The 242794-nt window shown below is 46.0% G+C and overlaps 7 protein-coding genes across 9 annotated transcripts; 2 read left to right on the forward strand and 5 right to left on the reverse strand.

Annotated features, from left to right (window-relative positions):
• Positions 1-8117: 8117 nt before the first annotated feature.
• Positions 8118-47350, reverse strand: TNFSF12 (TNF superfamily member 12). The gene is made up of 7 exons (XM_075346719.1): positions 46542-47350; positions 23337-23372; positions 22730-22811; positions 18847-18915; positions 14748-14780; positions 14550-14674; positions 8118-10295 (listed from the first exon to the last, which is right to left on the reverse strand). Exons 1-7 carry the CDS (start codon positions 46707-46709, stop codon positions 10044-10046), a joined length of 765 nt encoding a protein of 254 aa, XP_075202834.1. The 5' UTR covers positions 46710-47350; the 3' UTR covers positions 8118-10043.
• A 12179-nt stretch (positions 47351-59529) lies between these two features.
• Positions 59530-85909, reverse strand: LOC142302133 (uncharacterized). 2 transcript variants are annotated; one of them, XM_075343215.1, is made up of 8 exons: positions 85712-85908; positions 85348-85410; positions 77924-77995; positions 66981-67069; positions 65345-65399; positions 61476-61632; positions 59911-60108; positions 59530-59755 (listed from the first exon to the last, which is right to left on the reverse strand). In XM_075343215.1, the coding sequence occupies exons 1-8, from the start codon at positions 85721-85723 to the stop codon at positions 59667-59669; spliced, it is 735 nt and encodes a 244-aa protein (XP_075199330.1). In that variant the 5' UTR covers positions 85724-85908; the 3' UTR covers positions 59530-59666. The 2 variants fall into 2 exon arrangements, with proteins under 2 accessions (XP_075199330.1, XP_075199332.1); XM_075343217.1 differs by lacking the exon at positions 85348-85410 and having other exon boundaries at positions 85712-85909.
• A 424-nt stretch (positions 85910-86333) lies between these two features.
• On the reverse strand, positions 86334-117288 carry LOC142302820 (uncharacterized). The gene is made up of 24 exons (XM_075343931.1): positions 117276-117288; positions 110735-110756; positions 98544-98602; positions 97508-97600; positions 97310-97437; positions 97069-97206; positions 96691-96753; positions 95501-95656; positions 95311-95407; positions 95018-95235; positions 93919-94075; positions 93614-93822; positions 92268-92385; positions 91993-92198; positions 91680-91794; positions 91440-91609; positions 91087-91184; positions 90915-91012; positions 90227-90277; positions 89944-90121; positions 89718-89817; positions 89550-89640; positions 89386-89478; positions 86334-86371 (listed from the first exon to the last, which is right to left on the reverse strand). Exons 1-24 carry the CDS (start codon positions 117286-117288, stop codon positions 86334-86336), a joined length of 2709 nt encoding a protein of 902 aa, XP_075200046.1.
• A 156-nt stretch (positions 117289-117444) lies between these two features.
• Positions 117445-124280, forward strand: RANGRF (RAN guanine nucleotide release factor). The gene is made up of 5 exons (XM_075343218.1): positions 117445-117599; positions 119707-119823; positions 119991-120147; positions 120307-120401; positions 123679-124280. The coding sequence occupies exons 1-5, from the start codon at positions 117520-117522 to the stop codon at positions 123791-123793; spliced, it is 564 nt and encodes a 187-aa protein (XP_075199333.1). The 5' UTR covers positions 117445-117519; the 3' UTR covers positions 123794-124280.
• A 1378-nt stretch (positions 124281-125658) lies between these two features.
• Positions 125659-155666, reverse strand: LOC142302135 (uncharacterized). The gene is made up of 8 exons (XM_075343219.1): positions 155566-155666; positions 137874-137999; positions 136048-136281; positions 133775-133858; positions 129886-130005; positions 128523-128606; positions 127277-127357; positions 125659-125777 (listed from the first exon to the last, which is right to left on the reverse strand). Exons 1-7 carry the CDS (start codon positions 155573-155575, stop codon positions 127314-127316), a joined length of 702 nt encoding a protein of 233 aa, XP_075199334.1. The 5' UTR covers positions 155576-155666; the 3' UTR covers positions 125659-125777; positions 127277-127313.
• A 448-nt stretch (positions 155667-156114) lies between these two features.
• SLC25A11 (solute carrier family 25 member 11) lies at positions 156115-204915 on the forward strand. The gene is made up of 8 exons (XM_075346720.1): positions 156115-156254; positions 158134-158286; positions 159241-159447; positions 159565-159655; positions 159739-159829; positions 160810-160909; positions 180947-180998; positions 202034-204915. Exons 1-8 carry the CDS (start codon positions 156184-156186, stop codon positions 202187-202189), a joined length of 921 nt encoding a protein of 306 aa, XP_075202835.1. The 5' UTR covers positions 156115-156183; the 3' UTR covers positions 202190-204915.
• A 12980-nt stretch (positions 204916-217895) lies between these two features.
• Positions 217896-236385, reverse strand: GP1BA (glycoprotein Ib platelet subunit alpha). Of its 2 annotated transcripts, none has more exons than XM_075343220.1 (3): positions 235815-236385; positions 231848-232356; positions 217896-219600 (listed from the first exon to the last, which is right to left on the reverse strand). In XM_075343220.1, the coding sequence occupies exons 2-3, from the start codon at positions 232328-232330 to the stop codon at positions 218014-218016; spliced, it is 2070 nt and encodes a 689-aa protein (XP_075199335.1). In that variant the 5' UTR covers positions 232331-232356; positions 235815-236385; the 3' UTR covers positions 217896-218013. The 2 variants fall into 2 exon arrangements, with proteins under 2 accessions (XP_075199335.1, XP_075199336.1); XM_075343221.1 differs by lacking the exon at positions 235815-236385 and adding an exon at positions 232442-232551.
• Between the last annotated feature and the right edge of the window lie 6409 nt (positions 236386-242794).

The raw sequence follows: 242794 nt of genomic DNA on the forward strand, positions 1-242794 counted from the left end.
ACATTTTTATACTTTGTTTTTTTATTATTTTTTACTATATAATATGTATTTTAGATCTTTTATTTATTAGATTTGTATACACTACAGTTGTAGAGTTTAATTCCTTTTCTACTGTGTGACATATTTTTTATCTTTTTTTTAAATCTTTATACTGTATTGTTATTTTTTTACTATTTAATATGAATTTTAGATTTTTTTTTATATTTTTATACTATATACTGTGGATTTCTTTTCTACTGTATGACACTTTTTTTATTACATTTTTAGACTTTGTTATTCATTTTTTTACTATATAATATGTATTTTCTCTTTTTTTTATTCTACCTTTATACTCTACCGTTATATAACACTTTTTTATTACATTTTTATACTTTATTGTTATACTTTTTTATTATGATATGTATTTTATCTCTTTTTTATTAATTTTTTTTATACTATATAACGTTATATACTGTGCCTTTTTATTTTTTACTGTATAAGACATTTTATCTTTTTTTATTAGATTTATATACATTGTTAAACAATTCTTTTAATATGTAATATGTATTTGATATCTTTTTTTATTAGATTTTTATACTCTACAGTTACCGTATACACTGCATTTCTTTTTTACTGTAAAATACATTTTATCTTTTTATACTTTTTTATAAATTTTTTTACTATGTAATATGTATTTTTTTATTTATATTTTTATACTCTACCATTATTTAACACATTTTTTAATTACACTTTTATACTTTTATTGTTATACTTTTTTACTATATAATATGTATTTTATATTTTTTTTAATTACATTTCTATACATTGGTATAAATTTATTTTACTATGCAATATGTTTTTTATATATTTTTTATTTAATTTTTAGACTCTAACGCTACGGTTATATACTGTGCATTTCTCTTTTACTGTCTGACACATCTTATTTTTTTTTTACTTATTTTTATACTTTATTGTTATACTTTTTTTTTACTGTGTAATATGTATTTTTTATATTATATTGTTATAAACTGTACATTTCTTTTTTTACTGTAAAACACACATTTTCTTTTCATTACATTTTTATAATTTATTTTTCCACTTTTTTTTACTATATAATATGTTTTTTATTTCCTTTTTATTATTTTCTTTTTAATACATTTTTATTCATTGTATTAGATATTTTAGATATTTTATTACTTATATATTTTATATATTATTTTTACTATATGTTTAATATATTTTTATTTATTGTGTTACATGTTTCAGATATTATTACTTATATATTTTGTATATTATTTTTTCCTATATTTTTAATACATTTTTATTCATTGTGTAAGATGTTTTAGATATTTTATTACTTATCGTATATATTTTATATATTATGTTTACTATATTTTTAATACATTTTTATTCATTGTATCAGATATTTTAGATATTTTATTACTTACCGTATATATTTTATAAATTTTTACTATATTTTTAAAACATTTGTATTCATTGTATTAGATATTTTACATATTTTATTTCTTACTGTATATATTTTATATATTACTTTTACTATATTTTTAATACATTTTTATTCATTGTATAACATATTTTAGATATTTTATTACTTACCGTATATATTTTATATATTATTTTTACTATATATTTATACATTTTTATTCATTGTATTAGATATGTTATTACTTATATATTTTATATATTATTTTTACTATATTTTTAATACATTTTTATTAATTGTATTATATAGTGTAGATATTTTATTACTTATATATTTTATATATTATTTTGACTATTTTAATACATTTTTATTTATTGTATTAGATATTTTACATATTTTATTACTTATATATTTTATATATTATTCTTACTATATTTTTAATACATGTTTATTCATTGTATGAGATATTTTAGATATTTTATTATATATTTTATATATTATTTTTACTATATTTTTAATACATTTTTATTTACTGTATTAGATATTTTATTACTTTTTTACTATATTTTTAATACATTTTTTTCATTGTATTAGATATTTTAGATATTTTATTACTTATATATTTTATATATTATTTTTACTATTTTACTGTGTGTGGGGAGCTCTGGGGTATCATACCTTGTGGAGAATCACTGTTGTAGCATCATACTGTATGGGTCAGTCTGGGAAGGCATCGTACTGTGTGTGGGGAGCTGTGGGGGCATCATACTGTGTAATGGCTATTACACCATGTGTGGGAGCTGTCGGGGCATCATACCCTGTTTAGAGTCACTGTTGTGGTATCATATTGTATGGGAGGGTCTGTAAAGGCATCATTCTGTGTGGGGGCTATTATACTGTGTGTGGGGAGCTGTGGGGGCATCATAAAATGTGGGGGCTATTAAATTATGTGTGTGGGGGTCTGTGGTGGTATCATACTGTTTGGGGCTATTATACTGTGTGGGGAGCATCATACAATGTGGGGGCTATTAAACTATGTGTGGGGGGTCTGTGGTGGCATCATACTGTGTGGGGGCTATTATACTGTGTGGGGAGCATCATACAATGTGGGGGCTATTAAACTATGTGTGGGGAGTCTGTGGTGGCATCATACTGTGTGGGGGCTATTATACTGTGTGTGGGGAGCTGTGGGGGCATCATACAATGTGGGGGCTACTAAACTATGTGTGGGGGTCTGTGGTGGTTTCATACTGTTTGGGGGCTATTATACTGTGTGGGGAGCATCATACAATGTGGGGGCTATTAAACTATGCGTGGAGGTCTGTGGTGGCATCATACTGTGTGGGGGCTATTATACTGTGTGTGTCTTTGGGGGCATCATATGTTGTGGGGGCTATTATACTGTGTGATGGGGTCTTTGGGGGCATCATACTGCTTATGGGCTATTATACTGTGTGAGGGAATCTGTGGGGGATTTATACTGTGTGGGGGCTATTATACTGTTTGTGGAGGTCACTATAGGGTTTTTCATAATATGTGTGTGGTACCTGTGGAGAAATAAAGGGACAATTGACTGTCAGAATATCATAAAGCGTGTGGGGAACCTGTGTTGACATCATAATGTGTGGGGTCACTGTTAGGGCACCATATTGTGTGTTGGGGGCTGTGTGGGGGCATCAAACTCGTGCATGTGGGGAATGCGGCAGGGGTAAGTTGTGTGTGGGGAGTTCACTTTGGGGTTATCAGACTAGGGCAGGAGTGTCTTTGTGGGGTGAGGACATTTAAGGACATCAGTAGGGGCACTATTCCTGTGTACATACTTCAATAGAAGTCTCTCTCCCTATAGTTAAAAGTTTGGAGATATGCCTTTCTGAGACTCCGCCTTTATGCCATTACCCCACCAGAAAATCTTTAATTTATTGAGGGAGGGGCACATAGAACTTTTGCTATAGGGCCCTCTTAATTTCTATATGCACGGCTGTATTTTACTTCAGAGCTGTACTCACTATTCTGCTGGTCCACAATGAGTAGTTTGCTCCTCGCCTCGTGAGTTTCATTTCGAGTCTCCTCCCCATATGTTTGACGCCTGATTTTCAGCCACTACACTTGCGGGTATCGCTTGCCAATCACAGTAATGCCATTGTCATCTTTGCTACTGGCATCACTGTGATTCGGAGGCACAGTGATAAAAAAATGACATGCGGTAATTAAAGCAGAAGAATTATACTTACCGAGTTTCCCTGCGGCTGTCACACTGCTTCCAGATCTGCTCATTAATCCTAATGAATATGCACTGCTTCCCCCACCCACCCTCTGTGACAGTGTCTGTGATTGGTTGCAGTCCTGCTTCTCCCGCCCACTCTCTGTAACAGTGTCTGTGATTGGTTGCAGTCCTGCTTCTCCCACCCACCCTCTGTGACAGCGTATGTGATTGCAGTCACAGTAGCATTGTAGACCAGGAAGTGGAGTGTAAAAATAAATAAATAATTGGAAAAAATGGTACCAAGCGCAGATAAAGCCGACGGCTACAGGCTACAGCCCCCAGTTGTGTGCGTTATTTTGGTTGTGTATCAAAATACAAGGAACCCCATGCGTGTTTTGTTTTGGTTTTTTTTTATTATTATTTAAATAAAATATCAAGCTAAGATAAAGTGGACAACTGGCAGCTGGTATTCTCAGGCCAGGAATGCCCATGGATATTGGGCCCTCCCCAGTCTAAAAAGAGCAGCCCGCAGGCACCCGAGAAATGGCACATCCATTAGATGCACCAATCATGGCATTTTACCCAGTTCATCCCGATTACCCTGGTGTGGTGGCAATTGGTGTAACATAAGGGTTAATGACAACTGTGATTTTGTCAACAAGTCACTGTTCTCATCAAGCCCAAGGTTAGTATTGGGTTGGGGTCTATGGGACCCCCCTATTACTAACCCTGTAAGTCAAAATAAATAAACAGAAAAAGATCCTTCATTTATAAAACACACTTTTTCTCCAATTTAGTTACACTCAAAACACTCTTGCAGGTCTGACGTAATCCACAGACATGGCGTCCCACGATGATCCCAGCTCTGCTACATCTGAGGTCACAGTGCAGGGTCACCTTAGAAAACGTGACCTATCAGTGTGGCATTGGGGACAAACTGACTGAGCCACAGCTGGGAGCAGTGACATTAGTGAATTCACCTGACGTGACAGCTGGGGTTCCCACGATACCCCAGCTGTGACCTCAGATGAACTAACCTGAGGTGAACTCATTGAACTCAGTGACCTCACCTCAGGTGAACTCATTAATATCAATGCCAGATTGCCAGATTACCGGATTAGGTGATGTGCACCCTTTGAGTTTGTGCAAAAAATCTGCATCTCTTGGAAGAAAACTACTGAAAACCTGCATGAAAAACGCATTCGGTTTCTCTGCTTTTTTTCTGCTAGAAGATGCAGATTTATTGCAGAAATGTCCACAACCAAATAATCAACGGGTGTACATCTCCTAATCCAGTAATCCGGCATTGAGGTCAATGAGTTCACCTGAGGTCACAGCTGGGGTTCCCACAGTACCCCAGCTGTGACGTCAGGTGAACTGATCTCAGGTGAGCTTAATTAAGTCAGCTAAGGTGAGTTCACTGCATCTCCTGGCAAAAAAATGCACAATATAAAATAATGCAGTTCTGACGCATTTTTGGTACTTTTTTTGCCACTCACCTCAGGTGAACTCATTGAACACAGTGATGTGTGCAACTCACCTCAGGTGAACTCATTGAACACAGTGATGGATTAACAGATTAGGCTATGTGCGCACGTTGAGTATTTTATTTACATCTGCATTTCCTGGCAGAAAAACACCAAAAATGTGTCAGAACCGCATTGTTTTTGTTTGTTTGTTTTTTTACAGGAAATTTATTGAATTCAGTAAACTCGTCTCAGCTGAATCAGCTGAGGTGAGGTCACTGAGTTAATTGAGTTCACCTGAGGTCACAGCTGGTGTAACATGGGAACCCCAGCTGTGACCTCAGGTGAACTTATTGAAATTAATGCCGGATTACAGAATTAGGAGATGTACGCACGTTGAGTATTTGAGTGCAGACATTTCTTCACCAAACCTGCATCTTATGGCAGAAAAACACACCAAAACCGCATGCGTTTTTATGCGGTTTCAGTATGGGGGGTTTTGCCAGTATATGCAGATTTGGTGCAGGAATGTCTGCCACCAATTACTCAGAGTGTGCACATCTCCTAATCCGGCATTGGCTTTAATGAGTTCACCTGAGGTGGGTTCACCTGCGGTCACAGCTAGGCTACCGTTGGAACCATCAGCTGTGACCTCAGGTGATCTCAGTGAAGTCACTACTCACAGCTGCGGCTCAGTGTGTCCCTGACGACGCAGTGAGAGTTCACGTTTTTTAATGTGACCGCGCACTTACGACTTAGCTGAGCTGGGATCGTCGTGGGCTGTCATTGTGTGGATTACATCCGATCTGCAGAGGTGTTTAGGGGGTTAATAAATTGGAGAAAGAGGGTGTTTTTTATTTTTAAATAAAGTATTTTTCTCTGTCTTTTCTGTTTTTTTTTTTTTACTTACACAATTAGTAATGGGGGGTCGCTACTCATAACCAATCCAGGGCTTCGTAGCAGCTGTGATTTTTGACAATCACAGCTGTCATTCACACCTTATATAACCTCGATTGCCACTGCACCAGGGCAATTGCGATGAGCTGGGCAAAGAGCTGGAATTAGCGCATCTAATGGCTATAACAATTCTGGGGCTGCTATAGGCTGCTATTTTAGGCTGGGGAGGGCTCAATAACTATGGGCCTTGCCAACCTGAGAATATCAGCCACCAGCTGTCTGCTTTAGCTTGGCTGGGTATCAAAATTGGAGGGACCTTATAAAAAACAATGCATGGGGTCCCTTGTATTTTGATACACAACAAAGATAATGCACACAGCTGGGGACTGCAGCCTCCAGTTGTCTGCTTAGTCCGGCGCTCCTGCACTCCCCCCCTCCCCGTGTTTGCTGTAATTATGCTGCGGTTTGTGCAATAAATTTGCCAGTTCATATCAACCAGTGAGTTGCCGCCATTCCTTCTTGTTCGAAGTTCTTTTTTGGATTCTCACCTGTTGGCTGAGCACCACAGAGATCGGCTGGAGGTCCGTGTTCCACGTGAAAACTACAGATCAGTGAGTACACACCTGGGCTTGCAGTGCCTGGCTTTCTTTCCTTTTCAGTATATATTATTCTCCTGCTTTAATCCCCATAATATTCTGACATTGTTTGCAGAAACCAGTCAGATATGCATCCAGGCATCTTCCCCTTACTGTTCCCATTCAGTTTCAACACTTTTCCATCCATTGCAGCATTATTTCCAAGGTCCTTGAGAAAATTATTCAAGTTTCCCATTAATTTGCAATAAATCCATTATTCGGTATGAATACTCCAGTAATTAAAAAAATTTCGGCACGAAGAATCCAAACCCAAATATTTGATTTATTCGTCTGATATAATGCTGATAAAAAAAATAGAAGCATGCAGCTAGATCAATGGAAAAGTAAAAATGGAATTGACAAACAAATTTCTTTCCAAAAAAAGTTTTATTGTGCACAAATAGAAAAACATTTAAAAACTCTCTAAATTTAATACTGCCTCTCCTAAATTTAAACTGACCCGCAGAATAAAGTTTTCATGTCCTTTTTATACCTCATGGTGGGTTCCAAAATCAAACCTCAAAACGCAATGCCAAAAAATGTTTTTTTTCTTCTTCGTCACTCTCAAAAAATCTGATAAAGTTGATAAAACACCCCCAAAAGGTTCTATTTAAAAATAAAAAAAACACATCTCACAAAAAAATTAGTACTTATGTTGACTGGAAAAAAAAAGTTATGGCTTTTGAAATGTGTAGATGAAAAAAAAATTAAAAATTGTGCGCAGAGAATACTTTTCATAGACACAGTAGATATTCTTTATTGTATAACCCCAATAAAATGTCTAAATAATAAGCAAGGCCATAACTTGTCGGAGGCCCTTGTATAAAATATATTTCTATTTGACAGTGATCAGTGTTATATAAATTCAGAGAATATTGGGTTATGACCTGTACAGATAACTGGTGCTCGGGAACACACAGTCCACAAGATTAGTGGGTTTGTGTAAAATCAAAAATTTTTTTTTACAAATAATTCCCTATTTCCTGCATAAATCAAACCTGTAGGCACTTTGTGATCGCCAATGTTCAAATCACATACTGAACCCTGTTATCCTCCAGTAAATTGCACTTTGTCTGAGTAAGGTGCATGCTGTCTCCATAGAGTTCTTGAGTTTGGTCTTCGCAACAAAGAATTTTGGACAATGCCCCATGGCTAGAGTATCAAATAGTAGATCATCGACCCAACCAAGTAGAACCATCTACTTAAAACCCAAAGGATAAGACTAAAACTTTGTTTTTGAGACACCAAACTCATTTTTGGAAGTGTTTAAGGCTTTGTTCAAAACAATCAAGGAAGTCATGGATGCCATAGTCATTGAGAGGCTTGAAGACCCAACCCAAAGACAGGAGAGGAGTACTATATGGTCATGAAGACAGGAGAGGAATGGACTTGTAAATGATCTATCACAACATACAGAGGTCTTCTACTTCACGTGACCAGGAGGATGGACTAATAGTTGACTATGGCATATTGATGCTGTTTGGATTGATGAGTTGTTGTTTTTTTTTCGTAAATCTTATAGACCTCTTCTGATGTGGGTAAGCTTCTAAGTTCTGCTTTATTCATTCAAGAGAGTCATGACTTGCAGACCCAAACTAAGGATGGGAGAGGATGACTGGAGTCCAGTCGATTCATGATGACATGAGGTGTTCTAATTTACATGACCTAGAAGATGTACTAGACTGTCACATATTGATGTTGTTTTGATCGATGGGCTCTTCATTCACAAGTCTTGTAGACATCTAATGTGAGTAGGCTTATAAGTACTGCTTTATTATATCAAAAGAGTCAGGGAAGTCATGGTTTGAAGCAAACTGATCATATGGTTACCATGGTTTGACTGGACTCGACCAGAGTCAGTGTCAACAACACAGAGAGATGTTCAACATTATATGACCTAAAAGATGGACTAGTATTAGACCATGGCATAATTATTTTTTGGGGATCAAAGGACTGTTTCGTTCAGAAATCTTGTACACATCTTCTGATGTTGGTAGCCTCGTACATTCTGCTTTCTATGACCAAGAGACTCTTGGATACCATAATTATTAAGAGGCCTTAAGAAGACCCAAGCTTAAGACGGAAGAGGAACGCCACTATTGTAGTCACTATGCGTTAGTTGGACTCTGGTCAATGATTTACAACAGAGAGATATTCAACAATACATGACCTAGAAGATGGACTAGTAGTAGACTATGGCATAATGATTTTTTGGTATCAGTGGACTGTTTTGTTCACAAATCTTGTACACATCTTCTGATGTTGGTAGTTTCGTACATTCTTTGACCAAAAGTGTCTTGGATACCATAGTCATTAAGAGACCTTAAGAAGGCAGAACCTTAAGACAGGAGAGGAATGCTAATCATGTGGGAACCATGGGTTGGCTGGACTCTGGTCAATTGGCTAACACACTTAAGGGGGCTTTACACGCTGCAATATCGTTAGTGAATTATCGTCGGGGTCACGGTGTTTGTGATGCACATCCGGCTTCATTAACGAGATCGCAGTGTGTGATACCTACGAGCGACCTTAAACGATCGCAAAAGAGGTCAAAATCGTTTGCCTTGGAGAGGTCGTCCTGAAACCAAAAATCGTTGTCTGCTTATTAGCGATGTTGTTCCTCGTTCCTGCGGCAGCATACATCGCTGTGTGTGACACCGCAGGAGCGACGAACATCTCCTTACCTGCCTCCACCGGCAATGCGGAAGGAAGGAGGTGGGTGGTATATTTCGCCCGCTCATCTCCTCCCCTCCGCTTCTATTGGACGCCTGCCGTGTGACGTTTCTGTGACGCCGTACGAACCGCTCCCTTAGAAAGGAGGCGGTTCGCCGGCCAGAATGACATTGCAGGGCAGGTAAGTCCGTGTGACTGGGACTAACGAGGTTGTGCGCCACGAGCAGCAATTTGCTCGTGTCGCACAACCGACGGGGGCGGGTACGATCGCTTGCGATCTCGCTAGCGAGATCGCAGCATGTAAAGTACCCTTTAAAGGTGTTCTACTGTAGATAGTCCAAGATAATGGACTTAGTAGTTGACTATGGCATGTTGATACTTGTTGAATTAGTAGAATGCTTAGTTTACATATCTAATAGACATCTAATCATCTGATGTGAATAGTCCTCTTAGTTCTGTTTTCTGGCCTTTTCTTATCGTAACTATCACAGCTTCCTGATAACAGTAATATTTCCTGTAGATTTTTACTTCTCTTTATTTATGAAGCCTTCGCGGAAAGTTCTTCTTTATTGTTGACTCGGGATTTTCGCCGGTTTGTAATATCACAGTCTTTGTTTGTGGCTTGAAAAGGATCATTTCCATAGTGGTTATGGTTGTACTATTGACCTCTGTAACCTATGGTGTAATAATGGACAATGGTGTGGAAAGTCCTCCTGGTTTCCCTTACCCCACCAAATCAACACCAATCAGTGAACCTGGAAAAGGCCAAAGTAGGTGAGGTAATGGTCTACCCTCAAGCTGACTTTGGGAAGAGTGTTGATGCGGAGGGAGTTGCCAGGACGAAGAATCACAAGCCCGGAAACACTGCAGGTCTTCAGTGTGGGGTCACGGATGCTCGTGGCAGTAGCAGAAAACTCTTGCAAGCAGCGAAATATGAGCTTGCTATCTACAAGTAGATCCAACTTGATGTAGCTGCTTCGGTCCTCATTGAAGTGCACCTTGGAAAGAAGAAGGAAGACATTAAGACCAGTCGAGGGAGAACAGTGTGTGATTTAAGAATAGGTAGACAACGTCGTGAATAAGTTTTTGAAGATACCACTTTAGAGATTATGAGTAGGTTGTAGACCAAAAAGATAAGGCGACTCCTTGAAGACTGTGTATACATACAATCATCACTCGGGATTGAAGATGGGGATTGAAAATGTCGAATAAGATGCACTTCCTCTAAAGAAACCAAGGTGGAAATTGTCTTTTGTTATCTGCCAGCCAGTACAATATTTAACTCCTTTAATTTTTTTTTTCTCTCAGAAAACCACACATTCGTGGTTTATTTTTAACCATGTTCACACTGTCAGCTCACATGGCCTGAATACAGTTACTCAAAACCTCACTTCTCCCCACTCAACCACATCCTCGTAACAAAATCATCTCTTCTCCTTCTCTGTTCTTCTGCCCTAGAGGAGCCCACACACTTTACATGTAATTCAGCCAAAGTCAACATATTGAGATTTAGGGTTCTCCTGAGTCATCGTAACAGCATATATTGGAGATCGGGGGATCAAGCATGTTGGATTTCATGACTAAACCTTAAAGACCAGGCATTGGCTGCCAAAGGGATCTGGAGAAGTCAGAGGAATCTGGAAGGGACCAGATGAAAGAGGTGTATGAAGATGGATGGGTGGAAGAGCAAAATGAGTCTGGATTGGACAGAGATATTTGAAGGATGAAGAGGAGTCTGGACAGGAATTTGGAGAAGACAAAAGCATTTGGAAGGGAAAGAGGAGTCTGGAGGTGACAGAGGAGTAAGGTGGATAGACGTGTCTAGTGAGAACAGTGATGTCTGGAGGTGAGAGAATTCTGGAAGGGAAAGAGAAAGCTGCAGGGGACGGGAATCTCAAGCAGACAGGGGAGTCTGGAGGGGACAATAGAATCTGGGGCAACAGAGAAGTCTGGAGGGGATGAGTGTCTAGCAGGGACAGAGGTGTCTGAAGGGAACAGGGAGGTCTGGAGGAGACATGGGAATCTTGGGGGACTGAGAAATCAATAGGGGTCAAAGGATACTGGAAGGACAGACAAGTCTGACGGGTACAGGGGAGTTTAGGGGGACAGAAGTCTGGAAGGTACGTGTGTCTGGCAAAAACAGAAGTGGCTGAAGGGAATTAGGAAGTCTGGATGTGACATGGGAATCTTGAGGAACAGAGAAATCCGTAAGGGACAAAGGAGACTGGAGAGAAAGAAAAGTTTGGACAGTACAGAGGAGTCTAGGGGTACAGAGTGGGCTGGAGGGGACAGGAAAGTCTGGATGGGAAAGGGGAGTCTAGAAGGTACAGAAAAGTCTGGAGGCCAGAAAAGTTTGGAGAGGCAGAGAAGAATGAAGGGGTAGAGGAGTCTCGATGGGAAAGAAGCGTGTGGAGCGGGAAAAAAGAGTTTGCAGAGGAAAAAGGAGTCTGGAGAGGTCAGAGGGGTCTGCAGAGTAACAGAAGTCTGGAGAGGACAAAGGGGTTTGGAAAGGGACAAAAGGGTCTGAAAGGGGACAAGGGAATCTGGAGGGGATAGTGGAGTCTGGAGAGGATTGGTGAATTTGGAGGGAACCGAGTGGTCTGGAGGCGACGAGAATTTTCGGGGACATGACTTAGGAGGGGATTAAGAAGCCTCAAGAGGACAAAGGTGTCTGTGCTTGGTGCATGGAGTCGGTAGGTGAGAAAGAGGATGTTTAAGAGGATAGAGGAGATAGCGTGGCCTAGAGGTGGACAGGTGAGTATAGAGGGGATGGTGAAGTCAGAGGAGCCTAGTGGGGATAGAGGAGTCTCAAGATGACAGAACAGAGTGGACTGAAGGGGAATAGAGGAGTCATTAGGGGACATAGGAGTCTGGAGGGTTCAAAGGAGTCTGGAGAGGGACAGAGAACTCTGCAGAACGACAGAGGAGTCTGCAGAAGGACAGAGGAGTCTGGAGGGGATAGGAGATTGGAGGAGAGAGATTTATCTGAAGGTAGACAGAGCAATCTAGAGAGGACAGAAGAGTCTGGAGTTGAGAGAGGGATATTGGGACAGGCAAATTTTATTGGGGACAAAGGAGGCTGATGAGAGAGACAAGGTTTAGTAGGGGATTAATTAGTCTTGAGAGAATAGAGGAGTCTGTTGGGAGACGGAAGGATCTGCAGGGGACAGTGAATTTAGAGGAGTCTGGCAGTGATAAAAAAATGTCAAGAAGTCATAGTGGCTTGGGAGAACAGAGAAGTCTGGAGAGAGATAGAGTCTGGAGGGGGACAGAGGAATCTCAAGAAGATAGAGGAGACAGACTGGCATGGAAGGGTGTAGAGTGGTTTGGAGGGGAACACAGAAGCCTAGAGGGAACAGAAAAGTCTAGAGGGGAGATAGGGGTCTGGAGAGGGACAGACGAGTCAGGAGAGGACAGAGGACTCTAAAGAGCAGTCTGCAGTGGGCAGAGAAGTCTGAAGAGCGTAGAAAGGTGTGGAGAGGAACAGAAAAAAGGAGTCTGGAGAGGAAGAGAGGAGTCTGGAGAGGAGGAGAGGAGTCTGGAGAGGAGGAGAGGAGTCTGGAGAGGAGGAGAGGAGTCTGGAGAGGAGGAGAGGAGTCTGGAGAGGAAGAGAGGAGTCTGGAGAGGAAAACAGGAGTCTGGAGAGGAAAACAGGAGTCTGGAGAGGAAAACAGGAGTCTGGAGAGGAAAACAGGAGTCTGGAGAGGAAAACAGGAGTCTGGAGAGGAAAACAGGAGTCTGGAGAGGAACAGAGGAGTTTGGAGAGGAAGAGAGGAGTTTGGAGAGGAAGAGAGGAGTCTGGAGAGGAAGAGAGGAGTCTGGAGAGGAAAAAAGGAGTCTGGAGAGGAAAACAGGAGTCTGGAGAGGAACAGAGGAGTTTGAAGAGAGAAAGGGAAGTCTGGAGGAGACCGTAGAGTCTCGAGGAAATTGAGGAGTTTGGAGGAAACCTATGGGTCTGGAGGAGACACAGGAGTGGTCTGGAGACTGACAGAGTGTTCTCAGGAAGACAGAGTTGCCATGAGGGGAACAAAGGAGTCTGAAGGGGACAGAGGTGTCTCAAAAGGACAGAGGAGACAGACTGTCCTGTAGGGGAGGACAAGAGCCTGAAGAGGGACAGAGGTGACTGCCCGTGGCCAAGTACTTTCTTCACATGTAGTTTATGCCACACTCTCTCTATTAATAACACACAGCCATGCCTGTATGTGGGGAGGGGGAAGTAACGGTCATCCGTATGCCGTAATGGAGGAAGTGCTGACTTCTCTATTACACAATCATGCTGTGGTTCAACAGTATTTCCCTCATTCATGCTATGCAAATAATGCTATGCTATGCAAATAATACTGTAATTCATGACATATTCATCACTCTAGATATCAAATCCCTCCACGATGCCGCACTGTCACACATCCTCAGCGCCCACTTACCTAGAACGTTAGTTGTTTCTTATTATCTGCATGACTCACATATACAGTGCGATTAATTAGGCAGCAATTTACAGACGTGATCATCATTGTCGCCATTGGGGCTCACAATCTAAATTCCTTATCAGTATGTCTTTGGAGTAACTTGGAGGAAACCCATGCAAACTCATGGAGAACATACAAACTCCATGCAGATGTCCTCGAGGGGATTTATTCCAAGACCCCTGCGCTGCAAATCTGCCGTGCAAACCACTGGGCCCTCTAGACTTGTCCCTAACGTCCTATGTTTACGGGGTTTTTCAAAGACAGCAAAAGTTATTTTGTGGGGTTGTATATATGATTTAGTAGCCTACCTAATACAGAGCACTCATAAATGCTGCACCATTCCCATAATATTGACGCCAATTCCCAAATTTCATCCCTGGCATGTCTCCATTGGTTTCAGCACAAGAGTGAGCTTCCTTCCCTTCCTTGTGTCGGCACATGACCAATGATGAACGTAGCTGTTTGGCTCAGTTTAGCTAAGCCAGTCCCCCTCTTTATCAATATAGCCCCCACATCAGAGAAAGGGGCTGGCTTGGCTATGTATACGCCTTACTGGTCCCATGGAAAAAGGGAAGGACGTTTTTTCCTAAGAAAATGGTTTCACAACAATGGTCCTTCCTAGGAGAATAGTTACGGGAGCATGAACTCTAGGTGTTGGGTACAAAATGTGCGGGCACCATGTATGGTGGGAGCAACTATGACAGAAGACACGTAATAGACCACAAAAGTTGAGGACAAGAAGGCCATGGAGTAGTGAAGAATCCGAGATGTACAGACCCGTCTCACCTGGCAATACAAATAGAACAATCCCTTGACGTTGACTACAAACTCCCCCCTTCCATCATCATATTTGACCGGACTGGTAGAATTGCGTTGAACTTCCGTCCAGTGCAGGATGGTGCCATTATCATCTGCCAAAGAAGAAGGCCATCAGCTCATGTCACACAATGGAAAGGGGGGTAAAGACATCTGTCACCAGCTTACCGGCATTCATATGTATGGCTCTCTGCAATTTAACTGCAAAACACAAAAACGACCATTAAGGAAAGCAAAAATCCATCCTGAGAACACTTACGTTCTTTGCCCCGTTCACACCCAATCCTTCAAAGGGTTTCTGGACTACAAGAGCTAAAAGAATATTTGTATTCGAGAATGTTTCTCCAATACTTGGATACGACTCTTCACTACTGGACGAGCTCAAAATTATGGTCCAGATTGACTTGAAGTCTTCTTTGGCTATCCATTCTACCACGTCAGAAAGGTCTTATATTGAGATGACCTAAGCTACGACTCTCTGGGAGGTAAAGATTAGTAGACTGTAGCCATCAACAGCATCAAAAAAGATAGATGACTGCTGCTATGGCCATCGGTTGGGTGGCAAGACCAGCTCTGGCAAAAATATGGGCATCAGCTGGCTGGCAAGTCCAGCTCTTACCCTCCCCCCCCAAAAAAAACAGTCTTTGCTAGTCATTGGCAATTACAGATAAATGCCCTTAAATTTGACACCTGGATTACACCAAAGCAATTCTCCATTTTGGTCCATAGAGAAGGATCAGTTTCGGAGCTCGGTGTCCACTGTTGTGGATTTCGGTGGTAGCCCAATAGGTTTTGTTTTCAGTCATACTCTTTTGTAGACCGTCCATGATTACTGTCATGGCCGAAAGTGTTTGCACCCTTAAAATTGTTCCAGAAAATGAAGTATTTCTCCCAGAAAATTATTGCAACTACACATGTACGATTATACACATGTTTATATGTTTTGTAGGTATTGGGACAATACAAAACCCCCAGAGAATAAATGGTAAAGTGTACATCATTTTCCACAAAGCCAGAAAAATGGACCACACAACATTTTTGGCACCTTTGTAAAATTGTGAGTAAACAACTTTGTTTCCAGCCCGTGATGCTCATTAACATTCACCAGTGAGAAGTAACAGGTGCGGGCAATATGAAAATCACATCTGAAACCAGATAAAAAGGGGAGAAGTTGACTCAATCTTTGAATTGTGTGTCTGTGTGTGCCACACTAAGCATGGAGAACAGAAAAAGGAGAAGAGAACAGTCTGAGGTCTTGAGAACCAAAATTGTTGAAAAATATCAACAATCTCAAGGTTACAAGTCCATCTCCAGAGATCTTGATGTTCCTTTGTCCTTGGTGCGCAACATAGTCAAGAAGTTTACAAACTATGCCAGTGTAGCTAATTTTCTTAGACATGGATGGCAGATAAAAATTGATGAACGTTTTGAATGCAGGATAGTCTAGTTGATAGATAAGCCCAAATCAAGTTCCAAAGAAATTTAAGCAGTCCTGCAGGCATAGGGGCATCAGTGTTAGCAATAGCTATCTGTCCTCATATAAATGAAGGGAAACGCTATGGAGGAGACCCAGGAGGACCCCACTGCTGACACAGAGACAGGAAAAGGCCAAAATGTACGTGAGTAACCAAAATCCTTCTGGGAAAGCATCTTGTGGACAGATGAGACCAAGATGGAGCTTTTTGGTAAAGTGCATCACTCTACTGTTTACCGAAAATCGAATGAGGCCTACAAAGTAAAGAAAACAGCACCTACACTCACACATGATGGAGATCAGAGATGTTTTGGGGTTGTTTTGCTGCCTCTGGCACTGGATGTCTTGACTTTGTGCAAGACATTATGAAATCTGCAGATTACCAAAGGATTCTGTGTGGCAATGTAGAGCCCAGTGTCAGAAAGCTGGGGGTGCATGTCCTAGGTCAGGGGTCTTCCAGCAGGACAATGACCACAAACACGTCAATAAGCCTCAGAAATGGATGGAAACAAAGCACTGGAGAGTTCTGAAATGGCAGCAATGAGTCCAGATCTAAACCCCATTGACCCCTGTGGAGAGATCTGAAAATTGCTGTTGGGAGAAGAGAAGTGGAAGAGAAGTGGAAGAGAAGTGGAAGAGAAGAGGAAGAGAAGAGGAAGAGAAGAGGGAGAGAAGAGGGAGCGAAGAGGGAGAGAAGAGGGAGAGAAGAGGGAGAGAAGAGGGAGAGAAGAGGAAGAGAAGAGGGAGAGAAGAGGAAGAGAAGAGGAAGAGAAGAGAAGTGGGAGAGAAGTGGGAGAGAAGAGGAAGAGAAGAGGAAGAGAAGAGGAAGAGAATAGGAAGAGGAAGAGAAGAGGAAAAGAGGAAGAGAAGTGGGAGAGAAGTGGGAGAGAAGAGGAAGAGAATAGGAAGAGGAAGAGAAGTGGAAGAGAATAGGAAGAGGAAGAGAAGAGGAAGAGAAGAGGAAGAGAAGAGGAAGAGAAGAGGAAGAGAAGTGGGAGAGAAGAGGGAGAGAAGAGGGAGAGAAGAGGGAGAGAAGAGGGAGAGAAGAGGGAGAGAAGTGGGAGAGAAGAGGAAGAGAAGAGGAAGAGAATAGGAAGAGGAAGAGAAGTGGAAGAGAATAGGAAGAGGAAGAGAAGAGGAAAAGAAGAGGAAGAGGAAGAGAAGTGGGAGAGAAGAGGAAGAGAAGAGGGAGAGAAGAGGGAGAGAAGTGGAAGAGAAGTGGAAGAGAGGTGGAAGAGACGTGGAATAGAAGAGGAAAAGGAAGAGAAGAGGAAGAGAAGAGGGAGAGAAGAGGAAGAGAAGAGGAAAAGGAAGAGAAGAGGGATAGAAGAGGGATAGAAGAGGGATAGAAGAGGGAGAGAAGAGGGAGAGAAGTGGAAGAGAAGAGGAAGAGAAGTGGAAGAGAAGTGGAAGAGAATAGGAAGAGGAAGAGAAGAGGAAAAGAGGAAGAGAAGTGGGAGAGAAGTGGGAGAGAAGAGGAAGAGAAGAGGAAGAGAAGAGGAAGAGAATAGGAAGAGGAAGAGAAGAGGAAAAGAGGAAGAGAAGTGGGAGAGAAGTGGGAGAGAAGAGGAAGAGAATAGGAAGAGGAAGAGAAGTGGAAGAGAATAGGAAGAGGAAGAGAAGAGGAAGAGAAGAGGAAGAGAAGAGGAAGAGAAGTGGGAGAGAAGAGGGAGAGAAGAGGGAGAGAAGAGGGAGAGAAGAGGGAGAGAAGAGGGAGAGAAGAGGGAGAGAAGAGGGAGAGAAGTGGGAGAGAAGAGGAAGAGAAGAGGAAGAGAATAGGAAGAGGAAGAGAAGTGGAAGAGAATAGGAAGAGGAAGAGAAGAGGAAAAGAAGAGGAAGAGGAAGAGAAGTGGGAGAGAAGAGGAAGAGAAGAGGGAGAGAAGAGGGAGAGAAGAGGGAGAGAAGTGGAAGAGAAGTGGAAGAGAGGTGGAAGAGACGTGGAATAGAAGAGGAAAAGGAAGAGAAGAGGAAGAGAAGAGGGAGAGAAGAGGAAGAGAAGAGGAAAAGGAAGAGAAGAGGGATAGAAGAGGGATAGAAGAGGGATAGAAGAGGGAGAGAAGAGGGAGAGAAGTGGAAGAGAAGAGGAAGAGAAGTGGAAGAGAAGTGGAAGAGAAGACGCCTTCAGATATGAGACCTGGAGATGTTTATAAAGAAGAGTCTGAGATTCCAGGTGAGTGGAGGAAGAAGCTTGATGACGGTTATAGGGGGCGACTGATGGAAGTTATTTATTCCAAAGGGTAAAGGGGGCAGCCAAATCTTAAGCTGAGGGTAACAACAATTTTTTCCGGCTTCTTTTTGGTGTTCTGCGTGAAATTGTGTCCAATTTGCCTTTTTTCTCTTCTGTTTTGTTTGTGTTTTTCCAATACTCACAAATGAAATAAACCTGTGTATAAGAAAACGTGTGTCATTGCCAGAATTTTCTGAGAGAAACACTTAGTATTCTGAAAAAAAATGTCATGGGTGCCAACACTTTCGCTCATAACTGTATTTCGCGCACTTTGGTCATTGTCTGTTGCCCTTTCAAAAGCACAGAGTGTTTTTCCACCCTGCCCTGTGTAAACCGCGCACATTGTTATGTGTGAAAAGTGTCTTGAGACCCGAACACAATCTTCCCTATGTAACATGAGTGTCGCGGTGCTTTCCCCGGCGCGGTGCTCTTTCCCTTCTTGCCTCTTGAACGACAGTGGAGGACTTAGACCAGAACATTTCCCGTCTTTGAAGCCGTTTTGTCCCGTCCGCTCATTATTGGCCTTGACCTGAAAACGTAAGCGATTAAGACCTCTGAAGCATTACCTTCATAATGAGCCGCGGTCACTGCGGAGGATTTACGATTGTTTTGTTTGTTCTTTCTGTTCCCATTGGCTGGAAAAAAAATGTGAATACTTAATATAAAAATTATATTGAGCTCACAAAAAAGCTCCACTTTTTGTGTAACGTAATAAATCTCCAGTTTTTGGGTAAAATAATAAATCTCCACTTTTTGGGTGATACAATAAAGCTCCACTTTTTGGGTGATACAATAAAGCTCCACTTTTTGGGTAACACAATAAATGTCACTAGTGTGTCACAGGTGACAGACAGTCCTGTGGTGTCTGGCTGTAGAAGGTCACAGCATTTGGCTGCGCAAACTGCTCCCTGACCTTCTGTTCTAACTGCTTGTTTTTTTATCCCTTTCTCCTTAGGACCCTGTGGAGTTCCACAGCCTGTCAGCTGCTGTTCATCAGCACTTCCCTTGTGTCTATAAATACAGTACCTTCACATGGCTCTTGCACTTCCTCTCCGAGTCATCTGGATAAGTTGTTCTTGTTTTCCCTTGTTTGTTATCCCTTTCTGTCTTTTAGCGCTTAGTGGGGATGACTAAGCGCTCATCCCATCTGTTCCCTACATAGGGCCCAGATCGAATCCGCCTAGGACCAGCTCGGTGCATAGGTGTGGAACCTTTCTAGGGTGGTGAGGGACCTCAGGGCCCAGCGGTAGACTTGGTCATGGGGTCACCATCTTCCTATCCCTAGCTGCAGGGTTTCCCTTCCCATTTGCTTGTTACTTCCCTGCATCTAACGTGACAATAAAGCTCCACTTTTTTGGATAACACAATAAAGCTCCACTTTTTGGGTAACTTACAGTGCCTTGCGAAAGTATTCAGCCCCTTGAATTTTTCAACCTTTTCCCACATTTCAGGCTTCAAACATAAAGATAAAAATGTTAATGTTCTGGTGAAGAATCAACAAAAAGTGACACAATTGTGAAGAGGAAGGAAATTTATTGCAAACTAGCTGTAGCACCCAGCATTGCCCAGGATAGTAACTGTCTCTCTCTCCCAGTCTCTGTCTGTCTGTGTCTGAATCAGTCTCTCTCTATCTATCTCTGTCTGTCTGTCTCTCTCTGTGTCTCTCTATCTCTTTCCCTGTCTGTCTCTTTGCCCGTCTGTCTCTTTGCCCGTCTGTCTCTTTTGCAGGTCTGTCTTTGTCTGTCTCTCTGTCTCTTTTTCTGCCTATCTCTTTCCCTGACTGCCTGTCTCTCTCTGTCTCTTTCCCCCTCTGTCTCTTTCCCCGTCTGTCTTTCCCTGTCTGCCTGTTTCTGTCTCTCTGCCCGTCTGTCTCTTTGCCCGTCTGTCTGTTTGCCCGTCTGTCTCTTTCCCTGTCTGTCTCTTTGTCTGTTTTTGTCTGTCTCTCTCTTTCCCGGTCTGTCTATGCCTGTCTCTTTCCCTGTCTGTGTCTGTCTGTCTCTTTCTGTCTGTCTCTATCCGTCTCCCCACTGATATCATATCACCTCACACATAAGCTTCTTATACTATGAATGTCTTTCGTTCCTTTAGCAACCAATCATAGCTGCTAATAATAACCTGTGGCTTCCAGCTCCATTGACTCTAATGGAGCCAGAATTTTTTGGAGAGTAACTGTAAAGCGCAGGGTTAAATTTTCCAGTCAAAACATAGTCTGTGACGTTCCCTGAGTCACATGAGGGGCCTGTGCAAAATTTCGTGATTATAAATGCGACGGTGTGGATTCCTTTAGCGGACACACACACATGCATACACACACACACACACACACACACACACATACACAGACACACACACACACACACATATACATACACACACATACATACACACACATACACACACACACATATACATACACACACATACATACACACACATACATACACACACACACATATACATACACACACATACATACACACACATACATACATACACACACACACACATACACATACACACACACATACACACACACATATACATACACACACATACATACACACACATACATACACACATACATACACACATACATACACACACATATACATACACATAGATACATACACACACATACATACACATATACACATACACTCAGTTTTATATATTAGATTTTAAACTTTTATATAAAATAAATAACTGAAAATTGTGGCGTGCAATATTATTCATCCCCTGTAAGTGAATCCTTTGTAGCGCCCCCTTTTGCTGCGATTACAGCTGCAGTCGCTTGGGGTATGTGTCTATCAGTTTTGCACATGGAGAGGTGAAATTCTCACCCATTCTTCCTTTGTAAACAGCTGGAGCTGAATGAGGTTGGATGGAGGCGTTTGTGAACAGCAGTTTTCAGCTCTTTCCACAGATTCTCGATTGGGTTCAGGTCTGGGCTGTGACTTGGCCATTCTAACACCTGGATACGGTTATTTGTGATCCATTCCATTGTAGATTTTGCTTTATGTTTGGGATCATTGTCTTGTTGGAAGACAAATCTCCGTCCCAGTCTCAGGTCTTTTCCAGACTCCAACAGGTTTTCTTCAAGAATGGTCCTGTATTTGGCTCCATCCATCTTCCCATCAATTTTAACCATCTTCCTTGTCCCTGCTGAAGAAAAGCAGGCCTAAACCATGATGCTGCCACCACCATGTTTGACAGTGGGGATGGTGTGTTCAGGGTGATGAGCTGTGTTGCTTTTATCGTTTGGCATTGTGCCCAAATAGTGTGATTTTGGTTTCCTCTGAGCAGAGCCCCTTCTTCCACATGTTTGGTGTCTCCAGGTGGCTTGTGGGAAACTTTAAACAATACTCTTTATGGATATCTCTGAGAAATGGCTTCTTCTTGCCACTCTTCCATAAAGGCCAGATTTGTGCAGTGTAGACTGATTGTTGTGCTATGGACAGACTCTCCCACCTCAGCTGTAGATCTCTGCAGATCATCCAGAGGGATCATGGGCCTCTTGGCTGCATCTCTGATCAGTCTTCTCCTTGTGTGAGATGATAGTTTGGATGAACGGCCGGGTCTTGGTAGATTTGCAGTGGTATGATCCTCCTTCCATTTCTATATGATCGCTTGCACAGGGCTTCTTGTTTTTAAAGTTATGGAAATCTTTTTGTAACCAAATCCGGCTTTAAACTTCTCCACAACAGTATCACGGACCTGCCTGTTGTGTTCCTTGGTCTTCATGATGCTCTCTGCGCTTTACACAGAACCCTGAGACTATCACAGAGCAGGGGCATTATACGGAGACTTGATCACACACAGGGGCTTATATTTATCATCATCAGTCATTTAGGACAACATTGCATCATTCAGAGATCCTCAATGAACTTCAGGAGTGAGTTTCCTGCACTGAAAGTAACAGGGGGTGAATAATATTGCACGCGACAATTTTCAGTTTATTCTTTCTTATAAAAGTATAAAATAAGCAATAAATATCGTTCATCTTCACAATTGTGTCACTTGTTGTTGATTCTTCACCAGAACATTAACATTTTTATTATTATGTTTGAAGCCTGAAATGTGAGAAAAGGTTGAAAAATTCAAGGGGGCTGAATACTTTCGCAAGGCACTATACATAAAAGCTCCATTTTTTTTGGATAACACAATTAAGCTCCAATTTTTGGGTAATTTATAGTTGAGCTCAACTTTTTTTTTAGGGATCATCTACAGTATAGCCCCTGTTTGTGGACAATTTGCAGTGAAGCTTAACTTTTTGGGTAATGGCACATTTTATTTTTGTAGGAAAATTCAGTGAACTTGAGCTTTTCGGGCCTCTCACAGTGAAGCGCCACCAACTGGAAAAAATCCATCGAAGTTCCATTTTTTTTTTTTTAACAACTAAAAAGGACTCTAATCTTGTTGCACATTATACAGTGAAGCTCCGTCATTTACCGGAACGTCTGTGGCGGCTCCGATCCTCCGTCAGCTTCTGATACAGAAGTTGATGTTTTTCCCAGATATTCTGATAATAAATCTGAAAAAAACAATAGATTTAGTTAATTAGTAGGTTCGAATCCATCTTGAATATTGGTCACATCGACCAAAGCTTTTTGTTTCGACCATCCGAAAAACATCATGAAGAAATCCATTTTTGGTAATCCGGTACCGGGAGGAGGGGGATGCAGCTGCAGCTCATCTTTATCTGAGAGCAGAAGACGCAATGCACACAACATAGAATCGCCGGCCCGGTAAGCAAGTATGGAAAGAGTAAGAAAGAGGGAAGGAAATAATGTCTGCATCCTTAGGAAACATCTGACTTTTGGAAATCCCTCGGATCTGCTCGTTCTACAAGTTTTATGAGAACCATAACTTTTTCTTGTTTCTCCGCACAAGGGCATATTCAGAAAACGATCCTGCCCTCGAGATCACGTATTGTGCGACCAGCGAAGCAGATAGAGGCCCTTTGTCCCGGTGCCAGACCCGTGAATGGCACTATTCTTATCTGCCAGCGCAAGAATGACCGGGGTCACGGGAAGAATTCATGCAGAGTGACTCTTACCTGGGTGTCGGCCCGCGGCTCTCGCAGGGGATTAACCTACAGTACAAGCAAAGGGGAGATATGTGTAAGACTCACATTGTGTTATGCTCCAGTTACATCCAAAGCTGCATTTAGATTTCTACTGACACCAATACAATCATTATAACTATTTGTATACTTAGGGAGGGAGCTCACTACATACAGATTTATACAGCCGCCACTAGAGGGAGCTCACTACATACAGATTTATACAGCCACCACTAGAGGGAGCTCACTACATATAGATTTATACAGCCACCACTAGAGGGAGCTCACTATATACAGATTTATACAGCAACCACTAGAGGGAGCTCACTACATACAGATTTATACAGCCACCACTAGAGGGAGCTCACTACATACAGATTTATACAGCCATCACTAGAGGGAGCTCACTACATACAGATTTATACAGCCACCACTAGAGGAGCTCACTACATACAGATTTATACAGCCACCACTAGAGGGAGCTCACTACATACAGATTTATACAGCCATCACTAGAGGGAGATCACTACACACAGATTTATACAGCCACCACTAGAGGGAGCTCACTGCATACAGATTTATACAGTCACCACTAGAGGGAGCTCACTACATACAGATTTATACAGCCACCACTAGAGGGAGCTCACTACATACAGATTTATACAGCCATCACTAGAGGGAGCTCACTACATACAGATTTATACAGCCACCACTAGAGGGAGCTCACTACATACAGATTTATACAGCCATCACTAGAGGGAGCTCACTACATACAGATTTATACAGCCACCACTAGAGGGAGCTCACTACATACAGATTTATACAGCCATCACTAGAGGGAGCTCACTACATACAGATTTATACAGCCACAACTAGAGGAGCTCACTACATACAGATTTATACAGCCACCACTAGAGAGAGCTCACTACATACAGATTTATACAGCCACCACTAGAGGGAGCTCACTACAGACAGATTTATACAGCCACCACTAGAGGGAGCTCACTACATACAGATTTATACAGCCACCACTAGAGGGAGCTCACTACATACAGATTTATACAGCCATCACTAGAGGGAGCTCACTACAGACAGATTTATACAGCCATCACTAGAGGGAGCTCACTACAGACAGATTTATACAGCCACCACTAGAGGGAGCTCACTACATACAGATTTATACAGCCATCACTAGAGGGAGATCACTACAGACAGATTTATACAGCCACCACTAGAGGGAGCTCACTACATACAGATTTATACAGCCACCACTAGAGGGAGCTCACTACATACAGATTTATACAGCTATCACTAGAGGGAGCTCACTACATACAGATTTATACAGCCACCACTAGAGGAGCTCACTACATACAGATTTATACAGCCACCACTAGAGGGAGCTCACTACATACAGATTTATACAGCCATCACTAGAGGGAGCTCACTACACACAGATTTATACAGCCACCACTAGAGGGAGCTCACTGCATACAGATTTATACAGTCACCACTAGAGGGAGCTCACTACATACAGATTTATACAGCCACCACTAGAGGGAGCTCACTACATACAGATTTATACAGCCACCACTAGAGAGAGCTCACTACATACAGATTTATACAGCCACCACTAGAGGGAGCTCTCTACATACAGATTTATACAGCCACCACTAGAGGGAGCTCACTACATACAGATTTATACAGACACCACTAGAGGGAGCTCACTACATACAGATTTATACAGACACCACTAGAGGGAGCTCACTACATACAGATTTATACAGCCACCACTAGAGGGAGCTCACTACATACAGATTTATACAGCCACCACTAGAGGCAGCTCACTACATACAGATTTATACAGACACCACTAGAGGGAGCTCACTACATACAGATTTATACAGACACCACTAGAGGCAGCTCACTACATACAGATTTATACAGCCACCACTAGAGGGAGCTCACTACATACAGATTTATACAGACACCACTAGAGGGAGCTCACTACATACAGATTTATACAGACACCACTAGAGGGAGCTCACTACATACAGATTTATACAGACACCACTAGAGGGAGCTCACTACATACAGATTTATACAGACACCACTAGAGGGAGCTCACTACATACAGATTTATACAGACACCACTAGAGGGAGCTCACTACATACAGATTTATACAGACACCACTAGAGGGAGCTCACTACATACAGATTTATACAGCCACCACTAGAGAGAGCTCACTACATACAGATTTATACAGCCACCACTAGAGGGAGCTCACTACATACAGATTTATACAGACACCACTAGAGGGAGCTCACTACATACAGATTTATACAGCCACCACTAGAGAGAGCTCACTACATACAGATTTATACAGCCACCACTAGAGGGAGCTCACTACATACAGATTTATACATCCACCACTAGAGGGAGCTCACTACATACAGATTATACAGCCACCACTAGAGGGAGCTCACTACATACAGATTTATACAGCCACCACTAGAGGGAGCTCACTACATACAGATTTATACAGCCACCACTAGGGGGAGCTCACTACATAGAGATTTATACAGACACCACTAGAGGGAGCTCACTACATATAGATTTATACAGTCACCACTAGAGGGAGCTCACTACATTCAGATTTATACAGCCACCACTAGAGGGAGCTCACTACATACAGATTTATACAGCCACCACTAGAGGGAGCTCACTACATACAGATTTATACAGCCACCACTAGAGGGAGCTCACTACATACAGATTTATACAGCCACCACTAGAGGGAGCTCACTACATACAGATTTATACAGCCACCACTAGAGGGAGCTCACTACATACAGATTTATACAGCCACCACTAGAGGGAGCTCACTACATACAGATTTATACAGCCACCACTAGAGGGAGATCACTACATACAGATTTATACATCCACCACTAGAGGGAGCTCACTACATACAGATTTATACAGCCACCACTAGAGGGAGCTCACTACATACAGATATATACAGTCATCACTAGAGGAAGCTCACTACATACAGATTTATACAGCCACCACTAGAGGGACCTCACTACATACAGATTTATACAGCCACCACTAGAGGGAGCTCACTACATACAGATTTATACAGCCACCACTAGAGGGAGCTCTTTCCATACAGATTTATACATCCACCACTAGAGGGAGCTCACTACATACAGATTTATACAGCCACCACTAGAGGGAGCTCACTACATACAGATTTATACAGCCACCACTAGAGGGAGATCACTACATACAGATTTATACATCCACCACTAGAGGGAGCTCACTACATACAGATTTATACAGCCACCACTAGAGGGAGCTCACTACATACAGATTTATACAGTCATCACTAGAGGAAGCTCACTACATACAGATTTATACAGCCACCACTAGAGGGACCTCACTACATACAGATTTATACAGCCACCACTAGAGGGAGCTCACTACATACAGATTTATACAGCCACCACTAGAGGGAGCTCTTTCCATACAGATTTATACAGCCACCACTAGAGGGAGCTCACTACATACAGATTTATACAGCCACCACTAGAGGGAGCTCACTACATACAGATTATACAGCCACCACTAGAGGGAGCTCACTACATACAGATTATACAGCCTCCACTAGAGGGAGCTCACTACATACAGATTTATACAGCTACCACTAGTGGGAGCTCACTACATACAGATGTATACAGCCACCACTAGAGGGAGCTCACTACATACAGATTTATACAGTCATCACTAGAGGAAGCTCACTAAATACAGATTTATCCAGCTACCACTAGAGGGAGCTCACTACATACAGATTTATACAGCCACCACTAGAGGGAGCTCACTACATACAGATTTATACAGTCACCACTAGAGGGAGCTCACTACATACAGATTATACAGCCTCCACTAGAGGGAGCTCACTACACACAGATTTATACAGCCACCACTAGAGGGAGCTCACTGCATACAGATTTATACAGTCACCACTAGAGGGAGCTCACTACATACAGATTTATACAGCCACCACTAGAGGGAGCTCACTACATACAGATTTATACAGCCATCACTAGAGGGAGCTCACTACATACAGATTTATACAGCCACCACTAGAGGGAGCTCACTACATACAGATTTATACAGCCATCACTAGAGGGAGCTCACTACATACAGATTTATACAGCCACCACTAGAGGGAGCTCACTACATACAGATTTATACAGCCATCACTAGAGGGAGCTCACTACATACAGATTTATACAGCCACCACTAGAGGAGCTCACTACATACAGATTTATACAGCCACCACTAGAGGGAGCTCACTACATACAGATTTATACAGCCACCACTAGAGGGAGCTCACTACAGACAGATTTATACAGCCACCACTAGAGGGAGCTCACTACATACAGATTTATACAGCCACCACTAGAGGGAGCTCACTACATACAGATTTATACAGCCATCACTAGAGGGAGCTCACTACAGACAGATTTATACAGCCATCACTAGAGGGAGCTCACTACAGACAGATTTATACAGCCACCACTAGAGGGAGCTCACTACATACAGATTTATACAGCCATCACTAGAGGGAGCTCACTACAGACAGATTTATACAGCCACCACTAGAGGGAGCTCACTACATACAGATTTATACAGCCACCACTAGAGGGAGCTCACTACATACAGATTTATACAGCCATCACTAGAGGGAGCTCACTACATACAGATTTATACAGCCACCACTAGAGGAGCTCACTACATACAGATTTATACAGCCACCACTAGAGGGAGCTCACTACATACAGATTTATACAGCCATCACTAGAGGGAGCTCACTACACACAGATTTATACAGCCACCACTAGAGGGAGCTCACTGCATACAGATTTATACAGTCACCACTAGAGGGAGCTCACTACATACAGATTTATACAGCCACCACTAGAGGGAGCTCACTACATACAGATTTATACAGCCACCACTAGAGAGAGCTCACTACATACAGATTTATACAGCCACCACTAGAGGGAGCTCTCTACATACAGATTTATACAGCCACCACTAGAGGGAGCTCACTACATACAGATTTATACAGACACCACTAGAGGGAGCTCACTACATACAGATTTATACAGACACCACTAGAGGGAGCTCACTACATACAGATTTATACAGCCACCACTAGAGGGAGCTCACTACATACAGATTTATACAGCCACCACTAGAGGCAGCTCACTACATACAGATTTATACAGACACCACTAGAGGGAGCTCACTACATACAGATTTATACAGACACCACTAGAGGCAGCTCACTACATACAGATTTATACAGCCACCACTAGAGGGAGCTCACTACATACAGATTTATACAGACACCACTAGAGGGAGCGTACTACATACAGATTTATACAGACACCACTAGAGGGAGCTCACTACATACAGATTTATACAGACACCACTAGAGGGAGCTCACTACATACAGATTTATACAGACACCACTAGAGGGAGCTCACTACATACAGATTTATACAGACACCACTAGAGGGAGCTCACTACATACAGATTTATACAGACACCACTAGAGGGAGCTCACTACATACAGATTTATACAGACACCACTAGAGGGAGCTCACTACATACAGATTTATACAGACACCACTAGAGGGAGCTCACTACATACAGATTTATACAGACACCACTAGAGGGAGCTCACTACATACAGATTTATACAGCCACCACTAGAGAGAGCTCACTACATACAGATTTATACAGCCACCACTAGAGGGAGCTCACTACATACAGATTTATACAGACACCACTAGAGGGAGCTCACTACATACAGATTTATACAGCCACCACTAGAGAGAGCTCACTACATACAGATTTATACAGCCACCACTAGAGGGAGCTCACTACATACAGATTTATACATCCACCACTAGAGGGAGCTCACTACATACAGATTATACAGCCACCACTAGAGGGAGCTCACTACATACAGATTTATACAGCCACCACTAGAGGGAGCTCACTACATACAGATTTATACAGCCACCACTAGGGGGAGCTCACTACATAGAGATTTATACAGACACCACTAGAGGGAGCTCACTACATATAGATTTATACAGTCACCACTAGAGGGAGCTCACTACATTCAGATTTATACAGCCACCACTAGAGGGAGCTCACTACATACAGATTTATACAGCCACCACTAGAGGGAGCTCACTACATACAGATTTATACAGCCACCACTAGAGGGAGCTCACTACATACAGATTTATACAGCCACCACTAGAGGGAGCTCACTACATACAGATTTATACAGCCACCACTAGAGGGAGCTCACTACATACAGATTTATACAGCCACCACTAGAGGGAGCTCACTACATACAGATTTATACAGCCACCACTAGAGGGAGCTCACTACATACAGATTTATACAGCCACCACTAGAGGGAGCTCACTACATACAGATTTATACAGCCACCACTAGAGGGAGATCACTACATACAGATTTATACATCCACCACTAGAGGGAGCTCACTACATACAGATTTATACAGCCACCACTAGAGGGAGCTCACTACATACAGATTTATACAGTCATCACTAGAGGAAGCTCACTACATACAGATTTATACAGCCACCACTAGAGGGACCTCACTACATACAGATTTATACAGCCACCACTAGAGGGAGCTCACTACATACAGATTTATACAGCCACCACTAGAGGGAGCTCTTTCCATACAGATTTATACATCCACCACTAGAGGGAGCTCACTACATACAGATTTATACAGCCACCACTAGAGGGAGCTCACTACATACAGATTTATACAGCCACCACTAGAGGGAGATCACTACATACAGATTTATACATCCACCACTAGAGGGAGCTCACTACATACAGATTTATACAGCCACCACTAGAGGGAGCTCACTACATACAGATTTATACAGTCATCACTAGAGGAAGCTCACTACATACAGATTTATACAGCCACCACTAGTAGGACCTCACTACATACAGATTTATACAGCCACCACTAGAGGGAGCTCACTACATACAGATTTATACAGCCACCACTAGAGGGAGCTCTTTCCATACAGATTTATACAGCCACCACTAGAGGGAGCTCACTACATACAGATTTATACAGCCACCACTAGAGGGAGCTCACTACATACAGATTATACAGCCACCACTAGAGGGAGCTCACTACATACAGATTATACAGCCTCCACTAGAGGGAGCTCACTACATACAGATTTATACAGCTACCACTAGTGGGAGCTCACTACATACAGATGTATACAGCCACCACTAGAGGGAGCTCACTACATACAGATTTATACAGTCATCACTAGAGGAAGCTCACTAAATACAGATTTATCCAGCTACCACTAGAGGGAGCTCACTACATACAGATTTATACAGCCACCACTAGAGGGAGCTCACTACATACAGATTTATACAGTCACCACTAGAGGGAGCTCACTACATACAGATTATACAGCCTCCACTAGAGGGAGCTCACTACATACAGATTTATACAGCTACCACTAGTGGGAGCTCACTACATACAGATGTATACAGCCACCACTAGAGGGAGCTCACTACATACAGATTTATACAGCCACCACTAGAGGGAGCTCACTACATACAGATTTATACAGCCACCACTAGGGGAAGCTCACTACATACAGATTTATACAGCCACCACTAGAGGGAGCTCACTACATACAGATTTATACAGTCACCACTAGAGGGAGATCACTACATACAGATTTATACAGCCACCACTAGAGGGAGCTCACTACATACAGATTTATACAGTCACCACTAGAGGGAGCTCACTACATACAGATTTATACAGCCACCACTAGAGGGAGCTCACTACATACAGATTTATACAGTCACCACTAGAGGGAGCTCACTACATACAAATTTATACATTCACCACTAGAGGGAGCTCACTACATACAGATTTATACAGTCATCACTAGAGGGAGCTCACTACATACAGATTTATACAGCCACCACTAGAGGGAGCTCACTACATACAGATTTATACAGCCACCACTAGAGGGAGCTCACTATATACAGATTTATACAGCCACCACTAGAGGGAGCTCACTACATACAGATTTATACAGCCACCACTAGAGGAGCTCACAACATACAGATTTATACAGCCACCACTAGAGGGAGCTCACTACATACAGATTTATACAGCCACCACTAGAGGGAGCTCACTACATGCAGATTTATACAGCCACCACTAGAGGGAGCTCACTACATACAGAGTTATACAGCCACCACTAGAGGGAGCTCACTACATACAGATTTATACAGCCACCACTAGAGGGAGCTCACTATATACAGATTTATACAGCCACCACTAGAGGGAGCTCACTACATACAGATTTATACAGCCACCACTAGAGGAGCTCACAACATACAGATTTATACAGCCACCACTAGAGGGAGCTCACTACATACAGATTTATACAGCCACCACTAGAGGGAGCTCACTACATACAGATTTATACAGCCATCACTAGAGGAGCTCACTACATACAGATTTATACAGCCACCACTAGAGGGAGCTCACTACATACAAATTTATACAGCCACCACTAGAGGGAGCTCAATACATACAGATTTATACAGCCACCACTAGAGGGAGCTCACTACATACAGATTTATACAGCCACCACTAGAGGGAGCTCACTACATACAGATTTATACAGCCACCACTAGAGGGAGCTCACTACATACAGATTTATACAGCCATCACTAGAGGAGCTCACTACATACAGATTTATACAGCCACCACTAGGAGGAGATCACTACATACAGATTTATACAGCCACCACTAGAGGGAGTTCACTACATACAAATTTATACAGCCACCACTGGAGGGAGCGCACTACATACAGATTTATACAGCCACCACTAGAGGGAGCTCACTACATACAGATTTATACAGCCACCACTAGAGGGAGCTCACTACATACAGATTTATACAGCCACCACTAGAAGGAGCTCACTACATACAAATTTATACAGCCACCACTAGAGGGAGCTCACTACATACAGATTTATACAGCCACCACTAGAGGGAGCTCACTACATACAGATTTATACAGCCACCACTAGAGGGAGCTCACTTCATACAGATTTATACAGCCACCACTAGAGGGAGCTCACTACATACAGATTTATACAGCCATCACTAGAGGAAGCTCACTACATACAGATTTATACAGCCACCACTAGAGGGAGCTCACTACACACAGATTTATACAGCCACCACTAGAGGGAGCTCACTACATATAGATTTATACAGCCACCATTAGAGAGAGCTCACTACATACAGATTTATACAGCCACCACTAGAGGGAGCTCACTACACACAGATTTATACAGCCACCACTAGAGGGAGCTCACTACATACAGATTTATACAGCCACCATTAGAGAGAGCTCACTACATACAGATTTATATAGACACCACTAGAGGGAGCTCACTACATACAGATTTATACAGCCACCACTAGAGGGAGCTCACTACTTACAGATTTATACAGCCACCACTAGAGGGAGCTCACTACATACAGATTTATACAGTCACCACTAGAGGGAGCTCACTACATACAGATTTATACAGCCACCACTAGAGGGATCTCACTACATACAGATTTATACAGCCACCACTAGAGGGAGCTCACTGCATACAGATTTATACATCCACCACTAGAGGGAGCTCACTACATACAAATTTATACAGCAACCACTAGGGGGAGCTTACTACATACAGATTTATACAGCCACCACTAGAGGGAGCTCACTACACACATTTATACAGCCACCACTAGAGGAAGCTCACTGCATTCAGATTATACAGCCACCACTAGAGGGAGCTCACTACATACAGATTTATACAGCCACCACTAGAGGGAGCTCACTACATACAGATTTATACAGTCATCACTAGAGGGAGCTCACTACATACAGATTTATACAGCCACCACTAGAGGGAGCTCACTACATACAGATTTATACAGCCACCACTAGAGGGAGCTCACTACATACAGATTTATACAGTCATCACTGGAGGGAGCTCACTACATACAGATTTATACAGCAACCACTAGAGGGAGCTCACTACATACAGATTTATACAGTCACCACTAGAGGGAGCTCACTACATACAGATTTATACAGCCACCACTAGAGGGAGCTCACTACATACAGATTTATACAGCCACCACTAGAGGGAGCTCACTACATACAGATTTATACAGCCACCACTAGGGGGAGATCACTACATACAGATTTATACAGCCACCACTAGAGGGAGCTCACTACATGCAGATTTATACAGTCACCATTAGGGGGAGCTCACTACATACAGATTTATACAGCCACCACTAGAGGGAGCTCACTACATACAGATTTATACAGCCACCACTAGAGGGAGCTCACTACATACAGATTTATACAGCCACCACTAGAGGGAGCTCACTACATGCAGATTTATACAGTCACCATTAGGGGGAGCTCACTACATACAGATTTGTGCAGCCACCACTAGAGGGAGATCACTGCATACAGATTTATACAGCCACCACTAGGGGGAGCTCACTACATACAGATGTATACAGTCATCACTAGAGGGAGCTCACTACATACAGATTTATACAGTCACCACTAGAGAGAGCTCACTACATACAGATTTATACAGTCACCACTAGAGGGAGCTCACTACGTACAGATTTATACAGCCACCATTAGGGGGAGCTCACTACATACAGATTTATACAGTCACCACTAGGGGGAGCTCACTACATACAGATTTATACAGCCACCACTAGAGGGAGATCACTACATACAGATTTATACAGCCACCACTAGAGGGAGCTCACTACATACAGATTTATACAGTCACCACTAGAGGGAGCTCACTACATACAGATTTATACAGCCACCACTAGAGGGAGCTCACTACATACAGATTTATACAGCCACCACTAGAGGGAGTTCACTACATACAGATTATACAGTCATCACTAGAGGGAGCTCACTACATACAGATTTATACAGCCACCACTAGAGGGAGCTCACTATATACAGATTTATACAGCCACCACTAGAGGGAGCTCACTACATACAGATTTATACAGCCACCACTAGAGGGAGCTCACTACATACAGATTTATACAGCCACCACTAGAGGGAGCTCACTACATGCAGATTTATACAGCCACCACTAGAGGGAGCTCACTACATACAGATTTATACAGCCACCACTAGAGGGAGCTCACTACATACAGATTATACAGTCATCACTAGAGGGATCTCACTACATACAGATTTATACAGCCACCACTAGAGGGAGCTCAATATATACAGATTTATACAGCCACCACTAGAGGGAGCTCACTACATACAGATTTATACAGCCACCACTAGAGGGAGCTCCCTACATACAGATTTATACAGCCACCACTAGAGGAGCTCACAACATACAGATTTATACAGCCACCACTAGAGGGAGCTCACTACATGCAGATTTATACAGCCACCACTAGAGGGAGCTCACTACATACAGAGTTATACAGCCACCACTAGAGGGAGCTCACTACATACAGATTTATACAGCCACCACTAGAGGGAGCTCACTACATACAGATTTATACAGCCATCACTAGAGGAGCTCACTACATACAGATTTATACAGCCACCACTAGAGGGAGCTCACTACATACAAATTTATACAGCCACCACTAGAGGGAGCTCAATACATACAGATTTATACAGCCACCACTAGAGGGAGCTCACTACATACAGATTTATACAGCCACCACTAGAGGGAGCTCACTACATACAGATTTATACAGCCACCACTAGAGGGAGCTCACTACATACAGATTTATACAGCCATCACTAGAGGAGCTCACTACATACAGATTTATACAGCCACCACTAGAGGGAGCTCACTACATACAGATTTATACAGCCACCACTAGAGGGAGCTCACTACATAGAAATTTATACAGCCACCACTAGGAGGAGATCACTACATACAGATTTATACAGCCACCACTAGAGGGAGCTCACTACATAGAGATTTATACAGCCACCACTAGAGAAGCTCACTACATACAAATTTATACATTCACCACTAGAGGGAGCTCACTACATACAGATTTATACAGTCATCACTAGAGGGAGCTCACTACATACAGATTTATACAGCCACCACTAGAGGGAGCTCACTACATACAGATTTATACAGCCACCACTAGAGGGAGCTCACTATATACAGATTTATACAGCCACCACTAGAGGGAGCTCACTACATACAGATTTATACAGCCACCACTAGAGGAGCTCACAACATACAGATTTATACAGCCACCACTAGAGGGAGCTCACTACATACAGATTTATACAGCCACCACTAGAGGGAGCTCACTACATGCAGATTTATACAGCCACCACTAGAGGGAGCTCACTACATACAGAGTTATACAGCCACCACTAGAGGGAGCTCACTACATACAGATTTATACAGCCACCACTAGAGGGAGCTCACTATATACAGATTTATACAGCCACCACTAGAGGGAGCTCACTACATACAGATTTATACAGCCACCACTAGAGGAGCTCACAACATACAGATTTATACAGTCACCACTAGAGGGAGCTCACTACATACAGATTTATACAGCCACCACTAGAGGGAGCTCACTACATGCAGATTTATACAGCCACCACTAGAGGGAGCTCACTACATACAGAGTTATACAGCCACCACTAGAGGGAGCTCACTACATACAGATTTATACAGCCACCACTAGAGGGAGCTCACTACATACAGATTTATACAGCCATCACTAGAGGAGCTCACTACATACAGATTTATACAGCCACCACTAGAGGGAGCTCACTACATACAAATTTATACAGCCACCACTAGAGGGAGCTCAATACATACAGATTTATACAGCCACCACTAGAGGGAGCTCACTACATACAGATTTATACAGCCACCACTAGAAGGAGCTCACTACATACAGATTTATACAGCCACCACTAGGAGGAGATCACTACATACAGATTTATACAGCCACCACTAGGAGGAGATCACTACATACAGATTTATACAGCCACCACTAGAGGGAGTTCACTACATACAAATTTATACAGCCACCACTGGAGGGAGCGCACTACATACAGATTTATACAGCCACCACTAGAGGGAGCTCACTACATACAGATTTATACAGCCACCACTAGAGGGAGCTCACTACATACAGATTTATACAGCCACCACTAGAAGGAGCTCACTACATACAAATTTATACAGCCACCACTAGAGGGAGCTCACTACATACAGATTTATACAGCCACCACTAGAGGGAGCTCACTACATACAGATTTATACAGCCACCACTAGAGGGAGCTCACTTCATACAGATTTATACAGCCACCACTAGAGGGAGCTCACTACATACAGATTTATACAGCCATCACTAGAGGAAGCTCACTACATACAGATTTATACAGCCACCACTAGAGGGAGCTCACTACATACAGATTTATACAGCCACCACTAGAGGGAGCTCACTACATACAGATTTATACAGTCACCACTAGAGGGAGCTCACTACATACAGATTTATACAGCCACCACTAGAGGGATCTCACTACATACAGATTTATACAGCCACCACTAGAGGGAGCTCACTGCATACAGATTTATACATCCACCACTAGAGGGAGCTCACTACATACAAATTTATACAGCAACCACTAGGGGGAGCTTACTACATACAGATTTATACAGCCACCACTAGAGGGAGCTCACTACACACATTTATACAGCCACCACTAGAGGAAGCTCACTGCATACAGATTATACAGCCACCACTAGAGGGAGCTCACTACATACAGATTTATACAGCCACCACTAGAGGGAGCTCACTACATACAGATTTATACAGTCATCACTAGAGGGAGCTCACTACATACAGATTTATACAGCCACCACTAGAGGGAGCTCACTACATACAGATTTATACAGCCACCACTAGAGGGAGCTCACTACATACAGATTTATACAGTCATCACTGGAGGGAGCTCACTACATACAGATTTATACAGCAACCACTAGAGGGAGCTCACTACATACAGATTTATACAGTCACCACTAGAGGGAGCTCACTACATACAGATTTATACAGCCACCACTAGAGGGAGCTCACTACATACAGATTTATACAGCCACCACTAGAGGGAGCTCACTACATACAGATTTATACAGCAACCACTAGGGGGAGATCACTACATACAGATTTATACAGCCACCACTAGAGGGAGCTCACTACATGCAGATTTATACAGTCACCATTAGGGGGAGCTCACTACATACAGATTTATACAGCCACCACTAGAGGGAGCTCACTACATACAGATTTATACAGCCACCACTAGAGGGAGCTCACTACATACAGATTTATACAGCCACCACTAGAGGGAGCTCACTACATGCAGATTTATACAGTCACCATTAGGGGGAGCTCACTACATACAGATTTGTGCAGCCACCACTAGAGGGAGATCACTGCATACAGATTTATACAGCCACCACTAGGGGGAGCTCACTACATACAGATGTATACAGTCATCACTAGAGGGAGCTCACTACATACAGATTTATACAGTCACCACTAGAGAGAGCTCACTACATACAGATTTATACAGTCACCACTAGAGGGAGCTCACTACGTACAGATTTATACAGCCACCATTAGGGGGAGCTCACTACATACAGATTTATACAGTCACCACTAGGGGGAGCTCACTACATACAGATTTATACAGCCACCACTAGAGGGAGATCACTACATACAGATTTATACAGCCACCACTAGAGGGAGCTCACTACATACAGATTTATACAGTCACCACTAGAGGGAGCTCACTACATACAGATTTATACAGCCACCACTAGAGGGAGCTCACTACATACAGATTTATACAGCCACCACTAGAGGGAGTTCACTACATACAGATTATACAGTCATCACTAGAGGGAGCTCACTACATACAGATTTATACAGCCACCACTAGAGGGAGCTCACTATATACAGATTTATACAGCCACCACTAGAGGGAGCTCACTACATACAGATTTATACAGCCACCACTAGAGGGAGCTCACTACATACAGATTTATACAGCCACCACTAGAGGGAGCTCACTACATGCAGATTTATACAGCCACCACTAGAGGGAGCTCACTACATACAGATTTATACAGCCACCACTAGAGGGAGCTCACTACATACAGATTATACAGTCATCACTAGAGGGATCTCACTACATACAGATTTATACAGCCACCACTAGAGGGAGCTCACTATATACAGATTTATACAGCCACCACTAGAGGGAGCTCACTACATACAGATTTATACAGCCACCACTAGAGGAGCTCACAACATACAGATTTATACAGCCACCACTAGAGGGAGCTCACTACATACAGATTTATACAGCCACCACTAGAGGGAGCTCACTACATGCAGATTTATACAGCCACCACTAGAGGGAGCTCACTACATACAGAGTTATACAGCCACCACTAGAGGGAGCTCACTACATACAGATTTATACAGCCACCACTAGAGGGAGCTCACTACATACAGATTTATACAGCCATCACTAGAGGAGCTCACTACATACAGATTTATACAGCCACCACTAGAGGGAGCTCACTACATACAAATTTATACAGCCACCACTAGAGGGAGCTCAATACATACAGATTTATACAGCCACCACTAGAGGGAGCTCACTACATACAGATTTATACAGCCACCACTAGAGGGAGCTCACTACATACAGATTTATACAGCCACCACTAGAGGGAGCTCACTACATACAGATTTATACAGCCATCACTAGAGGAGCTCACTACATACAGATTTATACAGCCACCACTAGAGGGAGCTCACTACATACAGATTTATACAGCCACCACTAGAGGGAGCTCACTACATAGAAATTTATACAGCCACCACTAGGAGGAGATCACTACATACAGATTTATACAGCCACCACTAGAGGGAGCTCACTACATACAGATTATACAGCCACCACTAGAGGGAGCTCACTACATACAGATTTATACAGCCACCACTAGAGGGAGCTCACTACATACAGATTTATACAGCCACCACTAGAGGGAGCTCACAACATACAGATTTATACAGCCACTACTAGAGGGAGCTCACTACATACAGATTTATACAGCCATCACTAGCGGAGCTCACTACATACAGATTTATACAGCCACCACTAGAGGGAGCTCACTACATACAGATTTATACAGCCACCACTAGAGGGAGCTCACTACATACAGATTTATACAGCCATCACTAGAGGAGCTCACTACATACAGATTTATACAGCCACCACTAGAGGGAGCTCACTACATACAGATTATACAGTCATCACTAGAGGGAGCTCACTACATACAGATTTATACAGACACCACTAGAGGGAGCTCACGATATACAGATTTATACAGCCACCACTAGAGGGAGCTCACTACATACAGATTTATACAGCCACCACTAGAGGAGCTCACTACATACAGATTTATACAGCCACCACAAGAGGGAGCTCACTACATACAGATTTATACAGCCACCACTAGAGGGAGCTCACTACATGCAGATTTATACAGCCACCACTAGAGGGAGCTCACTACATACAGAGTTATACAGCCACCACTAGAGGGAGCTCACTACATACAGATTTATACAGCCACCACTAGAGGGAGCTCACTACATACAGATTTATACAGCCATCACTAGAGGAGCTCACTACATACAGATTTATACAGCCACCACTAGAGGGAGCTCACTACATACAGATTTATACAGCCACCACTAGAGGGAGCTCACTACATTCAGATTTATACAGCCATCACTAGAGGAGCTCACTACATACAGATTTATACAGCCACCACTAGAGGGAGCTCACTACATACAGATTTATACAGCCACCACTAGAGAGAGCTCACTACATACAGATTTATACAGTCATCACTAGAGGGAGCTCACTACATACAGATTTATACAGCCACCACTAGAGGGAAGCTCACTACATACAGATTTATACAGCCACCACTAGAGGGAGCTCACTACATACAGATTTATACATCCACCACTAGAGGGAGCTCACTACATACAGATTTATACAGCCACCACTAGAGGGAGCTCACTACATACAGATTTATACAGCCACCACTAGAGGAGCTCACTACATACAGATTTATACAGCCGCCACTAGAGGGAGCTCACTACATACAGATTTATACAGTCACCACTAGAGGGAGCTCACTACATAGAGATTTATACAGCCACCACTAGGAGGAGATCACTACATACAGATTTATACAGCCACCACTAGAGGGAGCTCACTACATAGAGATTTATACAGCCACCACTACGAGGAGATCACTACATACAGATTTATACAGTCACCACTAGGAGGAGCTCACTGCATACAGATTTATACAGCCACCACTAGGAGGAGCTCACTACATACAGATTTATACAGCCACCACTAGAGGTAGCTCACTACATAGAGATTTATACAGCCACCACTACGAGGAGATCACTACATACAGATTTATACAGCCACCACTAGAGGGAGCTCACTACATAGAGATTTATACAGCCACCACTAGAGGAGCTCACTGCATACAGATTTATACAGCCACCACTAGAGGGAGCTCACTACATACAGATTTACACAGTCACCACTAGAGGGAGCTCACATACATATTTATACAGCCACCACTAGAGGGAGCTCACTACATACAGATTTATACAGCCACCACTAGAGGGAGCTCACTACATACAGATTTACACAGTCACCACTAGAGGGAGCTCACATACATATTTATACAGCCACCACTAGAGGGAGCTCACTACATACAGATTTATACAGTCACCACTAGAGGGAGCTCACTACATACAGATTTATACAGTCACCACTAGAGAGAGCTCACTACATACAGATTTACACAGTCATTACTAGAGGGAGCTCACTACATAGAGATTTATACAGCCACCACTAGAGGGAGTTCACTACATACAGATTTATACAGCCACCATTAGGAGGAGCTCACTACATACAGATTATACAGCCACCACTAGAGAGAGCTCACTACATACAGATTTATACAGCCACCACTAGAGGGAGCTCACTACATACAGATTATACAGCCACCACTAGAGAGAGCTCACTACATACAGATTTATACATCCACCACTAGAGGGAGCTCACTACATACAGATTATGCAACCACCACTAGAGGAAGCTCACTACATACAGATTATGCAGCCACCACTAGAGGGAGCTCACTACATACAGATTATACAGCCACCACTAGAGAGAGCTCACTACATACAGATTTATACATCCACCACTAGAGGGAGCTCACTACATACAGATTATACAGCCACCACTAGAGGAAGCTCACTACATACAGATTTATACAGCCACCACTAGAGGGAGCTCACTACATACAGATTATACAGCCACCACTAGAGAGAGCTCACTACATACAGATTTATACATCCACCACTAGAGGGAGCTCACTACATACAGATTATGCAACCACCACTAGAGGAAGCTCACTACATACAGATTATGCAGCCACCACTAGAGGGAGCTCACTACATACAGATTTATACAGTCACCACTAGAGAGAGCTCACTACATACAGATTTATACAGTCACCACTAGAGGGAGCTCACTACATACAGATTTATACAGCCACCACTAGGAGGAGCTCACTACATACAGATTTATACAGTCACCACTAGGGGGAGCTCACTACATACAGATTTATACAGCCACCACTAGAGGGAGCTCTCTACATACAGATTTATACACCCACCACTAGAGGGAGCTCACTACATACAGATTTATACAGCCACCACTAGAGGGAGCTCACTACATACAGATTTATACAGTGACCACTAAGGGGAGCTCTGTACATACAGATTTATACAGCCACCACTAGAGGGAGCTCACTACATACAGATTATACAGCCACCACTAGAGAGAGCTCACTACATACAGATTTATACAGCCACCACTAGAGGGAGCTCACTACATACAGATTTATACAGCCACTACTAGAGGGAGCTTACTACATACAGATATATACAGCCACCACTAGAGGGAGCTCACTACATACAGATTTATACAGACACCACTAGAGGGAGCTCACTACATACAGATTTATACAGCCGCCACTAGAGGGAGCTCACTACATACAGATTTATACAGCCACCACTAGAGGGAGCTCACTACATACAGATTATACAGCCACCACTAGAGAGAGCTCACTACATACAGATTTATACATCCACCACTAGAGGGAGCTCACTACATACAGATTATGCAACCACCACTAGAGGAAGCTCACTACATACAGATTATGCAGCCACCACTAGAGGGAGCTCACTACATACAGATTATACAGCCACCACTAGAGAGAGCTCACTACATACAGATTTATACATCCACCACTAGAGGGAGCTCACTACATACAGATTATACAGCCACCACTAGAGGAAGCTCACTACATACAGATTTATACAGCCACCACTAGAGGGAGCTCACTACATACAGATTATACAGCCACCACTAGAGAGAGCTCACTACATACAGATTTATACATCCACCACTAGAGGGAGCTCACTACATACAGATTATGCAACCACCACTAGAGGAAGCTCACTACATACAGATTATGCAGCCACCACTAGAGGGAGCTCACTACATACAGATTTATACAGTCACCACTAGAGAGAGCTCACTACATACAGATTTATACAGTCACCACTAGAGGGAGCTCACTACATACAGATTTATACAGCCATCACTAGAGGGAGCTCACTACATACAGATTTATACAGCCACCACTAGAGGGAGCTCACTACATACAGATTTATACAGCCACCACTAGAAGGAGCTCACTACATACAGATTATGCAACCACCACTAGAGGAAGCTCACTACATACAGATTATGCAGCCACCACTAGAGGGAGCTCACTACATACAGATTATGCAACCACCACTAGAGGAAGCTCACTACATACAGATTATGCAGCCACCACTAGAGGGAGCTCACTACATACAGATTATGCAGCCACCACTAGAGGGAGCTCACTACATACAGATTTATACAGTCACCACTAGAGAGAGCTCACTACATACAGATTTATACAGTCACCACTAGAGGGAGCTCACTACATACAGATTTATACAGCCACCACTAGGAGGAGCTCACTACATACAGATTTATACAGTCACCACTAGGGGGAGCTCACTACATACAGATTTATACAGCCACCACTAGAGGGAGCTCTCTACATACAGATTTATACACCCACCACTAGAGGGAGCTCACTACATACAGATTTATACAGCCACCACTAGAGGGAGCTCACTACATACAGATTTATACAGTGACCACTAAGGGGAGCTCTCTACATACAGATTTATACAGCCACCACTAGAGGGAGCTCACTACATACAGATTATACAGCCACCACTAGAGAGAGCTCACTACATACAGATTTATACAGCCACCACTAGAGGGAGCTCACTACATACAGATTTATACAGCCACTACTAGAGGGAGCTTACTACATACAGATATATACAGCCACCACTAGAGGGAGCTCACTACATACAGATTTATACAGACACCACTAGAGGGAGCTCACTACATACAGATTTATACAGCCGCCACTAGAGGGAGCTCACTACATACAGATTTATACAGCCACCACTAGAGGGAGCTCACTACATACAGATTTATCCACCTCCTGAAGTACAATACTAGCAGTATATATCCGCACAGTGCGGGAGGCAGCACATGACACGTGACCGCGCTTGCTGGTGTGAACGTGACCCGGCTGGTTTCTGGATGATGTGTTTATGTTCCGAGGTTACACATAATCTCTGTGCTGTGCCTGTGTGTAGATGTCAGCACGCCGCTGCCTGTCACTTTAATATTATTACAGCCCTGTGCGGAGTTATTTTTATATAATGGCCGACAGCTGAGGAAGGAAATCAGAGAAATGATGCATAATACACTGACACCCGGCTGACAGTCACCATAGAGCAGAGTGTGATGTCTGCTGAGCTGTGTATCTAATCCTCTCCTGTGTGATACTGTCTGCTGAGCTTTGTATCTAATCCTATCCTGTGTGATACTGTCTGCTGAGCCGTGTATCTAATCCTCTCCTGTGTGATACTGTCTGCTGAGCTGTGTATCTAATCCTCTCCTGTGTGATACTGTCTGCTGAGCTTTGTATCTAATCCTATCCTGTGTGATACTGTCTGCTGAGCTGTGTATCTAATCCTCTCCTGTGTGATACTGTCTGCTGAGCTGTGTATCTAATCCTGTCCTGTGATACTGTCTGCTGAGCTGTGTATCTAATCCTCTCCTGTGTGATACTGTCTGCTGAGCTGTGTATCTAATCCAATCCTGTGTGATAATGTCTGCTGAACTGTGTATCTAATCCAATCCTGTGTGATACTGTCTGCTGAGCTGTGTATCTAATCCTCTCCTGTGTGATACTGTCTGCTGAGCTGTGTATCTAATCCAATCCTGTGTGATACTGTCTGCTGAGCCGTGTATCTAATCCTATCCTGTGTGATACTGTCTGCTGAGCTGTGTATATAATCCTATCCTGTGTGATACTGTCTGCTGAGCTGTGTACCTAATCCTCTCCTGTGTGATACTGTCTGCTGAGCTGTGTATCTAATCCTATCCTGTGTGATACTGTCTGCTGAGCTGTGTATCTAATCCAATCCTGTGTGATACTGTCTGCTGAGCTGTGTATCTAAACCTCTCCTGTGTGATACTGTCTGCTTAGCTGTGTATCTAATCCTATCCTGTGTAATACTGTCTGCTGAGCTGTGTATCTAATCCAATCCTGTGTGATACTGTCTGCTGAGCTGTGTATCTAATCCTATCCTGTGTGATACTGTCTGCTGAGCTATGTATCTAATCCTCTCCTGTGTGATACTGTCTGCTGAGCATCTAATCCTGTCCTGTGTGATACTGTCTGCTGAGCTGTGTATCTAATCCTCTCCTGTGTGATACTGTCTGCTGAGCTGTGTATCTAATCCTATCCTGTGTGATACTGTCTGCTGAGCTGTATCTCATCCTATCCTGTGTGATACACTCTCAGTGGGAGGATACGTGTCGGTTACCTGAGCCATGTGGTTGGGCTCCTCGGGGGCAGGTACAGATGAGTGGATCCTGCACACTGACTTGTCAGGTACCTGCGCTATGTGTTTGAGCTCCTCGGGGGCAGGTACAGATGAGCGGATCCTGCACACTGACTTGTCAGGTACCTGAGCTATGTGGTTGAGCTCCTCGGGGGCAGGTACAGATGAGCGGATCCTGCACACTGACTTGTCAGGTACCTGAGCTATTTGGTTGAGCTCCTCGGGGGCAGGTACAGATGAGTGGATCCTGCACACTGACTTGTCAGGTACCTGCGCTATGTGTTTGAGCTCCTCGGGGGCAGGTACAGATGAGCGGATCCTGCACATTGACTTGTCAGGTACCTGAGCTATGTGGTTGAGCTCCTCAGCAGCAGGTACAGATGAGTGGATCCTGCACACTGACCTGTCAGGTACCTGCGCTATGTGGTTGAGCTCCTCGGGGGTGGGGACAGATAAACGGATAATGCAGACTGACTTGTCAGGTACCTGAGCCGTGTGGTTGGGCTCCTCGGGGGCGGGGACAGATGAGCAGATCATGCACACTGACCTGTCAGGTATCTGAGCCATGTGGTTGGGCTCCTCGGGGGCGAGGACAGATGAGTGGACGCCGCACACTGACTTGTCAGGTACCTGAGCCATGTGGTTGGGCTCCTCGGGGGTGGGGACAGATGAGCAGATCATGCACACTGACCTGTCAGGTCTCTGAGCCGTGTGGTTGGGCTCCTCGGGGGCGGGGACAGATAAGCGGATACTGCACACTGACCTGTCAGGTGGTGGATCTTGGCCTTACCCGCTGTTGCTGCGCCCGTCCTTGGCACAGGTTCTGTCCCCAGGTGGTGGTGGTCAGGATCAGGTTCAGAGACGCCAGGACCAGAGAGGTGCCCCCTAGTGCCAGTGCTAGGAGCAGCAGTGGAAGCAGCGCTCCACCGCCGGCCCCTTTCTTGTTCCAGCGAGACATCGGTGTCGTCACTCGTCCTACCTCATCCTATGGTCGCACCGCCCGCACCCCTCCTGCACCAATATATTCCACTGTATGCCCTAGAAGACCCCGGATGACGCCTCCTCTACATCCCTCCAACGCGGGACAAAAATTCTAATGGAATATGAAAAAAGGACATTTCCAAAAAAGTTGGAACCATTCCGACCAATCTAATCTTACGAGAGATCATCCATCGCCCTCTCGTGTGATGGAGTCGAGGGGGGGGGGGGGGGGCACTGCTAAAAGTAGAAAGTCCAAAAATACAAAAATTGGAGAATTTTTCAAAAATGTTCATCTAAGTATGAGATGTTGAGTGGACCACAGAGCAGCCATATTGTCTCGTCCCGCTTGCTCCGCCACCGATGTGGACAATGAAGGGTTCTGGGGATATTCGGGCCCCCCGTCCACTAGGGCCAAGGAGAAGAGTCCACTGTATGGGAAGGAATGATGGTGGTCAGGATCCCCCTGATTCTAGAGGGGACAGACAACTCCAGGAGGACCAGGCCGGAGTTCTGGAGGAGAAGGAAGAATGAGTGGCCGCTCGGAGGAGTTGTACTCGGCAGATCGCACTGAGCTCTCGTGTTTTTCTTGTCTCTGGATGAGCTCCAGAAAAAGGAGAAAAAAAATAAAGAATGACAGGAAATAGAAGGAGAGGAGGGAAGGAGGAGCGAGAGGGGGTGAATGCGAGAGCCTGGGCCAGATTGCATAAAGCCCTGACAGGAGGAGGGGGGGAGGAACGAGAGGAGAGAAGGAAGGGAAGACCACCAAGAAGACGGACGAAGACGAAGACTCAAGAGCCAAGAGACATGACACGCTCAATGGTGGTAGTAGTAAAAAATAATGTGCAAACGCGTGAAAGTGAGGACCCCGAGACACTCGACCCAAGACCTCTCCTCATATCTAACGGGAAGGTCAGAGGATAAGGTGGAGGACCCAAGAGAGAACTGCGGCAGATCCCGCAGCAATGGAGATCTATGGGTGTAAGAGGAGGAAAGGATACTGTGCAGTGTATATATACAGAATAAAGGGTACTGTGCAGTGTATATACAGAATAGAAGGGTACTGTGCAGTGTATATATACAGAATAGAAGGGTACTGTGCAGTGTATATACAGAATAGAAGGGTACTGTGCAGTGTATATATACAGAATAGAAGGCTACTCTGCAGTGTATATATACAGAGTAGAAGGGTACTGTGCAGTGTATATATACAGAATAGAAGGGTACTGTGCAGTGTATATATACAGAATAGAAGGGTACTGTGCAGTGTATATACAGAATAGAAGGGTACTGTGCAGTGTATATATACAGAATAGAAGGCTACTCTGCAGTGTATATATACAGAATAGAAGGGTACTGTGCAGTGTATATATACAGAATAGAAGGGTACTGTGCAGTGTATATATACAGAATAGAAGGGTACTGTGCAGTGTATATATACAGAATAGAAGGGTACTGTGCAGTGTATATATACAGAATAAAGGGTACTGTGCAGTGTATATATACAGAATAAAGGGTACTGTGCAGTGTATATATACAGAATAGAAGGGTACTCTGCAGTGTATATATACAGAATAATACAGATACTGAGGATTACACCCAGTATACAGGACAGGAGAAGTGGTACTGTGCAGTGTATATATACAGAATAATACAGATACTGAGGATTACACCCAGTATACAGGACAGGAGAAGTGGTACTATGCAGTGTATATATACAGAATAATACAGATACTGAGGATTCCACCCAGTATACAGGACAGGAGAAGTGGTACTGTGCAGTGTATATATACAAAATAATACAGATACTGAGGATTACACCCAGTATACAGGACAGGAGAAGTGGTACTGTGCAGTGTATATATACAGAATAATGCAGATACTGAGGATTACACCCAATATACAGGACAGGAGAAGTGGTACTGTGCAGTGTATATACAGAATAATACAGATACTGAGGATTACACCCAGTATACAGGACAGGAGAAGTGGTACTGTGCAGTGTATATATACAAAATAATACAGATACTGAGGATTACACCCAGTATACAGGACAGGAGAAGTGGTACTGTGCAGTGTATATATACAGAATAATGCAGATACTGAGGATTACACCCAATATACAGGACAGGAGAAGTGGTACTGTGCAGTGTATATACAGAATAATACAGATACTGAGGATTACACCCAGTATACAGGACAGGAGAAGTGGTACTGTGCAGTGTATATACAGAATAATACAGATACTGAGGATTACACCCAGTATACAGGACAGGAGAAGTGGTACTGTGCAGTGTATATATACAGAATAATACAGATACTGAGGATTACACCCAGTATACAAGACAGGAGAAGTGATACTGTGCAGTGTATATATACAGAATAATACAGGTACTGAGGATTACACCCAGTATACAGGACAGGAGAAGTGGTACTGTGCAGTGTATATATATAGAATAATACAGATACTGAGGATTACACCCAGTATACAGGACAGGAGAAGTGGTACTGTGCAGTGTATATATATACAGAATAATACAGATACTGAGGATTGCACCCAGTATACAGGACAGGAGAAGTGGTACTGTGCAGTGTATATATACAGAATAATACAGATACTGAGGATTACACCCAGTATACAGGACAGGAGGAGTGGTACTGTGCAGTGTATATATACAGAATAATACAGATACTGAGGATTACACCCAGTATACAGGACAGGAGAAGTGGTACTGTGCAGTGTATATATACAGAATAATACAGATACTGAGGATTGCACCCAGTATACAGGACAGGAGAAGTGGTACTGTGCAGTGTATATATACTGAATAATACAGATACTGAGGATTACACCCAGTATACAGGACAGGAGGAGTGGTACTGTGCAGTGTATATATACAGAATAATACAGATACTGAGGATTACACCCAGTATACAGGACAGGAGAAGTGGTACTGTGCAGTGTATATATACAGAATAATACAGATACTGAGGATTGCACCCAGTATACAGGACAGGAGAAGTGGTACTGTGCAGTGTATATATACAGAATAATACAGGTACTGAGGATTACACCCAGTATACAGGACAGGAGAAGTGGTACTGTGCAGTGTATATATATAGAATAATACAGATACTGAGGATTACACCCAGTATACAGGACAGGAGAAGTGGTACTGTGCAGTGTATATATACAGAATAATACAGATACTGAGGATTACACCCAGTATACAGGAGAAGTGGTACTGTGCAGTGTATATATACAGAATAATACAGGTACTGAGGATTACACCCAGTATACAGGACAGGAGAAGTGGTACTGTGCAGTGTATATATACAGAATAATACAGATACTGAGGATTACACCCAGTATACAGGACAGGAGGAGTGGTACTGTGCAGTGCATATATACAGAATGATACAGATACTGAGGATTACACCCAGTATACAGGACAGGAGAAGTGGTACTGTGCAGTGTATATATACAGAATAATACAGACACTGCTGAGGATTACACCCAGTATACAGGACAGGAGAAGTGGTACTGTGCAGTGTATATATACAGAATAATACAGGTACTGAGGATTACACCCAGTATACAGGACAGGAGAAGTGGTATTGTGCAGTGTATATATACAGAATAATACAGCTACTGAGGATTACAACCAGTATACAGGACAGGAGAAGTGGTACTGTGCAGTGTATATATACAGAATAATACAGATACTGAGGATTACACCCAGTATACAGGACAGGAGAAGTGGTACTGTGCAGTGTATATATACAGAATAATACAGATACTGAGGATTGCACCCAGTATACAGGACAGGAGAAGTGGTACTGTGCAGTGTATATATACAGAATAATACAGGTACTGAGGATTACACCCAGTATACAGGACAGGAGAAGTGGTACTGTGCAGTGTATATATATAGAATAATACAGATACTGAGGATTACACCCAGTATACAGGACAGGAGAAGTGGTACTGTGCAGTGTATATATACAGAATAATACAGATACTGAGGATTACACCCAGTATACAGGAGAAGTGGTACTGTGCAGTGTATATATACAGAATAATACAGGTACTGAGGATTACACCCAGTATACAGGACAGGAGAAGTGGTACTGTGCAGTGTATATATACAGAATAATACAGATACTGAGGATTACACCCAGTATACAGGACAGGAGGAGTGGTACTGTGCAGTGCATATATACAGAATGATACAGATACTGAGGATTACACCCAGTATACAGGACAGGAGAAGTGGTACTGTGCAGTGTATATATACAGAATAATACAGACACTGCTGAGGATTACACCCAGTATACAGGACAGGAGAAGTGGTACTGTGCAGTGTATATATACAGAATAATACAGGTACTGAGGATTACACCCAGTATACAGGACAGGAGAAGTGGTATTGTGCAGTGTATATATACAGAATAATACAGATACTGAGGATTACAACCAGTATACAGGACAGGAGAAGTGGTACTGTGCAGTGTATATATACAGAATAATACAGGTAGTGAGGATTACACCCAGTATACAGGACAGGAGAAGTGGTACTGTGCAGTGTATATATACAGAATAATACAGATACTGAGGATTACACCCAGTATACAGGACAGGAGAAGTGGTACTGTGCAGTGTATATATACAGAATAATACAGATACTGAGGATTACACCCAGTATACAGGACAGGAGAAGTGGTACTGTGCAGTGTATATATACAGAATAATACAGATACTGAGAATTACACCCAGTATACAGGACAGGAGAAGTGGTACTGTGCAGTGTATATATACAGAATAATACAGGTACTGAGGATTACACCCAGTATACAGGACAGTAGAAGTGGTACTGTGCAGTGTATATATACAGAATAATACAGATACTGAGGATTACACCCAGTATACAGGACAGGAGAAGTGGTACTGTGCAGTGTATATATACAGAATAATACAGATACTGAGGATTACACCCAGTATACAGGACAGGAGAAGTGGTACTGTGCAGTGTATATATACAGAATAATACAGATACTGAGAATTACACCCAGTATACAGGACAGGAGAAGTGGTACTGTGCAGTGTATATATACAGAATAATACAGGTACTGAGGATTACACCCAGTATACAGGACAGTAGAAGTGGTACTGTGCAGTGTATATATACAGAATAATACAGATACTGAGGATTACAACCAGTATACAGGACAGGAGAAGTGGTACTGTGCAGTGTATATATACAGAATAATACAGGTAGTGAGGATTACACCCAGTATACAGGACAGGAGAAGTGGTACTGTGCAGTGTATATATACAGAATAATACAGATACTGAGGATTACACCCAGTATACAGGACAGGAGAAGTGGTACTGTGCAGTGTATATATACAGAATAATACAGATACTGAGGATTACACCCAGTATACAGGACAGGGGAAGTGGTACTGTGCAGTGTATATATACAGAATAATACAGGTACTGAGGATTACACCCAGTATACAGGACAGGAGAAGTGGTACTGTGCAGTGTATATATACAGAATAATACAGGTACTGAGGATTACACCCAGTATACAGGACAGTAGAAGTGGTACTGTGCAGTGTATATATACAGAATAATACAGGTACTGAGGATTACACCCAGTATACAGGACAGGAGAAGTGGTACTGTGCAGTGTATATATACAGAATAATACAGATACTGAGGATTACACCCAGTATACAGGACAGGAGAAGTGATACTGTGCAGTATATATACAGAATAATACAGGTACTGGGGATTACACCCAGTATACAGGGCAGGAGAAGTGGTACTGTGCAGTGTATATATACAGAATAATATAGATACTGAGGATTACACCCAGTATACAGGACAGGAGAAGTGATACTGTGCAGTATATATACAGAATAATACAGGTACTGGGGATTACACCCAGTATACAGGACAGGAGAAGTGGTACTGTGCAGTGTATATATACAGAATAATACAGATACTGAGGATTACACCCAGTATACAGGACAGGAGAAGTGATACTGTGCAGTATATATACAGAATAATACAGGTACTGGGGATTACACCCAGTATACAGGGCAGGAGAAGTGGTACTGTGCAGTGTATGTGTTACGTGTCTATAGAATAGGAGCAGACACAGAGATTGGTGCGGTGTAATACCAGTGCTGCGGTTACTTACACTCACATGACAGCTGACGTGTGTATAGTGTGTCCTATGACTAAGCGTCATCAGATCATTATTACATTCATAATCCTCTTTAAATTTATCTCACCTAAAAGCCAAAATAATGATCAGCAGCCGGTTACTGTGTATGTACCCGGGCGTCAGGCCCCAGGCTGGTGACTGTGTATGTACCCGGGCTTCAGGCCTCAGGCTGGTGACTGTGTATGTACCCGGGCTTCAGGCCTCAGGCTGGTGACTGTGTATGTACCTGGGCCTCAGACCACAGGCCGGTTACTGTGTATGTACCTAGGCCTCAGGCCTCAGGCTGGTGACACCAATTTATACCTATTATACAAGCAGGGAAGTCAGCTGCAAAGAGAGGTGGAAGCCACTTGTGGGAGGAGATAGCAGCTATGTACAGTGCCTTGTGAAAGTATTCAGCCCCTTGAATTTTTCAACCTTTTCCCACATTTCAGGCTTCAAACATAAAGATAAAAATGTTAATGTTCTGGTGAAGAATCCATCCTTCACCACACTGGTGGCTCTCCTTTCCATCCTTCACCTCACTGGTGGCTCTCCTTTCCATCCTTCACCTCACTGATGGCACTTCTTTCCATCCTTCACCTCACTGGTGGCTCTCCTTTCCATCCTTCACCTCACTGGTGTCTCTCCTTTCCATCCTTCACCTCACTGATGGCACTTCTTTCCATCCTTCACCTCACTGGTGGCTCTCCTTTCCATCCTTCACCTCACTGGTGGCTCTCCTTTCCATCCTTCACCTCACTGATGGCACTTCTTTCCATCCTTCACCTCACTGGTGGCACTCCTTTCCATCCTTCACCTCACTGGTGGCTCTCCTTTCCATCCTTCACCTCACTGGTGGCTCTCCTTTCCATCCTTCACCTCACTGGTGGCTCTCCTTTTCATCCTTCACCTCACTGATGGCACTTCTTTCCATCCTTCACCTCACTGGTGGCTCTCCTTTCCATCCTTCACCTCACTGGTGTCTCTCCTTTCCATCCTTCACCTCACTGATGGCACTTCTTTCCATCCTTCACCTCACTGGTGGCTCTCCTTTCCATCCCTCACCTCACTGGTAGCTCTTCTTTCCATCCTTCACCTCACTGGTGGCTCTCCTTTCCATCCTTCACCTCACTGATGGCACTTCTTATCATCCTTCACCTCACTGGTGGCACTTCTTTCCATCCTTCACCTCACTGGTGGCTCTCCTTTCCATCCTTCACCTCACTGGTAGCTCTTCTTTCCATCCTTCACCTCACTGGTGGCTCTCCTTTCCATCCCTCACCTCACTGATGGCACTTCTTTCCATCCTTCACCTCACTGGTGGCTCTCCTTTCCATCCTTCACCTCACTGGTGGCACTTCTTTCCATCCTTCACCTCACTGGTGGCACTTCTTTCCATCCTTCACCTCACTGGTGGCTCTTCATTCTATCCTTCACCTCACTGGTGGCTGTTCTTTCCATCCTTCACCTCACTGGTGGCTCTCCTTTCCATCCTTCACCTCACTGGTGGCTCTAACATCATGGAAAAGAAAATTCCCCTGCCAGTGTGAACAGGTTTCTATTACAACATGGCTTTAACTTCCTCTTGGACACAGCACAGAGAAGAAAAAAATGGAGGTGGTGATCTGAAGCCTCACAGGGAACAAGCTAAGTTTTAGGTTCTTGTGCAGGGTCTGTGACGAGACTAACCCTACACCTGCTCAGCAATCCTCAGCGGGCCACACACGGAGCAGTAATGAATGATGCTCTGACTGCCAAACATCCCAGCCCTCTGCACATGGTGGGTGTGGTGCCGGCGGAGCCGACCATCTGCTACTGGGAATAGGCTGAGTGATAGTACATGAGATATATTCTGGATGTCACACTTTTCAAGCAACCTGTAGGGGGCACTATGTCAGATAGGTCCTGGATGATGTCACCAGAAGATACTTCATACAGCGGCCATTTTAGCAGCTATGGAGCAATCATTTAGTCACAGGGTCACTCAGGCACATGAGTGCACAGCCCCTGCTCCAGCCACACTGGTTATCCTTGGAAGAGGTGGCAGAAGGATCCACATCAAGGTGCTACTTGGTTTGGCTATGGATGATGGCTGTGACAAACTGGCCTGATAGTCCTTGTCATAGGTTGTTCCCCAAAATAACAGGTGGGGAGACTGTCTATGAGCCCAACTTCAACCTCTCCTTGGCAGTGCTTCAATCCAAGCACACACATTCCAGAAGGCAGAAGGATGTCCGAGCACTGGCCACCAGCCAGGGAGATGGTCACTTGCCGGCCTGGTCAATGGTGTTCTGGGGAAAGAATGTCTCAACTGACCAGGGTGATGGAAGACCCAGTGTCTCCAAGTTCCTGGGCCTCTATGGCCCCAACCTTGACGGTGATGGAGGTTAGCTGGTGAAGGTAGTCCAACATGTCATAGAGTGTTGACAGAGTATATCACTTCCTCAGCTGATAGTGTATCTCGGGGGTAGCATCCATCAAACCTCCATGGCTTGTCTTGGCAGACATTGATCGTCTGGGCTGGCAGGTGGGTTCCATGCATGGGGCTCTAGTTTGGAGTCAACCTTTGGCCATATGTTCAGGGTGCTCACACATATAACAGCGCTATGGGTTAGACAACTCACGAGCGCTGTTTGTAAACCTTTGTCCAGGTGGGGCTTCTACTGGGTAGTGGGACAGTCCTGCTCTAGTAGCAGAAGGCCACTCGAGTCCCTGGTTAAGGGGCCTCCTGGGATTGGTGGGCATAATGGATCTCCAGTGGGGTCTATTGGCTGTAAACTCATCAGCTAATTGGGCTGCTCACTCAGCGGTGTCATGTTTCCGGTCAGCTACCCATTTTCAGATTTCTGAAGGCATCTTCTCCATACGTAGAGCACAATCATGTCCAAGAGGGCAGTAGCGGAGTGGGCAGCCCGACCATCAAGCCATTGATTGCAGTGCCGTTGGAGTTGACTGCTAAATTCTACATAGGAGACACTCTGGCGAGACACAGTCAAGAACTTAATGCGATATCTCTCGGTTGTTGTGGTAAAAAGGGCCAAACAGGGTGTCCTTAATAGTCCCATAGTCCAGGTACTCCTGAGGCCCAAGTGATCAGTCAGCCTCCTGGGCCTGGCCAGTCAAACTAGTCCACAGGTATTCGGCCAAATTCAGCTGTGGGCACCTGGTGCATCAGCAGCAGTGTCTCCATTGTCAGGCAGGGATTTATCTAGGGATAGTTCTCCTTCCTGGCTGTGTATTTGGGATCATTGTCTTGCTGAAATGTCCCCCCTCGTTTCATCTCCATCCTCCTGGTAGATGGCAGCAGATTTTTATCAGGAATGTCTCAGTCCATTTGTCCATTCATCCTTCAATGATATGACGGTTTGAAGTTCTGAATATCAGCCGCACACCATGATGTTCCTACCTCCACATTTCACTGTTGTTGGTGGAATTGGGGTGATTTGCCTTTTGACCTCCAAAGTTGGTGTGTATTATGGCCTCCGAAGAGTTAAATTTTGGTCTCCTCTGACCAGACAATATTCTCCCAGTATTTCACAGGCTTCTCTAAATGTTGTTGAGCAAACTTTAAACGCTCTTGAGCATGGTTATTGTTCAACAATGGATGGTGTGCGTGCACACAGGAGCGTGCATACTGGAGCGTGCACACAGGAGCGTGCATACAGGAGCGTGCATACAGGAGCGTGCATACAGGAGCGTGCACACAGGAGCGTGCATACAGGAGCGTGCATACAGGAGCGTGCATACTGGAGCATGCACACAGGAGCGTGCATACAGGAGCGTGCATACAGGCCATGGAGGGGGAGTTAATTACTTATTGTTTTCCTTGATTCCAGGTCTTTATGCAGCTCTCTACAAGGGGTTCTTGACTCTTGGACAACTCTTCAGATAATTATTTTCACTCTTCTGTCTAAAATTTTGTGGAGAGCATCTGGTCATGGTCAGTTTTTGGTAAAGTTATGTTCTTTCAACTTCCAGATTATGACCCCAACAGTCAGTGAACCTTCTAGTTTAGAAATACTTCTATAACCAATGCCATCAGTATGTATTGCAACAATAAGGTTGCGAAGGTTTTGAGACAGCTCACTGGTTTTACCCATCATGAGATGTTTCTTGTGTGGCACCTTGGCAATGAGACACCTTTTTATAGTGCTCATTTCTAGTCATGACTTTCCTTGGCTTTTTGCACCTTTCTTTCTTTATGTGTTGAATACTTTTTGCCTGTGTCATTTCTCATTATTACACATCACTAATTTTATGGACAGCTATGGTTTGATTTATTTTCCTGTGTGGATTGGATGGGTTGTTACCGACATCTGGTGAGAAATTCATGTCAATAGCAACTTTAGAAATAGATTTTCTTACAAAATTATACATTACATAGTCTCCTCTTATTATGAATATCACCGTCCCTTATTACATAGTGCCCTCTGGTGGTATGTACAGCATCGCACCGTACATAGCAGAATTTATTTATTTTTTTTGTTATAGCGTCCTGTCTTTATTTCATGACATGTGAATAGATCTATGAAACTCCAGGAGTCCGTGTGCCATCCGATAAATGGGAAAAAGGTGGATTTTCTGCAGCATTTTTCCTGCCAACACCCCAGGATTTGGAGCAGAATTTTCTGGTGCAAATCCTGAATGTGTGCACATAGACGTAGACTCTGTCCTTTGTCCTCCCCCATATTCATTACAAGTTGCTGATAGCATCATAATGAGGGGGAGGGAGAAGATGTTATCAGGGTCTTATAATGTATTCGGGGGGGGGGGGGGGAAGATGTAATGAACTGGGGGGGGAAAGGATACTATCAAGTATCAAGCAAAATTTGGACTAGGCCCCCACCTGTATGTTGGTCAGATGTATGTGCCCTTATAGTATTCCTATAAAGACATATATATTCGCCCACATATAATCCTGTCCCCTTCCTGGTATAATGTGCCCCATCCTAGCTCCTTCCTGATATAATGTGCCCCATCCTGCCCCCTTCCTGGTATAATGTGCCCCATCCCCCCCCTTCCTGGTATAATGTGCCCCATCCTGCCCCCTTCCTGGTATAATGTGCCCCATCCTAGCCCCTTCCTGGTATAATATGCCCCATCCTGCCCCCTTCCTGGTATAATGTGCCCCATCCTAGCCCCTTCCTGGTATAATATGTCCCATCCTGCCCCCTTCCTGGTATAATGTGCCCCATCCTAGCCCCACCCTGGTATAATGTGCCCATCCTAGCACCTTCCTGGTATAATGTGCCCGTCCTGATCCCCTTCCTGGTATAATGTTCCCCATTCTTGCCTCTTCCTGGTATAATGTGCCCCATACTGGTCCTCTTCCTGGGATAATGTTCCCCATCCTGGTCCTCTTCCTGGGATAATGTGCCTCATCCTGGTCCCCTTCCTGGTATAATGTGCCCCGTTCTTGCCTCTTCCTGGTATAATGTGCCCCATCCTGGTCCTCTTCCTGGGATAATGTTCCCCATCCTGGTCCTCTTCCTGGTATAATATGCCCCATTCTTGCCCCTTCCTGTTATAATGTGCCCCATCCTGTGCTCCTTCCTGGTGTAACGTGTCTCATAATGGTCCCTTCCTGGTGTAATGTGCCCCATACTGTGTTCCTTCCTGGTGTAATGTGCCCCATCCTGGACCCCTTCTTGGTATAATATGCCCCAACCTGGGCCCCTTCTTGGTATAATGTGGCCCATCCTAGGACCCTTCTTAGTATAAAGTGCCTCATGCTGTGCTCGTTCCTGGTGTAATGTGCCCATCCTGTGCTCCTACCTGGTGTAATGTGCCCCATCCTGTGCTCCTACCTGGTGTAATGTGCCCCATCCTGTGGTCCTTCCTTGTGTAATGTGCCCCAGACTCTGCTCCTTCCTGGTACAATATGTCCCATCCTGGGCCCCTTTTTAGTATATTGTGCCCCATCCTGGTCACCTTCCTGGTATAATATGCCCTATCCTGATCCCCTTCCTGGTATAATGTGTCTCATCCCGGTCCTCTTCCTGGTACAATGTGCCTCATTCTCGGCCCTTCCTGGTATAATGTGCTCCATCCTGGTCCTCTTCCTGGGATAATGTTAACTATCCTGATCCCCTTCCTGGTATAATGTGCCCCATTCTTGCTCCTTCGTGGTATAATGTGCCCCATTTTGTGCTCCTAACTGATGTAATGTGCCCCATCCTGGTGCCCTTCCTGGTATAATGTGCCCCATCCTGGTCCCCTTCCTGGTATAATGTGCCCCATCCTGGTCTCCTTCCTGGTATAATTTGCCCCATCCTGGGCTCTTACCCACGCGTCATCCTTTTCTACAGCCAGCGCAGAAGGTGGCAGTTTACTTTTGGCATGTGTGCCTTGATGCATGACATCACTGCCATGCACCCCTACTCTCAGACATGCCAAAGTCAGCTACTGTCCTCTGATTGGCCGGTGGCAGGTATTGCGGTGCAGGAAGCCGGCGGATCAGCTGACTGTACATCATCGGACGCACATCCGGCTGAAGTAGTCGCTAGTTGTTAGAAATCCTACTGCGACAGATAGTAAAACAGAAAATGACAATGACAAGGAAAAAGATAAAAACCAAAGTAATCTGATAAAAACAGTCTTATGTCTTTTAATACAACTTCCGACCATTTTGGATAATGGGGGAGCACATGTTTGGGGTCTGGGGTGGCAGTGACATCTTCTTCCCGGACATATCTTCAGGCCTGTGCTGCACACGCTCAGATCAGGGTCTTGATGAGGTTCTGCTCCTTGAGATCCTGCAGGGTGAGAGCGTGAAGACGTGTGAGGTCCGCCAGCTCCTCCCAGACTATAAGAAGAGGAACACAAGAAAATTGGCACAATAGAGCCTTAACAGCTGGAATATTGGTGTAATCTGAAAATATCGGATATGGTGGACATTATTATACACAATGTGGACGGTCAGCGACCATACGGATCCATCATGGGACCATAAGAACTTACCATAAGAAAACAACAAGCTTCCCCGGGGCTCTCGCAGCAATAAATTGTGGAAAAAACTGACCAAAGCCCCAGATGAGAGCGACCTCTCTGGTAGAGGAAGGGATTTCAGGTAGATGAAGTCAACAGCCAGTGGGTTCCTTGGGGGCGGAGAAACACAGGTGCTGACCACATCCCACACCATGTGCCACACCCCAACATCTAGAGGAAGGAGACATGAGGGCATTACTGATAGATGGTTACAGTATACCCTCTGAGGTCTGGATATGTCTGCCAGTAACTGGAAAATCAGCAGAGCCTCATCCAATGATGACCCATTCCATGCCCCTGAGGAGCTCTGCAGGGGCCGGACAACGCTTCATCCAATGATGACCCATTCCAGGCCCATGAGGAGCTCTGCAGAGGCCAGACAACGCTTCATCCAATGACGACCCGTTTTAAGCCCCTGAGGAGCTCTGCAGAGGCCGGACAACTCTTCATCCAATGACGACCCATTCCAGGCCCCTGAGGAGCTCTGCAGAGGCTGGACAATGCTTCATCCAATGACGAGCCGTTCCAGGCCCCTGATGAGCTCTGCAGAGGCCGGACAACTCTTCATCCAATGATAACCCATTTCAGGCCCCTGAGGAGCTCTGCAGAGGCCGGACAACGCTTCATCCAATGACGATCAGTTCCAGGCCCTTGAGGAGCTCTGCAGAGGCCAGACAGCGCTTCATCCAATGACAATCCGTTCCAGGCCCCTGAGGAGCTCTGTATAGGCCGGACAACTCTTCATCCAATGATGACCCGTTCAAGGCCCCTGATGAGCTCTGCAGAGGCCGGACAACTCTTCATCCAATGATGACCCGTTTCAGGCCCCTGAGGAACTCTGCAGAGGCCGGACAATGCTTCAACCAATGATGACTTGTTCCAGGCCCCTGAGGAGCTCTGCAGAGGCCGGCCATTGCTTCATCCAATGATGACCCATTCCAGGCCCCTGAGGAGCTCTGCAGAGGCCAGACAATGTTTCATCCAATGACGACCCATTCCAGGCCCCTGAGGAGCTCTGCAGAGGCCGGACAATGCTTCATCCAATGACGACCCATTCCAGGCCTCTGAGAAGCTCTGCAGAGGCCAGACAATGTTTCATCCAATGACGACCCATTCCAGGCCCCTGAGGAGCTCTGCAGAGGCTGGACAACTCTTCATCTAATGATGACTCGTTCCAGGCCCCTGAGGAGTTCTGCAGAGGCCGGACAATGCTTCATCCAATGATGACCCATTCCAGGCCCCTGAGGAGCTCTGAAGAGGCTGGACAACGCTTCATCAAATGACAACCCGTTCCAGGCCCCTAAGGAGCTCTGCAGAGGCCGAACAATGCTTCATCCAATGACGACCCATTCCAGGCCCCTGAGGAGCTCTGCAGAGGCCGGGCAACGCTTCCTCCAATGACGACCCATTCAAGGCCCCTGAGGATCTCTGCAGGGGCAAGACAATGCTTCATCCAATGACGACCCATTCCAGGCCCCTGAGGAGCTCTGCAGAGGCTAGACAATGCTTTTCATTAAAAGGAGATGTGTTGAGCTCACCCTTGGTGTCCCAGTCAGTGTAAGATGGCAGCATGAGGGGCGAGTCCTGATCGCAGAGTTCTGTGCCCATGAATCGTTGATGGTTGGACCTCACCCACACATATGGGCGGCCATACTTGGCATAAGCGGCCATCAAAAAAAGAGTACAATGCGTTTCCTGAAAAATTAAAGGGGGTAGTTAATATGTTTATAGTAAACCCCGCAATGAGAGGTTATATGGGGTTACCCACAACTGGAGTATTCATTTTTTCCAGTATGGGTAACCCTTTTATTGGCAATATCCCTGGTGGCCTAGAGAATCAAAAGCATTAGTGCCAGTATTCCTGGTGGTCTATCCTAGCAAAGGTGTTAGTCAGTATCCTTTGTGCATTTTTTGTATAAGAGGGGTAATGGGGTCTGGAGCATAAATTAGATTTTCAGGATCCCTGGTGGTCTAGGGAACTGAATGATATTGCCAGTATCAAAAGTGGTCTAGTCCAGTAGAGAGGTTAATTTCCAGAATCTTAGGTGGTCTACAGCAGTGAATGGCATTACCGATATCTCAGGTGGTCTAGGCTAGTAAATGATATCAGTGTCCCAGGTGGTCTAGGGCAGTAAATTATATCAGTATACCAGGTGGTCTAGGGTAGTAAATGATATCAGTGTCCCAGGTGGTCTAGGGTAGTAAATGATATCAGTCTCCCAGGTGGTCTAGGGTAGTAAATGATATCAGTGTCCCAGGTGGTCTAGGACAGTAAATGATATCAGTGTCCCTGGTGGTCTAGGGTAGTAAATGATATCAGTGTCCCAGGTGGTCTAGGGTAGTACATGATATCAGTGTCCCAGGTGGTCTAGGGTAGTAAATGATATCAGTGTCCCAGGTGGTCTAGGGTAGTAAAAGATATCAGTGTCCCAGGTGGTCTAGGGTAGTACATGATATCAATGTCCCAGGTGGTCTAGGGTAGTAAATGATATCAGTGTCCCAGGTGGTCTAGGGTAGTAAATTATATCAGTGTCCCAGGTGGTCTAGGGTAGTAAATGATATCAGTGTCCCAGGTGGTCTAGGGGTAGTAAATGATATCAGTGTCCCAGGTGGTCTAGGGTAGTAAATGATATCAGTGTCCCAGGGGGTCTAGGGGTAGTAAATGATGTCAGTGTCCCAGGTGGTGTAGGGTAGTAAATGATATCAGTGTCCCAGGTGGTCTAGGGTAGTAAATGATATCAGTGTCCCAGGTGGTCTAGGGGTAATAATGATGTCAGTGTCCCAGGTGGTCTAGGGTAGTAAATGATGTCAGTGTCCCAGGTGGTCTAGGGTAGTAAATGATATCAGTGTCCCAGATGGTCTAGGGTAGTACATGATATCAGTGTCCCAGGTGGTCTAGGGTAGTAAATGATATCAGTGTCCCAGGTGGTCTAGGGGTAGTAAATGATATCAGTTTCCCAGGTGGTCTAGGGCAGTAAATGATATCAGTGTCCCAGGTGGTCTAGGGTAGTACATGATATCAGTGTCCCAGGTGGTCTAGGGTAGTAAATGATATCAGTGTCCCAGGTGGTCTAGGGTAGTAAATGATATCAGTGTCCCAGGTGGTCTAGGGTAGTACATGATATCAGTGTCCCAGGTGGTCTAGGGTAGTAAATGATATCAGTATCCCAGGTGGTCTAGGGTAGTAAATTATATCAGTGTCCCAGGTGGTCTAGGGTAGTAAATGATATCAGTGTCCCAGGTGGTCTAGGGTAGTAAATGATATCAGTGTCCCAGGTGGTCTAGGGTAGTACATGATATCAGTGTCCCAGGTGGTCTAGGGTAGTAAATGATATCAGTGTCCTAGGTGGTCTAGGGGTAGTAAATGATGTCAGTGTCCCAGGTGGTCTAGGGTAGTAAATTATATCAGTGTCCCAGGTGGTCTAGGGTAGTAAGTGATATCAGTGTCCCAGGTGGTCTAGGGTAGTAAGTGATATCAGTGTCACAGGTGGTCTAGGGGTAGAAAATGATGTCAGTGTCACAGGTGGTCTAGGGTAGTAAATGATATCAGTGTCCCAGGTGGTCTAGGGTAGTACATGATATCAATGTCCCAGGTGGTCTAGGGTAGTAAATGATATCAGTGTCCCAGGTGGTCTAGGGTAGTAAATTATATCAGTGTCCCAGGTGGTCTAGGGTAGTAAATGATATCAGTGTCCCAGGTGGTCTAGGGGTAGTAAATGATATCAGTGTCCCAGGTGGTCTAGGGTAGTAAATGATATCAGTGTCCCAGGGGGTCTAGGGGTAGTAAATGATGTCAGTGTCCCAGGTGGTGTAGGGTAGTAAATGATATCAGTGTCCCAGGTGGTCTAGGGTAGTAAATGATATCAGTGTCCCAGGTGGTCTAGGGGTAATAATGATGTCAGTGTCCCAGGTGGTCTAGGGTAGTAAATGATGTCAGTGTCCCAGGTGGTCTAAGGTAGTAAATGATATCAGTGTCCCAGGTGGTCTAGGGTAGTACATGATATCAGTGTCCCAGGTGGTCTAGGGTAGTAAATGATATCAGTGTCCCAGGTGGTCTAGGGGTAGTAAATGATATCAGTTTCCCAGGTGGTCTAGGGCAGTAAATGATATCAGTGTCCCAGGTGGTCTAGGGTAGTACATGATATCAGTGTCCCAGGTGGTCTAGGGTAGTAAATGATATCAGTGTCCCAGGTGGTCTAGGGTAGTAAATGATATCAGTGTCCCAGGTGGTCTAGGGTAGTACATGATATCAGTGTCCCAGGTGGTCTAGGGTAGTAAATGATATCAGTATCCCAGGTGGTCTAGGGTAGTAAATTATATCAGTGTCCCAGGTGGTCTAGGGTAGTAAATGATATCAGTGTCCCAGGTGGTCTAGGGTAGTAAATGATATCAGTGTCCCAGGTGGTCTAGGGTAGTACATGATATCAGTGTCCCAGGTGGTCTAGGGTAGTAAATGATATCAGTGTCCTAGGTGGTCTAGGGGTAGTAAATGATGTCAGTGTCCCAGGTGGTCTAGGGTAGTAAATTATATCAGTGTCCCAGGTGGTCTAGGGTAGTAAGTGATATCAGTGTCCCAGGTGGTCTAGGGTAGTAAGTGATATCAGTGTCACAGGTGGTCTAGGGGTAGAAAATGATGTCAGTGTCACAGGAGGTCTAGGGTAGTAAATGATATCAGTGTCCCAGGTGGTCTAGGGGTAGTAAATGATGTCAGTGTTCCAGGTGGTCTAGGGTAGTAAATTATATCAGTGTCCCAGGTGGTCTAGGGTAGTAAGTGATATCAGTGTCCCAGGTGGTCTAGGGTAGTAAGTGATATCAGTGTCCCAGGTGGTCTAGGGGTAGTAAATGATGTCAGTGTCCCAGGTGGTCTAGGGTAGTAAATTATATCAGTGACCCAGGTGGTCTAGGGTAGTAAGTGATATCAGTGTCACAGGTGGTCTAGGGGTAGTAAATGATGTCAGTGTCACAGGTGGTCTAGGGTAGTAAATTATATCAGTGTCCCAGGTGGTCTAGGCTTGTGAATGGTATTAACAGTGTCCCTTGTGGTCTAGAGCAGTGACTGATATTACCAGTGTCAGACATGAGGACGGCTTCCAATATCTGAACACGTGAATGTATATTCTGTGTTCTGACTGTAGACATTGCAGCTCTTTCTCCCCCTCTCCCAGCACAGGAACCATCAGCCATTATTCTAAAGAGTCATTTTCATCTTAATGATCCCAGAAGAAGCCACAATGATCCACTTGATTACAATCCACCATTACAAAACGTCGCACCAAAATACAAAAGTCCACTGTTCACTGCTGTGATAAAGTAATGGCGCCCTCTATCATTATCTTCGCCTCTTTAATAATAACTACATAATAACGCCGCACACGGGCCGAAGCCGAAATATACGAATGACTCTCACCGGAATAGCGATCTCTCTGTCACATGGAGACGCCGGCGGCAGCAGCGCAGAATCCCTGGTGGAAAAAAGAAAGATGGAGAAAGATGGGAGAAAGAGGGAAAAAGAGGGGAAAAAGAGGGGAGAAAGAGGGAGAAAGAGGGAGAAAGATAGATAAATAGGGAATAAGATGGATATTGATGGAGAAAGAGGGAGAAAGAGGGAGAAAGAGGGAGAAAGAGGGAGAAAGAGGGAGAAAGGTGGAGAAAGAGGGAGAAAGGTGGAGAAAGAGGGAGAAAGGTGGAGAAAGAGGGAGAAAGGTGGAGAAAGAGGGAGAAAGAGGAGAGAAATAGGGAGAAAGATGGAGAAAGAGGGAGAAAGAGGGAGAAAGAGGGAGAAAGGTGGAGAAAGAGGGAGAAAGAGGGAGAAAGAGGGAGAAAGGTGGAGAAAGAGGGAGAAAGGTGGAGAAAGAGGGAGAAACAGGGAGAAAGATGGAGAAAGAGGGATAAAGGTGGAGAAAGAGGGAGAAAGAGGAGAGAAATAGGGAGAAAGATAGAGAAATAGGGAGAAAGAGGGAGAAAGATAGAGAAATAGGGAGAAAGATGGAGAAATATGAAGAAAGATAGAGAAAGAGGGAGAAAGATGGAGAAAGAGGGATAAAGATGGGAGAAACATGGAGAAAGATGGAGAAAGAGGGAAGAAACAGGAAGAAAGATGGGAGAAAAAGGGGAGAAAGATGGGAGAAAGAAGGGAGAATGAGGGGAGAAAGATTGGGAAAGATGAAGAAAGACGGAGAAAGAGGAGAGAAAGAGGAGAGAAAGAGGGAGAAAGATGGATAAAGAAGGAGAAAGAGGGAGAAAGAGGGAGAAAGAGGGAGAAAGAGGGAGAAAGAGGGAGAATGATAGGAGAAAGATGGAGAAAGAGGGAGAAAGAGGGAGAAAGATGGGAGAAATAGGGCGAAAGAGTGAGAAAGAGGAGAGAGATGGGAGAAAGAGGAGAGAAAGATGAGAGAAAGAGGGGAGAAAGATGAGAGAAAGAGGAGAGAAAGAGGGGGGAAATTTGGGAGAGAGATGAGAGAAAGATGGCAGAAAGAGGGGAGAAAGAGGGGAGAAAGAGGGAGAAAGAGGGGAGAAAGATGGAGAAAAATGGAAGAAAGAGGGGAGAAATTTAGGAGAAAGATGGGAGAAATTGGGGCGAAAGAGGGAAAAAGTTGGAAGAAAGATAAGAGAAAAATAGGAGAAAGAGGAGTGAAAGAAGGGAGAAAGAGGGAGGTCTGCAAGAGACTGGTCAAAGCCAACTAAAATTGGGTCTTGAGAAATTTGGAAAACTTTTGCCTTCCTCTCAGAAAATAAAAACCTTACGCATAATCTGCTCACACAGCTGACGGTTGTTACAATGGACAATTTTCAGCTGGAACATGATACATTGTAACACACCCTCAGCTGTGTGAGCAGCAGCACTCAATTATGCCTCACACATATTATTTGTATTAACTGAGAAAATTTGGTAAAATCTCCATTATGCGGTCTCCTGAGAAACAATGAGGACTCCTCTGTCTCCGGCCTGTGAATGGAGCAGCTCTTCTCTCTCTCTCTCACAGCTGAAGGCGTTACAATGTAACAGTACAGAGAGCAAAACTGATTCGAGTGACTGAACGTACCGTGGTGTAGACTGGTCACTGCTGCACGTAGGAAGGTGGTAACTGGTCTCACTGCTGAAAGACCCCGGAGAGCGAGGAGGTAGACTGCTCTGGAAGAGACAAGAGGAAATAAAGAAAACAATGGAGGAGACCGAGAGACTGCTCTGGAAGAAGAGTGATGGAGGAGACCGGGAGACTGCTCTGGAAGAAGAGTGATGGAGGAGACCGGGAGACTGATCTGGAAGGAGAGTGATGGAGGAGACCGGGAGACTGATCTGGAAGGAGAATGATGGAGGAGACCAGGAGACTGCTCTGGAAGGAGAGTGATGGAGGAGACCAGGAGACTGATCTGGAAGGAGAGTGATGGAGGAGACCAGGAGACTGCTCTGGAAGGAGAGTGATAGAGGAGACCAGGAGACTGCTCTGGAAGGAGAGTGATGGAGGAGACCAGGAGACTGCTCTGGAAAGAGAGTGATGGAGGAGACCAGGAGACTGCTCTGGAGGGAGAGTGATGGAGGAGACCAGAAGACTGATCTGGAAGGAGAGTGATGGAGGAGACCAGAAGACTGATCTGGAAGGAGATCAATGGAGGAGACCGGGGGACTGATCTGGAAGAAGAGTGATGGAGGAGACCGGGAGACTGATCTGAAAGGAGAGTGATGGAGGAGACCAGGAGACTGCTCTGGAAGGAGATCGATGGAGGAGACCGGGAGACTGCTCTGGAAGGAGATCGATGGAGGAGACCGGGAGACTGATCTGGAAGGAGAGTGATGGAGGAGACCGGGAGACTGATCTGGAAGGAGAGTGATAAAGGAGACCAGGAGACTGATCTGGAAGGAGAGTGATAGAGGAGACCGGGAGACTGCTCTGGAAGGAGATCGATGGAGGAGACCGGGACACTGATCTGGAAGGAGAGTGATAGAGGAGACCGGGAAATTGCTCTGGAAGGAGAGTGATGGAGGAGACCGGGAGACTGATCTGGAAGGAGAGTGATGGAGGAGACCAAGAGACTGATCTGGAAGAAGAGCGATGGAGGAGACCGGGAGACTGATCTGGAAGAAGATCGATGGAGGAGACGGGGAGACTGATCTGGAAGGAGAGTGATGGAGGAGACCAGGAGACTGCTCTGGAAGGAGATCGATGGAGGAGACCGGGAGACTGCTCTGTAAGAGACAAGAAGAGCGATGGAGGAGACCAGGAGACTGATCTGTAAGAGACAAGAAGAGCGATGGAGGAGACCGGGAGACTGCTATAGAAGAAGAGCGATGTAGGAGACCGGGAGACTGATCTGGAAGAAGAGTGATGGAGGAGACCGGGAGACTGCTCTGCAAGAAGAGTGATAGAGGAGACCGGGAGAATGCTCTGGAAGGAGAGTGATGTTGGAGACCGGGAGACTGCTCTGGAAGGAGAGCGATGGAGGAGACCGGGAGACTGCTCTGGAAGGAGAGTGATGGAGGAGACCGGGAGACTGATCTGGAAGAAGAGTGATGGAGGAGACCAACAGACTGATCTGGAAGAAGAGTGATGGAGGAGACCGGGAGACTGATCTGGAAGAAGAGCGATGGAGGAGACCAAGAGAGTGATCTGGAAGGAGAGCGATGGAGGAGACTGGGAGACTGATCTGGAAGGAGAGTGATGGAGGAGACCGGGGGACTGCTCTGGAAGGAGAGTGATTGAGGAGACCGGGAGACTGCTCTGGAAGGAGAGTGATGGAGGAGATCGGGAGACTGCTCTGGAAGGAGAGCGATGGAGGAGACCAACAGACTAATCTGGAAGAAGAGTGAAGGAGGAGACCGGGAGACTGATCTGGAAGAAGAGCGATGGAGGAGACCAAGAGACTGATCTGGAAGGAGAGCGATGGAGGAGACTGGGAGACTGATCTGGAAGGAGAGTGATGGAGGAGACCGGGAGACTGCTCTGTAAGAGACAAGAAGAGTGATGGAGGAGACCGGGAGACTACTCTGGAAGGAGAGTGATGGAGGAGACCAGGAGACTGCTCTGGAAGGAGAGTGATGGAGGAGACCAGGAGACTGCTCTGGAGGGAGAGTGATGGAGGAGACCAGAAGACTGATCTGGAAGGAGAGTGATGGAGGAGACCAGAAGACTGATCTGGAAGGAGATCAATGGAGGAGACCGGGGGACTGATCTGGAAGAAGAGTGATGGAGGAGACCGGGAGACTGATCTGGAAGGAGAGTGATGGAGGAGACCAGGAGACTGCTCTGGAAGGAGATCGATGGAGGAGAACGGGAGACTGCTCTGGAAGGAGATCGATGGAGGAGACCGGGAGACTGATCTGGAGGGAGAGTGATAGAGGAGACCAGGAGACTAATCTGGAAGGAGAGTGATAGAGGAGACCGGGAGACTGCTCTGGAAGGAGATCGATGGAGGAGACCGGGAGACTGCTCTGGAAGGAGAGTGATTGAGGAGACAGGGAGACTGATCTGGAAAGAGAGTGATAGAGGAGACCGGAAAATTGCTCTGGAAGGAGAGTGATGGAGGAGACCGGGAGACTGATCTGGAAGGAGATCGATGGAGGAGACTGGGAGACTGATCTGGAAGAAGAGTGATGGAGGAGACCGGGAGACTGATCTGGAAGGAGAGTGATGGAGGAGACCAGGAGACTGCTCTGGAAGGAGATCGATGGAGGAGACCGGGAGACTGCTCTGTAAGAGTCAAGAAGAGCGATGGAGGAGACCAGGAGACTGATCTGTAAGAGACAAGAAGAGCGATGGACGAGACCGGGAGACTGCTATGGAAGAAGAGCGATGGAGGAGACCTGGAGACTGATCTGGAAGAAGAGTAATGGAGGAGACCGGGAGACTGCTCTGGAAGAAGAGTGATGGAGGAGACCGGGAGACTGCTCTGCAAGAAGAGTGATGGAGGAGACCGGGAGACTGCTCTGGAAGGAGAGCGATGGAGGAGACCGGGAGACTGCTCTGGAAAAAGAGTGATGGAGGAGACCAACAGACTGATCTGGAAGAAGAGTGATGGAGGAGACCGGGAGACTGATCTGGAAGAAGAGCGATGGAGGAGACCAAGAGAGTGATCTGGAAGGAGAGCGATGGAGGAGACTGGGAGACTGATCTGGAAGAAGAGTGATGGAGGAGACCGGGAGACTGCTCTGGAAGGAGAGTGATGGAGGAGACCGGGAGACTGCTCTGGAAGGAGAGTGATGGAGGAGACTGGGAGACTGCTCTGGAAGGAGAGCGATGGAGGAGACCAACAGACTGATCTGGAAGAAGAGTGATGGAGGAGACCGGGAGACTGATCTGGAAGAAGAGCGATGGAGGAGACCAAGAGACTGATCTGGAAGGAGAGCGATGGAGGAGACTGGGAGACTGATCTGGAAGGAGAGTGATGGAGGAGACCAACAGACTAATCTGGAAGAAGAGTGAAGGAGGAGACCGGGAGACTGATCTGGAAGAAGAGCGATGGAGGAGACCAAGAGACTGATCTGGAAGGAGAGCGATGGAGGAGACTGGGTGACTGATCTGGAAGGAGAGTGATGGAGGAGACCGGGAGACTGCTCTGTAAGACACAAGAAGAGCGATGGAGGAGACCGGGAGACTACTCTGGAAGGAGAGTGATGGAGGAGACCAGGAGACTGCTCTGGAAGGAGAGTGATGGAGGAGACCAGGAGACTGCTCTGGAGGGAGAGTGATGGAGGAGACCAGAAGACTGATCTGGAAGGAGAGTGATGGAGGAGACCAGAAGACTGATCTGGAAGGAGATCAATGGAGGAGACCGGGGGACTGATCTGGAAGAAGAGTGATGGAGGAGACCGGGAGACTGATCTGGAAGGAGAGTGATGGAGGAGACCAGGAGACTGCTCTGGAAGGAGATCGATGGAGGAGAACGGGAGACTGCTCTGGAAGGAGATCGATGGAGGAGACCGGGAGACTGATCTGGAGGGAGAGTGATAGAGGAGACCAGGAGACTGATCTGGAAGGAGAGTGATAGAGGAGACCGGGAGACTACTCTGGAAGGAGATCGATGGAGGAGACCGGGAGACTGCTCTGGAAGGAGAGTGATTGAGGAGACAGGGAGACTGATCTGGAAAGAGAGTGATAGAGGAGACCGGGAAATTGCTCTGGAAGGAGAGTGATGGAGGAGACCGGGAGACTGATCTGGAAAGAGAGTGATGGAGGAGACCGGGAGACTGATCTGGAAGGAGATCGATGGAGGAAACTGGGAGACTGATCTGGAAGAAGAGTGATGGAGGAGACCGGGAGACTGATCTGGAAGGAGAGTGATGGAGGAGACCAGGAGACTGCTCTGGAAGGAGATCGATGGAGGAGACCGGGAGACTGCTCTGTAAGAGACAAGAAGAGCGATGGAGGAGACCAGGAGACTGATCTGTAAGAGACAAGAAGAGCGATGGACGAGACCCGGGAGACTGCTATGGAAGAAGAGCGATGGAGGAGACCTGGAGACTGATCTGGAAGAAGAGTGATGGAGGAGACCGGGAGACTGCGCTGCAAGAAGAGTGATGGAGGAGACCGGGAGACTGCTCTGGAAGGAGAGCGATGGAGGAGACCGGGAGACTGCTCTGGAAAAAGAGTGATGGAGGAGACCAACAGACTGATCTGGAAGAAGAGTGATGGAGGAGACCGGGAGACTGATCTGGAAGAAGAGCAATGGAGGAGACCAAGAGAGTGATCTGGAAGGAGAGCGATGGAGGAGACTGGGAGACTGATCTGGAAGGAGAGTGATGGAGGAGACCGGGAGACTGCTCTGGAAGGAGAGTGATGGAGGAGACCGGGAGACTGCTCTGGAAGGAGAGTGATGGAGGAGACCGGGAGACTGCTCTGGAAGGAGAGCGATGGAGGAGACCAACAGACTGATCTGGAAGAAGAGTGATGGAGGAGACCGGGAGACTGATCTGGAAGAAGAGTGATGGAGGAGACCAAGAGACTGATCTGGAAGGAGAGCGATGGAGGAGACTGGGAGACTGATCTGGAAGGAGAGTGATGGAGGAGACCGGGAGACTGCTCTGGAAGGAGAGTGATGGAGGAGACCGGGAGACTGCTCTGTAAGAGACAAGAAGAGCGATGGAGGAGACCGGGAGACTACTCTGGAAGGAGAGTGATGGAGGAGACAGGGAGACTGCTCTGGAAGGAGAGTGATGGAGGAGACCGGGAGACTGCTCTGGAAGGAGAGCGATGGAGGAGACCAACAGACTGATCTGGAAGAAGAGTGATGGAGGAGACCGGGAGACTGATCTGGAAGAAGAGCGATGGAGGAGACCAAGAGACTGATCTGTAAGGAGAGCGATGGAGGAGACTGAGAGACTGATCTGGAAGGAGAGTGATGTAGGAGACCGGGAGACTGATCTGGAAGGAGAGTGATGGAGGAGACCGGGACACTGCTCTGGAAGGAGAGTGATGGAGGAGACCGGGAGACTGCTCTGTAAGAGACAAGAAGAGTGATGGAGGAGACCGGGAGACTGCTCTGGAAGGAGAGTGATGGAGGAGACCCGGAGACTGCTCTAGAAGGAGAGTGATGGAGGAGACCGGGAGACTGCTCTGGAAGCAGAGCGATGGAGGAGACCAACAGACTGATCTGGAAGAAGAGTGATGGAGGAGACCGGGAGACTGATCTGGAAGAAGAGCAATGGAGGAGACCAAGAGACTGATCTGGAAGGAGAACGATGGAGGAGACTGGGAGACTGATCTGGAAGGAGAGGGATGGAGGAGACCGAGAGACTGATCTGGAAGGAGAGTGATGGAGGAGACCGGGAGACTGATCTGTAAGAGACAAGAAGAGCGATGGAGGAGACTGCTCTGTAAGAGAAAAGAAGAGCGATGGAGGAGACCGGGAGACTGCTCTGGAAGAAGAGTGACGGAGGAGACCGGGAGACTGATCTGGAAGAAGAGTGATGGAGGAGACCGGGAGACTGCTCTGGAAGAAGAGTGATGGAGGAGACCGGGAGACTGCTCTGGAAGGAGAGTGATGGAGGAGACCGGGAGACTGCTCTGTAAGACACAAGAAGAGCGATGGAGGAGACCGGGAGACTGCTCTGGAAGGAGAGCGATGGAGGAGACCAACAGACTGATCTAGAAGAAGAGCGATGGAGGAGACTGGGAGACTGATCTGGAAGAAGAGCGATGGAGGAGACCGACAGACTGATCTGGAAGTAGATTGATGGAGGAGACCGGGAGACTGATCTGGAAGAAGAGCGATGGAGGAAACCGGGAGACTGATCTGGAAGTAGATTGATGGAGGAGACCGAGAGACTGATCTGGAAGGAGAGCGATGGAGGAGACTGATCTGGAAGGAGAGTGATGGAGGAGACCGAGAGACTGATCTGGAAGGAGAGTGATGGAGGAGACCGAGAGGCTGATCTCGAAGTAGATTGATGGAGGAGACCGGGAAACTGATCTGGAAGGAAAGTGATGGAGGAGACCGGGAGACTGCTCTGGAAGGAGAGTGATGGAGGAGACCGTGAGACTAATCTGGAAGAAGAGTGATGGAGGAGGTCAGGAGACTGATCTGGAAGGAGAGCGATGGAGGAGACCGGGAGACTGCTTTGGAAGGAGATCGATGGAGGAGACCGGGAGACTGATCTGGAAGGAGAGTGATGAAGGAGAGCAGGAGACTGCTCTGGAAGGAGAGTGATGGAGGAGACCAGGAGACTGCTCTGGAAGGAGAGTGATGGAGGAGACCAGGAGACTGATCTGGAAGGAGAGTGATGGAGGAGACCAGGAGACTGCTCTGGAAGTAGAGTGAGTGATGGAGGAGACCAGGAGACTGCTCTGGAAGGAGAGTGATGGAGGAGACCAGGAGACTGCTCTGGAAGGAGAGTGATGGAGGAGACCAGGAGACTGCTCTGGAGGGAGAGTGATGGAGAAGACCAGAAGACTGATCTGGAAGGAGAGTGATGGAGGAGACGAGAAGACTGATCTGGAAGGAGATCAATGGAGGAGACCGGGGGACTGATCTGGAAGAAGAGTGATGGAGGAGACCGGGAGACTGATCTGGAAGGAGAGTGATGGAGGAGACCAGGAGACTGCTCTGGAAGGAGATCGATGGAGGAGACCGGGAGACTGCTCTGGAAGGAGATCGATGGAGGAGACCGGGAGACTGATCTGGAAGGAGAGTGATGGAGGAGACCGGGAGACTGATCTGGAAGGAGAGTGATAGAGGAGACCAGGAAACTGATCTGGAAGGAGAGTGATAGAGGAGACCGGGAGACTGCTCTGGAAGGAGATCGATGGAGGAGACCGGGAGACTGCTCTGGAAGGAGAGAGATAGAGGAGACCGGGAGACTGATCTGGAAGGAGAGTGATAGAGGAGACCGGGAAATTGCTCTGGAAGGAGAGTGATGGAGGAGACCGGGAGACTGATCTGGAAGGAGAGTGATGGAGGAGACCAAGAGACTGATCTGGAAGAAGAGCGATGGAGGAGACCGGGAGACTGATCTGGAAGAAGATCGATGGAGGAGACTGGGAGACTGATCTGGAAGGAGAGTAATGGAGGAGACCAGGAGACTGCTCTGGAAGGAGATCGATGGAGGAGACCGGGAGACTGCTCTGGAAGGAGATCGATGGAGGAGACTGGGAGACTGCTCTGGAAGGAGATCGATGGAGGAGACCGGGAGACTGATCTGGAGGGAGAGTGATAGAGGAGACCAGGAGACTAATCTGGAAGGAGAGTGATAGAGGAGACCGGGAGACTGCTCTGGAAAGAGATCGATGGATGAGACCGGGAGACTGCTCTGGAAAGAGAGTGATAGAGGAGACCGGGAAATTTCTCTGGAAGGAGAGTGATGGAGGACACCGGGAGACTGATCTGGAAGGAGAGTGATGGAGGAGACCGGGAGACTGATCTGGAAGGAGATCGATGGAGGAGACTGGGAGACTGATCTGGAAGAAGAGTGATGAAGGAGACCAGGAGACTGCTCTGGAAGGAGATCGATGGAGGAGACTGGGAGACTGCTCTGTAAGAGACAAGAAGAGCGATGGAGGAGACCAGGAGACTGATCTGTAAGAGACAAGAAGAGCGATGGATGAGACCGGGAGACTGCTATGGAAGAAGAGCGATGGAGGAGACCTGGAGACTGAGCTGGAAGAAGAGTAATGGAGGAGACCGGGAGACTGCTCTGGAAAGAGAGTGATGGAGGAGACCGAGAGACTGCTCTGGAAGGAGAGCGATGGAGGAGACCGGGAGACTGCTCTGGAAGGAGAGTGATGGAGGAGACCAACAGACTGATCTGGAAGAAGAGTGATGGAGGAGACCGGGAGACTGATCTGGAAGAAGAGCGATGGAGGAGACCAAGAGAGTGATCTGGAAGGAGAGCGATGGAGGAGACTGGGAGACTGATCTGGAAGGAGAGTGATGGAGGAGACCGGGAGACTGATCTGGAAGGAGAGTGATGGAGGAGACCGGGAGACTGCTCTGGAAGGAGAGTGATGGAGGAGACCGGGAGACTGCTCTGTAAGAGACAAGAAGAGCGATGGAGGAGACCGGGAGACTACTCTGGAAGGAGAGTGATGGAGGAGACAGGGAGACTGCTCTGGAAGGAGAGTGATGGAGGAGACCGGGAGACTGCTCTGGGAGGAGAGCGATGGAGGAGACCAACAGACTGATCTGGAAGAAGAGTGATGGAGGAGACCGGGAGACTGATCTGGAAGAAGAGCGATGGAGGAGACCAAGAGACTGATCTGTAAGGAGAGCGATGGAAGAGACTGGGAGACTGATCTGGAAGGAGAGTGATGGAGGAGACCGGGAGACTGATCTGGAAGAAGAGTGATGGAGGAGACCGGGAGACTGCTCTGGAAGGAGAGTGATGGAGGAGACCGGGAGACTGCTCTGTGAGAGACCAGAAGAGTGATGGAGGAGACTGGGAGACTGCTCTGGAAGGACAGTGATGGAGGAGACCCGGAGACTGCTCTAGAAGGAGAGTGATGGAGGAGACCGGGAGACTGCTCTGGAAGGAGAGCGATGGAGGAGACCAACAGACTGATCTGGAAGAAGAGTGATGGAGGAGACCGGGAGACTGATCTGGAAGAAGATCAATGGAGGAGACCAAGAGACTGATCTGGAAGGGGAGCGATGGAGGAGACTGGGAGACTAATCTGGAAGGAGAGGGATGGAGGAGACCGAGAGACTGATCTGGAAGGAGAGTGATGGAGGAGACCGGGAGACTGCTCTGTAAGAGACAAGAAGAGCGATGGAGGAGACCGGGAAACTGCTATGGAAGAAGAGCGATGGAGGAGACCAAGAGACTGATCTGGAAGAAGAGTGATGGAGGAGACCGGGAGACTGATCTGGAAGAAGACTGATGGAGGAGACCGGGAGACTGCTCTGGAAGAAGAGTGATGGAGGAGACCGGGAGACTGCTCTGGAAGGAGAGTGATGGAGGAGACCGGGAGACTGCTCTGTAAGAGACAAGAAGAGCGATGGAGGAGACCGGGAGACTGCTCTGGAAGGAGAGCGATGGAGGAGACCAACAGACTGACCTGGAAGATGAGCGATGGAGGAGACTGGGAGACTGATCTGGAAGGAGAGTGATGGAGGAGATCGGGAGACTCATCTGGAAGAAGAGCGATGGAGGAGACCGAGAGACTGATCTGGAAGTAGATTGATGGAGGAGACCGGGAGACTGATCTGGAAGAAGAGCGATGGAGGAAACCGGGAGACTGATCTGGAAGTAGATTGATGGAGGAGACCGAGAGACTGATCTGAAAGGAGAGCGATGGAGGAGACTGATCTGGAAGGAGAGTGATGGAGGAGACCGAGAGACTGATCTGGAAGGAGAGTGATGGAGGAGACTGAGAGGCTGATCTCGAAGTAGATTGATGGAGGAGACCGGGAAACTGATCTGGATGGAGAGTGATGGAGGAGACCGGGAGACTGCTCTGGAAGGAGAGTGATGGAGGAGACCGGGAGACTGCTCTGTAAGAGACCAGAAGAGTGATGGAGGAGACCGGGAGACTGCTCTGGAAGGAGAGTGATGGAGGAGACCCGGAGACTGCTCTAGAAGGAGAGTGATGGAGGAGACCGGGAGACTGCTCTGGAAGGAGAGCGATGGAGGAGACCAACAGACTGATCTGGAAGAAGAGTGATGGAGGAGACCGGGAGACTGATCTGGAAGAAGATCAATGGAGGAGACCAAGAGACTGATCTGGAAGGGGAGCGATGGAGGAGACTGGGAGACTAATCTGGAAGGAGAGGGATGGAGGAGACCGAGAGATTGATCTGGAAGGAGAGTGATGGAGGAGACCGGGAGACTGATCTGTAAGAGACAAGAAGAGCGATGGAGGAGACTGCTCTGTAAGAGACAAGAAGAGCGATGGAGGAGACCGGGAAACTGCTATGGAAGAAGAGCGATGGAGGAGACCAAGAGACTGATCTGGAAGAAGAGTGATGGAGGAGACCGGGAGACTGATCTGGAAGAAGAGTGATGGAGGAGACCGGGAGACTGCTCTGGAAGAAGAGTGATGGAGGAGACCGGGAGACTGCTCTGGAAGGAGAGTAATGGAGGAGACCGGGAGACTGCTCTGGAAGGAGAGCGATGGAGGAGACCAACAGACTGATCTGGAAGCTGAGCGATGGAGGAGACTGGGAGACTGATCTGGAAGGAGAGTGATGGAGGAGATCGGGAGACTCATCTGGAAGAAGAGCGATGGAGGAGACCGAGAGACTGATCTGGAAGTAGATTGATGGAGGAGACCGGGAGACTGATCTGGAAGAAGAGCGATGGAGGAAACCGGGAGACTGATCTGGAAGTAGAGTGATGGAGGAGACTGATCTGGAAGGAGAGTGATGGAGGAGACCGAGAGACTGATCTGGAAGGAGAGTGATGGAGGAGACCGGGAAACTGATCTGGATGGAGAGTGATAGAGGAGACCGGGAAACTGATCTGGATGGAGAGTGATGGAGGAGACCGTGAGACTGCTCTGGAAGGAGAGTGATGGAGGAGACCGGGAGACTGCTCCATAATAGAAAAGCGTGAGCTCACCAGATCATCGTTCACCACAGTCAGCAAAATCTCTTCTCTTCCCCTCAACCACGGCTGAAAGTATCGGAAACCCTGGAATAAGAGCAGAACAAAATTGAATAATAATACTGCCCCCTAGGTACAAGAATATAATTACTATAATACTGCTCCTATGTACAAGAATATAATTACTATAATACTGCCCCTATGTACAAGAATATAACTACTATAATACTGCTCCTATGTACAAGAATATAACTACTATAATACTGCCCCTATGTACAAAAATATAACTACTATAATACTGCCCCTATGTACAAGAATATAACTACTATAATACTGCTCCTATGTACAAGAATATAACTACTATAATACTGCCCCTATGTACAAGAATATAACTACTATAATACTGCTCCTATGTACAAGAATATAACTACTATAATACTGCCCCTATGTACAAGAATATAACTACTATAATACTGCCCCTATGTACAAGAATATAACTACTATAATACTGCTCCTATGTAAAAGAATATAACTACTATAATACTGCTCCTATGTACAAGAATATAACTACTATAATACTGCTCCTATGTACAAGAATATAATTACTATAATACTGCTCCTATGTACAAAAATATAACTACTATAATACTGCCCCTATGTACAAGAATATAACTACTATAATACTGCTCCTATATACAAGAATATAACTACTATAATACTGCTCCTATGTACAAGAATATAACTACTATAATACTGCTCCTATGTACAAGAATATAATTACTATAATACTGCTCCTATGTACAAGAATATAACTACTATAATACTGCCCCCCATGTACAAGAATATAACTACTATAATACTGCCCCTATGTACAAGAATATAACTACTATAATACTGCTCCTATGTACAAGAATATAACTACTATAATACTGCCCCCTATGTACAAGAATATAACTACTATAATACTGCTCCTATGTAAAAGAATATAACTACTATAATACTGCCCCTATGTACAGGAATATAACTACTATAATACTGCTCCTATGTAAAAGAATATAACTACTATAATACTGCTCCTATGTACAAGAATATAACTACTATAATACTGCCCCTATGTACAAGAATATAACTACTATAATACTGCCCCTATGTACAAGAATATAATTACTATAATACTGCTCCTTTGTACAAGAATATAACTACTATAATACTGCTCCTATGTACAAGAATATAACTACTATAATACTGCTCCTATATACAAGAATATAACTACTATAATACTGCTCCTATATACAAGAATATAACTACTATAATACTGCCCCTATGTACAAGAATATAACTACTATAATACTGCCCCTATGTACAAGAATATAACTACTATAATACTGCTCCTATGTAAAAGAATATAATTACTATAATACTGCTCCTATGTACAAGAATATAATTACTATAATACTGCTCCTATATACAAGAATATAACTACTATAATACTGCCCCTATGTACAAGAATATAATTACTATAATACTGCTCCTATGTACAAGAATATAACTACTATAATACTGCCCCTATGTACAAGAATATAACTACTATAATACTGCTCCTATGTACAAGAATATAACTACTATAATACTGCCCCTATGTACAAGAATATAACTACTATAATACTGCTCCTATGTAAAAGAATATAACTACTATAATACTGCTCCTATGTACAAGAATATAACTACTATAATACTGCCCCTTTGTACAAGAATATAACTACTATAATACTGCTCCTATGTACAAGAATATAATTACTATAATACTTCTCCTATGTACAAGAATATAACTACTATAATACTGCTCCTATATACAAGAATATAACTACTATAATACTGCCCCTATGTACAAGAATATAATTACTATAATACTGCTCCTATGTACAGGAATATAACTACTATAATACTGCTCCTATATACAAGAATATAACTACTATAATACTGCCCCTATGTACAAGAATATAACCACTATAATACTGCCCCTATGTACAAGAATATAACTACTATAATACTGCCCCTATGTATAAGAATATAACTACTATAATACTGCCCCTATGTACAAGAATATAACCACTATAATACTGCCCCTATGTATAAGAATATAACTACTATAATACTGCCCCTATGTACGAGAATATAACTACTATAATACTGCTCCTATGTAAAAGAATATAACTACTATAATACTGCCCCTATATACAAGAATATAACTACTATAATGCTGCCCCTATATACAAGAATATAACTACTATAATACTGCTCCTATGTACAAGAATATAACTACTATAATACTGCTCCTATGTACAAGAATATAATTACTATAATACTGCTCCTATGTACAAGAATATAACTACTATAATACTGCTCCTATGTACAAGAATATAACTACTATAATACTGCCCCCTATGTACAAGAATATAACTACTATAATACTGCTCCTATGTACAAGAATATAACTACTATAATACTGCTCCTATGTACAAGAATATAATTACTATAATACTGCTCCTATGTACAAGAATATAACTACTATAATACTGCCCCTATGTACAAGAATATAACTACTATAATACTGCCCCCTATATACAAGAATATAACTACTATAATACTGCTCCTATGTACAAGAATATAACTACTATAATACTGCTCCTATGTACAAGAATATAATTACTATAATACTGCTCCTATGTACAAGAATATAACTACTATAATACTGCTCCTATGTACAAGAATATAACTACTATAATACTGCTCCTATGTACAAGAATATAATTACTATAATACTGCCCCTATGTACAAGAATATAACTGCTATAATACTGCTCCTATGTACAAGAATATAATTACTATAATACTGCTCCTATGTACAAGAATATAATTACTATAATACTGCCCCTATGTACAAGAATATAACTACTATAATACTGCTCCTATGTACAAGAATATAACTACTATAATACTGCCCCCTATGTACAAGAATATAACTACTATAATACTGCTCCTATGTACAAGAATATAACTACTATAATACTGCTCCTATGTACAAGAATATAATTACTATAATACTGCTCCTATGTACAAGAATATAACTACTATAATACTGCCCCTATGTACAAGAATATAACTACTATAATACTGCCCCCTATATACAAGAATATAACTACTATAATACTGCTCCTATGTACAAGAATATAACTACTATAATACTGCTCCTATGTACAAGAATATAATTACTATAATACTGCTCCTATGTACAAGAATATAACTACTATAATACTGCTCCTATGTACAAGAATATAACTACTATAATACTGCTCCTATGTACAAGAATATAATTACTATAATACTGCCCCTATGTACAAGAATATAACTGCTATAATACTGCTCCTATGTACAAGAATATAATTACTATAATACTGCTCCTATGTACAAGAATATAATTACTATAATACTGCCCCTATGTACAAGAATATAATTACTATAATACTGCCCCCTATGTACAAGAATATAACTACTATAATACTGCTCCTATGTACAAGAATATAATTACTATAATACTGCCCCTATGTACAAGAATATAACTACTATAATACTGCTCCTATGTACAAGAATATAATTACTATAATACTGCCCCTATGTACAAGAATATAACTACTATAATACTGCTCCTATGTACAAGAATATAACTACTATAATACTGCCCCCTATGTACAAGAATATAATTACTATAATACTGCTCCTATGTACAAGAATATAATTACTATAATACTGCTCCTATGTACAAGAATATAATTACTATAATACTGCTCCTATGTACAAGAATATAATTACTATAATACTGCCCCCTATGTACAAGAATATAATTACTATAATACTGCTCCTATGTACAAGAATATAATTACTATAATACTGCTCCTATGTACAAGAATATAATTACTATAATACTGCCCCTATGTACAGGAATATAACTACTATAATACTGCCCCTATGTACAAGAATATAACTACTATAATACTGCCCCTATGTACAAGAATATAACTACTATAATACTGCCTCCTATGTACAAGAATATAACTACTATAATACTGCTCCTATGTACAAGAATATAACTACTATAATACTGCTCCTATGTACAAGAATATAATTACTATAATACTGCTCCTATGTACAAGAATATAATTACTATAATACTGCCCCTATGTACAAGAATATAACTACTATAATACTGCTCCTATGTACAAGAATATAATTACTATAATACTGCTCCTATGTACAAGAATATAATTACTATAATACTGCCCCTATGTACAAGAATATAACTGCTATAATACTGCTCCTATGTACAAGAATATAATTACTATAATACTGCTCCTATGTACAAGAATATAATTACTATAATACTGCCCCTATGTACAAGAATATAATTACTATAATACTGCCCCCTATGTACAAGAATATAACTACTATAATACTGCTCCTATGTACAAGAATATAATTACTATAATACTGCCCCTATGTACAAGAATATAACTACTATAATACTGCTCCTATGTACAAGAATATAATTACTGTAATACTGCCCCTATGTACAAGAATATAATTACTATAATACTGCTCCTATGTACAAGAATATAATTACTATAATACTGCCCCCTATGTACAAGAATATAATTACTATAATACTGCTCCTATGTACAAGAATATAATTACTATAATACTGCCCCTATGTACAAGAATATAACTACTATAATACTGCTCCTATGTACAAGAATATAATTACTATAATACTGCTCCTATGTACAAGAATATAATTACTATAATACTGCTCCTATGTACAAGAATATAATTACTATAATACTGCTCCTATGTACAAGAATATAATTACTATAATACTGCCCCTACGTGTAAGAATATACAGTGCCTACAAGTAGTCTTCAACCCCCTGCAGATTTAGCAGGTTTACACATTCGGAATAACTTGGCATTGTGACATTTGGACTGTAGATCAGCCTGGAAGTGTGAAATGCAGCAAAAAAGAATGTTATTTCTTTTTTTATTTTTTTTTTTTAAATGGTGAAAAGTTTATTCAGAGGTCATTTATTATTCAACTCCTCAAACCACAAGAATTCTGTTTGGTTCCCCTAAAGTATTAAGAAGTATTTCAGGCACAAAGAACAATGAGCTTCACATGTTTGGATTAATTATTTCTTTTTTCAGCCTTTTCTGACTAATTAAGACCCTCCCCAAACTTGTGAACAGCACTCATACTTGGTCAACATGGGAAAGACAAAGGAGTATTCCAAGGCCATCAGAGACAAGATCGTGGAGGGTCACAAGGCTGGCAAGGGGTACAAAACCCTTTCCAAGGAGTTGGGCCTACCTGTCTCCACTGTTGGGAGCATCATCCGGAAGTGGAAGGCTTATGGAACTACTGTTAGCCTTCCACGGCCTGGACAGCCTTTGAAAGTTTCCTCCCGTGCCGAGGCCAGGCTTGTCCGAAGAGTCAAGGATAACCCAAGGACAACAAGGAAGGAGCTCCGGGAAGATCTCATGGCAGTGGGGACATTGGTTTCAGTCAATACCATAAGTAACGTACTCCACCGCAATGGTCTCCGTTCCACACGAGCCCGTAAGGTACCTTTACTTTCAAAGCGTCATGTCAAGGCTCGTCTACAGTTTGTTCATGATCACTTGGAGGACTCTGAGACAGACTGGTTCAAGGTTCTCTGGTCTGATGAGACCAAGATCAAGATCTTTGGTGCCAACCACACACGTGACGTTTGGAGACTGGATGGCACTGCATACGACCCCAAGAATACCATCCCTACAGTCAAGCATGGTGGTGGCAGCATTATGCTGTGGGGCTGTTTCTCAGCCAAGGGGCCTGGCCATCTGGTCCACATCCATGGGAAGATGGATAGCACGGTCTACCTGGAGATTTTGGCCAAGAACCTCCGCTCCTCCATCAAGGATCTTAAGATGGGTCGTCATTTCATCTTCCAACAAGACAACGACCCAAAGCACACAGCCAAGAAAACCAAGGCCTGGTTCAAGAGGGAAAAAATCAAGGTGTTGCAGTGGCCTAGTCAGTCTCCTGACCTTAACCCAATTGAAAACTTGTGGAAGGAGCTCAAGATTAAAGTCCACATGAGACACCCAAAGAACCTAGATAACTTGGAGAAGATCTGCATGGAGGAGTGGGCCAAGATAACTCCAGAGACCTGAGCCGGCCTGATCAGGTCTTATAAAAGACGATTATTAGCTGTAATTGCAAACAAGGGTTATTCCACAAAATATTAAACCTAGGGGTTGAATAATAATTGACCCACACTTTTATGTTGAAAATGTATTAAAATTTAACTGAGCAACATAACTTGTTGGTTTGTAAGATTTATGCATCTGTTAATAAATCCTGCTCTTGTTTGGAGTTTGCAGGCTCTAACTTATTTGCATCTTATCAAACCTGCTAAATCTGCAGGGGGTTGAATACTACTTGTAGGCACTGTAACTACTATAATACTGCCCCTACGTGTAAGAATATAATTACTATAATACTGCCCCTATATACAAGAATATAACTACTATAATACTGCTCCTATGTACAGGAATATAACTATTATAATACTGCTCCTATGTACAAGAATATAACTACTATAATACTGCTCCTATATACAAGAATATAACTACTATAATACTGCCCCTATGTACAAGAATATAACTACTATAATACTGCTCCTATATACATTAATATAACTACTATAATACTGCTCCTATGTACAAGAATATAACTAGTATAATACTGCCCCTATGTACAAGAATATAACTACTATAATACTGCCCCTATATACATTAATATAACTACTATAATACTGCCTCTATGTACAAGAATATAACTACTATAATACTGCCCCTATGTACAAGAATATAACTACTATAATACTGCTCCTATGTACAAGAATATAACTAGTATAATACTGCCCCCTATGTACAAGAATATAACTACTATAATACTGCCCCTATATACATTAATATAACTACTATAATGCTGCCCCCTATGTACAAGAATATAACTACTAAAATACTGCCCCTATATACATTAATATAACTACTATAATACTGCCCCTATGTACAAGAATATAACTACTATAATACTGCCCCTATGTACAAGAATATAACTACTATAATACTGCTCCTATGTACAAGAATATAACTAGTATAATACTGCCCCTATGTACAAGAATATAACTACTATAATACTGCCCCTATATACATTAATATAACTACTATAATGCTGCCCCCTATGTACAAGAATATAACTACTATAATACTGCTCCTATATACATTAATATAACTACTATAATACTGCCCCTATGTATAGTATATAGTTGCGGTGTTTTCTTACTTGTAGGGATCCTAGTAGAGACAGGTGAGAGAGGAATTGATCCAGCTTCTGTTTCTCTTCATCCTGGGGGGGGGGGGGGCAGTGATGTGTGAGCAGGTTTTGTATTACAATTTCCCATACACTGATATAATCCCCGCGGTATATCTGGAGAGTGGTGACGTCATTGCGGTGTAATATTTTTGCCCTGATTTCGGTTGTTCACCTCTGGAGCCTCCACCACAGGTGCGCCCATGTATTGTTGTGTATACCCCACCTGTCCACGCCTGCAGATCATCACCCCATATATATATATATATATATATATATATATATATATATATATATATATATACTATATACACACACACACACACACATCTCTTACTCGCAGGTTCATGGTGTCGTCCCCGGATGCTGCCGCTCGGATTTAACCCTTGTGGTTTGCGTTCAGTCTGCAGCCCTCATCCTCCATCTATTCTCCTCCATCCTCTGGTTGGAGGCCATTGTTCTCTTCTCCACCCCCAGCATCATAATCCCACCCAGCTTGGGAGGCCTATTCCTCGCGCACGCTGGTGGAGCAGCATGTAGTGTAACCTTCCATCTGCAGGATTGTATTCTCTATCCCTGCAGTGTACATATCATATATACTTTGTCACTAAGAAACCGTACTGGACTGTAGGCACAGCATAAAAAAAAAATCATAATGCCCCCTACAGACCTCACTGCGGAATGTTCCCACTATTAGGATATTAACTTTGGGGGTAGCACTTTATTACGTTCATGTATTTTGAGCTAAACAAAAAAAAAAAGGTCACATAAAGTTTCCACTTTGATGCTTAATGTATTTTTTTCCCTGCACATTGCTGGCTGATGAATGAGTTAACTAAGGATCCATCAGTGAGCTCTCCTGTTGTCGTAATCGAAAGATTTTGTCAGATGTAAGTTTAGGCTCTTTGGTAACGCTCTTTGTTGAAGAGGAAATAGAGTAATTTCTGGAGGGGAGGTGTTCAGTCATAAGCAGGAGGCATGTTGTAGATGAAATAACCTAAAAAACAAAGACCCTAGGTCAGAAGATACAAGCTATGTAGCTACAAGTGGCCCTGCTTGCCTCTGCTTTAGTGTATACAGTAGGTATGAAGATTGGTGATATTACAAACACTTCCAGCTTTCATATCCTGGCAGTCAGGGGGTGGGGGGGGGGGAGACACAAGAGAGGTAAGTCTTTATGGACATCTCAGGCTTTCATCTCATGGTAGAGGGGAGAAAAAAAAGTTTAGTATTACAAACACCTCCAGCTTTCATATCCTGGGGGTGTGTGTGTGTGTGTGTGTGTGTGTGTGTGTGTGTGTGTGTGTGTGTGTGTTGTGTGTGTGTGTGTGTGTGTGAGACAGGTGGGGGGGAGGGAAGACACAAGAGAGGTAAGTCTTTATGGACATCTCAAGCTTTCATCTCATGGCAATTAGAGGGGAGAAAATAACAGTTTAGTATTGCAAACACCTCCAGCTTTCTTCTAATGGCATACTGAGTGAGAGAAAGGTAGTTGGTGGGGGGATTTGGTGGTGCGCACGCTAGATCAGACACTAGTATGGTTAATAGCAGCTATAGCTCTTTCCGTAGTCATTGTTGGGCGGGCGGGGGGGGGGGGGGTGGAAGAGGAGCCTGGTCACATTAAACACCTCCAGCTTTAATCTTACGGCAGTCAGTGTTGGTAAGATGGCTGGGGGAGGAGAGTGATTAGTAACATCTAAGATCCCCATTCATGCATGTATAGCAACTGTACTAGTGTTAACCATTTGTGTTTTGTCCCCTGGTAATGGTTTAAAGGGTGAAATTACAAATTTTCTCCTATGCATTACAATGCTTAATATTTACTGCTTAAATATCCTTTGCAGTCCCCCCCCCCAACCCGGCAGACTGTTATTGGCAGTCATCATATACTGTATACTGAGGGAAGGATGACAAGAACCCACACACTGATCCATGTGAAAACCACAATAAGTTATGAATGATACATGTATTAGCCCAGCTATATTCTCCCCCTCCCCACTGACTGCTGGATATGAAAACTGGGAAGTGTTTGTAATCATGAATCTCAGTATGGTGGAGCCACTGCCCAGAACCCCAGACAAGAATCTCAGGTAATGACTTACATTTTAGGTTAGAGATTGTTAAACCTGAAAAGGTAATAACTTCATAATGTTAGAGTAGTAAGTTTGGACAGAAGAATTCTGATTTAGAAATGCAGGAAATGGTGCAAGTTACCAGAATTTGGTTGTGCGCATGTAACATGCAAGGCGAAAAAAACCATTGCGGGAAACTGGAGGTTTTTTTGTGTTAATATTGACATGACTAGAAACTCCAGGACCTCTATACACTGTGGGATTGTGCACCTGGCTTGTGGAAAGGCCGATTCTCAGGAGGAGGAATGTTTGTTACACAGTGCTAGTGCAGTGCAAACGGGGCAAGTGTGGCACCCCTGAGGGTCCAGTCACCACAGGAGGTACTGCACCTCAGTCAGAGGTGCGATATCCCATTGCCTGGTAAGGAGGAGGTCGCAGACCGTTGTACACCTAGTATAGCTACACCACTTCAGGCCATGGTTAGGGCGAGGTTGGTCTTTAGGGAGAGCACAGTCCCGTAGCCAGTCTGGGGTGCGGTTAGTTAGTGGGTGGACACTTTAAGGAAGGAAAGTGAGAGGGGGGGGGGGGGGGGGAGAAAGGGTCCCAGAGTCACTGGCAGTGAGAAGTCCACCCATGGGCTCGCATCCACATCAGATGTACCGCTGTGGAGGAACTAGGCCACAAGGGGGAACCAGCCCCTAGACTAGTGGAGAACAGCCAGGCTCAGCTAGCAAAACCGGGAGGTATCTATGTGCCAAGGCCGCTACCACACATGAATCTGCTGGAAGGTGATCAGAGGACCAGGGGACAGCAAGAAGCCACACAAGAAAGGGTCCACGGCCACTGGCTCAGGGCACGGTGTGAGGCAGGCCAGTGCATGAAGACAACCCGGGAAGGCCGTTAGAGAAAGCGACACAAGGCAAGTGCCTCTAAGTTACCTGGATCCCCTCCTCCTCCCCCCCCCCCCCCCCCCCCCCCCCATTACCGCAGAACTCCACACTCCAAGGGTGGTGTTTGACCGACCGGCCGTGATAACCTGGAATTGCCAACTGAGTAAACACCTTGTGATTGCACTCTGCTGTGTCCTGGACTTATTGCCTGCGCCACTAACCCGACATCAGCATGAACATTACACCACGTATCACACACGATCACCTGCCCTGGGGCTAAGCTCTACCTGTGGAGGGCTGAACCACCTCTGCTGCATCACACCTGACCCCAGGGGAACTGAATGGTGGCAGCCCACATCTTGACACATACCACGGGTGGGTTCCACACCTTATCCACCTAAATTAAAAGGACACAGCCAGGGTCACGGTGTCGGGGCCTGCCGCCGAGACCTCCCAGCAGAACTGGCCCGGTTCTGAGTGAGAGTGCCCTGCGGCCCTAGTGGGCATGTTATAAGCATATGGAGTTGTAGCACTAACACCGCTTCCTCCTGAAGAGATAATCACTGGTGTAAGATCTGCTGTATCCCAATTAGCTAAAATATCACTGTAACTGGGGGGAACCACCAGTCCCAATTAAAGGGGAAATTGCCACATTTAACAAAATAAGGCAATTAGGACTGAACGAACGTTTTAGGTCTCACAAGGGAATGAAAGTCTTCCAGATGTCACCACTAGGTGAAGCGGTATAGAGATGTGCAGTGAGCTCCCTCTAGTGGTGGCTGCAGGAAATTGAGGATTAATCGCTATGTAAGAAAGAAAGAACTAAGACATTAGAAAATATAATTGGTTTTATTCATTGAATAAAGAAAGTTGAACTGTGAGGACAATTGCGCCAACAGTAAAAGCAGAGACGACAGCCAGGCCAAGCGACAGCACCCAGGTCCATGTAGTCCACGATGTTTCTCCATCTGCTGAGGAATAAAGGATGGGTTATACCGGTAAAGGACAAAGTGGCTACCTCTGGTGGTCAGGTGCAGTATGACACTCACCAACGTGCTGATACATCACACCGCTCTGGCGTTCTATAATTTGGAGAGGACCAGCAGATACCAACTCAGTGGGCAGAGGGGCAGATCTTTTATCTATAAGAAATATTTTATAGCAGAAGTCTTAAAATTATGAATCTGAGCCAAATGAAGCCTTCCATGCTTACCCATGGGGACCTCAGTCTGGTTGCAGATTTGGTGGCATCTCTCGGGGTTTGTGGGGGCATCACAAATTATAACCTTGCAGTTGACCAAGAGCTGAAGGAAAAAGTAGGAAGCCATGACTGAGTGCACTAATTGATATCTCCCCCCCCCCCCCATTCCTTCCCACTTACCTGACTTATTGGGGCTTCATGAAGCTTCACCTTGAATCGGGGCAGCCATTCTGGAGAAGATTGGACTTCAGTGGAGAAGTCTTCTGCCTCCACACCACATCTGAGAAAGCAGAGCATAATAATGGTCCTGAATTAGAGTGGTTGTCTTAACTATAAGATAGGGTTCTGAGAAGAAGTCCTGTGAGCAGTGGTGGTACTGTGGAGGACCCATGAGTTGTAGACCTACCCATCCACAATCAGATCCCATTGTGTGATGCCATTTTGGCCAGGAAATGTGGCCCAACAGTCCTTCAGCGCAGCTGTGGGGTCTGGACTCTGCACATCTGCCTGGAAGTAGAGGACATCAGCGGGCTGCACTGATACTGGGAAGTCTCCATCCTGGTAAAAGGCCGAGTAGCTCTCATCTGTGTGTAAAGAGTTGTGTTATGGTTTAAAGCAGGAGGAAGGTTGTAGGTAATGCCAGCATATCATGGAGAACACCCAGGAGATCCACCACCCCAAAACCTCACCTTTAGCAAGTTTCAGGTCAGACACACGAGTCCCGGCTCTCCTTCGTAAGACTAGAAAACAAAAAATGAACTCGTGATTGCAACTGTATGCCTCAAGAAATGCACCTAACATCTCAGTGGCCAAGCGCCATATGTTGACTTTATCTAGTTTCCTTGGCTACACAGATTGAGTAATACGGTGACTGTCCACATGTCAGAAGCCAAACGATCATGGAGACCCAGAGCAGATCTTGCTGCTAGATTGACTAAGGCCTCATTCAAAGCCAGGAGTGGAACCTTCAGAGAAACCTATAATTGAAAGATTGACAACAGTTCTGTCTGACAAAGTCCTGGTTTTGGCAAATCCTGATGTGTGAATGAGGCCTAAATGTGAGCTGATGGCTCTTACTAGGAGCTATGTACCAGATTCTGCAGCCATAAAGGTCCACCAAGCCACACTAACATGCAGCCTTGGGATCCGCCCTCCCTGAAGATTTGTCACTGATCTGTGCACATGATCCACCCAACTGACACATCCAAGTAGAAGTGCAGACACCAACCAGGTAAGTGGTGTTTTGGGAAATTGAGACATTTCTATTTTAGGGTTTTTTGGTGGGACCACATCCTCCTGTGCATGTTTGTCAAATTAAACTACACATTTAAGATCTAATCAGAGCCCAGGCACTATGGAGAACATTACTAGAGCCACCTTTTGGCCTGGTTGCACCGGCTCCAGGAATGCTGTTCCGATACTGGGCGCCAAGCCACAATGTCTCCCTGATTGGGTATCTACAGCGTAAGGTCAACCTAGAATGTAGAAGACATGAGGTTAGAGATGGCTCCACAACAGCAAGAAAGATCAGATGATTGAAGTCCATCACCTATATGATGAATCCCTAGAGATGATTGGTTGTTCTGGAAACAGCACCTCACGATCGAAAGTCACTTCATTCTCGTACACCAGGTAGTCACCATCAAACTGGAAACAAGGTGGTTAGATTGTAATCGGAAAATTGAAATATAAAGCTAGTCCACCGCCATGTTAGCCTTTTAGCTGGCTGGTGGTTCTAAAGACAAGACACCTATACCCCAAGTCTACATTAAAGATTTTGGCAGTCTACCCTAGAGCTTCTCATAGCTTAAAGGCGTTTTGTGAGCATGAACCTTAGGCTACACCAACATACTGGACCCCTGAAGATATTGGTCATCGCACTGGAAACAAGTGTAGTCTTACCCGGCGGGTGGTCCCACACATGTAGGCTGCAAAGGTGAACAGGGCCTTGTCAGATGTGGCCTCCCTAGGAGTGCAGGTGGGATCCCTCAAATGGGCTTTGTGGGCATCGAATGCAGGTTTTGTGACCGTACTGTCGACCACAGCGATCATTGTGCCGTTGGAGAGGCAGACTGCAGTATAGAGAGTCATGTTAGCCATAGGCTTCTGAAAGGCAATGGTTGTCATGAGAAGGCTACTCACGTAGACCCCGTGTAGGGAAGGGGCAGCTGACTGCATGAGAGAACTTTATTTCCTGAGTGATATTGTGACGAAATGTGAAGTTTACGCTGGCGACTGACACATCCAACCCGACTACCTGGAACACATTAAAAACAGGAGAGACATACAAGACTCATCTACGCAACCTCCAAAGGCCGCTTTATAGCAGTTCCTGCATCCATTCACAGGTCCTCAGATGTGGAAAGATGGCCAATGTCAGTGAGCATGGCCCAATGTTTTAGACCGTTAAATTTAGACAATAATTTAGTTGCAGATACACGATCTGGTGATTTACCTCATAGGTCAGGCCCACAGCGGTATATGGCACCTCAATGTCCAAAGCGGTCGGTGAATTTCGGACAATAATATTCTGAGAAGTGATCAGGGCATTGTTCAGAGGGAGTTCCCGGATGTATGGCAGCCAGTGGTAGTCCATATTTCCCCTTACAACATTGATGACCAGACGGTCATTTTCACAGTGACTGGTGATGCTCGGTGGCACTGGGAGGTGAAATATCACATCAGGTATAGCTATGCAGATCATGGTGGCACACAACGAACACAACTTACCGGCATCCTCGATTACACATTCCACCACACCAGAGTACGTCAGATTCTTGTTTTGGGGCATGAGGACCAGGATGTAGGTCACGTAGAGTCTATATCTCCTTTTTGCACCACCAAGATACTAGGGAATGAAGGAAACATGAGCCAATATACCATGACAGTCATTGCCACAAAAGTTGACCAATTAATGCCAAGTCACAATAAGTCCCCAAAAGGAAGAGATTTTTCCCCTAGAAGTGTAGCGCCCCTGAACCCCTCAGAGCATTACAAGGTACGGCATCCCTCCGAAGATGCAGGGCCTACACCCAGGGACCTGGAAGACCAGTGCTGTAACAGGAAGACATTAAAATCCCCGTTTTCCCTCATCCCCAAAGACAGACTAGAATTGGACCCAATGGATGGCCACAGAGGTAGAGCAGATTCAGTCCACTAGACAATGGCCAAGTGGGAGGGGACAAGATGAGTCAGCTAGGGAGTGAGAATGGCATGACTGCTGACACGGGAGTGTAGCGGTGACCTGAGGGCCCCAGCGTGTGGTTGCCGTGGAGTACGGCAACGTACTCTCGGAACTATAGCACCGACGGGGCACAGCCCTAGCTCAGGCAAATGCTCCAGGCTGACCTGACAAATCTGCACACAGTGAGGGGACAATCCAGGACCTCACTGACCCTAGAAGTCCGGGGGCACCAGCAGTAACGGGAGAACCAGGGACCAGAACGGAACACTTGACCCTACAGGGCTCACACTGCCTGCTGTACGGACCAGAGACTGAGAAACAGGAGGGGGACTCCCAGACGAGCCAAGCCACGGGGACCAATCAACTTGAAAAAGAAGCCACCAGGTCATCAATTCAGCACTGGAACTAAGGGAACCAGAGGTGAATACCAGCCTTCCTCCAGGTACCAGTTACAATCTATGTGAGTAAAGTGAACCAGTTAAACACCAACCCCTTGTGTGGCCTCCCTTTCTTTCTGCTCCTAACTCCATCACTAACCCCTGGGGCCCTGGCCCTACTTGCGGAGAGCCCAACATCCAAGCTGCCGTCAACACCAGCCCCAGTGGAGACTGCAGTGACAGTTCCATCACCATAACCCGCAACCTGCAAGTGGTGTCACTACAAACTTTATTGAACATTCCCTTGCATATAAACCCCTTTTAAAGTGACCCCCAGGGTCACGGAACCAGGCAATGGCCACCTAGTGACACATCCCAGTATACTGCCCAGGACAGAGTACCCCATAGCCCTGGGCGGCACAGAAACAGTACCACCATTGTTCACAGGGAGTGCTTGATAATACAGCCAAGCCCAATTTGAATACCAAACAGCCCCAACACCACTTAATTCCTACCGTCTGTTCCACAACTGGGTCTGAGAATGGCACTGTAAGATAAAAGGCCTGAGTGTTGTTGGGATTCATGGCAGTCTCAAGAGTCATCTGTCTCCGGGGCAATTCATCAAGGGTAAGTGGCACCGCGTAGATTATGAAGGACTTGACGCTCATGTCGGAGTAGAAGTTTCCCAGGGAGACATTGAAGTAGCCATCTTCTTTAATGGTGTCTAGAAGGGGGTTGAAGGATAACTGCTGAATCTCTGTAGACTTCAGACTCTGCCTTGGAGGCCAACTCCTTTACTAAACACTGGGATCATACTTACGGTTCAGAAATACAGGAACATGGACAACCTTAGGGGCAACGATTGGCTTGTATGATGTATGTGTGGTAGAGTCATCTTCATTAATGCCCAACCACTGGCGCTGTAGGAGGAGGTGGATCCTGTACCCAGTCATGTAGGTGTTATTCACGATATCAGTCTGAAAACAGAAAAGTCAAACCAGAGAAATTCATGAAGCACCATGTTAAAGATGTGGTGAATGGGAACAAGGGATTGAATTCAACTGGAACCAAGTAAAAAGCTGGGGAAAGTACCTGGAAGTGTTGATTTTTGAAGTGGTGTAGGAATTTATAGGGGGTCCAGGTGGTTATGTTTCTCCAAGTTCAGGGAGAAAAGCTAGAATAGGGCAACGTCTAGGCTATGACATGTTCCCCTTGCCACATGAGTTAGAAACTGAATGCTTACAGACTTGCATTTGTCTAATGACTGGTACTTAGCTTTTACTCATTAAAAAGGGACAGGAACGTAAGATTTCAGTACAAGTCAAGGATTAAGTCATGTAGGCCTTTTGGCTTTCCAAAGCCATCTTTAGAGCTTTGGGTTAGTTGGAAACTGAAGAGGTTCACAGCTCCCTTTTAAAGACTATAGTCAGGGAGAGGCGTCATCCAAGTAAAGGGGGGCCATGCAAGCCAATTTGGAGAATGGTGCACAAATGCAAGTTTACACGATGCCCCAACCTTGGAGCAGCCAGATTAGGTGTGCCAAGATACAAACCTAGTTGAAAGTTGTTTTGGTTGGTACCCCTCCCTTCCCAATGATCAGGGCTAAACTATTCATTCCGAGTGGAGTGGTAATTCCATGGTTTGTTGTACAGAACCAGTTGCTGAGATGTTTCTGAACATAGGGAGTCTTCCACCGATCTGGAGAATTTTAGACTCCAAGTGTCAGTTTGAAACAATTGTTGAAGAGTCAGAAGGATGTTTGAGAAGTGTGAGACGTAGCAAGAGAAGGGTGAAGAGTATAGACCCTGAGAGCATACCAAGGCTGAATTGAGGTTATGTTTACCAGTATAGCCAGTGCTGTAGAACCAGACATGCAGATTGTGGAATCACCACATTTGGGATAGAACATTTCCACCAACCTCGATGTAACCCCCAGGAGCTCCATATGGAATGGTCACCTCCACTTCATTAAAGTCAGAACGCAAGATGTATTGGTATGCCGTCATTTGTGTTGAGGTTACAAGTTTTCCATTGACCCCCATGGCAAAGTCGTTAGTGGTGAAGTCTCCACTGATTAGAGGGCTGAGGACGGCAGGAGAGAGCCAGGAGAGCGCATCATCTGTGAACACTGGAGGATCTGTACAGAATGGAGTTAATTATAGGATGTATTGTCCATTAGCGACCACCAAACAGCTTTACTGTACACCATTACCTCTAGGACATGCAATTGTAGTGTCCACGATGATCCGGAGAAGCGTTTGTGAATACAACATATTGCTCGCGACGACATCAAGATGGAAGTTACCAGTCTACAGAGAATTTTAAGGAGTTAAGCTGGCCAAGATTAGACCATAGAGATGCCAACATGTGGACCACCTCCCAGATTCCTGGGCGTACTATACCTCAACAATTTGGGACTCTTGTGTGACATATGGGGACCTGAAGAGCACTCTAGTCACTGTTGCATTGACACCATAGCCCTTGTTGATTGCTTCTTGGGCTGGAATCGGTACGTTTGAGTTGTTGAACCAAACTTGCCACCTCTGAGAGATGCTAACCTGCATTTAGGATACAAGATAATTAAAAACTACATTATGGTATACCAATCTGAACAACTTTAATATAAGAAGCTGGGGGGGCATGTGGCAAAGCTTAAAAGGGTTGTCCCCCCATGGATTCTCTTTGGTAGATGCCGAGCACCAGAGTAGCCATATTTCATAAACTAAAGGTCCAGTCACACTAAGCAACTTACCAGCGATCCCAACAACGATAAGGATCGCTGGTAAGTTGCTAGGAGGTTGCTGGTGAGCTGTCACACTGCGACGCTCCAGCGATCCCACCAGCAACCTGACCTGGCAGGGATCGCTGGAGCGTGGCTACACGAGTTGCTGGTGAGCTCACCAGCAACCAGTGACAAGCCCCCAGTCTCCTAGTTACAGCACACATCAGGTTAATTAACCCGATGTGTGCTGCAGCTAAATGTGCACAGAGCAGGGAGCAGCGCACAATGCTTAGCGCTGGCTCCCTGCTCTCCTAGCTACAGCACACATCGGGTTAATTAACCCGATGTGTGCTGCAGCTACATGTGCACACAGCAGGAGCCGGCACTGACAGTGAGAGCAGCGGAGGCTGGTATCAAAGGTAAATATCGGGTAACCAAGGACAGGGCTTCTTGGTTACCCGATGTTTACATTGGTTACCAGCCTCCGCAGAAGCCGGCTCCTGCTGCCTGCACATTTAGTTGTTGCTGTCTCGCTGTCACACACAGCGATCTGTGCTTCACAGCGGGACAGCAACAACTAAAAAATGGCCCAGGACATTCAGCAACAACCAACGACCTCACAGCAGGGGCCAGGTTGTTGCTGGATGTCACACACAGCAACATCGCTAGCAACGTCACAAAAGTTGTTCGTTACCAGCGATGTTGCTAGCGATGTTGCTTAGTGTGACGGGGCCTTAAGTTGTACCTAGATTAGGAGCCACCAACTGCAGATTACCACCAAGTAGTGGGTAAACTAATTCCATCTACAGTAGTTTTAAGTAGGTCAATGGGCAAAGTGGCCAGGTTTCACCATTACAGAAGCCTACTCACCACAGGTCCAGATAGAGTAATAATCTTTAAAATGGCTGGAGGAATAATCCTTGTAACAGATACCTGGAAACCAGATTAAAAGATTATGAGACCATAAAGAAAACCCTAGTTTTCTTAAACATCCAACCAGACAGCAGAACTTGTAAGGCCTAGTGATGAGCGAGCACCACCATCATGCTCAGTATGCGTAACAAGCAGTCAGACGCACTCAACTCATGTACCGATTATAATGGAAGTCAATCATTTTTTCTGGAAGATCGATAGAAGTACCGAGCATGGTAATACGTGCTCATCACTAGTTAGGACATCTGGTGGCCAAAGTAGCGGTCACAAAGTGATGAGGGATTTCAATTATATATCATGATTTGTAGGCCTCACCTCCATATAGTTCTCCTCACAAACGATCTCCCTGATGTCCCAGGTATCAGGGATACAGGACATGGACACGGGATAGAGGGCAAATCGACCGTTTTGGTTTACCCTGAATTGCACCTTAGTATCGAATTGCTGGTCATTCTGAAAACAATCCAGAAGGAAGATAATAAGTGACAAGACATCCCAGCCAGGCTCATGTAGACACCAATATGCTTTTAAGCCCTTATGAAGGATGGACACTTACTATATTTTTCACCCAGCAGCCAAGGAAGGAAATCCTGACTTCCACATTGTCATACACATCGTTGGTGATGGTGTAGCCGCACTGTGTTGCCCGGTTTGTCTGCATCACATCTGGGAAGCCAGTGTCATCTGCAACAAAAGATGGTGAGATTGCAAGCTGAAAATGTCTGCCAGAGCCAGATGTGGATGGGTAACTTACTCAATGCCTCCAACTGCCATTGTTTAGACTCCAAAAAGGTTTTATCCACCAAGATCCAGAAGGAACGTGACCGACATTCTGTCTGGAGGACACCTATATAAAGATATGGTCAGGTTGATTAGAGAAGGAGCCAGCCACATAATCTCCTTAGAGTTAAGACAACTAGAAAGTCATGGGAAGATCTTCAAGATATCTAGATCCGTTTCCCCAGAAAGTGCCCCACCCGATCACATGGAGTACTGCAGCTCAGCCCAAGACATTAGTAACTAGACAACCCGTGGACATTTGTGGTGTTTTTTTCTCTGGTAACCCTTGTCTTTGTTGACCTTGGGGTGTCCCTCTGCCAAGATATGCAAGTCAAAAGGTCTGTGGAGCCTGTTAGGAGTCTCGACACAGAAAATAGCCAGATATTCCTCCGGGAAGGATCTAGCCAAGGAGTGGCTCTTTTTAGGAGACCAGCACAACCACCATACCAAGTGGCGCTTTTAGTCAATATCCAACTTTTGACAAGTTTAAAGATATGACAAAGGAAATATCAGTGTCGAGACTCTTAACAGAGGCTCCACGGACCTTTTTGATTTGCATACTTCCAAGGGGCTAATGCACCTAGGATATCACTGTGTTGAGCGCCTTTGTTGGCTGCTGGCAGTGTTTTCTCTGGCTGGTCTCCGAGATCAGTGATTTGTCTCTGCCAAGATAGGTAGCCATCAGCACATTTACCACATCAAATCAAGACACACATTTCTCAAGTTCCTCTATGGCATATCTTGTACCCCCCCCCTCCCAACAATGGGATATCATGATGGCCACAACAATTTTATGGGAGGTGGGGGAAGCAGGGACTTTAAATGGCACATAGACTTTAAGACTAATTTGAGGTAGTTTAAGATTTAGGTCAGGTTTAGATTCCTCATCAGTTCTAGCTTGTCCCAGGAGAGTCTACTCCCGTTCTCCATATAGGACATAGCGTTCTCAAACACTAAGAGCCCAGAAACAAAAGTTGAGTTTGGACTTAATGTAAAAGACATTAACTTACCCGAAGGGAAGTTCTGTGTTTGTGCCAATGAAGGAGCGCTCAGAGAGAGAAACGTCACTCTGAAACCAAGAGGGGGTCATGTTAATAACCTGAAAACTAGGACGACAAGTTACTGTGCACCAGCCAGAATCAGAACAAGACATCCGGTATTAGAAACAAAAGCCAAGAAGAGCACAGCTACAGTACAAAAACCAGACATAAGCAGCACCGTGCAACACACCATACACCATACACCATACACCATACACCATACACCATACACCATACACCATACACCATACACCATACACCATACACCATACACCATACACCATACACCATACACCATACACCATACACCATACACCATACACCATACACCATACACCATACACTCCGGCTATAAGCAGCACCAGCTACACACACACACACCATACACTCCGGCTATAAGCAGCACCAGCTACACACACACGCTATAAGCAGCACCAGCCACACACACACACACACACGCTATAAGCACCAGCCACACACACACACACACACACACACACACACACACAATACACTCCGGCTATAAGCAGCACCACACACACACACACACACACACACACACACACACACAATACACTCCGGCTATAAGCAGCACCACACACACACACACACACACACACAATACACTCCGGCTATAAGCAGCACCACACACACACACACACACACACACACACACACACACACACAATACACTCCGGCTATAAGCAGCACCACACACACACACACACACACACAACACTCCGGCTATAAGCAGCAACACACACACACACACACACACACAATACACTCCGGCTATAAGCAGCACCACACACACACACACACACACACACACACACAATACACTCCGGCTATAAGCAGCACCACACACACACACACACAATACACTCCGGCTATAAGCAGCACCACACACACACACACACAATACACTCCGGCTATAAGCAGCACCACACACACACACACACACACACACACACACACACACACAATACACTCCGGCTATAAGCAGCACCACACACACACACACACACACACACACACACACACACACACACACACACAATACACTCCGGCTATAAGCAGCACCACACACACACACACACACACACAACACTCCGGCTATAAGCAGCAACACACACACACACACACACACACACAATACACTCCGGCTATAAGCAGCACCACACACACACACAATACACTCCGGCTATAAGCAGCACCACACACACACACACACACACACAAACACTCCGGCTATAAGCAGCACCACACACACACACACACACACACACACAATACACTCCGGCTATAAGCAGCACCACACACACACACACACACACACACAACACTCCGGCTATAAGCAGCAACACACACACACACACACACACACACAATACACTCCGGCTATAAGCAGCACCACACACACACACAATACACTCCGGCTATAAGCAGCACCACACACACACACACACACACACAAACACTCCGGCTATAAGCAGCACCACACACACACACACACACACACACACACACACACACAACACTCCGGCTATAAGCAGCAACACACACACACACACAACACTCCGGCTATAAGCAGCAACACACACACACACACACACAACACTCCGGCTATAAGCAGCAACACACACACACACACACACACACAATACACTCCGGCTATAAGCAGCACCACACACACACACACACACACACACACACAATACACTCCGGCTATAAGCAGCACCACACACACAACACTCCGGCTATAAGCAGCAACACACACACAATACACTCCGGCTATAAGCAGCACCACACACACACACACACAATACACTCCAGCTATAAGCAGCACCACACACACACACACACACACACACACAATACACTCCGGCTATAAGCAGCACCACACACACACACACACACACACACACACACACACAATACACTCCGGCTATAAGCAGCACCACACACACACACACACAATACACTCCGGCTATAAGCAGCACCACACACACACACACACACACACACACACAATACACTCCGGCTATAAGCAGCACCACACACACACACACACACACAATACACTCCGGCTATAAGCAGCACCACACACACACACACACACACACAATACACTCCGGCTATAAGCAGCACCACACACACACACACAATACACTCCGGCTATAAGCAGCACCACACACACACACACACACACACACACACACACACACACACACACACACACACACAATACACTCCGGCTATAAGCAGCACCACACACACACACACACAACACTCCGGCTATAAGCAGCAACACACACACACACACACAACACTCCGGCTATAAGCAGCAACACACACACACAATACACTCCGGCTATAAGCAGCAACACACACACACACACACACACACACACACACAATACACTCCGGCTATAAGCAGCACCACACACACACAATACACTCCGGCTATAAGCAGCACCACACACACACACACACACACACACAATACACTCCGGCTATAAGCAGCACCACACACACACACACACACAATACACTCCGGCTATAAGCAGCACCACACACACACACACACACACTACACTCCGGCTATAAGCAGCACCACACACACACACACACACACACACACACACACACACACACACACACACACAATACACTCCGGCTATAAGCAGCACCACACACACACACACACACACAATACACTCCGGCTATAAGCAGCACCACACACACACACACACACAATACACTCCGGCTATAAGCAGCACCACACACACACACACACACAATACACTCCGGCTATAAGCAGCACCACACACACACACAATACACTCCGGCTATAAGCAGCACCACACACACACACACACACACACACACACACAATACACTCCGGCTATAAGCAGCACCACACACACACACACACACACACACACAATACACTCCGGCTATAAGCAGCACCACACACACACACACACACACACACACACACACACACACAATACACTCCGGCTATAAGCAGCACCACACACACACACACACACACACACACACAATACACTCCGGCTATAAGCAGCACCACACACACACACACACACACACACACACAATACACTCCGGCTATAAGCAGCACCACACACACACACACACAATACACTCCGGCTATAAGCAGCACCACACACACACACACACACACAATACACTCCGGCTATAAGCAGCACCACACACACACACACACACAATACACTCCGGCTATAAGCACTCCGGCTATAAGCAGCAACACACACACCGGCTATAAGCAGCACCAGCTACACACACACACACCATACACTCCGGCTATAAGCAGCAACACACACACACACACACACACACTATAAGCAGCACCAGCTATATACACCATACACTCCGGCTATAAGCAGCACCAGCTATATACACCATACATTCCGGCTATAAGCAGCACCAGCTACACACACACACACACCATACACTCCGGCTATAAGCAGCACCACACACACACACACACAATACACTCCGGCTATAAGCAGCACCACACACACACACACACACAATACACTCCGGCTATAAGCACTCCGGCTATAAGCAGCAACACACACACCGGCTATAAGCAGCACCAGCCACACACACACACACACCATACACTCCGGCTATAAGCAGCACCAGCTATATACACCATACACTCCGGCTATAAGCAGCACCAGCTATATACACCATACATTCCGGCTATAAGCAGCACCAGCTACACACACACCATACACTCCGGCTATAAGCAGCACCAGCTACACACACCATACACTCCGGCTATAAGCAGCACCACACACACACACACACACACACACACACACTCTCCGGCTATAAGCAGCAACACACACACCGGCTATAAGCAGCACCAGCCACACACACACACCATACACTCCGGCTATAAGCAGCACCAGCTATATACACCATACACTCCGGCTATAAGCAGCACCAGCTACACACACACACACCATACACTCCGGCTATAAGCAGCACCAGCTACACACACCATACACTCCGGCTATAAGCAGCACCAGCTACACACACACACCATACACTCCGGCTATAAGCAGCACCAGCTACACACACACACCATACATTCCGGCTATAAGCAGCACCAGCTATATACACCATACATTCCGGCTATAAGCAGCACCAGCTATATACACCATACATTCCGGCTATAAGCAGCACCAGCTATATACACCATACATTCCGGCTATAAGCAGCACCAGCTATATACACCATACATTCCGGCTATAAGCAGCACCAGCTATATACACCATACATTCCGGCTATAAGCAGCACCACACACACACACACCATACATTCCGGCTATAAGCAGCAACACACACACACACACCATACATTCCGGCTATAAGCAGCAACACACACACCATACATTCCGGCTATAAGCAGCCACACACACACCATACATTCCGGCTATAAGCAGCCACACACACACCATACATTCCGGCTATAAGCAGACACACACACACCATACATTCCGGCTATAAGCAGACACACACACACCATACATTCCGGCTATAAGCAGACACACACACACCATACATTCCGGCTATAAGCAGACACACACACACCATACATTCCGGCTATAAGCAGACACACACACACCATACATTCCGGCTATAAGCAGACACACACACACCATACATTCCGGCTATAAGCAGACACACACACACCATACATTCCGGCTATAAGCAGACACACACACACCATACATTCCGGCTATAAGCAGACACACACACACCATACATTCCGGCTATAAGCAGACACACACACACCATACATTCCGGCTATAAGCAGACACACACACACCATACATTCCGGCTATAAGCAGACACACACACACCATACATTCCGGCTATAAGCAGACACACACACACCATACATTCCGGCTATAAGCAGACACACACACACCATACATTCCGGCTATAAGCAGACACACACACACCATACATTCCGGCTATAAGCAGACACACACACACCATACATTCCGGCTATAAGCAGACACACACACACACACACACACACACACACACACACACACACACACACACACACACACACACACACACACACACACACACACACACACACACACACACACACACACACACACACACACACACACACACACACACACACACACACACACACACACACACACACACACACACACACACACACACACACACACACACACACACACACACACTCCGGCTATAAGCAGCACCAGCCACACACACACACACCATACACTCCGGCTATAAGCAGCACCACACACACACACTCCGGCTATAAGCAGCAACACACACACCGGCTATAAGCAGCACCAGCCACACACACACACACACCATACACTCCGGCTAAAAGCAGCACCAGCTATATACACCATACACTCCGGCTATAAGCAGCACCAGCTACACACACACCATACACTCCGGCTATAAGCAGCACCAGCTACACACCATACACTCCGGCTATAAGCAGCACCAGCTACACACACACACCATACACTCCGGCTATAAGCAGCACCAGCTACACACACACACCATACACTCCGGCTATAAGCAGCACCAGCTACACACACACACACCATACACTCCGGCTATAAGCAGCACCAGCTACACACACACACACCGGCTATAAGCAGCACCAGCTACACACACACACCATACACTCCGGCTATAAGCAGCACCAGCTACACACACACACACACACACACACACACACACACCATACACTCCGGCTATAAGCAGCACCAGCTACACACACACACACACCATACACTCCGGCTATAAGCAGCACCAGCTACACACACACACACACACACACACACACACCATACACTCCGGCTATAAGCAGCACCAGCTACACACACACCATACACTCCGGCTATAAGCAGCACCAGCTACACACACACACCATACACTCCGGCTATAAGCAGCACCAGCTACATACCATACACTCCGGCTATAAGCAGCACCACACACACACACACACCATACACTCCAGCTATAAGCAGCACCAGCTACACACACACACACACACCATACACTCCGGCTATAAGCAGCACCAGCTACACACACACACACACACCATACACTCCGGCTATAAGCAGCACCAGCTACACACACACACACACACACACACACACACACCATACACTCCGGCTATATGCAGCACCAGCTATATACACCATACACTCCGGCTATAAGCAGCACCAGCTACACACACACACCATACACTCCGGCTATAAGCAGCACCAGCTACACACACACCATACACTCCGGCTATAAGCAGCACCAGCTACACACACACACACCATACACTCCGGCTATAAGCAGCACCAGCTACACACACACACACCATACACTCCGGCTATAAGCAGCACCAGCTACACACACACACACCATACACTCCGGCTATAAGCAGCACCAGCTACACACACACACACACCATACACTCCGGCTATAAGCAGCACCAGCTACACACACACACACACCATACACTCCGGCTATAAGCAGCACCAGCTACACACACACACCATACACTCCGGCTATAAGCAGCACCAGCTACACACACACACACACACACACACACACACACACCATACACTCCGGCTATAAGCAGCACCAGCTACACACACACACACCATACACTCCGGCTATAAGCAGCACCAGCTACACACACACACACACACACACACCATACACTCCGGCTATAAGCAGCACCAGCTACACACACACCATACACTCCGGCTATAAGCAGCACCAGCTACAGCTATAAGCAGCACCAGCTACATACCATACACTCCGGCTATAAGCAGCACCAGCTACACACACACACACCATACACTCCGGCTATAAGCAGCACCAGCTACACACACACACACCATACACTCCGGCTATAAGCAGCACCAGCCACACACACACACACACCATACACTCCGGCTATAAGCAGCACCAGCCACACACACACACACACCATACACTCCGGCTATAAGCAGCACCAGCCACACACACACACACACCATACACTCCGGCTATAAGCAGCACCAGCCACACACACACACACACCATACACTCCGGCTATAAGCAGCACCAGCCACACACACACACACACCATACACTCCGGCTATAAGCAGCACCAGCCACACACACACACACCATACACTCCGGCTATAAGCAGCACCAGCTACACACACACACACACACACACACACACACACACACACACACACACACACACACACACACACACACACACACACACACACACACACACACACACACACACACACACACACACACACACACACACACACACACACACACACACACACACACACACACACACACACACACACACCATACACTCCGGCTATAAGCAGCACCAGCCACACACACACACACACCATACACTCCGGCTATAAGCAGCACCAGCCACACACACACACACACCATACACTCCGGCTATAAGCAGCACCAGCCACACACACACACACACCATACACTCCGGCTATAAGCAGCACCAGCCACACACACACACACACCATACACTCCGGCTATAAGCAGCACCAGCTACACACACACACACACACACACACACACACACACACACACACACACACACACACACACACACACACACACACACACACACACACACACACACACACACACACACACACACACACACACACACACACACACACACACACACACACACACACACACACACACACACACACACACACACACACACACACACACACACACACACACACACACACACACACACACACACACACACACACACACACACACACACACACACACACACACACACACACACACACACACACACACACACACACACACACACACACACACACACACACACACACACACACACACACACACACACACACACACACACACACACACACACACACACACACACACACACACACACACACACACACACACACACACACACACACACACACACACACACACACACACACACACACACACACACACACACACACACACACACACACACACACACACACACACACACACACACACACACTCCGGCTATAAGCAGCACCAGCTACACACACACACACACCATACACTCCGGCTATAAGCAGCACCAGCTACACACACACACACACACACACACCATACACTCCGGCTATAAGCAGCACCAGCTACACACACACCATACACTCCGGCTATAAGCAGCACCAGCTACATACCATACACTCCGGCTATAAGCAGCACCACACACACACACACCATACACTCCAGCTATAAGCAGCACCAGCTACACACACACACACCATACACTCCGGCTATAAGCAGCACCAGCTACACACACACACACACCATACACTCCGGCTATAAGCAGCACCAGCTACACACACACACACACCATACACTCCGGCTATAAGCAGCACCAGCTACACACACACACACACACACACACACACACACACACCATACACTCCGGCTATATGCAGCACCAGCTATATACACCATACACTCCGGCTATAAGCAGCACCAGCTACACACACACCATACACTCCGGCTATAAGCAGCACCAGCTACACACACACACACACCATACACTCCGGCTATAAGCAGCACCAGCTACACACACACACCATACACTCCGGCTATAAGCAGCACCAGCTACACACACACACCATACACTCCGGCTATAAGCAGCACCAGCTACACACACACACCATACACTCCGGCTATAAGCAGCACCAGCTACACACACACACACACCATACACTCCGGCTATAAGCAGCACCAGCTACACACACACACACCATACACTCCGGCTATAAGCAGCACCAGCTACACACACACACACCATACACTCCGGCTATAAGCAGCACCAGCTACACACACACACACCATACACTCCGGCTATAAGCAGCACCAGCTACACACACACACCATACACTCCGGCTATAAGCAGCACCAGCTACACACACACACCATACACTCCGGCTATAAGCAGCACCAGCTACACACACACCATACACTCCGGCTATAAGCAGCACCAGCTACACACACACCATACACTCCGGCTATAAGCAGCACCAGCTACACACACACCATACACTCCGGCTATAAGCAGCACCAGCTACACACACACACCATACACTCCGGCTATAAGCAGCACCAGCTACACACACACACCATACACTCCGGCTATAAGCAGCACCAGCTACACACACACACCATACACTCCGGCTATAAGCAGCACCAGCTACACACACACACCATACACTCCGGCTATAAGCAGCACCAGCTACACACACACACCATACACTCCGGCTATAAGCAGCACCAGCTACACACACACACCATACACTCCGGCTATAAGCAGCACCAGCTACACACACACACCATACACTCCGGCTATAAGCAGCACCAGCTACACACACACACCATACACTCCGGCTATAAGCAGCACCAGCTACACACACACACCATACACTCCGGCTATAAGCAGCACCAGCTACACACACACACCATACACTCCGGCTATAAGCAGCACCAGCTACACACACACACCATACACTCCGGCTATAAGCAGCACCAGCTACACACACACACCATACACTCCGGCTATAAGCAGCACCAGCTACACACACACACACCATACACTCCGGCTATAAGCAGCACCAGCTACACACACACACACCATACACTCCGGCTATAAGCAGCACCAGCTACACACACACCATACACTCCGGCTATAAGCAGCACCAGCTACATACCATACACTCCGGCTATAAGCAGCACCAGCTACATACCATACACTCCGGCTATAAGCAGAACCAGCTATATACCATACACTCCGGCTATAAGCAGCACCAGCTATATTCCATACACTCCGGCTATAAGCAGCAACTTGCACCAGATATATACCATAAGCTCCAGATATAAGCAAAGTCATACAGCTATATCCCATAAGCTATGGATATAGGCAGCAACTTGCACCAGATATATACCATAAGCTCCAGATATAGGCAGTAGCAGCTCTATACCAGAAACTCCAGATATAAGTAGCACCATAAGCTTTGGATATAAGCGGCACTGTGCACCAGCTATATACTATAGACTCCAGATATAAGCAGCACCATGACTCAGCTGTGTACCATACATTCCAGATATAAGCAGAGTCACACACCAGCTATATACCATAAGCTCCAGATATAAGCAGCACCATGCACCAGCTATATAGTACCATACACCCCAGATATAAGCAAAGTCATACAGCTATATGCCAGAAGCTCCAGATATAAGCAGCACCAGCTATATGCCATAAGCTATGGATATAGGCAGCACCATGCACCAGCTATATACTATAAGCTCCATGCATTAGGAATATAGCAGAAGAGAAAAAAACACTGCTGAGCCTTGTAGTACCACAGCCAGCACACACTGCAGACCAATGCCACCTACCCAACAAGGAGTATAAAGTACATGACTATGGCACCCGGTCAGCAGCCCAGACCAGCCACACCACAACCAGTCACTAAAAAGCCAGGATAGACCTAGACTGAGCTTCCCTGGAGGCCTCTTATAACGAGGCGGCCAGGTGACCCCAATATGGCCACTAATCACTGATCAGGCCCTCACAGCTCTGATGGCAGAGCGTCCATCAACCGAGAGTGCCCACGCTGTGTAGTTTTGCCGCATATTTTCAGAAATCTGCAGCAAAATCTGCACGTCCATTGAGAAGCCAGCAAAGGCCCCACTCACACTTGCGCTATTTTGACGCAAACGGAATCCGACACTAATGTAGTACAGTTCATTTATTTACAGTGGAAGCGCGACATCGTGTGGACACAAGCGGGTACTGCATGACACACATACGCGCCATAGTAACGCGCTTCCACTGTAAATAAATCAACTGTACTACATTAGTGACGGATTCCGTTTGCGTCGAAATAGCGCAAGTGTGAAACTAGCCTTAGGCTACTTTCACACATCCGGTTTGAGCCCTGCGGCTCAATCCGGCTGTGAAAACTATGCAACGGATGCGGTGAAAACACCGCATCCTTTGCATAAGTTTTTACATGCGGCCGGTCCGGTTTTTTCCGGTTGCGGCATGCTACTGAGCATGCGCAGTGGAAAATACCGCATGCGGCGACCGGATGCGTTTTTTTTCCGCATCGCGCCGCATCCGGCCTCCATAGGGATGCATTGAAAAATGCGCCGCAGCGGCCGGATGCGGCGCGATGCGGTGTTTTTTGCCGGAGCAAAAAACGTTGCAGGGAACGTTCGATCCGGCCGCCGCATCGGCTACATCTGCCGCATGCGGCAAAAACCGGACCGAACGCAAGCCCCTGCGGCACAATGCGGCACTAATGTAAGTCAATGCAAAAAAAACCGCAATCGGCGTTACAAAAGCCGGTTGCGGTTTTTCTGCAGAACGCCGTATTGTGCCGCAGAGCAAAAATCCGGATGTGTGAAAGTACCCTTAGTCTATGAGAATTCAGAAGTGCTGTGCGCACGTTGAGTATTTTTCCCTTGCGTATTTGATGCAGATTTCTTATATTTCTGCACCAAATCTGCACCAAATACGCAAGGGAGAAATGAGCAACATGGGCACAGCACTTCTGAATTCTCATAGACTTTGCTGGCTTCACAATGGACATGCAGATTTTACTGCAGATTTCTGAAAATCCGCCTCAGAACCACCCAGCGTGGGCACTGGGCCTTATTTTACGTGTCCCCTAATAAAATCTGCTGCAGTTTACAGTGAAGCTGTTTGGGGTTTACAAGAGCGGCCCCCAGACAGGGGTCTCACCCGCACCCCAGGAGGTGAATGTCCCCTTAGGCCGGGGCTCTATGGGGGTTATACAGGTTTCCAGGGAAACGCATGGCGACAATGATGTGTATTCCTATGGGATAGTGTGAGGGCCTGTGTCTCCTCCACCTGCAACGTTGGTTTATTTGTGACATTCGCAGGCGATTGATAATCAGGCGCCATTTTAAAGAAAACACCCAACTGCTGTACATTAGAAATATGCGCGACAACAGCCGCCTCACCTAATCACCGAGGTGTCCGTTGCTAAGTAACAGATTACACTTGGTGGCGGAGTTCAGGGCCCGTTCCCGCTTTATTCGGGCCCTTGGGTGGTAGAATCAAGTGGCCGCATCACCTAATCACGAGGTGTCCGTTGCTAAGTAACAGATTACACTTGGTGGCAGAGTTCGGGGCCACTTTACGCCCTTTGTGTAGACCCTCCTCTGCTTCCGATTTTTCCTTACCATCCACGACCCATAACTGTTTTCTATTTTTTTTGTCAATAAAGTTGCGTTAGAGCTAGTTTTTCACGAGGGAATGAGATTTTTCATGGTTTTTTTTTAGTAAAAAACTACTATTTGTTTTTTACTCACAAAAAAAACCATGAAAAATCTCTAAAAAAAAAACAACAAAAAAACGCTTCACTCTCCTTATTCTTTTCTATTGTACGATCACTTTCCTCTTCCTATGTTCGGACTTTTGAGTCTTTTTTGTTTTTTCTTATCCCACCAGGCATTTTTTTAAAAACTGAAGTAGAAAAGAAAAACAAATTGCCGGCGGTCCCTTCTCTGAAGCGGCTCCTAATGGAAAATGCTCCAAATTAGTCCAATCCAAAGGCTGAAAAAAAAAAAAAAAAAAGAAATAAAAAAAAGCCACCGTAACAAAAATTCTTCAAAAACAGCTTCAAAGAATGAAAAACTCTAAAAGCTCCCAGAAGAAGCCGCGTTTCCTGGAGCAGTTTTTAACCACTTCAAAACAATTTACCCCATTCATTTGCTTTATTATTATTATTATTATTATTATTTTTTTTTTACTTTATTTGTTTAATCCCTTTTTGGTATTAGTTATGTCTTTTTGCTCAATATTCTTCAATGTGGTGCACGGAGCTGTTCAGGAGTTTTGCGTGAAATAAAAAACGCCCTTTATTTTTGTGTTTAAACTGTTTTGTGATTAATTTATTTTTAGCACAAAATGTTAGATCTTCTGTTTAAAATGTTGCAAAATCTGCCCCCAAAATATTTGGTGTGCAAAGAATCAACCCGGAGGAGGGGGGGGGATCGCTGCGAGGAAATGGGGGGAGGTGATTGCTGCGAGGAAATGGGGGGAGGTGATTGCTGTGGGAAAGTGGGGGGGAGGTGATTGCTGTGGGGAAGTGGGGGGGGGGGGGGTGATTGCTGTGGGAAGTGGGGGGGAGGTGACTGCTGTGGGAAGTGGGGGGGAGGTGACTGCTGTGGGAAAGTGGGGGGGAGGTGATTGCTGTGGGGAAGTGGGGGGGAGGTGACTGCTGTGGGAAAGTGGGGGGGAGGTGATTGCTGTGGGAAAGTGGGGGGGAGGTGATTGCTGTGGGGAAGTGGGGGGGAGGTGATTGCTGTGGGGAAGTGGGGGGGAGGTGACTGCTGTGGGAAAGTGGGGGGGAGGTGATTGCTGTGGGAAAGTGGGGGGGAGGTGATTGCTGTGGGGAAGTGGGGCGGGTGATTGCTGTGGGGAAGTGGGGGGGAGGTGACTGCTGTGGGAAAGTGGGGGGGAGGTGATTGCTGTGGGGAAGTGGGGGGGAGGTGACTGCTGTGGGAAAGTGGGGGGGGGGGTGATTGCTGTGGGGAAGTGGGGGGGGGGGTGATTGCTGTGGGAAGTGGGGGGGAGGTGACTGCTGTGGGAAGTGGGGGGGAGGTGACTGCTGTGGGAAAGTGGGGGGGGAGGTGATTGCTGTGGGGAAGTGGGGGGGAGGTGATTGCTGTGGGGAAGTGGGGGGGGGGGTGATTGCTGTGGGAAGTGGGGGGGAGGTGACTGCTGTGGGAAGTGGGGGGGAGGTGACTGCTGTGGGAAAGTGGGGGGGAGGTGATTGCTGTGGGGAAGTGGGGGGGAGGTGACTGCTGTGGGAAAGTGGGGGGGAGGTGATTGCTGTGGGGAAGTGGGGGGGGAGGTGATTGCTGTGGGGAAGTGGGGGGGAGGTGATTGCTGTGGGAAAGTGGGGGGGAGGTGATTGCTGTGGTAAAGTGGGGGGGAGGTGATTGCTGTGGGAAAGTGGGGGGGAGGTGATTGCTGTGGGAAAGTGGGGGGGAGGTGATTGCTGTGGGGAAGTGGGGGGGGAGGTGATTGCTGTGGGAAATGGGGGGGGTGACTGCTGTGGGAAAGTGGGGGGGAGGTGATTGCTGTGGGGAAGTGGGGGGGAGGTGATTGCTGTGGGAAGTGGGGGGGAGGTGATTGCTGTGGTAAAGTGGGGGGGAGGTGATTGCTGTGGGAAAGTGGGGGGGAGGTGATTGCTGTGGTAAAGTGGGGGGGAGGTGATTGCTGTGGGAAAGTGGGGGGGAGGTGATTGCTGTGGGAAAGTGGGGGGGAGGTGATTGCTGTGGGGAAGTGGGGGGGGAGGTGATTGCTGTGGGAAATGGGGGGGGTGACTGCTGTGGGAAAGTGGGGGGGAGGTGATTGCTGTGGGGAAGTGGGGGGGAGGTGATTGCTGTGGGAAGTGGGGGGGAGGTGACTGCTGTGGGAAATGGGGGGGGGGGTGACTGCTGTGGGAAAGTGGGGGGGAGGTGATTGCTGTGGGGAAGTGGGGGGGAGGTGATTGCTGTGGGAAGTGGGGGGGAGGTGACTGCTGTGGGAAAGTGGGGGGGAGGTGATTGCTGTGGTAAAGTGGGGGGGAGGTGATTGCTGTGGGAAGTGGGGGGGAGGTGATTGCTGTGGGGAAGTAGGGGGGGAGGTGATTGCTGTGCGGAAGTGGGTGGGGGGAGGTGACTGCTGTGGGGAAGTGGGGGGGAGGTGATCACTGTGGGAAGTGGGGGGAGGTGATCGCTGTGGGGAAGTGGGGGGGAGGTGATCGCTGTGGGGAAGTGGGGGAAGGTGATCGCTGTGGGGAAGTGGGGGGGAGGAGATCGCTGTGGGGAAGTGGGGGAAGGTGATCGCTGTGGGGAAGTGGGGGGGAGGAGATCGCTGTGGGGAAGTGGAGGGGAGGTGATCGCTGTGGGGAAGTGGGGGGAGGTGATCGCTGTGGGGAAGTGGGGGGGAGGTGATCGCTGTGGGGAAGTGGGGGGGAGGTGATTGCTGTGGGAAGTGGGGGGAGGTGAAAGTGGTGGGAGGTGATCGCTGTGGGAAGTGGGGGGAGGTGATCGCTGTGGGGAAGTGGGGGAAGGGGCGGGGATCACTGTGGGAAGTGGGGGGGAAGTGATTGCTTTGGGAAAGTGGGGGAAGGGGTGGGGATCAATGTGGGAAGTGGGGGGGAGGTGATTGCTGTGGGAAGTGGGGGGAGGTGATCGCTGTGGGAAGTGGGGGGGAGGTTATCGCTGTGGGGAAGTGGGGGGAGGTGATCGCTGTGGGAAGTGGGGGGAGGTGATCGCTGTGGGAAGTGGGGGGAGGTGATCGCTGTGGGGAAATGGGGGAAGGGGTGGGGATCCCTGTGGGAAGTGGGGGGGAGGTGATTGCTGTGGGGAAGTGGGGGAAGGGGTGGGGATCACTGTGGGAAGTGGGGGGGAGGTGATTGCTGTGGGAAAGTGGGGGGGAGGTGATTGCTGTGGGAAGTGGGGGGAGGTGATCGCTGTGGGGAAGTGGGGGAAGGGGTGGGGATCAATGTGGGAAGTGGGGGGGAGGTGATTGCTGTGGGAAGTGCGGGGAGGTGATCGCTGTGGGAAGTGGGGGGAGGTGATCGCTGTGTGGAAGTGGCGGGAGGTGATCGCTGTGGGGGAAGGGGTGGGGATCACTGTGGGAAGTGGGGGGGAGGTGATCGCTGTGGGGAAGTGGGAGGGAGGTGATTGCTGTGAGAAAGTGGGGGGAGAGGAAGGGATGGCTCTGGGGAAGTGTGAAGTGTGGGGATTGCAGTGAAAATTGGTGGATGGATAGAGATCTCTCCAGGGAAGTGGGGGGAGGTGATCGCTGTGGGGGAGGAGAGGAGGGGATGGCTCTGAGGAAGTGGGGGTGTGTGGGTATCGCTGTTGGAATTGAGGAATGGATGGGGATCTCTCCAAGGAAGTGGGGGGAGGAGTAGGGATCCCTGCAAGGAAGTGGGAGGGGGAGGTGATCACTGTGGGGAAGTGGGGATGGCTTCGGGGAAGTGGGGGGGAGGTGATCACTGTGGGGAAGTGGGGGGGAGACGAGGGGATGGCTTCGGGGAAGTGGGGGAAGGTGATCGCTGTGGGGAAGTGGGGGGGAGGGGATCGCTGTGGGGAAGTGGAGGGGAGGTGATCGCTGTGGGGAAGTGGGGGGAGGTGATCGCTGTGGGGAAGTGGGGGGGAGGTGATCGCTGTGGGGAAGTGGGGGGGAGGTGATTGCTGTGGGAAGTGGGGGGAGGTGAAAGTGGTGGGAGGTGATCGCTGTGGGAAGTGGGGGGAGGTGATCGCTGTGGGGAAGTGGGGGAAGGGGCGGGGATCAATGTGGGAAGTGGGGGGGAGGTGATTGCTGTGGGAAGTGGGGGGAGGTGATCGCTGTGGGAAGTGGGGGGGAGGTTATCGCTGTGGGGAAGTGGGGGGAGGTGATCGCTGTGGGAAGTGGGGGGAGGTGATCGCTGTGGGAAGTGGGGGGAGGTGATCGCTGTGGGGAAATGGGGGAAGGGGTGGGGATCCCTGTGGGAAGTGGGGGGGAGGTGATTGCTGTGGGGAAGTGGGGGAAGGGGTGGGGATCACTGTGGGAAGTGGGGGGGAGGTGATTGCTGTGGGAAAGTGGGGGGGAGGTGATTGCTGTGGGAAGTGGGGGGAGGTGATCGCTGTGGGGAAGTGGGGGAAGGGGTGGGGATCAATGTGGGAAGTGGGTGGGAGGTGATTGCTGTGGGAAGTGCGGGGAGGTGATCGCTGTGGGAAGTGGGGGGAGGTGATCGCTGTGTGGAAGTGGCGGGAGGTGATCGCTGTGGGGGAAGGGGTGGGGATCACTGTGGGAAGTGGGGGGGAGGTGATCGCTGTGGGGAAGTGGGAGGGAGGTGATTGCTGTGAGAAAGTGGGGGGAGAGGAAGGGATGGCTCTGGGGAAGTGTGAAGTGTGGGGATTGCAGTGAAAATTGGTGGATGGATAGAGATCTCTCCAGGGAAGTGGGGGGAGGTGATCGCTGTGGGGGAGGAGAGGAGGGGATGGCTCTGAGGAAGTGGGGGTGTGTGGGTATCGCTGTTGGAATTGAGGAATGGATGGGGATCTCTCCAAGGAAGTGGGGGGAGGAGTAGGGATCCCTGCAAGGAAGTGGGAGGGGGAGGTGATCACTGTGGGGAAGTGGGGATGGCTTCGGGGAAGTGGGGGGGAGGTGATCACTGTGGGGAAGTGGGGGGGAGACGAGGGGATGGCTTCGGGGAAGTGGGGGAAGGTGATCGCTGTGGGGAAGTGGGGGGGAGGGGATCGCTGTGGGGAAGTGGGGGGGAGACGAGGGGATGGCTTCGGGGAAGTGGGGGGGTGTGGGTATTGCTGTGGGAATTGGGGGATGGATGGGGATCTCTCCAGGGAAGTGGATGGAGGGATGGGGATGCTGCGAAGAAGTGGGGGGAGGTGATCGCTATGAGGAAGTGGGGAGAGGAGGGGATGGCTCCGGGGAAGTGTGGGGGTGTGTGGGGATCGCTGTGGGAATAGGGGGATGGATGGGGATCTCTCTAGGGAAGTGGGGGGAGGGGGGGAGATCGCTCTGGGGAAGTAGGGGGAGTGGTGCGTTTCACTGAGGGGAAGTGGGGGGGTGTGGGTATTGCTGTGGGAATTGGGGGATGGATGGGGATCTCTCCAGGGCAGTGGATGGAGGGATGGGGATTGCTGCGAAGAAGTGGGGGGAGGTGATCGCTATGAGGAAGTGGGGAGAGGAGGGGTTGGCTCCGGGGAAGTGTGGGGGTGTGTGGGGATCGCTGTGGGAATAGGGGGATGGATGGGGATCTCTCTAGGGAAGTGGGGGGAGATCGCTCTGGGGAAGGAGGGGGAGTGGTGCGTTTCACTGAGGGGAAGTGGGGGGCAGGACTCTCTCTGGGAAAGTGGGGGGTGGGGACTGGAGTACCATTGACACTAAAATTAAAAAGTTACAATTGGTGAATCGGCTGCAAATATCTGGAAAACAAAAACAACACGATTCCATTGTGTGAACTGCAGAAAAAAAAAAAGCGCAAATACTATAATGTTCCGGGCCCATTTTGGGGACCACATGACTTTCTGGTCTCATTTAACTCCATTTTTTTGGAAGTGACCATGGAACAGTGGATCGGCCATCTTTTCTGGGGTCGTGAGGGGGTCTTTTATCAGGTTTTATTAATCAAGCAATAGCAAAGTTGTTAAGACAAGAAGCCCCCTGTTATCACGCGCAGCGGCCGCCCGGACATGCCGTCTTCTCACAACTACCATACACAGACAGATATAAACGGTGTAAATCCTTTGGTGATTAAAATAGCGCAAAAATAAATTAAAAATAAATTAAAATAAGTAACAGAAAAATGAAGAAAAAAACAAACAAAAACAAAAAAAGTACATTAAAAAAATGAGTAAAGTTGCGCCATTGTAAGGTGCAAAACGATAAACAAAGGGTTAATCAAATGACACCAATAAAAATCGAAACACGCATGTGCAGAGCCATTAACACTCAAGCTGGTTTCATAAACGTAAATGCGCATGCGTACAAGCTTGCCGTAAAACGTCATTACGACGTGACTAATAAATTACCGTAATATCTGTAAAGCTTTTCAGGAGCAACATAAAAATAGATATCTTTGAATCAGTAAAATGGTTATATAGCAGAGTCATTACGGTAACACGTTCTCATACCGGAAGCAGATATCGCAGCTCCCAGTGCATCACGGTACATGTAGTTTGGACGTGAATTTGTGGAAATCGGTGTCTGCTTGCAGTTGTCACCCGCCAGAAGTGTGAGGATGGAAGGAACCGCAGAGCAGCGGCCGCTGTTTGGAGGAGCAATGTCCGCTGTGCTGCCCCGCAATGCGCAGGACGTCAGGTACAGAGAGGCAGACATCTATCTATCATATATATATATACAGAGGCAGACATCTATCTATCATATATATATATATATACACTGCTCAGAACAATAAAGGGAACAATTAAACGATTTTGTATGTTGGTGTTCCCTTTATTTTTTTGAGCAGTGTATATATATATATTACAGATACATATGGATTAATAGTAGCTCTGGGATTGACTGCGGCATTTCTGCGCGTGGCCCAACCCCTCTGTGTGCGCGGGGCGGCCCCTCTCTGTGCTGTGTGCGCGGGGCGGCCCCTCTCTGTGCTGTGTGCGCGGGGCGGCCCCTCTCTGTGTGCGCGGGGCGGCCCCCTCTCTGTGTGCGCGGGGCGGCCCCTCTCTGTGTGCGCGGGGCAGCCCCTCTCTGTGTGCGCGGGGTACGGCCCCTCTCTGTGTGCGCGGGGCGGCCCCCTCTCTGTGTGCGCGGGGCGGCCCCTCTCTGTGTGCGCGGGGCGGCCCCCTCTCTGTGTGCGCGGGGCGGCCCCTCTCTGTGTGCGCGGGGCGGCCCCCTCTCTGTGTGCGCGGGGCGGCCCCTCTCTGTGTGCGCGGGGCGGCCCCTCTCTGTGTGCGCGGGGCGGCCCCCTCTCTGTGTGCGCGGGGCGGCCCCTCTCTGTGTGCGCGGGGCGGCCCCTCTCTGTGTGCGCGGGGCGGCCCCTCTCTGTGTGCGCGGGGCGGCCCCCTCTCTGTGTGCGCGGGGCGGCCCCTCTCTGTGCTGTGTGCGCGGGGCGGCCCCTCTCTGTGTGCGCGGGGCGGCCCCCTCTCTGTGTGCGCGGGGCGGCCCCTCTCTGTGCTGTGTGCGCGGGGCGGCCCCTCTCTGTGCTGTGTGCGCGGGGCGGCCCCTCTCTGTGCTGTGTGCGCGGGGCGGCCCCTCTCTGTGCTGTGTGCGCGGGGCGGCCCCTCTCTGTGTGCGCGGGGCGGCCCCTCTCTGTGTGCGCGGGGCGGCCCCTCTCTGTGTGCGCCGGGCGGCCCCTCTCTGTGTGCGCCGGGCGGCCCTCTCTGTGTGCGCCGGGCGGCCCCTCTCTGTGTGCGCCGGGCGGCCCCTCTCTGTGTGCGCCGGGCGGCCCCCTCTCTGTGTGCGCCGGGCGGCCCCCTCTCTGTGTGCGCCGGGCGGCCCCCTCTCTGTGTGCGCCGGGCGGCCCCCTCTCTGTGTGCGCGGGGCGGCCCCCTCTCTGTGTGCGCCGGGCGGCCCCCTCTCTGTGTGCGCCGGGCGGCCCCTCTCTCTGTGCGCGCCGGGCGGCCCCCTCTCTGTGTGCGCGCCGGGCGGCCCCTCTCTGTGCGCGGGGCGGCCCCTCTCTGTGTGCGCGGGGCGGCCCCCTCTCTGTGTGCGCGGGGCGGCCCCCTCTCTGTGTGCGCGGGGCGGCCCCCTCTCTGTGTGCGCGGGGCGGCCCCCTCTCTGTGTGCGCGGGGCGGCCCCCTCTCTGTGTGCGCGGGGCGGCCCCCTCTCTGTGTGCGCGGGGCGGCCCCCTCTCTGTGTGCGCCGGGCGGCCCCCTCTCTGTGTGCGCCGGGCGGCCCCCTCTCTGTGTGCGCCGGGCGGCCCCCTCTCTGTGTGCGCCGGGCGGCCCCTCTCTGTGTGCGCCGGGCGGCCCCTCTCTGTGTGCGCGCCGGGCGGCCCCTCTCTGTGTGCGCCGGGCGGCCCCTCTCTGTGTTGTGCGCGCCGGGCGGCCCCTCTCTGTGTTGTGCGCGCCGGGCGGCCCCTCTCTGTGTGCGCGGGGCGGCCCCTCTCTGTGTGCGCGGGGCGGCCCCCTCTCTGTGTGCGCGGGGCGGCCCCTCTCTGTGTGCGCGGGGCGGCCCCCTCTCTGTGTGCGCGGGGCGGCCCCCCTCTCTGTGTGCGCGGGGCGGCCCCCCTCTCTGTGTGCGCGGGGCGGCCCCCTCTCTGTGTGCGCGGGGCGGCCCCCTCTCTGTGTGCGCGGGGCGGCCCCCCTCTCTGTGTGCGCGGGGCGGCCCCCTCTCTGTGTGCGCGGGGGCGGCCCCCTCTCTGTGTGCGCGGGGCGGCCCCCTCTCTGTGCTGTGTGCGCGCGCGGGGCGGCGCCCTCTCTGTGGTCCAGGGACTGTATGTGACGTGTATCTTCTTTCCTCGCAGCGACCTCCGGGAGGTCCCGGACAATCAGGAGGTCTTCGTTCACCCGCACACTGACCAGAGCCTGATTGTGGAGCTGCTGGAGTATCAGGAGGGGATGTCGGACCCTGACGCTGCCCGGTAAGAGGGGCAGGTGGTTGTAGTTCCTCCGTTGGCCTCCAGATGTCGCTGTGTCCGGACTCTTCTCTGCTACATCCTTCTCTGGGCTCCTGGTTCGCCCCCCCCTCTCCCCCCCGGTGCAGGTTTTCTTCTGCTCCTCTGTACATTAACCCCTTCTTCACCTGCAGATACCACTTTGAGGACGTGGCTGCCAGCAATGATTGCCGGGGCAGGGCGGAGGTGCAGAGTGTGGAGCCCCTGCCCCTGGCACAGCTTTCTCTCGCCCGCTGCTCCGGGGCGTGGGCACTGACCGGGCACCAGCTGGTCTCCAAGTTCAATGAGCAGGTGAGTAATGCCCACCGCTGTATGATAATGGGGGAACTACAACTCCCAGCATTACCCACATAATGAGGCTTGTGCTGTCACTACAGCTGAAGGGACACAGATACCGGAATATAATCCGGGGGTAAATCTCATTCATAGAAATGTTTTTTTCTTTCTCAGGCTCAGAACACGGTGACCATACAAATGGCGTTATTACGTATCCAGCAGCACGCCACCGACCTCCTGGTGACCTTCAACGACCCTGCAGATATCGAGTAAGTGACACATGGGAGGAGCCAGGAGCCCCCCCTACCCCCCCCCCTGCAGTATGATACAGATAGGAGGAACTATGAGTTCCCCCCCCCCCCCTGCAGGGTGATAGGAGGAGCTATGAGTCTCCTCCCCCTGCAGGGTGATACAGATATGAGCTATGAGTCTCCTCCCCCTGCAGGGTAATACAGATAGGAGGAGCTGTGAGTCTCCTCCCCCTGCAGGGTGATACAGATAAGAGGAGCTATGAGTCTCCTCCCCCTGCAGGGTGATACATATAGGAGGAGCTATGAGTCTCCTCCCCCTGCAGGGTGATACAGATAGGAGGAGCTATGAGTCTCCTCCCCCTGCAGGGTGATACAGATAGGAGGAGCTGTGAGTCTCCTCCCCCTGCAGGGTGATAGAAGGAGTTATTAAAAATGGTGGTAGGAGGTAAAGGGGTATAGGAGCAGGCAGGCTGTACTTACCGGTCTCCAGCTGTAACTGCTAATGCGGCCGCTTAATCACTTCTGGGACCGCTCATTACTTTCATCCATATTCACTGCTTTTCCCGCCCACTGGCGTCTGTGATTGGTTCAGTCAGACGCGCCCCCAGGCTGAGTGACAGCTGCCTGACTGCAACCAATCACAGACACTGTGTGCGTCTATCGTGATATAAAAGTAACTAAATAAGCTGTTGTAGGGTCTCCCCATATTGATACCCGCACAGATCAATTCAAGACCATATACCATAGGGGATAAACATCCAAAAAGCAAAAAGGAATGATTAGTCCGCTGCCTTAAAATATTCTGCTCTTTTTCAGTTCTCACTACTGTGTGAGCAGCAGCATTACCCTATCTACACAGCCTCTGCTATTCTTCAGTTCTCACTGCTGTGTGAGCAGCAGCACTACCCTATCTACACAGCCTCTGCTATTCTTCAGTTCTCACTGCTGTGTGAGCAGCAGCACTACCCTATCTACACAGCCGCTTATCACCCACTATCTAACCTAGTGCTTCCCTGTGTGGTCACCCTTATATGACTGTATGGGTATTACAATATGGTTTTTAATCTAATTTATTCATTTTAAAGTAATTAAATAAAATATTGGTTTTAGAGGTTTTGTTTTATGGTTTTCCAGTAAAGATAAAGCATACGGCTACAGGCTGCAGTCCCAGCCGTGCACGTATCTTGGCTGTGTATCACAGTAAGAGGGACCGTATGAGTTTGTTTTTTTTTAATTATTTAAATAAATAATTTAAAACCGCATACGTTCTCGCCCCCCCCCCCCCCCCCCCCACCGCCCCCCAATTTTGATACCCAGCCAAGATAAAAGCCTGACAGCTGGGGGCTGGTATTCTCAGACTGGGGACATGGGCCTGGTTATTGGGAGCCCCCACAGCCTAAAAATAGCAGCCTGCAGCCGCCTAGGATTGTTGCTTCCATTAGATGACAGAATACCAGCACTTTACCCAGTTCTTCAGATTGGTCTGGTGTGGTGGCAATCGGGGTAATGAGGGATTAATCGCAGCTCACAGCAGCCAGTAAGCCCTAGATTAGTAATGGGAAGCGTCTAATAGACTCCCCCATTACTAATCTGTAAGTGAAAAGTAAATAAACACAGATACCTAAAAAATCCTTTATTTGAAATGAAAGGAAAAAAAAAAACACACATTACCACTTTATTAACCCCTCCCCAAAACACCCCTGCACGTTTGACGTAATCCACAAAGTCCCACAATGATTCCAGCTCTGCTACATCTGAACCTCACAATGCGCGATCATAGTATAAAAATATCCACTGCAGACTTCAGGCAGAGACTGAGCCGCAATGAGTGGTGAGGTCAATCAGGTTAGTTGCGGTCACAGCTGGAGATTCCCATAGTTTTCTAGCTATGATCGTAGGTAACCTGACCCCAGGTGACCTTAACGCTCACTGAGTTCACAGACCTGCCTCTCCTGGAAGAAAACTGCACCAAGACTGCATCAAAACCGTTCATTGATGTCACCTAGAGTCAGGTTACCTGCGACCACAGGTGGAGGACCGTGGGAACCTACAGCTGTGACCACAAATAACCTGAGTGACATCACGGCTGATCGCATGGCTCAGTCTCTCCTTGAACCTCACAGCATTCGGTCATGTTTCATGATCGCGCGCTGTGCCTTCAGAAATTTAGCGCAGCTGGAATAGTCATAGGACCTCGTGTGGATTACATCAAACCTGGAGGGGTGTTTTTGGGATTAATAAAGTGGTGAAAGAGGGTGTTTTTGTCTTTCATTTCAAATAAAGGGTTCTTTTGGGTTTTTTCAATGTTTGTGTTTATTTGCTTTCACTTACACATTAGTGATGGGGGTCTCAGACGCTTCCTATTACCAATCTAGGGCTTAGCAGCAGCTGTGGGCTGTGATTAACCCCTTATTAACCCGATTGCCACCGCAATTGGGAAGAGCCGAGTAAAGTGCTGGGATTGTTGCATCTAATGGACGTGACAATCCCAGGCGGCTGAAGGCTGCTATTTTTAGGCTGGAGGGATCCCAATAACCATGGGTCTCTCCAGTCTGAGCATGCCATCACCCAGCTGTCTGGCTTTATCATGGTTGTGTATCAAAATTGGGGGGGACCGCAGGTGGTGGTTGTGGTTGTTGTTTGGTGTGTTTGTTTTGTTGTTTTTTTATTATAATTTAAATATATAAAATATATATATATATATATATATATATATATATATATATATATATATATATATATATATATATATATATATATATATATTTAATAAATATATTTAAAATTTTTATATATATATATATATTATTATACTGCATGCGGTTGCTCTTATTTTGATACACCGCTAAGATAAGGGCAGGGCTGGGGGCTGCGGCCTGTAGCCGTATGCTTTATCATAATGGGGGACCCTACGCCAATTTTTTTTCTTCACTTATTCTTACTGTACGATATTGACCCGCTGCCCGAGTCTGTGATTGGAAGCCTCAGACGCTCTGTCACTCAGCGTGGAGGCATGTCTGACTGCAACCAATCACAGACACCGGTGGGCGGGGAAAGCAGTGCATATGCATGAGCCTAATGAGCGGCCCTGCAAGTGAATGGGCGGCCACAGGTAACTATGAAGTGCCACTTTATTTATTCTTTTTTTTTTTTCCTGTATTACCCGAGTGCCGGAGCCAGATCATTAGCCGGAATTTCCTGAGAATTCCAGGCCCGGGGCCGGCACCCGGATACTTGTCTTACCCGTGCCGGTCTGCCCATCCCTAGTCACTCCCCTGTGTTTCCTCCCTTGCAGTCCGGCCAGCAGCAGCAGTGTCCCGGTCTCTGATGACTCTCCGGCGTGGACTGTTGATGATTTCCAGCGTCTCCTATGCAGCATTCGGCTCCATGATCCCGGCCTCTTCGGATAATGTCCGGCTGTGATTCCAATGGTGATGACGCCGCGGTGATGGACGTCGGGCTCTGCACTGTGTCCCCCTCCTGCGTCCGCCCTCGTTACTTCCGAGCTTGGGCCGTGTCGTCTTGGAGCGGAGTTTGAGGTGTAAGACGGCAGAACGTACGACGGGCGACTCCGGCCCCAACCTCCGGGGAGCACAGGACGGGGTGGGGGTTATTTTATTAACCCTTTCATGAAATAAACATTTTCTAGATCTCATCTGACATATGATTTTATAATGTGTAAGAAAATATTTACCCCCTGAAAACATCTCTGGATCCTCCACACACATACTCGGGAGATCAAAATTAGAGAACAACACAATTTCCTAAATGTTGCGGTCCTTGCGTCGTCCTATGTGATTATCTCCTAACATGAGGAGACTCGCAGGATTTTCCGCTTATTTCATAAATTGAGTTTATTGTAAAGCAAATAATAAAAATGTAAATGAGATAAATGTAAAAGACCCTTGGATCACAATTAGAGAACACTTTCAGATACCTGAAAGCTATTGGTGATGATCTAATTTCCTTCATTATTTGACAATCCCCATGTAACTGGCTCCTAACTTTCCAATTTGCACTGACTTTGCCGTTCCAACGTGACTGAAACCCTCCGGTAGCAGGTTTTCTAGATGAGGACCAAAGAGGTAACCCTATCAGCCATAGCAAGAGAAGTTGGTCGTTCCAAGTCTGTGATTTTGAGAATATTGCATCTTTTCAACATCACAAAATCTTTCAAGTCCCCCAAGAAGGCTGGTCACCCTCGAAATACAAATGCAAGAGAGGACAGGATAATGTAGAGAATCTCCATGTGTAATCGCTTCACCACTGCAGCTGGAATTGCTGCTATTTCAGCACTGAACAGGGTAAGGATCGGTCTCGTCATACAGTGTCACGACGTGTAAGAGCATTTGGACTGAAACTGACTCTACAGTGACCTCATTAGCAGAAAGAATCACAAGGCTGGACTCGCCTTTGGTGAGGAGCATGTTGTGTGGACAGAGGAGAAGTGGCCACAGGTCATTTTAGTGATAAAAGTAAGTTTAATTTATTTGGGTCTCATGGGGAACATTATGTTCATCTACAAACTGGGGAAAGACCTGACCCAAAGTGTGTTAAGAAGTCAGTGAAAGGTGATGGAGGAAGGGTCATGGTTTGTGGAATGTTTTCTGCAGCAGGAGTTGGACCTCTCATACAGCTACATGGCAGACTGAATACAAGTGTGGATCAGAACCTTCTTCACAACACGCGGCTCCTTACTTGTGTCCATCACTCAATCAGCCAGTGATATTCATGCAGGACAATGCCCCATGTCACACAGCAAAATGAGGAAACAATGAAATGGCCACAACCCAGGGTCCTGATCTAAACCCAATAGAAAACCTCTGGAACATCCTTGGTGACAAAGGCCAAGAAATCCACAACAGTTACAGAACTGTGGAAGAGACTGGAGGAAGAGTGGGCCAAAATCCCACCCAAGCAGTGTGAGAGACTAGTGATGTCCTGTGGCCGCAGATGTGCTGAAGTCATTCACAACGACGGCCGGTGCACGTCCTATTGATTGTGACTGTTGTTACCTGCAGAACATTCACTGATCACCTCTCTACAGTCATTGCTGCTCTCTAATTATCATCACGAATGGGGGAAAATAAAGGTTTCATGGTGATAAACGTTGGATCTTTTGTAAAACCCTGTTCTACTGGCATGGTGCACCCCTTACAGGAAACCGGAGCATGGTCATCAATGGAGATTACATTATTTCTGAGAAAAGCAAGTGATCAGCCATTGTTCTCGAATTCTGATCTTCTCCAGTGTATGATCCTGTGTCCACCCCAGTAACAACAGCGAAGACACAAACTGCAGAGACGGACATTTTATTGTTGTTTGTAGAAGACTTAAACCAACAGATCAATGTTATCCATCTGCAACGTGCAACCGGGGACCGCTGTGTGCTACCTACAGAGAACAGAAGAGTTACTATAATACTGCCCCTATGTACAGGAATATAACTACTATAATACTGCTCCTATGTACAAGAATATAACTACTATAATACTGCTCCTATGTACAAGAATATAACTACTATAATACTGCCCCCTATGTACAAGAATATAACTACTATAATACTGCCCCCTATGTACAAGAATATAACTACTATAATACTGCCCCCTATGTACAAGAATATAACTACTATAATACTGCCCCTATATACAAGAATATAACTACTATAATACTGCCCCCTATGTACAAGAATATAACTACTATAATACTGCCCCTATATACAAGAATATAACTACTATAATACTGCCCCCTATGTACAAGAATATAACTACTATAATACTGCCCCTATGTACAAGAATATAACTACTATAATACTGCCAATATGTACAAGAATATAGCTACTATAATACTGCCCCTATGTACAACAATATAACTACTATAATACTGCCCCTATGTACAAGAATATAACTACTATAATACTGCTCCTATGTACAAGAATATAACTACTATAATACTGCCCCCTATGTACAAGAATATAACTACTATAATACTGCTCCTATGTACAAGAATATAACTACTATAATACTGCCCCCTATGTACAAGAATATAACTACTATAATACTGCCCCTATGTACAAGAATATAACTACTATAATACTGCCCCCTATGTACAAGAATATAAATACTATAATACTGCCCCTATGTACAAGAATATAACTACTATAATACTGCCCCTATGTACAAGAATATAACTACTATAATACTGCCCCTATGTACAAGAATATAACTACTATAATACTGCCCCCTATGTACAAGAATATAACTACTATAATACTGCCCCTATATACAAGAATATAACTACTATAATACTGCCCCTATGTACAAGAATATAACTACTATAATACTGCTACTATGTACAAGAATATAACTACTATAATACTGCCCCTATGTACAAGAATATAACTACTATAATACTGCCCCCTATGTACAAGAATATAACTACTATAATACTGCCCCCTATATACAAGAATATAACTACTATAATACTGCCCCTATGTACAAGAATATAACTACTATAATACTGCCCCTATATACAAGAATATAACTACTATAATACTGCCCCTATGTACAACAATATAACTACTATAATACTGCCCCTATGTACAACAATATAACTACTATAATACTGCTCCTATGTACAAGAATATAACTACTATAATACTGCCCCCTATGTACAAGAATATAACTACTATAATACTGCCCCCTATATACAAGAATATAACTACTATAATACCGCCCCCTATATACAAGAATATAACTACTATAATACCGCCCCCTATATACAAGAATATAACTACTATAATACTGCCCCTATGTACAAGAATATAACTACTATAATAATGCCCCCTATGTACAAGAATATAACTACTATAATACTGTTGTCTTCGTACACACCTTTGCGTGTTACATGTGTGTCCTGTGTGGTTGGTGGTTACCACTTATTCAGGAGGTTTCCCAGATATTGCTTAATAGACCCTAGGATAGAGGACAGATATTGAAGTGCACTCACTCGTGTGTTTGCAGTAAGTTGCTACTTTGCAATGTATTCCCTGTATACAATCTTATTCCCTGTATACCATCTCATTCTCTGTATACCATCTCACTCCCTGTATGCCATCTCACTCCCTGTATACCATCTCACTCCCTGTATGCCATCTCATTCCCTGTATACCATTTCATTCCCTGTATACCATCTCACTCCCTGTATACCATCTCACTCCCTGTATGCCATCTCACTCCCTGTATGCCATCTCATTCCCTGTATACCATCTCATTCCCTGTATACTATCTCATTCCCTGTATACCATCTTATTCCCTGTATACTATCTCATTCCCTGTATACCATCTCACTCCCTGTATGCCATCTCATTCCCTGTATACCATCTCATTCCCTGTATGCCATCTCACTCCCTGTATGCCATCTCACTCCCTGTATACCATCTCACTCCCTGTATGCCATCTCATTCCCTGTATACCATTTCATTCCCTGTATACCATCTTACTGCAGCTTGGCCCTGGCTTGATTCTTGTATCCTGATTGCAGAAGGTGAAGGACCATCATCAGCACGTCTCAAACCAAAACATAAAATCCTCTGTCACCATTGGTGGCAAGTGATCTAGACGTCGTAACTGTGATCTCCATTGGAAGCCTTCCGTCCCAATTCTACTTAGTGATTTCAGTATCACCAGGGCCTCTAGAAATGTCGTGATGGCTAATACTCCCCTCTCCCCATTGTATGAGGGTGTCGGGAAAGATAGTGTTTGCTACCTTAGATCCTTCTATGTATTTTACTCTATCTTCTTCATGTGCCTGGTGGTAGGAGTTCAGGTCTCATGGGCTGAGGGGTGGATGATCTACTCTTAATATATTTACTAAATTCAGCTATGCCTGGAAGGTAATCCTCCGAGAGGAAGGAGCGAGGTCTGTACATTGAACATCTAATGGCTCATAAAAACGGGGTGCTGTAGGCTTAGCGTGACCCAGCTCGGGAGCTGTCTAACTTAGAACCTGATGGAATAAGAAAAGTTCTCGAGAAGGACATTGAATCTGGACTGATTCTCGAGAAGAACATTGAATCTGGACCGATGTGGACCTTGGGCTGATGGATGGGATTGTCCTGCTCATTGTCTTCATACAGACCTTTGGCTTTGTCGATGATATTGTTCACAGAGTCACTGACAGGTTTTAATTTATTGATGCCATTCAGTACTTCTGAGAAACGCTCTAGAAGAAAGAGAATTGCAGTGATCGGTTTGGTATCGAGACTCTTTCACCCTATAGTCCTTCCATTATTGTTGGTGGGTACAGAAGACCTTGTTCTTGTACATTCTTCTTGACCTATTCTTATTTTTAGAGCAGAATTTGACATCATCGGAAAGTTTCCATCATGTCAAAGATCTGTGTGTGGCCACCAATGCTGGTGGAATCTCAAAGGATGCCCATAGTGTTTCATGGAGACCTAAAGTCAAGGGTGTGAGAGGGTGGTTAATTACACATGGTGACTATTATACATGGTTATTAGTTCTCCTCAGATTGAAACCATTGATTCCTTCATGTGCCTGGTGGTCAGAGTTCAGTTCTCTTGGGCTGAGGGGTGGATGTTCTACTTGACAATAATCTATGTTTGTGGCCACCAACGCTTGTGGGATCTCAAAGGATGCCCATAGTCTTTTATGGAGACCTAAAGTTGAGGGTGTAAGAGGGAGGTTAATTACACATGGTGACTATTATACATGGTTACAAGTTCTCTGATCGAAACCATTGATTCCTTCATGTGCCTGCTGGTCAGAGTTCAGTTCAGTTGGGCTGAGAGGTGGATGTTCTACTCGACTATAATCTATGTGGCCACCAACCCCTTGTGGGATCTCAATGGATGCCCATAGTCTTTCATGGAGACCTAAAAAGAGGGAGCTATATTAAGCATGGCGACTATTCTACATGGTTATTAGTTCTTCTCAGATCGAAACCGTTGACTCAATCATGTGCCTGGTGGTTGGAGTACCATTCTCTTGGGCTGAGGGATAGATGTTCTACTGAACAATAATCTATGTTTGTGGCCACCAACGCTTATGGGGTCTCAAAGGATGCCCATATTTACTTCATGGAGCCCTAAAGTCAAGGGTGTAAGAGGGAGGTTTTTTACGCATGTTGACTATTATACATGGTTACAAGTTCTCCTCTGATAGAAACCATTGAATCCTTCATGCCTTCATGTGCCTGGTGATAGGAGTTCAGTTCTCTTGGGCTGAGGGGTGGATCTTCTACTAATATATTTACTAAATTCTGCTCTGACTGAAAGATAATCCTCTGAGAGAGGAAGGAGCTAGGTCTGTGCATTGATAATCAAGTGGCTCATAAAAATGGGCAGCTGGAGGCTTCGCGTGACCTAGCTCAAGAGCTGTCTGACTTACAACCTATACACTGGTGATAGAACCAGAAAAGTTCTCCGTTGTCACTAAAGACATTGAATCTGATCCAATGTGCCGAATGTCTTCATACAGACCTTTGGCGTTCTCGACGCTTATACTGTTGATTTTATCTTTCAAAGAGTCGATGATGGTGTTCTCAGAGTCGCTGAGAGGATCGATATCATTGTCGTACAGAAATTCTTCTAAGAAAATCTCTAGAAGAAAGAGAATAGTGGTGATCAGTTTGGTATCGGGGCTCTTTCACCCCATAGACCTTCCATTATTGTTGGTGGCTACAGAAGACTTGTTCTCATACATTCTGCTTGACCTGTTCTTATTTTTAGAGCAGAATTGAGTATTTTTAAATCATAGATGACTTCCAAGTGTTTACACTGTGCTCGGGATTGTGTAGGAAAGGGCAATTTTACATCATCAGAAAGTTTTCCAACAAGTCAATGATCTAAGTTTGTGGCCACCAACGCTTGTGGGATCTCAATGGATGGCCATAGTCTTTCATGGAGACCTAAAGTCGGAGGTTTATCACACATGGTGACTATTATGTTCTCCTCAGATCTAAACCATTGACTCCTTCATTTTGGATTGCTCCAAGAAGACTGGGAAGGAGAACCGCTAGAAGTCTATGGTACAAGTTTGAGAAAAGGTCTGTAGGGATTTATGGGAGGATGCGTAGAGGGCTGTAAAGCAACTTGGACATTTGTTCTTTAAGATGTTGATATAACTTTCGAGTACTGTCAATTCTGCTAATGAGTTTTGGGGTAAATCTTATCCAGAAGGGACTATTTGGAGAATCTTTGTGTTACCTTACAGATGAAACCAAAAGTTTCGCCTCCGCTCTCTGTACAGACACATCTGCAGGTTTTTCCCTCTGCTCTCTATACAGACACATCTGCAGGTTGTTCTCTCCGCTCTCTATATAGACACATCTGCAGGTTTTTCCCTCTGCTCTCTATATAGACACATCTGCAGGTATTTCCCTCCGCTCTCTATAGAGACACATCTGCAGGTTGTTCTCTCCGCTCTCTATACAGACACATCTGCAGGTTGTTCTCTCCGCTCTCTATATAGACACATCTGCAGGTTTTTCCCTCCGCTCTCTATATAGACACATCTGCAGGTATTTCCCTCCGCTCTCTATAGAGACACATCTGCAGGTTGTTCTCCCCGCTCTCTATACAGACACAGCTGCAGGTTGTTCTCTCCACTCTCTATAGAGACATATCTGTAGGTTTTCCCTCCGCTCTCTATATAGACACATCTGCAGGTATTTCCCTCCGCTCTCTATAGAGACACATCTGCAGGTTGTTCTCTCCGCTCTCTATACAGACACAGCTGTAGGTTGTTCTCTCCGCTCTCTATAGAGACATATCTGTAGGTTTTTCGCTCCGCTCTCTATAGAGACACATCTGCAGGTATTTCCCTTTGCTCTCTATAAAGACACATCTGCAGGTTTTTCCCTTTGCAGAAACATCTGTAGGGTTTTCTCCCTATCTGACATCAAATCAGAATAAACCTTTCCCGTTTTTGGTAAATTAGGAACCAAAATTATTTCTATTTGCCAAATGCCAGAATAATGAGAGACAGAGAGAGAGAGAATGATTTCAGGAATTTTTATTACTTTCTGCAAAGTGAGAAGTTTCCATACACTAGTACTGTGCCTTTAAACAATATGGGACCGCCCATATGATGATGTCATGTCTTTGGAAGCTTCTGATAGGTTTATTGGCAACATCTGAGTTAATTAGAGACACACCTGTGGATTTATTGTAAAGCACACCTGAAACACATGGCTTCTTTGTGTAGCATCATGGGAAAGTCAAAAGAAATCAGCCAAGATCTCAGGAAGAGGATTGTGACTTGTACAAGTCTGGTTCATCCTTGGGTGCAATTTCCAGATACCTGAAGGTGCCTCGTTCATCTGTACAAACAATTATACACAAGTCCATACAAGATGGGAATGTCCGGCCATCATACTGCTCAGGACAGGTTCTGTGTACCAGAGGTGAACGTGCTTTGGTCAGACATGTGCAGATCAACCCAAGAACAAAAGCAGAAGACCTTGTGAAGATGCTGGCGGAAGCTGGTAAGATTGTGTCATTATCCACAGTGACACGAGTAATGTATCAACATGGGCTGAAAGACCGCTCTGCAGGAAGAAGCCATTACTCCAAAAGAAACAGAAAAAAGCAAATGCACAGAGGAACAAAGAGCTTAATTTTTGGAGACGTGTCCTGGGGTCTGTCCAAACTAAAATTGAACTGTTTCACCATAATGACCATCGTTACATTTGGAGGAAAAAGGGAGAAGCATTGAAGCCTAAGAACACCATCCCCACTGTGACACACGGGGGCGGCAGCTTCATGGTGTGGGGGTTGTTTTGCTGCAGGAGGGACTGGTGATTTCACAAAATAGATAGTGTCATGAGGAAAGAAGATTATGTGGCAATACTGAAGAACATCTCAAGACATCAGCCAGGAACTTACAGCTTGAGCGAAAATGGGTCTTCCAAATGGACAATGACCCGAAGCTACTGCCAAACTGGTTACACAGGGGCTTAAGGAGAACAGTCTATGTTTTGGAGTGGCCATCACAAAGCCCTGATCTCCATCCTATTGAAAATGTATGGGCAAATCTGAAAAGGCCGGAGCGAGCGGCAACCTCCAAAAATGGCTCAGTTACACCAGATCTGTCAGGAGGAATGGGCCCAAATTCCACCAACTATTGTGAGAAACTTATGGAAGGATCCACAACATTTCCTCCAAGTCACACAGTGTAAGGGCAATGCCACCAAATACTAATGACCTGGAGGAAACTTCACTGTGCAGAAAGGAAGAAAAATGCCTGAAAACATTCTCTCTGCAGATGTGTCTGTATAGAGAGCGGAGGGAAAAACCTGCAGATGTGTCTGTATAGAGAGCGGAGGGAAAAACCTGCAGCTGTACCTATATAGAGAGTGGAGGGGAAAACCTGCAGATGTGTCTGTATAGAGAGCGGAGGGAAAAACCTGCAGATGTGTCTGTATAGAGAGCGGAGAGAAAAAACCTGCAGATGTGTCTGTATAGAGAGCAGAGAAAAACCTGCAGATGTGTCTGTATAGTGAGGGAAAAACCTGCAGATGTGTCTGTATAGAGAGCGGAGGGAAAAACCTGCAGATGTGTCTTGATAGAGACCGGAGGGAAAAACCTGCAGATGTGTCTGTATAGAGAGTGGAGGAAAAACCTGCAGACGTGTCTGTATAGAGAGCAGAGAAAAACCTGCAGATGTGTCTGTATAGAGAGTGAGGGAAAAACCTGCAGACGGGTCTTTATAGAGAGTGAGGGAAAAGCCTGAAGATGTGTCTTTATAGAGAGCTGAGGGAAAAACCTGCAGATGTGTCTTTATAGAGAGCGGAGGGAAAAACCTGGAGATGAGTCTTTATACAGAGCGGAGGGGAAAATCTGCAGATGTGTCTGTATAGAGACCGGAGGGAAAAACCTGCAGATGTGTCTTGATAGAGACCGGAGGGAAAAACCTGCAGATGTGTCTGTATAGAGAGTGGAGGAAAAACCTGCAGACGTGTCTGTATAGAGAGCAGAGAAAAACCTGCAGATGTGTCTGTATAGAGAGTGAGGGAAAAACTTGCAGACGTGTCTTTATAGTGAGTGAGGGAAAAGCCTGAAGATGTGTCTTTATAGAGAGCTGAGGGAAAAACCTGCAGATGTGTCTGTATAGAGAGTGAGGGAAAAACCTGCATATGTGTCTTTATAGAGAGCGGAGGGAAAAACCTGGAGATGAGTCTTTATAGAGAGCGGAGGGAAAAACCTGCAGATGTGTCTGTATAGAGAGTGGAGGGAAAAACCTGCAGATGTGTCTTTATAGAGAGCGGAGGGAAACTAAGGGTTTCAGCTATATAAGATTTCTCGACTGTCTATTGATGGCCATAGCTTCCCGACATTTCAGTATGTGGCCTGATGTCTTCATACAGACCTTTGAGTATCTCTAGGTTCCTCTGCTCGATGATGCGCTCCTCCTGAGTGGCGTTTGTGCTATTCGGTGCTGCATCCTTGAGTCCTTAGTATAGAAGAAGGAGACGGGTGATTGGTTTATATTTGGGGTCATTACCCTACACCACAGACTTTATTATGGGAGGAAGTGTTGGAGTTGGTGGGTAGAGAAGACTCCTCCTCGTACATCCTGCTCGGTGGTCAAGTCTACAAACACTTATTTTGCCGAGCGGAATAGTTTTTGTTACGACCTTGGATGTCTCAGGTCTTAATGGGGACATTTCTCATTTTCGGCTTTGCCTATGTGTGTGTCATGCCCGTGGCTCCCGTGGCTGGTAACCACCACGCTTGGCCCCTTCTAGTGTCAGGTCGCCCATTGAGTTGCTCTTGGCAAGACATCGAGCTGTGCTACATCCTCCTGTTGCTGTGGAGTCTCCACCCCGCTGTAGTGAGACGTGGTGAGACTCTGCAGGAGTGTGAGCGTTGCTGCCCGGGTCACTATGCTGTCAGTAGTGGATTTATAAGGCAATTCCTCCCTCCACACTTCGCCTGAGCTTTGGTGTAAGTCAGTTTGTCCTGTGTTTGGCTGTATTCCGCTTGCCTCTCCCGATACCGACCCGGTGTCACGCTAGGTACGGAGAAGTACCAAATGAACCCCACGAAAGGGAAGGGAAACCCTGTGTCTAGGGAGAGGAAAGTTGGTGACCCCTGACCAAACTTACTGCTGGTCCCTGGGGTTCCTCATCGCCCTGGATAAGTTCCGCACCTATTCGGCGAGCCGGCTACCTGACCCTAGGTATTCCTAGTGCTGGGCCCTAAATAGGGAATGGATGGGATGAGTTCTTCATCAACCACACTAAAGAACTATAGAGGAGTACAAGCCGCCTGCTTTAAACCAGAGTTGAACTGAAAATATCACCAACACCAATCCAAAGAAAGGAAGGGGTATATAAACACCAAGGGAATACTGATGATCAGCAGCTGGGTGGAAGGCGGGCTCCTGTTTGGTCCAAAAGGGGGAGATCTGAATCGAGCAGGAAAGCTGGTTGTGATGGTGGAATATGGGGGGTTCTGTATCATGTTGTGTAGGTTTGTATTTTAGGCGTGGTTCATTGCCCATTCTGTGTATTCCTTGTGTGTATATTGTAATATCTGTAGGTAGTCACCCCTGTAGTGTTTCTGTCCGTAAGTCTGGGGGAGGATTGGCCTGGGATCCACCTAAACTCTCTGCTTACCTAAAGAATTAGGCAGTCAGTCTGTTTGAGAACTTCAAGAGTGAAGCAGGAAGATTAATCGTCTGCGGCTCCCCAGAGAGACCTGGACACTTATCGCTTACTGGACTATATTCGTGTTTCTGGACTATTTTTACCCTCTGTGTGGTGGATTATGTTATGGACCTTCTTGATTTGTTTGGAATAAATGTTCTTTGGATTGCTCATCCATCTCTCGCTCTGTTGATTGTGTGATATGGGAGAAGGACCCCGTCACACTACCTGGACTACAGTATATTCGTGTTTCTGGACTACTTTTGCCCTCTGTATGGTGGATTATGTTATGGACCGTTTGATTTGCTCGGAATAAATGTTCTTTGGATTGCTCATCCATCTCTCGCTCTGTTGATTGTGTGATATGGGAGAAGGACCCCGTCACACTACCTATACCAATGAATACTGACAGCAGGAACAATGGAAAGTCAGGTAGCATTCTGCGCAAGTCAAACACTGTGACCTTCTATGACCAGAAACCACATGCCTGTCTGTCACCGGTGACACACCCCTATATCCTGATCTCTCTGCTCCTGTCCCCGGCTACGTATTTTTGAACCTGTGTTGCCTGCCCTGACCCTTGACAATCTGACTCCATCTCGGCCTATGCCCTCTGTACTTCGTACATCTGACTTGACCTACTGGTCATCTGCTGCCGTTCCCGAGATTGCCCTGCGAGTGGTACCTGGTGACTACCTGCATCCTGGGCTATCCTGACCACCAGAGGCTGGATGCAGGTAGTCACCAGGAACCACTCGCAGGGCAATCTCGGGAACTGCAGCAGATGACCAGTAGGTCAAGGCCGATGTACGAAGTTAAGAGGGCATAGGCCGAGATGGAGTCAGACCAGGTAGTCACTTAGCTATGTCCCTCCAGGGTAAGCCGAGCTCGTGGCGCAGGTGGTCCACACTTCCCAGACTCACAGCATGCCCACCACTGTAGGTGAGATTTCTTTGGATGCCTTTGTTGACGGTGCTCTCTTGATACAAACCTTCTATGCTGTTTGACGTGGTGATGACGACGTTCTTAGGAGTGGTGCTTGTCTTGTTTACGTCGTATCCACTGACCACTTCGTCGGGAAATTGGACATCTTTCTTAGGAGTGGTGCTTGTCTTGTTCACGTCGTATCCATTGACCACTTCGTCGGGAAATTGGACATCTTTCTTAGGAGTGGTGCTTGTCTTGTTCACATCGTATCCATTGACCACTTCGTCGTGGAATTGTCCTACAAAAAGAAGACTGGGGATCATGGGCTCTTTTTTGTTTTGCCTAGGAACCAAGAAAAGAAGGTGTCGTATGGAGGTCTGGCTGGGTCTGTGTGATTTTTAAGAAGGTTGCCAATGTGGTCAGACACACTGTCTTCATTAAGAAGCCGGATTTCTTTTGAGTGATCTTAGTCTTTCGCATTCCTGAACTAATGATGACTCCATCTTGTACTTCTCCCACTTGGAGAATGTCCAACTATCATGCCCGAAAGTGTCGGCACCCTTGAAATTGTTCCAAAAAACGAAGTATTTCTCCAAGAAAATTATTGCTAAAAGGCAAATTTGACATCATTTCACACCAAATACCAAAAATGGTCTGGAGAAAATTGTTGGCACCCTTCTAAAATTGTGGGTAAACAACTTTGTTTTAAGCCTGTGATGCTCATTAAAATTCACCTGTGGCAAAGCAACAGGTGTGGGCAATATGAAAATCACACCTGAAACCAGATAAAAAAGGGAGAAGTTGGCTCAATCTTTGCACTGTGTGCCTGTGTGTGCCGCACTAATCATGGAGAACAGAAAGAGGAGAAGAGAACTGTCTGAGGACTCGAGAACCAAAATTGTTGAAAAATATCAACAACCTCAAGGTTACAAGTCCATCTCCAGAGATCTTGATGTTCCTTTGTCCCCAGTGCAAAACATAATCAAGAAGCTTACAACCCATGGCATTGTAGCTAATCTCCCTGGGCGTGGACGGCAGAGAAAAGTTGATGAAAGGTTTCAACGCAGGATAGTCCAGATGGTGGATAAGCCGCAATCAAGGTCCAAAGAAATTCAGTCCTGCAGCTCAGGGGGAATCAGTGTCAGCGCGAAGTACCTGGCCACAGTTGCATGAGATGAAAGTGTATGGAGGAGACCCAGGAGGCCCCCTCTGCTGACACAGAGACAGAAAAATGCTATGGAGGAGACCCAGGAAGACCCCACTGCTGACACCGAGACAGAAAAATGCTATGGAGGAGACCCAGGAAGACCCCACTGCTGACACAGAGACAGAAAAATGCTATGGAGGCGATCCAGGAGGACCCCACTGATGACACAGAGACAGAAAAATGCTATGGAGGAAACCCAGGAGGACCCCCTGCTGACAGAGACAGAAAAATGCTATGGAGGAGGCCCAGGAGGACCCCACTGCTGACACAGAGACAGAAAAATGCTACAGAGGAGACCCAGGAGGATCCCACTGCTGACACAGAGACAGAAAAATGCTATGGCGGAAACCCAGGAGGACCCCACTGCTGAAACAGAGACAGAAAAATGCTACAGAGGAGACCCAGGAGGACCCCACTGCTGACACAGAGACAGAAAAATGCTACAGAGGAAACCCAGGAGGACCCCACTGCTGACACAGAGACAGAAAAATGCTATGGAGGAAACCCAGGAGGACCCCACTGCTGACACAGAGACACAAAAAACCCAAAATGTACGTAAGTAACCACAATCCTTCTGGGAAATCGTCTTGTGGACAGATGAGACCAGGATAGAGCACATCATTCTGCTGTTTACCGAAAACGGAATGAGGCTACAAAGTAAAGATCACAGCTTACACACTTACCCCCGATTATATTCTGGGTGGTTCCCTCTGTGGTGGACACCAGAGATGAGTTTCCGGAGCTCTGTGCCACGTTGGCATGTTGTATTATGGCATTTTTAATGTGGATAGGCAAAGGCTGAATAAATGCTGGAAAATAAAGAAAAAATATTCCAAAATTTGCATTATTAGGGTGTTCAAGACTTCCATACCGTGCACATCACAATGTATGATTGCAGGGGTCCCTCCAAACAACACCTCATATCTCAGCTTCCTGCACCCCTGAGAGTGTGGTGTGCGGGGGAGGACGAATATTGGGATTTTTCCTTATACCGGTACTACTGTGGCCTCCTCTCGGGGTCATTCTCTACGAATCGCTCACATCCGCTCTCCTGTCCTGATTGATGTCCCTGTGCTTTACAGTCATTCATCAAAAAACCTGGTTACATTAAAGTCAATGGAGCTGGGAATGGATCTGTTATTATAGACTCCTATTATGGACCAAAAAAGAGGCACACAGAGACCCACACACATAGAAAGAGACACACACACAAAGAGAGACAGAGAGAGACGCACACATAGAAAGAGACACACAGAGAGAGAGACACACACAGAGAGAGACACACACAGAGAAAGAGACACAGACAGAAAGAAACACACAGAAAGAGACACACACAAAGACACACACAGAAACAGACACAGAAAGATACACAAACAGAAACAGACATACACAGAGAGAGACACACAAAAAGGTATACACAGAGAGAGACACACACAAAAACAGACATACACAGAAATAAACACACAGAAACAGACATACACAGAAAGAGACACACAGAAACAGACATGCATAGGAAGAGACACACACAAACAGACATACACAGAAAGACAAACACAGAAACAGACATACACAGAAAGACACATACACAGAAAGAGACACATACACAGAAAGAGACACACACACATACACAAAGAGAGACACACACAGAGAGAGACACACACAAAGAGAGACACACACAGAGAAAGAGACACACACAGAAAGAAACACAGACAGAAAGCAACACACAGAAAGAGACACACACAGAAACAGACACACAGAAAGATACACAAACAGAAACAGACATACACAGAGAGAGACACAAACAGGTATACACAGAGAGAGACACACACAAAAACAGACATACACAGAAATAAACACACAGAAACAAACATACACAGAAAGACACACACAAAACCAGGCATACACAGAAAGAAACACACAGAAACAGACATGCATAGGAAGAGACAAACACAAACAGACATACACAGAAAGACAAAAACACAAACAGACATACACAGAAAGACACATACACAGAAAGAGACACATACACAGAAAGAGACACATACACAAAGAGAGAGACACACAGAGAGAGACACACACAAAGAGAGACACACACAGAGAAAGAGACACATACAGAAAGAAACACAGACAGAAAGCAACACACAGAAAGAGACACACACAGAAACAGACACACAGAAAGATACAGAAACAGGCATACACAGAGAGAGACACAAACAGGTATACACAGAGAGAGACACACACAAAAACAGACATACACAGAAATAAACACACAGAAACAGACATACACAGAAAGACACACACAAAACCAGGCATACACAGAAAGAAACACACAGAAACAGACATGCATAGGAAGAGACACACACAAACAGACATACACAGAAAGACAAACACAGAAACAGACATACACAGAAAGACACACACAGAAAGAGACACATACACAGAAAGAGACACACAAAAACAGACACACACAAAAACAGACATACACAGAAACAGACACACAGAAACAGACATACGAAGAACTAAGCATTCACAGAAACAGACATACACAGAATCAGACATACACAGAACCAGGCATACACAGAAAGAAACACACACAGAAAAAGACATACACAGAAAGAGACACACAGAACCAGGCATACACAGAAACAGACACACACAGAAAGATACACACAGAAACAAACATACACAGAAAGAAACACACACAGAAACAGACATACACAGAAAGAGACACACAGAACCAGGCATGCACAGAAAGAGACACACAGAAAGAGACACATAAACAGAAAGGTATACACACAGAAAGAGACACACAGAAACAGGCATACAAAGAAAGAGACACACACAGAAACAGGCAAACACAGAAAGAGATACACACAGAAACAGACACACACAGAAAGAGACACACACACACACACACAGAAAGAGACACATAAACTGTTTGGATGTTTGATGTAATACAGTCCCTGACAGAAGTTCTGTCGCTTATCCAGGTTATGTAAATAAAAGCTTATAACCTGACTTTAAATTCATCCATTGGTTTCATAAATTACTCTTTTGAAAGCTGAAACCCTCCCAAATTTGGTTTAATTTATGAAAATAAAGTTGCTGCAAAGCTGAAATATTGATCATTTAATGAATACAGAAAGGTCAGATTTTGGCAAGACAAAAGTTTTGTCGCCTTGTCATATAATGCACCCCATCCTAGTTTACATCCTCACCTGTGCTCATTAAATGATCGGTTAATTAGTGGGTGTGTATAAAAAGAAACACAGCACCCCAGATCTTCACATGAACTGCAACTTGACCTCTGACAACATGCCAAAAATCCACCCTGGGACCAAAGCCTTGATTATCAAGAGGCTGAAGAACAAATCCACTGCAGAGGTGGCTGCACCTTTAATGTGTCTCAGTGTCAAGTACAAAGAATTAAATAAAGATTTGAAGAGACTGGAGATGTTTTTGACAAGCCCAGGTCCGGCAGAGCCCGCAAGACAACTGCTCAGGAGGAACGTTTGTTGGTTAGAAAATGCAAAGCCAGCCCCTCTTCCACTGCAGCAGAGCTCCAACAGGCCTGGTCACCTCAAGTCCCTGTGTCAGCTAGAACAGTTTGTAGGATTCTGTCTCGAAATGGCCTCCATGGTCGAATCAGTGCCCAGAAGCCAGCACTAAACAAAAGGCAATTAAAAGTCCCATAGCCTGCTAAACAGATGGACGCTGGAAAAGTGGCAGAAGGTGGATTTCTCTGATGAATCTTCAGTTGAATTACACCACAGTCGCCACAAATACTGCAGGAGACCTACTGGAGGCCGTATGGATCCAGGAAACAGTTACGTTTGGTGGTGGAAAGTTCATGGTCTGGGGTTACATTCAGTTTGGGGGTGTGCGAAACATTTGCAAGGTGGAAGGCAATATCAATAGCCTAAAATATCAAGAAGTATTAGCTACCGCTTACATTCCCAATCATAAAAGGGGTCAAATTCTGTAGCAGGATGGTCTCCATCTCATACATCCATCTCTACAACAAAGTTCCTCCTGGCAAAGAAGATCAAGGTGCTCAAGGACTGGCCAGCCCCGTCACCAGACATGGACATCATTGAGCATGTTTGGGGTAGGATGAAAGAGGAAGCTTGGAAGACAAAACCAAAGAGTCTAGATAACCTCTGGGAGGCAGGTAAGATGCATTCTCTGCTATTCCTGATGACTTCATCAATAAATTGTATGAATCATTGTTCAACCGCATGGATGCAGTTCTTCAAGCTCATGGAAGTCACATAGAATATTAAATATGGCTCTAGTAGCACCACAACTTCATTCACCAATGCTATGCAACATATCTTTGTATTAGAAGTTCATTATTTGTTTGAATTTCACATTACTTTCTGTGGGCGACAAAACTTTTGTCTTCCCAAAATCTGACCTTTCTGTGTTCATTAAATGATCAATATTTCAGATTTGCATCAACTTTATTTTCATAACCTAAAACAAATTTGGGAGGGTTTCAGCTTTCAAAAGAGTAATTTATAAAACCAATGGATGAATTTAAAGTCAGGTTATAAGCTGTTATTTACATAACCTGGATAAGCGACAGAACTTCTGTCAGGGACTGTATACTGGCTGTTTTGACAGTTACCCTGGATATTTATCAGGTGGACTACAGCAACCAATCACAGCTGTGCTTCTATTTTGCTACAGGTCATTAATAGCAGCTGTGATTGCTTGCTATAGGCAACAAAGGACATTGTTAGTATAAGAAGCTTATGTGTCAGGTAATATGATTTCAGTGGAGAGAGCGAGAGACTTAGTTACTATCCCGGGCAATGCTGGGTACTACAGCTAGTGCTACATAAATTACACTGCCATATGGTATTTAAATAAAAATCTCATATGGTGCACAAATAATAGGTACGTGCCGTATGGTGCATAAACAATACTACTATTACAGCACAGGTGGTGTTAAAACAATATGAAAAATTGCTGCGTAGCTAAGGGTTCATAAATAATGCCGCCCTAAGACGCATTCACCAAACTGTCATAGATTAACTGTTCCGCCATAACATGTGTGAATCAGCAGCCAATAGATAATTGGTGCATACCAAATATATATCAAGTGAATCGTACCGCCATATAGTGCACAGCTAATACATCAGACTTACCTATAAGGCATACAAGTGCAGCCACAATAAACAGAGAGTCTCTCATTCTGTCTTCCTGAAATACCGCACATATACATCTGGTACATGAGTAATATACAGGCGCCAGCTAACGCCGGGGCGCGGAGACCTGGGCACAGCACTATATCACCGCCAAACAATAGTGATGAACGTGGAAGGGACACGGACGTGTTACATATTTTGACCAATTGCTCATCGGAATAATGGTGACAGGAGGTGATTGTAATGAGTTGCGGTAATACGGTAAACAGTACATAGAGATGGCGACACTATCCTACACAGGGGACTGATCCGAGGGTGGAGGAGACCACGTCCTACACAGGGGACTGATCCGAGGGTGGAGGAGACCACGTCCTACACAGGGGACTGATCCGAGGGTGGAGGAGACCACGTCCTACACAGGGAACGGATCCGAGGGTGGAGGAGACCACGTCCTATACAGGGAGACTGCTCCGAGGGTGGAGGAGACCACGTCCTATACAGGGAGACTGATCCGAGGGTGGAGGAGACCACGTCCTATACAGGAGACTGATCCGAGGGTGGAGGAGACCACGTCCTATACAGGGAGACTGCTCCGAGGGTGGAGGAGACCATGTCCTACACAGGAGACTGATCCGAGGGTGGAGGAGACCACGTCCTACACAGGGAACTGATCCAAGGGTGGAGGAGACCACGTCCTACACAGGGGACTGATCCGAGGGTGGAGGAGACCACGTCCTACACAGGGGACTGATCCGAGGGTGGAGGAGACCACGTCCTATACAGGGAGACTGATCCGAGGGTGGAGGAGACCACGTCCTACACAGGGGACTGATCCGAGGGTGGAGGAGACCACGTCCTACACAGGGAACGGATCCGAGGGTGGAGGAGACCACGTCCTATACAGGGAGACTGATCCGAGGGTGGAGGAGACCACGTCCTATACAGGGAGACTGATCCGAGGGTGGAGGAGACCACGTCCTATACAGGGAGACTGATCTGAGGGTGGAGGAGACCACATCCTACACAGGGAACGGATCCGAGGGTGGAGGAGACCACGTCCTACACAGGGAACGGATCCGAGGGTGGAGGAGACCACGTCCTACACAGGGAACGGATCCGAGGGTGGAGGAGACCACGTCCTACACAGGGAACGGATCCGAGGGTGGAGGAGACCACATCCTACACAGGGAACGGATCCGAGGGTGGAGGAGACCACGTCCTACACAGGGAACGGATCCGAGGGTGGAGGAGACCACATCCTACACAGGGAACGGATCCGAGGGTGGAGGAGACCACGTCCTATACAGGGAGACTGATCCGAGGGTGGAGGAGACCACGTCCTATACAGGGAGACTGATCTGAGGGTGGAGGAGACCACATCCTACACAGGGAACGGATCCGAGGGTGAAGGAGACCACGTCCTACACAGGGAACGGATCCGAGGGTGGAGGAGACCACGTCCTACACAGGGAACGGATCCGAGGGTGGAGGAGACCACATCCTACACAGGGAACGGATCCGAGGGTGGAGGAGACCACGTCCTACACAGGGAACGGATCCGAGGGTGGAGGAGACTACATCCTACACAGGGAACGGATCCGAGGGTGGAGGAGACCACGTCCTACACAGGGAATGGATCCGAGGGTGGAGGAGACCACATCCTACACAGGAGACTGCTCCGAGGGTGGAGGAGACCTCGTCCTATACAGGGAGACTGATCCGAGGGTGGAGGAGACCACGTCCTACACAGGAGACTGATCCGGGGGTGGAGGAGACCACGTCTTACACAGGGAACGGATCCGAGGGTGGAGGAGACCACGTCCTATACAGGGAGACTGCTCCGAGGGTGGAGGAGACCACGTCCTATACAGGGAGACTGATCCGAGGGTGGAGGAGACCACGTCCTATACAGGGAGACTGATCTGAGGGTGGAGGAGACCACGTCCTACACAGGGAACGGATCCGAGGGTGGAGGAGACCACGTCCTACACAGGGAACGAATCCGAGGGTGGAGGAGACCACGTCCTACACAGGGAACGGATCCGAGGGTGGAGGAGACCACGTCCTACACAGGAAACTGATCCGAGGGTGGAGGAGACCACGTCCTATACAGGGAGACTGATCCGAGGGTGGAGGAGACCACGTCCTATACAGGGAGACTGCTCCGAGGGTGGAGGAGACCACGTCCTATACAGGAGACTGCTCCGAGGGTGGAGGAGACTACGTCCTATACAGGGAGACTGCTCCGAGGGTGGAGGAGACCTCGTCCTATACAGGGAGACTGATCCGAGGGTGGAGGAGACCTCGTCCTATACAGGGAGACTGATCCGAGGGTGGAGGAGACCACGTCCTATACAGGGAGACTGATCTGAGAGTGGAGGAGACCACGTCCTACACAGGGAACGGATCCGAGGGTGGAGGAGACCACGTCCTACACAGGGAACTGATCCGAGGGTGGAGGAGACCACGTCCTATACAGGGAGACTGCTCCGAGGGTGGAGGAGATCTCGTCCTATACAGGGAGACTGCTCCGAGGGTAGAGGAGACCACGTCCTATACAGGGAGACTGCTCCGAGGGTGGAGGAGACCACGTCCTATACAGGAGACTGCTCCGAGGGTGGAGGAGACGACGTCCTATACAGGAGACTGCTCCGAGGGTGGAGGAGACCACGTCCTATACAGGGAGACTGATCCGAGGGTGGAGGAGACCTCGTCCTATACAGGAGACTGCTCCGAGGGTAGAGGAGACCACGTCCTATACAGGGAGACTGCTCCGAGGGTGGAGGAGACCACGTCCTATACAGGAGACTGCTCCGAGGGTGGAGGAGACCACGTCCTATACAGGGAGACTGCTCCGAGGGTGGAGGAGACCTCGTCCTATACAGGGAGACTGATCCGAGGGTGGAGGAGACCTCGTCCTATACAGGGAACTGATCCGAGGGTGGAGGAGACCACGTCCTATACAGGGAACTGATCCGAGGGTGGAGGAGACTACGTCCTATACAGGGAGACTGATCCGAGGGTGGAGGAGACCACGTCCTATACAGGGAGACTGCTCCGAGAGTGGAGGAGACCTCGTCCTATACAGGGAGACTGATCCGAGGGTGGAGGAGACCACGTCCTATACAGGGAGACTGCTCCGAGGGTGGAGGAGACCACGTCCTACGCAGGGGACTGATCCGAGGGTGGAGGAGACCACATCCTACACAGGGAACTGATCCGAGGGTGGAGGAGACCTCGTCCTACACAGGGAACTGATCCGAGGGTGGAGGAGACCACGTCCTATACAGGGAACTGATCCGAGAGTGGAGGAGACCACGTCCTATACAGGGAACTGATCCGAGGGTGGAGTAGACCATGTCCTACACAGGGAACTGATCAGAGGGTGGAGGAGACCACGTCCTACACAGGGAACTGATCCGAGGGTGGAGGAGACCACGTTCTACACAGGGAACTGATCCGAGGGTGAAGAAGACCACGTCCTACACAGGAAGACTGCTCCGAGGGTGGAGGAGAACACGTCCTATACAGGGAGACTGATCCGAGGGTGGAGGAGACCACGTCCTATACAGGGAGACTGATCTGAGGGTGGAGGAGACCACGTCCTACACAGGGAACTGATCCGAGGGTGGAGGAGACCACGTCCTATACAGGGAACGGATGCGAGGGTGGAGGAGACCACGTCCTACAAAGGGAACTGATCCGAGGGTGGAGGAGACCACGTCCTATACAGGAAGACTGCTCCGAGGGTGGAGGAGACCACGTCCTATACAGGAGACTGCTCCGAGGGTGGAGGAGACCACGTCCTTTAGAGGGACACTGCTTCAAGGGTGGAGGAGACCACGTCCTATACAGGGAACTGATCCGAGGGTGGAGAAGACCACGTCCTACACAGGGAACTGATCCGAGGGTGGAGGAGACCACGTCCTACACAGGGAACTGATCCGAGGGTGGAGGAGACCACGTCCTACACAGGAGACTGATCAGAGGGTGGAGGAGACCACGTCCTACACAGGGAACTGATCAGAGGGTGGAGGAGACCACGTCCTACACAGGGGACTGATCCAAGGGGGGGAGGAGACCACGTCCTACACAGGGAACTGATCCGAGGGTGGAGGAGACCACGTCTTATACAGGGAGACTGCTCCGAGGGTGGAGGAGACCATGTCCTATACAGGGAGACTGATCCGAGGGTGGAGGAGACCACGTCCTATACAGGGAGACTGATCTGAGGGTGGAGGAGACCACGTCCTACACAGGGAACTGATCCGAGGGTGGAGGAGACCACGTCCTACACAGGGAACGGATCCGAGGGTGGAGGAGACCATGTCCTACACAGGGAACGGATCCGAGGGTGGAGGAGACCACGTCCTACACAGGAAACTGATCCGAGGGTGGAGGAGACCACGTCCTATACAGGGAGACTGATCCGAGGGTGGAGGAGACCACGTCCTACACAGGAGACTGCTCCGAGGGTGGAGGAGACTACGTCCTATACAGGGAGACTGCTCCGAGGGTGGAGGAGACCTCGTCCTATACAGGGAGACTGATCCGAGGGTGGAGGAGACCTCGTCCTATACAGAGAGACTGATCCGAGGGTGGAGGAGACCACGTCCTATACAGGGAGACTGATCTGAGGGTGGAGGAGACCACGTCCTACACAGGGAACGGATCCGAGGGTGGAGGAGACCATGTCCTACACAGGGAACTGATCCGAGGGTGGAGGAGACCACGTCCTACACAGGGAACGGATCCGAGGGTGGAGGAGACCACGTCCTACACAGGGAACGGATCCGAGGGTGGAGGATACCACGTCCTACACAGGGAACTGATCCGAGGGTGGAGGAGACCACGTCCTATACAGGGAGACTGCTCCGAGGGTGGAGGAGACCTCGTCCTATACAGGGAGACTGCTCCGAGGGTAGAGGAGACCACGTCCTATACAGGGAGACTGCTCCGAGGGTGGAGGAGACCACGTCCTATACAGGAGACTGCTCCGAGGGTGGAGGAGACCACGTCCTATACAGGGAGACTGCTCCGAGGGTGGAGGAGACCTCGTCCTATACAGGGAGACTGATCCGAGGGTGGAGGAGACCTCGTCCTATATAGGGAGACTGATCCGAGGGTGGAGGAGACCACATCCTATACAGGGAGACTGCTCCGAGAGTGGAGGAGACCTCGTCCTATACAGGGAGACTGATCCGAGGGTGGAGGAGACCACGTCCTATACAGGGAGACTGCTCTGAGGGTGGAGGAGACCACGTCCTATACAGGGAGACTGCTCCGAGGGTGGAGGAGACCACGTCCTACGCAGGGGACTGATCCGAGGGTGGAGGAGACCACATCCTACACAGGGAACTGATCCGAGGGTGGAGGAGACCTCGTCCTACACAGGGAACTGATCCGAGGGTGGAGGAGACCACGTCCTATACAGGGAACTGATCCGAGAGTGGAGGAGACCACGTCCTATACAGGGAACTGATTCGAGGGTGGAGGAGACCACGTCCTACACAGGGAACTGATCAGAGGGTGGAGGAGACCACGTCCTACACAGGGAACTGATCCGAGGGTGGAGGAGACCACGTTCTACACAGGGAACTGATCCGAGGGTGAAGAAGACCACGTCCTACACAGGAAGACTGCTCCGAGGGTGGAGGAGAACACGTCCTATACAGGGAGACTGATCCGAGGGTGGAGGAGACCACGTCCTATACAGGGAGACTGATCTGAGGGTGGAGTAGACCACGTCCTACACAGGGAACTGATCCGAGGGTGGAGGAGACCACGTCCTATACAGGGAACGGATCCGAGGGTGGAGGAGACCACGTCCTACACAGGGAACTGATCCGAGGGTGGAGGAGACCACGTCCTATACAGGGAGACTGCTCCGAGGGTGGAGGAGACCATGTCCTATACAGGAGACTGCTCCGAGGGTGGAGGAGACCACGTCCTTTAGAGGGACACTGCTTCAAGGATGGAGGAGACCACGTCCTATACAGGGAACTGATCCGAGGGTGGAGAAGACCACGTCCTACACAGGGAACTGATCCGAGGGTGGAGGAGACCACGTCCTATACAAGAGACTGCTCCAAGAGTGGAGGAGAAAACGTCCTATAAAGGGAAATGCTCCGTTGATGGTGGAGACCCCGCTGTATACAGGAAACTGCTCTGAGGGTGGAGGAGACCCTGCTGTATACTGGAGACTGCTCTGAGGGTGGAGGAGACCCCGCTGTATACTAGAGACTGCTCTGAGGGTGGAAGAGACCCTGCTGTATACAGGAGACTGCTCTGAGGGTGGAGGAGACCCCACTGTATACAGGAGACTGCTCTGGGGGTGGAGGAGACCCTGCTGTATACAGGAGACTGCTCTGAGGGTGGAGGAGACCCTGCTGTATACAGGAGACTGCTCTGAGGGTGGAGGAGACCCTGCTGTATACAGGAGACTGCTCTGAGGGTGGAGGAGACACCGCTGTATACAGGAGACTGCTCTGAGGGTGGAGAAGACCCCACTGTATACAGGAGACTGCTCTGAGGGTGGAGGAGACACCGCTGTATACAGGAGACTGCTCTGGGGGTGGAGGAGACCCTGCTGTATACAGGAGACTGCTCTGAGGGTGGAGGAGACCCCGCTGTATACAGGAGACTGCTCTGGGGGTGGAGGAGACCCTGCTGTATACAGGAGACTGCTCTGAGGGTGGAGAAGACCCCGCTGTATACAGGAGACTGCTCTGGGGGTGGGGAAGACTCTGCTGTATACAGGAGACTGCTCTGAGGGTGGAGGAGACCCTGCTGTATACAGGAGACTGTTCTGAGGGTGGAGGAGACCCTGCTGTATACTGGAGACTGCTCTGAGGGTGGAGAAGACCCCGCTGTATACAGGAGACTGCTCTGAGGGTGGAGGAGACCCCGCTGTATACAGGAGACTGGTCTGAGGGTGGAGGAGACTCCGCTGTATACTGGAGACTGCTCTGAGGGTGGAGGAGACCCCGCTGTATATGTCGCGGGCGGAGGAGGGGACGCTGCGCTCACCCACTGCTCGGGTCCGGCTACTGCTGCTGCTGCTCGGTGGTGGCTCGAGCGGTGGGCCGGATCCCGGGGACCCGAGCGGCGTTCCTCGCCCGTGAGTGTAAGGGGGGGTGGTGTGGTTTGGGGATATTTTCCGTGACGCCACCCACGGTTGTGGTTAGGTTGTGACACCACCGCTGCTCTGGATGGGGATCCCGGGAGCGATGACAGGGAGCAGCTTGGATGTTGGTTCTCCCCTCCGTGGGTGGGGGGGTTGGTTGTCCCGGGGCCTGGTGAGGGGAGGATGGCAGGCAGGTTACGGGGCCTGGTGAGGTGCAGGGTCGCGGGGGCAGCGCTGTGCCGCACGGCACGGTGGTACTCACTCAGCCAATGAATAATGCACGGAGTCTCTGGTCAAACAAACGGCTGGATGGATGGGTCCCACAGGCGGCTGCGGTGTTTCTCCTCCCGGTAGGTTGATGGTGACTGCCTTTCCCTGCACCTGTGTTGTGTTTACGGTTCCAATGGCTTCCCACCGGTAACCCGCTCCCCAGCTTGGATGGAGGCTGAGGGAGCCCCTTTTGCCCGCAGGCTCTGGCCCTGGGAACTTTAGCCTTGGCGGTAACTGTGTTTCCCGTTACGGTGTGAGCTGTTGCCTTCAATCGGGTCTTGGCTACTGGGAAACCCCGGAGGTTCCCTTCGCTAACGGATTTGACCAGTTTTACGGCGACTCCAAGCCTGGTCGGGGTCCGTAGGCCCTGCCGGATAGTGCTGGCTTCTCTTCACTCCCCAATCCGGTACCGGCGGGCCACCGCCCGTCCCCAGTCCTTACGGTTCACTCCAATCAGCCTCTCCTGCAGACGGTCACCACCGTCTGCCAACCTTGCTATATGTGCCCGGGCCACACACCCGGACACGGTCAGGCTGCTCCTCTACCACTTCACTTCTCTCACTCCAAAACTCATCTGCCTACTTTTCCCGCCTCCAGGACTGTGAACTCCTCGGTGGGCGGGACCAACCGCCAGGCCCACCCCCTGGTGTGGACATCAGCCCCTGGAGGAAGGCAACAAGGATTTGTGTTTGACCTAGATGTGCCTGACCGGGAGTGTGGGGTGTGTTGGTGTAGTACCTGTGACGACCTGGCTTGTCCAGGGCGCCACATATACAGGAGACTGCTCTGAGGGTGGAGGAGACCCCGCTGTATACAGGAGACTAGCCTGAGGGTGGAGGAGACCCCGCTGTATACAGGAGACTGCTCTGAGGGTGGAGGAGACCCTGCTGTATACAGGAGACTGGTCTGAGGGTGGAGGAGACCCTGCTGTATACAGGAGACTGGTCTGAGAGTGGAGGAGACCCCGCTGTATACAGGAGACTGGTCTGAGGGTGGAGGAGACTCCGCTGTATACAGGAAACTGGTCTGAAGGTAGAAGAGACCCCGCTGTATACAGGAGACTGTTCTGAGGGTGGAGGAGACCCCGCTGTATACAGGAGACTGGTCTGAGGGTGGAGGAGACCCCGCTGTATACAGGAGACTGCTCTGAGGGTGGAGGAGACCCCGCTGTATACAGGAGACTGGTCTGAGGGTGGAGGAGACCCCGCTGTATACAGGAGACTGTTCTGAGGGTGGAGGAGACCCCACTGTATACAGGAGACTGCTCTGAGGGTGGAGGAGACCCCGTTGTATACAGGAGACTGCTCTCAGGGTGGAGGAGACCCCGCTGTATACAGGAGACTGCTCTGAGGGTGGAGGAGACCCCGCTGTATACAGGAGACTGGTCTGAGGGTGGAGAAGACCCCGCTGTATACAGGAGACTGCTCTGAGGGTGGAGGAGACCCCGCTGTATACAGGAGACTGGTCTGAGGGTGGAGGAGACCCCGCTGTATACAGGAGAATGCTTTGAGGGTGGAGGAGACCCCGCTGTATACAGGAGACTGCTCTGAGGGTGGAGGAGACTCCGCTGTATACAGGAAACTGGTCTGAAGGTAGAAGAGACCCCGCTGTATACAGGAGACTGTTCTGAGGGTGGAGGAGACCCCGCTGTATACAGGAGACTGGTCTGAAGGTAGAAGAGACCCCGCTGTATACAGGAGACTGGTCTCAGGGTGGAGGAGACCCCGCTGTATACAGGAGACTGTTCTGAGGGTGGAGGAGACCCCGCTGTATACAGGAGACTGCTCTGAGGGTGGAGGAGACCCCGCTGTATACAGGAGACTGGTCTGAGGGTGGAGGAGACCCCGCTGTATACAGGAGACTGCTCTGAGGGTGGAGGAGACCCCGCTGTATACAGGAGACTGCTCTGAGGGTGGAGGAGACCCCGCTGTATACAGGAGACTGTTCTGAGGGTGGAGGAGACCCCACTGTATACAGGAGACTGCTCTGAGGGTGGAGGAGACCCCGCTGTATACAGGAGACTGTTCTGAGGGTGGAGGAGACCCCACTGTATACAGGAGACTGCTCTCAGGGTGGAGGAGACCCCGCTGTATACAGGAGACTGCTCTGAGGGTGGAGGAGACCCCGCTGTATACAGGAGACTGGTCTGAGGGTGGAGAAGACCCCGCTGTATACAGGAGACTGCTCTGAGGGTGGAGGAGACCCCGCTGTATACAGGAGACTGTTCTGAGGGTGGAGGAGACCCCGCTGTATACAGGAGACTGCTCTGAGGGTGGAGGAGACCCCGCTGTATACAGGAGACTGTTCTGAGGGTGGAGGAGACCCCGCTGTATACAGGAGACTGTTCTGAGGGTGGAGGAGACCCCGTTGTATACAGGAGACTGTTCTGAGGGTGGAGGAGACCCCGCTGTATACAGGAGACTGTTCTGAGGGTGGAGGAGACCCCGTTGTATACAGGAGACTGTTCTGAGGGTGGAGGAGACCCCGCTGTATACAGGAGACTGTTCTGAGGGTGGAGGAGACCCCGCTGTATACAGGAGACTGTTCTGAGGGTGGAGGAGACCCCGTTGTATACAGGAGACTGTTCTGAGGGTGGAGGAGACCCCGTTGTATACAGGAGACTGGTCTGAGGGTGGAGGAGACCCCGCTGTATACAGGAGACTGCTCTGAGGGTGGAGGAGACCCCGCTGTATACAGGAGACTGCTCTGAGGGTGGAGGAGACCCCGCTGTATACAGGAGACTGTTCTGAGGGTGGAGGAGACCCCACTGTATACAGGAGACTGCTCTGAGGGTGGAGGAGACCCCGTTGTATACAGGAGACTGCTCTCAGGGTGGAGGAGACCCCGCTGTATACAGGAGACTGCTCTGAGGGTGGAGGAGACCCCGCTGTATACAGGAGACTGGTCTGAGGGTGGAGAAGACCCCGCTGTATACAGGAGACTGCTCTGAGGGTGGAGGAGACCCCGCTGTATACAGGAGACTGGTCTGAGGGTGGAGGAGACCCCGCTGTATACAGGAGAATGCTTTGAGGGTGGAGGAGACCCCGCTGTATACAGGAGACTGCTCTGAGGGTGGAGGAGACTCCGCTGTATACAGGAAACTGGTCTGAAGGTAGAAGAGACCCCGCTGTATACAGGAGACTGTTCTGAGGGTGGAGGAGACCCCGCTGTATACAGGAGACTGGTCTGAAGGTAGAAGAGACCCCGCTGTATACAGGAGACTGGTCTCAGGGTGGAGGAGACCCCGCTGTATACAGGAGACTGTTCTGAGGGTGGAGGAGACCCCGCTGTATACAGGAGACTGCTCTGAGGGTGGAGGAGACCCCGCTGTATACAGGAGACTGGTCTGAGGGTGGAGGAGACCCCGCTGTATACAGGAGACTGCTCTGAGGGTGGAGGAGACCCCGCTGTATACAGGAGACTGCTCTGAGGGTGGAGGAGACCCCGCTGTATACAGGAGACTGTTCTGAGGGTGGAGGAGACCCCACTGTATACAGGAGACTGCTCTGAGGGTGGAGGAGACCCCGCTGTATACAGGAGACTGTTCTGAGGGTGGAGGAGACCCCACTGTATACAGGAGACTGCTCTCAGGGTGGAGGAGACCCCGCTGTATACAGGAGACTGCTCTGAGGGTGGAGGAGACCCCGCTGTATACAGGAGACTGGTCTGAGGGTGGAGAAGACCCCGCTGTATACAGGAGACTGCTCTGAGGGTGGAGGAGACCCCGCTGTATACAGGAGACTGGTCTGAGAGTGGAGGAAACCCCGCTGTATACAGGAGACTGCTCTGAGGGTGGAGGAGACCCCGCTGTATACAGGAGACTGTTCTGAGGGTGGAGGAGACCCCGCTGTATACAGGAGACTGTTCTGAGGGTGGAGGAGACCCCGTTGTATACAGGAGACTGTTCTGAGGGTGGAGGAGACCCCGCTGTATACAGGAGACTGTTCTGAGGGTGGAGGAGACCCCGTTGTATACAGGAGACTGTTCTGAGGGTGGAGGAGACCCCGCTGTATACAGGAGACTGTTCTGAGGGTGGAGGAGACCCCGTTGTATACAGGAGACTGTTCTGAGGGTGGAGGAGACCCCGCTGTATACAGGAGACTGTTCTGAGGGTGGAGGAGACCCCGCTGTATACAGGAGACTGTTCTGAGGGTGGAGGAGACCCCGTTGTATACAGGAGACTGTTCTGAGGGTGGAGGAGACCCCGTTGTATACAGGAGACTGGTCTGAGGGTGGAGGAGACCCCGCTGTATACAGGAGACTGCTCTGAGGGTGGAGGAGACCCCGCTGTATACAGGAGACTGCTCTGAGGGTGGAGGAGACCCCGCTGTATACAGGAGACTGTTCTGAGGGTGGAGGAGACCCCACTGTATACAGGAGACTGCTCTGAGGGTGGAGGAGACCCCGTTGTATACAGGAGACTGCTCTCAGGGTGGAGGAGACCCCGCTGTATACAGGAGACTGCTCTGAGGGTGGAGGAGACCCCGCTGTATACAGGAGACTGGTCTGAGGGTGGAGAAGACCCCGCTGTATACAGGAGACTGCTCTGAGGGTGGAGGAGACCCCGCTGTATACAGGAGACTGGTCTGAGGGTGGAGGAGACCCCGCTGTATACAGGAGAATGCTTTGAGGGTGGAGGAGACCCCGCTGTATACAGGAGACTGCTCTGAGGGTGGAGGAGACTCCGCTGTATACAGGAAACTGGTCTGAAGGTAGAAGAGACCCCGCTGTATACAGGAGACTGTTCTGAGGGTGGAGGAGACCCCGCTGTATACAGGAGACTGGTCTGAAGGTAGAAGAGACCCCGCTGTATACAGGAGACTGGTCTCAGGGTGGAGGAGACCCCGCTGTATACAGGAGACTGTTCTGAGGGTGGAGGAGACCCCGCTGTATACAGGAGACTGCTCTGAGGGTGGAGGAGACCCCGCTGTATACAGGAGACTGGTCTGAGGGTGGAGGAGACCCCGCTGTATACAGGAGACTGCTCTGAGGGTGGAGGAGACCCCGCTGTATACAGGAGACTGCTCTGAGGGTGGAGGAGACCCCGCTGTATACAGGAGACTGTTCTGAGGGTGGAGGAGACCCCACTGTATACAGGAGACTGCTCTGAGGGTGGAGGAGACCCCGCTGTATACAGGAGACTGTTCTGAGGGTGGAGGAGACCCCACTGTATACAGGAGACTGCTCTCAGGGTGGAGGAGACCCCGCTGTATACAGGAGACTGCTCTGAGGGTGGAGGAGACCCCGCTGTATACAGGAGACTGGTCTGAGGGTGGAGAAGACCCCGCTGTATACAGGAGACTGCTCTGAGGGTGGAGGAGACCCCGTTGTATACAGGAGACTGGTCTGAGAGTGGAGGAAACCCCGCTGTATACAGGAGACTGCTCTGAGGGTGGAGGAGACCCCGCTGTATACAGGAGACTGTTCTGAGGGTGGAGGAGACCCCGCTGTATACAGGAGACTGTTCTGAGGGTGGAGGAGACCCCGTTGTATACAGGAGACTGTTCTGAGGGTGGAGGAGACCCCGCTGTATACAGGAGACTGTTCTGAGGGTGGAGGAGACCCTATCCTTATACTTGGTGTCTGTTTCTCGGTGGTGACTTTGATTATCGCTATATTATGAGGCGGCGATGTGACCGATCACCGCGTTCTCGCACTTTAACCCAAAACTTATCTACTAATTATCGTTAATCATTAATGAGCGCATAGATCCCTGACTGGGCAATATCATCCGATAATCAGGTCATTGCTGTATGTGATGACTACAGAGCCTGTCAGGCTGGACATGGTGGGGCTTGTAGTCCTCCTTTTATGCGAGATTCTTACTTGTCGTCATTTATTAGCACAATGTCACTACATCTTCTGAAAACAAGAATTTGGCGTCATGTTATCTTGGATTGTCTCAGGAGTTATATAGAAAGTGTTTGTTGCCATGGTGACACTGGCATCATGGCCGCACAGTATCATTGTGTTTCAATGGCCGCCGTCTTGGAGTCATGTCAAAATAAAGAAAAAATAATATAATAAAAATGATAAATAAGCAATTTATTATCCAAATCCTTGAGGCTGGAAAATTATTTAACAATGATAACTTTATTGCTACACACAAACATTATCCAGCATTAAAAATGGCCGCCGCTGTATTAAAATTGGCATTTTGCCCTTAACCAACATGTTGTGAAATTTCCAAAGTAAATATAGAATTTGGCACCTAGTAGCCCCTATAAGGAGTTTATAGCAGTCGGTTTCTAATACTATCTCAATATTACCTTTCCAAATATTTATTTGTTTTTCCCATTTCAAACATGGCCGCCGAACCGCAGTTGCCCTTTTCCAATATGTCCGCGCGTCTTACCGTGGTTACGTATTCAGGCCACACCCCCTCGCTGCGCTCACACACCTCCCGTGTCACCTTGGGGGTCTCTCCGGTCAGTCGGTGACAAGATGGCAGCAACGAGCGGCAAAGAGAGGACCTCCCCCAAGGCTATCAAGTTCCTCTTCGGGGGACTAGCCGGGTAACGTGACTCCCCATTATAGAAGGGAGCAAGGAGCTCCCCTCTAATTGATCGGCGGTAGTGGGACCACCCCTATAATTCCTGATTAATAATGGTAGCTTCCTTATTAGTAATAGCGCTGGACTGTACCATTGTGTCTGTGGAGGGGTGTTTGGCTGCCCTCTGTGGGGTGTATTGTGTCATTAGTACAGGTATGAGGTGTGCATTATCAGGTTATTACTGATCAGCGCCATATTCTGCGCCGTCCTCACAATTTATTATCATTGATGGTGTTTATTGTAATATTCGCTTACGCTTCATTGAGTATAAAATATTTAGGTGCATGGAAACCGTCAGCATGGAGGTCTGCAGCTGCTGAGCGTCCCTGAGCGTCCTGTATTGTATTGACGGCTGGCTGGATACACACTTTTCTGGTGACATAGCTGATTGATTTGCAGCCACCGGCCTGCATGCTGACGGTCTCCATACAGTAAGGGGACATTTATGGATGAGAATGAGGTAAATGGGACGGTGAAGCTGATGGAGCCCCCCTGCGCTGATGTCAGGGGTCTTCACTGCTGGTGAAATTCATGTGGGGAAGAAAGTGACGTTAGCGGCCACTGCCAGCCACGGACCAGCCATGACACCCTCTCACTGCCAGTCACAGTACAGCTTTCACTGACTCAGCACCTCTCTCGCTGCCACTGCCAGTCACAGTACCTATCTTGCCACTAACACCCCACGGTACCTCCCCCTGGCTGCCACAGCACCCCTTTACTGCTACTGATGGTCACAGCACCTCACTGCCACTGACAGCCACGGCACCCCCCTTGCTGCCAGTAACAGCCACAATACCCCCGCTGGCTGCCACTGCCGGCCACGGGACCCCTCGCTGGCTGCCACTGCCGGCCACGGGACCCCTCGCTGGCTGCCACTGCCGGCCACGGGACCCCTCGCTGGCTGCCACTGCCGGCCACGGGACCCCTCGCTGGCTGCCACTGCCGGCCACGGGACCCCTCGCTGGCTGCCACTGCCGGCCACGGGACCCCTCGCTGGCTGCCACTGCCGGCCACGGGACCCCTCGCTGGCTGCCACTGCCGGCCACGGGACCCCTCGCTGGCTGCCACTGCCGGCCACGGGACCCCTCGCTGGCTGCCACTGCCGGCCACGGGACCCCTCGCTGGCTGCCACTGCCGGCCACGGGACCCCTCGCTGGCTGCCACTGCCGGCCACGGGACCCCTCGCTGGCTGCCACTGCCGGCCACGGGACCCCTCGCTGGCTGCCACTGCCGGCCACGGGACCCCTCGCTCGCTGCCATTGCCGGCCACGGGACCCCTCGCTCGCTGCCATTGCCGGCCACGGGACCCCTCGCTCGCTCGCTGCCATTGCCGGCCACGGGACCCCTCGCTCGCTGCCACTGCCGGCCACGGGACCCCTCGCTCGCTGCCACTGCCGGCCACGGGACCCCTCGCTCGCTGCCACTGCCGGCCACGGGACCCCTCGCTCGCTGCCGGCCACGGGTCCCCTAGCTCGCTGCCGGCCACGGAACCCTCTTACTGTCAGTCACAGAGCAGAGTAGAGAGTTGCAGAGAATAGAGAAAAATGATGAGAGGAGAACTCATTATATGGTCACCGCTGAGGATTTGTCACACTGTATCAGTTGTCCTGTTCCCGGCTGAAGGCCCCGATATCTCTGCGTCTGTGGCACTACAGGTCTCATCATGGACAGACATTATCTTGCTTCGATGGCCCCTGTAGGGTGAGGGGTGGGCAGTGACCCCCGCTGGACGTTAGCCGGGAGGTGGCCGCCCTCCTCACCTGTCGTCCTGTCCCAGGAGCCGCCATGTTTAGGGGGCGCTCTCTGCTGGGACTAACGCCCTGTGCTCCCTTTTCTTACAGGATGGGCGCCACCGTGTTCGTACAACCGCTGGACCTGGTAAAGAATCGCATGCAGCTGAGCGGGGAGGGCGCCAAGACCAAGGAGTACAAGACCAGCTTCCACGCCGTGGGCAGCATCCTGAGGAACGAGGGTCTGCGGGGCATCTACACCGGGTAAGGTCACGCCACTAAGGGCGGAGCCAACCTACAGCTCCTCCTATCCATATCACCAAGCTAGGGAGGAGCCAACCTACTTCTCCTCCTATCCATATCACCTTGCTGGGGAGGAGCTAACCTACAGCTCCTCCTATCCATATCACCAAGCTAGGGAGGAGCCAACCTACAGCTCCTTCTATCCATATCACCAAGCTAGGGAGGAGCCAACCTACAGCTCCTCCTATCCATATCACCAAGCTAGGGAGGAGCCAACCTACAGCTCCTCCTATCCATATCACCTTGCTGGGGAGGAGCCAACCTACTGCTCCTCCTATCCATATCATCTTGCTGGGGAGGAGCCAACCTACAGCTCCTCCTATCCATATCACCAAGCTAGGGCGGAGCCAACCTACAGCTCCTCCTATCCATATCACCAAGCTAGGGAGAAGCCAACCTACAGCTCCTCCTATTCATATCACCTTGCTGGAGAGGAGCCAACCTACAGCTCCTCCTATCCATATCACCTTGCTGGAGAGGAGCCAACCTACAGCTCCTCCTATCCAAATCACCTTGCTGGGGAGGAGCCAACCTACAGCTCCTCCTATCCATATCACCTTGCTGGGGAGGAGCCAACCTACAGCTCCTCCTATCCATATCACCAAGCTAGGGAGAAGCCAACCGACAGCTCCTCCTATCCATATCACCAAGCTAGGGAGAAGCCAACCTACAGCTCCTCCTATCCATATCACCTTGCTGGGGAGGAGCCAACCTACTGCTCCTCCTATCCATATCTTGCTGGGGAGGAGCCAACCTACAGCTCCTCCTATCCATATCACCAAGCTAGGGAGGAGCCAACCTACAGCTCCTCCCATCCATATCACCAAGCTAGGGAGGAGCCAACCTAAAGCTCCTCCTATCACTCGGCAGGGGCAGTCTGCTTCTTGTGTATAACACCCGTTGCTCTGTTCTCAGGTTGTCCGCCGGTTTGCTGCGTCAGGCGACTTACACGACGACCCGTCTGGGGATTTACACCATTCTCTTTGAGAAGCTGACCAAGCCGGATGGGACGCCCCCCAACTTCTTCATGAAGGCAGCTATAGGGATGACGGCAGGGGCCACGGGGGCCTTTGTGGGGACTCCGGCTGAGGTGGCGCTGATTAGGATGACCGCTGATGGCAGGTAAAGTGCAGAGCGCCCCCGGTGGTCGTCTGTGAGTGTCATATTGAGACCACCCCTTTACAGGGTGTGTGCCGCCCCCTCCGCCCCATGTGACCGTTTTTGGCACTTTCCTTCCAGGTTACCCGCAGACCAGAGGAGAGGATACAGCAACGTGTTCAATGCGCTGGTCAGGATGTCGCGGGAGGAGGGCATCACCACACTGTGGAGGGTGGGTGTCGTTGTACGTCAGGGTGGGTGCTGTCACCTCCTCATACTCCGCCGTTACCCAGAGTCCTCTTCTCTGTCTTCCAGGGCTGTGTCCCCACAATGGCGCGGGCCGTGGTGGTCAACGCTGCCCAGCTGGCCTCATATTCCCAATCCAAGCAGTTTCTTCTGGACTCTGGTGAGGATAATCCTCTGGTGTGGAGACTGTCAGCAGGGAGGTGTGGGCGGGCTGTGGGTGATCACCAGGTGGGATAATTGCGTGGAGTGGAGACTGTCCGCAGGGAGGTGCGGGTGGGCTGTGGGTGAGCGCTGGGTGGGATAATCCCCCGGGGTGGTGACTGTCAGCAGGGAGGTGTGGGGGGCTGTGGGTGAGCGCTGGGTGGGATAATCCCCCAGGGTGGAGACTGTCAGCAGGGAGGTGTGGGCGGGCTGTGGGTGAGTGAGCAGTGGGATAATCTCCCGGGGTGGAGACTGTCAGCAGGGAGGTGTGGGCGGGCTGTGGGTGAGTGAGCAGTGGGATAATCTCCCGGGGTGGAGACTGTCAGCAGGGAGGTGTGGGGGGCTGTGGGTGAGCGCTGGGTGGGATAATCTCCCGGGGTGGAGACTGTCAGCAGGGAGATGTGGGTGAGCAGTGAGATAATCACCTGGGGTGGAGACTGTCAGCAGGAAGGTGCGGGCGGGCTGTGGGTGAGCGCCGGGTGGGATAATCTCCCGGGGTGGAGACTGTCAGCAGGGAGGTGTGGGCGGGCTGTGGGTGAGTGAGCAGTGGGATAATCCCCCGGGGTGGAGACTGTCCGCAGGGAGGTGCGGGTGGGCTGTGGGTGAGCGCTGGCTGGGATAATCCCCCAGGGTGGAGACTGTCAGCAGGGAGGTGTGGGGGGGCTGTGAGATAATCCCCCGGGGTGGAGACTGTCAGCAGGGAGGTGTGGGCGGGCTGTGAGATAATCCCTCGGGGTGGAGACTGTCAGCAGGGAGGTGTGGGTGGGCTGTGGGTGAGTGAGCAGTTGGATAATCTCCCGGGGTGGAGACTGTCAGCAGGAAGGTGTGGGGGGGCTGTGAGATAATCCCCCGGGGTGGAGACTGTCAGCAGGGAGGTGTGGGTGGGCTGTGGGTGAGCGCCGGGTGGGATAATCCTGAGTATCTCTCCTTGTCTTGCAGGGTATTTTCGGGACGACATTCTGTGCCACTTCTGTGCCAGTATGATCAGTGGACTGGTCACCACCGCCGCCTCCATGCCTGTGGACATCGCCAAAACCAGGTAAGAGACCGCCTATGAGCCAGAGCCAAAATGAGCCGTCACAGAAGAGGGGACCATCACTCTGCACATCCAGAGCCTCCTGGTGCAGACATAGCGCTCTCGAATTACAGATAAGACTGACTCCTAAAGAGGAGCAACCACCGGGATCTGCACATACACTGGAGATCACAATTAGAGAACACGGTCAGATCCCTGCAGGTTATTGGGGTTAATCTGCACCTGGTGCTAATTTCCTTCATTATTTGACAATCCCCATGTAACTGGCACAGAACTTTCCAGTTTGCACTGACTTTGCTGTTCCAAAGAGACTGAAAGCCTCCGGCAGCAGGTTGTACAGATGAAGGCCAAAGGGGCGACCCTGTCAGCCATAGTAAGAGGAGTTGGTTGTTCCAAGTCTGTGATTTTGAGAATATTGCATCTTTACAACATCACAAACTTTTTCTAGTCCCTCAACAAGGCTGGTCACCCCCGAAAGATAAATGTAAGAGAGGACAGTGTAATGCGGAGAATCTCCATGGGTAATCGTTTCACCACTGCAGCTGGAATTGCTGCTATTTCAGCACTGAACAGGGTAAGGATCTGTCTCGTCATACAGGGTCACGACGTGTAAGAGCATTTGGACTGAAAGCCAAACTCTCATTAGCAGAAAGAATCACAAGGCTGGACTCCCCTTGGTGACGAGCATGTTGTGTGGATAAAAAACCTTCACATGTTCATCAATTCAGATTACAAAGCACGTGATCAGACATTGGTCTCTAATTTTGATCTCAAGTGTATAACCTAAAGCCGGAGCTGTACTGGCGCTATCTGCGGATTCTATACATAGCATTACTTGTGAGATTGGATGTATATTGTCTGAAACACAGGCAAGTAAAGTTACAGAAATGCTGTTATTTGATGAGAGGTGCAACAGAATATCTAATATAATATTTAATAGGTGGGTCGGGTTTTACTAGATATTCCCACCCCTGTCTGCCTGTCCTTCCTCCCCCCTCCCCCTCCCCCCGTCCTTCCTCCCCTTCTCTGTTATTTATGGTAATTACAGTATATCGCACATTTACTAAATCTCTTCATTAAGATGGCGTTGGAGTTGGTGCCTGCGCATAGTGCTCATCTCCGGCGCCACCTTAATGAGGACGATGTGACATCATCTTATTGTTTTGTGGCCTCTGCAAGGGCGGTGCATGCACCCTCTGCTCCTGTTGTTGTGACTACAGAAGTGCGTGCGTTCACAACATATCATTTGAACTCGATTATAAGCCGAAGCCACTAATTTTACCACAAACAACTGGGAAAACTTATTGACTCGAGTATAAGCCAAGGGTGGGAAATGCAGCAGCTACTGGTAAATTTCAGAAATAAAAATAGATACCAATAAAATGTAATGTGCCCCATTTTTGTCCCCCCTTGTAGTAATGTGCCCTATCCTTGTCTCCCTCTGAAGTAATGTGCCCTATTCTTCTCTCCTGTAATAATGTGCCCATCAATTTGGCCATCCTTGTCCCCCACCCTGTAGTAATGTGCCCTATCCATGTCCCTTGTAGTAATGTGCCGTATCCTGTAGTAATGTGCCCCATCCTGTAGTAATGCGCCCCATGCATGTCCCCTGTAGTAATGCGCCCCATGTATGTCCCCTGTAGCATTGTGCCCCATCTCGTAGTAATGTGCCCTATCCTGTAATAATGTGACCCATACATGTCCCCTGTAGTAATGTGCCCCATCCTGTAGTAATGTGCCCCATACATGTCCCCTGTAGTAATGTGCCCCATCCTGTAGTAATGTGCCCCATCCTGTAATAATGTGCCCCATACATGTCCCCTGTAGTAATGTGCCCCATCCTGTAGTAATGTGCCCCATACATGTCTCCTGTAGTAATGTGCCCATCCTTTAGTAATGTGCCCATCCTTTAGTAATGTGCCCCATCCTGTAGTAATGTGCCCCATCCTGTAGTAATGTGCCCCATCCTGTAGTAACGTGCTCCATCCTGTAGTAACGTGCCCCATACATGTCCCCTGTAGTAATGTGCCCCATCCTGTAGTAATGTGCCCCATCCTGTAGTAATGTGCCCCATACATGTCTCCTGTAGTAATGTGCCCCATCCTGTAGTAATGTGCCCCATCCTGTAGTAACGTGCTCCATCCTGTAGTAACGTGCCCCATACATGTCCCCTGTAGTAATGTGCCCATCCTTTAGTAATGTTCTCATTCTTGTCCCCTATTATGCTGTTGTTCACATGCACCAAAAAAAAATATTCCGACCTGTCCTCCGTTCCTGCGGTGTCCTCTTACCTGCTTATTATGGACCACCGGCACACTGACCCCTCAGTGATCGCCGCTGGTGCATGGGTCTACCGCTTCCATCATCGCGTTACTTCAGTTGAATGTGTAAAGCACAAACGAGGCCGCCGCAAAGCATTCAACTGAAGTGAAATGATGACTGCAGCACCGGTGGCGATCACTGAGGGGTCAGTGTGCCTGCGGTCCACAATAAGCAGGGAAGAGGACACCGCAGGAACGGAGGACAGGTCAGAATATTTTTTTTTTTGTGTGAACCTCAGGTATGTTGATTGCCCTATAATATATATAGATATAATATATTTTTAGACAGCTGTATATACACACCCATGTGTCTATAGTACTATATGGGGGCACATACTATGTGTGGCTGCATAATATTTTATGGGGGCACATACTATGTGTGGCTACATAATACTATATAGGGGCACATAATACTATGTGTGGCCGCATAATACTATATGGGGGCACATAATACTATGTGTGGCTGCATAATACTATATGGGGGCACATACTATGTGTGGCTGCATAATACTATATGGGGCACATAATACTATGTGGCCGCATAATACTATATGGGGGCACATACTATGTGTGGCTGCATACTACTATATGGGGACAACAAAACCTATCCACAAAAAATAACCAGAAAATACTATTATAAAAAAAAATATATTTTATTAATGATGAGATTAAAAATATATATCAGGTATAGAAATAGTGAGAAAGAAACTAAGAAGTGGTGCAGCACCGCAGAAAAATAAGTCTGAGGTTTAGCAGCAAAAAAGTATTCTATAAAAAAAGCCACTGTAAAGATGCAAGGCAGTGTAATTGCCCCGGGTCAGTGGCTGATGTTCAGTGTAAACTATGGGCTCTGTGCATGTACTCTACAAGCCGAGCGGGGTGATGGGAAAGTGACAGCGCATGTGACAGATACTAATGTCTGCCAACAGCCAAGAAGCAGGTGACACTGAGAAAGATACACAGCACACAAGTGTTACATGACCGGAGGCCGTGCGTCTTCCCTGCCCGTGCTCCTTACATCTTTACACTGCTGCTAAACCTCTTAGACTTGCTGCACCATTTCATTGTTATTTTCTCATTATTTCTATACCTGCCTTGTACATTTTTAATATGATCATTAATAAAAATATATTTTTTTTATAATAGTATTTTTTGTGAATAGGTTTTGTTACCTCCCATATAGTAGTATGTGCCCCCCCTATATAGTACTATGCACCCCCCTATATAGTACTATGCACCAGCCCATATGATAGTATGCAGCTCAATATAGTAGTATGTAAGGTTCCCATATAGTAGTAGGTGCCCCCCTATATAGTACTATGCACCAGCCCATATAATAGTATGCAAATCAATATAGTAGTATGTAAGGTTCCCATGTAGTAGTATTTGCCCCCTATATAGTAGTATGCACCAGCCCATATAATAGTATGCAGCTCAATATAGTAATATGCACCCTTCCCATGTAGTAGTATTTGCCCCCTATATAGTAGTGTGCACCAGCCCATATAATAGTATGCTGCTCAATATAGTAATATGCACCCTTCCCATATAGTAGTATTTGCCCCCTATATAGTAGTGTGCACCAGCCCATATAATAGTATGCAGCTCAATATAATATGCACCCTTCCCATATAGTAGTATGTGCCCCCTATATAGTAGTGTGCACCAGCCCATATAATAGTATGCAGCTCAATATAGTAATATGCACCCTTCCCATATAGTAGTATGTGCCCCCTATATAGTAGTGTGCACCAGCCCATATAATAGTATGCAGCTCAATATAGTAATATGCACCCTTCCCATATAATAGTATGTGCCCCCCTATATAGTAGTGTGCACCAGCCCATATAATAGTATGCAGCTCAATATAGTAATATGCACCCTTCCAATATAGTAATATGCACCCTTCCCATATAGTAGTATGTGCCCCTATATAGTAGTGTGCACCAGCCCATATAATAGGATGCAGCTCAATATAGTAATATGCCCCCTTCCCCTATAGTAGTATGTGCCCCCTATATAGTAGTGTGCACCAGCCCATATAATAGTATGCAGCTCAATATAGTAATATGCACCCTTCCCATATAGTACTATGTGCCCCCCTATATAGTAGTGTGCACCAGCCCATATAATAGTATGCAGCTCAATATAGTAATATGCACCCTTCCCATATAGTAGAATGTGCCCCCTATATAGTAGTGTGCACCAGCCCATATAATAGTATGCAGCTCAATGTAGTAATATGCACCCTTCGCATATAGTAGTATGTGCCCCCTATATAGTAGTGTGCACCAGCCCATATAATAGTATGCAGCTCAATATAGTAATATGCACCCTTCGCATATAGTAGTATGTGCCCCCTATATAGTAGTGTGCACCAGCCCATATAATAGTATGCAGCTGAATATAGCAGTAGGCGCCCCCATACAGTAGTATGCCGCTGATCATGTCCTCCCTGCGCTCTCTGATCAGCTGTTCCTGTGGACGTGATCCAATTATGTTGTGACCACACGTGCTCCTGCAATCACAACAGGAGCAGAGGATGTGAGGGCGCATGCACCGCCGTTGCAGAGGCCACAAAACAATAAGATGATGTCACACTGTCTTCACAAAGATGGCGCTGGACATGAGCACTATCCGCAGGGCGCCAACTCAGACACCATCTTAGTGAAGAGATTGAGTAAATGTGTGAAATACTGAATTAGCATAAAGAACAAATTGGGGAGGAAGGACGGACGGGAAGGGGAGGAAGGACGGACGGGAAGGGGGAGGAAGGACGGACGGGAAGGGGGAGGAAGGACGGACGGGAAGGGGGAGGAAGGACGGACGGGAAGGGGGAGGAAGGACGGACGGGAAGGGGGAGGAAGGACGGACGGGAAGGGGGAGGAAGGACGGACGGGAAGGGGGAGGAAGGACGGACGGGAAGGGGGAGGAAGGACGGACGGGAAGGGGGAGGAAGGACGGACGGGAAGGGGGAGGAAGGACGGACGGGAAGGGGGAGGAAGGACGGACGGGAAGGGGGAGGAAGGACGGACGGGAAGGGGGAGGAAGGACGGACGGGAAGGGGGAGGAAGGACGGACGGGAAGGGGGAGGAAGGACGGACGGGAAGGGGGAGGAAGGACGGACGGGAAGGGGGAGGAAGGACGGACGGGAAGGGGGAGGAAGGACGGACGGGAAGGGGGAGGAAGGACGGACGGGAAGGGGGAGGAAGGACGGACGGGAAGGGGGAGGAAGGACGGACGGGAAGGGGGAGGAAGGACGGACGGGAAGGGGGAGGGAGGACGGACGGGAAGGGGGAGGGAGGACGGACTGGGGAGAGGGAGGAAGGAAGGACTGGGGGAGAGGAAGGAAGGACTGGGGGAGAGGAAGGAAGGACTGGGGGAGAGGAAGGAAGGACGGGGGGAGAGGAAGGAAGGACGGGGGGAGAGGAAGGAAGGACGGGGGGAGAGGAAGGAAGGACGGGGGAAGGACAGGGGGAGGAAGGACGGGCGGACAGGGGAGGAAGGAAGGACAGATGGGGGGAGGAGGGGCGGACAGATGGGGGGGAGGAAGGACAGACAGACAGGCAGGCAGACGGGTGGGAATGACTAGCAAGACCTGACCCACCTATTAGATATTCTGTTGCACTTCGTATCAACTAACAGCATTTCACAAACTTTACTTGCCTGTATTCAGAACCCATACATACGATCTCACACCTACAGGTATGTATAGACTCAGCCTGATAGTGCCAGTATAGCACTGTATGTATAGACTCAGCCTGATAGTGCCAGTATAGCACTGTATGTATAGACTCAGCCTGATAGTGCCAGTATAGCACTGTATGTATAGACTCAGCCTGATAGTGCCAGTATAGCACTGTATGTATAGAATCACCCTGATAGTGCCAGTATAGCACTGTATGTATAGAATCAGCCTGATAGTGCCAGTATAGCACTGTATGTATAGACTCAGCCTGATAGTGCCAGTATAGCACTGTATGTATAGACTCAGCCTGATAGTGCCAGTATAGCACTGTATGTATAGAATCAGCCTGATAGTGCCAGTATAGCACTGTATGTATAGACTCAGCCTGATAGTGCCAGTATAGCACTGTATGTATAAAATCAGCCTGATAGTGCCAGTATAGCACTGTATGTATAGACTCAGTCTGATAGTGCCAGTATAGCACTGTATATATAAAATCAGCCTGATAGTGCCAGTATAGCACTGTATGTATAGAATCAGCCTGATTGTGCCAGTATAGCACTGTATGTATAGAATCAGCCTGATTGTGCCAGTATAGCACTGTATGTATAGAATCAGCCTGATAGTGCCAGTATAGCACTGTATGTATAGAATCAGCCTGATAGTGCCAGTATAGCACTGTATGTATAGAATCAGCCTGATAGCGCCAGTATAGCACTGTATGTATAGAATCAGCCTGATAGTGCCAGTATAGCACTGTATGTATAGAATCAGCCTGATACTGCCAGTATAGCACTGTATGTATAGAATCAGCATGATAGTGCCAGTATAGCACTGTATGTATAGAATCAGCCTGATAGTGCCAGTATAGCACTGTATGTGTAGACTCAGCCTGATAGCGCCAGTATAGCACTGTATGTATAGAATCAGCCTGATAGGGCCAGTATAGCACTGTATGTATAGAATCAGCCTGATACTGCCAGTATAGCACTGTATGTATAGGATCAGCCTGATAGTGCCAGTATAGCACTTTATGTATAAAATCAGCCTGATAGTGCCAGTATAGCACTGTATGTATAGAATCAGCCTGATAGCGTCAGTATAGCACTGTATGTATAGACTCAGCCTGATACTGCCAGTATAGCACTGTATGTATAGACTCAGCCTGATAGCGCCAGTATAGCACTGTATGTATAGACTCAGCCTGATAGCGCCAGTATAGCACTGTATGTATAGACTCAGCCTGATAGTGCCAGTATAGCACTGTATGTATAGGATCAGCCTGATAGTGCCAGTATAGCACTGTATGTATAGGATCAGGCTGATAGTGCCAGTATAGTACTGTATGTATAGAATCAGCCTGATAGTGCCAGTATAGTGCTGTATGTATAGAATCAGCCTGATAGCGCCAGTATAGCACTGTATGTATAGAATCAGCCTGATAGCGCCAGTATAGCACTGTATGTATAGACTCAGCCTGCTACTGCCAGTATAGCCCTGTATGTATAGACTCAGCCTGATAGCGTCAGTATAGCACTGTATGTATAGACTCAGCCTGATAGCGCCAGTATAGCACTGTATGTATAGAATCAGCCTGATAGCGTCAGTATAGCACTGTATGTATAGACTCAGCCTGATAGCGCCAGTATAGCACTGTATGTATAGACTCAGCCTGATAGCGCCAGTATAGCACTGTATGTATAGACTCAGCCTGATAGCGCCAGTATAGCACTGTATGTATAGACTCAGCCTGATAGTGCCAGTATAGCACTGTATGTATAAAATCAGCCTGATAGCGCCAGTATAGCACTGTATGTATAGACTCAGCCTGATAGCGCCAGTATAGCACTGTATGTATAGAATCAGCCTGATAGCGTCAGTATAGCACTGTATGTATAGACTCAGCCTGATAGTGCCAGTATAGCACTGTATGTATAGACTCAGCCTGATAGCGCCAGTATAGCACTGTATGTATAGACTCAGTCTGATAGTGCCAGTATAGCACTGTATGTATAGACTCAGCCTGATAGCGCCAGTATGGCACTGTATGTATAGACTCAGCCTGATAGCGCCAGTATGGCACTGTATGTATAGACTCAGCCTGATAGCGCCAGTATAGCACTGTATGTATAGAATCAGCCTGACAGTGCCAGTATAGCACTGTATGTATAGAATCAGCCTGATAGTGCCAGTATAGCACTGTATGTATAGACTCAGCCTGATAGTGCCAGTATAGCACTGTATGTATAGAATCAGCCTGATAGTGCCAGTATAGCACTGTATGTATAGAATCAGCCTGATAGTGCCAGTATAGCACTGTATGTATAGACTCAGCCTGATAGTGCCAGTATAGCACTGTATGTATAGAATCAGCCTGATAGTGCCTGTATAGCACTGTATGTATAGACTCAGCCTGATAGCGCCAGTATAGCACTGTATGTATAGACTCAGCCTGATAGTGCCAGTATAGCACTGTAAGTATAAAATCAGCCTGATAGCGCCAGTATAGCCCTGTATGTATAGAATCAGCCTGATAGCGCCTGTATAGCACTGTATGTATAGATTCAGCCTGATAGCGCCAGTATAGCACTGTATGTATAGGCTCAGCCTGATAGCGCCAGTATAGCACTGTATGTATAGACTCAGCCTGATAGCGCCAGTATAGCACTGTATGTATAGACTCAGCCTGATAGCGCCAGTATAGCACTGTATGTATAGACTCAGCCTGATAGTGCCAGTATAGCCCTGTATGTATAGAATCAGCCTGATAGTGCCAGTATAGCACTGTATGTATAGAATCAGCCTGATAGCGCCAGCATAGCACTGTATGTATAGAATCAGCCTGATAGCGCCAGCATAGCACTGTATGTATAGAATCAGCCTGATAGCGCCAGTATAGCACTGTATGTATAGAATCAGCCTGATAGCGCCAGTATAGCACTGTATGTATAGACTCAGCCTGATAGCGCCAGTATGGCACTGTATGTATAGACTTAGCCTGATAGCGCCAGTATGGCACTGTATGTATAGAATCAGCCTGATAGTGCCAGTATAGCACTGTATGTATAGAATCAGCCTGATAGCGTCAGTATAGCACTGTATGTATAGACTCAGCCTGATACTGCCAGTATAGCACTGTATGTATAGACTCAGCCTGATAGCGCCAGTATAGCACTGTATGTATAGACTCAGCCTGATAGCGCCAGTATAGCACTGTATGTATAGACTCAGCCTGATAGTGCCAGTATAGCACTGTATGTATAGGATCAGCCTGATAGTGCCAGTATAGCACTGTATGTATAGGATCAGGCTGATAGCGCCAGTATAGTACTGTATGTATAGAATCAGCCTGATAGTGCCAGTATAGTGCTGTATGTATAGAATCAGCCTGATAGCGCCAGTATAGCACTGTATGTATAGAATCAGCCTGATAGCGCCAGTATAGCACTGTATGTATAGACTCAGCCTGATACTGCCAGTATAGCCCTGTATGTATAGACTCAGCCTGATAGCGTCAGTATAGCACTGTATGTATAGACTCAGCCTGATAGCGCCAGTATAGCACTGTATGTATAGAATCAGCCTGATAGCGTCAGTATAGCACTGTATGTATAGACTCAGCCTGATAGCGCCAGTATAGCACTGTATGTATAGACTCAGCCTGATAGCGCCAGTATAGCACTGTATGTATAGACTCAGCCTGATAGCGCCAGTATAGCACTGTATGTATAGACTCAGCCTGATAGTGCCAGTATAGCACTGTATGTATAAAATCAGCCTGATAGCGCCAGTATAGCACTGTATGTATAGACTCAGCCTGATAGCGCCAGTATAGCACTGTATGTATAGAATCAGCCTGATAGCGTCAGTATAGCACTGTATGTATAGACTCAGCCTGATAGTGCCAGTATAGCACTGTATGTATAGACTCAGCCTGATAGCGCCAGTATAGCACTGTATGTATAGACTCAGTCTGATAGTGCCAGTATAGCACTGTATGTATAGACTCAGCCTGATAGCGCCAGTATAGCACTGTATGTATAGACTCAGCCTGATAGCGCCAGTATGGCACTGTATGTATAGACTCAGCCTGATAGCGCCAGTATGGCACTGTATGTATAGACTCAGCCTGATAGCGCCAGTATAGCACTGTATGTATAGACTCAGCCTGATAGTGCCAGTATAGCACTGTATGTATAGAATCAGCCTGATAGTGCCAGTATAGCACTGTATGTATAGACTCAGCCTGATAGTGCCATTATAGCACTGTATGTATAGAATCAGCCTGATAGCGCCAGTATAGCACTGTATGTATAGACTCAGCCTGATAGTGCCAGTATAGACCTGTATGTATAGAATCAGCCTGATAGTGCCAGTATAGACCTGTATGTATAGAATCAGCCTGATAGTGCCAGTATAGCACTGTATGTATAGACTCAGCCTGATAGTGCCAGTATAGCACTGTATGTATAGAATCAGCCTGATAGTGCCAGTATAGCACTGTATGTATAGAATCAGCCTGATAGTGCCAGTATAGCACTGTATGTATAGAATCAGCCTGATAGCGCCAGTATAGCACTGTATGTATAGAATCAGCCTGATAGCGCCAGTATAGCACTTTATGTATAAAATCAGCCTGATAGTGCCAGTATAGCACTGTATGTATAGAATCAGCCTGATAGTGCCTGTATAGCACTGTATGTATAGACTCAGCCTGATAGCGCCAGTATAGCACTGTATGTATATACTCAGCCTGATAGCGCCAGTATAGCACTGTATGTATAGACTCAGCCTGATAGTGCCAGTATAGCACTGTATGTATAAAATCAGCCTGATAGCGCCAGTATAGCACTGTATGTATAGACTCAGCCTGATAGTGCCAGTATAGCACTGTATGTATAGACTCAGCCTGATAGCGCCAGTATAGCACTGTATGTATAGACTCAGCCTGATAGCGCCAGTATAGCACTGTATGTATAGACTCAGCCTGATAGCGCCAGTATAGCACTGTATGTATAGACTCAGCCTGATAGCGCCAGTATAGCACTGTATGTATAGACTCAGCCTGATAGCGCCAGTATAGCACTGTATGTATAGACTCAGCCTGATAGCGCCAGTATAGCACTGTATGTATAGACTCAGCCTGATAGCGCCAGTATAGCACTGTATGTATAGAATCAGCCTGATAGCGCCAGTATAGCACTGTATGTATAGAATGAGCCTGATAGTGCCAGTATAGCACTGTATGTATAGAATCAGCCTGATACTGCCAGTATAGCACTGTATGTATAGACTCAGCCTGATACTGCCAGTATAGCACTGTATGTATAGACTCAGCCTGATAGTGCCAGTATAGCCCTGTATGTATAGAATCAGCCTGATAGTGCCAGTATAGCACTGTATGTATAGAATCAGCCTGATAGCGCCAGCATAGCACTGTATGTATAGAATCAGCCTGATAGCGCCAGCATAGCACTGTATGTATAGAATCAGCCTGATAGCGCCAGTATAGCACTGTATGTATAGAATCAGCCTGATAGCGCCAGTATAGCACTGTATGTATAGACTCAGCCTGATAGCGCCAGTATAGCACTGTATGTATAGAATCAGCCTGATAGCGCCAGTATAGCACTGTATGTATAGACTCAGCCTGATAGCGCCAGTATAGCACTGTATGTATAGACTCAGCCTGATAGCGCCAGTATAGCACTGTATGTATAGACTCAGCCTGATAGCGCCAGTATGGCACTGTATGTATAGACTCAGCCTGATAGCGCCAGTATGGCACTGTATGTATAGAATCGGCCTGATAGTGCCAGTATAGCACTGTATGTATAGAATCAGCCTGATAGTGCCAGTATAGCACTGTATGTATAGAATCAGCCTGATTGTGCCAGTATAGCACTGTATGTATAGAATCAGCCTGATACTGCCAGTATAGCACTGTATGTATAGAATCAGCCTGATACTGCCAGTATAGCACTGTATGTATAGAATCAGCCTGATACTGCCAGTATAGCACTGTATGTATAGAATCAGCATGATAGTGCCAGTATAGCACTGTATGTATAGAATCAGCCTGATAGTGCCAGTATAGCACTGTATGTACAGAATCAGCCTGATAGTGCCAGTATAGCACTGTATGTATAGAATCAGCCTGATAGCGCCAGTATAGCACTGTATGTATAGAATCAGCCTGACAGTGCCAGTATAGCACTGTATGTATAGAATCAGCCTGATACTGCCAGTATAGCACTGTATGTATAGAATCAGCCTGATACTGCCAGTATAGCACTGTATGTATAGAATCAGCCTGATACTGCCAGTATAGCACTGTATGTATAGAATCAGCATGATAGTGCCAGTATAGCACTGTATGTATAGAATCAGCCTGATAGTGCCAGTATAGCACTGTATGTACAGAATCAGCCTGATAGTGCCAGTATAGCACTGTATGTATAGAATCAGCCTGATAGCGCCAGTATAGCACTGTATGTATAGAATCAGCCTGACAGTGCCAGTATAGCACTGTATGTATAGAATCAGCCTGATAGTGCCAGTATAGCACTGTATGTATAGAATCAGCCTGATAGCGCCAGTATAGCACTGTATGTATAGAATCAGCCTGACCGCGCCAGTATAGCACTGTATGTATAGAATCAGCCTGATAGCGCCAGTATAGCACTGTATGTATAGAATGAGCCTGATAGTGCCAGTATAGCACTGTATGTATAGAATCAGCCTGATACTGCCAGTATAGCACTGTATGTATAGAATCAGCCTGATACTGCCAGTATAGCACTGTATGTATAGAATCAGCATGATAGTGCTAGTATAGCACTGTATGTATAGAATCAGCCTGATAGTGCCAGTATAGCACTGTATGTATAGAATCAGCCTGATAGCGCCAGTATAGCACTGTATGCATAGAATCAGCCTGACAGTGCCAGTATAGCACTGTATGTATAGAATCAGCCTGATAGCGCCAGTATAGCACTGTATGTATAGAATCAGCCTGATAGGGCCAGTATAGCACTGTATGTATAGAATCAGCCTGATAGTGCCAGTATAGCACTGTATGTATAGAATCAGCCTGATACTGCCAGTATAGCACTGTATGTATAGGATCAGCCTGATAGTGCCAGTATAGCACTTTATGTATAGAATCAGCCTGATAGTGCCAGTATAGCACTGTATGTATAGGATCAGCCTGATAGTGCCAGTATAGCACTGTATGTATAGACTCAGCCTGATAGCGCCAGTATAGCACTGTATGTATATACTCAGCCTGATAGCGCCAGTATAGCACTGTATGTATAGACTCAGCCTGATAGTGCCAGTATAGCACTGTATGTATAAAATCAGCCTGATAGCGCCAGTATAGCACTGTATGTATAGACTCAGCCTGATAGCGCCAGTATAGCACTGTATGTATAGACTCAGCCTGATAGTGCCAGTATAGCACTGTATGTATAGAATCAGCCTGATAGTGCCAGTATAGCACTGTATGTATAGAATCAGCCTGATAGTGCCTGTATAGCACTGTATGTATAGACTCAGCCTGATAGCGCCAGTATAGCACTGTATGTATAGAATCAGCCTGATAGCGCCAGTATAGCACTTTATGTATAAAATCAGCCTGATAGTGCCAGTATAGCACTGTATGTATAGAATCAGCCTGATAGTGCCTGTATAGCACTGTATGTATAGACTCAGCCTGATAGTGCCAGTATAGCACTGTATGTATAAAATCAGCCTGATAGCGCCAGTATAGCACTGTATGTATAGACTCAGCCTGATAGTGCCAGTATAGCACTGTATGTATAGACTCAGCCTGATAGCGCCAGTATAGCACTGTATGTATAGACTCAGCCTGATAGCGCCAGTATAGCACTGTATGTATAGACTCAGCCTGATAGCGCCAGTATAGCACTGTATGTATAGACTCAGCCTGATAGCGCCAGTATAGCACTGTATGTATAGACTCAGCCTGATAGCGCCAGTATAGCACTGTATGTATAGACTCAGCCTGATAGCGCCAGTATAGCACTGTATGTATAGACTCAGCCTGATAGCGCCAGTATAGCACTGTATGTATAGAATCAGCCTGATAGTGCCAGTATAGCACTGTATGTATAGAATCAGCCTGATAGTGCCAGTATAGCACTGTATGTATAGAATCAGCCTGATAGCGCCAGTATAGCACTGTATGTATAGAATCAGCCTGATAGTGCCAGTATAGCACTGTATGTATAGACTCAGCCTGATAGCGCCAGTATAGCACTGTATGTATAGAATCAGCCTGACAGTGCCAGTATAGCACTGTATGTATAGAATCAGCCTGATAGTGCCAGTATAGCACTGTATGTATAGAATCAGCCTGATAGCGCCAGTATAGCACTGTATGTATAGAATCAGCCTGATAGTGCCAGTATAGCACTGTATGTATAGACTCAGCCTGATAGCGCCAGTATAGCACTGTATGTATAGACTCAGCCTGATAGCGCCAGTATAGCACTGTATGTATAGACTCAGCCTGATAGCGCCAGTATAGCACTGTATGTATAGACTCAGCCTGATAGCGCCAGTATAGCACTGTATGTATAGACTCAGCCTGATAGCGCCAGTATAGCACTGTATGTATAGACTCAGCCTGATAGCGCCAGTATAGCACTGTATGTATAGACTCAGCCTGATAGTGCCAGTATAGCACTGTATGTATAAAATCAGCCTGATAGCGCCAGTATAGCACTGTATGTATAGACTCAGCCTGATACCGCCAGTATAGCACTGTATGTATAGAATCAGCCTGATAGCGTCAGTATAGCACTGTATGTATAGACTCAGCCTGATAGCGCCAGTATAGCACTGTATGTATAGACTCAGCCTGATAGCGCCAGTATAGCACTGTATGTATAGACTCAGCCTGATAGCGCCAGTATAGCACTGTATGTATAGACTCAGCCTGATAGCGCCAGTATGGCACTGTATGTATAGACTCAGCCTGATAGCGCCAGTATGGCACTGTATGTATAGACTCAGCCTGATAGCGCCAGTATAGCACTGTATGTATAGACTCAGCCTGATAGTGCCAGTATAGCACTGTATGTATAGAATCAGCCTGATAGTGCCAGTATAGCACTGTATGTATAGACTCAGCCTGATAGTGCCATTATAGCACTGTATGTATAGAATCAGCCTGATTGCGCCAGTATAGCACTGTATGTATAGACTCAGCCTGATAGTGCCAGTATAGACCTGTATGTATAGAATCAGCCTGATAGTGCCAGTATAGACCTGTATGTATAGAATCAGCCTGACAGTGCCAGTATAGCACTGTATGTATAGAATCAGCCTGATAGTGCCAGTATAGCACTGTATGTATAGAATCAGCCTGATAGCGCCAGTATAGCACTGTATGTATAGAATCAGCCTGATAGTGCCAGTATAGCACTGTATGTATAGACTCAGCCTGATAGCGCCAGTATAGCACTGTATGTATAGACTCAGCCTGATAGCGCCAGTATAGCACTGTATGTATAGACTCAGCCTGATAGCGCCAGTATAGCACTGTATGTATAGACTCAGCCTGATAGCGCCAGTATAGCACTGTATGTATAGACTCAGCCTGATAGCGCCAGTATAGCACTGTATGTATAGACTCAGCCTGATAGCGCCAGTATAGCACTGTATGTATAGACTCAGCCTGATAGTGCCAGTATAGCACTGTATGTATAAAATCAGCCTGATAGCGCCAGTATAGCACTGTATGTATAGACTCAGCCTGATACCGCCAGTATAGCACTGTATGTATAGAATCAGCCTGATAGCGTCAGTATAGCACTGTATGTATAGACTCAGCCTGATAGCGCCAGTATAGCACTGTATGTATAGACTCAGCCTGATAGCGCCAGTATAGCACTGTATGTATAGACTCAGCCTGATAGCGCCAGTATAGCACTGTATGTATAGACTCAGCCTGATAGCGCCAGTATGGCACTGTATGTATAGACTCAGCCTGATAGCGCCAGTATGGCACTGTATGTATAGACTCAGCCTGATAGCGCCAGTATAGCACTGTATGTATAGACTCAGCCTGATAGTGCCAGTATAGCACTGTATGTATAGAATCAGCCTGATAGTGCCAGTATAGCACTGTATGTATAGACTCAGCCTGATAGTGCCATTATAGCACTGTATGTATAGAATCAGCCTGATTGCGCCAGTATAGCACTGTATGTATAGACTCAGCCTGATAGTGCCAGTATAGACCTGTATGTATAGAATCAGCCTGATAGTGCCAGTATAGACCTGTATGTATAGAATCAGCCTGATAGTGCCAGTATAGCACTGTATGTATAGACTCAGCCTGATAGTGCCAGTATAGCACTGTATGTATAGACTCAGCCTGATAGTGCCAGTATAGACCTGTATGTATAGAATCAGCCTGATAGTGCCAGTATAGCACTGTATGTATAGAATCAGCCTGATAGTGCCAGTATAGCACTGTATGTATAGAATCAGCCTGATAGCGCCAGTATAGCACTGTATGTATAGAATCAGCCTGATAGCGCCAGTATAGCACTGTATGTATAGAATCAGCCTGATACTGCCAGTATAGCACTGTATGTATAGAATCAGCCTGATAGTGCCAGTATAGCACTGTATGTATAGACTCAGCCTGATAGTGCCAGTATAGCACTGTATGTATAGAATCAGCATGATAGTGCCAGTATAGCACTGTATGTATAGAATCAGCCTGATAGTGCCAGTATAGCACTGTATGTATAGAATCAGCCTGATAGCGCCAGTATAGCACTGTATGTATATAATCAGCCTGACAGTGCCAGTATAGCACTGTATGTATAGAATCAGCCTGATAGTGCCAGTATAGCACTGTATGTATAGACTCAGCCTGATAGTGCCAGTATAGCACTGTATGTATAGAATCAGCCTGATAGTGCCAGTATAGCACTGTATGTATAGAATCAGCCTGATAGTGCCAGTATAGCACTGTATGTATAGACTCAGCCTGATAGTGCCAGTATAGCACTGTATGTATAGAATCAGCCTGACAGCGCCAGTATAGCACTGTATGTATAGAATCAGCCTGATAGCGCCAGTATAGCACTGTATGTATAGAATGAGCCTGATAGTGCCAGTATAGCACTGTATGTATAGAATCAGCCTGATACTGCCAGTATAGCACTGTATGTATAGAATCAGCCTGATACTGCCAGTATAGCACTGTATGTATAGAATCAGCATGATAGTGCCAGTATAGCACTGTATGTATAGAAACAGCCTGATAGTGCCAGTATAGCACTGTATGTATAGAATCAGCCTGATAGCGCCAGTATAGCACTGTATGTATAGAATCAGCCTGACAGTGCCAGTATAGCACTGTATGTATAGAATCAGCCTGATAGCGCCAGTATAGCACTGTATGTATAGAATCAGCCTGATAGGGCCAGTATAGCACTGTATGTATAGACTCAGCCTGATACTGCCAGTATAGCACTGTATGTATAGACTCAGCCTGATAGTGCCAGTATAGCACTGTATGTATAGGATCAGCCTGATAGTGCCAGTATAGCACTGTATGTATAGACTCAGCCTGATAGTGTCAGTATAGCACTGTATGTATAGACTCAGCCTGATAGTGCCAGTATAGCACTGTATGTATAGAATCAGCCTGATAGCGCCAGTATAGCACTGTATGTATAGACTCAGCCTGATAGTGCCAGTATAGCACTGTATGTATAGAATCAGCCTGATAGTGCCAGTATAGCACTGTATGTATAAAATCAGCCTGATAGTGCCAGTATAGCACTGTATGTATAGACTCAGCCTGATAGTGCCAGTATAGCACTGTATGTATAGAATCAGCCTGATAGTGCCAGTATAGCACTGTATGTACAGTTAGGTCCAGAAATCTTTGGACAGTGACACAATTTTGGCGAGTTGGGCTCTGCATGCCACCACATTGGATTTGAAATGAAACCTCTACAACAGAATTCAAGTGCAGATTGTAACGTTTAATTTGAAGGTTTGAACAAAAATATCTGATAGAAATTGTAGGAATTGTCACATTTCTTTACAAACACTCCACATTTTAGGAGGTCAAAAGTAATTGGACAAATAAACCAAACCCAAACAAAATATTTTTATTTTCAATATTTTGTTGCGAATCCTTTGGAGGCAATCACTGCCTTAAGTCTGGAACCCATGGACATCACCAAACGCTGGGTTTCCTCCTTCTTAATGCTTTGCCAGGCCTTTACAGCCGCAGCCTTCAGGTCTTGCTTGTTTGTGGGTCTTTCCGTCTTAAGTCTGGATTTGAGCAAGTGAAATGCATGCTCAATTGGGTTAAGATCTGGTGATTGACTTGGCCATTGCAGAAGGTTCCACTTTTTTGCACTCATGAACTCCTGGGTAGCTTTGGCTGTATGCTTGTGGTCATTGTCCATCTGTACTATGAAGCGCCGTCCGATCAACTTTGCGGCATTTGGCTGAATCTGGGCTGAAAGTATATCCCGGTACACTTCAGAATTCATCCGGCTACTCTTGTCTGCTGTTATGTTATCAATAAACACAAGTGACCCAGTGCCATTGAAAGCCATGCATGCCCATGCCATCACGTTGCCTCCACCATGTTTTACAGAGTATGTGGTGTGCCTTGGATCATGTGCCGTTCCCTTTCTTCTCCAGTCTTTTTTCTTCCCATCATTCTGGTACAGGTTGATCTTTGTCTCATCTGTCCATAGAATACTTTTCCAGAACTGAGCTGGCTTCATGAGGTGTTTTTCAGCAAATGTAACTCTGGCCTGTCTATTTTTGGAATTGATGAATGGTTTGCATCTAGATGTGAACCCTTTGTATTTACTTTCATGGAGTCTTCTCTTTACTGTTGACTTAGAGACAGATACACCTACTTCACTGAGAGTGTTCTGGACTTCAGTTGATGTTGTGAACGGGTTCTTCTTCACCAAAGAAAGTATGCGGCGATCATCCACCACTGTTGTCATCCGTGGACGCCCAGGCCTTTTTGAGTTCCCAAGCTCACCAGTCAATTCCTTTTCTCTCAGAATGTACCCGACTGTTGATTTTGCTACTCCAAGCATGTCTGCTATCTCTCTGATGGATTTTTTCTTTTTTTTTCAGCCTCAGGATGTTCTGCTTCACCTCAATTGAGAGTCCCTTAGACCGCATGTTGTCTGGTCACAGCAACAGCTTCCTAATGCAAAACCACACACCTGTAATCAACCCCAGACCTTTTAACTACTTCATTGATTACAGGTTAACGAGGGAGACACCTTCAGAGTTAATTGCAGCCCTTAGAGTCCCTTGTCCAATTACTTTTGGTCCCTTGAAAAAGAGGAGGCTATGCATTACAGAGCTATGATTCCTAAACCCTTTCTCCGATTTGGATGTGAAAACTCTCATATTGCAGCTGGGAGTGTGCACTTTCAGCCCATATTATATATAGAATTGTATTTCTGAACATGTTTTTGTAAACAGCTAAAATAACAAAACTTGTGTCACTGTCCAAATATTTCTGGACCTAACTGTATATACTCAGCCTGATAATTCCTGTATAGCACTGTATGTATAGACTCAGCCTGATAGCGCCAGTATAGCACTGTATGTATAGACTCAGCCTGATAGCGCCAGTATAGCCCTGTATGTATAGAATCAGCCTGATAGCGCCAGTATAGCACTGTATGTATAGAATCAGCCTGATAGTGCCAGTATAGCACTGTATGTATAGAATCAGCCTGATAGTGCCAGTATAGCACTGTATGTATAGAATCAGCATGATAGTGCCAGTATAGCACTGTATGTATAGAATCAGCCTGATAGTGCCAGTATAGCACTGTATGTATAGAATCAGACTGATAGCGCCAGTATAGCACTGGCTTTAGGTTATATAGGAGCATCCTGGTAATTGTTTCCCCTTATAGGGCCGGTGCAGGGCAGGGGCTGTGAGGTGTGGGGTGTCCCTGCAATAACCTCTCTCCCCGTCCACAGGATACAGAACATGCGCATGATCGACGGGAAACCGGAGTACAAGAACGGACTGGTGAGTGCAACCAACGAGGAGCCGAGCGCGGGGCAAAGGACAAACCAGCAGTGTACAGACCATCCCCAGCCAGCGGTGACCTCTGTCTACTGTCACCCTGTGCTATACTCCAGAGCTGCACTCACTATTCTGCTGGAGCAGTCACTGTGTACATACATTACATTACTGATCCTGAGTTACCTCCTGTATTATACTCCAGAGCTGCACTCACTATTCTGCTGGAGCAGTCACTGTGTACATACATTACATTACTGATCCTGAGTTACCTCCTGTATTATACTCCAGAGCTGCACTCACTATTCTGCTGGTGCAGTCACTGTGTACATACATTACATTACTGATCCTGAGTTACCTCCTGTATTATACTCCAGAGCTGCACTCACTATTCTGCTGGAGCAGTCACTGTGTACATACATTACATTACTGATCCGGAGTTACCTCCTGTATTATACTCCAGAGCTGCACTCACTATTCTGCTGGAGCAGTCACTGTGTACATACATTACTGATCCTCAGTTACCTCCTGTATTATACTCCACAGCTGCACTCACTATTCTGCTGGTGCAGTCACTGTGTATATACATTACATTACTTATCCTGAGTTACCTCCTGTATTATATATACTCCAGAGCTGCACTCACTATTCTGCTGGTGCAGTCACTGTGTACATACATTACATTACTGATCCTGAGTTACCTCCTGTATTATACTCCAGAGCTGCACTCACTATTCTGCTGGAGCAGTCACTGTGTACATACATTACTGATCCTGAGTTACCTCCTGTATTATACTCCACAGCTGCACTCACTATTCTGCTGGTGCAGTCACTGTGTACATACATTATATTACTGATCCTGAGTTACCTACTGTATTATACTCCAGAGCTGCACTCACTATTCTGCTGGTGCAGTCACTGTGTACATACATTACATTACTGATCCTGAGTTACCTCCTGTATTATCCTCCAGAGCTGCACTCACTATTCTGCTGGTGCAGTCACTGTGTACATACATTACTGATCCTGAGTTACCTCCTGTATTATACTCCAGAGCTGCACTCACTATTCTGCTGGTGCAGTCACTGTGTATATACATTACATTACTGATCCTGAGTTACCTCCTGTATTATCCTCCAGAGCTGCACTCACTATTCTGCTGGTGCAGTCACTGTGTACATACATTACTGATCCTGAGTTACCTCCTGTATTATACTCTAGAGCTGCACTCACTATTCTGCTGGTGCAGTCACTGTGTACATACATTACATTACTGATCCTGAGTTACCTCTTGTATTATACTCTAGAGCTGCACTCACTATTCTGCTGGTGCAGTCACTGTGTACATACATTACATTACTGATCCTGAGTTACCTCCTGTATTATATATGCTCCAGAGCTGCACTCACTATTCTGCTGGTGCAGTCACTGTGTACATACATTACATTACTGATCCTGAGTTACCTCCTGTATTATACTCCAGAGCTGCACTCACTATTCTGCTGGTGCAGTCACTGCGTACATACATTACATTACTGATCCCGAGTTACCTCCTGTATTATACTCCAGAGCTGCACTCACTATTCTGCTGGTGCAGTCACTGTGTACATACATTACTGATCCTGAGTTACCTCCTGTATTATACTTCACAGCTGCACTCACTATTCTGCTGCTGCAGTCACTGTGTACATACATTACATTACTAATCCTGAGTTACCTCCTGTATTATACTCCAGAGCTGCACTCACTATTCTGCTGGTGCAGTCACTGTGTATATACATTACATTACTGATCCTGAGTTACCTCCTGTATTATACTCCAGATCTGCACTCACTATTCTGCTGGTGCAGTCACTGTGTACATACATTACATTACTGATCCCGAGTTACCTCCTGTATTATACTCCAGAGCTGCACTCACTATTCTGCTGGTGCAGTTACTGTGTACATACATTACTGATCCTGTATTATACTCCAGAGCTGCACTCACTATTCTGCTGGTGCAGTCACTGTGTACATACATTACATTACTGATCCTGAGTTACCTCCTGTATTATACTCCAGAGCTGCACTCACTATTCTGCTGATGCAGTCACTGTGTACATACATTACTGATCCTGTATTATACTCCAGAGCTGCACTCACTATTCTGCTGGTGCACTCACTGTGTACATACATTACTGATCCTGCATTATACTCCAGAGCTGCACTCACTATTCTGCTGGTGCAGTCACTGTGTATATACATTACATTACTGATCCTGAGTTACCTCCTGTATTATACTCCAGAGCTGCACTCACTATTCTGCTGGTGCAGTCACTGTGTACATACATTACATTACTGATCCTGAGTTACCTTCTGTATTATACTCCAGAGCTGCACTCACTATTCTGCTGGTGCAGTCACTGTGTACGTACATTACTGATCCTGAGTTACCTCCTGTATTATCCTCCAGAGCTGCACTCACTATTCTGCTGGTGCAGTCACTGTGTACATACATTACATTACTGATCCTGAGTTACCTCCTGTATTATACTGCAGAGCTGCACTCACTATTCTGCTGGTGCAGTCACTGTGTACATACATTACATACTGATCCTGAGTTACCTCCTGTATTATACTCCAGAGCTGCACTCACTATTCTGCTGGTGCAGTCACTATGTACATACATTACATTACTGATCCTGAGTTACCTCCTGTATTATACTCCAGAGCTGCACTCACTATTCTGCTGGTGCAGTCACTATGTACATACATTACATTACTGATCCTGAGTTACCTCCTGTATTATACTCCAGAGCTGCACACACTATTCTGCTGGTGCAGTCACTGTGTACATACATTACATTACTGATCCTGAGTTACCTCCTGTATTATATATACTCCAGAGCTGCACTCACTATTCTGCTGGTGCAGTCACTGTGTATATACATTACATTACTGATCCTGAGTTACCTCCTGTATTATACTCCAGAGCTGCACTCACTATTCTGCTGGTGCAGTCACTGTGTACATACATTACATTACTGATCCTGAGTTACCTTCTGTATTATACTCCAGAGCTGCACTCACTATTCTGCTGGTGCAGTCACTGCGTACATACATTACATTACTGATCCCGAGTTACCTCCTGTATTATACTCCAGAGCTGCACTCACTATTCTGCTGGTGCAGTCACTGTGTATATACATTACATTACTGATCCTGAGTTACCTCCTGTATTATACTCCAGAGCTGCACTCACTATTCTGCTGGTGCAGTCACTGTGTATATACATTACATTACTGATCCTGAGTTACCTCCTGTATTATACTTCACAGCTGCACTCACTATTCTGCTGCTGCAGTCACTGTGTACATACATTACATTACTGATCCTGAGTTACCTCCTGTATTATACTCCAGAGCTGCACTCACTATTCTGCTGATGCAGTCACTGTGTACATACATTACTGATCCTGTATTAAACTCCAGAGCTGCACTCACTATTCTGCTGGTGCAGTCACTGTGTATATACATTACATTACTGATCCTGAGTTACCTCCTGTGTTATACTCCAGAGCTGCACTCACTATTCTGCTGGTGCAGTCTCTGTGTACATACATTACATTACTGATCCTGAGTTACCTCCTGTATTATACTTCAGAGCTGCACTCACTATTCTGCTGGTGCAGTCTCTGTGTACATACATTACATTACTGATCCTGAGTTACCTTCTATATTATACTCCAGAGCTGCACTCACTATTCTGCTGGTGCAGTCATTGTGTACATACATTACATTACTGATCCTGAGTTACCTCCTGTGTTATACTCCAGAGCTGCACTCACTATTCTGCTGGTGCAGTCACTGTGAACATACATTACTGATCCTGTATTATACTCCAGAGCTGCACTCACTATTCTGCTGGTGCAGTCACTGTGTACATACATTACATTACTGATCCTGAGTTACCTTCTGTATTATACTCCAGAGCTGCACTCACTATTCTGCTGGTGCACTCACTGTGTACATACATTACTGATCCTGCATTATACTCCAGAGCTGCACTCACTATTCTGCTGGTGCAGTCACTGTGTATATACATTACATTACTGATCCTGAGTTACCTCCTGTATTATACTCCAGAGCTGCACTCACTATTCTGCTGGTGCAGTAACTGTGTACATACATTACTGATCCTGAGTTACCTCCTGTATTATACTCCAGAGCTGCACTCACTATTCTGCTGGTGCACTCGCTGTGTACGTACATTACATTACTGATCTTGAGTTACCTTCTGTATTCTACTCCACAGCTGCACTCACTATTCTGCTGGTGCAGTCTCTGTGTACATACATTACATTACTGATCCTGAGTTACCTTCTGTATTATACTGCAGAGCTGCACTCACTATTCTGCTGGTGCAGTCATTGTGTATGTACATTACATTACTGATCCTGAGTTACCTCCTGTATTATACTCCAGAGCTGCACACACTATTCTGCTGCTGCAGTCACTGTGTACATACATTACATTACTGATCCTGAGTTACCTCCTGTATTATACTCCAGAGCTGCACTCACTATTCTGCTGATGCAGTCACTGTGTACATACATTACTGATCCTGTATTAAACTCCAGAGCTGCACTCACTATTCTGCTGGTGCAGTCACTGTGTATATACATTACATTACTGATCCTGAGTTACCTCCTGTGTTATACTCCAGAGCTGCACTCACTATTCTGCTGGTGCAGTCTCTGTGTACATACATTACATTACTGATCCTGAGTTACCTCCTGTATTATACTTCAGAGCTGCACTCACTATTCTGCTGGTGCAGTCTCTGTGTACATACATTACATTACTGATCCTGAGTTACCTTCTATATTATACTCCAGAGCTGCACTCACTATTCTGCTGGTGCAGTCATTGTGTACATACATTACATTACTGATCCTGAGTTACCTCCTGTGTTATACTCCAGAGCTGCACTCACTATTCTGCTGCTGCAGTCACTGCGTACATACATTACATTACTGATCCTGAGTTACCTCCTGTATTATACTCCAGAGCTGCACTCACTATTTTGCTGGTGCAGTCTCTGTGTACATATATTACATTACTGATCCTGAGTTACCTCCTGTATTATACTCCAGAGCTGCACTCACTATTCTGCTGGTGCAGTCACTGTGTACATACATTACATTACTGATCCTGAGTTACCTCCTGTATTATACTTCAGAGCTGCACTCACTATTCTGCTGGTGCAGTCACTGTGTACATACATTACATTACTGATCCTGAGTTACCTCCTGTATTATACTTCAGAGCTGCACTCACTATTCTGCTGGTGCAGTCTCTGTGTACATACATTACATTACTGATCCTGAGTTACCTCCTGTATTATACTCCAGAGCTGCACTCACTATTCTGCTGGTGCAGTCTCTGTGTACATACATTACATTACTGATCCTGAGTTACCTTCTGTATTATACTCCAGAGCTGCACTCACTATTCTGCTGGTGCAGTCATTGTGTATGTACATTACATTACTGATCCTGAGTTACCTCCTGTATTATACTCTAGAGCTGCACACACTATTCTGCTGGTGCAGTCACTGTGCACATACATTACATTACTGATCCTGAGTTACCTCCTGTATTATACTCCAGAGCTGCACTCACTATTCTGCTGGTGCAGTAACTGTGTACATACATTACTGATCCTGAGTTACCTCCTGTATTATACTCCAGAGCTGCACTCACTATTCTGCTGGTGCACTCGCTGTGTACGTACATTACATTACTGATCCTGAGTTACCTTCTGTATTATACTCCACAGCTGCACTCACTATTCTGCTGGTGCACTCGCTGTGTACGTACATTACATTACTGATCCTGAGTTACCTTCTGTATTATACTGCAGAGCTGCACTCACTATTCTGCTGGTGCAGTCATTGTGTATGTACATTACATTACTGATCCTGAGTTACCTCCTGTATTATACTCCAGAGCTGCACACACTATTCTGCTGGTGCAGTCACTGTGTACATACATTACATTACTGATCCTGAGTTACCTTCTGTATTATACTCCAGAGCTGCACTCACTATTCTGCTGGTGCACTCACTGTGTACATACATTACTGATCCTGCATTATACTCCAGAGCTGCACTCACTATTCTGCTGGTGCAGTCACTGTGTATATACATTACATTACTGATCCTGAGTTACCTCCTGTATTATACTCTAGAGCTGCACACACTATTCTGCTGGTGCAGTCACTGTGCACATACATTACATTACTGATCCTGAGTTACCTCCTGTATTATACTCCAGAGCTGCACTCACTATTCTGCTGGTGCAGTAACTGTGTACATACATTACTGATCCTGAGTTACCTCCTGTATTATACTCCAGAGCTGCACTCACTATTCTGCTGGTGCACTCGCTGTGTACGTACATTACATTACTGATCCTGAGTTACCTTCTGTATTATACTCCACAGCTGCACTCACTATTCTGCTGGTGCAGTCTCTGTGTACATACATTACATTACTGATCCTGAGTTACCTCCTGTATTATACTCCAGAGCTGCACACACTATTCTGCTGGTGCAGTCACTGTGTACATACATTACATTACTGATCCTGAGTTACCTCCTTTATTATCCTCCAGAGCTGCACTCACTATTCTGCTGGTGCAGTCACTGCCTACATACATTACATTACTGATCCCGAGTTACCTCCTGTATTATACTCCAGAGCTGCACTCACTATTCTGCTGGTGCAGTCACTGTGAACATACATTACTGATCCTGTATTATACTCCAGAGCTGCACTCACTATTCTGCTGGTGCAGTCACTGTGTACATACATTACATTACTGATCCTGAGTTACCTTCTGTATTATACTCCAGAGCTGCACTCACTATTCTGCTGGTGCAGTCACTGTGTACATACATTACTGATCCTGTATTATACTCCAGAGCTGCACTCACTATTCTGCTGGTGCAGTCACTGTGTACATACATTACATTACTGATCCTGAGTTACCTCCTGTATTATACTCCAGAGCTGCACTCACTATTCTGCTGGTGCAGTCACTGTGTATATACATTACATTACTGATCCTGAGTTACCTCCTGTATTATACTCCAGAGCTGCACTCACTATTCTGCTGGTGCACTCACTGTGTACATACATTACTGATCCTGCATTATACTCCAGAGCTGCACTCACTATTCTGCTGGTGCAGTCACTGTGTATATACATTACATTACTGATCCTGAGTTACCTCCTGTATTATACTTCACAGCTGCACTCACTATTCTGCTGCTGCAGTCACTGTGTACATACATTACATTACTGATCCTGAGTTACCTCCTGTATTATACTCCAGAGCTGCACTCACTATTCTGCTGGTGCAGTCACTGTGTATATACATTTCATTACTGATCCTGAGTTACCTCCTGTATTATACTTCACAGCTGCACTCACTATTCTGCTGCTGCAGTCACTGTGTACATACATTACATTACTGATCCTGAGTTACCTCCTGTATTATACTCCAGAGCTGCACTCACTATTCTGCTGGTGCAGTCACTGTGTACATACATTACTGATCCTGAGTTACCTCCTGTATTATCCTCCAGAGCTGCACTCACTATTCTGCTGGTGCAGTCACTGTGTACATACATTACATTACTGATCCTGAGTTACCTCCTGTATTATATATACTCCAGAGCTGCACTCACTATTCTGCTGGTGCAGTCACTGTGTATATACATTACATTACTTATCCTGAGTTACCTCCTGTATTATATATACTCCTGAGCTGCACTCACTATTCTGCTGGTGCAGTCACTGTGTACATACATTACTGATCCTGAGTTACCTTCTGTATTATACTCCACAGCTGCACTCACTATTCTGCTGGTGCAGTCTCTGTGTACATACATTACATTACTGATCCTGAGTTACCTTCTGTATTATACTCCAGAGCTGCACTCACTATTCTGCTGGTGCAGTCACTGTGTACATACATTACATTACTGATCCTGAGTTACCTCCTGTATTATACTCCAGAGCTGCACTCACTATTCTGCTGGTGCAGTTACTGCGTACATACATTATATTACTGATCCTGAGTTACCTCATGTATTATACTCCAGAGCTGCACTCACTATTCTGCTGATGCAGTCACTGTGTACATACAGTACTGATCCTGTATTATACTCCAGAGCTGCACTCACTATTCTGCTGGTGCAGTCACTGTGTACATACATTACATTACTGATCCTGAGTTACCTCCTGTATTATACTCCAGAGCTGCACTCACTATTCTGCTGGTGCAGTCACTGTGTATATACATTACATTACTGATCCTGAGTTACCTCCTGTATTATACTCCAGAGCTGCACTCACTATTCTGCTGGTGCACTCACTGTGTACATACATTACTGATCCTGCATTATACTCCAGAGCTGCACTCACTATTCTGCTGGTGCAGTCACTGTGTATATACATTACATTACTGATCCTGAGTTACCTCCTGTATTATACTACAGAGCTGCACTCACTATTCTGCTGGTGCAGTCACTGTGTATATACATTACATTACTGATCCTGAGTTACCTCCTGTATTATACTTCACAGCTGCACTCACTATTCTGCTGCTGCAGTCACTGTGTACATACATTACATTACTGATCCTGAGTTACCTCCTGTATTATACTCCAGAGCTGCACTCACTATTCTGCTGGTGCAGTCACTGTGTACATACATTACATTACTAATCCTGAGTTACCTCCTGTATTATACTCCAGAGCTGCACTCACTATTCTGCTGGTGCAGTCACTGTGTATATACATTACATTACTGATCCTGAGTTACCTTCTGTATTATACTCCAGAGCTGCACTCACTATTCTGCTGCTGCAGTCACTGCGTACATACATTATATTACTGATCCTGAGTTACCTCATGTATTATACTCCAGAGCTGCACTCACTATTCTGCTGATGCAGTCACTGTGTACATACATTACTGATCCTGTATTATACTCCAGAGCTGCACTCACTATTCTGCTGGTGCAGTCACTGTGTACATACATTACATTACTGATCCTGAGTTACCTTCTGTATTATACTCCACAGCTGCACTCACTATTCTGCTGGTGCAGTCACTGTGTACATACATTACTGATCCTGTATTATACTCCACAGCTGCACTCACTATTCTGCTGGTGCAGTCACTGTGTACATACATTACATTACTGATCCTGAGTTACCTCCTGTATTATACTCCAGAGCTGCACTCACTATTCTGCTGGTGCAGTCACTGTGTATATACATTACATTACTGATCCTTAGTTACCTCCTGTATTATACTCCAGAGCTGCACTCACTATTCTGCTGGTGCAGTCACTGTGTACATACATTACTGATCCTGAGTTACCTCCTGTATTATCCTCCAGAGCTGCACTCACTATTCTGCTGGTGCAGTCACTGTGTACATACATTACATTACTGATCCTGAGTTACCTCCTGTATTATATATACTCCAGAGCTGCACTCACTATTCTGCTGGTGCAGTCACTGTGTATATACATTACATTACTTATCCTGAGTTACCTCCTGTATTATATATACTCCTGAGCTGCACTCACTATTCTGCTGGTGCAGTCACTGTGTACATACATTACTGATCCTGAGTTACCTTCTGTATTATACTCCACAGCTGCACTCTCTATTCTGCTGGTGCAGTCTCAGTGTACATACATTACATTACTGATCCTGAGTTACCTTCTGTATTATACTCCAGAGCTGCACTCACTATTCTGCTGGTGCAGTCACTGTGTACATACATTACATTACTGATCCTGAGTTACCTCCTGTATTATACTCCAGAGCTGCACTCACTATTCTGCTGGTGCAGTCACTGTGTACATACATTACATTACTGATCCTGAGTTACCTCCTGTATTATACTCCACAGCTGCACTCACTATTCTGCTGGTGCAGTCACTGTGTACATACATTACTGATCCTGTATTATACTCCAGAGCTGCACTCACTATTCTGCTGGTGCAGTCACTGTGTACATACATTACATTACTGATCCTGAGTTACCTCCTGTATTATCCTCCAGAGCTGCACTCACTATTCTGCTGGTGCAGTCACTGTGTATATACATTACATTACTGATCCTGAGTTACCTCCTGTATTATACTCCAGAGCTGCACTCACTATTCTGCTGGTGCAGTCACTGTGTACATACATTACTGATCCTGAGTTACCTCCTGTATTATCCTCCAGAGCTGCACTCACTATTCTGCTGGTGCAGTCACTGTGTACATACATTACATTACTGATCCTGAGTTACCTCCTGTATTATATATACTCCAGAGCTGCACTCACTATTCTGCTGGTGCAGTCACTGTGTACATACATTACATTACTGATCCTGAGTTACCTTCTGTATTATACTCCAGAGCTGCACTCACTATTCTGCTGGTGCAGTCACTGTGTACATACATTACATTACTGATCCTGAGTTACCTCCTGTATTATACTCCAGAGCTGCACTCACTATTCTGCTGGTGCAGTCACTGTGTACATACATTACATTACTGATCCTGAGTTACCTCCTGTATTATGCTCCAGAGCTGCACTCACTATTCTGCTGGTGCAGTCACTGTGTACATACATTACATTACTGATCCTGAGTTACCTTCTGTATTATACTCCAGAGCTGCACTCACTATTCTGCTGATGCAGTCACTGTGTACATACATTACTGATCCTGTATTATACTCCAGAGCTGCACTCACTATTCTGCTGGTGCAGTCACTGTGTACATACATTACATTACTGATCCTGAGCTACCTCCTGTATTTTACTCCAGAGCTGCACTCACTATTCTGCTGGTGCAGTCACTGTGTACATTACTGATCCTGCATTATACTCCAGAGCTGCACTCACTATTCTGCTGGTGCAGTCACTGTGTACATACATTACATTACTGATCCTGAGTTACCTCCTGTATTATATATACTCCAGAGCTGCACTCACTATTCTGCTGGTGCAGTCACTGTGTACATACATTACTGATCCTGTATTATACTCCAGAGCTGCACTCACTATTCTGCTGGTGCAGTCACTGTGTACATACATTACATTACTGATCCTGAGTTACCTTCTGTATTATACTCCAGAGCTGCACTCACTATTCTGCTGGTGCAGTCACTGTGTACATACATTACTGATCCTGAGCTACCTCCTGTATTTTACTCCAGAGCTGCACTCACTATTCTGCTGGTGCAGTCACTGTGTATATACATTACATTACTGATCCTGAGTTACCTCCTGTATTATACTTCACAGCTGCACTCACTATTCTTCTGCTGCAGTCACTGTGTACATACATTACATTACTGATCCTGAGTTACCTCCTGTATTATACTCCAGAGCTGCACTCACTATTCTGCTGGTGCAGTCACTGTGTACATACATTACTGATCCTGAGTTACCTCCTGTATTATCCTCCAGAGCTGCACTCACTATTCTGCTGGTGCAGTCACTGTGTACATACATTACATTACTGATCCTGAGTTACCTCCTGTATTATATATACTCCAGAGCTGCACTCACTATTCTGCTGGTGCATGCACTGTGTATATACATTACATTTCTGATCCTGAGTTACCTCCTGTATTATACTCCAGAGCTGCATTCACTATTCTGCTGGTGCAGTCACTGTGTACATACATTACATTACTGATCCTGAGTTACCTACTGTATTATACTCCAGAGCTGCACTCACTATTCTGCTGGTGCAGTCACTATGTACATACATTACATTACTGATCCTGAGTTACCTCCTGTATTATACTCCAGAGCTGCACTCACTATTCTGCTGGTGCAGTCACTGTGTACATACATTACTGATCCTGAGTTACCTCCTGTATTTTACTCCAGAGCTGCACTCACTATTCTGCTGGTGCAGTCACTGTGTACATACATTACATTACTGATCCTGAGCTACCTCCTGTATTTTACTCCAGAGCTGCACTCACTATTCTGCTGGTGCAGTCACTGTGTACATACATTACTGATCCTGTATTATACTCCAGAGCTGCACTCACTATTCTGCTGGTGCAGTCACTGTGTACATACATTACTGATCCTGTATTATACTCCAGAGCTGCACTCACTATTCTGCTGGAGCAGTCACTGTGTACATACATTACTGATCCTGAGTTACCTCCTGTATTATACTCCAGAGCTGCACTCACTATTCTGCTGGTGCAGTCACTGTGTATATACATTACATTACTGATCCTGAGTTACCTCCTGTATTATACTTCACAGCTGCACTCACTATTCTGCTGGTGCAGTCACTGTGTACATACATTACTGATCCTGTATTATACTCCGGAGCTGCACTCACTATTCTGCTGGTGCAGTCACTGTGTACATACATTACTGATCCTGAGTTACCTCCTGTATTATACTCCAGAGCTGCGCTCACTATTTTGCTGGTGCAGTCACTGTGTACATACATTACATTACTGATCCGGAGCTACCTCCTGTATTTTACTCCAGAGCTGCACTCACTATTCTGCTGGTGCAGTCACTGTGTATATACATTACATTACTGATCCTGAGTTACCTCCTGTATTATACTCCACAGCTGCACTCACTATTCTGCTGGTGCAGTCACTGTGTACATACATTACATTACTGATCCTGAGTTACCTCCTGTATTATACTCCAGAGCTGCACTCACTGTTCTGCTGGTGCAGTCACTGTGCACATACATTACATTACTGATCCTGTATTATACTCCAGAGCTGCACTCACTATTCTGCTGGTGCAGTCACTGTGTACATACATTACATTACTGATCCTGAGTCACCTCCTGTATTATACTCCAGAGCTGCACTCACTATTCTGCTGGTGCAGTCACTGTGTATATACATTACATTACTGATCCTGAGTTACCTCCTGTATTATACTCCAGAGCTGCACTCACTATTCTGCTGGTGCAGTCACTGTGTACATACATTACATTACTGATCCTGAGTTAACTCCTGTATTATTCTCCAGAGCTGCACTCACTATTCTGCTGGTGCAGTCACTGTGTACATACATTACATTACTGATCCTGAGTTACCTCCTGTATTATATATACTCCAGAGCTGCACTCACTATTCTGCTGGTGCAGTCACTGTGTACATACATTACTGATCCTGAGTTACCTCCTGTATTATACTCCAGAGCTGCACTCACTATTCTGCTGCTGCAGTCACTGTGTACATACATTACTGATCCTGAGTTACATCCTGTATTATACTCCAGAGCTGCACTCACTATTCTACTGCTGCAGTCACTGTGTACATACATTACATTACTGATCCTGAGTTACCTCCTGTATTATACTCCAGAGCTGCACTCACTATTCTGCTGGTGCAGTCACTGTGTACATACATTACATTACTGATCCTGAGTTACCTCCTGTATTATACTCCAGAGCTGCACTCACTATTCTGCTGATGCAGTCACTGTGTACATACATTACATTACTGATCCTGAGTTACCTCCTGTATTATAAATACTCCAGAGCTGCACTCACTATTCTGCTGGTGCAGTCACTGTGTACATACATTACTGATCCTGCATTATACTCCAGAGCTGCACTCACTATTCTACTGCTGCAGTCACTGTGTACATACATTACATTACTGATCCTGAGTTACCTCCTGTATTATACTCCAGAGCTGCACTCACTATTCTGCTGATGCAGTCACTGTGTACATACATTACATTACTGATCCTGAGTTACCTCCTGTATTATACTCCACAGCTGCACTCACTATTCTGCTGGTGCAGTCACTGTGTACATACATTACATTACTGATCCTGAGTTACCTCCTGTATTATACTCCACAGCTGCACTCACTATTCTGCTGGTGCAGTCACTGTGTACATACATTACATTACTGATCCTGAGTTACCTCCTGTATTATATATACTCCAGAGCTGCACTCACTATTCTGCTGATGCAGTCACTGTGTACATACATTACATTACTGATCCTGAGTTACCTCCTGTATTATACTCCACAGCTGCACTCACTATTCTGCTGGTGCAGTCACTGTGTACATACATTACATTACTGATCCTGAGTTACCTCCTGTATTATATATACTCCAGAGCTGCACTCACTATTCTGCTGGTGCAGTCACTGTGTACATACATTACTGATCCTGCATTATACTCCAGAGCTGCACTCACTATTCTGCTGATGCAGTCACTGTGTACATACATTACATTACTGATCCTGAGTTACCTCCTGTATTATACTCCACAGCTGCACTCACTATTCTGCTGGTGCAGTCACTGTGTACATACATTACATTACTGATCCTGAGTTACCTCCTGTATTATACTCCAGAGCTGCACTCACTATTCTGCTGATGCAGTCACTGTGTACATACATTACATTACTGATCCTGAGTTACCTCCTGTATTATACTCCAGAGCTGCACTCACTATTCTGCTGGTGCAGTCACTGTGTACATACATTATTGATCCTGTATTATACTCCAGAGCTGCACTCACTATTCTGCTGGAGCAGTCACTGTGTACATACATTACTGATCCTGAGTTACCTCCTGTATTATACTCCAGAGCTGCACTCACTATTCTGCTGGTGCAGTCACTGTGCACATACTTTACATTACTGATCCTGAGTTACCTCCTGTATTATATATACTCCAGAGCTGCACTCACTATTCTGCTGGTGCAGTCACTGTGTACATACATTACTGATCCTGAGTTACCTCCTGTATTATACTCCAGAGCTGCACTTACTATTCTGCTGGTGCAGTCACTGTGTACATACATTACTGATCCTGTATTATACTCCAGAGCTGCACTCACCATTCTGCTGGTGCAGTCACTGTGTACATACATTACATTACTGATCCTGAGTTACCTTCTGTATTATACTCCAGAGCTGCACTCACTATTCTGCTGGTGCAGTAACTGTGTACATACATTACTGATCCTGAGTTACCTCCTGTATTATACTCCAGAGCTGCACTCACTATTCTGCTGGTGCAGTCACTGCGTACAGACATTACTGATCCTGTATTATACTCCAGAGCTGCACTCACTATTCTGCTGGTGCAGTGACTGTGTTTATACATTACATTACTGATCCTGAGTTACCTCCTGTATTATATATACTCCAGAGCTGCACTCACTATTCTGCTGGTGCAGTCACTGTGTACATACATTACATTACTGATCCTGAGCTACCTCCTGTATTATACTCCAGAGCTGCACTCACTATTCTGCTGGTGCAGTCACTGTATACATACATTACATTACTGATCCTGAGTTACCTCCTTTATTATACTCCAGAGCTGCACTCACTATTCTGCTGGTGCAGTCACTGTGTACATACATTACATTACTGATCCTGAGTTACCTCCTGTATTAAATACTCCAGAGCTGCACTCACTATTCTGCTGGTGCAGTCACTGTGTACATACATTACATTACTGATCCTGAGCTACCTCCTGTATTTTACTCCAGAGCTGCACTCACTATTCTGCTGGTGCAGTCACTGTGTACATACATCACAATACTGATCCTGAGTTACCTCCTGTATTATACTCCAGAGCTGCACTCACTATTCTGCTGATGCAGTCACTGTGTACATACATTACATTACTGATCCTGAGTTACCTCCTGTATTATACTCCAGAGCTGCACTCACTATTCTGCTGATGCAGTCACTGTGTACATACATTACATTACTGATCCTGAGTTACCTCCTGTATTATACTCCAGAGCTGCACTCACTATTCTGCTGATGCAGTCACTGTGTACATACATTACATTACTGATCCTGAGTTACCTCCTTTATTATACTCCAGAGCTGCACTCACTATTCTGCTGGTGCAGTCACTGTGTACATACATTACATTACTGATCCTGAGTTACCTCCTGTATTATACCCCAGAGCTGCACTCACTATTCTGCTGGTGCAGTCACTGTGTACATACATTACATTACTGATCCTGAGCTACCTCCTGTATTTTACTCCAGAGCTGCACTCACTATTCTGCTGGTGCAGTCACTGTGTACATACATTACATTACTGATCCTGAGCTACCTCCTGTATTTTACTCCAGAGCTGCACTCACTATTCTGCTGGTGCAGTCATTGTGTACATACATTACATTACTGATCCTGAGCTACCTCCTGTATTTTACTCCAGAGCTGCACTCACTATTCTGCTGGTGCAGTCACTGTGTACATACATCACAATACTGATCCTGAGTTACCTCCTGTATTATACTCCAGAGCTGCACTCACTATTCTGCTGATGCAGTCACTGTGTACATACATTACATTACTGATCCTGAGTTACCTCCTTTATTATACTCCAGAGCTGCACTCACTATTCTGCTGGTGCAGTCACTGTGTACATACATTACATTACTGATCCTGAGTTACCTCCTGTATTATACCCCAGAGCTGCACTCACTATTCTGCTGGTGCAGTCACTGTGTACATACATTACATTACTGATCCTGAGCTACCTCCTGTATTTTACTCCAGAGCTGCACTCACTATTCTGCTGGTGCAGTCACTGTGTACATACATTACATTACTGATCCTGAGCTACCTCCTGTATTTTACTCCAGAGCTGCACTCACTATTCTACTGGTGCAGTCACTGTGTACATACATTACTTATCCTGTATTATACTCCAGAGCTGCACTCACTATTCTGCTGGTGCAGTCACTGTGTACATACATTACATTACTGATCCTGAGTTACCTCCTGTATTATACTCCAGAGCTGCACTCACTATTCTGCAGCTGCAGTCACTGTGTACATACATTACATTACTGATCCTGAGTTACCTCCTGTATTATACTCCGGAGCTGCGCTCACTCTTCTGCTGGTGCAGTCACTGTGTACATACATTACATTACTGATCCTGTATTGTACTCCAGAGCTGCAATCTCTCTTCTGCTGGTGCAGTCACCGTGTACATACATTACATTACTGATCCTGTATTATATTCCAGAGCTGCACTCACTATTCTGCTGGTGCAGTCACTGTGTACATACATTACATTACTGATCCTGTATTATACTCCAGAGCTGCACTCACTATTCTGCTGCTGCAGTCACTGTGTACATACATTACTGATCCTGTATTATTCTCCAGAGCTGCACTCACTATTCTGCTGGTGCAGTCACTGTGTACATACATTACATTACTGATCCTGAGCTACCTCCTGTATTATAGTCCAGAGCTGCACTCACTATTCTGCTGCTGCAGTCACTGTGTACATACATTACATTACTGATCCTGAGTTACCTCCTGTATTATACTCCAGAGCTGCGCTCACTATTCTGCTGCTGCAGTCACTGTGTACATACATTACATTACTGATCCTGAGTTACATCCTGTATTATACTCCAGAGCTGCACTCACTATTCTGCTGGTGCAGTCACTGTGTACATACATTACATTACTGATCCTGAGTTACCTCCTGTATTATACTCCAGAGCTGCACTCACTCTTCTGCTGGTGCAGTCACCGTGTACATACATTACATTACTGATCCTGTATTATACTCCAGAGCTGCCCTTACTCTTCTGCTGGTGCAGTCACTGTGTACATACATTACTGATCCTGTATTATACTCCGGAGCTGCGCTCACTATTCTGCTGGTGCAGTCACTGTGTACAGTACATTACTGATCCTGTATTATACTCCGGAGCTGCGCTCACTATTCTGCTGGTGCAGTCACTGTGTACATACATTACTGATCCTGTATTATACTCTGGAGCTGCGCTCACTATTCTGCTGGTGCAGTCACTGTGTACATACATTACTGATCCTGTATTATACTCCGGAGCTGCGTTCTCTCTTCTGCTGGCGCAGTCACCGTGTACATACATTACATTACTGATTCTTTATTATAATCCGGAGCTGCGCTCAATATTCTGCTGGTGCAGTCACTGTGTACATACATTACATTACTGATCCTGAGTTACCTCCTGTATTTTTCTCCGGAGCTGCACTCACTATTCTGCTGGTGCAGTCACTGTGTACATACATTACATTACTGATCCTGAGTTACCTCCTGTATTATACTCCAGAGCTGCACTCACTATTCTGCTGGTGCAGTCACTGTGTATATACATTACATTACTGATCCTGAGTTACCTCTTGTGTTATACTCCGGAGCTGCACTCACTATTCTGCTGGCGCAGTCACTGTGTACATACAGCACTGATCCTGTATTATACTCCAGAGCTGCACTCACTATTCTGCTGGTGCACTCACTGTGTACATACAGCACTGATCCTGTATTATACTCCAGAGCTGCACTCACTATTCTGCTGTTGCAGTCACTGTGTACATACATTACATTACTGATCCTGAGTTACCTCCTGTATTATTCTCCAGAGCTGCACTCACTCTTCTGCTGGTGCAGTCACTATGTACATACAGTACTTATCCTGTATTATACTCCGGAGCTGCGCTCTCTCTTCTGCTGGTGCAGTCACTATGTACATACATTTCTTATCCTGTATTATACTCCGGAGCTGCGGTCTCTCTTCTGCTGGTGCAGTCACCATGTACATACATTACATTACTGATCCTGTATTATACTCCGGAGCTGCGCTCTCTCTTCTGCTGCTGCAGTCACCGTGTACATACATTACTGATCCTGTATTATACTCCGGAGCTGCGCTCTCTCTTCTGCTGCTGCAGTCACCGTGTACATTACATTACTGATTCTGTATTATACTCCGGAGCTGCGCTCTCTCTTCTGCTGCTGCAGTCACCGTGTATATACATTACTGATTCTGTATTATATTCCGGAGCTGCGCTCTCTCTTCTGCTGCTGCAGTCACCGTGTACATACATTACTGATTCTGTATTATATTCCGGAGCTGCGCTCTCTCTTCTGCTGCTGCAGTCACTGTGTACATACATTACTGATCCTGTATTATACTCCGGAGCTGCGTTCTCTCTTCTGCTGGCGCAGTCACCGTGTACATACATTACATTACTGATTCTTTATTATAATCCGGAGCTGCGCTCAATATTCTGCTGGTGCAGTCACTGTGTACATACATTACATTACTGATCCTGAGTTACCTCCTGTATTTTTCTCCGGAGCTGCACTCACTATTCTGCTGGTGCAGTCACTGTGTACATACATTACATTACTGATCCTGAGTTACCTCCTGTATTATACTCCAGAGCTGCACTCACTATTCTGCTGGTGCAGTCACTGTGTATATACATTACATTACTGATCCTGAGTTACCTCTTGTGTTATACTCCGGAGCTGCACTCACTATTCTGCTGGCGCAGTCACTGTGTACATACAGCACTGATCCTGTATTATACTCCAGAGCTGCACTCACTATTCTGCTGGTGCACTCACTGTGTACATACAGCACTGATCCTGTATTATACTCCAGAGCTGCACTCACTATTCTGCTGTTGCAGTCACTGTGTACATACATTACATTACTGATCCCGAGTTACCTCCTGTATTATTCTCCAGAGCTGCACTCACTCTTCTGCTGGTGCAGTCACTATGTACATACAGTACTTATCCTGTATTATACTCCGGAGCTGCGCTCTCTCTTCTGCTGGTGCAGTCACTATGTACATACATTTCTTATCCTGTATTATACTCCGGAGCTGCGGTCTCTCTTCTGCTGGTGCAGTCACCATGTACATACATTACATTACTGATCCTGTATTATACTCCGGAGCTGCGCTCTCTCTTCTGCTGCTGCAGTCACCGTGTACATACATTACTGATCCTGTATTATACTCCGGAGCTGCGCTCTCTCTTCTGCTGCTGCAGTCACCGTGTACATTACATTACTGATTCTGTATTATACTCCGGAGCTGCGCTCTCTCTTCTGCTGCTGCAGTCACCGTGTATATACATTACTGATTCTGTATTATATTCCGGAGCTGCGCTCTCTCTTCTGCTGCTGCAGTCACCGTGTACATACATTACTGATTCTGTATTATACTCCGGAGCTGCGCTCTCTCTTCTGCTGCTGCAGTCACCGTGTACATACATTACTGATTCTGTATTATACTCCGGAGCTGCGCTCTCTCTTCTGCTGCTGCAGTCACCGTGTACATTACATTACTGATCCTGTATTATACTCCGGAGCTGCGCTCTCTCTGCTGCTGCTGCAGTCACCGTGTACACACATTACTGATCCTGTATTATACTCCGGAGCTGCGCTCTCTCTTCTGCTGCTGCAGTCACCGTGTATATACATTACTGATTCTGTATTATATTCCGGAGCTGCGCTCTCTCTTCTGCTGCTGCAGTCACCGTGTACATACATTACTGATTCTGTATTATACTCCGGAGCTGCGCTCTCTCTTCTGCTGCTGCAGTCACCGTGTACATACATTACTGATTCTGTATTATACTCCGGAGCTGCGCTCTCTCTTCTGCTGCTGCAGTCACCGTGTACATTACATTACTGATCCTGTATTATACTCCGGAGCTGCGCTCTCTCTGCTGCTGCTGCAGTCACCGTGTACACACATTACTGATCCTGTATTATACTCCGGAGCTGCGCTCTCTCTTCTGCTGCTGCAGTCACTATGTACATACATTACTTATCCTGTATTATACTCCGGAGCTGCGCTCTCTCTTCTGCTGGTGCAGTCACCATGTACATACATTACTGATCCTGTATTATACTCCGGAGCTGCGCTTTCTCTTCTGCTGCTGCAGTCACTATGTACATACATTACTGATCCTGTATTATACTCCGGAGCTGCGCTTTCTCTTCTGCTGCTGCAGTCACTATGTACATACATTACTTATCCTGTATTATACTCCGGAGCTGCGCTCACTCTTCTGCTGCTGCAGTCACCGTGTACATACATTACTGATCCTGTATTATACTCCGGAGCTGCGCTCACTCTTCTGCTGCTGCAGTCACCGTGTGCTCTCTGTGTTGCAGGACGTTCTGATGAAGGTGGTCCGGTACGAGGGCTTCTTCAGCCTGTGGAAGGGCTTCACTCCGTACTACGCGCGGCTCGGACCCCACACGGTGCTGACTTTTATCTTCCTGGAGCAGATGAACAAATACTACAAGAAGTTGTTCCTGAGCGGCTGAGGGTCCGCCCCCAGGACCTGGTCCATCCTTCCTACAGGCACACCCCTGCAGCCAAAGCTGCCCCTCCCCCCTGTACCCCTCCTCTCCAGCAGGGGGCCCCTCCCCCGCGCTGCAGTGCTGGTGCAGGGAACGGGGGCATCCGGGGGGCTTAGTTTATTCAATGCAGTTACATTTAAAGGGCAATTCCACCCACATTTTATTTATTCCTGAAGGGGATCAGCTCCTTTCTTTATAAAGTTTTGTAATCAGCTTTGAGCGTGGGTGGGGCTTCCTCTCAGGGCTCTCAGCCCCGCCCACGAGGATCGTGCAATATACTGTTCAGTGTGGAATTGCCCTTTAAATGCCTCGCTTTAATTTTTCACTATTTGTTTCTTTCTTGGACATGGCTTTAGAATCTAAGTAACTTTTTTTTTCTTTGTTATTTTTTTATTTTTTTTGTCCCCCCATCCCCCCACCCCGGTGTCTTATTTAATATATTCGAGTCTGGGGCGCAGCCAGGATCTGGCACCTCTCAGCCTCATTGTCAGTTTTTCATTTTTGTCGTTCTGTTGCTTTAAGAGACTCGTGGGGGCTCTGACGCTGGCGGAGGACTACAAATCCCAGCAGATCAGCCCACCCGAGCTTGTTTTATTGATCGTGAGCTTCAAGTACAAATCCTACAGTGCAATCGATCAACACATCAGGGTAGGGCGGAGCGCTTTATCTAGGGGATTTGGGGAGGAGCCATAGACCTTTTTTTTTTAATTGACGAGGGCCCTTTAAGCAGGGGTGAGGTTGACCCCGTCCCTTTTACTTCCTTCTGGCTTCGTTAGATTGAAGGTTTCCCGCTTTATTTAAGCTTCTGCCACCATTCATATTAACACACAGGTTGTGTAATGGCGCCATTTTCGTCTTTTGCCCCACCTGACTTAAAGGGGGTTTGCCACTTTTTTGTTTACATATATTTTTTTTTTCTTAAATACATTGGTTGGGGCCTACAAATGATTTTTGCCTTTGGGTGCTATCACAAATTTTGCACCGTTTTCTTTCTGCAGCCTATTTTCCACTGGCTGCAGGAGGAGTTAACTGAGAATCCATCAGTGAGCCTAATCTGACTATCTTATAGAAGTGCTTGTAGATCTTTTATTCGGCTTTTTATGAGCTCTTCTCAGCTAATTTATAACCAAAGACCGCGAAAAGAGTTGAATTTGCAGTAAAAAAAGGTAAACAAAAGAGCCCGTAATAGCCAAAGGTTGCAACATTTTTAATAAAACCCAATTGCAGAAATGATTTAGACATGTAATAAAGTTTAAAAAATAAAAAAAAATAACAATTTCCGCAAAGGTGGATAACCCCTTTAAGGCGGCCATTTTGAAAGTTGAATTTGCAGGAAAAAGTTAAACAAAGAGCCTGTAAAAGCCAAACAGTGCAACATTTTTAATGAAACCCAATTGCAAAAATGATTTCTATATCAATTTAAGTAAACAAAACAACAATTTCCTTAAAAGTGGATTATCCCTTTGAGGCGGCCATTTTGAAAGTCAAATTTGTAGGAAAAAGGTAAACAAAGAGCCTGTAATAGCCAAACAGTGCAAAAGTTTTAATGAGACCTAATTGCAAAAATGATTTGTACATGCATTAAAGTAAAAAAAAAAAACATTGTCCCCAAAAGTGGATAATCCCTTTAAGGCAGCCATTTTGAAAATCAAATTTGTAGGAAAAAGGTAAACAAAGAGCCTGTCAAAAAGCCAAACAGTGCAAAATTTTTAATGAAACCCAATTGCAAAAATGATTTATACGTGCATTTAAGTAAAAAAAGCAACATTGTCCCCAAAGCTAGATAACCCCTTTCAGGCTGCCATCTGGAAAAAGTTAAACAAAGCCTGTAAAAGCCAAACAGTGCAAAAGTTTTAATGAAATCCAATTGAAAAAGTGATTTATACATCCATTTAAGTAAAAAAAACCCCATTGTCTACAGAAGTGGATAACTCCTTTAAGGCGGCCATTTTGAAAGTCAAATTTGCAGATAAAAGGTAAACAAAGAGCCTGTGAAAGGCAAACAGTGCACAATTTTTAATGAAACCCAATTGCAAAAATGATTTATACATGCATTTAAGTAAAAAAAACAACAATGTCCCCCGAAAGTGGAAAATCCCTTTAAGGCGGCCATTTTGAAAGTCAGATTTGTAGGAAAAAGGTAAATAAAGAGCCTGTGAAAGGCAAACTGTGCAAAATTTTTAATGAAACCCAGTTGCAAAAATGATTTATACATGCATTTAAGTAAAAAATAATAATGTCGGCACAGGTGGACAACCCCTTTAAGGCGACCATTTTGAAGGTGTGGCTTAGAGTCTTGAGGCATGTAAGCCCTAAACGTACATGGCAGCCTTGACCTGACCTCGGTGGCTGTAGTTTAGGACCCCCCTAGCGAGGATTGTCCCGGTATTTATTTGTAGGTGTGTATATCCGCACCACCCGTGTAACATACCGATGTATAGTCACATATGTACATCGCCTCGTGTATTTTTATATTGATATGGACAGTGGGGCTCACGGGGGCGACCGCTATAATCCCCCCGGTCTCCTCGGCAATATGGCATCTCGTAAATAAAGTGTGGTCTGTCACCAGCGGCCTGGTGTGGGTGGGCACTGTGATCGCCGTCACTTCGCGGTATCACCACCTCGTCCGCCTAACAAGGGGGAAAACGGGACACAAAGTCTCAATAAAATTTGGTTTTGGTGCAAAACTGAGACGGGTCTTTCTTTTTGCCGTACAACCTAATAAGTATCTGGTCAGTCGGTGACTACCGGCCGCTCACCACTGAAGCCACACCCACTTCTTAAAGGGGGTGATCGGAGACAACTATGTATTAGAATCCTTGTCTCCTCCACACCCTCTACAATTTTCCCCAAAACTAGAACTAAACATTTCTTGAGGTTTCCTTAATCCCACCTGGAGGACAACTTGGATGGTTGGAGACTTGCTTCCATGATAGGAAGGTATGAGAGAGGACCACCGACGTATTGTAAGGATCATGTGGGTTCCATCAATCCGTGACGCCTTCTCTTCTCGTTACGATTGCCCCGTTTCAAGCCAAAAATATGGGGTTTCATCACAGAAGCTCGAGAATGAACCAAAGCTGAAGACTAAGAAGGTCCCGGGTGGTGATGGTCTGGAGAAGGTCTGGAGAAGGTCCCGGGCGATGGTCTGCAGAAGGTCTGCAGAAGGTCTGCAGAAGGTCTGCAGAAGGTCTGGAGAAGGGAGGTCACACATAAGAAAACACAAGGCCAAAGCTAGAAACTTGGCCAAAGTCACAGGCCCCACATAGTCCTCAATAGAGGAGATTAATGGGCCCCACATAGTCCTCAATAGATGAGATTAACGGGCCCCACATAGTCCTCAATACATGAGATTAATGGGCCCCGCAAAGTCCTCAATAGATGTGATTAACGGGCCCCACATAGTCCTCCATCTAATATGTAAAGCTGTGTGTATATATGTGTGTGTATGTCCGCTAAAAGAATCCACATCGTCACATTTACAATCACAAAATTATGCACAGACGCCTCATGTGACCCAGGGAATGTCATAGACTATGTTTTGACAAGAAAATTTAACCCCACGCTTTACAGTTACTCTCCAAAAAACAGGCCTCCATTAAAGTGAATGGACCTGCGAGCTACAGGCTATTAATATGAGCTGTGATTGGTTGCTATAGGAATAAAGGACATTCATAGTATAAGAAGCTTATGTGTGAGGTAATATGATATCAGTGGAGAGACAGGGAATGAGAAACAGACAGACACAGACAGAGAAAGAGGCACACAGGGAAAGAGACGGAGACAAACAGACACAGGAAAAAAAAAAGCCAGACAGACACACGGGGAAAGAGACAGAGAGAGACAGACGAGGAAAGCGACAGACGAAAGAGACAGGCAGACAGGGAAAGAGACAGACAAGGAAAGAGACAGATGAAAGAGACAGGAAGACAGGGAGAGAGACAGATAAGGAAAAAGACACAGACAGAGGCAGACAGGGAAAGAGACAGAGAGAGAGAGAGACAAGGAAAGCGACAGACAGACAAGGAAAGAGAGACTAGGAAAGAGACAGACAAGGAAAAAGACAGAGGCAGACAGGGAAAGAGAGAGACAGAGAAGGAGAGCGACGAAAGAGACAGGCAGACAGGGAAGGAGACAGAGACAGACAAGGAAAGTGACAGAGAGAGACAGACAAGGAAAGCGATAGACAGGAAGACAAGGAAAGAGACAAATGAAAGAGACAGACAGAGGCAGACAGGGAAAGAGAGAGACAGAGAAGGAGAGCGACAAAAGACAGGCAGACAGGGAAAGATACAGAGATAGACAAGGAAAGAGACAGAGACAAGGAAAGGGACAGAGAGGCAGACAGGGAAAGAGACAGACAGAGGCCGACAGGGAGAGAGACAGACAAGGAAAAAGACAGACAGAGAGACCGAGGAGAGCGACGAAAGAGACAGAGGCAGACAGGGAAAGAGACAGAGACAGACAAGGAAAAACAGAGAGACAGACAAGGAAAGCGACAGAGAGACAGGGATAGACGTGGAAAGAGACAGACTGGGAAAGAAACTGACAGCTAAAGAGACAGACAGAGACATACAAAGACAGAAAGGGAAAAACTGGGAAAGAGTCAGACGGGGAAAGAGACAGACACAGATGGAGAGAGACAGACACACAGCTAGAGACAGACAGACACAAAGATAGAGAGAGACCGAGATACAGACAGAGAGCTAGACACAGACAGACAAACAGACAGACAAAGAGACAGACAGAGACAGTTACTATCCCGGGCAACGCCGAGTACTACAGCTAGTACAGAATAATGGACACGACACCTGGTCAGCCTGAAGGTCATAGTCTGACATAGGTGGGCTAGATGGAAAAACAAACCTACCCCATGATAGGTAGTAATGACGTCCAGGTGATTCATCTCCCACCGGTGACCTGTTAGTAATGTCCTCTCGCGATGGAAACTCCTCAACTCAATCAATTCCAACTTTCTTCAAAAATGTTCTACAATTAGGAAGTGGTCAACCAGAAAGAGTGTCATCCACAATGTCATACTGTTCCTGCTCATGAGTATGGGAAACATATCAGAGGAAGAAAAAAAGCTCTAGTGCGACGCTCTTACCGTAAAGACAGCTGGCTACGAGAGTGCTTCGAGATGAAATGGTGAAAAACTACAATTTCTCGGAAAACTCGTGGTCAAAAAGATTTTTTTTCTTTTATCAAGTTGTAGCGTTGTTCTTGAAGATCAGAAAGAAAGAGACTACCAAGATTGGACGGGGGTTGGAATAATAAATTGGGGTAGTGCTGAATTTGCTCAGTTGACCCTTACCCAGTTATGGTGGGGTGTCAGAAGGTTGACTTGTAGGAACATCCGTGAATTCACTACCTAGTGGCCAACTTGGCTTGAAGCTGTTGGGCCGACAATGATTTAAAGGGCAGCTTTAAAGAAGGGAATCCACCCCAACTTAGAGGTTGGTCAGTCCGAGGAACTCCAGTTTCTTGCAAGGCTCTTAAGACCTGATTCTTGACCCTAGTGGTTCTTCACGTTCATCTATTAAGACAAAGTATCGGCACAGATTGTCCCTCAATAGTTTTGAAGAGTGTCCCAATCCACCTTCTTTAACACTAGAAGTCCCATAGAGGGGTCATTTAACATTTCTACCATTGAAACCCTATGGAGCTTGAAATTCCTGGGACTTCTAGTGTTAAGTGAGCAAGTCCTGAGCTTTAGGTAACGTCTTAGGAGGTATTTAGAAACCAATAGACTCCTGCTATGAAGATAAAGGAGGGCTCTATTGACCCTTAAAGGAGTTGTCTAGAATTAGCAACTTTGTAATTCACTTTTCTTCGGCGCTCCATTGGGAGACCCAGACGATTGGGTGTATAGCTACTGCCTCCGGAGGCCACACAAAGTATTACACTAAAAAGTGTAAGGCCCCTCCCCTTCTGCATATACACCCCCCGTGGGAGCACGGGCTCCTCAGTTTTATGCTTTGTGCGAAGGAGGTCAGACATCCACGCATAGCTCCACTGTTTAGTCAGCAGCAGCTGCTGACTATGTCGGATGGAAGAAAAGAGGGCCCATACTAGGGCCCCCAGCATGCTCCCTTCTCACCCCACTTTTGTCGGCGGTGTTTGTTAAGGTTGAGGTACCCATTGCGGGTACGGAGGCTGGAGCCCACATGCTGCTTTCCTTCCCCATCCCCCCTGAGGGCTCTGGGTGAAGTGGGATCTTACCGGCCTCCAGGCTCTGAGGCCGGGCTCCATCCACAGACCCGGAGATCCTGCTGGAATGGAGCTGAGTATCGTCAGGGACAAGGCCCTGCAACGTTAAGGTACTCTGTGTCCCCGTACAGACCACGCACACACACACCAGCATGCTGGGTGTGTTAGTGCGCCGGGGACAACAGCGCTGCGCGCTGGGGCTATACTCACTGCAGCTTAGCTGAGTGAGTTAATGTGTGGGAAACTGCCGCGCCGGCCGCTGCTAGAAGCTGCGGCGCGGATGAGACTTGTGGTGCGCCGGGGACTTCCGCGCTGACCGTGCTTTTACGACGGCAGCGCTTATAAATCGAGTCCCCGGCTTTTGCGGCCTAGTTTCGTTTCCTTCCCGCCCCCGGGCCTGCCAGTCAGGGAAGGGGCGGGACGCTGTACAATGGTCAGCACCGAGGGCTGGAGTCTTATTTACATACTCCAGCCCCCTCACTGGGCACAGTGGGACGCCAGTTTCCCGCTCTTTGTCTGGGGCACGCCCACGGCCCGCCCCTCTTCACAGGACGCCGGCAGCCATTCCTGCATGCAGTCTGAGCTGGAGAACGGACACAGGCTCTGGGAGACCCGGTCAAGGGATTCTGGCGACCACACACCCGCTTAAGCGGGCGGTAAGCAGCACCTAAGTGCTGACCCCACTAGTGCCACAGTGTTTTGTGTACTTTATGCTTGTACCTATATTTGCACTGTACGGTCGCTTCTTGGCTAGATACCCCTGGATTGCTCTGAGGAGACAACAGCATGTCGTCCGCAGAAAAGCAAGGGTGCCAAGGCACAGGCTTTCTATGCTGTCTGTACCGCATGTGAGGCTGTTTTACCGGCAGGTTCCACTAACCCCCATTGGGTAGAGTCTCTGCTAGTGGTGGCCCAGAGAGAGCCACCTGTGAAACTGTCCAGAGGACAGAGTTTGCAGTTTTTTGCGGATAAAATGTCTGGGACTATGACCAAGATTCTAGAAACTTTGCAGTCCAGGCCGGTGACTCAGACAATAGGCACTGTTGAACAATGCCCCCCGGTCTCCCTCAGTTGGAACTAATACGTGCTCCAAGGGGGTCCCATACATCCCAGGCTGAAGGCTCTGCACGGACGACAGTCCCAGTCAGCCTAAGCGAGCTCGCTGGGAGAGACCCTCGACTTCACACACTAGTCAGGGTCTCAGCGAGAGGATTCTCTGTATGATGAGGCAGAGGTAGCTGATCAGGATTCTGATCCTGAGACCGCTTTTAATCTGGATGCTCCTAATAGTGACGCCATGGTGAACGATCTCATAGCGTCCATCAATAGACTGGTGGATATTTCTCCCTCAGCCCCTCCAGTGGAGGAGTCAGCTTCGCAGCAGGAGAAATTCCATTTCAGGTATCCCAAGCGTAAATTCAGTACTTTTTTGGGCCACTCTGACTTCAGAGAGTCAGTCCAGAAACACCACGCTTATCCAGACAAGCGTTTCTCCACACGTCTTAAGGATACACGTTATCCCTTTCCCCCTGACGTGGTCAAGCGCTGGACCCAGTGTCCAAAGGTGGATCCCCCAATCTCCAGGCTTGCGGCTAGATCCATAGTTGCAGTGGAAGATGGGACTTCACTTAAAGATGCCATTGTCAGACAGATGGACCTCTGGTTGAAATCTGTCTATGAAGCTATCGGCGCGTCGTTTGCTCCGGCATTCGCAGCTGTATGGGCGCTCCAAGCTATTTCAGCTGGTCTTGCGCAGGTGGACACTGTCACACGTATATCTGTGCCGCAGATGGCGTCCTTAACCTCGCATATGTTTGCATTGCGACTTACGCTATTAATGCTGTCCTGGACTCTACGAGCCGTACGGCAGTGGCGTCCGCCAACTCCGTGGTTTTTACGCAGAGCCTTGTGGTTAAGGGAATGGAAGGCAGATTCTGCTTCCAAAAAGTGCTTAACCAGTTTGCCATTATCTGGTGACAGACTGTTTGGTGAGCGATTGGATGAAATCATTAAACAGTCCAAGGGTAAGGATTCTTCCTTACACCAGCCCAGATCAAACAAAACCCAACAGAGGAAAGGACAGTCGAGGTTTCGATCCTTTCCAGGCTCGGGCAGGTCCCAGTTTTCCTCGTCCATAAGGACTCAAAAGGCTCAGAGGGGCTCAGATTCCTGGCGGGCTCAATCACGCCCAAAGAAGGCAGCCGGAGGAACCGCTACCAAGGCGGTTTCCTCATGACTTTCAGCCCTCTCTCTCCGCATCCGCGGTCGGTGGCAGACTCTCCCGCTTTGGCGACATTTAGCTGCCACAGGTCAAAAACCGGTGGGTGAGAGACATTTTGTCTCACGTGTACAGGATAGAGTTCTGTTCTCGTCCTCCGGCTCGATTCTTCAGAACTTCCCCACCTCCCGACCGAGCCGATGCTCTTCTGCAGGCAGAAGGAGTGGTAATCCCTGTTCCTCTGCAGGAACAAGGTCACGTTTTTACTCCAATCTGGTTGTGGTGCCAAAAAAGGACGGCTCTTTCCGTTCCGTTCTGGACCTATAACTGCTCAACACATGAAAACCAGGCGGTTCCGGATGGAATCCCTCCGCTCCGTCATTGCCTCAATGTCTCAAGGAGATTTCCTAGCATCAATAGACATCAGGATGCTTATCTCCACGTGCCGATTGCTCCAGAGCACCAGTGTTTGCTACGATTCGTTATAGAAGACGAGCATCTTCAGTTCGTAGCCCTGCCCTTCGGTCTGGCGACAGCCACACGGGTTTTCACCAAGGTCATGGCAGCAGTGGTAGCAGTCCTGCACTCTCAGGGTCACTCTGTGATCCCTTACTTGGATGATCTACTTGTCAAGGCACCCTCTCAAGAGGCATGCCAACACAGCCTGAACGTTGCGCTGGAGACTCTCCAGAGTTTCGGGTGCATCATCAACTTTTCAAAGTTAATTCTGACCCCGACCCAATCGCTGAGATATCTTGGCATGGAGTTTCATACTCTCTCAGCGATAGTGAAGCTTCCGCTGGACAAACAGCGTTCACTACAGACGGGGGTGCAATCTCTCCTTCAAGGCCAGTCACACCCCTTAAGACGCCTCATGCACTTCTTAGCGAAGATGGTAGCAGCAATGGAGGCAGTCCCTTTCGCGCAGTTTCATCTGCGTCCACTGCAATGGGACATTCTCCGCCAATGGGATGGGAAGTCGACGTCCCTAGACAGGAACGTCTCCCTTTCTCAGACGGTCAAGGACTCTCTTCAGTGGTGGCTTCTTCCCACCTCATTGTCAAAAGGAAAGTCCTTCCTACCCCCATCCTGGGCGGTGGTCACGACAGACGCGAGTCTGTCAGGGTGGGGAGCAGTCTTTCTCCACCACAGGGCTCAGGGTACGTGGACTCAGCAAGAGTCCACCCTTCAGATCAATGTTCTGGAAATCTGGGCAGTGTATCTTGCCCTGCAACCCTTCCAGCAGTGGCTGGAAGGCAAACAGATCCGAATTCAGTCGGACAACTCCACAGCGGTGGCATACATCAACCACCAAGGCGGAACACGCAGTCGGCAAGCCTCCCAGGCAGTCCGGCGGATTCTGATGTGGGTGGAAGACAGAGCATCCACCATATCCGCAGTTCACATCCCGGGCGTAGAAAACTGGGAAGCAGACTTCTTCAGTCGCCAGGGTATGGACGCAGGGGAATGGTCTCTGCACCCGGACGTGTTTCAGGAAATCTGTAGCCGCTGGGGGATGCCGGACGTCGACCTAATGGCGTCTCGGCACAACAACAAGGTCCCGATTTTCATGGCGCGGTCTCACGATCAAAGAGCTCTGGCGGCAGGCGCCTTAGTTCAGGATGGGTCGCAGTTCCAGCTACCCTATGTGTTTCCCCCTCTGGCACTGTTGCCCAGAGTGCTACGCAAGATCAGCTCCGATTGCCGCCGCGCCATCCTCGTCGCCCCAGACTGGCCGAGGAGGTCGTGGTACCCGGATCTGTGGCATCTCACGGTCGGCCAACCGTGGGCACTACCAGACCGGCCAGACTTACTGTCCCAAGGGCCGTTTTTTCTGTCTGAATTCTACGGCCCTGAACCTGACTGTGTGGCCATTGAGTCCTGGATCCTAGCGTCTTCAGGATTATCTCAAGACGTCATTGCCACCATGAGACGGGCTAGGAAGCCGACGTCTGCCAAGATCTACCACAGGACGTGGAAGATATTCTTATCTTAGTGCTCTGCTCAGGGAGTGTCTCCCTGGCCATTTGCATTGCCTACTTTTCTTTCCTTCCTGCTCTGGTTTGGAAAAAGGTTTGTCGCTCGGCTCCCTTAAAGGAAAAGTCCCAGCGCTGTCTGTATTCTTTCAGAAGCGACTAGCACGACTTCTTCAGGTACGCACGTTCCTGCAGGGGGTTTGTCACATTGTCCCTCCGTACAAGCGGCCGTTAGACCCATGGGATCTGAACAGGGTACTAATTGCTCTCCAGGAGCCGTCCTTCGAGCCTCTGAGGGATGTTTCACTTTCTCGACTTTCACAGAAAGTGGCCTTTCTGGTAGCGGTCACATCTCTTCGGAGAGTGTCCGAACTAGCAGCGCGGTCAGCCAAAGCTCCCTTCCTGGTGTTTCACCAAGACAAGGTAGTGCTGCGCCTGATTCCGGAGTTTCTCCCTAAGGTGGTATCCCCCTTTCTTCTCAATCAGGATATCTCCTTACCTTCCTTTTGTCCTCATCCAGTTCATCGATATGAAATGGATTTGCATTTGTTGGATCTGGTGAGAGCGCTCAGAATCTACATTTCCCGCACGGCGCCCCTGCGCCGCTCGGATGCACTCTTTGTACTTGACTCTGGTCAGCGTAAAGGGTCGCAGGCTTCCAAATCCACCCTGGCTCGATGGATCAAGGAACCAATTCTTGAAGCCTACCGTTCTGCTGGGCTTCCGGTTCCATCAGGGCTGAAGGCCCATTCTACCAGAGCCGTGGGTGCGTCCTGGGCATTACGGCACCAGGCTACGGCTCAGCAGGTGTGCCAGGCAGCTACCTGGTCGAGTCTGCACACTTTCCCAAGCATTATCAGGTGCATACCTACGCTTAGGCGGATGCCAGCCTAGGTAGAAGAGTCCTGCAGGCGGCGGTTGCCTCCATGTAGGGAAGGGCTGTTTTACGGCCCTAACTTGAGGTATTAATTTACCCACCCAGGGACTGCTTTTGGACGTCCCAATCGTCTGGGTCTCCCAATGGAGCGCCGAAGAAGAAGGGAATTTTGTTACTTACCGTAAATTCCTTTTCTTCTAGCTCCAATTGGGAGACCCAGCACCCGCCCTGTTTCCTTCGGGATTTTTGGTTTTTTCGGGTACACATGTTGTTCATGTTGAATGGTTTCAGTTCTCCGATGTTCCTTCGGATTGAATTTGTTTAACCAGTTATTGGCTTTCCTCCTTCTTGCTTTTGCACTAAAACTGAGGAGCCCGTGATCCCACGGGGGGTGTATATGCAGAAGGGGAGGGGCCTTACACTTTTTAGTGTAATACTTTGTGTGGCCTCCGGAGGCAGTAGCTATACACCCAATCGTCTGGGTCTCCCAATTGGAGCTAGAAGAAAAGGAATTTACGGTAAGTAACAAAATTCCCTTCTTTTTCTCTATCTCGTTCCGTTTTCGAGATAAAAATGCTAACTCCGTTGTTTTCCACCAGGTGGCGCTATAGGTGGTTTCATTGTGTAGCGCATGGCTACTTTACTATACCTAGACACCACTTCTATGTCTATAGCTGCCTCCGTTCTCGAGTTAATGGCGGTGGACAGGATACGGGTGGACACACTGTATAGTATAGAAAGGGATCTGATTTACTCCAAAACTTTCCTGCGCAAATCATTGTCAAAAAGTTGCATGCAGTGCCTCCAAATGACCAGCAGATGGTGATATGTTCCAACCTTATAAAACGCCCGCTTTATTTAGGGGTCTTTTGGGTTTCCATATGAATTTCCTTCAAAGTCACCAATGCAATTTAATGTCTTGTGAAAGAAAAAACCTGGACGTCATCCACGCATTGTCTGTATTTTATGGTTTAACGGGTGGTAGAAGATAAGATTTTTTTTCTATATACAAGAAATACAGATGTATCAAGGATTGTAAAAACTGACACCCGTTCTAAAAATGGATCAAGCACACTGAAAAACTGAAAAAGCAAAGACTGTTTTTCAAGAATGAGAAAACAAAAAATGTGAAATCAGCCTTCTATTTCTTAAAGGGTTACTCCCATAATTGTATTATTAGTCTGTATATTAATAATACGTTTTCCTGCTACTTTTTTAATCTCTATCTACCCCTTTATGCATCCATCTTCACATACCTTAATGGTTGGACTAATTATACACTGATAAAACTACATTTCTCAGCAGCACCCTGCTTCTTCTCAGTGCTGCACACCCCTCTCTTCTCCTCCTGCCTACTCCTGAGCTGTCTTTGTTGCCTACTACTGCTAACAGATCAGTGATGTGAAACTGCAAATGCTGCTGTGTTGATGCATATGGCAGACGATTATCTTCTGCTATGTGCATCTTCATAGTGTAATTTGCCGTTTCAGATCATTGATCTGTCACAACTTTGTCGGGCAGGAGAGTTGAGCTCTGCTTGAAATAGAGGTCAGAAATTTGGAAACTTTCCAGTAAACCAAAATGATAATTTTGTAATGAGGTGTAATTGTTGTGTTTTTTTGTCTGTTGATGCATATGGCAGAGGATTATCTTCTGCCATGTGCATCGTCATAGTGGCATTTGCCGTTTTATATCATTGATCTGTCACAGCTGCCTACTAATTACAAGCTTTTTGAATGAATAGGTCCATGGTATCACAAGCCATGCATATGAACGGTCACCAAAGAAGACCACAAAAACAGCAAAAATACCTTCATATTAAATAATCATTGCACCTCTATCTATTAAATACTCAAAACCATGTTTCATTTTATAATGAGGTGCAAATTTATTCATGAATGTACAAAATTGATAAAAGGATAACAATCAGAACAGCACAAAGTGCACAGTAGTGTTTGTAGAAAACATATTAAAAACAGGAAGGTGCGCCCGGAGGGTCCAGCCCAGAAAACATGATCATATAGAAATTATTAACATGGTACAGTGATCAGACGAACAGTAAATCAAATCACTTGGTTATACAAAGATCTCACAGCATGCTATAGATGTTCAAGGGACATAGTGTCAGTTATTTAAATGGATTGCCTAGCAGTTTGTATTATGGCAAGATTGACCATATATGGGCAACAACCCACAGATAACATAAAGACAATCAGATCTTGATCATATGTCCACAGAAGCAGTTGACAACATAACGTAGCCCTTGGCCTGACGTGTATAAAAAACCCTCTTTATACAATTAGAATTGCTTAATGATGGTGCCATATGTGGCAAGGGGAATTTTCATGATTAGATATATGCATAAAAATTTAAACCTGCCAAGCCGGGATCCTGAATGGGATCACAGATTGCGTTGCTGGATCTAGTGTCTTACCAAAGGACTGGGAAGACCCTCAACATGCACACCTCCCTGCACCTCGACGCGTTTCGCTGCCGCTTCGTCGGGAGGTGCAGGGGTGATGTGGGTGGCTGATTATATGCGCGGTCTGGCCTCGGTGACGCTGGCCGGCGTGGATGACGGACATCGGGTGTCACCACTCTGAGATGGTGTTGATAGCCTCCGTCCTGCGCGCGCACGGCCCCCTGATCCTCCCTCCTCCCCTCTGCCCGGCGTCCTATCGGGAGTCCGGCTTGCGCGCATGCGCGGTCTGACTTCCGGGACGCCGGGCAGCGTGGATGATGGACATCGGGCGTCCGCGGCGCGCCACTGTAGGACGGTAGGACACACTGGCCTCTATATAATCAGCCACCCACATCACCCCTGCACCTCCCGACGAAGCGGCAGCGAAACTCGTTGAGGTGCAGGGAGGTGTGCATGTTGAGGGTCTTCCCAGTCCTTTGGTAAGACACTAGATCCAGCAACGCAATCTGTGATCCCATTCAGGATCCCGGCTTGGCAGGTTTAAATTTTTATGCATATATCTAATCATGAAAATTCCCCTTGCCACATATGGCACCATCATTAAGCAATTCTAATTGTATAAAGAGGGTTTTTCATACACGTCAGGCCAAGGGCTACGTTATGTTGTCAACTGCTTCTGTGGACATATGATCAAGATCTGATTGTCTTTATGTTATCTGTGGGTTGTTGCCCATATATGGTCAATCTTGCCATAATACAAACTGCTAGGCAATCCATTTAAATAACTGACACTTTATGTCCCTTGAACATCTAGAGCATGCTGTGAGATCTTTGTATAACCAAGTGATTTGATTTACTGTTCGTCTGATCACTGTACCATGTTAATAATTTCTATATGATCATGTTTTCTGGGCTGGACCCTCCGGGCGCACCTTCCTGTTTTTAATATGTTTTCTACAAACACTACTGTGCACTTTGTGCTGTTCTGATTGTTATCCTTTTATCAATTTTGTACATTCATGAATAAATTTGCACCTCATTATAAAATGAAACATGGCTTTGAGTATTTAATAGATAGAGGTGCAATGATTATTTAATATGAAGGTCTTTTTGCTGTTTTTGTAATTACAAGCTTTGTTGACAGGAGATTTGAGCTCTTTTTGAAATGAGGTCACAAATTTGGAAACTTTCCAGTAGACCAAAATGATAATTTTATAATGAGGTGTAATTGTTGTGGTGGTTTTTTTGTTTGTTGATGCATATGGCAGAGCATTATCTGTCAGTATCATGGTGGCATTTGCAGTGGCACTGTCTAGTTATTACAAGCTTCGTTGTGCAGGAGATTTGAGCTCTGCTAGAAATGAGGTAAAAAATTTGGAAACTTTCCAGTTGACCAAAATTATAATTTTTGCAATGAGGTGTGATTGTTGTGGTGTTTTTTTTGTCTGTTGATGCATGTGGCTGAGGATTTTCTTCTACCATGTGCATCATTATAGTGGCATTTGCAGTGGCACTGCCTAGTTATTACAAGCTTCGTTGTGCAGGAGAGTTGAGCTCTGTTAGAAATGACGCCAGAAATGTGGAAACTTTCCAATACACCAAAATGATATTTTTTTTAATGAGGTGTGATTGTTGTTTTTTTGTCTGTTGATGCATATGGCAGAGGATTATCTTCTGCCATGTGCATCATCATAGTGTCATTTGCCGTTTCATATCACTGATCTGTCACAGCTGCCTAGTAATTGCAAGCTTCGTTGTGCAGGAAAGTTGAGCGCTGCTTGAAATAAGTTCAGACATTTGGAAACTTCCCAGTAGACCAAAATGATAATTTTGTTATGAGGTGTGATTGTTGGGATGTTTTTTTGTCAACTATAAAAGTCTAGAACAGCGCCACCTAGTGGTCTCATTAGCATGAACTATGACACTGATGTAAGGAATGACAACAGCCTGATCTATTACTTTTTTAATCACAGTAGTCCACGGGGGTCCAACAAATAATACTGGGGTACGGGGTTGGATGGATTTGGTAACTAAAGTCATTCATGTCAGCTGTGATTGACCGTCTGACCCGGCCCTTGTATATTACAGAATAGCAGACGTGTATCTTACTCCCTGTTGCCGAGTATTGGACTCTAGAACCAACATCTTAGTGACACCAGACAGAGACTGGTCTCTGAAGTGGGACTCAATGGCGCCATTGTTGACGAGTAAGATATCTTCATCGCTCATGGGCATCCTCATACTGTATCTGATCAGCCGTATTCCTGGAAGCCATTGTATAAGGTCCTGATTACAGCAGTAGATCCACAGCAAACACACCAAGGTGAGGATCATTTCCACTAAGAGGAGGAGGATACACAAACCGTAAATAATCACATGTAGAAGACAACAGTATTCGAGGATGACGTTGGCCAACCAATCTACGCCAAATGCTGCCACCCGTGAACTTCGGGGTGGCAACATGGGTTCAATAGTAGGACTCATCGTAGATGCTTTCTCTCTCTCCTCAATGGTTTTTCCAGTGGTTATTTTGTTGGGCTCCTCAGTGGTGATCCCAACCATGGTGGTGGTCATCATCAACGTAGTTTGGTAAGATGTGGTAGACCTTTCCATGGTTTTTAGTTTTGTCCTTGTGGTTTCCAAAATAGTAGTTTCTGTAGTTGTCATAGTGGTTGGTAACGTGGTGGTTTTTTGTGTAGTTGGTGTTGTGGTTGGTAACGTGGTGGTCTTTTGTGTAGTTGGTGTTGTGGTTGGTAACGTGGTGGTCTTTTGTGTAGTTGGTGTTGTGGTAGGTAACGTGGTGGTCTTTTGTGTAGTTGGTGTTGTGGTTGGTAATGTGGTGGTCTTTTGTGTAGTTGGTAACGTGGTGGTCTTTTGTGTAGTTGGTGGTGTGGTTGGTAACGTGGTGGTCTTTTGTGTAGTTGGTGGTGTGGTTGGTAACGTGGTGGTCTTTTGTGTAGTTGGTGGTGTGGTTGGTAACGTGGTGGTCTTTTGTGTAGTTGGTGTTGTGGTTGGTAACGTGGTGGTCTTTTGTGTAGTTGGTGATGTGGTTGGTAACGTGGTGGTTTTTTGTGAAGTTGGTGTTGTGGTTGGTAATGTGGTGGATTCTTTTATGGTTGGTGTCATGGTTGGTAATGTGGTGGATTCTTTTATCGTTGGTGTCGTGGTTGGTAATGTGGTGGATTCTTTTATGGTTGGTGTCGTGGTTGGTAATGTGGTGGATTCTTTTATGGTCGGTGTTGTGGTCTCCGCGACCTTTTTGGGCACGGAATTTTTTTCTGTAATAGGAGGAGCATTTATGTCCCCTTTAGTTCTTATCGAGCAATGATCCATGTCGTGATCGATGAGCGGGGTGCCATCGGAGCAGACCACGCTTCTTTGGTTCTTAGTTGGACCTTCTTTGGAGGTTACGTAGACTCGGTCTTCATCTGCCTCCAGCCAGTTCTTGAAGTACAGGAGGGCACAGTTACAGTTCCAGGGATTTTTCTCCAGATACACGTAAGACATTTCCAGATCCTCAAAGAAGTTGTCGGGAATCTCGGTGAGACGATTCCCTGATAAGTAAAGAATGTTCAGATTCTCAGAGTAGGAGAGAAGACGGTCAGGAAGATGCCACAACTGGTTGTATGACAAATCCAGATGCCCCAGTGATGGCAAAGCCATAAATACCTAAGACACAGAAGAATATAAAGCATATTAGTTAAATTCTTGTACATACAGTGCCTTGCAAAAGTATTCACCCCCATGGCATTTCACCTATTTTGTTACATTACAACCTGTAATCCACCCGGGCCTGCTTGCGCTGTCAAAATGTGTCACTGAGATTTAAATTGCCGCGGCGGGAATCGCGCCGTTCCCCGCCGCCATCGAAGGTCCCATGACATGATTACAGGGTGCCGATGGTTGCCATGGTAGCGATGGGTCATGAGATGACCCCTGTCGCTATCATGACGTATTTCGTGTGACAGGAGACAGTGCGGCAGCTCTTAAAGGAACAGTGCATTTTTGCGGATCAGAGACGTGCAGCTCTGATCAGCAGAAATGAACAAGTAATCAGAGTCACAAATCACACCACTTTTGCTCCATTGAAAATGCCGTTAAAAAAAGGAAAAAAAATAGACGTATTTGGTATTGCCGAGTTCAGAAATGTCCGATCTATTAAAATATAAAATTAATCTGATCGGTATACGGTGTGGCGAGAAAAAAAAAATCCAAATGCAAAAATTACCTGTTTTTGGTCGTTGCAAAAAATTTTTAAAATGCAATAACAGGAGATCAAAAGCTAGCAACTGCACAGAAATGGTATGAGTAAACACGTCCGCTCAAGATGCAAAAAATAAGCCGCCACTGAGCACCAGATCCCGAAAAATGAGAACGCTACAGGTCACAGAAAATGGCGCCAAAAGCGCTACTCTTTTTTTGAGACAAACTTCAGAAGTATTTTTGAACACTTTACCTAAGTAAACCTATTTATGTTTAGTGTCTATGAATTTGCACCGACCTGAGACATCACACCGACTCATCAGTTTTACCATATAGTGAACACTGTGAATAAAATATACAAAAAACTACCGTGCAATTGCCCTTTTGTTTTGCAATTTCACGCACTTGGAATTTGTTTTCCCGTTTTCCAGTATATTTTATGGTAAAACGTATGATTTTATTCAAAAGTACAACTTGTCCCGCAAAAAAAAAACCCTTGTGGCAATATTGACGGAGAAATAAGAGTTACGATTCTCGCAAGAACTGGAGCAGAAAATGCAAAACGGAAAATTGTCCGGGGGAGAAAGAGTTAAGCAAGATTCACCACTAACCAACCATACCATGAAGACCAAGGAGATCTCCAAACAACACCATGAAGATCAAGGAGTTCTCCAAACAACACTATGAAGACCAAGGAGATCTCCAAACAACACCATGAAGACCAAGGAGATCTTCAAACAACACCATGGAGACCAAGGAGATCTCCAAACAACACCATGAAGACCAAGGAGATCTCCAAAGAATGCTGTGAATACCAAGGAGATCTCCAAACTACACCATGAAGACCAAGGAGATCTCCAAACAACAATATTTAGACCAAGGAAATCCCCAAACACCATGAACACCAACTAGATCTCCAAACAACACAATGAAGACCAAGGAGATCTCCAAACAACACCATGAAGACAAAGGAGATCTTCAAACAACACCATGAAGACCAAGGAGATCTCCAAACAACACCATGAAGACCAAGGAGATCTCCAAAGAATACTGTGAATACCAAGGAGATCTCCAAACTACACCATGAAGACCAAGGAGATCTCCAAAGAATACTGTGAATACAAAAGAGATCTCCAAACTACACCATTTAGACCAAGGAGGTCTCCAAACAACAATATTTAGACCAAGGAAAACCCCAAACAACACCATGAACACCAACTAGATCTCCAAACAACACAATGAAGACCAAGGAGATCTCCAAACAACACCATGAAGACCAAGGAGATCTCCAAACAACACCATGAAGACCAAGGAGATCTCCAAACAACACCATGAAGACAGAGGAGATCGTCAAACAACACCATGAAAACCAATTAAATCTTTAAACAACACCATGAAGACAAAGGAGATCTACAAACAACACCATGAAGACCAAGGAGATCTCCAAAGAATACTGTGAATACCAAAGAGATCTCCAAACTACACCATTTAGACCAAGGAGGTCTCCAAACAACAATATTTAGACCAAGGAAAAGCCCAAACAACAACATGAACACCAACTAGGTCTCCAAACAACAATATTTAGTCCAAGGAAATCCCCAAACAACACCATGAACACCAACTAGATCTCCAAACAACACAATGAAGACCAAGGAGATCTCCAAACAACACCATGAAGACCAAGGAGATCTCCAAACAACACCATGAAGACCAAGGAGATCTCCAAACAACACCATGAAGACCAAGTAGACCTCCAAATAACACCATGATGACCTAGAAGGTCTCCGAACAAGTCAGAGACAATGTGTTAAGAAGTACAAGTCAAAAATATCCCACGCTCTGATGAGCCCCTGGAGAACCATTAAATCCATTATCATCAAATCCGAAGAACATGGTACCACAACAAACCTACCAAGAGAGGGCCACCCACCAAAACTCTTAGCCCAAGCAAGAAGGGCATTAATCCGAGAGGCAGCACAGAGACCAAAGGTAACCCTGAAGGAGCTGCAGAGTTCCTAAGCAGAGACTAGAATATCTGTCCATATGACCACAATAAGCCATACACTCCATAGAGTTGGACTTTGTGGAAGAGGGGCCAGAAAAAAAGACTTTATTTACAGTCAAAAATTGAAGGCTCATTTTGATTTTGTCAAAAGACATGTGGGAGACTCCCCAAATGTACTGAGGAAGGTGCTGTGGTCAGATGAGACCAAAACTGAACTTTTTGGCAAACAAGGTAAACACTATGTCTGGCGCCAAAGTAACACAGCTCATCTCCCCAAGAATACCATCCCCACAGTGAGACATGGTAGCAGCAGCATCATGCTGTGGGGAGGTTTTTCAGCAGCAGGGACTTATATACAGTACAGACCAAATGTTTAGACACACCTCATTCAAAGAGTTTTCTTTATTTTCATGACTCTGAAAATTGTAGATTCACATTGAAGGCATCAAAACCATGCATTAGCACATGTGGAATGAAATACTTAAAAAAGTGTGAAACAACTGAAAATATGTCTTATATTCTAGGTTCTTCACAGTAGCCACCTTTTGCTTTGATTACTGCTTTGCACACTCTTGGGATTCTCTTGATGAGCTTCAAGAGGTAGTCACCGGAAATGGTCTTCACTTCACAGGTGTGCCCTGTCAGGTTTAATAAGTGGGATTTCTTGGCTTATAAATGGGGTTGGGACCATCAGTTGTGTTGTGCAGAAGTCTGGTGGATACACGGCTGATAGTCCTACTGAATAGACTGCTAGAATTTGTATTATGGCAAGAAAAAAGCAGCGAAGTAAAGAAAAACGAGTGCCCATTATTACTTTACGAAATGAAGGTCGGTCAGTCCGAAAAATTGGGAAAACTTTGAAAGTGTCCCCAAGTGCAGTGGCAAAAACCATCAAACGCTACAAAGAAACTGGCTCACATGAGGACTGCCCCAGGAAAGGAAGACCAAGAGTCACCTCTGCTGCGGAGGATAAGTTTATCCGAGTCACCAGCCTCAGAAATCGCAAGTTAACAACAGCTCAGATTAGAGACCAGGTCAATGCCACACAGAGTTCTAACAGCAGACACATCTCTAGAACAACTGTTAAGAGGAGACTTTGTGCAGCAGGCCTTCATGGTAAAATAGCTGCTAGGAAACCACTGCTAAGGACAGGAACAAGCAGAAGAGACTTGTTTGGGCTAAAGAACACAAGGAATGGACATTAGACCAGTGGAAATCTGTGCTTTGGTCTGATGAGTCCAAATTTGAGATCTTTGGATCCAACCACCGTGTCTTTGTAGAAAAGGTGAACGGATGGACTCTACATGGCTGGTTCCCCCCGTGAAGCATGGACTAGGAGGTGTGATGGTGTGGGGGGGCTTCGCTGGTGACACTGTTGGGGGTTTATTCAAAATTGAAGGCATACAGAACCAGCATGGCTACCACAGCATCTTGCAGCGGCGTGCTATTCCATCCGGTTTGCGTTTGGTTGGACCATCATTTATTTTTCAATAGAACAATGACCCCAAACACACCTCCAGGCTGTGTAAGGGCTATTTGACTAAGAAGGAGAGTGATGGGGTGCTACGCCAGATGACCTGGCCTCCACAGGCACCAGACCTGAACCCAATCGAGATGGTTTGGGGTGAGCTGGACCGCAGAGTGAAGGCAAAAGGGCCAACAAGTGCTAAGCATCTCTGGGAACTCCTTCAAGACTGTTGGAAAACAATTTCCGGTGATTACCTCTTAAAGCTCATCAAGAGAATGCCAAGAGTGTGCAAAGCAGTAATCAAAGCAAAAGGCGACGACTGTGAAGAACCTAGAATATAAGACATATTTTCATTTGTTTCACACTTTTTTGTTAAGTATTTCATTCCACATGTAATAATGCATGGTTTTGATGCCTTCAATGTGAATCTACAATTTTCAGAGTCAAGAAAATAAAGAAAACTCTTTGAATGAGAAGGTGTGTCCAAACTTTTGGTCTGTACTGTACATAGAGACTTATTCAAAGAGACGATCAACTGTAAGTGCCGCAAAAGGAGGTACCACAAAGTACTGATCTTAGGGGGGGTTCTGCACACTGACGTTTTCAGTTATTTTGTCCTTTTACTGTTTGCTTCACAATAAAATGAAAAACAAACGTTCACAGTTGTAGACATGATCTCTACATGAACTGAAGTAAGTATTATAGTAGTTATATTCTTGTACCTAGAGTTAGTATTATAGTAGTTATATTCCTGTACATAGGGGGCAGTATTATAGTAGTTATATTCTTGTACCTAGAGTTAGTATTATAGTAGTTATATTCTTGTACATAGGAGCAGTATTATAGTAGTTATATTCTTGTACATAGGAGCAGTATTATAGTAGTTATATTCTTGTACATAGGAGCAGTATTATAGTAGTTATATTCTTGTACATAGAGGGCAGTATTATAGTAGTTATATTCTTGTACATAGGCAGCAGTATTATAGTAGTTATATTCTTGTACCTAGAGGCAGTATTATAGTAGTTATATTCTTGTACATAGAGGGCAGTATTATAGTAGTTATATTCTTGTACATAGGGGCAGTATTATAGTAGTTATATTCTTGTACCTAGAGTTAGTATTATAATAGTTATATTCTTGTACATAGGGGCAGTATTATAGTAGTTATATTCTTGTACCTAGAGTTAGTATTATAGTAGTTATATTCTTGTACATAGGGGCACTATTATAGTAGTTATATTCTTGTACATAGGGGGCAGTATTATAGTAGTTATATTCTTGTACATAGGGGCAGTATTATAGTAGGTATATTCTTGTACATAGGGGCACTATTATAGTAGTTATATTCTTGTACATAGGGGGCAGTATTATAGTAGTTATATTCTTGTACATCGGGGGCAGTATTATAGTAGTTATATTCTTGTACATAGGGACAGTATTATAGTAGTGATATTCTTGTACATAGGGGGCAGTATTATAGTAGTGATATTCTTGTACATAGGGGCAGTATTTTAGTAGTTATATTCTTGTACCTAGAGGCAGTATTATAGTAGTTATATTCTTGTACATAGAGGGCAGTATTATAGTAGTTATATTCTTGTACATAGGGGCAGTATTATAGTAGTTATATTCTTGTACCTAGAGGCAGTATTATAGTAGTTATATTCTTGTACATAGGGGGCAGTATTATAGTAATTATATTCTTGTACATAGGGGGCAGTATTATAGTAGTTATATTCCTGTACATAGGAGGCAGTATTATAGTAGTTATATTCTTGTATATAGAGGACAGTATTATAGTAGTTATATTCTTGTACATAGGGGCAGTATTATAGTAGTTATATTCTTGTACATAGGGGGCAGTATTATAGTAGTTATATTCTTGTACATAGGGGGCAGTATTATAGTAGTTATATTCTTGTACATAGGGGACAGTATTATAGTAGTTATATTCTTGTACATAGCGGCAGTATTATAGTAGTTATATTCTTGTATATAGGGGGCAGTATTATAGTAGTTATATTCTTGTACATAGGAGCAGTATTATAGCAGTTATATTCTTGTATATAGGGGGCAGTATTATAGTAGTTATATTCCTGTACATAGGGGCAGTATTATAGCAGTTATATTCTTGTATATAGGGGGCAGTATTATAGTAGTTATATTCCTGTACATAGGGGCAGTATTATAGCAGTTATATTCTTGTATATAGGGGGCAGTATTATAGTAGTTATATTCTTGTACCTAGAGTTAGTATTATAGTAGTTATATTCCTGTACATAGGGGGCAGTATTATAGTAGTTATATTCTTGTACCTAGAGTTAGTATTATAGTAGTTATATTCTTGTACATAGGAGCAGTATTTTAGTAGTTATATTCTTGTACCTAGAGGCAGTATTATAGTAGTTATATTCTTGTACATAGAGGGCAGTATTATAGTAGTTATATTCTTGTACATAGGGGCAGTATTATAGTAGTTATATTCTTGTACCTAGAGTTAGTATTATAGTAGTTATATTCTTGTACATAGGGGCAGTATTATAGTAGTTATATTCTTGTACCTAGAGTTAGTATTATAGTAGTTATATTCTTGTACATAGGGGCACTATTATAGTAGTTATATTCTTGTACATAGGGGGCAGTATTATAGTAGTTATATTCTTGTACATAGGGGCAGTATTATAGTAGGTATATTCTTGTACATAGGGGCACTATTATAGTAGTTATATTCTTGTACATAGGGGGCAGTATTATAGTAGTTATATTCTTGTACATCGGGGGCAGTATTATAGTAGTTATATTCTTGTACATAGGGACAGTATTATAGTAGTGATATTCTTGTACATAGGGGGCAGTATTATAGTAGTGATATTCTTGTACATAGGGGCAGTATTTTAGTAGTTATATTCTTGTACCTAGAGGCAGTATTATAGTAGTTATATTCTTGTACATAGAGGGCAGTATTATAGTAGTTATATTCTTGTACATAGGGGCAGTATTATAGTAGTTATATTCTTGTACCTAGAGGCAGTATTATAGTAGTTATATTCTTGTACATAGGGGGCAGTATTATAGTAATTATATTCTTGTACATAGGGGGCAGTATTATAGTAGTTATATTCCTGTACATAGGAGGCAGTATTATAGTAGTTATATTCTTGTATATAGAGGACAGTATTATAGTAGTTATATTCTTGTACATAGGGGCAGTATTATAGTAGTTATATTCTTGTACATAGGGGGCAGTATTATAGTAGTTATATTCTTGTACATAGGGGGCAGTATTATAGTAGTTATATTCTTGTACATAGGGGACAGTATTATAGTAGTTATATTCTTGTACATAGCGGCAGTATTATAGTAGTTATATTCTTGTATATAGGGGGCAGTATTATAGTAGTTATATTCTTGTACATAGGAGCAGTATTATAGCAGTTATATTCTTGTATATAGGGGGCAGTATTATAGTAGTTATATTCCTGTACATAGGGGCAGTATTATAGCAGTTATATTCTTGTATATAGGGGGCAGTATTATAGTAGTTATATTCCTGTACATAGGGGCAGTATTATAGCAGTTATATTCTTGTATATAGGGGGCAGTATTATAGTAGTTATATTCTTGTATATAGGAGCAGTATTATAGTAGTTATATTCTTGTACATAGGGGCAGTATTATAGTAGTTATATTCCTGTACATAGGGGCAGTATTATAGTAGTTATATTCCTGTACATAGGGGGCAGTATTATAGTAGTTATATTCTTGTATATAGGGGCAGTATTATAGTAGTTATATTCCTGTACATAGGAGCAGTATTATAGTAGTTATATTCTTGTACATAGGGGGCAGTATTATAGTAGTTATATTCTTGTACATAGGGGGCAGTATTATAGTAGTTATATTCTTGTACATAGGGGCAGTATTATAGTGATTATATTCTTACACATAGGGGCAGTATTATAGTAGTTATATTCTTGTACATAGGAGCAGTATTATAGCAGTTATATTCTTGTACATAGGGAGCAGTATTATAGCAGTTATATTCTTGTATATAGGGGCAGTATTATAGTAGTTATATTCTTGTATATAGGAGCAGTATTATAGTAGTTATATTCTTGTACATAGGGGCAGTATTATAGTAGTTATATTCTTGTACCTAGAGTTAGTATTATAGTAGTTATATTCTTGTACATAGGGACAGTATTATAGTAGTTATATTCTTGTACATAGGGGGCAGTATTATAGTAGTTATATTCTTGTACATAGGGGACAGTATTATAGTAGTTATATTTTTGTACCTAGAGGCAGTATTATAGTAGTTATATTCTTGTACATAGGGGCAGTATTATAGTAGTTATATTCTTGTACCTAGAGGCAGTATTATAGTAGTTATATTCTTGTACATAGGGGGCAGTATTATAGTAGTTATATTCTTGTACATAGCGGCAGTATTATAGTAGTTATATTCCTGTACATAGGGGCAGTATTATAGCAGTTATATTCTTGTACATAGCGGCAGTATTATAGTAGTTATATTCCTGTACATAGGAGCAGTATTATAGTAGTTATATTCTTGTACATAGGAGCAGTATTATAGTAGTTTTATTCTTGTACATAGAGGGCAGTATTATAGTAGTTATATTCTTGTACATAGGGGCAGTATTATAGTAGTTATATTCTTGTATATAGGAGCAGTATTATAGTAGTTATATTCTTGTACATAGGGGACAGTATTATAGTAGTTATATTCTTGTACATAGGGGGCAGTATTATAGTAGTTATATTCCTGTACATAGGGGGCAGTATTATAGTAGTTATATTCTTGTACATAGGGGGCAGTATTATAGTAGTTATATTCTTGTACATAGGGGACAGTATTATAGTAGTTATATTTTTGTACCTAGAGGCAGTATTATAGTAGTTATATTCTTGTACATAGGGGCAGTATTATAGTAGTTATATTCTTGTACCTAGAGGCAGTATTATAGTAGTTATATTCTTGTACATAGGGGGCAGTATTATAGTAGTTATATTCTTGTACATAGCGGCAGTATTATAGTAGTTATATTCCTGTACATAGGGGCAGTATTATAGCAGTTATATTCTTGTACATAGCGGCAGTATTATAGTAGTTATATTCCTGTACATAGGAGCAGTATTATAGTAGTTATATTCTTGTACATAGGAGCAGTATTATAGTAGTTTTATTCTTGTACATAGAGGGCAGTATTATAGTAGTTATATTCTTGTACATAGGGGCAGTATTATAGTAGTTATATTCTTGTATATAGGAGCAGTATTATAGTAGTTATATTCTTGTACATAGGGGACAGTATTATAGTAGTTATATTCTTGTACATAGGGGGCAGTATTATAGTAGTTATATTCCTGTACATAGGGGGCAGTATTATAGTAGTTATATTCTTGTACATAGGGGGCAGTATTATAGTAGTTATATTCTTGTACATAGGGGGCAGTATTATAGTAGTTATATTCTTGTACATAGGGGCAGTATTATAGTGATTATATTCTTGTACATAGGGGCAGTATTATAGTAGTTATATTCTTGTACATAGGGAGCAGTATTATAGCAGTTATATTCTTGTATATAGGGGCAGTATTATAGTAGTTATATTCTTGTACATAGGAGCAGTATTATAGCAGTTATATTCTTGTACATAGGGGGGCAGTATTATAGTAGTTATATTCTTGTACATAGAGGCAGTATTATAGTAGTTATATTCTTGTACATAGGGGGCAGTATTATAGTAGTTATATTCTTGTACATAGGGGCAGTATTATAATAGTTATATTCTTGAACATAGGAGCAGTATTATAGTAGTTATATTCTTGTACATAGGGGCAGTATTATAATAGTTATATTCTTGTACATAGGAGCAGTATTATAGTAGTTATATTCTTGTACATAGGGGCAGTATTATAGTAGTTATATTCTTGTACATAGGGGGGCAGTATTATAGTAGTTATATTCTTGTACATAGGGGCAGTATTATAGTAGTTATATTCTTGTACATAGGAGCAGTATTATAGTAGCTATATTCTTGTACATAGGGGCAGTATTATATAGTTATATTCTTGTACATAGGGGCAGTATAGTAGTTATATTCTTGTACATAGGGGCAGTATTATAGTAGTTATATTCTTGTACATAGGAGCAGTATTATAGTAGCTATATTCTTGTACATAGGGGCAGTATTATATAGTTATATTCTTGTACATAGGGGCAGTATTATAGTAGTTATATTCTTGTACATAGGGGGCAGTATTATAGTAGTTATATTCCTGTACATAGGGGCAGTATTATAGTAGTTATATTCTTGTACATAGGGGGCAGTATTATAGTAGTTATATTCTTGTACATAGGGGCAGTATTATAGTAGTTATATTCTTGTACATAGGAGCAGTATTATAGTAGTTATATTCTTGTACATAGGGGCAGTATTATAATAGTTATATTCTTGTACATAGGAGCAGTATTATAGTAGTTATATTCTTGTACATAGGGGCAGTATTATAGTAGTTATATTCTTGTACATAGGGGGGCAGTATTATAGTAGTTATATTCTTGTACATAGGGGCAGTATTATAGTAGTTATATTCTTGTACATAGGAGCAGTATTATAGTAGTTATATTCTTGTACATAGGGGCAGTATTATAGTAGTTATATTCTTGTACATAGGAGCAGTATTATAGTAGCTATATTCTTGTACATAGGGGCAGTATTATATAGTTATATTCTTGTACATAGGGGCAGTATTATAGTAGTTATATTCTTGTACATAGGGGGCAGTATTATAGTAGTTATATTCCTGTACATAGGGGCAGTATTATAGTAGTTATATTCTTGTACATAGGGGGCAGTATTATAGTAGTTATATTCTTGTACATAGGGGCAGTATTATAGTAGTTATATTCTTGTACATAGGGGGCAGTATTATAGTAGTTATATTCTTGTACATAGGAGGCTGTATTATAGTAGTTATATTCTTGTACATAGGGGCAGTATTATAGTAGTTATATTCTTGTACATAGGGGCAGTATTATAATAGTTATATTCTTGTACATAGGAGCAGTATTATAGTAGTTATATTCCTGTACATAGGAGCAGTATTATAGTAGTTTTATTCTTGTACATAGAGGGCAGTATTATAGTAGTTATATTCTTGTACATAGGGGCAGTATTATAGTAGTTATATTCTTGTATATAGGAGCAGTATTATAGTAGTTATATTCTTGTACATAGGGGCAGTATTATAGTAGTTATATTCTTGTACATAGGGGCAGTATTATAGTAGTTATATTCTTGTACATAGGGGGCAGTATTATAGTAGTTATATTCCTGTACATAGGGGCAGTATTATAGTAGTTATATTCTTGTACATAGGGGCAGTATTATAGTAGTTATATTCTTGTACATAGGGGGCAGTATTATAGTAGTTATATTCTTGTACATAGGGGGCAGTATTATAGTAATTATATTCTTGTACATAGGGGCAGTATTATAGTGATTATATTCTTACACATAGGGGCAGTATTATAGTAGTTATATTCTTGTACATAGGGAGCAGTATTATAGCAGTTATATTCTTGTATATAGGGGCAGTATTATAGTAGTTATATTCTTGTACATAGGAGCAGTATTATAGCAGTTATATTCTTGTACATAGGGGGGCAGTATTATAGTAGTTATATTCTTGTACATAGGGGCAGTATTATAGTAGTTATATTCTTGTACATAGGAGCAGTATTATAGTAGTTATATTCTTGTACATAGGGGCAGTATTATAGTAGCTATATTCTTGTACATAGGGGCAGTATTATATATTTATATTCTTGTACATAGGAGCAGTATTATAGTAGTTATATTCTTGTACATAGGGGCAGTATTATAGTAGTTATATTCTTGTACATAGGAGCAGTATTATAGTAGTTATATTCTTGTACATAGGGGGCAGTATTATAGTAGTTATATTCCTGTACATAGGGGCAGTATTATAGTAGTTATATTCTAGTATATAGGGGCAGTATTATAGTAGTTATATTCCTGTACATAGGGGCAGTATTATAGTAGTTATATTCTAGTATATAGGGGCAGTATTATAGTAGTTATATTCTTGTACATAGGAGCAGTATTATAGTAGTTATATTCCTGTACATAGGGGCAGTATTATAGTAGTTATATTCCATACATATAGGTGGTATATTTTGTCCTCACCTTTTCTGGGAGTGAGTTGATCTGGTTATGCTGCAGCTCCAGGTGTGTCAGCCTCTTCAGCCCCATGAAGGCGTCCTCCTGGATGGTGACGATCTGGTTGTTGGATAGCACCAGTTTAGTTAGTGCGGATAGCTGTGACACTTTGGGCAGTTTTCTTAGTGAGTTGTTGGCCAGGTTGAGTTCTTCTATGATTAATGGTATGTCTATATCAAACTTGGTCATCCCATTATCAGTAATTTCCAGTTCTACCAAATTGTTAAAGCCCTTAAACATGGAGGTGGAGATAGACTTGAAGTTGTTATAGGACAGGAGGAGGACGGTGGTGGTCTTCTGGATGTCAGTCACCGGGAGAACCGACAAACCAAGATTGGTACAAGATGTTTCTTCCTTATTTTTGACCTTCTCAGTGGTACAAGAAGGATTGGAGAAAACTTTACTGACTACGACGAGACCGAAGAGGCCGAAGCCAAGAAGGAAATTCATGATGAAGCTGAAGGAAAGTCTGTGACCTGGAAGACAAAGATGAGGAACTGTAAAAACATCAGTCTCATCTTTACAACATCTTCTCTGAATTCTCCTCTATTCTGCTCTCACCATCATATCTGCCGCAGCTTCAGTCATGATGTCTTCTGGCTATTACTAATGCCGAGAGCAGCTCTTCTCACCGACCCACCAGATATCAGTTATACACCACCCACTGCCGATTTGACACGTTTTGTCACCTACAGAGAATGGAGATCTATAATTTTTATCGTAGGTAACTTCAACTGAAAAAGACAGAATAAAAAATATCTAAAATATCCCACTGTATGATTTTTACATAATCAATGTGTATTTACACACTGCAGTGGGGATTTCGGCGACTCCTCCACAGATCTTCTCCAGATCTTTCAGGTCACTCCTCCATACAGATCTTCTCCAGATCTTTCAGGTCACTCCTCCATACATATCTTCTCCAGATCTTTCAGGTCACTCCTCCATACATATCTTCTCCAGATCTTTCAGGTCACTCCTCCATACATATCTTCTCCAGATCTTTCAGGTCACTCCTCCATACATATCTTCTCCAGATCTTTCAGGTCACTCCTCCATACAGATCTTCTCCAGATCTTTCAGGTCACTCCTCCATACATATCTTCTCCAGATCTTTCAGGTCACTCCTCCATACATATCTTCTCCAGATCTTTCAGGTCACTCCTCCATACATATCTTCTCCAGATCTTTCAGGTCACTCCTCCATACATATCTTCTCCAGATCTTTCAGGTCACTCCTCCATACAGATCTTCTCCAGATCTTTCAGGTCACTCCTCCATACAGATCTTCTCCAGATCTTTCAGGTCACTCCTCCATACAGTATGGGGAGATAAGGCATGCACACCAGTGACTATGGAAGGGGAATACATGTAATAGCAGAAACTGCTGTGTGAATACTGACATGAAAAATTCAATAGCTATTTGTAAGAATGAAATGTGAAAAATGGAACCTGCATTACTGCCATGAATATATGAATAAAGAGAAATTTAGCTACTGAATTGATCAATGCAATAGAGCCCCAACACTACGCCAAAGTATTTCTCTACGTTGGGGTCCCTAGCTTGTGTGTGTCCTCTCATGCAGTTAAAAAACTTACCGTGTATGGGAGGCTGAGACCCAGGCTATATATACGATGTGGATTGGCAATAGGTGTGTATGGGGAGGGTTCACAAACGAAAAACTACTAACATTAAGGAATAACGTTTGGAACTCCATTCTACGTCTGAACTGGGTGCAAAAAACCTAAAAAACATCACTATGGGGAGATAAGGCATGCACACCAGTGACTATGGAAGGGGAATACATGGAATAACTCCTCCATACAGATCTTCTCCAGATCTTTCAGGTCACTCCTCCATACAGATCTTCTCCAGATCTTTCAGGTCACTCCTCCAGACAGATCTTCTCCAGATGTTTCAGGTCACTCCTCCATACAGATCTTCTCCAGATCTTTCAGGTCACTCCTCCATACAGATCTTCTCCAGATCTTTCAGGTCACTCCTCCATACAGATCTTCTCCAGATGTTTCAGGTCTCTCCTCCATACAGATCTTCTCCAGATCTTTCAGGACACTCCTCCATACAGATCTTCTCCAGATCTTTCAGGTCACTCCTCCAGACAGATCTTCTCCAGATGTTTCAGGTCACTCCTCCATACAGATCTTCTCCAGATCTTTCAGGTCATTCCTCCATACAGATCTTCTCCAGATGTTTCAGGTCACTCCTCCATACAGATCTTCTCCAGATCTTTCAGGTCACTCCTCCATACAGATCTTCTCCAGATGTTTCAGGTCTCTCCTCCAGACAGATCTTCTCCAGATCTTTCAGGACACTCCTCCATACAGATCTTCTCCAGATCTTTCAGGTCACTCCTCCATACAGATCTTCTCCAGATCTTTCAGGTCACTCCTCCATACAGATCTTCTCCAGATGTTTCAGGTCACTCCTCCATACAGATCTTCTCCAGATCTTTCAGGTCACTCTTCCATACAGATGTTCTCCAGATCTTTCAAGTTTCAGGGCTGCAGCTGGGAAATATTGATTTTCAGCTCCTACAAAGATTTCCTATTGGGGTCAGGTCTGGAGACTGGTTAGGTTACTCCAGGACCATGAAATGCTCCTTACGGAGCCGCTCCTTAGTTGCTCTGGCTTTGTGTTTTGACTGTGTTGGCCAAAAACTTGCAATACATAACCTCATCCATCCTCCTTTCATTACGATGCAGTTGTCCCGTCACTTTGGCAGAAAAGCACCCCCAAAGTGTGATGTTTCCACCACAATGCTTTGGGAAGGTGTTGTTGGGGTTGTACTCATCCTTCTTCTTTCTCCAAACACAGCGAGTGGAGTTCATACCAAAAAATTCTATTTTAGTCTCATCTGTCCACATGACCTTTTCCCATGCCTCCTCTGGATCATCCAGATGGTCATTGGCAAACTTCAAATGGGCCTTGAAAGGGTACCTTTTGTGCCCTACAGGATTGTAATCCATGACAGCATAGTGTGTTACTAATCTGTGAGACTATGGTGCCATCTCTCTTCAGGTCATTGACTAGGTCCTCCCGTGTAGTCGTCGGCTGATTCCTGAGCTTTCTCAGAATCATCCTTACCCCACAAGTTGAGATCTTGCAAGGAGCCCCAGACCAAGTAAGATATAAGTGGCACGGAAGCTCAGTGGTTAGCACTGCAGTCTTGCAGCGCTGGGGTCATGGGTTCAAATCCCACTAAGGACACCAACTGCAAGGAGTTTGTATGTTCTCCCCGTGTTTGCATGGGGGTTCTCCGGTTTCCTCCCACACTCCAAAAACATACTCACAGGGAACCTAGATTGTGAGCCCCAATGGAGACAAAGTTGTCACTGTATGTAAAGCGCTGTGGAATTAACAGCACTATATAAATGAATAAATATTATTATTATTATTGACAGTCATCTTGTGTTTCTTCCATTTTCTAATAATTACACCAACAGTTGTTGCCTTCTCACCAAGCTGCTTGCCTATTGTCCTGTACCACATCCCTGCCTTGTGCAGGTCTACAATTTTGTCCCTGATGTCCTTAGACAGCTCTATGGTCTTGGCCATGATGCAGAGATTGGACTGTGATTGATTGAGTGTTTGGACAGGAGTCTTTCATACAGGTAACATTTTCAAACAGGTGCAATTAATACAGCAGAATTCTTGCTGGTTGATAGGTGATAAAATACTTATTTAATGCAATAAAATGCAAATTCATTATATCAAAATCCTTTTTGGACTCTGTCACAGTTGAAGTTACCTACTAATAAAATTACAGACCATTCCTTGTAGATGGGAAAACTTGCAAAATTAGCAGAGGATCAAATACTTATTCTCCCCACGGTATGTGTACTTTTATATATATATATATATATATATATATATATATAAAAAATACTCATAGGTTATCGTACATCCCCTCACCTTGGCCAGACGCTCCTGTCCTCACCGTCCTCCGCTGCCTTCTTCTCTTCTTCTTCTGCTTTGTGGTCTTCACGCTTCTGCGCTCGGAGCTTATCACATGGAGCTGATGCTTCCTGGCGTTAAATTTGTATGTTCTGGAAACTCATAATGTTCCTGTGGTTTCTAAGAAGGAGCCGCTGTCTCCCTGTATTATATATTCTATACTACAATAATCTTGCAACCCTATATACATGCACATATACAATCCATTTCTAGTAATGCTGGAAATCCCCTTGTGTATAAAGTAAATATAAAAAGTCTACACGCCCCTGGTAAAAAGCTAGCTTTTCATCATGTAAAAGAAAACCTACCAAAAAATCTGATTAACCCCGTGTAAAGTTTATCCGTTCTGGGAGGATTTTAGTTGCATTTTACAATAAAATCCATGGCCCATAAACAGCTGACAACACAGCAAAGGGATCTCATTGTAAGGTATCAGGCAAGAGAAGACTACAATGAAATTTCCAAGGCATTAGATCTACCATGAAGCGCTGTGAAGACGTCATAAAGAAGTGGCTTACTTTTGGCACAAGAGTGACATTACTTGAAAGAGGACATCTCTCAAAAGCTGATGAAAAGACAGGAAGATAATTGATCTAGGAGGTTTCAAGAGGTGGGCAGGAACATTAAAGGAGCTGCATGAATTTCTGGCAAGTACAGGTTGAGTACTATCTCCTGTTTTCCTCATATGTCTGGTCAATGGGGTAGGGAAACAAGATAGAAACTTTTTCTTCCAAAGAAAAAAAACATCCAAGCTCAGTTATATTTTGCGAAGACCTACATCAAGTCTACGAAATGCATGTAAGAAAAGTGTCTGATGAGACCACGGTGGAACTTTTTGGCTATAATTCCAAATGCTGAAAAATCAATAATGTGCATCACCAAAAGATCACCCTCCCCATGATGAGGCATGGTGGAGGCAGCATTATGCTTTGGGTCTGATTTGTGGCAGCTGAAACTGGTGCTAAGGTCAAGGAAATTATCAACATTTTCAAAGATCAGTCAATTCTGCATCAAAACCTTCAGGTCTCTGTTAAAAAAGCTTAAAATGACGATGAATTTCACCTTTGAGCATGATAACGAATTTAAGTGACCTCAATATCAACAGAAGAACGGCTTCATTAGAAGAAGATGGAGATTAACGTGTCACACAGAGTTTTGCACAAACTTAGCTGACTGTCACGGCGGTATTGGACTCTGTTCAGATTGTAGATTCTGACACTCCGTCCAATTGTTTCTCTGGTGTCTGGAATCAACACAGGCTGATTCAGGCGTCGACCTGCTGTGTGCTGATCCATAGGTAGGCTAGCAAGAGTTAAGCTCTGCTGGTCTGCTTTCTTCTTTAATCACATGTTGTGGAGAGACCTATCACACCTGCTCCCCTCCTATTTATGGTGGTGGGATCCTTCCACCCATGCTAGCTATAGTTTATTTTATTTTGGTCTGTGAGGTGTGGTGTTCCAGACTTTCTGGTGCTTGGTGCAATTGTGGAGTTTACCCCTGTTGTTTTGTCGCTTCCTTCCTGCTCTTATTTTTTCCCCCTGAATCTCATGTTGTCTTTACCCTCTATGTGCATGCTGTGTGACAGAGTTTTGATTTTTTTCCCTTGCCTGTCTTTATCTGTAGGTTTCAACACACACCTGTCCCGTCCCTCCCAAGGGGAAGGGTGAATCAGATCAGGACTGGTCAGGAGCAGGGCCAGGAAGGAGACTACGGCCTCTCCACCATCAGGAGATTAGGGATAGTATAGGGCCCCCTAGCTTGAGAGACAGCTTAGGAGAACTGGTTGACCAGTATCGCAAAGTTATCGTGACAGAAAGTCCAGTGAGAGCTCAGACTTGAATCCAATAGAAATTGGATGACCAACAGAGTAGAGTGTGAGGAGGCTTATACCGGCAGGGTGGTCTCCAGCTTAGGATAGATCTTCTTGGGCTGAATTTCCAGGTCTTCATTTTTATTACATTTTTGTGAGTAGCAACATTTGTCCGGAGAGTGGTGGAGGATCCCAGGGTAGTACTGAACCAGAAACCTCTTTGGCACTAATTTTACAGCAAGGATTTGAGTTTTTGTCTAGTCTTCTGAACGACCATCATGAGTCCTCATGTGTGTGTTTCCAGACTTCAATTCTTTCCTATGTTGACGTCCAAGGTCAGGCATCTCCACCATCAGGAGTATCCGTGAGATTAGGGATAGTGTAGGGCCCCTGGCTTGAGTGACAGCCTAGGAGAACCGGTTGACCGCTATCCCAAAGTCATTGTGACAGAAAGTCCAGTGAGAGCTCAGACTTGAATCCAATAGAAAAGATGGCTAACGACCAACAGAATAGGGCGTGAGGAGCTTGTACCAGTAGGTTGGTGTTCAGCTTAGGCTAGATGATCTTGGACTAAATTTCCAGGTCTTTGTTGGTATTACATTTTCGTGAGTAGCAACATATGTTCGGACAGTGGTGTAGGACCATAGGGCATTACTGAACCAGGACCTCCTTTGGCGCTAATTTTATAGCAAGGAGTTGACTTTTCGTGTAGGTCTAGTCTTGTGAACGACCATCATGAGTCCACTTGTGTATGTCTCCAACACTTCTTGGGTGGTGGACTTGAATTCTTTCCTATGTTGGTTTCCAAGGAAAAGCTAGAGTAAACCAGGTTGGGTTCCGTATTTTCAATGATGCCAAAGGGTTGCTGTAATTTTTTGGGAACATCATTTCCCAACAAGCTTCACACAAGGTGAGAATTATCTGAGGAGCTGGGACTTGTCTTCTCACGGTGACTCCATCCTTTATGCTGCCGTGAGAATCAATGAGTCTATTTGGCAACTTTCCACATCTAACAATAGTTTTTAAAAGATATTTTGTGAAAGACGGTCCTACAATTCCAGATCCCGGGTGTAGGGTGATCTCACTACAGGAGTAACGTAATGTGCAGCTTGGAGAGAAGATGCGGTATCTTATACTATTTTAGGACTTCATTAACCTTAAAGAACTCACGAAGGAGACTCGATAAGACTCTTGTTTCCTGTCCCCTTCATTCCTTCTGTCCAGACAGCGTTCTAAAGTTCATCTGCCTCACAATAAGCCATATGTAATGTCTGCCGGCTGCTGCACGCGTCCCTCACCATCACCATCATCATCTGCGGAAGAAAAGTGCCTATTAATCAGGAAGAAGGGGAAGTGTAAATGAAGACGTTATACACCTGAAACACAGAAAACTATCTATACCTCATATAACACTGCCCCCTATGTACAAGAATATAACTACTATAATACTGCCCCTATGTACAAGAATATAACTACTATAATACTGCTCCTATGTACAAGAATATAACTACTATAATACTGCCTCTATGTACAAGAATATATCTACTATAATACTGCTCCTATGTACAAGAATATAACTGCTATAATACTGCTCCTATGTACAAGAATATAACTACTATAATACTGCCCCCTATGTACAAGAATATAACTGCTATAATACTGCTCCTATATACAAGAATATAACTGCTATAATACTGCCCCCTATGTACAAGAATATAACTGCTATAATACTGCTCCTATGTACAAGAATATAACTGCTATAATACTGTCCCCTATGTACAAGGATATAACTGCTATAATACTGCCCCTATGTACAAGAATATAACTGCTATAATACTGCTCCTATGTACAAGAATATAACTACTATAATACTGCCCCTATGTACAAGAATATAACTGCTATAATACTGCTCCTATGTACAAGAATATAACTACTATAATACTGCTTCCTATGTACAAGAATATAACTGCTATAATACTGCTCCTATGTACAAGAATATAACTGCTATAATACTGTCCCCTATGTACAAGAATATAACTGCTATAATACTGCCCCCTATGTACAAGAATATATCTACTATAATACTGCCCCTATGTACAAGAATATAACTGCTATAATACTGTCCCCTATGTACAAGAATATAACTGCTATAATACTGCCCCCTATGTACAAGAATATAACTACTATAATACTGCTCCTATGTACAAGAATATAACTAGTATAATACTGCTCCTATGTACAAAAATATAACTACTATAATACTGCCCCCTATGTACAAGAATATAACTGCTATAATACTGTCCCCTATGTACAAGAATATAACTACTATAATACTGCTCCTATGTACAAAAATATAACTACTATAATACTGCCCCTATGTACAAGAATATAACTACTATAATACTGCCCCTATGTACAAGAATATAACTACTATAATACTGCCCCTATGTACAGGAATATAACTACTATAATACTGCTCCTATGTACAAGAATATATCTACTATAATACTGCTCCTATGTACAGGAATATAACTACTATAATACTGCCCCTATGTACAAGAATATAACTACTATAATACTGCCCCTATGTACAAGAATATAACTACTATAATACTGCCCCTATGTACAAGAATATAACTACTATAATACTGCCCCCTATGTACAAGAATATAACTACTATAATACTGCTCCTATGTACAGGAATATAACTACTATAATACTGCCCCCTATGTACAAGAATATAACTACTATAATACTGCTCCTATGTACAGGAATATAACTACTATAATACTGCCCCTATATATAGACTACTGTAATTACTATCATGCTGCCCCCTCTGGAAAAGAATGGAATTGCCATAACTGCTTGCACATACATACCGTATATGCTATGAGTGGGGGTGGGGTGTCAGTGATACTGGTGACAGCTGTTCATTGCATTGAGGGTCAGGGGCGTAACGGAGATCTGTCTTCGGGGACATAGAGCATTTTCTTTCTTTTGTAGGAGACCCCATATCTTGCCATTAGATATTGTCCTCCATTCTCCTGCACTGTCCTGGTCTCTCTTCTGTATTACGGCCCCATTTTTCTGGGCGTGAAGCTGACAATCTAATCATGGGCTGGGGGCTGAGAACTTTCTTGCTGCTTCCACTTCTGAGCTGTGAGTTCATCTTTCTATGTATCTATGTATGGAGCTGACGGCGTGTTGTGTGTCTCTCGTGTTTTCCTGGTCACTGTCTGCACCATGTTTGTGGTGTTTGGGGTGGGGGAGGTTTCCACCTCCTTGTATAGCCCACCATACATGAGATGTTTAGGAAGGAGAGCTGTCAACGTACCATAAGGTGTCAGCCATCATCTGCACCACCATCATCAGTTGTCTAAAGCCAGCTTTACACCTTACAATTAGGGATGCGATCTCGTATGCGATGTGACACGCCCAGGTCGCATATGCGATTGAATGAGATCGCACGTAGGTCGTTCATTTGCTGTCACACGAGCGTTAGTAGTCTATGTTAAATTGGTCAATTTTGTGTGCGATCCTTTAGATCATGTGTTCTGTGACGTATGCATTGGGCACCCTTTTTTTTTTTTTTATTTATTGACTTGACAAGCGTGTGTAATGTGTAGGGATGCGTTTTTACTATGTCATCTGCCATTCAGCTCTGCTACATGGCCGCTGACAGCAGACACAGACAGCCATGTAGCAGAGCTGAATGGCAGATGACAGCAGACACAGACAGCCATGTAGCAGAGCTGAATGGCAGATGACAGCAGACACAGACAGCCATGTAGCAGAGCTGAATGGCCGCTGACAGCAGACACAGACAGCCATGTAGCAGAGCTGAATGGCAGATGACAGCAGACACAGACAGCCATGTAGCAGAGCTGAATGGCAGATGACAGCAGACACAGACAGCCATGTAGCAGAGCTGAATGGCAGATGACAGCAGACACAGACAGCCATGTAGCAGAGCTGAATGGCAGATGACAGCAGACACAGACAGCCATGTAGCAGAGCTGAATGGCAGATGACAGCAGACACAGACAGCCATGTAGCAGAGCTGAATGGCAGATGACAGCAGACACAGACAGCCATGTAGCAGAGCTGAATGGCAGATGACAGCAGACACAGACAGCCATGTAGCAGAGCTGAATGGCAGATGACAGCAGACACAGACAGCCATGTAGCAGAGCTGAATGGCCGCTAACAGCAGCCACAGACAGCCATGTAGCAGAGCTGAATAGCAGATGACAGCAGACACAGACAGCCATGTAGCAGAGATAAATGGCAGATGACAGCAGACACAGACAGCCATGTAGCAGAGATAAATGGCAGATGACAGCAGCCACAGACAGCCATGTAGCAGAGCTGAATGGCAGATGACAGCAGCCACAGACAGCCATGTAGCAGAGCTGAATGGCAGATGACAGCAGACACAGACAGAGCCGCACTGTCAGAATGAACTCGGGTGAACCTCACCCGACTTCATTGTCATGCTGCAGCTCTGTCTGTGTCGCGCCCTGATTAGCGGTCACCTGTGAAGGGCTCACCGGTGACCGCTAATCCCCTGAGTGACTGAAGTTAGCAGCCCTCTCTCATACTCACCAATCCCCGATCCCCGGCGCTGCACGGCGTTCACACTGCTCCGGCGGCTTTTACTGTTTTGAAAAAGCCGGCCGCCCATTAAACAATCTCGTATTCCCTGCTTTCCCCGCCCACCGGCGCCTGTGATTGGTTACAGTGAGACACGCCCCCCACGCTGAGTGACAGGTGTCACACTGCACCCAATCACAGCAGCCGGTGGGCGTGTCTATACTGTGTATTGAAATAAATAATTAAATAATTAAAAAAAACGGCGTGCGGTCCCCCCCAATTTTAAAACCAGCCAGATAAAGCCATACGGCTGAAGGCTGGTATTCTCAGGATGGGGAGCTCCACATTATGGGGAGCCCCCCAGCCTAACAATATCAGCCAACAGCCGCCCAGAATTGCCACATACATTAGATGCGACAGTTCTGGGACTGTACCCGGCTCTTCACGATTTGCCCTGGTGCGTTGGCAAATCGGGGTAATAAGGAGTTATTGGCAGCCCATAGCTGCCAATAAGTCCTAGATTAATCATGTCAGG

The sequence above is a fragment of the Anomaloglossus baeobatrachus genome, chromosome 4, assembly GCF_048569485.1.
Source record: "Anomaloglossus baeobatrachus isolate aAnoBae1 chromosome 4, aAnoBae1.hap1, whole genome shotgun sequence".
NCBI lineage: Eukaryota > Metazoa > Chordata > Amphibia > Anura > Aromobatidae > Anomaloglossus > Anomaloglossus baeobatrachus.

Excerpts from the sequence above, each read along its gene's own strand:
- TNFSF12 (XM_075346719.1), bottom strand. The coding sequence starts at position 46,709 with ATGTCTCGCTGGAACAAGAAAGGGGCCGGCGGTGGAGCGCTGCTTCCA. Across the intron at positions 14,781-18,846 it reads GACCGCGGCTCATTATGAAG|TTAAATTGCAGAGAGCCATA; the intron begins GTAATGCTTCAG and ends TGTGTTTTGCAG. Across the intron at positions 14,675-14,747 it reads AGCCATACATATGAATGCCG|ATGATAATGGCACCATCCTG; the intron begins GTAAGCTGGTGA and ends CTTCTTTGGCAG.
- LOC142302133 (XM_075343215.1), bottom strand. Across the intron at positions 61,633-65,344 it reads ACAGAGAGATCGCTATTCCG|GAAACGCATTGTACTCTTTT; the intron begins GTGAGAGTCATT and ends TTAATTTTTCAG. Across the intron at positions 59,756-59,910 it reads AAGCTTGTTGTTTTCTTATG|TCTGGGAGGAGCTGGCGGAC; the intron begins GTAAGTTCTTAT and ends CTCTTCTTATAG.
- LOC142302820 (XM_075343931.1), bottom strand. Across the intron at positions 97,207-97,309 it reads GCTGCTGGGTGAAAAATATA|AATGACCAGCAATTCGATAC; the intron begins GTAAGTGTCCAT and ends GATTGTTTTCAG. Across the intron at positions 94,076-95,017 it reads CTCCTGGGGGTTACATCGAG|ACTGATATCGTGAATAACAC; the intron begins GTTGGTGGAAAT and ends TTCTGTTTTCAG.
- RANGRF (XM_075343218.1), top strand. The coding sequence starts at position 117,520 with ATGGAAGGAACCGCAGAGCAGCGGCCGCTGTTTGGAGGAGCAATGTCC. Across the intron at positions 117,600-119,706 it reads CGCAATGCGCAGGACGTCAG|CGACCTCCGGGAGGTCCCGG; the intron begins GTACAGAGAGGC and ends CTTTCCTCGCAG. Across the intron at positions 120,402-123,678 it reads AACGACCCTGCAGATATCGA|TCCGGCCAGCAGCAGCAGTG; the intron begins GTAAGTGACACA and ends CCTCCCTTGCAG.
- LOC142302135 (XM_075343219.1), bottom strand. Across the intron at positions 136,282-137,873 it reads CACCCAGAATATAATCGGGG|GACAATTCCACGACGAAGTG; the intron begins GTAAGTGTGTAA and ends TTCTTTTTGTAG. Across the intron at positions 133,859-136,047 it reads CACGTCAAACAGCATAGAAG|GACTCAAGGATGCAGCACCG; the intron begins GTTTGTATCAAG and ends TTCTATACTAAG.
- SLC25A11 (XM_075346720.1), top strand. The coding sequence starts at position 156,184 with ATGGCAGCAACGAGCGGCAAAGAGAGGACCTCCCCCAAGGCTATCAAG. Across the intron at positions 156,255-158,133 it reads CTCTTCGGGGGACTAGCCGG|GATGGGCGCCACCGTGTTCG; the intron begins GTAACGTGACTC and ends CTTTTCTTACAG. Across the intron at positions 159,448-159,564 it reads AGGATGACCGCTGATGGCAG|GTTACCCGCAGACCAGAGGA; the intron begins GTAAAGTGCAGA and ends CTTTCCTTCCAG.
- GP1BA (XM_075343220.1), bottom strand. The coding sequence starts at position 232,330 with ATGAATTTCCTTCTTGGCTTCGGCCTCTTCGGTCTCGTCGTAGTCAGT. Across the intron at positions 219,601-231,847 it reads TCAACTCACTCCCAGAAAAG|GTATTTATGGCTTTGCCATC; the intron begins GTGAGGACAAAA and ends TCTGTGTCTTAG.